The 288,358-nt window shown below is 41.6% G+C and overlaps 3 protein-coding genes and 1 pseudogene across 9 annotated transcripts; 2 read left to right on the top strand and 2 right to left on the bottom strand.

Annotated features, from left to right (window-relative positions):
• Positions 1 to 31,815: 31,815 nt before the first annotated feature.
• On the bottom strand, positions 31,816 to 93,562 carry BEND2 (BEN domain containing 2). Of its 3 annotated transcripts, XM_055268921.2 has the most exons (16): positions 93,434 to 93,562; positions 89,221 to 89,433; positions 79,073 to 79,188; positions 70,035 to 70,410; positions 64,388 to 64,513; positions 62,495 to 62,590; positions 62,038 to 62,184; positions 60,568 to 60,672; positions 58,884 to 59,009; positions 57,802 to 57,909; positions 47,293 to 47,433; positions 44,363 to 44,563; positions 42,757 to 42,878; positions 40,815 to 41,043; positions 37,787 to 37,990; positions 31,816 to 32,023 (listed from the first exon to the last, which is right to left on the bottom strand). In XM_055268921.2, the coding sequence occupies exons 1-16, from the start codon at positions 93,456 to 93,458 to the stop codon at positions 31,818 to 31,820; spliced, it is 2,541 nt and encodes an 846-aa protein (XP_055124896.1). In that variant the 5' UTR covers positions 93,459 to 93,562; the 3' UTR covers positions 31,816 to 31,817. The 3 variants fall into 3 exon arrangements, with proteins under 3 accessions (XP_055124896.1, XP_055124897.1, XP_055124898.1); XM_055268922.2 differs by lacking the exon at positions 62,495 to 62,590; XM_055268923.2 differs by lacking the exons at positions 62,038 to 62,184; positions 62,495 to 62,590.
• LOC129476214 (heterogeneous nuclear ribonucleoprotein A1-like) lies at positions 65,218 to 66,336 on the top strand (annotated as a pseudogene).
• Positions 93,563 to 111,865: 18,303 nt separating the features above from the next.
• SCML2 (Scm polycomb group protein like 2) lies at positions 111,866 to 230,777 on the bottom strand. 5 transcript variants are annotated; one of them, XM_055268030.2, is made up of 15 exons: positions 230,511 to 230,777; positions 206,975 to 207,020; positions 203,528 to 203,596; positions 197,828 to 197,898; positions 196,774 to 197,008; positions 193,040 to 193,128; positions 178,120 to 178,363; positions 139,192 to 139,409; positions 133,477 to 133,597; positions 131,035 to 131,238; positions 129,417 to 129,599; positions 120,320 to 120,433; positions 119,125 to 119,376; positions 114,990 to 115,141; positions 111,866 to 113,928 (listed from the first exon to the last, which is right to left on the bottom strand). In XM_055268030.2, exons 2-15 carry the CDS (start codon positions 206,994 to 206,996, stop codon positions 113,800 to 113,802), a joined length of 2,103 nt encoding a protein of 700 aa, XP_055124005.1. In that variant the 5' UTR covers positions 206,997 to 207,020; positions 230,511 to 230,777; the 3' UTR covers positions 111,866 to 113,799. The 5 variants fall into 5 exon arrangements, with proteins under 5 accessions (XP_055124005.1, XP_063491061.1, XP_063491060.1 ...); XM_063634991.1 differs by lacking the exon at positions 114,990 to 115,141 and adding an exon at positions 114,847 to 114,930 and having other exon boundaries at positions 230,511 to 230,698; XM_063634990.1 differs by lacking the exon at positions 230,511 to 230,777 and adding an exon at positions 230,170 to 230,488.
• LOC134735967 (thymosin beta-10-like) lies at positions 217,139 to 217,377 on the top strand. The gene has a single exon (XM_063634492.1). The coding sequence runs from the start codon at positions 217,149 to 217,151 to the stop codon at positions 217,278 to 217,280; it is 132 nt and encodes a 43-aa protein (XP_063490562.1). The 5' UTR covers positions 217,139 to 217,148; the 3' UTR covers positions 217,281 to 217,377.
• Positions 230,778 to 288,358: the final 57,581 nt, after the last annotated feature.

Consider the following 288,358-nt stretch of genomic DNA (forward strand, 5'->3'; position numbering starts at 1 on the left):
AATAGACTTTCTCAGACACACAGAAATTGAGAGAATTTGTTACCAGTAGGCCTGCCTTGCAAGAAATGTTAAAAGAAGTTCTTCAGAGGAAAGGAAAATAATACAGGTTCAGAAACTTGGACCCACATAAAAAAAGGAAGAATGTTGGAGAAAAAATAAGTGAAAATACAATAAAAATTTTAATTTTTCTTATTCTTAATTGATCTAACAGATAACAGTTTCCTCAAAATAAGAATACCAACAATGTATTCAATTATATACATTTATGTGTGTGTGTGTGTTTGTATATGCTATGTATAAATAAAATGAATAATAGGAAAGATACAAGGGGTAAGAGGGAAGAGTTAAGATTGTTGTGTTATTAGAAGGAGTAGTTGTAAGTGTATATTGCAAACTCTAGGGCAACCAACTAAAAAAAAATTTTTAAGAAGTACAGCAGGTATGCTAATAAAGGAGAGAAAATTGAATCGTATAAAATGCTCATTAAAAAACAACAAAATATAGAAGAAGAGTGGGAGACAAAAAGGAACAAAGAACAAGGGCAACATCACAGCACAAAAAAAAAATATGTGGGGCAATGCATGTTAATTAGCTCAATTTAGCCATTTCATGATGCGTACATATTTCAAAACAATGTGTTATAAATTATATATATACAATTTGTATTTGTCAAATAAATAAATAAGAACAAGGGCAACAAATAGAAAATAGTAATAAATATGGTAAAACTTAATCTGACTGTATCAATAATTACTCTGAACATTAATGTTGTAAGTGCACCAATTAAAACACAGAGATAGCCAGACCTGATCAAAAAGGAAGACCCAACTCTATGCTGTCCACAAGAAACACACTTCAAATATAAAGACATAAGTAGATTTAAAATAAAGGGATGGAGAAAGAAACACCATGCTAGCAATAATCAAAAGAAAACAAGAGTAGCTATATTAATTTCAGACAGAGAAAGCTTCAGAGCAAAATAAGTTACCAGGGATAAAGAGAGGCATTCAAAATGATAAAGGAGTTGATACTCCAAAATGACATAACAATTCTTAATGTATGTGCACCTAACAACAGAGAGTCAAAATATGTGAGGCAAAAACTGATAAGACAGCAAGGAGAAATAGATAAATCCACTATTATAGTTGAAATCTTCAACACTCCTCTATCAGAAATGGACAGATCCAGCAGGCAGAAAATCGGTAAGGACATAGTTGAATGAACCAACACCATCAATCAACTGGATATAATTGACATCTATAGATTGCTTTACCTGACAACAGCAGAGTATGCGTCTTCTCAAGCTCACATGGAACATGGACCAAAATAGACCACTTTCTGAGGTACAAAACACACCTTAACAAATTTAAAAGAATAGAAACCATACAATGTCTGCCCTCGGACCACAATGGAATTAAACTAGAAATCAATAGGGGAAAAATATCTGAAAAATCTCCAAATACTTGGAAATTAGATGACACATTTCTAAATAATACATGGGTCAAAGAAGAAATCTCAAGAGAAATTTTTTTAATTTGAAGTAAATGAAAATAAAAATACAACTTATCAAAATATGTTCAGTACGGAATTTGGCAAAAGCAGTATTTAAAGGGAATTTTATAGCGTTGAATGCATATATTAGAAAAAAAGAACTAAAATTAGTAATCCAAGCTTCCACCTTACAAACCCAGAAGAGCAAATTAAATCCAAAGTAAGCAGATGAAAATAAATAACAAAAATTAGAGGAAAAATCAGTGCAATCAGAAACAAAAAATCAATGAAGAAAATAAACAAAACCAAAAGCTGGATTTTTTAAAAAGATCAATAAAATCAATAAACTTCTAACCTGGCTAACTAAGAAAAAAAAATAGTAGATGCAAGTCACTAATATCAGAAGTGAGAGAGGGGACATCCTTATAGATCTCAATGACATTAAAAGAATAATAAGGGAACATTATGAATAACTCTATACCCACAAATTTGACAACCTAGATGAAATGGACCAATTCTTGGAAAAACACAATCTAACAAAATTCACATAAGAAAAATAGACAATCTGAATAGGCCTGTATCTATTACAGAAATCAAATTGATAATTAGTAACCTTCCAAAACCGAAAGGCCCAGATGGATTCATCTGTGAATTCTACCAAACATTTAAGAAAGAAATTGCACCCATCCTCTACAATTTCTTTCAGAATATAGAAGCAGACGGACTACTTCCTAACTCATTCTATGAAGTCAGCATCACCCTAATACCAAAGCCAGATAAAGAAATTGAAAAATGTATATATAGACCAATATCTCTCATAAACATAGATGCAAAAATTCTTGACACAATATTAGCAAATCAAGTCCACCAACGTATTTAAAAAGTACACATCCCAACCAAATGGGATTTGTCCCCCATAAGCAAGGCTGGTTCAACATTTAAAAATTCATCAATGTAATTCAGTCCCAGTCTGAAGGCCTGAGAACCAGGGGAGCCAATTAGGTACCCACCAGTCTCAGTCCAAGGGCCTGAGAACTGGGGTGCCACTGGCATAAGTCCCAGGGTCTGGAGCCCAAAGGCCCAAGAACCAGGAACTCCAATGTCTGAAGGCAGAAGAAGCTGGATATCCCAGCTGAAGAAGAGAGAGCAACTTTGCCCTTCCTCTGCCTTTTTGTTCTATTTCGGTCCTCAACAGATTGCACGATGCTCACCTACACTGGTGAAGGTAGGTCTTTGCTAGACTATTGATTCAAATGCTAATCTCTTCCAGAAACACCCTCACAGACACATCCAGAAATAATGTTTTCCCAGCTACCTGGGCATCCCTTAGTAGAATCAAGTTGGCAAAACTGAAGCAAACCACCATGGCACGTGTATACCTATGTAACAAACCTGCACGTTCTGCACATGTATCCCAGAACTTAAAGTATTAAAAAAACAAAAAACAAAAACTAACCACCACAGACTATTATCCAAAATAAACAAAAAACCTTTAAAACTCAATAAGAAAATAAAAAACCCAATTAGAAAATGGACAAAAGACTTGAAAAGACACCTCTTCAAAGAAGATACACAGATGGCAAGTAAAGAATTGAAAAGATGTTCAAGATCATATGTCATTGGGGAATTGCAAATTAAAACAATGACATATCACTACAAACCTAAAAGAATGGCCCTAATCCAAAACACTCACAACTCTAAATGTTGGCAAGAATATGGAGCCACAGGAACTCTCATTCATTGCTGTTAGGAATGCAAAATGGTACAGCCACTTTGGAAGGCAGTTTGGCAGTGTCTTACAAAATTAAACATACTCTTATCATACAATCCAGCAATCGCATTACTTGGTATTTACCCAAATGAACTGAAAACATATCCACATAAAACCCTGCACATGGATGTTTATGGTAGATTTACTTATATTTGCCAAAACTTGAAACAGCCAAGGTGTCCTTGAGTAGGTGAATGGATAAATAAACTATGGTGCATCCAGATATAGGACTTTATTCAGTACTGAAAAGAAAGGAGCTATCAAGCCCTAAAAAGACATGGAGGAAACTTAAATGCATATTACTAAGTGAAAGAAGTCAATACAAAAAGCCTACATACTGTATGGTTCCAACTGTACGACACTCTTGAAAAGGTAAAACTACGGAGACAGTAAAAAAAGATCAGTGATTGCCAGGGATTGTGTGAAGTGAGGGATGAATAGATTAAGCACAGATAATTTTTAGGGTATTGGAACTGCAGGCATACCTCGTTTTATTGCAGTTTGCTTTATGTGATTTGCAGATGTTGCATTTTTCACAAATTGAAGGTTTTGCCAACAACACGCGCTCAATTTGTGTCTCTGTGTCACATTTTGGGAATTCTTGCAATATTTCAAACTTTTCCATTATTATTATATCTGCTTTGGTGATCTGTGATCAATGACCTTTTTTGCTACTGTTGTAATGATTTTTGGGTCACCAAACCACACCCATATGAGACAGCAAACTTGATAAATATCATATGTTCTGACTGCTGGCCAGCCATTCCCCTGTCTCTCTCCTTCTCCTCAGGCCTCCCCATTCCCTTAGACACAACAATATTGAAATTAGGCCACTTAATAACCTTACAATGGCCTCTAAGTGTTCAAGTGAAACGAAGAGTTGCACATCTCTCACTTTAAATCAAAAGCTAGAAATGATTAAGCTTAGTGAAGAAAATATATCAAAAGCCAAGACAAGCTCAAAGTTAGGCCTCTTGCACCAAACAGTTGGCCAAGCTGTGAATGCAAAGGAAAAGTTCTTGAAGGAAATTAGTCTACTCCAGTGAACACATGAATGACAAGAAAGCAAAACAGCCTCATCTCTGAAATGGAGAAAGTTGGAGTGGTCTGGATAGAAGATCAAACCAGCCACGACATTCCTTTAAGCCAAAGCCTAATCCAGAGTAAGGCCCTCAACATGCAGGCAAGACCCTCCACCAGCAAAAAGATGATGACTCGCCAAAGGCTCAAATAACGGGTGGCAATAAAGTATTTTTTAATTAAGGTACGTACATTGCTCTTTTAGACACAATGCTATTGCACGCATAATTGACTACAGTATAGCGTAAACATAACTTTTATATGCACTGGAACACCAAAAAATGCATGTGACTCACTTTATTGCAATATTCACATTATTGTGGTGGTCTGGAACCAAATCCACAATATCTCTGAGGCATGCCTGTACTCTGTACAACACTGCTCTGGTGGATCCACGCCATACATTTGTCCAAACCCATAGAACATACACCACCAAAAGTGAACCCTAATGTAAACTATGGTCTTCGGGTGATAATGTGTCAGTATGGGCCCATCAACTGTAACAAATGTAGCACCCTGGTGAGGGATGTTGATAGTGCAGGAGGCTATGCATGTGTGGAACCAGGGGATATAGGGAAAATCTCTGTATTTCCCCGCCCAATGTTGCTGTGAACATGAAACTGTTCTTAAAAAAAAAAAAAAAGTTTATTGATTTTTTTTTTTTTTTTTTTGAGACGGAGTCTCGCTCTGTCACCCAGGCTGGAGTGCAGTGGCACAATCTCGGCTCACTGCAAGCTCCGCCTCCCGGGTTCACGCCATTCTCCTGCCTCAGGCTCTCCGAGTAGCTGGGACTACAGGCGCCCGCCACCACGCCCGGCTAATTTTTTGTATTTTTAGTAGAGACGGGGTTTCACCGTGGTCTAGATCTCCTGACCTCGTGATCCGCCCGCCTCGGCCTCCCAAAGTGCTGCGATTACAAGCGTGAGCCACCGCGCCCGGCCAGTTTATTGATTTTTTAAAAGTATGATGAAATATTCTTTAACCAGCAATGTAGTTCAAGCTTTATTCAGCTACATATAAAATCAGAAGAACAAAACAAGTAGGAAACTGAGGGACAGAAGTGTTGCAGGTAATAACAGCACAATCAGCATTCGAACCCTGGCAATGCGTCTCTGGAGTGTGCACACTGTGCACTATGCCACCCTGCCTCTCAGTTGTTCATTACCATTATTACTATTATTTTGCAAACAGGAACATTGAGGCTCAGAGTGATCAACCACTTGCCAAGTTCCCAGTTTCAATAAAAGACAGCATGAGATCCCAGGTTTGAAGCACTGACTCCCAGTTCTTCCTCCACTCTTCTCACATTGCCTCTACACTCCCTCATGTCTCCCTCCTCACAGAATCTGGAAAGATCCAAATGTATTATCTTGTCAAGGAGTAAATTTTGTTCCAAGTACAACATTTCAATACTCAGATCCTTCCAGAAGCAAAACCGTCTCCTCTTCACTTTCAACCCGGCTTAATTGTCAAAATGAGAAGAGGATATTCCCTAATGCAAGCTGTCAGCCAATATGTGGTGGACTCAATCCTCTGGAGGACTCCAGCGTTTTCAGCATGTTTATCTTTGGCACCCATGTGCCATAAGATACAGAGGGTGAGCAGAACACAGACCAGAATGAAATCCATATAGAAATGTAGCCGGCAAATGGCTGATAGAAGGAGATTTAAAAAAAAAAAAAAAAAAAAAAAGGATGTCCACTGAGAGGCACTAGAAGAGATTTCTTAATTCTCTCAAAGCTTGCCCAGCTGAAAGGGATCTGCTTTGGTATAATTCCCTGGCCCACTTTTTTCCTAATAAGAGATAGATAGCCAAGATACCCAGATGTGAGGGATACTGTCTCTGTAGAAGGCTCTTATTTGATTAGACACTGCTTTCATTTTATAGCAATTCATATTTCCAAGGGCATCTCCTTCTTTGCTTCATTTTACATCCCAACTTCTATTTCCTTCCACAAAACCCAAGGCTCTATATCTTCCAGTTAATGCCACAGTGCACTAGAATGCATGATTATGTGCAGTCTAATTTCCTTTAGGTCATGTTCACATTCAATTATTTTATGCATATTGAGAGTAACTCAATATGTATAATCTTTCCTTTGAATTTTTAAGCTGAGAGTTCAGTCTGCTCTAAGATAAATTAGACATTATTCCTAAGCCTTAGTGTGCTCTAGTGAACTACTCTAAGGCCTTGGGGTTTCAAACAAATGTCTTTCTTTTTCTCCTTTCAGAAAACTAAGCTGGGTCTCAAAGTATGTCCCTTGCTGTTGTGATTTCTTATTATTTCCTTTCATCCCTAGAAGAAATCTTTCAGTTCAGCGTGATCCAGTGCCTCAGTCACAATTGGCTGAGTGATGTTTGCTTAAATAATAGCCCTTCCCAGATGGCTGATGGTAGCTTCAGGTCAAAACATAATGAAACTAAAGAGTGATCCGTGTTCAGAAATCACTGGAGTGTTGCTGGGTATGTAAGCATAATGAAATTCTACCAGATCCTCTGATTAATGGCAAATCTGAGAAGGAGAAGAATTTGGAAAAGGCAAATTTCTTTTGTTTGCTTGCTTTGGGAGCCAGAGGAAACAGTGGCTTCTGGCTGCTAAGGGTTGAAGGGTTTCAGAAAAGTAAAAAGGGGGCTGTGTGTGTGTGTGCGTGTGTTTGTATGTAAATAATTATATGTCATGCACAACGATCATAGTAATCTCCCATTTCCAAAAACCATTCCAGGGAAGAATGTCAAAAGTAATCGAACTTACCACCTATTATCAAACTTATGGTAGGTTTTATTGTCTGGGAGGTTATAAGCATCTTAAAGAACTTGGCAAGAAATTAAGCTTGAAGGCAAAATAGTACTTTCTTTTTAAATTTTATCCTGGTATATTTTTATCAAGGCATTCAAATTATGAAATGTCAAAAATCCATTTACAATCTCTATTTTCACCCCATATGAAAATATTTTATATTATCCCATTAAATATATATATATATATATTTTTTTTTTTTTTTTTTTTTTTGAGACGGAGTCTCGCTCTGTCGCCCAGGCTGGAGTGCAGTGGCGCAATCTCGGCTCACTGCAAGCTCCGCCTCCCGGGCCCACGCCATTCTCCTGCCTCAGCCTCTCCGAGTAGCTGGGACTACAGGCGCCCGCCACCACGCCCGGCTAGCTTTTTGTATTTTTAGTAGAGACGGGGTTTCACTGTGGTCTCGATCTCCTGACCTCGTGATCCGCCCGCCTCGGCCTCCCAAAGTGCTGGGATTACAAGCGTGAGCCACCGCGCCCGGCTAAATATATTTATACTTGGTATCTACTAGAGCCAACTATAAGGAGTCCTACCAAAGAAAGACACCTTTATTCAGTTCTAAAATTAACACTTAAAAACAGATAAGCCATGCAATAATGATTCCCTATCTGTATATGTTGTTCTACACTTTTCAAGACATTTTCAAGTTTATGATCTCCTTTAAGCTTCATAATGACTCTATGGAGAGGAAAGGGCAGATACCATTTGCATCATTTTACAGTTGAGGAAACCAGAACTCAGACAGTATGGTGGAAGCTGGTCAGTTGTCCACCACACTGTGTCCCTTTTCCTTTTGGGCACAAAGCAAAACTACATTTCCCAGGATCCCTTGCAGTTAGATTTGAACATGTGTTGGGTCCTGTCCACTGGAATATGGGTAGAAGTGATGTGTACCACTTCATGGCCTGACCCATACAACCCTCCAGTATATAAGCCTCCCATTCCCTTTCCTCACTGACTACCTGAATGAAGATGATTCTAAGGACTGCAAGGATAGCAAAGCTGCAAAATAAAAGAAGGCTGAGTCACAACTAAGAGGAGAGTTGCCCAGGAAAGCCACCCTGTCAGAAATATGCACTGGATTGTTGCATGAGTGGGAAATAAGCTTATGTTATTTTAAGTGATTGGAATATTGGGGTTATTACTGCACCAGTTATCATACATTAATACAGAGAATTTAAACTATTTACCCAGTGTTATACAGCTACTTAATTTAGAAAAAAAGCCAGGATTAGAACTCTGTTTTTCTAGTGCGTAGTTTAATATTCATTTGTTTACTAGCAAAAACCATATGGAATGCACTGTGCTGTACGCTATTGATAATCCAGTAACTGAAAGATTTGGAAGGATGATAGACAAATCTTTGCATCTCTCAACTCTCTGATGATCTCCTCCTTCTGATTTCTCCATGTGTTCTTCCAGTAGTTACTTCCTCAAGTATCCCAGCAACAAGCAAATACGATAACAGATACCAGGCTTTACTGATCTAAAAAGAGGACTTACATTTGAAAATTATCTTCTCTAAGTTCCCTTCCTTCCTGATAGCACAATCAAGAGTTAATAAAATATATATTCTCTTCTACTGAGATGGGCTCAAATCGACTTCCTTTAGAAGGAACCTGATAAATGAAGCTGCCAGTACATGCAGAGAACAGGAAGTGACTGAAGTCTCGTTATATGTCACAGACAGATGCTGTCAAGAAGCCAGAGGCCAGAGGGCAAGAGTCAAGACAAGCAGGGGTAGTGAATCTGCTAGGTGAGAGACACTAATGAGAGCAAGATTCCACCAGGCCAGAGACAGACGGCAGCAGTTATTCAGGACCCTGGAGAGCTCTTAGCGCACGATTGCTAAGAATGTTTATTCTGAGAACCCCATCAGGTAGTTTGCCCTTTTTTCTGAACTCCCTAGTTCATAAAAGGGGCTTGTCCTCTCTATGAATGTCTTGGTTTCTATGAAACAGGAGATTCATTCTCATGCTTTCTGAGGAGTTCAGTGTCTATGTCCAGTAGGTAGGTGGAGGCTGTCTTATCTAGCTTTACTGAGGGTCACACCTCAGAAAATCTAGAAAAGTACATAACCAGAGGTCATCATTCTCTTTGATTATGTATGTTCTAGAAGCTTTCTCCTTTCTAGGTTAGAGGCTGGTGCTTAGGTGAGTCTGGTTCCAAACATGTTACCAAGGGAAACTTTATTACTATATTAACCATTTCATTAGCCCTTTGACCCTAACAGGAGGATTGCCAAAATATAGATCTTTTTCTTTCTGGAAGTGTGTTCTCAAGCAAGGTAACAGATATTCAATGAAAATGGATTCTATAGCAAAATAAGTTTTGGAAAACTTTGAATTAAATTGTTAAATATTTACAGTGCTTTTATATATTTTTTTCTTTCTCTGTAAAGTATAATGTGATGAACATTTTCAGGTATGTAAGTTTATTTTCCTCTTAGGATCTTGTTTCCTTTGTAGATATGTTCCTCCAAGTAGAATTACTGAGTTAAAGAACTAGAACAATGCTATATCACTGTACAGGTATGGCCAAATCCAACTGGATTTGTATAATTTCACTTCCATCAGTAGTGCATAAAAACATCAATTTCAATTTTAATTGTACTTGATTAGTAACTTGACTTATATTCTTTGATGACTAGTACCTAGAAAATTAGGTAGTGGTTGTGCTTGCACTACTTCTATAAAGCACCTAGAACTGTGTCTGGCCCATAATAGATACTCAGTAAATATTTGTTTAATGTCAAAATGAAAGGTTTAACACTTTCTCACATATTTGTCTACCTAGCACAGTTCCTAATTTGGAATTGTCTGTCTTTTTCTTCCTTATTATCAGGGTAGTAATGTTTTTCTTTTTAATTTGGTTAAGACATTAAGCCTGTGTTTCTCATATTTGTTGAAAATATTTCCCCTGTGTTGTTTAATTTCTTAGGTACACAATTTTAATTTTTATGTAATCAGATTTTTCAGTCATAATAATTGTGATGTTTTATCACTTTAAAGATTATGAAACTTATAGCAAACTCCAGAGACTCATAAAATTCACTGTTTTTCCTTTTGAATTAATTTCTTATATACAATTTATTCATCTGGTATGGTAGTGTGAGATGTGGGTCTAAATAGATGTTTCTCTAAATTAGTAACAGATATCTCAATACAATTTATAATCTAATCTTTTCCCAGTGTTTTTGACTTTTACCACTGGCTCTTGGTAATATGGGTGGATTAAAACAAAAGGGAACAAGTTTCAAGTATCACGAAAAGAAATAATATGAGATAAGATGGAATTATCTAACACTCTCCTGTGTGGTTTGCACCATCCTGCTCTCAAAAGGTTTATAATCTTGTTGTCAAAGGCCAGACTTTTGACTACATCATTTATCTGTTTGAATATAGCAATCTAGTGCCCTTAAAATGTTTTAAAGTAGATGTTGAAATGTCACTTACACAATTCAAATATGCAGTAAAAATATAGTTTCTCTACTTCATAACCTGATATATTATTCTTCACAGACCCCAATAGCATTTATTTCTAAGCCCATGCATCTTCTCTAGGCTACAGCTTGGATCTTGGGGAAATGGGATTCATATGAAATGGTGGTCTTGAATTTTCTGGTGCTGTGTGCCATGCTGGTCTTGAGGTCAGTGACTGCAGCTGGGATTTGTGATTTGTTTTTGTTTATTGGCTCAATATACTAGAAGAGTATTGGCCTTCTCCCTCTGGCAACTTCAATCTAATCTCTAGAAATCCCTCTGGGTCTCTTTTACAACCTCCTCCTCAACCCCTGAGAGCAGAGTTTACCCTCACCCTCTGCTCCAGTTGACTGCGCCCTGTCACAGGCAGCCTCATGGGCAGCTTCCTGGCTCCAACATATGATCCACATTGCACAAGAACTAAGGTTGACTCAAGAGTGCTAACCAGGCCCCCACTGCAGAGGACGCTATTGGTGCTCCACAGTGATCCCCTTTACCAATCAGTCACCCATTCCTCAAGCTGTTGCACGTTGATTGCTAAGAGATTACCCTTCTTTGCAGAACTTCCCCCAGCTGAATGAGAACCACTGCTACCCAGGAAGATATACCTACCTCTGCCTTTGGGGCGCAACCCATACATAGCCAATGACTAAATGCCACGGAGTTATAAAATTCTGGCGTCCTTGCTTCAAGGGGAACCAACTCTGTGGTGCAGTTTATGCTACAGAACTCCTTGTGGAATCAGGCTGAAACTAAGAACACATCCTTACTTACCACCTTCCCCTGCTCTGTTCTTCTTACCTCCCTCCCTTTCTTCTGAAAGCATTCATCCAATAAACAGCATCCAAGGAATCCCTATCTCCAGCTCTGCTTCTGGTGAGCATGACCTAAGCTGCTCACTATGTCTGATGATGCCTCTCTTTGCTAGGCTGAGTCATCCCATTGTCTCAGTACTATTTATTTTAATGACTGACATTTCTCCTCTGTTCTACAGTGCAAAGTATGTCAAATATTAACCTTATGTGTAGATAAATTTCTGGGTTCTCCATTCTATTCCATTAGTCTATATTTTCTATCCTTGAAAAATAATATACTGCCTTCATTATTACAGATTTATAACAGTTTTGTTATCCAGAGGATCAAGTCTTTCTGCTTTGTGGGTTTTTTTTCTTCTTCAGAAGGGTAATGGCTATCCTTAGCCTTTTGTATTTGCATATATATTTTAAAATCAATTTTTCAAGTTCCACCAAAGACATTTATTGGAATTGCATTGAATTTAGAAATAAATTTAGGGAGAATTGACATCTTTTTTGCTCAGAGTACTATGGTATATCTCCCCTTTGTGGCATTTCTTTAATGCTTCAAAATAAGGTTTCATCATTTTATTCTGTAACGACCTTGCACATTCTTTATTAGATTTATTTCTATATATTTTATATTAATTTCATTTTCTGTTTGCTCATGGTATGGAGAAATATATTGGATTTGGGGATATTGAGGTTTTGTATCCAGAGACTGTGCTAAATTTTCTTAGTAATTTCAGTAGTTTATCAACCAAGTCATTTGTATTTTCTATGAATACAACCATATCATCTGTAAATAATGCAGAAAGTTTTCTGTTTCTTTCTTTCCAATTCTTATGGCTTTATTTCTTTTTCCTTGTCTTATGTACTGGTCAGAACATTGTTCAGTGTTGAAAAGTAGTGGTTATCAGGGTCATCCTTGTTTTGTTCCTGATTTCCAAGATAAATTTTTAAATATTTTGTAATTTAATATGATGTTTGCAGTAAGTCTTTAGGAGATTAAAGATGTTCTTTTCTACTCCACTAAGAGGTTTTTTAAATCATAAATGGTTGTTTAATACTATCAAATAAATTTTCTACATCGATTAAAACAATCATGTAATTTTTTTTGTGAGACAGAGTCTCACTCTGTCACCCAGGCTGGAGTGCAGTAGCATGATCTCAGCTCACTGCAACCTCCGCCTCCCGGGTTCAAGCGATTCTCTTGCCTCAGCCTCTCGAGTAGCTGGGATTACAGGCAGGCATCACCATGCCCGGATAATTTTCGTATTTTTACTAGGGACGGGGTTTCACCATGTTGGCCAGGCTGGTCTCAAACTCCTGACTTCAAGTAATCCGCCCACCTTGGCCTCCCAAAGTGCTGGAATTACAGACGTGAGCCACTGCACCCGGACCATGATGTAATTTTTTTCTGACTCTCGTATGTGATGAATTACACTGTTTGATTTTCTAATTTTAAGTCACCTTTGCATTCCTGGGTCAAACTTAATTTGGTCACAATGTATCATGTTCTGTGAACTTTTCTATACCTGTCTTTTGGTATGCTGTGTGCACATTTCTTTTGGCTACTGTATATGGGAGTGAAATTGCTAGATCATGGGGTATGGAAGTTGGTTTTAAAGAAAAGAGTATGAGTTTAGCTTCAGGTGTATTGAGTCAAAACTTCAGGGGGACATCTAGAAAGAATATTCAGCAGGCAATTAAAAATGTGGGCCTGGAGTTTGTGTAGAAGCCAGAAACATGGACTTGAGAGTCATCAACATAAAGCTTATATCTGAAGCCATTGGAATGGAATGTTCTTTGTTGGGGAGAATCAGGGAAGAAAGAAGAAGACTCCAGATTAACACCTGGAAAACACCTATAGCTAAGAGGCAGGAAGACAGAGAGCCACTAGAGAAAGGTTGGGAGAAAGACGGAGAAAATATCGAGCTTCCCACACTATGAAGAAAACAAGGGTAAGAAGGTGCTTAGATTTGGTGACCAGGAGGCCATTACACTATTTTCGCCTTGCTGTAGCTGCTGCTACAGCTACTGCAGGATGCTTGTTTGGTTGTTTTTTGTTTGTTGGTTTGGTTTGGTTTTTGTGTGTGTGTGTTTGTTTTTGTTTTTTTGTTTTGTTTTTTGTTTTTTGCTTGCTTGTTAATCTTTATAAAGTTATTTGGTTACTTTTGGAGTAATTCCAAGTTGTAGGACTGTTATCAGCCCTGGCAGCTGCTTAAGAACATTCTCTCCCACCCCACAGAAACACTCAGGACAGAGTACTTAATGAGCACTTACTAATTATAGAACCATCAGTCAAAATTATGACCTTTAAAATAGCAGGCTTTCAAAAGTCAGCTGAAGGTGCAAGTGCCACAGGACAAAGCAGTCACACAAATGGATAGGGAAAAAAAGAGATTCCCTTTAAAAGCTATTAACTTCACGGAATTGGGTAACTTGGGTTTTATGACTTAATATACTGAACCTTCCTTCATGCTACCTTTTGCAACTCCTGTCAACACTTCTTTAGGCTCCTTTTCAAAGTTTACTGGTGACAGATCATAAGAAAACAGAAAGGGGGAAATGAAGAAGGTCAGCTGAGTTTTGTGGATAGAAACATTAAAGTTCGGGAAGATTTCACTACCTTGCCTCTACTTTCTGTGAGCAGAGATTAAGGTAACATATACACAATATATCATCAAGCGCACAGACACAACCCTTGATATGGTTTGGCTGTGTCCCCACCCAATTCTCATCTTGAATTGTAGCTCCCATAATTCCCACATGTTATGAGAGGGTGATAAATGAATCATGGGGCAGTTTCCCCCATACTGTTCTCATGGTAGTGAGTAAGTCTCACAAGATCTGATGGTTTTATAAGGGGAAACCCCTTTCACCTGGTTCTCAATTTTCTCTTGTCTGCCACCATGTAAGGTGTGCCTTTCACCTTCTGTCATGATTGTGAGGCCTCCCCAGCCACGTGGAACTGTGAGTCCATTAAACCTCTTTTTCTTTGTAAATTACCCAGTCTCGTGTATGTCTTTATCAGCAGGGTGAAAACAGACTAATACAACCCTCAAATATGTAGTGAACATTATTCCACAAGATAAATATTTATCATGCATTTACTATATTCCTGGCAAAGGAAAGACAATTAGCCTGGCAGAAAACATCGTATCAGCAATATAAATGGTCAAAAGGCAAAAGAAAATGAGAACACGAGATGAGTGATAAAGAAAGAAATAAAATGGATAACTTCAAAACTAGAAGAAGAAAACAAAAATGAAATACACAAACAGGAACAACAACAAAGCAAAAATTAAACCCAAATATATCAGTCACCTTTGTTTCAGTCACTATCTTTAAAAGATAAATAAATTTGTTTATATTGGGTGGATGAAAAACAAAAGGAAAGCATAATCTATTTATAAAAAGGCACACCTAAAACATAATGACATATATAAGCTAAAATAAAAGATGTACTAGACAAATAATAACAAAAATCTACCTAGCAAAATTAAGAGAAGAAAAAATGGAATTTAGAGGAAAAACTTAGTAGGAATAAAGAAAGACCTCACTTGATGACAAAAAGAACAATACACCAAGAAGATATAACAATTTTGAACCTGTAGGCACTTAATAATGTGGTTTCAAATTGGGCATGATGGTTCATGCCTGTAATCCCAGTACTTTGGAAGGCTAAGACAGAAGGATCACTTGAGGTCAGGAGTTCAACACCAGCCTGGGCAACATGGCAAAACCCCGTCTCTACAAAAAATACAAAAAATTAGTCAGGAATGATGGTAGTCCCAGTCTGTAGTCCCAGCTACTCAGGAGGCTGAGGTGGAAGGATCAATTGATCCCAGGAGGTCAAGGCTGCAGTGAGCTGTGATCATGCCACTGCACTCCAGCCTGGGTGACACAGCAAGATCCTGTCTCAAATAATAATAATAATAATAATAATAATAATAATAATAATTTGGTTTCAAAATATATAAAGCAAAATTTTTATAACAGATATACCATCATAGAAGGAAAGGTTACTTAACTTTTCTCAAAAAGTTATTGATAAGGTGGCAAAATATATATATATATAAGAATAGCAAAGATTTCATCTTCACTGAAAACACAGCTGGATCTGATATTTATATACAGAATATTGTACTCAACAAATAAAGAATGCACATTCATTTTGAGATCGTATGGAACATTTATAAAAATTGACCACATACTAAGTAGGCTATAAAGAGAATCCCTCCAAGTCCAAAGCTGGGGAACTATGGGCCAGTTACTGAACTTGCATTCATGGTGGAGAGAAATCTACTAATACTGTTGGCTTTCTCTAGTTCAGAGACTGGGAAAGTCCCAGCCCCCGTGTAACCCAGTCAGAAGCAGCTGGCCAACTGGTCCAAACTAAGATTATGTCAGATTCCGAGAAAGTTTTCTGATGAATCAGAAAACATGACTTAAACTAAATCATTGGAAGCTCTACATTTGGGGTTCAGAAGCAAAACCACTTAAAAGATATTAAAATAAGAAATGAGTGTGATTGTATTATTGTCTAGTTTGCTGCTTTTCCTGGGTTCATTTTTCTATCCAATGGCAAACTGCAAAATCATTTCAACTGCCACCTTCCATTTCTGTTGTACCTTCACACATATTAATTCACTTGATCCTCAAAATAAGCTTATGAAGTAAAGAAAGTAATATTATTCTTATTCATTAAGCCAAAGTAGATGAAACCTACCACTTGTCCATCACCAGAAAATAAAAATTCTTTGATGATAGGAAACTCAGATTGTGCTTAAAAATAGCTGCATGCTATTCTGGATAGCCAATAGAATCTTTGTAACATTTACCCCATCACTAACCTATCAGCAGAAAGTTCATTTTGTCAGCAGGGCAGCAGGATGAAAGTTCTGGGAAATTACCAGTCCCATAACAGTTTTCAACCCGAGAACTGATTGTCTTTGGGCTATAAAAGCTTTGCCTCCTTCGCTCAGAGGAATACTAGCATTTTTTAAATTGATATATATATTTGAACATATTTAAGCGGTACATGTGATATTTTATTACATGCACAGAACGTGTAATGATCTAGTCAGGGTATTTGGGGTATCCATTACCTCGAACATTTATCATTGCTTTGTGTTGGGAACATTTCAAGTCCTCGCTTCTTGCTATTTTGAAATATACAATACATTGTTGATAACGTGGTCACCCTACTCTGCTATCAAACATTATAACTTATTCCTTCTATCTAACTGCATGTTTTTACCCATTAATCAACCTTTCTTCATCTCTTTGCCCAACAGACATCCTTTCCAGTCTCTGGTAACCACTATTCTACTCTCTTCCTCCATGAGAGCAACTTTTCTAACTCCCACATATGAATGAGAACATGCCGTATTTGTCTTTCTCTGCCTGGCTTATTTCACTTAACATAACGTTCCCTAGTTCCATCCATGTTGAGGCATTTTTTTAAAACAGGGTCTCCCTCTGTCACCCAGGCTGGAGTGCAGTGGTGTGATCATGGCTCACTGCAGCCTCAACCCCCCAGGCCCAAGCAATCCTCCCACCTCAGCCTCCCCAATAGCAAGGACTACAGGTGTGTGTCACCACACCCAGCTAATCTTTGGATTTTTTTGTAGGGATGGGTGTCTCACCATGTTGCCCAGGCTGGTCTCAAACTCCTGGGCTCAGGCAATCCTCCCATCTCGGCCTCCCAAAGTGCTGGGATTACAGGCATGAGCCACTGCGCCAGGCCCAAGAGGCAGGTTTTTTACACTGCCTCCTAGAGTTCCCCAGCAGACTTAAGTTGCGGTATCACCCTGTGTTGGCTTTTCCCTTGCCTGTCTTCTTTCCCCACTCTCCATCAATATTTCCTTCATCTCTCAATTAAATGAGTTGCATTCAAATCTTTATCCTGGTGTTGGCTTCTGTGGGAACCCAAACTAAGGCATATTTCACTCAGAAAAAAACAATTGCAGCCTGTCTTGTACAATTTCTACTTATTGCTTAATGTCAGAAATAACTGAGTCATTAACACTTGTTTTTTATTTCCTGAAATGTAGAAAATTCTTGGTACATTTTAATCAATGAACATGTCATTTAGTGAGCACTCCCAGCATGCATAGCTGATGCTGATGGCCTTATTTACTGCAGAGGGAGAAAGGAAGGAAGTGTACAGTATTTAAGATGGGTATTCACAACTGGAATTAAGTGAGGACATGGGGCCAGGGATGGGCTGACAGTCCTTCATGTTGTGGGTGTCACAAATGACTTGCCTGCGCGTGCTCTAAAAACCTGCACAGCTCAATGCTCCGAAGGCTTCTGGAGACTACGGTAGGGTTTTGCTTGGCCCTGATTCCGGGTGGGAATTGAGACACCCAACATCAGTGTCACTTTTAGGGAGGGCTGGTCTTTCCTGGAGACCTTCCATGAGAACAGTGACCTTCCCTAGGCAAACTGCCACTCTCTGTAAGATCGGAATGAGGTCTAGCTCCAGACTGCCCAACTCTATCACTTACACTACTTTTGGAGAAAATGATTAAGGAGCATTTCTTCTGCCCTTTATTCTTTTCAAGATGATTTGCAACCATTCATTTCTCATTCCTTACAAAGGCCCCGTGAGGAAATGCAGGGAAAAGCCAGGAGATTATAGATGGGTGACTCAGTTCAAATTACCCCTTTCAGCATCATCTTCCCACCCTTCCTTGGACAGAAAATGCAAAGTAGTTCAAAAGGATATTTTATTTTAAAAAGGAATTTAAGATCCTGCTTTACACTCTGTAGTCTAAATAACTTTATGGAGACTTTGGAGTTATATTTATGTCCTCCTGCTTTGTATACATGTTTTAAAAGGCCAAATCCATTCTATGATAAATAAGGCTTTATCCCCCAGGAAATGTGACTTTTGAGTTCTTTGCAATGCATTGTTTTTTTATCTCTGGTGAAATAATACCATCCCCTTGTTTGAATAAATGAAGCACATACTAAAAACTGTGGCAAGGAAGGAATAAAGAAAACCAGACAGAAACAAGCACTTAAAATAACTGGAAGAGAACTTCCCTTGTTGGTTCTTGTCCTTGTTCCAGACAGCAGCTAGTGCAGGTGAAAAGGGACAACTGTCCTCATTTGGTTATGATGAGGATGCAGAGGTTCGGCAGGGTTGAATGCCAGTTATGCTTAGTGTCACGAAACTTTGCTTTTTCTTTTTTATTGTTTTCAAATTTTGCATTCCATATTTGGAAGTCACCTTGGCTGGAGATGGGAGAGGAATTGTAGACCACTGATTTTCAAGGTGCAAATTCCTTTTGATGCCAAACAAATCTTATTTGACTTTTCCATATATAAAGCAGATTTAAAAGTGGTATTTTATTTGTCTGAATTTATTTTATAAATTCTAAGTCAGATAAGAAGCACCTTGTATTTTTAGTAGAGATGGGTTTTGCTGTGTTGGCCAGGATGGTCTCGGACTCTTGGAGACCAGCCTGGATGTTTGTCTCCTCCAAATCTCATGTTGAAAATTGACCCCTGATGCTGGAGGTGGAGCCTAATGAAGGTGTCTGCGTAGGGCCTAATGGAAGGTGTTTGGGGCCCATGAAAGAGGGCATGGATTCCTCCTGAACAGACTAATGCTCTCCCAGGGGCAGTGAGTTCTTGTTCTAACAGTTCCCACAAGAGCTGATTGTTGAAAAGAGCCTGGCCCCTCCCCTCTATCTCTTCCTTCTTTTTTTGCCGTGTGATCTCCACACACTGGCTCTCCTTCACCTTCCATCATGAGTGGAAGCTTCTTGAGGTCCTCACCAGAAGCAGATGCTGGTGCCACACTTTTTATACAGCCTGCAGAACCATGAGCCAAATAAACCTCTTTTTTAAATAAATTACCTAGCCTCAGGTATTCCTTTGTAGCAAGACAAACAGACTAAGCACCCAAGCCTTACCCCAAAAAAAGAAAAGAAAAAAAAAAAAGAGCAAGAAAGAAAAAGGAGCCAGGCACAGTGTTTCACACTTATAATCCCAGCACTTTCAGAGGCTGAGATGGGCAGATCACTTGCGGCCAGGAGTTTGAGACCACCTGGCCAACATGGCCAAACCCCATCTCTACTAAAAATACAAAAATTAGCTGGGTATGGTGGTACACACCTATAATCCCAGCTACTCAGAAGGCTGAGGCAGGAGAATCTCTTGAACACAAGAGGCAGAGGTTGCAGTGAGCCAAGATAGCACCACTGCACTCCAGTCTGGACAACTGAGCAAGACTCTGTCTCAAAAAAATAAATAAAATAAAATAAAAATGAAAATAAGAAGAAGAAAAAGAAAGAAAAAGGAAAGAAAGAACGCATGTATACATATAACTGCATGTGATACTGACCCAGTGAGATGAGACCTATTACAAGTTCCCTTATTTGGACACCATGACATTTAATTGAGTGGGCACACATGATTTTGGATGGTGTTTTACATGAGCACAAATCCACAGGCCTGAATTACAAAAAAAAAAAAAAAATGACAAAGCTGTAACCTTTCAAAATAGTGACACATTTTTAAGAATGGGACTCCAATAAACAAATTAACATACCATAAAGAAATGTGTGGTGAATGCTGTCATGTGCCACCCAGATCCTCCACTCAGGCCTCACACACTTACCCCCCAGTTGCTGTCAGTGCTGCCACTTGACAGCTGTCTGGGAATTGCCCTCAGCCAAAGAGAGCTGCCTCACCCAAGGTCACAGCTCCATCCCTGGGCAGCTCACATCCAATGACTAGTGGGTGAGGAGGCATAATATAGTCCTGGTCCCCTTGCCTCGAAAAGAACAACTGGGGCCGGGCACAGTGGCTCACGCCTGTAATCCCAGCACTTTGGGAAACAAGGCGGATGGATCGCTTGAGTCCTAGAGTTCGAGACCAGCCTGGCCAACATGGCGAAACCCATCTCTACTAAAAATACAAAAATTAGCTGGGCATGGTGGTGAGCACCGGTAGTCCCAGTACTTGAAAGGCTGAGGCAGGAGAATCACTTGAACCCAGGAGGCAGAGGTTGCAGTGAGCCGAGATTGCACCACTGCACTCAAGCCTGGGTGACAGAGCAATACTGTGTCTCAAAAAAATATAAAAAAACAACTGGGAAGAGCAATCCAAGTAGAGCTCCCATGAGTTCGACTGAGGCCTTTGTTGTAATTGTGGGGTTCACATCATCCCTGTGCTGAATCCTGCTACCTTGGTATCAACCCGCCGTCACACGTTAAAGTACCAACCTGTATACACAGAGACACACCTCGGTCTATGAATTGGTTAATATCTCTTAATAATTGACAAGCTGGTGAGTGTTCCAATGTGAACATGTCTGTTCTCAGGCCCACAGTTTGTAAATTGGGTAACAACTTTTCTTCTTAAGCTGGTATTCTTAGGCAGATCAAAAGGGCATTTAAACAATAATTGTTCTTGGAATCCAGTAAGTGAATATAAGTACAGCATACTGCCTTGCTAGGCACCACAAAAATATTTAATGTATCAATGTGATATATCTCCCTTAAACAGACAGGATTAATCAGTTAAGAAAACCAGCAATTAGGCTGAAAACACAAGTGCTCATAGAACAAAGTGATATCCACTAAGATGTAAAATTTATTTCAGGAACATCAAGCAAGTGACTTACTTGGAAACTCACTTAAGTGGTGCCATTAAAATTCTGAAATGTCAACATTCTTTGGGAATGGAGTATATTAGAGATGCAAATGTACAATTCCCTCCTGGGGCTGGGCTTGGACAATCTTGTTCAAGTCGGAGTAAAAGGCTCTAATGATTTTGAATGGCTATCTCAGTTAAGCAGGACTTTTAGCTGGCCATTTAGGGATAAACAAAATGTATTGGATCATGAATATGCATATATATGTTCCTCTTTCTCCCTTTCTCTCTCTCTCTCTCTCTCACACACACACACACACAAACACACACACACACACACACCACTCTTCCTGTTTTTGAGAGGGGAAAAGAAATCTACCCTTGCCTATATCTTGAAGGGTGACATTTTCTTTAAACAGACATATGAAATAACTTTGGCTTAAAACAACAACAATCAGCAGGGCAAAGTGGCTCATGAGTGTAATCCCAGCACTTTGGGAGGCCGAGGCAGAGGGATCACTTGAGCCCAGAGGTTCAAGACCCCAGCCTGGGCAACATGATGAAATCTCATCTTTACAAAAAATACAAAAACTAGCCAGGCATAGTGATGCATGCCTGTAGTCCCAGCTACTCAGGAGGCTGAGGTGGGAGGATCCCTTGGCCATGGGGGATCGAGGCTTCAGTGAGCCGTGATTGTACCACTGCATTGCAGCCTGGGTAAGAGTGAGAACCTGCCTCAAAAAAAAAATCCTAAAGCTCAAAATGATGTTATTGTGATGGGTAGCGGGGTCCTTGACAGGTGATTAGGTCATGGGAGCAGAGCCCTTCTGAATAGGAGTAGTGGCCTTATGAATAAAAAAGGCCCCAGAGACGTCCCTCGCCCCTTCCACCATGAGGACACAAGAAGATGGCCATTTATGAACAGGTTCTCACCAGATACTAAATCTGCCAGCTCCTTCACCTTGGACTTCTGGTCTAAGGTACTTTGTTATAGCAGCTCAAGTGGACTGAGAGAACTGGATTCACAGAAGACCTTTGGTTACGGCTTTATTTAGAGCTAAAATTCCATGGTTTAACCAAAGGAATTTTTCTCATAAGATATCCAGTTGAGATCTCAGTGCCAGCCCCAGCCCAACTGTGTAACTGTCCCTTGCAGCACTCTTCTTCTAGATCAATTGTTCCATTTCCTGTTACTGTTACATGAATTAGAATTGGCCTATTTTAAATTACACATTCATTTGCATTATAAACAATACAAACAAGGATATGGTTTGGCTCAGTGCCCCCACCCAAATCTCATCTCGAATTATAATCCCCACATGTTGAGGGAGGGGCATGTAATCCCCACATGTCAAGGGAAGGAAGTGATTGGATTATGGGGGTGATTTCTCCCATGCTGTTCTCGTGATAGTGAGTGAATTCTCAAGAGATCTGATGGCTTTATAAATGGTAGTTTTTCCTTTGTTCGTGCACCCTTCTCTCTCCTGCTGCCATGTGAAGAAGGTCCTTGTTTCCCATTTGCTTTCCACTATGATTGTGAGTTCTCTGAGGCCTCCCCAGCCATGTGGAACTGTGAGTCAATTAAACCTCTTTCCTTTATAAATTACCCAGGCTCATTTGTCTTTATAGCAATGTGAAAATGGACGAATACAAACAATAATGCCTCCCACACCTATTTATTCCTTTCCACTCCCCAGAAGTAACCCCAGCTATGCATCCAGCAACTGTCCTCTAACTTGTGTGATGCATTTACAAATTACACATATATACCCATGTGGTCTTTAATAATGCAAATGGAATTGCATTTCATTTACTGTTCTGTGACTTGCTGTTTGAACTTAAAAAATGTGTCTCTGAAAGTTAGGACATGATTTTCAAATCATTTTATCTAGATTGATTGCATTCTTTTTTTTTACCAGTACTTTGTTGAGGTATAATTTATTTACAGTCTACTGCACATAACTGACTTTGAGGACTTTTTATATGTACTTACAGATGATCTTTGATTTACAATGGGATTATGTCCCAATGAACCCGTCATAGGTTGAAAAGACAAGTTGAAAATGCAGCCTGAGAGTCTTTGGTCAAAGAGTCTCTGGTGCTTAAAGTCTGAAACCTTGTGGTTGCATATGACTTTCACACCATCATAAAGTTGGAAAACTATTCATCAAACTACATAAGTCGGGACCATCTGTATTCCTGTCTGACAATCACCCAGATCAAGATGTAAAACATTTCTATTACCCCAGAAAGGCTCCCCCATACTCTTCCAGTCAATATCATGCCACAGATATTGAGATGGCAACTACACTGACTTCCAACACTATGCAGTAGTTTTTCCTGTTAAACATCACATTCGTGGACTCACATGCAGGTATTCTTCTGTGTCTAGATTTTTCTGTGCAACACAATATTCTGGAGCATCATCCATGTTTTTGCACGCATTGGTAGTTTGGGATTTTGTTGTTGTGGCTGCTGAGTGGTATTCCCACCAAAATTCGGGTTGTTTTCACTTTAGGGCTCTTGTGAGTAAGGTTATTGTGAATATTCTCATGGAAGTCATTTTGTGGATATATGCACTTACTTATCTTGGGAATAGATTTATAACTGTTGAGTCATTGGTACTGTCCATTTAATTTTATTACAAACTACCAAACATTTTCCCGCAGTGGCTGATATGGTTTGAATCTGGGTCCCCACCAAAATCTCATGCTCAATTGTAGTACCCACCGCTGGAGGTGGGGCCTGGTGGGAGGTGACTGGATCATGGGGGTGATTTCTGATGGCGTAGAGCCATCCCCCTAGTGCTGTCTTGTGCTAGAGTTCTCACAAGATCTGGCTGTTTAAAAGTGTGTGGCACCTCCCTCTTCTCTCCCTCTTCCTCCTGCTCAGGCCACGTAAGATGTGCCTGCTACCCCTTTGCCTTCTACCATGATTGAAAGTGTCCTGAGGCCTCTCCAGACGCTATCATGCTTCCTGTACAGCTTGCAGAACCATGAGCCAATTTAACCTCTTTTCTTTATAAATTAGTCTCAGGTATTTCTTCATAGCAGTGTGAGGTTGAGAATGACTAATACAGTGGCTATGCCACCTTACACTCCTACCAACAGTGTATGGCAGTCCAGTTGTCCCATGACAGCACTTTGTATTTTCAGTCTTCACAATGTAAGCCATTCTGATGGATGGATACTGGCATCTCATTACAATTTTAATTTGCATTAATCTGATGATCGATTATGTTGAGCACTTTTTCATGTGCCTATTGGACCTTTCTATATCTTCTTTTATGACATGCCCATTCAAGAATCTTGCCCATTTTTAAATTGTATTGTTCAACTTTTTATCATTGATTTATAGGATTTTAAAATATATAATGGATCCAAGTTCTCTATCAGACATATGTATTGTGAATATTTTTAATCTATGTCTTGCCTTTCATGTTAATACTGGCCACATTCTTTTTAATGGATGCCTATTTTCCCATTGGAGTGGGAGTTTCTTAATCTACACTACAAGTTCTCTATTAATGGACATTTACATTCCCAGTGGGGGAAAAATGTGCTTTGGTGGAAAACAGCATTGCACATCCTTCTGGGTTCTCAGATTCTGCTTCTGCACCTTTCATTGTCTTTGGACCATTTTTGGATTCTGTAAATTGTGTATAACTGATAGCAATGCATCTATAGGTGGAGATTCAATTGGCTGCCTGCTCTCGCTGTGGAAGAAGCCAATTTTGCCTTCATTTGCACATTCACTTTCATATTCCTGATGTCTACATGTGTCCATTCTTTGGATTGTTCTTTGAAATGGTCGTAACATCTTACCAGTTCCCTCATTAGTACTAGATTCAATAAAATCTCCAGCATATGTTCATTTTATATCTGTATGAGAGCCATGATTTTACTTAAAAAAAAAAACACATCTTTCCAATTTTTTTCCTTTTACAAAGGATATTGCAGCCCTAATTACATATTTATCTTAGTGCACATTTATCTCTCTCAGGACTCAGAAGTCCTCATGCTCTCTTCACACTCGAAATCAAACCAACTTTGAGGAATAGACTTAACAATGAAGGCATAAGGGATGAGTACAGACAGAACTTACATTTTCACAGGGGAAAAGGTCAAATTAGGCTCAAACTAAAGAAATAAAACTAATCATGGACTCTCAGGCATGCTAAGGCAGGGTGACTGAGGAATGCCTTTGTTTATTGGGCATCTACTATTTGGTGTTAGGCACCAAAGACACAGTCTCTGCCAGCTGGAAGCTCAGGCTAGTGGCAAAGACAAATAATTAAGCAAATGAGTGATGTTAAGGCTGACTCTGTGCATTCTAATGTCACAAAGTGGAAGAAAGGGAATTTATCCATCTCTGGTCCTCAGGTTTCTGAATGCTTCCAGAGTGCCTGGAAATGCTTTCTTATGGAAACAGCCTTTTATATTTGAAAGATAAAAGAAATTAAATTTTGATCTTCTTTTTTTCAAATAAGAGCATACATCCTAATAACAAAGATATTCAGCTTTACTGCTAAGAAATATCTGAAATATTCATTAAACTGCTCACTGGTGGGTATGGGCACAATTGATTGTGAGTCCCTGTTTCTAATGGCACTGACTCCTGGGATAGTGAGAGGATCAAATGCATTAACATGTTATACTACATCAGGAGTTAGTTGGAGAAACAGAAGCCATGCTAAGTACACCAGGTATAAAGGGTTTTAGCATAGGAATTAGTGGTTTAGAGGACTATTAAAAGAGGTAGGAAAGACAAGGTCAAAGAAGGTGTCATCGAAGATAAAGGGAGCAGACACTGGAGACCTCAGCTTAAAGCACCAAGGTGGAAGATTGTCAAAAAGATTATTGGGGAGCTGCTGAGGTTTTAAAGAAGCAATGGAAATCCCCTCCCCTAGTCCCACCCTTGTCTGCTGTGAAGTGTGTGATTCTCATGAGTTCCTTAAGGAAGCTTCTGTAAATCTCACGCCTGCCCACATGTCTGGCCATGGACAATAATGGCTTCTCGCTCTCTTCTGCCTTCAAATTTTATGCAAGTTTCTCTCATTGACAAACTCTCAGCTGGAACTATACTAAGGCAAGAGTTCTGGGGAATGTGCTTCTCAGTGTCTCTTCTAGAAAGCACAGGTCCTAGAAGGGGAGCAGTGGTGACACTGAGTTGAGGCGGGACAGTCCCGCCCACATAGAAAGCACAGTGCCTGGCACTCAGCCAGAGCTTAATAAGCAGTGACCATCATCATCATCACCATTCATGAAGCAGCAGGGACGCTGGGCTGCACGTAACTTTTGCTTTGTTTGAAATTACTGTTTTTCTCCAGGATATCTGTCCACCATGCAGCCTCTTCATGCCCCTGTTCCATTGTTCTACAGCCAAATAAAGAATTGGCCGTCACAATCCTGGAAGGCAACTGCTGGATAATTCAGTGGTATTGAAAATATATGAAGGGATTTATGGGTTAGTGATAACACCCCTCGCATAAAAGTGAGACTTTAGATCTAGTCCTGGCTTTGTTGCTAGCAGCTCTATGATTTGGGTCAAACTACTGAACTGTTCTTGTAACTATTTTATGGAAAAATCTAGAAGGCTGCGATACTGAGAAGAGCACTTCAGCTCTGGGGTTTCTTCCCCAAAACGCATACCCTCAATCTAATCAGGAGAAAACATCAGGCAAACCCAAAGGGAGGGACATTCTACAAAACAACTGACCAGTACTCTTCAAAAGTGTCAAGGTCAGGAAAAAACAGAGACTTAGGAGCTGTCACGGATTGAAGGAAAGTAAGATGTGACAACTAAATGCCAGGTGGGACTTTGGATTGAATCCTGGAAGTAAAAAAGAACTTCAGTGGGAAACCTAGTGAAATACGAAGACAGTTTGGAGTTGGCAGTATTGTACCAATGTTCCTTTCTGAGTTCTGATCATTGTAGCACGGTTATGTGGCTGTTAACCATGCTCAGGGGAGGCTATACGGGAACACTCTGTGCTATTTTTGCAACTCTTCTGTAAGTCCAAAATTATCCCCAAATAAAAACTTTAAAAATAAAAGACTGCTAAGTAGCATCAAGAGTGAATTCATCACTTTGCACTGGGCCTGCAAATGATGTAGCCAGTCCTGTATAGAAGTATATGGAGAACTGGATGAAATATTTCCTAGGATGCAAAGCAATGAAGCAGCAGCAAAATGACTGCCCTGAGCTTGAGAGGGTCCTGGAAGGGGTGGAGACAGGAGCTGCTCAATCTGAATGGGACTTGGGGACAGGAATAAGAATGGCTGTGGGGCCGAGTGCAGTGGCTCACGCCTGTAATCCCAGCACTCTGGGACGCCGAGGTGGACGGACCACTTGAGCTCAGGAGTTTGAGACCACCCTGAGCAACATAGCAAGACCGCCGTCTCTACAAAAAGTACAAAAATTAGCCAGGCGTGGGGGTGCACACCTGTAGTCCCAGCTACTTAGGAGGCTGAGGTGGGAGGATTGCTTGTGCCTGGGAGGCGGAGGTTGCAGTAAGCAGAGATCATTCCATTGCACTCCAGCCTGAGTGACAGAGTGAAACCCTGTCTCAAAAAAAAAAAAAAGCTTTATATATTAATAATATTTAAGAATATTTTAAAATAAAATGGCTGTGGACCACTGATTGAAGACCAGCTGGGACAAGGGACACACACCTCAACTGATGATGGCTACAGAAAACGACAAAAATCTGATTCTGATATCCTGTCCCCAGCTTGGAATTGTAGAAGACCCCTAGAACTTAGAAGTAAGTCTGGAGAAAAGGACAGAAACACCACTCATTGGTATTCTCCCAAACAACCTCCGTTCATGGCCCGGGTTGTTTTCTTGTCTTCCAAGGGAAGTCAAAATCCTTGAATGACTAAGATTAAGTTTCTACTTCCAGTGCATGGAGGCTCATAATAGAAATTAAGTAGTTGTAGAAAAATAAAGTTAGATTTCCTGCCCGCCTGTGTTTGTGGACTGAGATTTGTACCTGTCTCACCCACCAGTTTTCCAAATTGACTTCACTAGTTATTCGAGATTACAAATTATTCTTTGTTGAAGTAGATGAACATATTTTTTAGCATTGTGAGAAAGGTCATTGCAAATTTGATGCATTGTGAATTAAAATAAGTTAGGATGAAAGGAAGGGGTGACAAGTGCTTTACTCTTACAGAAGAGTTAATATTGTCAGACCTCCATGGAGAAATTACTCCACTAGATATGGATATGGGCTATAAGGAAAACCGAAGGCCAGAGCCGAAAATCTTAGCTTTGCTGGCCAAAATAAAAATATTACCATATATTTAAATAAGTATTAAAGCATAAAAATGGCATGTGTTAATAACACTTAGATTTTACCCAGGAAGGACAAAGTACTGCCAAAGTTTTCAATAGCCTTATAATTATATCTACCATGGTAAATTACTGTTACTGGGTTAAACTATTCTGTTTTGCTTATCAAGGAAGAAAGTCAACATTTTAGCTGTGCCACATTTAATAAACTGGCTGAAAAATATGTGTTACATTAATATAAAACACCGTAGGTAACATCAGCAAAAGTTCTGTAAGATGAGTTCATTAAAAGAACAACCTGAGCATCTGTATTAAGGCATTTAAAATGTTTATTTATTGTATCTATTTGGGAAACAAAACATTAAAGATACATTTATTTATCAAAAATGAGTCTTATGAGCAGGCATTTAAAATGTTTAACATTGGACCAATACAGTAATAGAATTAACTTGTGAAATTTTGAAGACAGAAAAGGTCCACTTTAACATAAAATGCAAAACACCTTTATAAAATGTATTTTGTCCAATCAAATGTGATCCTCCCTCCCTCTTGAGCCCAGGAGTTCCAGATAAGCCTGGGCAATATAGCAAGATCTCCGTCTCAAACAAAATGTGATTTTAAAGAAGTTATGTGTATGTTATTCCTCTTCAAGCCATGGGAACCACTTTTAAACACTTTTTTTAATAAATAAGGGGCATTTTGAACTGTGCCATCCAACACAGTAGCCACTATCCACTTGTGGCTATTTCACTTTAAATTCTAATTAGCTAAAATGAGAGAAAATTTTAAATTTACTTCCTCTGACTAATTAGTTACATCTTAAGTGCTCAATAGCCATACGAGCCTATTGGACATTGCAAATTTATATTTTTAATGTGGTATATTTATTTACATTTCCATCATGGTGGAAAGTTCTATCAGACAAGACTGCTCTAAATAACTTCTAAAAACCACTAATGTAATAAAGTTAGCAATAGAAGTCTTGAAATTTTTTTCTAAATGTAAAGTTTTGTTTCTGTGGTTTTGCTTTTAGTCCAGGCAATATTTCAGATACCATAAAATATAAACCAAATTCAAAATCTGCATATACAATTTGAAATTTCTTCTTGCCTAGGGTCGAACTGCACTTTTCTTTTTAAAAAATTTTATTTTTAATTGACAAATAATAACTGCATGTATTTATGGGGTATGATGTGGTATTTTGATCTATGTTTATAACGTGGATTACTATTCTGTATTAACTCTGTTACTAGTAGTTTGTAAAATAACTTGTGAAACTGAACAGTGAAGCCAAAGACTATCTTAGTTGGATTAAATCTGAATAATGGAAGTCAAAGCCTTTTTGCCCTCTATGGAAGAATTTTTTTTATGCAAGATTTTTTTAATTATGTACTTTTTTTTCTTTTCCCAAGACAGAGTCTCACTCTGTCACCCAGGCTGGAGTGCAGTGGCACAATCTCAGCTCACTGCAATCTCCATCTCCCGGGTTCAAGTGATTCTCCTGCCTCAGCCTCCCGAATAGCTGGGACTACAGGCATGCGCCACCATGCCCGGCTACTTTTTTTGTATTTTTAGTAGAGACGGGGTTTCGTCATGTTGGCCAGGCTGGTCTCGAACCCCTGACCTCAGGTGATCCACCCACCTCGGCCTCCCAAAGTGCTGGGATTACAGGTGTAAGCCACTATGCCTGTTAAATTATCTACTTTTTAAGACCTTTGAGGGCATAGCCTAACTTATAAAGATGTATGTAGAAGTACTATGGTTTTATTAAGCTGAAGGCAACTACTACAGCAAATTATTCAGAGAATTATTTTTAAAAATAAATCCTTAATATCTTTTTAAAGCTATACTTATGTATTATAAACTATACTTATATTTTGCTAAAATACTCTAAAAGTTGAATTTTGAAAAGATAAATTTGAAAATATGTATTCATTCTACAAATCCATCACATAAAAATATCTTAAACTATCTCGCAAGTCACAAAAATAAAAAGACTTGTCAAGTTTTATACAAATTATATTATTTGACTGAGTGGCTCCTTACTTTCTACTGAATTTCTTTCTCTACCTTATCAAAAAAACAAAGTATATTAATGTCAATTATCTAAGACAAAGCCATGGGTCAGAAGCCAATGACCAAAACTAAAAGTTGACCTCTTACAAGGGAAAAAATTGCTTTTTGAATAATACCTAAGAATGCTATAAAACAAATGTGACTGAGGACCATTTGATAGGTTAAAAGCTGAAAGATGACATTAAACCTGGCAAAATGGTTCTTCAACACAAATGGTCGAATGATGAAATTATAGAGTACTTCCCATGGCTGAAATATTCAAGAACTTTCTTTAAAATCAAGTGCCTATGTTCAAAATAAAATCCTATGCATGAGCAAAATGAGATTATTTTTTAATCCTCTAAGAATCCTGTCAATATCCTTTAAAACCACTTTTTTCTAACTGAATTTTGAATCTTTTTTTTCACTTAAAACATTGTAAGATTTACATTTGTATGCATTTCAACTAGTAGAATCTATCAGAAAAACACAGCAAACATATTAAAACCTTCACTCAGACATTTTGGAAACCAAAAATAACGTTAGTGTCTGAATTTGGTCAGATCCTTAGCATTTATGGTAGCATATTCTTAAATCTAACCTACTTAAATGGAACTACAGTTTTCTAATATGATTTTCTATGTTAACCCTGAGAAAACTTCAGTGCTAAGATATTATCAGGAGGTAACTAAAGAAATGCTGTTCTCATCAGGAGTAAATCAAAAGAACACAGGTCTCATCGGAAAGCTTAGGTCAAACAATGTGATATCAATCCTATGGTTCTGATGGATGTATAAGAAAGGCACTGTGGGTGCTTTGGTTATATGTAAACCATACCTCACTTCTGAGTTAGTGGTGTTAAGATCTAAGCCCTTGGTTACGATGTACCTGGCAGATACTGAATGTCTACTGCCTGCAAGTTTCTACGCTTGGCAAATATTTCCCGGTGCCTCTCCTACAGCTCCCTACCTATCTTTCTTCACTGACACTCAGATGTCATTTGTCATTACGTGCTAAGTGTACTGCTCTTCTCACCCCACATTCAACAGCAATGAAAACTACCATTTTACATTATTTGACTGCCCGACTCCTTACTTTCTATTGAATTTCTTTCTCTGCCTTATCAAAAAAAAAGTATATTAATGTCAATTATCTAAGACAAAGCCATGGGTCACAAGCCCATGAGGAGTTTACTACCATTCCCTCAATCAGAGGTTGTCATCAAATCCACAGATGAAACATTACATATCTTCCTAATGTGATTCTATCTCCTTTATGAGCAGAAAAAGAGGTTTGGCAACTACTACAGGTGTAAATGCAAACTACTCTGCCAGTACAGCAGGCTGATCTTGGAATCAGAACTTGAGAAACTTACAAAATAGTCTTAACATTAAAAGAAAAAAAAAAAGTTTGGCAGCGGCCATTCAGGTGCTTCAGTCAGTGGCGTCGGGATCTCTTGGCTTTGACTCCTTCTCCAACTCTGGAGGGGTCACTGCTGGAAGCGACTGAGATCTGGCTTCAGCACTTCTGACATCATGTCTAAGGCTACGGATACCGCTGTTGATGGAGGTCACACACAACTTCCAGTCTCTTCCATTTTCCGAGAGATCACAGATTGGGTAGTTTTCTTGGAGGAACTCTGGTGGTAAAGACCCAAGACATAACAGTTACTTGCAAATCACTTCTCAGAGAAATCAATTCATTCAACTTTCATTCTACTACTGTGTCTGTGAAAGGATCATTAACACTTTAATTAAACACACATAGGCTATAATCATTATTAAATTAGCTGAACAAATCTTTTAATCTAAAAAGAGAACTATATGAAACAGCATCATGCTTAAATCACAATAAAGCAACAATCTCCCATGACCTTGCCACATACCAGAATAGAAATCCTCTGCTGCCTTGAGTACCCAAGGTCAACTTTTGTTACTCTCAAAAGTATCAAAGAAGCATCTAGCATGTCACTCATCAGCTCAGATAGAGACATGCTAAGCTTCTGCAATGAACAAGAGGCTGCAGTGTCATCCTACTTTGAGAGGGAAGAAGCTGTAACTGCTAACTTTTTTGGTACTGCTGGATTTATCTCTGATAAAAGGAATAAGGGTCTTTAGATCTTGCAATTAGAGGAAGACTTCTGAAAGGGAAGGTGACAGAGTAACATAATTCAAGGAGCACTCTTAGAGAATATAAGAAGACAGACAAGGAGAAGGGTAGGGAAGAGAGGTGTTTATTAGAAGAGCAGGGCTGTCCTCAGACACATCATTAGGTAATCAAAGGTCTAAGTGCCTTTCAGCCCTTGGAAAAGGATCTGGTGATCCCTACAGGTTAGCATTAGTTAGCTACATTAATCTCATTTGTTTTTCGATAGGGTTAATAGGCTAATAAATGAGGACAATGCCATAAACATCACATATATCCAAATTTTTTAGCAAAGCATATGTCAAGGTTAAAAGGCTTTCGTACCCAAAGGACTAATTAATTAATGGATTAGCGGTAGCCTGGAAAAAGGTTTTTGTGGTATGTCACTGGATTCAGTACCCCACTCTATCCTGCTAACATTTTATTAACCAAAAATAAGTTCTGGAAAAAATGTTTGTCCCATCTACCCACAACAGCAAAGCTGGGAGGGATAATTACCACACTGGAAGACAAATACAGCGCTTGCAAAGCTTTCAACAGGTGGCAACAAGGAGCCTAATTGGCTGGCGTTTCCCAAAATGTGTTCTCTGGAACACTAGTCATAAAAGACGTTTCTTGGGGAAAAAGGTTCTAGTTGCGCAAATGGGAAATGCTACCCTCCGCAGCTAGTCACCGCTTGGGGATTTAAGATTGCACACAAGCATATTCAGGGCTCTGAAAAATCCCACAGAAAAGACAAGTGGAGTCTCCTTTTGCTGATTGAAATGTTACAGATGCAGCCGTGTTGGTGGGATGCATAAATGAGGGATGTGGCAGCGCATAGGACAACAGAGGGTCAGGGGTCAGGACTCGGAGATTTAGGCAGGCTTGATGGCTAAAGGCATTCAGTTTTGAAACTAACAGTCGGCCAGGCGCAGTGGCCAAGACGAACGGATTGCTTGAGCTCAGGAGTTTGTGACCAGCCTGGGCAACAATGGTGAAACCCCGTCTCTACTAAAAATATAAAAAAATTAGCCAGGCATGGTGGCGCATGCCTGCAGTCCTAGCTACTCGGGAGGCTGAGGTGGGAGAATCACCTGAGCCTGGGAAGTCGAGTCTGCAGTGAGCCATGATCTAGCCACTGTACTCCAGCCTGGGCAACGGCAATGAGACCCTGTCTCCAAAACAAAAGAAACTGACAGTCAAATGAAACCCATCTATTGACTGAGGCCCTTGGGGTGCTTGCTTAAGGTCTTTCCTAACGATTTGACTTTAAAAGTATTTCACGAGGCTGGGCACAGTGGCTTACTCTTGTAATTCCAGCACTTTGGGAGGCTGAAGCGGGTGAATCGCTTGAGCCCAAGAGTTTGAGACCAGCCTGGTCAGCACAGTGAAATCCATCATTACAAAAAAATAAAAAATTAGCCAGGTGTGGTGGCACATGCCTGTAGTCCCAGCTACTCGAGAGTGTGAGGTGGGAGGATCATTTGAGCTTGGGAGGTCAAGGCTGCACTGAGCTGTGATCACGCCACTGCATTCCAGCCTGGGCAAGAGTGAGACCCTGTCTCAAAAAAAAAAAAAAAAAAAAAGAAAGAAAAGAAAAGGTATTTCATGAAACTCCTATTAACATCTAGCTGAATTGGAGAAACACAGTTCAGGAAATGCTGACCTACACTGACAAGATATGATGCAGCAAAAAATATATTTATATTTATATTTTTCCTACATTAACATTAAAAGGTACTAGCAGTATAAATGGTAACAGCCTGAATACTAACAATTTAAGTACTGGATAAATGTCAGTTATAGCAAGAAAGATCTAGAGGTCTTAGTTGACCACAAATTTTATTTTATTCTATTTTATTTCATTGAGACAGGGTCTCACTCTGTCACCCAGGCTTGAGTGCAGTGGCACAAACACAGTTCACTGCAGCCTCAACCTTCCAGGCTCAAGTGATCCTCCTGCCTCAGCCTCCCAAGTAGCTAGGGAGTAGCTAGTAGCTAGTGTATGCCCAGCTAATTTTTGTATTTTTTGTAGAGACAGGGTTTTGTCATGTTGCCCAGGCTGGTCTCGAACTCCTGAGCTCAAGGCATCCTCCTGCCTCTGGCTCCCAAAAGGGCTGGGATTACAGGCATGAGCCATTGTGCCCGACCTGACCGTAAATGTTTAAATGGCATGTGACATTTTCAGCTGCATTAACAGCCTAATAGGTTGTACTATTGTATCCTGGGTGTATTTAAGCACATGTGAAGGTAGTCATTGAATCAAATCATGAAGGATCAGGGCAACATGTATGTGAGGAATTCTGGAGGGAAATGTTAATATTTCACTGAAAAAGCATAAGGCTTAAGAGAGAAAAGGTTGGGTAGAACATTTCCTCCCCAACCCTCATGTTACCATGTGGAGAGACCTCTACGTTGGAAAGTTGGGATGAATGGGACATGTACGATTGAAGAATAAAGCTGCTATTTTTATCTTCACCTGCCTGAATGGAGAAGCCCTCTCTCACTCGGTTCTGAACTTAAAAGGGAATGTCTTTATGATCTCCTAATGCTCCAGCAGGAAGTGATAGCTGTCATTAACTGCTTGAAGGCCCAACCTCTGAAAAGTGATTGGATTGACCCTGTTTAGGTAGAGAAGGGATAACCAGGACAAATGTGTATGATTTACAAGGGAAGGTACATTTTGAGTCACTAGAAGGAAGAACTTTCCCATGAATTGGAGCTGAGACAGCGGGTGCCTCATCAATGGAAGTGTTCAAGCCCAGGGGAGGTGACTCTGTCAAAGCTGAGATAGGAGTTCCTGCTGTGGGTGGGATGTTGTATTAGAGGGCCTGTAAAGTATTTCCTATAGCTAAGATTCGACAGTTCTGCAATATAAAGACATGGATGGGGGTTTAAGGAGTGAGGGTTGTTCGCTAATTGCAAATCTGCCTACTAACTTCCTCCCTATCAATTAAGAGCCCTTAAGTGATACTGAACTCTCATCAGAGAGCATCAGATAATAGTTATTTATATGAAATCAACACCTTTGGCTCCTGGACAGAGTTACCTTTGAGTACTAATTTTCAGAAGCTTTTCCCCCAAATAACAAAATATTACGGTAAGAAACTATATTAGAATAGAAGAATAAATTGGTTTATTCATTCAATGGGATATAAATCAGCAGTTCAAATGTATGAACAGATCTCAAAAACATAATGTTGAGTGATTTTAAGATGCACAAAAAGATTACTGTACTTCCCCATTTGTGTACATTAAAACAACCAGATGCTGAGTGCAGTGGCTCACACCTATAATCCCAGCACTTCGGGAGGCCAAGGTGGGAGGATTGCTTGAGCCCACGAGTTTGAGGCTGGAGTGCAGGGTTGCAGTGAGCCACAATCACACTACTGCACTCCAGCCTGGGCAACAGAGCAAGACCCCATCTCAAAAAAAGAAAAAATAAAATAAAATAAAATAACTACAGAACAGTATTATATATTATTTATGGCTCTATTAACATACGTAGCAAAAGTATAAAACATGCATGGGAATGATATATCCAACTCCAGGACTGTGATTACTTCTGGGGAGCAGGAGAGGGGAAAGGGATGATGAGTTGGAGTGTTAATTATATCAGTGAAGCTTTCATTATTTTTTTAAAACAAAAACCTGGAGCACAAAACACGAAATGTCTATTATCAGTGATGGGGGTAGACAGGTATTTATTATATTATTTTCCACACATTTCTGTATGTTTGAACTCATTTCGAATGAAGGAGTACTTTAACAGAAATCATATTAGGGGTCATAAGCCCAGTCCTCCCACGAGTGCAGGTCTCTTCTCTCATATCTGGTCACCCAGCCTTTGCTCTGACTTTTCCTTTTCCAAGTTCATTTTATCTTTATATTAAAGTGAAACAGACTTTCTTGTCAGCTTCTACTCCTTGGGGCTGGCTCTGCCCCTTCGGACAACAATGGCTCTACTGTCTTCCCTCTGCTGAAATAACTCAAATGATTGCCCTTCTACAAAGCAATAGAACTTTGAGTCTTAGGAGAAATTTGTTAAAATCTGCTCTATGTGGATAATATGTCAAACTCGTGCTGAATATTTGTTTACTGCAAAAGACATCTTCCAGATTTTAATATAATTCAGTGAGAGATAAAATGATAAAAGGCTTAGGAAAATATTTTTCATCAACTTTTAAAGAAGTAATCTTTTCCAGATATTAAAGAACTATAAATGTCACCTATTTTCCCCCACATTAAAAAAAAGTAATTGGAAAGACACTATTTCTTCTATAAACACATTCATTTCAGAATTGCCTACAAACTTTTTTTTTAACCATAAAGTAAGGGAAATTGAGTTTAGTTTTTTTGCCTAGTAGGTTAGCTCAGTGATGTTCAAGTTGCAAGTTGTGACCAATTACTAGGTTATGAAATCAGTGATAGCAGTACTTGAAAGAAATGTAATGGAAGAGAAAATACTGGAATGTAACACTCATAGAGTAAGTACTGTTTGTGAAACTTTTGCTTTGGTTTTTAAAAGTCACACTCACACAGAGGCATGTACTGTGTCACAATCTAAAATGTAGTTCTTATTATGGGTTGCAGTAAAAAAAAGTTTGAAAACAATTGGGTTAGATGATAACAAATGCTTATAAAAGCCGCTACCTGAAAACCAGGTTTCTTTATTCTGAAACACCAGTGCTGTTCAAATTTGTTAGCTATGAAAATGTATGATATGAAGACAGGAACCACCTGAGATCAGAGCTACATCTTTGCTGGGTGCCAGTGACACAAGTAAGAAATATTTTGCTTCCGCTTTGTCCAAATTTAAGATTTCACAGGAAGTTTTTAGAAGCTTTATTACTTCATTGGCATATGTCAGAGACTATATTAGGCTAACGCGCACAAAAGAAACTTAGCAAATTAACCTTCTGTGCTATTGTTGACACTTCTGCAAATGGATGAAGCCCTTTAGCTTTGACCTTGCTCCTCAGTCAAGGAAGGTGTTTTGAGTTTCCATACCCCTGGCAGTCCACAGCAGGGAGCCACGGTCAATAACCCCTTTCCTGTTCTAGTAAAGCCATTCAAGACAGAGCAATTAGCCCTAAGAACCCAAATGCAGAGAGAAATACAATTCATGATCTTGCTCCTTGCTGTACTCTAATGAGGGACTCAGTAATTACTAAGTTCCATTCTCCCCAGAACAAACACAACCTGAATGGATTCTTCTTTCTACCCTTCTCTTAAACACAATTGGCTTTTATTTATTCAGACATACTCTACAAACCTCGGAGAGCACTAATCTTATTGGGGTCAAGGGCAGACAGGCCATGCTTCAGACTGCCATAGACGTTACTTTGGATCAGGACATCTTTTGTGAAGAGTTTTTGAATAAGGTATCTAGCCGACAGGCTTGCACAAGACTTAGTTTTTGCCAAAGTCAGTACTGAATGTGGCATCCGTATATTTCTCCATGGTCTTCCAAAATAGCCTAGAAGCAAAAGAGAAAGATGTCAATTTTCATAGCAGATGTTAGATTGCATTATTTTTTAAAGGCTGAAACAGAAACGTTGATTTTTCTGAAGTGTTAGGCTCAAGAATTTGAGAGGTTAAAAAATTTAAGGCCTTACATTTTTATTTATTTTAAAGACAGAGTCTTCCTTTGTCGCCTAGGCTGGAATGCAGTAGCACAATCATGGCTCACTGCAGCCCCAGCCTCCCAGGGCTTGAGTAATCCTCTTAGCTTAGCCACTCAAGTAGCTGGGACTATAGGCCCACCCCACCACACCCAGCTAATTTTTTGTATCTTTTGTAGAGACAGGGTCTCACTTTGTTCCCCAGGCTGGTCTCAAACTTCCAGGTTCAAACGATCCTCCTGCCTCGGCCTCCCAAAGTGCTGGGATTACAGGCATAAGCCATTGTGCCCAGTCTAAAGCCTTATGTTTTTAGTGGATTATGAGATAGCATGAGAAATGAGGTAGAAATCACCGTGATTACACATGCTACCATGGTTCAACACAAGATTTAATATACTGTTACCTTTTAGGATACAAGAAGTTTTAAGATTACATTTAGTAACAAATTCTAAGTAATTTAATGCATTGTTTCCCTACTTACAAGAAGGACTTTTTCAAAAATAAGCTCCATGATTCTTCCTGAAATACTTATAATTTTTAAAATGTAGGTTTTCTATTTAGTATTAAATTCATTTTAAATCAACACACTGCTGGTTCACTTTACATATTGTATCTTAGATATCTTATTTGAAATGAAAAATAAGTTTTAAGACTTCATTTCTCAACTCTACAGCTTAATCATCATCATCTCTCTTCAGTCCATAGTTGATTCAAATTAACTATATTTGAAAAATATTATATTTTATATATAATAATTATTTGTTAAATATACTAGAAAAATATAATTATTATAAGTCAGTAAGTATATTCTTCATCTTAGAACATCCATCATTTAATGGGTGGCAATAGAACTGTTGAATCATCCAGATTCAACATTTAGCAGGAGAGATTATTTAGAAACACATTTAATGGGTCCAAAGACTTAACTCTGGGAGATTTACCTAGTAATATTTATCAAGGGTCACGAAAAAAGGTTAATATTCTTTAACCTGGTAATTCAATTTCTAAGAACCTAACCTAATAATCCAAAGTATGGAAAAATCTATCTGAATGGGCCAGTGCAGTGGCTCACACCTGTAATCCAGTACTTTGGGAGGCTGAGGCAGGTGGATCACCTGAGGTCAGAAGTTCAAGATCAGCCTGGCCAACATGGTGAAACTCTGTCTCTACTGAAAATACAAAAAAATTAGCCGGGCATGGTGGCACACATCTGTAGTCCCAGCTACTCAGGAGGCTGAGGCAGGAGAATCGCTTGAACCTGGGAGGCGGAGGTTGCAGTGAGCCGAGATTGTGCCACTGCACTCCAGCCTGGGTGACAGAGCGGGACTCTATCTCAAAACAAAAAAAAAATCTATCTGAATGAAGATGATTTTTTTGCAGACTGATTTATAATCCCCTTCCAAAAAACCCTCAAACCAAAATGACAACGACAACAAAAAGAAACAAAGTAGGAGGCAATTAAATAAATTGGGGTGCACTTAATTAATGGAATGCTATAATCCTATTAAGAGCAATGATTATGAAGATTGTAGATTCTTGAGGAAAAATAGATACATATGATAATATTAGAGAAGGAGAGTAATTATATGGCAATCATAATGTTTCAAAATGTTCACAGGAAAAAAAAAAACTGGAGGAAAATGAAAATGCCCACAATAGTTTTTTAAAGTATTTTGATTGTGGGAGCTTTTTTCCCCCTCTTAAAAATATTTTCCAATTTTTAAAATAAAATGGCATAACAGACTCCATACACACCGCAGTGACTGCTTGGCTCACAGTAGGCTTAGTCGCCCTGTCCCCTCTTTATAGCTGAGTCAGCATTAGAGATACGTGGCCCAAGTTCTCACAGTCTTGGGGCTGCTCTAGCTCCTGCCTGCCTGAGGCTCACTCGGTTCTTTGCTTCTTTGAATACAGGAGCTATTCAACTGGTGATTGTGTTGTTTAATTTATCCAATCTGTGTCTATAGTGTACAATCTTAACAAATACAGTAGTTAGATTACTTTTATAATGGAAGAAATAAAGCTATATCATGTCAATAATTTCGTTTGAAAAGGATCCCAGGTAGTATTCTACTTAGGGTTAACATGGGAGCAAGGTACAGACAGAATAAAGTTTTGCTACTTCAGACGTCACTCATCGGTATGGGTGATGCTAAAGCCCAGCGCCCTGGGAGGATGCATTGGGAAGCACAAGTGGCAGGTGGCACAGTCACTACTGAACCACTGCCACTTGACACCCATCAAAGCAGGAGGCGCCTTCAGCAGACAGTTTAGCAGCGGGAGCACAATGTTCTGAGAGATGAGATTCACGAATTCGTGCCAAAAATCCTACTGTGCACCTTCAATGTGCCAGGCACACAGAGAACAAGAAGTGCGTCTCAGCTGCAGCCTCTCCCCTTCACCACGGAGGACAGTGCCTTATCAGAACTCACACAGTCCAGTGAGTCAGCAAAGAGCCGCTTTCCGTAGGAAAAATAACAATAAGTCTCAGAACCATGTGTCTATATATTTCATTAACTCATTAATAAAAGATATTAAATTATTTCACTTTCTGATGAAATTTCTCAAACACACATAAAAGTAGAGAGAATAGTACAATGAACCCCATAAATGCATCACTCAGATTCAACATTTATCAGCAAGAGAACTTATTTAAATATAAGTTTTTTAAAAACTCACCCCATGCTTCACCAGTTTCCTCTGGATTATCAGTGGAAGGTTCTTGCATTCCTTCAGGGATAGCATTACTGTTTGGCTGCAAGTTCCCCTTTTCTCTCATTTCGGAGTTATCCATTGGCTGAAACATCCAAGAACTGCCTTCACCACCATCTCTGCCCCTTTGATCATTTCTATCTGCAGATGCTGGTGCAACACGGTTGGTACGGTTTTTATTTTTGCGAAGAGTTTTCTGTTGAAACACAAAACCATATCTGTAAACAAAGTCCCACAGCAAGAAAATATGTCTGTGCTCTACCACCTACCAGGCCCCCCAGGTTGCCAGGGAAGCAACTGACTCTTTAAAAGGTGGGCTGAAGCCGTAGGAATATTGTGTGTCGCAATACCATCTGGAAAGAAGGAAAGGGGTGGCTTCTTCCGCAAGCCGTCATGACCCGCTGCTCCTTGGAGGATTTTGTAGTTCTGTCTAAGGAGCTAAATGAGAACTGCTGGTACAAATTCAGTGCATAATAAACATTTCACAAATAAACAAAGCAGTGAGTTTCTTGGGGATGACCACTTTTTGTTTCTCATGTTTTGTTTGTATTCTTTTTCCCTAGTGGCGCTCAAGTCTGGCTGCCCATTTGAATGACCTTCAGGATCTGTAAAAACAAATGGTTGTGCTGGGCCCCACCCTAGGCAAATTCAGCCAGAATCTCTGGCGATGGGAGTGGGGAGCTCAGGCGTTAGTAACTATTTTTAAAAGTGTCTCGTGTTATTCTAATATGCACCCAGAGTTGACAACCACTGTTCTGGGTTAGTGCTTCCTGAACTTTAGTGTGCACACAAATCACCTTGGGGACGGGGGTTGGGGAGGGTATTGCTAAAATGCAAATTTTGCCTCTGAATCAAGACCCTGCATTTTTCACAAGCTTGCCAGTGGTCCACTGCTGCTGGGCTGTGGACCTACTCTGAGTGGCAAGGACCTGTCCCATTCCTAGTCAAGCACACAGCAGGCACTTGGCAGACACTGCTTCTCTTCTGACACCTAAGCAAAAATGCAAATTACCGTTTTCCAGGCAGTGTCTTAATTTTACATTCAAATTGTTTAGGGTGCAATTTTTGAAGGCTATAAAATGGAATGTTAAAAATAAGCAGATTTGGTTTCAGGCAGATGGTGCTTGAGCTATCACTGAAATCAACCCGTTCACCAGGAAAACATACGCTCAGCTACAAATATTCTTGGCAAATTGTTTCCATAAACTTACTCTAGAGACACAGGAGTGACTAGACATGGCCAGAAGAAAAGGGGGTTGGTGGAAATTAGGAATTGTCATTAAGATACATGTTTCATCAGAAGACAACAGATATGACACTCTTCCCTAATGGCCCGGTTGTGGTAAAACAAACAAAAATCTCTAATGTACTTTGAAGATAGACTGGAGGAAAGAGAAACTAGATTTCTGCTACCACATAACTATACGGAGTGTAAAATATCTGTAATCGTTTAACGTCATGACATGCGTTTATTTCACCAAGTTCCATCATCACTAAAAGTGAACAAGTAATGAAGTGCCTGCATTTTCCCCTGCACCTCCTCAGCTACCATTGAAACAGCCAAGGAGCACACGGCTGGCTCCTTTTTGTGTTGCTCGGTGAGATACTGAAAAAGATTTGCCAAATATCTTTGTAGCTGAAACTATTTTCCTAGTATTATCCTTGGCTTCAAATATACTAATTATAGCACTTTATTTTATTTATCTTTAGGATATTTTTATAGAGCATAAATATCAAAAAAGTAAAATAAACATGCAGTATGCTTTTGAAAGAACATCCCATGCCCCCTAAGTTAATGAGAATTTTAGCACATGGCCTAAAGAGTCTGTGCCTCACGCTATCAGTTTTGAAACTGTACACAGTACAAACTCAGGTAACAGTTACCATATTTAGATGAAAAATAACTTACTAGAGTACTCTTGGCTTCAGAACATAAACAGTAGATCATAGAATTGATACCAGAAATACAGTCCTGCCAGTCTTTTCCATGTTCACGCAAATCACAGGTGGGAAAAGTTGTCGCCAGATATTCTGCAAACAGCAGAAAGTATTCATGAATATTAGAAAAAAAATTAACAAACTAATGAAAAAATTTTTTCTTTAAATACTGACTTTTAGATGGTTCCATTGTGTAATGGTGAGCACTCTGGTGACTTTTTCTCTTTCTACTTCTCATCCTTTTCTCTTATTCTTTCTGAGAGTTTAGAAATTCCACCCAATGAGGATGCTTTGTTGAATTATTTCCCCTACCATGAGATCCCCTAAAACACTGATGTAGGAAGCTAATATTGAGCTCTTGATGCTCAAAAAAAAAAAAAATTGTGTAGGCCGGGCACAGTGGCTTATGTCTGTAACCCCAGTGTTTTGGGAGGTCAAGGCGGGAGGATCGCTTGAGATCAGGAGTTTGAGAACAGCTTGGGCAGCAAAGTGAGACCTCCATCTCTATAAAAAATACAAAACTTAGCTGGGTATGGTGGCATGCACCTGTGGGCCTAGCTACTCAGGAGGCTGGGGAGGAAGGGTTGCTTGAGCCCAGGAGTTCGAGGCTGCACCGAGCTATGATCAAACCACTGCACTCCAGCCTGGGCGACAGAGCAAGACCATGTGACTGAAAAAAAAATTTTAAGTGTGTAACCAAACGTTAACTATTTCAGGGTGCTCAGATCATTTAATAATCCAATGGATACATCAGAACTAAAAGGAAACATATCAAGAGAAACTAGTGTTACTGCAAACATGATTACACCAGGGGCTCACTCATCCTGTCTATCTTCCCCAGCTCTTCCCTCTGCCTAGAACATCCTCCTGTTCCCTCTACCTACTGAAGGAGTCCTTCAGAATCCAGCTCAAACGTCCTGTCCTTAGCCAAGCCTTCCCCAACTCCCTCAAAGCAGCTGCTCTGAGCTTCCCCAACACTACCACACTGGACTGGGATGTATCTGTTTCCATCAACATGTCCCTTTCTAGACTATGAGCTCCTCATAGGCAGAAACACTTATTCATTGTGGTATCCTTAGTACCCATGAGTTCTAGGATCTCAATAGACATGTCTGGAAGGCAGGAAGGCAGGAGGCTAAAAAGAACTAATCATAAAATTCTATTTCTGTGTTGCTAGTCACTAGCACTGACAAGTCTTTTATTCCCCCCCGCCCCCCTGCCCCCACCCACCACCACCACCTTTTGGCAGAGGGAGCTTTTTCCTTTTTTTTTTTTTTTTTTGGGTAGCAAGTTTCAGGGCTAAAGAATTGACTTAGTACTAACCATAAACAACTATAATAGATGAGGCTTGTCTTATTCAACTATTCAAGTCAATGGACAAGTTTTATTCTTTGGAAAGAAATTGTTACCAATTATATATTATTAAGTTGTAAAATCAGGGTCAGACAGGTGAAAAAAATGAATAGTTTTAAGATTTACACAGACTTATTGTTATTCCTTCAACTGCCAATAACATTCATTATATGACCAAATGATGATTAAAAATAAGATTCCATTATCACTTTATGTACACATACCTCTCAATGCAGCCATTTTGTTTGGATCGAGGGATTGGCTGTCTTTCAAATGGATATTCACTGAGCTGCTAATCAGGATTTCCTTGGAGAACAAAATATGAACCAAGTAGCAGCCTGCTTGCTTAGGTTTGGTCATATTTTGTACGGCCAGCAAATGAGTTTTAAGTACTCTGACATTTCTTTTTGGATCACCAAGATAGCCTTTAAAAATAAAGAGAAAAAGGAACATCCTTGGTTTTGTCGTGCAAGGGTACCCTCAAAGTACACAAGAGAATTACACTGATTTCTTTCTTCTTTTTCATCAAATAAGGCAAATGCAATAAACTGATTTCTAATTCATGAATTTCTACTTGGGTGAATTTTTTTTCTATGCTTATCTCTTCCTTTCCTTAAATGGGTCTCTTTGACACCATCTGCCAAACTGTCAACATTCTTCACTTCTGCTGGTCTTGAGCTTGCTGTATTGAACTACTCTGTTCATTAGCTTGAACACACATCATTGTTAGGCTGCAGGTGCATATGTAAACATGTTGCCCTGAGTTCCCACTGCTCCATTTCACACTCTAAAAGTACACTCAGAGCCATTCTACTGGGCGAGTGGATGTTCCCAGAAGACAATGTTGAAAGCGTGGGTGGGGATCATTAAGAAAATTTTCAAATAGCTAGCATTTATCAGTAGTTCCTGTATATCAGGCATATGCTAAATATTTTACATCTATGCACTAGCTCAGTTTCATCATTCTAACAACTCTATCATTACTCCCACCCCAATATCCCCACCCCATTATTTCCAAATGAGGAGACTGAGACCCAAAGGAGATAAGTTATTTGAAAAGGTCACACTGCCAGTTACAGAACCAGTTTTAAAATCTGTCTGTTTATGAGTTAACTGCTCTAAACCATGAATCTTCTACTAATATCTTCCATTCTTTTTCCTATTTATTTTTTAAAAGACAAAATTGAAATCATACTTTAAGAATAGTTTAAATCCTGCTTTTTCAGTTAACATTATATTTTGAGCATTTCTCTGTTTTCATCTTTTTTTTTAAATCTGCATTCCTGTCATCATGATTTTCCTGACAAGTGACATTTATGTTGTATTTACATCCCAGGCATTGTGTTAAGAGTTTTAAATGCATTGTCCAATTTGATCCTCACAATTCTATGAAGTAGACACTATTATTTTTGTCACTTCACAACTGAAGAAACTAGTATTTAGGTTAGGAAAGTGGCTGAAGGTCATAAGGTTAGTAAGACACAGAGCTGGGATTTGAAATCAAGCAGGCAGACATGAGAGCTCATGCCCTCAACCATTAGGCTTTACTGCCTCACATGCTGTGGATACACCAGAAGTCAAGTGATTAATTCTCTATCATTTATTTTTGTTTGTTTGCTTCCAATTTTTCCAAATGATTCTGTAAAGGACATTCTTGTACCAAAATTTTTATGTAATTTTTTATTATACTTTCAGATAAAGTGAGATTACAGTCAACTGCCATAAATATTTTTATGGATTTTTCTACAAACTATCTTTCAGAAAGTTTGCTCCAATGTATACTTCTAACAATGTATCAGAGTGCCCATTTTAGTACAGAAAATCAACTTTTGTTTCTGTTTTTTTTTGGCTGGAGTACATTGGCATGATCATGGCTCACTATAGCCTCAACCTTCTGGGCTGCTCAAGTGATCCTCCTACCTCAGCCTCCCAAGTAGCTGGGATTACAGGCACATGCCACCATGCCTGGCTAATTTTTTGTATTTTTTGTAGAGATGGGGTTTTGCTGTGTTGCCCACACTGGTCTTAAACTCCTGGGCTCAAGCGATTTTCCCACCTCAGCCTCCCAGATTGCTGGGATTAACAAGCCTGAGCCACCATGCCCAGCCGAGACCACAATTTTTGAAATTTCTTCTAGTTTGAGTAATAAAATAGTTTAAAGGAATAAGCTCTCCTCTAGGAAGGCAGTCAACAAACTGCAGTCCACTGGCCTATCCCCCCACCGATGTGTGTGAAAGGTGTGCTGGCCGTGGCCACACCTATTCATTCCTCTATGGGCTGAGGCTGCTCTTATCTTACAACAGCAAAGGTGGGTATTTGTGACAGACAATACTATCTAGCCCTTCACAGAAAAGGTTTCCTGACCCCTGTTCTAGGATATTAATAAGAGATAAGCTGCTTAGAAGTTGAGACAAAAATGAACTGACTATAAAATATTTGGAAGGCTTACCCTTAGAAGCCACAGAGCTTGGGGTCCCCTCATCTCTGCCACTGTGGCTTGGCAGGCAGTACAGTGAACTGGTAAGAAACATGAGCTTTAGGCCAGTTACAGTGGCTCATGCCTGTAATCCTAGCAGTTTGGGAGGCAGAGGCAGATGGATCACTTGAGGCTAGGAGTTTGAGAACAGCCTGGCCAAAATGGCCAAACCCCATCTCTACTAAAAATACAAAAACTAGCTGGGCGTGGTGGTGTGTGCTTGTAATTCCAGCTACTTGGGGGGCTAAGGCAGAAGAATCGCTTGAACCTGGGAGGTGGAGGTTGCAGAGAGCCAAGATCATGCCACTGCACTCCAGCCTGGGCAATAGAGCAAGACTCCACCTCAAAAAGAAAAAAGACACATGAGTTTTAAAGTCAGAGAAAGCTGGGGCAGAGCTCAAGTCCTACTCACCAGCTCTGTGACCTTGGGGATAGGGATAATAAAAGTGCCAACACCATGGAGTCATTATGGGTATAAGTGGAGAAGAGGCATGTTAATTGTTTAGCACAGTGCCTTGCAACTAATATGCACTCAATAAACATTAGTCATGGTTCTGAATATCACCTAAAACCTGTCCTCAAAATAGGAAACACACAGCTTTCACTGTCTTGCATCAAGGAAGTGGAAGAATGCAGCTCAAATAGTGCCACTTATAATGTGTGTTATTTCAAACTCACCATACTTGGGAGGGATACAGACAGACGATGAGGAAGAATCCTGGCCACTGTCACTGTCCAATAAAGTTGAGCAATTCATTGTGTTGAGGCTGTTTTCCGTTGTGGTGTCTACTTTTACCAAAATATTCAGAGGAAACAGTGCTGAAAGAAAAGAACTCTCAACTGACAATTCTATATCCAGCAAAACTGTTTTTCAGGTACAGAGGGGAAATACACTCTCAGACAAAAGAAAACTAAAAAGACTTGTTGCCAGAAGACCTACTCTTTTTTTTTCTTTCTTCCTTTTTTTTTTTTTTTTAAGACTATGTTGCCCAGGCTGGAGTGCAATGGCATGATCTTGGCTTACTACAACCTCTGCCCACTGGGTTCAAGCAATTCTCATGCCTTAGCCTTCCGAGTAGCTGGAATTACAGGCACCCACCACCACACCTGGCTAATTTTTGTATTTTTAATAGACATGGGTTTTTGCCATGTTGGCCAGGCTGGTCATGAACTCCTGACCTCAAGTGATCTGCCTGCCTCAGCCTCCCAAAGTGCTGGAGACCTACTCTTAAAGAATGGCTGAAAGAAGATCTTCAAACAGAAAGGTTATGATGATAGAAGGAACAGTGGCACATCAGAAAGGAAGAAAGAATAGAAAGATGCATGTGGAGAAATGGAACAGCCACACTGGAAAACAATTACTACATTTGTAATTACAATTACTATTATTGTAATTATTATTATAATTTAAAATGTGGTCATTAATTGCAGGCTTTTTTTTAGGGTTAAGCACCTAAGAGTGAAATTGCTGGAAATTTCACTCTTAGGTATTTATCCCAGAGAAATAAGAGCTCATATTGACACGAAAACCTTCACATGAGTATCCTCAGCAGCTTTATTTGTGATAGCCAAAACCTGAAAACAATCCAAGTGTCCTTCAATAGGTGAATGGTTAAAGAAACCGTGGTAAATCCATACCACGGAATACTATTCAGCAATACAAATGAAGAAGAGAAAGAGCAGAAAGACAGGCGATACAAAACCATCATGAGTTCTCTAAATCATATGGAATGACTGAAACAAAAGTGAAAACACCATCTGATACCTATAACAATGATATTTAAAGGTGGGGAGAAAAAAGAAACCTAAGTGGAATTAAAGTTTCAACACTTCATTCCAAGTGGTAAAATGCTGATTCCAACAGGCAGTGATAAGTCACATACGTATACAGTAACACTCAGAGCAACCACTAGGAAAACTGCACAAATCAATATACTCAAAAACAAACAAATCAAGATGGAATACTTAAAATGTTCATGTAACTCACAGGAAGGCACGAAAAAGAAAAGGAGAATGAGAAACAGAAAATAGACAGAAAAATAATAAAATGGAAGACTTAAACCCTGTATCAATAATTACGTTAAATGTAAATGATCTAAACATACCAATTAAGTGGCAGCAATTGACCAAGTAGATAAAAAACAAGACCCTTGATTGCCAGGTAGTGTAAATGAAAAGAAAAACAAGACCCAACTATATGCTCTTTATTAGAAACTCTACAAATTCAGTAACATAAGTAGGTTAAAAGTAAAAGAATGAAAAATATATACCATGTGATCATGTGATATGGTTTGGATTTGTATCCCTGCCTAAACTTCATGTCAAATTGGAGGAGGGGCCTGGTGGGAGGTGACTGGATAATGTGTGCAGATTTCCCCCTTGCTGGTCTCATGAGAGTGAGTGAGTTCTCACGAGATCTGATGGTTTAAAAGTGTGTCGCACTTCCCCCTTTGGTCTCTCCTGCCACCATGTGAAGAAGGTGCTTGCTTCCCCTTCACCTTCTGCCATGACTTTAAGTTTCCTGAGATCTCCCAGTCATGCTTCCTGTTAAGGCTGTGGAACTCTGAGTCAATTAAACATCTTTTCTTCATAAATTTCCCAGCCTCAGGTACGTCTTTATAGCAGTATGAAAATGGACTAATGCACCATGCAAATATTAATCCAAAAAAAAAGAAAGCAGAGTGGCTATATTGATATCAGATAAAATAAACAGACTTCAGAGCAAAGAAAGTTACCAGAGACAAATAAGAACACTACATAACAATAAAAGGGTTAACCCCCAGGAAAATATAATGATCCTCAATATGTTCACACCAATCAAAAGTGTCTAAAAATATATAAAGCAAAAACTGAAAGAGTAGAAAGGCAAAATAGACGAACCCACAATTATATTGAGGACCTCAATACCCACCTCTCAGCAACTGACAGAACAACCTTACAGAGGCGGGGCACGGGGGGCTCATGCCTGTAATCCCAGCACTTTGGGAGGCTGAGATGGGCAGATCACCTGGAGGTCAGGAATTAGAGACCAGCCTGGCCAACATGGTGAAATCCCGTCTCTACTAAAAATACAAAAATTAGCCAGGCGTGGTAGCACACGCCTATAGTTCCAGCTACTCAGGAGGCTGAGGCCCAAGAATCACTTGAACCCAGGAGGCAGGGGTTGCAGTGAGCCAAGATCACACCACTGCACTCCAGCCTGGGTGACAGAGCGAGACTCTGTCTCAAAAAAAAAAAAAAAAAAAAAAAAGAACAACCAGACAGAACAACAGCAAGGACAGAGAAGACCTGAGTAACACACAACCAACCAACATGATTTTCATTATAGAACATTCCATCTAATAAAAGCAGAATACACATTTTTTTTTCAAATGCCTATAGACCATTCACGAAGACAGACCACATCCTGAGCCAAAGGAAAAAACCTCAATAAATATAAAAGAATTGACATCATATAGAGTATATTTTCAGACCACAGTGGAACCAAACTAGAAATCAATAAGAGACAAGAGAAAAATCTATAAACACTTGGAAATTAAACAGCAAACTCCTAAATAATCCACATGTCAAAAAGAAGTCTCCAAGGAAATTTTAAAATACACAGGACGCAGCTTGGGAGCAAGATGGCTAAATAGAAGCCTCCACTGATTGTTCTCAAGAACACCAAATTTAACAACTGTCTACACAAAAAAGCACCTTAATAAGAAATCCAAAATCAGCTTAGGTCCCAGCTCGGCCACAGTGGGGTAGGGTACCAAGTGGGCTCTTGGGGTCCCTGATTCCAGGCCTTGGCTCTTAGATGGCATTTCTGGGCCTGCCCTGGGCCAGAGGGGAGCCCACTGCCCTGAAGAGTGAGTCCCAGGCCTGGCAGCATTCACCGTAAGCTGAGTGAAGAGCAGCGGTGGCCTGGCGGTACCCCTTGCGGGCCTGTGGCAGTGGTGGCCACAAGGAGAGACTTCTCTGCTTATAGAAACGGGAGGGAAGAGTGGGAAGGACTTTGTCTTGTGGCTTGGGTGCCAGCTCAGCCACAGTAGAACAGAGCACCAGGTAGATTCTGAGGTCTCCAGCTCCAGGCCCTGGTTTCTGATTGGCATCTCTGGACCTGCCCAGGGCTGGGGAGAACTCACTGCACTGAAGGGAAGGACACAAGCCTGGCTGGCTTCACCACCTACTGATTGTAGAGGCTGAAGGCCTTGAGCAAGCACACGCTATAGCCAGGTAGTGGTTACAGTGAGCCTTGGGCAAGACTCAGGGTTCTGCTGGCTTCAGGTCTGACCCAGCACAGTCGCAGTGTTGGTGGCCACAGGGGTGTTTGTGTCACCCCTCCCCCAGCTCCAGGCAGCTCACCACAGAGAGAGACTCCTTTGTTTGGGAGAACGTAAGGGAAGAGGCCAGGTGCAGTGGCTCATTCCTGTAATCCCAGCACTTTGGGAGGCTGAGGCGGGCAGATCACCTAAGGTCAGGAGTTCGAGACCAGCCTGGCCAACATGGTGAAACCCCATCTCTACTAAAAATACAAAAATTAGCCGGGCATGGTGATGCACACCTGTAATCTCAGCTACTTGGGAGGCTGAGGCAGGAGAATCGCTTGAGCCCGGGAGGTGGAGATTGCAGTGAGCTGAGATCACACCACTGCATTCCAGCCTGGGCAACAGAGTGAGACTCCATCTCAAAAAAAGAACAAGAGTCTCTGCCTGGTAATCCAGAGAATTCTTCTGGATCTTAACCAAGATCACCAAGGCGGCACCTCTACAAGTCTTCAAGAGCCACTGCATTACTGGGCTTGGGGTATACCCTGGTGCAGATATGGCTTCAGTGACCAAAAACTTAGATCACAACATCCAAGTCCCTTCAAATACCTGGAAAGCCTTTCCAAGAAGGATGGCACAAGTAAGCCCAGACAGCAAAGACAACAATAAATATCTAACTCTTCAATGCCCAGACAGACGAACATCAACAAGCATCTACTCCATCCAGGAAAACATGACCTCACCAAACGAATGAAATAAGGCACCAGGGACCAATCCCAGAGAAACAGAGATATCTGACCTTTCCAACACCGATTTCAAAATAGTTGTTTTGAGGAAACTCAAAGAAATTCAAGATAGCACAAAGAAGGAATTCATAATTCTATCAGATAAATTTAACAAAGAGATTGAAATAAAAAGTATCAAGCAGAAATTCTGGAGTTGAAAAATGCGGTTGACATACTGAAGAATGCATCAGGGTCTCTTAATAGCAGAACTGATAAAGCAGAAGAAAGAATTAGTGAGCTTGAAGACAAGCTATTTGAAAATACAAAAAAGACAAAAAAAAGAATGAAGCATGTCTACAAGATCTAGAAAACAGCCTCAAAAAGGCAAACCTAAGAGTTATTGGCCTTAAAGAGGACATCAAGAGAAAGATGGGGTAGAAAGTGTATTCAAAAAGATTGGCTGGGCGCAGTGGCTCATGCCTGCAATCCTAACACTTTGGGAGGCCAGGGCAGGCAGACTGCCTGAGCTCAGGAGTTCAAGACCAGCCTGGGCAACATGACAAAACCCCGTTTCTACTAAAAATACAAAAAATTAGCCGGGCATGGTGGCACGTGCCTATAATCCCAACTACTTAGGAGGCTGAGGCATGAGAATCACTTGAACCCAGGAGGTGGAGGTTGCAGTGAGCTGAGATCACGCCACTGCACTCCAGCCTAGGTGACACAGCAAGACTCTGTCTCAAAAATAATAATAATAATAACAGACAACTTTCCAAACTTAGAGAAAGAATATCCAAGTACAAGGTTATAGAACACCAAGCAGATTTCACCTGAAGAAGACTACCTCAAGACATTTAATAATCAAACTCTCAAAGGGCAAGGATTACAAAAGGATCCTAAAAGCAGTAAGAGAAAAGAAACAAACAACATACAAAGACCTCCAATACGACGGGCAGCAGACTTTTCAGTGGAAATCTTACAGGCCAGGAGAGAGTTCCATGACATATTTAAAGTGCTGAAGGAAAAAAATTTTATCCTAGAATAGCATATCTGGTGAAAATATCCTTCAAACATGAAGGAGAAATAAAGACTTTCCCAGACAAACAAAAGCTGACAGATTTCATCAACACCAGGCCTATCCTGTAAGAAATGCTAAAGAGAGTTCTTCAATCTGAAAGAAAAAGACATTAATTACCAATAATAAATCATCTGAAGGTATAAAACTTATTGGCAATAACAACACACAGAGTATTATAACACTGTCATTGTGCTGTGTAAAATACTCTTAAGTAGAAAGACTAAATGATGACCCAATCAAAAATAATAACTACAACAACTTTTCATGACATAGACAGTACAGGCAGGGTGCAGTGGTTGACACCTGTAATCCCAGCACTTTGGGAGGCCGAGGCGGGCAGATCACCTGAGGTCAGGAGTTTGAGACCAGCCTGGCCAACATGGTGAAACCCTGACTCTACTAAAAATACAAAAAGTAGCCAGGCATGGTGGCGGGTGCCAGTAATCCCTGCTACTCAGGAGGCTGGGGCAGGAGAATTGCTTGAACCCAGGAGGCAGAGGTTGCAGTGAGCCGAGATCGTGCCATTGCACTCCACCCTGGGTGAAAAGAGGGAAACTCAGTCGGAAATAAATAAATAAATAAAATAAAAAATTCAAAAAGACATAGTACAATAAGACATAAAGAGAAAACAAAAAGTTAAAAAGGGAAATTAAGTTAAAGTGTAGAGTTTTCATTAGTTTTCTTTTTGCTTGTTGGTTGGTTTGTGCAATCAGTGTTAAGTTGTCATTAGTTTATGATAATGGGTTATAAGACAGTATTTGCAAACCTTATGGTAACCTCAAAGCAAACAACATACAATAGGGCTGGGCATGGTGGTCTATGCCTGTAATTCCAGCACTTTGGGAGGCCGAGGTGGGAGGATCACTTGAGCCTAGGAGTTCAAGAAAAGTTCAGCCTGGGAAACATGGCAAAACCCTATCACTACAAGAAATACAAAAAGTTATCTGGGTATGGGGGCACGTGCCTGCAGTCCAAGCTACTTTGGAGGCTGAGGTGGGAAGATCACTTGAGCCTGGGGAGTCAAGGGTACAGTGAGCCAAGATCGTACCACTGCACTCCCACCTGGGCAACAGAGCAAGACCCTGTCTGGAAAAAAAAAAAAGATACAATGGACACACAAAAAATAAAACAAGAAATTAAATCATACCACCAGAAAAAATTACCTTCACTAAAAGGAAGACAGGAAGGAAGGAAGGAAAGAAGGAAGGAAGAGAAGACCGAAAAACAACCAGAGAACAAATAATAAAATGGCAGGAAAAAGTCCCAACTTACCAATAAAAAAAATTGAATGTAAATGGACTAAACTCTCCAATCAAAAGATAGAGTGGCTGAATGGATAAAAAAGCAAGAAACAATGATCTGTTGTGTACAAGAAGCACACTTCACCTGTAAAGATACGCTGAAAATAAAGGGATGGAAAAAGATACTCCATGCCAATGGAAACCAAAAAAGAGTAGGAGTAGCTGTACTTATATCAAACAAAATAGATTTCAAGACAAAAAAACTGCAAGAAGAGACAAAGGAGACCATTACATAATGATTAAGGGGTCAATTCAGCAAAAGGATATAACAATTGTAAATCTCTATGCACTCAACACTGGTGTACCCACATATATAAAGCAAATATTATTAGAGCTAAAGAGAGAGATAGGCCACAATACTAATAGCCAGAGACTTCAACACCTCACTTTCAGCATTGGACAGATCATTCAGACAGAATATTAACAAAGAAAGATCAGATTTAATCTGTACTATAGACCAAATGGATCTAATAGATACGAACATTTCACAGATATATTAAATGTATATTCTGCAGCTGTTCTGCAAATACCTATTAATATTTCTCCTCAGCACATGAATCATTCTCAAGGATTGACCATATGTTAAGTCACAAAATAAGTCTGAAAATATTGAAAAGAATTGAAAATTATTCAATTTCAAGCATCTTCTCTGACTACAATGGAATAAAGCCAGAAATTAGTAATGAGGAATTTGGGAAACTATACATGAAAATTAAATAATATGTTCTTAAATGATCAGTGCGCAATGGTAAATGAATGGTCAATGAAGAAATTAAGAGGGAAATTGAGAAAAAAATCTTGAAACAAATGGTAATGGAAACACAACATACCAAAACTTATGGGATAGAGCAAAAGCAGTAGTAAGAGAGAAATTTACAGCTATAAGTGCCTACATCAAAAAAGAAGAAAAACTTCCAATAAATAACCTAATGATGTATCTTAAAGAACTAGGGAAGGAAGAGCAAACCATACCCAGAATTAGTAGAAGAAAATAATAATAAAGATCAGAGCAGAAGCAAAAGAATTTAAAATGAAGAAAGCAATATAAAAGACGAAATGAAAGAAAAGGTTGCTTTTCTGAAAAGACAGATAAAATTGGCAAACCTTTAAGCCAGACTAACTAAGAAAAAGAGACAGTGATGATGAGCATTTTTTCATGTGTCTGTTGGTTGTGCACATGTACCCTAGAACTTAAAGTATAATAAAAAAAAGAAAAAGAAAAAGAGACAAAATCCAAATAAATAAAACCAGAGATTAAAAAGGAGACATTACAATTGATACCGCAGAAATTCAAAGGGATCATTAGTGGCTACCATGAGCAACTGCATGCCAACAAACTGGAAAATCTAGAGGAAATGTATAAACTCCTAGACACATAACACCTACCAAGTTTGAACCATGAAGGAATCCAAAACCTGAACAGATAAATAACAAGTAATGAGATTGAAGCCATAATAGAATTCTCCCAGTAAAGAAAAGCTCAAGACCCAACGGCTTCACTGCTGAATTCTACCAAATATTTAAAGAATTAATAGCAATCCTACTCAAACTATTCCCAAAAATAGAAGAGGAAGGAATACTTCAAAATTCATTATACAAGGTCAGTATTACCCTGATACCAAAGCTAGACAAAGACACATCAAAAAAAGAAAACCACAGGCCAATATCTCTGATAAATACTGATGCAAAAACCCTCAACAAAATACTAGGAAACAGAATTCAACAATACATTAAAAAGATCAGCCGGGTGCAGTGGCTCACACCTGTAATCCCAGCACTTTGGGAGGCCGAGGCGGGTGGATTACGAAGTCAGGAGTTCGAGACCAGCCTGGCCAGCATGGTGAAACCCCTTCTCTACTAAAAATACAGAAAATTGGCCAGGCATGGTGGCGCATGCCTGTAGTCCCAGCTACTCAGGAGGCTGAGGTAGAAGAATTACCTGAACCCGGCAGGCAGAGGTTGCAGTGGGCCAAGATTGTGACACCGCACTCCAGCCTGGGCGACAGAAAGAGACTCCATCTCAAAAAAAAAAAAAAAAAAAAAAAAATCATTCATGGATGGCCATGGGGTCTCATGCCTGCAATCCTAGTACTTTGGGAGGCCGAGGCGGGAAGACTGCTTGAGCCCAGGAGATTGAGACTAGCCTGGGCAATATAGCAAGACTTTGTCTCTACAAAAAAAATTTAAAAATTAGTCAGGCATGGTTGTCCATCCCTGTAGTCCCAGCTACTTGGGAGGCTGAGTTGGGAGGACCATTTGAGCCTGAGGGGGTCGAGGCAGCAGTGAGCCATGATCATGCCACTGCACTACAGTCTGAGTGACAGAGACTGTCTCAAAATGATCATTCATCATGACCAAGTGGGATTTACCCCAGGGATTCAAGGATAGTTCAACATACACAAATCAATCAATGTGATACGTCATATGAACAGAATGAAGGACAAAAATTGTATGATCATTTCAATTAAGTAACTCTCAAAATGTAAGCATAAAAAAAGCAAACATTACTATAAGACAAGAATAGATATTTCAAAGAAGAGGACATGCAGATAGAAAATTAGCACATGAAGAGCCATACATCATTTCGAAAGGCCAATGCATATTAAACCCTCAATGAAATATTACCATATACCTATCAGAATGGCTAAGCGGTGGGCAGATCATGAGGTCAGGAGATCGAGACCAACCTGGCTAACATGGTGAAACCCCGTCTCTACTAAAAAAAATACAAAAAATTAGCCGAGCATGGTGGCACATGCCTGTAGTCCCAGCTACTCGGGAGGCTGAGGCAGGAGAATCACTTGAACCCAGGAGACAGAGGTTGCAGTGAGCCAAGATTGCACCACTGCACTCCAGCCTGGGTGACAGACCAAGACTCCATCTCAAAAAAAAAAAAGCGAACATACCAAATGCTGGTAAGAATGCAGAGAAACTGAATCACTCATACACTGCTGATGGGAATGTAAAATGGCACAGCCACTCTGGAAATAGTTGACGGTTTCTTATAAAACTATACATGCAATTAATATACCACCCAGCAGTTAATTGCACTCTTCGGCATTTATCACAGAAAAATGAAAAACGTTATGTTCACACAAAAACCTGTAGTCTGGTTGTCATAGCTGCTTTACTTGTAATAGCCAAAAACAACAATCTAGATGTTCTTCAGTGGGTGACAAACCATGATAAATCGATACCATGAAATAGTACTCAGCAATAAACAGGAAGGAATTTCTGATATACACAAAAACTTGTATGGATCTCCAGGGAATTATGCTATGTGGAAAAAAAGCAATCTCAAAAGGTTAAATGGTGTATCAGTCCATTTATCAGTCCAATGGTATATCAGTCCATTCTTACAATGACAAAATTATAAAAAGGGAGAACATACTAGTAGTTGTATGGGATAGAGATGAGGCCAGGGAGGGAATGACATGAAGGAGTAGATATGGTTATAAAAAGTCAGTAAGAGAGCTCCTGGAAGTCATGGGACAGTCTGTATCATGACTAGATACAGTTAGGTTTATTTATGACTGAACGTAGATGTCATAAAATTCCAGACAACTGAATATACTCTCTCTCTCTCTCTCTCTCTCTCTCACACACACACACACACACACACACAGTCACACAAATGAATACATGAAAAGCAGAGGACATCTGAATAGATCTGGTGATTGCGTCAATGTCAAAATCCTAGTTGTGATATTTTACTATATTTTTGTAAAATAGTACTAGTGGGGGAAACTGGGTAAAGGTACACAAGATCTCTCTGGATTCTTTCAATCTAGATTAAAGAGTGCTACTTGTAACATATATCATTTCAAACTCACCAAAATTGGGAGTGAGGCAGGCAGATGCTGAAGCATCATCTTGGTCACAGTTATTTTTCATTACAGTTGAGTAACTCATTGTCCCAGAACTCATTTGTGGGCCAGATTCTGTTTTGAACAACATTTCAATATGTAAAACATTTTGTAGTGCTGAAAGACAAGAAATCTCCACCATGTTTTTTATATCAGGTGAAACTATCCTTCAGGAATAAAAGAAAAATAAAGACATTCTCAGACAAAGAAAAACTTTAAAAAGCGGTCACTGGCTGACTTACCCTTAAAGAACAACTAAAGGAGATCTTCAAACTGAAAGGATATGATGAAGGAAGGAATCCTGCAGCATCAGGAACGAAGAAAGAACAACAGAAAGAGCAGAAATATGGGCGTGGAGAAACTAGGTCACTCACACGTTGCTGGTGGGGGTAGAAAATGGTACAGACACTCTGGAAAACAACTTGGCAGTATTTTATAAAACTAAACATACCATTACCATAGCACCCAGCAACAGCACTCTTGGGCAGTATCTCAGAGAAATGAAAACTTGTGTTCACACAAAACCTATATGGTATATGAGTGTTCATAGCAGCTTTACTTCTAATAGCCAAAACCAGGAAACAACCTAGATGTCTTTCAATGCCTGAAAAGATAAACAAACCATGGTACATCTACACCTTGGAATAGTACTCAGCAGTAAAAAAGAAGGAACCATTTGGAGGCTTGCCTGTGGTAGAGGATACATGAACCTAAACATATGATAAAAATTGAACTAAAACACACACATACACATGCACATAAATAAATACAAGTAAAACTGGGGATATCTCAATTAATATCTGTAGAAGGTATCACGTCAACATCCTGTTTGTAATAATTTCTTATAGTTTTGCAAGATGTTACTGTTGGGGAAAAGTGGTAACGGAAACACAGATTTCTCTGTATTATTTATTATAACTGCATGTGTAGCTAAATTTTTCTGAAAATAAAAACTATAATTGGAAAAAGCTACCAATATCTTGCACTATAGATGCTAATGAATCTAGATTAAATAGTGCTACATATAGCAAGTACCATTTCAAACTCACCAAAATTGCAAGGGACGCTGTGAAATAAAGAGGAAACATTCTGGTGACTGTTGTTTTCTAATAAAGGTCGGTAATTTGTTTTCGCAGACCTCTTTCCTGAGCTGGTTCGTGCTTTTCCCAATGTTTCTATAAATAAAATATTTCAAATATTGAAAGACAATAAATCTCAATCATGAATTCTATATCAAGCAAAAGTATCCTTCAAATATAGAGAAGATAAAGACATTCTCACATGAGGGAAAACTGAAGTATTTGTCACTAGCTGACAAACACTTAAAGAATGGCTAAAGGAAAATCATCAAACAGAAAAGAATGATGAAAAAGCAAATCTTGGGGCAGCAAAAAGGAAGAAAACACAATGAAAGCAGAAGAAATATGCATGTGGAGAAACCGGATCATTCATACATAATTGGCGAGAATGTAAAATGATACAGTCTCTCTGGAATACCACTTGGCAGTTTCTTATAACACTAAACATGCAATTACTATACAACCAAGCCTTTGCACTCTTGGACATTTATCCAAGAGAAATCAAAACTTATGTTTATACAAAAATCTGTACATCAGTGGTCATTGCAACTTTACTTGTAATAGCCAAAAACTAGAAACAGCCAAGATATCTTCCAATCGGTGAATGAATAAGCCAACTGTGAAACATCCATACCATGAAATAGTATCCACAATAAAAATTAAGGACCACTCATACATCCAGTCAGTCAGATGAATGTTCAGGGAATTATGTGCTGAGGTAGGTGTGGTTATACAAGAGCAAGATGGGCCGGGCGTAGTGGCTCACACCTGTAATCCAAGCACTTTAGGAGGCCAAGGCAGGTGGATCACTTGGTGCCAGGAGTTGGAGGCCAGCCTGGCCAACATGGTGAAACCCCATCTCTACAAAAACTCCAAAATTAAAAAAAAAAAAAAAACAGCCAGAGTTGGGTACAGTGGCTCATGCCTGTAATCCCAGCACTTTGGGAGGCTGAAGCGGGCACATCACTTGAGGCCAGGAATTCAAGACCAGCCTGCCCAACACAGTGAAACCCCGTTTCTACCAAAAAATACAAAAATTAGCTCGGCGTGGTGGCACATGCCTGTAATCCCACCTACTTGGGAGGCTGAGGCACGAGAATCGCTTGAACCCAGGAGGCAGAGGTTGCTGTGAGCCAAGATTGCGCCACTGCACTCCAGCCTGGGTGACAGACAGAGATTTTTGAGACTCTGTCTCACAAAAAAGAAAAGAAAAGAAAAAGAGTAAAATGAGACATCTTGGTAATCATGGAAATGTATATCTTGATCATGGCGATGGGAATCAAACCTACTCGTGACAAAACTAGGTAGAACTAAATGCACACTAACAAATTAATACAATTAAGTGGGAGATCTCAATAAGACGTGTGGATAATATCGATGTCAATATTCTGGTTGTGATGTTCTGTTACAGTTTTGCAAGATGTTATTGTTGGGAGGAATAGGTAAAGTGGAAGGGGTATTTCTCTGCATTATTTCTTACAACTACCTGTAAATCTTAAATGACCACAAAATTAAAAGTTTAGTTTAAAAAAACCTACCACTAGTTTTACATTAAGGATGTTGATGGATGTAGATTAGAGAGTGCTACTAATAACATGTATCATTTCAAACTCACCAAACTTGGGAGGAATGGAGAGCAATAAAGAGGCGTTACCTTGGCTATGGCTCCTTCCTGATGAAGTTGGGTAATTCACTGTCTGAGTATTGTTTTTTACGTTAGTTCCTGCTGTTTCTGGCATTTCTGTAACTCTTTCAAATACTGAAAGAAAAGAACTCTCAACTATGAATTTTATACTGGGTGAAATTGTCCCTCAGGAAAGAAGGGAAAATAAAAACATCCTCACAAAACGGAAAATTAAAGGAATTTGTCCCTCGCAGATTTACCCTTAAACAATGGCTATACGAAAACCTTCAAACAGAAAAGATACTACAAGAGAAGAAATCTTGGAGTATCAGGAAGGAAGAAAGAATGATGGAAAAATCAGAAATACAGATGTGGAGAAACTGGATCACTCATACACTGCTGTTGGAAATAAACAATAGTACAGCCTCTCTAGGAAACTGTTTGGCAGTTTCTTATAAAACTAAACATGCTAGTACCATAAGACTCAGCAACTGTTCTCTTGGCATTCATGACAGAGAAATGAAAACTTATATTTACCCAGTACACAGTACATGAATGTTCAAAGTAGCCTTACTTGTATTATCCAAAAATTGAAAGAAAAAACCAGATGTCCTTCAATAGGCGAATGGTTTAAAATAAAAAAAAAACTGTTCCTATCTGTACCATGGAAAGGAAGGAACTATTCATCAATAGAAAGAAAGAAACTACTGAGAAATGAAAACTTACATTTATACAAAAATGTGGACATGACGATTCATAGCAGCTTTACACCCAATAGACAAAAAATAAAAATAAAATAAAAACACAACCCACCAGACGTCCCTCAGCAGAATGGTTGAACAAAACATAGTATATCCAGATATGCAATACTATTCAGCAATAGGAATAAACTATTAATAGAAAAAACGACCTGGACGAGTCTCTAAGCTGAGTGAAAAAAAAATCCAATTCCAAATATGATTCCACTTATACAACAATTGAAAGAGATAAAATTATAGAGATAGAGAAGAGATCAGTGGAAGCCAGGTGTTAGGGATGGGTCATGGAGTGTTAGGGAAGGGTGACCTGAGAGAGTTGGTGTGTTTATCAAAGGTAACCCAACAGCGCCTCATGCTGATGGAAATGATCTCTACCTTGACTGTGGTGGTGGGCACACAAACCTACTGGTGGAATAAAGCTGCATAGTACTAAACACACACACACACACAAATAAATACAAGTAAAATGGGACATCTCTATAAGATCTGTGGCTTGTATAAATGTGAATATGCTGGTTGTAATATTTCTGTTGTATTTTTGCTAAATATAATTATTGGGGGAAATTAGGTAAAGGGTAGTCAGGATTTTTCTGTCTTATTTCTTTATACCTGTGTATGATTTCTGAACTACCTCAATATGAAAAGTTTAATTTGTAAAAAGCTATCACTAAGAATTAATATTAAGAATGTTGATGAATCTAGATGAGAGGGCTGCTTGTGATATCCATTATTTCAAACTCACCAAAATTAGAAGTGATGGGAAGATTTGAAAAGGCTGGATTTGGGGCACTCGTATTTCCCAATAAAGCTGGGTAACACACTGTCTGAGAGTTATTTTCCACATTGGTTTCTGTTGTTCCTGGCATTTCAATACGTATAATTTTCTCAGCTATTGAAAAAAAAAGAATGCTCAATCATAAATTCTACATGAGGTAAAACTATTCTTCTGGAAAAAAGGTAAAGACATTTCTCAAACAAAAGAAAACTAAAAAAATCTGTCCCTAGCCAACTTATCCATATAAAAGGTAAAAGGAAAATCTCCAGGCCTGGCGCAGTGGCTCATGCCTACAATCCCAATACTTTGGGAGGCAGAGACAAGTGGATTGCCTGAGCCCAGAAGTTCGAGACCAGCCTGGACAACATGAGACCCCACCTCTACAAAAAAAATTTAAAAATTAGCCAGGAGTGATAACAAGTACCTGTAGTCCTAGCTGAGTCAGGAGGCTGAGGGAGGGTCACCTGAGCCCGGGAGGTGGAGGCTGCAATGAGCCATGATTGCACCACTGCACTCCAGCCTGGATGACACAGTGAGACAAAAGAAAGAATGAAAGAACGAAAGAGAGAGAGGAAAGAAGGAAGGAAGGAAGGAAGGAAGGAAGGAAGGAAGGAAGGAAGGGAGGGAGGGAGGGAGGGAGGGAGGGAGGGGAGGGGAGGGGAGGGGAGGGGAGGGAAGGGAAGGGAGGGAGGGAGGGAAGAAAATGCTAAAACAGAAAGGGTATGATGAAAGAAATCCTGGAGCATCAGGAAGGAAGAAAGACTGATAGAAAGACCAGAAATATAGGCCGGTAGCAGTGGCTCCACCTGTAATCCCAACACTTTGGGAGGCCAAGGTGGGCGGATCCCCTGAAGTCAGGAGTTCAAGACCAGCCTAGCCAACATGGTGAAATCCCGTTTCTACCAAAAATACAAATATTCGCCGGGCGTGGTGGTGGGTGCCTGTAATCCCAGCTACTTAGAAGGCTGAGGCAAGAGAACTGCTTGAACCTGGGAGGTGGAGGTTGCAGTAAGCCGGGATCGCACCACTGCACTCCAGCCTGGATGACAGAGTGAGACTCTGTCTCAATTAAAAAAAAAAAAAAAAGGAAAGAAGAGAAAAAAGAAAGATAAGAAATATAAATATGGAGAAACTGGATCACCCATACATGTAAAGCCTTGCTGGAAAAATGTTTGGCAGTTTCTTATAAAACTAAACATGCTAGTACCATAAGACCCAGCAACTGTGCTCTTGACATTCATGACAGAGAAATGAAAACTTATATTTAATTATCCAAAAACCAGTATAGGAATGTTCAGAGCAGTTTAGTCCTAATACCAAAGAGTGGGGAGGGGGAAAATAATGGCCTTCAATTGGTAAATGGTTAAAAACAACTATTGTATATCCAAACCATGGAAGATTATCAGAAAAAAAAGAGGAACAACTGATACACACAACAACCTGTATAAGTCTTTAGGGAATCATACTGACTGAAAAAAAAAAAAAACCTACATGCCATAAGATTCCCTTTATATTACACTCTTAAAGTGACAAAATTATAGAGGCCAGTGTTTGTCAGGGGTTAGGGAACAGTCAATGGGGAAGAAAAGGGTGACCTGAGAGAGGTGGGGGTGGTTATCAAAGATGAGGCAGCCTGGTGGTGATGGAAATGTTCTATGTCTTGACTGTGGTGGTGAGAATCAAACCTATTCGTGGAAGAAATTTGCACAGAAAGAAATACAGATACACCCACAGATGATCATAAGTAAAACTGGGGATATCTCAGTTATATCTGTGTATTGTATCAATGTCAATATCCTGGTTGTGTTAATTTACTATAGTTTTGTAAGATGGTATTGCTGGGAGAAAAGGGTAAAGCATAAAGGGGATGATTTCTATTATTTCTTACAAATACATGTGAATCTAAAATTATTTCAAAATAAAAATGGCTGGGCGTGGTGGCTCACGCCTATAATCACAGCACTTTGGGAGGCCAAGGAGGGTGGATCACCTAAGGTCAGGAGTTAGAGACCAGCCTGGCCAACGTGGTAAAACCCCGTCTCTACTAAAAATACAAAAATTAGCCAGGCATGGTGGCATGCCCTATAGTTCCAGCTACTTGGGAGGCTGAGGCAGAAGAATCTCTTGAACCCAGGAGGCGGAGGTTGCAGTGAGCCGAGACCACACCACTGCACTCCAGCCTGGGTGACAGAGTGAGACTCCGTCTCAAAAAAAATAAAAGTTTAATTTTAAAAATGAGCTACTACTAGCTTGCATTAAGGATGTTGATCGATCCAGATTCAATAGTGTCACTTGCAATGCAGCATCTGAAACTCACCAAAATTAGGTGTGAGGCTGGCAGATGAAGAGGAAGAACATGGGCCACTGCCATTTCCCAAAGAAATTGGGTAATTCATTGTCTGAGGGTTGATTTCCAGCCTGGTTTCTGCAATTCTCGGCATACCTACAGAAAGAACATTTTTCAAGTGCTTAAGAACTCTCAACAGTGAATTTATACATAGTGAAATTCTCCTCGAGTAATGATATGGTTTGGCTGTGTCCCCACCCAAATCTCAACTTGAATTGTATCTCCCAGAATTCCCGCATGTTGTGGGAGGGACCTAGGGGGAGGTAATTGAATCATGGGGGCCAGTCTTTCCCATGCTATTCTTGTGATAGTGAATAACTCTGATGACATCTGATGGGTTTATCAGGGGTTTCTGCTTTTGCTTCTTCCTCATTTTTCTCTTGCCACTACCATGTAAGAAGTGCCTTTCACCTCCTGCCATGATTCTGAGGCCTCCCCAGCCATGTGGAACTGTAAGTCCAATCAAACCTCTTTTTGTTCTCAGTTTTGGGTATGTCTTTGTCAGCAGTGTGAAAACAAACTAATACAAGTAATGAACAGGCAATAAGGACATTCTCACCTGAAGGAAAACTAGGATTACTTATCCCTCATAGACTTGCCCTTAAAGAAAGGCTAAAGGAAAATCTTTATGCAGAAAGGATATGATGAAAAAATTGATCTTTGGGCATCAGGAAGAAAGAAGGAACAGAAAGAGCAGAAATATGCATGCAGAGAAATTGGATCACTCAGATGTTACTGGTGAGGAGATAAAATGATACAGCCCCACCTTTCTGCCTGTGGACTCCGCTGAAGAAGCATTGTTAAAGTCTCTCTTCTCCCTGCCTTCATGTCTAAGTCAGAGCCTCCTAAAGAGACCGAACAACTGAGGAAGCTCTTCATTCGAGGGTTGAGCTTTGAAACAACCAATGAGGGCCTGAGGAGCCATTTTGAGCAATGGAGAACGCTGACGGACTCTGTGGTAATGAGAGATCCAAACACCAAGCGCTCCAGGGGCTTTGGGTTTGTCACATATGCCACTGTGGAGGAGGTGGATGCAGCCATGAATGCAAGGCCACACAAGGTGGATGGAAGAGTTGTGGAACCAAAGAGAGTTGTCTCAAGAGAAGATTCTCAAAGACCAGGTGCCCACTTAACTGTGAAAAAGATATTTGTTGGTGGCACTAAAGAAGACACTGAAGAACATCACCTAAGAGATTATTTTGAACAGTATGGAAAAATTGAAGTGATTGAAATCATGACTGACTGAGGCAGTGGCAAGAAAAGGGGCTTTGCCTTTGTAACCTTTGATGACCATGACTCCGTGGATAAGACTGTCATTCAGAAATACTATACTGTGAATAGCCACAACTGTGAAGTTAGGAAAGCCCTGTCAAAGCAAGAGATGGCTTAGTGCTTCATCCAGCCAAAGAGGTCGAAGTGGTTCTGGAAACTTTGGTGGTGGTCGTGGAGGTGGTTTCGGTGGGAATGACAACTTTGGTCGTGGAGGAAACTTCAGTGGTCGTGGTGGCTTTGGTGGCAGCCATGGTAGTAGTGGATATGGTGACAGTGGGGATGGCTATAATGGATTTGGTAATGATGGAAGCAATTTTGGAGGTGGTGGAAGCTACAATGATTTTGGCAATTGCAACAATCAGTCTTCAAATTTTGACCCATGAAGGGAGGAAACGTTGGAGGCAGAAGCTCTGGCCCCTATGGGGGTGGAGGCCAATACTTTGCCAAACCATGAAACCAAGGTGGCTATAGTGGTTCCAGTAGCAGCAGTAGCTATGGCAGTGGCAGAAGATTTTAATTAGGAAACAAAGCTTAGCTGGAGAGGAGAGCCAGAGAAGTGACAGGGAAGCTACAGGTTACAACAGATTTGTGAACTGAGCCAAGCACAATGGTGGCAGGGCCTAGCTGCTACAAAGAACACATGTTTTAGACAAATACTCATGTGTATGGGCAAAAAATTCGAGGGCTGTATTTGTGACTAATTGTATAACAGGTTATTTTAGTTTCTGTTCTGTGGAAAGTGTAAAACATTCCAACAAAGAGTTTTACTGTAGATTTTATTTTTTTGCATCCATGTTGTTGATTGCTAAATGTAATAGTCTGATCATGATGCTGAATAAATGTCTTTAAAAAAAAGATATAGCCCCTCTAAAAAATTTTTTTTAGCATTTTCTTACAAAACTAAACATGGAGTACCATATGACCCAAAATTGCATGCAAACTTGTTTACACAAAAACCAGTACATAAATGTTCATAGAACTTTACTTGTATTGGCCAAAAATAGAAAACGCCCCAGATGTCATTCGATGAATAAACAGATAAACAGTTATACATCCCTACTATGGAATAGTACTCAACAATAAAAATGGAGGAACCATTGATGCATACAACAATTGGTATGAATCTCGAGAAAATTATGTTTAGTGAAAAAAAGCCATGCTCAAAAGGTTACACAGCATTTAGTTGCATTTAAGTAACAATACTCAAATAATGAAATTCTGGCAAGCAAAGTGAGATTGCTGACTATCAGTAGTTAAGACAGGGCAAGATGAGAGCCAAGGGAGATTGGGGGAGGTGGCTGTGGTTTTAAAAGAACAATGTGAAGGATCTTTGTGGTGATGATGGAAATGTTCTGTATTGTAACTAATAGTGGACATGTAAACTGACTCATGATTAAATTTCATAGAACTAAATACACACACACAGATGTGGATTTAATCAATGCCAATATCCTAGATGCAGGATATAGTTCTTTAAGATGTTATCATTGAGGAAAATGGGTAAAGCATAAATGGGATCTCTGTACAATTTCTTACAACTACATGTGAATTCAAAATTATCTCAAAATAAAAAGCCTAGCTTTTTTTGTTTTTAAAGAGCTACCACTGACTTCCATTCAGGATACTGATGGAAAATAAACTCTCAGCCACAAATTCTATGCCCAACAAAACTATCCTTGAAGAAAGTAAGGAAAATAAAGACATTTTCACATGCAGGAACACTAAAGAAACCTGAAAAAAAGGCTGAAGAAAAGTATTCAAACAGAAAGGAATTGATGAAAAAAGAAAATATAGAGCATCCAGAAGGAAGAACAATAGAAATAACAGAAATATGAATGTGGAGAAGCTGGATCACTCACGCATTGCTGGTAGAAATGGAAGATAATACAGACTCTCTGGAAAACTATTTGGCAGTTTCTTATAAAACTAAACATGCTAGTACCATAAGGCTCAGCAATTACACTCTTGGCATTCATGACAGAGAAATGAAAACTTATATTTACAGAAAAACCTGTTCATGACTGTTCATAGCGGCCTCACTTCTAATATCCAAAAACTGGAAAAAAAACAGTTTGATGCCTTTTCAATGGGTAAATGGCTAAACAAACTGTGGCATAGCCATACTATGAAATATAAATCAAAAATAAAAAGGAGGGTAGGCTGGGTGTGGTGGCTCATGCCTGTAGTCTCAGCACTTTGGGAAGCTGAGGCGGGTGGATCATTTGAGGTCAGGAGTTCGAGACCAGCCTGGCCAACATGGTGAAACCCTGTCTCTACCAAAAATACAAAAATTAGCTGGGCGTGGTGGCACACACTTGTAATCCTAGCTATTCAGGAGGCTGAGGCATGAGAATTGCTTGAACCCGGGAGGCAGAAGTTGCAGTAAGCCAAGATCACGCCACTGCACTCCAGCCTGGGCAACAGAGTAAGACTCTGTCTCAAAAAAAAAAAAAAAAAGAAAGAAAGAAAGGAAAGGAGGGAACTCTTGATACATGCAACAAGCTGGGCGAGTTTTCAAACTGCTGATGTCAGGTGATCCACCCGCCTCAGCCTCCCAAGTGGTGGGATTACAAGTGTGAGCCACCACGCCCAGCATTATGTATCATTTCAAACTCACCAAAATAGGGAGGGATGAAGACAGATAAAGAGGCAGTATTTTGGCCATTGTAATTTCCCATTGAAGTTGGGTAATTCACTGTCTCAGTGCTGTTTTTACTGCTGTTTGCTGGTCTTTCTGGCATTTCTATAAATAAAAAGTTTTCAAGAGCTGTAATACAAGAACTTCACCCACAAATTCTATACCAAGCAAAATTATCCTTCAAGAAAGAAAGAGAAACAGATATTCACACACAAAGGAAAACAAAAAGAATTTGTCCCCAGCAGACTTACCCTTAAAGAAAGGTTAAAGAAAACTCTTCAATCAAATAAAGAAAATGATGAAAGAAGGAATCTTGGAGCATCAGGAAGAAAGAACAAAAGAAAGAGCAGAAATATGCATTTAGAGAAAGTCGATCACCCATATATAGCTGGCAAGAATGTCAGATGGTACAGCACCCCTGGAAAATAGTTAGGCAGTTTCTCATAAAACTAAACATGCATATGTCCAAACTCATCACATTGGGTATAATAAATATGTGCAGTTTTTTCCTTATCAATTACCATGGTTTGAAGGTATCCCTTCCAAAATTCAGGTGTTGCCAATGTGATCGTATTAAGAAATGGGACCTTTAAGATGATTAAGCTATGACGGCTCCTCCCTCATGAGTAGGATGGAGGCCCTTATAAAAGAGGCTTCACACGGCATTTTGAAATCTTGTCCTTCTACCTTCTGCCATGTGAGGACACAGTGCTCCTCTCTTGCAGAGGATGCAGCCCTCACCACACAGACAAACCAGCTGGCACCTTGCTCTTGAACTTCCCAGCCTCCGGAGCTGTAAGAAACTACACTTCTGTTCTTTTTCAGTCACCCAGTCTATGGTATTTTGTTATAGCAACACAAACAGATCAAGACATTAATATCTCAATAAAGATTTGTTTTTTAAAAAAAACCTAAACATGCAATTAATATATAACCAGCAGTTGCACTCTTGGGTAATCATGTCAGAGAAATGAATACTTCCATTTACACAAAAACTTGTACATGAATTTTCATAGCAGCCTTACTACTAATAGTCAAAAAGTGGAAAAATAATTTCCTTCAATAGATGAATGGTTAAACCATGGCACACCTATACTATGGAATGGTACTTGGCAATAAAGGAACTACTGAAACACACAACTTGGTTGAGTCTCCAGGGGATTACGTTGAGTTAAAAAAAAGCCAGTACCAAAAGGTTACATAGTATATGCATCCAATTATATAACAATATTGAAGTGACAAAATTATAGAGATGGAGAAGAGATCACACTTGCCAAAGGTTAGGAATAGGTAAGTGGGGGAAGGAAAAGGAGGATGGGTTTGGTTATAGAAAGGCAATACAAGCAAACTTTCTGGTAATAGAACCGTTCTGTATCTTGACTATGATAGGAAGATACAAACTTTCTCATCTGATAAAATTGTTTTTAAAAAAAGCCGAAAGTCAGACACACAAATGAATACAAACTACAGTCTTATGAGATGTTACCACTGGGGAAAATTGGGGAAAGGGTATCTCTCTGTATTATTTCTTACAACTACATATGAATCTATAATGGCTTCAAGATAAAACTTTTAATTTAAAAAATAACTAACATTAATTTGCATGAAGGGTGTTTTAAAATCTAGATTGAAGAATGCTATCTGTAATATGTGTCATTTCAAACTTGCCCAAATTGGGATGGATGCAGAAAGATGACAAGGCTCTACCTGCGCCCACATTTTCATTTTCCAGTAGAGCAGAGTAATTCACCACACCAGGGTTATTTGCCAGACTGGGTTCTCCTCGTGACAGACCTGCCATAGGTAGTGCTGTAGTGGTGTTGGCAAATGGGATGACAGCCTGGGTACTTTGAGCACCTCCACTGATAAAGTTCCATGGCATACCAAAACAAGGAAATAAGCCACCTTGTGCGACACACGGCTGTAATGAACTTGAGGAGACAATTCTGGGATATGATAAACTCTCACTGAGGTCTGCTTCCTGCAGTTCACGACATGCTGCTGACTCAAGAGATGTTACAGCAGGGCTGGCCCAGGCATGGGTTTCCTTCCTTTCTGCTGGTGGTGATATGCTAGACTGTACCTATCCAGGGTAAGAGAACAGAATGAGTAAAGTTATTTTCTTCGGTTCCTAGACTTCAATTTCTCCATGAGACATACAATCAAAACTTTTTTGTGTAAATCCAGATGACCTCTAAAATGACACCAACCCAGGATAAATCAACTGTAACTTAAAATGAGGCTTAAAAAGTTGATTTAAAAAAACCAAACATTCCTATGTATTTTCCTTGCAACATCATTTTCCATTGTTAAGGATAAATGCTGTACTTTGATTATATGATTTTTATTCTTCTTCAACCCTAGATTTTATACATGATAATTACTAACATAAAAATACTCAGTGTTGTAATCTGTCAGACCTAAACTTCAGCATTCTTCCAAGGGAATTTTAGTCCCTCATCTGCTATTAAAGTAAGTAGAGAAAAGCCTTGCTAATCTCAGAGTTACTAGTTCTCTATCAATTCTAACTGATTTGTGTCTTTAGGAGCTAGAGGTTTATCAAAGTTGTAAAAATGTTTTTGTAACACACATTTTATCAAAGGAGGTTGCTCCCAAGAGCATTGCACTTCTGAAACAGCTCCACAAAGATGGTCAACCTGCATAGTGGTATTTTCAATCAGATCTTCTAAATTCTATTATATTTAAAAATAGTAGCTCATATTTCAAAAGAAAAATAACATATGTGAAAATGCCATTAAGTCAAATGTTAACTGTCAGACACAACAAAAGTTCTCAAGCCATCAGAAATGTCTTGCTCCTATTTGAGGCCTGGCTGTAGGTGACACAGAGCCAGGAGGCTGAGCTCAGGAGCCCCAACATCCCCTCTGCTGCTCTACCCCATGCAGGCACTGAGGATGCTCTAATGCCAGCAAATGAAAGTGCCACAATGCCTCTACACCAGCACATTGATGATGAAGACACTGCGCATCAAGGAAGGTGCTATTTTAGGAAAGAAATCCTCAAATCTGCTAAAAGGCCAAAGACTCACTTTATAATGTTCATATGTAACATATATGTTCATATATGTGCAAATATGAAGTCTATATTATATACAGACAGTGAGTGTTCCACTCCAGAAAGAACATTGAGCCAAATATAACAGATGTGACTTTTGGCTTCAAACATCTTAAAATCATGCAGTCAACAACTAATCTTACAAAACCATTGAGTACACATCCCCTACGTGCCAATCAAGCATATATGACTGATAAAAATCTGAGAATTCTTCTTGAAATACACAGAAACTTTGGGCAAAAAAAAATACACTTAAACAAAGGGCCAGAAACATTTCCTCATTCATTCATTCAACTAAACCTTTATTGATGGCCTTCCACCTGGCAGAACTACTTTGCTATGTGTTGGAAACATGGACTGAAAAAAAGCTCCTAGCCAGGCACGGTGGCTCACGCCTGTAATCCCAGCACTTTGGGAGGCCAAGGCAGGCGGATCACTTGAGCTCAGAAGTTCGAGACCAGCCTGAGCAATACAGCAGAACTCCATCTCTAACAAAAACAAAAACAACAACAACAAAAAACTCCGTCTCTAGAAAAAAAAAATACAAAAATGTAGCCAGGCATGGTGGCATGCACCTGTAGTCCCAGATACTTGGGAGCCTGAGGTGGGAGAATCACCTGAGCCTGGGAAGTTGAGGCTATAGTGAGCCATGATTGTGCCACTGCACTCCAGCCTGGGCAACGGAATGAGACCCTGTCTCAAAAATAAATAAATAAATATATAAATAATAAAGCTCCTGTCCTAGAGGAACTGCCATCTCAGCTGGGAGAGACACAAGAGAGGATTCCAACAGACAAAGTGATTAGCAGCCTGGAACAGTGGTTTGCAAAGTGATCCACAGACTGGCAGTATCAACATCACCTGCAAGCTCATTAGAAATGCCAAATTTCAGGCTGTACCCCAGACCTCTGGAGTCAGAAACTCTGAGAGTGGGAGCAGTGGTCTATGTTTTCACAAGCCCTCCAGGTGATTCTGATGCTCCCAGTGAGAACCACTGGGCTATGGCACTGAGGTAAACAGTGCAAGCTCTAGGGGAACATGGTTGGGGTCAAATACTAGAGCCCAGCCACTTATTGGCTGTGTGACCCTGGGCAAGTTACTTAACTTCTCTGTGCTTCAATGTCCTCATGTAGGGAATCGGGATGAAAATCTCTCTTAGGGTTCTCTTGAGGACAAGAACCTTGCTATAGTATTAGGTTAATACTAACAGTAACAACACTACACTATGCCTGGTCCAACAGTGCTCAGCAGTCTCTTCATGTTACTATTGTTATTATCAGCACCATGACACAGGCAGGAACAGGAGGCTAAGCATGCACAGAAGAGTGGGCCTAACTCAGGCTGGCAGTCATGGCGAGCTTTTCAGAGGAGGTGAGGTCTGAGGTGAGAATTAAAACATGAGAAGGTGCTCACCAGGTGAGGATGCATGGAAGGGTTTACAGGGTAGAAGAAAACAGCAGGTTCAAAAATACCCAGAGAAAAACAGGAAGCCAGATGTGGAGACAGCGAGTATCAATGACATTCCAGGAGCGAGACTGTCATGGGAAGGAGAGAGTGAGGATGACAGCAAAGGAGGGATAGGAGGCAAGAGAAGTGGCTTCTCCAACATGTGGGAGAACACGTAGAGGGGAAGGAGGGTCAGGAGCTAGAGCCAGAGGAGAGAGAGAGGAATGCCCAATGGGGGGCAGCTCTGAGTTCTGGGAGGGGACTAGATGCAGAAAGAAGCAAGGATGTCAGCCCTGGCCACTAGAATAGTCGGGAAGGGGTCAGAAGAAGGGCGGGGATGGGGGCAGTTGGTGGGCTGTGGGGACAGATATGAGGAGTCGAAGGAGAGGACTGCCCCAGGCGCTCCAGTGTCTCCAGGAGTGAAGAGGCAGGACTAGGGAGCTGAGGTAGGCCGGGGACTGCCAACCCAGGGCATCCTCCTCTGCTCCCAGCTAAGCAGGACAGAGGTGGACTCAAGAGAGAACTGGGATGAAAGAACAAGGCAGGCTGCAGCGCCACCCCTGTGATCTAGAACGGGCAGGGAAGGAAAAAGCCAGCCCCTGAGGGGCAATGGAGAGGAGCCACTGGGGCCATTTCAGGCTGACTGTGGCCCTAGGCACCTCCTCCCACAGATGCTGCCTCCCACCCCAGTGTGCAGGCTTGCCGAGGGGGACCCTGGCAGGCTAAGGAGAACCTGCTCCCTCCCTTCCCAGCTCGCCTCTGCACCCTCTTCCCCCCAAGACTGCATGTGTCCCTTGGAAGCACTCCGCTTCTGTTCTCCCCCATGATCATGATAAACGCCCAAACAATTTCACTTTCCAAAATATTTGAGCTCATTCCATTCAAGAAACATTATATACGGTAAGAAACATTTTTTTTAATAAACCTTCATTACCTCTGGCTTATAACTCACAAAATCCCCGGTAATCACATCTTTACCAACATGGTGATTCTTACAACACCCCCTCAAAACCACCTAAGGTATGGTTCTTTACAAAACCTTGATGGGCTGCCATTTTGTTTCCATTGAGACATCTTGATACACATTGAAGCACATACTAAATTTCATCCAAATCAGCCAATTTCCTTTAAGGATTATTTTGGAGAAATTAAATGTGAAACAATCTAGATGAAAGAGGCTTAACTACATTTGATCAGTTATGGGCTTTTTTGTGAAAAAAAAAAAAGGGGGGGGCTATAGAAATTATTTTTACTTCAAACTTTCCACCTTGGGATACTGTTCTAACTAGAAATTTTTTGAAAAATGTATCACAATGAGATGATAATCATACAGAACTTGACACAGCAAAATTTCTATTAATAGTACAATGGCGGTCAGGCACAGTGGCTCAAGCCTGTAAGCCCAGCACTTTGGGAGGCTGAGGTGGGCAGATCACCTGAGGTTAGGAGTTTGAGGCCAGCCTGGGCAACATGGCAAAACCCTGTCTCTACTAAAAATACAAAAAGTAGCCGGGTGTGGTGGCGCACGCCTGTAATCCCAGCTACTCGGGAGGCTGAGGCAGGAGAATCGCTTAAGCCTGGGAGGTAGAGGTTGCAGTGAGCCGAGATCACACCACTGCACTCCAGCCTGGGCAATAAGAGTGAAATTCTGTCTCAGAAAAAAAAAAAAAAAAAATAGTACAATGGCATTAAATGTGACTAAAAATTTTTTTTAGCTCAGTATTTCAGAAAACTACATTTGAGAGACAGAACTTCATACTTTACAACAGTGTTGGAATCCGGAAAGATGGTTTCGATCATTTTCATCACAAGAAACTTCATTGTTCTATTAGCATTATAAAAAATAGGCCAGGTGCAGTGGCTCACACCTATAATCCCAGCACTTTGGGAGGCCAGGGAAGGTGGATCACAAGGTCAGAAGATCGAGATCATCCTGGCTAACACGGCAAAACCTTGTCTCTACTAAAAATACAAAAAATTAGCCGGGCGTGGTGGCATGCGCCTGTAGTCCTAGCTACTCGGGAGGCTGAGGCAGGAGAACCCCTTGAACCCAGGAATTGGAGGTTGCAGTGAGCTGAGATTGCGCCACTGCACTCTAGCCTGGGTGACAGAGCGAGACTCCATCTCAAATATATAGATATAAAAAATAAGTAGTCAATGTCTAATATCACTAGGAGCCAAAGTAAGCACTATAAAAAGAACACTTTAAATATTTATATTTTTAAATTCTTTTTGTTTCTCCCCTATGTTCCAGAGGATTTCAGAAGTCCTATAAAGCCAAGAAAAAGTAAAACCAAAACCCATTCATATGAGAATAAAAGAGCTGATTAATAAAGGAGGTAGGCAAAGAATTTATTATATAAGAATCTAGGTTTAAGAAAAGCTACAGAATATCAGTATGAACATATAGGTTTAACATATAGCGAGATCGAAATATAGATGTATGTGTATGCATGGATTAGGATACCTACATTTATTTTCTAGTTCTGTCCACTGAGAAGGCCTAGGATCAGTGACACAAGAGGAGCAATGAACACACCTAGTGTCCAGATCTTGGTTTCTAAATACCAGTCTCTGACTAAAGGAACCAGGGCTCCTTAGAGAAAAGTTGAATTCTAGAGCTAAGACAGGGAAAGTACAGATAAGCCTAGACTATCTTGTGATGTCAGAAAACAAGTGAGTACACAAAAAAGGTGGGGGAAGTCAAAGGCCATGGGAATCAACTGAAGGAGCTCCCAATAGCCAAAGCTGGAAAATTTGATCAATGAAGAAATAATTACAATACTGGATTATAACTCATATAATGCAATAAATGTCCATGAGTCCATATTAATATGAATATACATAATTGAACAAATAAATAAGTGGGAGATAAAAAACAGCTCTTCCTTGCAAATGCATTCCAATTAATAAATCCAGAAGGAATAAGGGAAACAGGGAATCAACATAAGGCACACACCACAATAATGGCTGCTGCAGGTAAAATCCATGCATGTATACTAACATATCTCGGTGAGTTAAAGAGAAACAGGATATTAGCACAGTCTCAAAATCCCCTGCCACCCAAAATCTTTATCGTGGGCAATAAGGAAAAATAGTAACTTTACTACGGAAAAATCTGGAAAACATCATGTTAACCAAGTGATCAATGTTAACATCACCAATAAAAAAAATATCAACACCACGTATCCCCCAATATGATTCAATGAGGAGATAACGTCACTCGTGTGTTACTCTTGCCAAAAATGCATAATCTCAATCTATTCAAGAGAAAGTATCAGACACACCAAAATCGAGACATTTTATAAAATAACTGACCAGTAGTCATCAATAGCGTCAAAGTCATGAAAGACAAGGAAAGAATGAGGAGCTGTCACAGACTAGAAGAGGCTAAGGAGACACAACTAAATTCAATGTGGGATACTAGATTTTATCCTGGAACAGAAAAAGGACATGGGATTTGGTAGGAATGGCAAAATTCAAACAAGGACCACAGTTTAGCTAATAGTACTAAACCAATGTTTATTTCCTGGTTCTGATAACTGTGCTGTAATTATTACAACTACCATAATTTTAAGTTATACAGGTAAGTTAACATTAAGGGAAGCTGTGTGAAGCATACATATGAGAATTCCCTGAAATATTTTTGCAACTCTTCTGTAAATCTATAATTATTTTAAAAATTAGAAAAGCTAATGAAACTGGTACAAAAATGCTGTGAATTTCCTATTAGATAAGGAAAAGAAGGAAACAAAATGCTTCAGAGCTCATTGTCTAATGAAAAGAAGCATACAGATTCAGGAGAGAGAGATATTTCCTTAATTAAGCATGAGTTCAGAGTAATTCTATAGTATATATGAAGACTGAAAAAGAATCCAAATTGCTTTCTTGGAACGTATTTGGCAATGAGCATTTAATATTATATAAAGATTCAAAGTCTGGTATACGCTCATTAATGATACTTCCACCTTCTTCACAATCAAGTATTCATGTTATTGTCTAAGGAAAATTTATTAATACACCAAAAGAAAATATGAAAGAAAGAAAAGTTCAGAACTTCCATTTCATTTTCGAGAAGCACCTAAGGTCTATGTGTGATATCAAAGGACCTTCGCCCACTGCAAATCCTACAACTACAGGAAAAGATATATTTGCAGAATTGTGTTCTCATTAACCCAACTACACTTAAGACACCATTTTCATCAAGCTTAACCATTTATATACTTCGTGGTAGATAAACAAGTCTTCTAGCACCAGAACTGCTTTAAAAGCAAGTATTTCTAACCATGAACAAAGAACCAAATGTTAAATGGCTTTTGATTTTCAAATAAACCAACAGTGACACTCTGTGGACAAGACAGGAAACAACCATCTATTTTTCTTGATAAATTAATCTGTAAATCATCTTAAAATATTTTTTGGAGTAAGGCAGGGTATAAATAAGTAAACAGACAGTAAATAACCATTATATTTCTGTATAATTATTCTAAGGATGAATTGTGGGCCATAAGAATAATTTTAATATAAATATACCAAGTAGTTACCTACTTCTTTGTTTCAAAATACATGATAAAAAATTAACCGAATTAGCCCAGCATTACAAACTTATTAGATGGCAAAATTATATCAAATTATAATAGATATTAATAATTGCAAACACAATATTACCATCTTACCCTTGTATAGTGCTTCATGCTTTCCAAAGTGCTTTCAGATAATTATGCACAAAACCATGACACTGGGCAGATAATTAGCATTATCCCCAAAAATGAAAATATTGAGGCTGATAGAAGTTAAGAATTGCCTACACTACTTATGTGGCACTGATATCCACATCATTATGTAAGTAAACAAATACATTTTCTGTTAAGCCAAATTATATATAGTTGAATAATCTATTTTATTCAACTTCAGAGATCAAAAAGCACAGGAGAATATAGTGGTAATGTAAAACAGTACGACCACTTAGAAAAACTGGCAATTTCTCATAAACTTTCACCTACCCCATTGCCTAATACTTCCACTCCCAGGTATTTACCCAAATTAAATGCAAACATAGGTTCACAAAGAGACTGCCATAAGTATGTTCATAGTCACTTTACTTCTAATAGCTCAAAACTGCAAACAACCCAAATGTCCATCAAAAGAATGGATAGGCCAGGCGCGGTGGCTCACGCCTGTAATCCCAGGACTTTGGGAAGCTGAGGCAGGCAGATCACCTGAGGTCAGGAGTTTGACACCAGCCTGGCCAACATGGTGAAACACCGTCTCTACTAAAAATACAAAAATTAGCCAAATGTGGTGGCGGGCGCCTGTAATTCCAACTACTCAGGAGGCTGAGGTAGGAGAATCGCTTGAACCCAGGAGGTGGAGGTTGCGGTGAGCCGAGATCGTGCCACTGCACTCCAGCCTAGATGACAGAGCAAGACTCCATCTCAGAAAAAAAAAAAAATGGGTAAGCAAATTATGAGTATTCATGTGACAGAATACCACTCAGCAATGAACAAGAATGAAATATTAATACTATGAAATGAATCTCCAAAACATTCTTCTCAGGAAAAAAGACTATGACCCAAAACAGTACATACTGTACAATTCTATTTATGTGAGGTTCTAGAACAGGCAAAACTCATCTAGGATGGAAAAAAAAAACAAAATGTATTTCCCCCAAAGTTAAGGGAGATGGGGACTTACTGGGAAGAGGTCCCAGGTCACTTTCTAGGGTGATGAAAATGTTCATTACCGTCTTTTTTTTTTTTTTTTTTTTTTTTTTTGAGACAGAGTATTGTTCCGTCACCCAGGCTGGAGTGCAGTGGTGCAATCTCGACTCACTGCAACCTCCACCTCCGGGGTTCAAGCGATTCTCCTGCCTCAGCCTCCCGAGTAGCTAGGATTGCAGGCATGCACCACCACGCCCAGCTAATTTTTTTGTATTTTTAGAAGAGATGGGGTTTCACCACGTTGGCCAGGCTGGTCTCAAACTCCTGACCTCAGGTGATCTACCCGCCTTGGCCTCCCAAAGTGCTGGGATTACAGGCATGAGCCACTGCGCCTGGCCAAAATGTTCATTATCTTCATGGGGTGTAAGTATACACATTTATCAAAACTCACTGATTTGCGCATTTTACTGCATGAAATTCAACTCCATTTTTAAAAAAGAAATACAGCAGAATGAAAAGAACAAAGAGATATTTTCACTTTAATAAACAAACCATAATATCTACCTCTGGAGTACACAATCTTCCTCTTTTTGGCAAATCCACTTCCTCTGAGTTGTAACTGTATCTTCTTAAATGTACCGGGTGGTTCATCTGTGAAACTATTTGGTCACCATGGGCTACTGTGAAGCAACGTATTAAAAAGTTATTTCATACACTACTCTCTTAATACCCTTAATACGGATATGCTCTCAGAATGCTAACTCAAATTGAATTGGACTTTGGGTTGAATTTTAGAGTGACAAAACAAGAATTCTTCCATGACCAATTTAGAGTAACTATTTTAAAACTGAAGGGCTATATTACTTATGACTAGGAATAAGAATCAAATCAAACACAATTACAAACTGTGAAGTGACTGCTTAGTAACTTAAAGCCTACATAGTAAATGCTGGAAACAAATGAACAAGAGAATGCAAGGGCTAACTGCTTTTGTAAAGGAGCCCCAAAAGGCCCTTGACTAAGGAGATGGCATTGTGTCCAAAATGTATGTCAGGAATCTATTCTAGATCGGGCCCCCACTGCTATGTGAGCTGGGCAGACCACTAGAGACACCACTTCCTCATCTGCCAGGTTAACATCAGTTGAGATGATCTCTAATTTCAGCTTTCAAGTTAGGATTGCCTTATTAAATTTTATATTAATCCTAAATAAATGGATGTGAAATGTAAGCCAAACAATCTAGAATTAGGAAGATCTGGTTATGGTTCTGAGTCACCTAACTACAGAACTAGAAGAAGGCATTGGCTGCAACAGTATTGGATTATATCTTGTACTAGAGATTTGTTTTAAAAGCCTGCATCAGAGTTACTGGGGGTGACACTTTAATGAAAGAGCTACTTCACTTAAACCTTCCTGAGCCAGGGCAGTAATGAGAGGCACAATTAAGGGATTCAAGTTTCATCTCTTTCCTGTTTCCTTTCATTCTATAATGGAGATCCTAATGACCAAGGACCCAAAACAGAGAAATCAAAAGGGGATAAAGAAAATGGGAGAACTAACTCTCAAGTTAGATAAATGCAGACTAATATTATATAGAAATATCAAGTTATAAAATACCTCCAGGCTAGACCCGGTGGCTCACACCTGTAATCTCAACATTTTAGGAGGCTGAGGCAGGAGGATCACTTGAGCTCAAGAGTTGGAGACCAGCTTGGGCAACATAGCAAGATATCGTCTCTACTAAAAATAAAAATAAAAAAAATCAGCTGGGCATGGTGGCATGCGCCTGTCATCCCAGCTACTGGCAAGGCTGTGGTGGGAGAACTGCTTGAGCCTAAGAGGTGACCATGCCACTGCACTCCAGCCTGGGTGACAGAGCGAGACCCTGTCTCAAAAATAATAGGAAGAAGAAGAAAATAAAAGATACAATAAGATACCTCCAAACTGAGCTGTAACTTCAACGAAATTTTATTTTTTAAGCTGTTTTGAGTTTTTTCTGACTATAATGCAAGCTATAAGTAATTAAATTCTGATGTATTCAAACAAAGGAACTACACAGCAACGAGAATAAACCAACTATTGCAGCACATAGCAAGAAGTAAAAAAAGCCAGACACAAGCTGGGTGTGGTGGCCCATGCCTATAGTTCCAGCTACACAGGAGCTGAGCCAGGAGGATCAATTGAGCCCAGGAGTTCAAGTACAGCATGGGCAACACAGTGGGACCCTGTCTCTGAAAAAAATGCCAGATATAAAAGAGAGTATAGCATAAGATTCAATTGGTATAAAACTTAAAAACAGAAAAATGTAATCTATGGTGGGAGAAGTCAGGATAGTGGTTACCTTACAAAGAAGAGTAGTGACTGAAAGGGGGTGGATAGGATTCTAGGGAGCTCATAACCTTATATTTCTTGGGATGGGTGCTGGTTATATGCATGTATTAGTTTGAAATTTATTTAAGCTGTATATTTATGATGTGTGCATATTTTGTATGTCACAGACTTCCATAAAAAGTTCACCTATGGCCGGGCGTGGTGGCTCATGCCTGTAATCCCAGCACTTTGGGAGGCTGAGGCAGGCGGATCACTTGAGGCCAGGAATTCAAGACCAGCCTGGCCAACAATGTGAAATCCCCTCTCTATTAAAAATACAAAAATTAGCCGGGTGTGGTGGTGGCAGCTACTCAGGAAGCTGAGGCAGGAGAGTCACTTGAGCCTGGGAGGCAGAGATTGCAGTGAGCTGAGATCACACCACTGCACTCCAACCTGGGCGACAGAGAGAGACTCCGTCTCAAAAAAAAGAAAAAAAAAAGGTTCACCTAAAAAATTCAGCTCATTATAAATAATTCAGAATCTAAATAAAAAGAGAAAGCAATCCACCAGCAATAAATATTGTAACCTTTAAATACATTTATTTATCTTACTCATATATTGTTAAGCAATTTTATGTGTCATTTATAATTTTAAAAATATTTTTAAATGCCCGCATAATATTCTATTTTATGGATGTCCAGAGGTTCTGTTATCTGTTTTCCACTGTGGGACATTTATATGGCTTCTAATTTTTCACTATTTTGATATAATGATGTGTATACATTGAAAGGCAAATATTTATCATTTTAATCATTTGTAAGTATACAATTCAGTGGCATTAAATATATTCAGATAGTTGTATAACTATCATCACTATCTATACCCAAAATATTTCTATCATCCCCAACATACACTCTGCACCCATTACACAATAACTCCCCCTCACCTCAGTCCCTGGTAACCTCTATTCTACTTTCTGTCTATGATATCAGATGGTCTATAACACACTAAAGAAGTATCCTGCTAGCCCTGCATATAGTTTTAAAACCAAAACAGATAAGTGGTATCAAATGACTTTTTTGGTATCAGATCAGGGATCAGCAAACCACAACCTGTGGACCAAATCCACTTGGCCACCTGTTTTTGTGTAGCTCATAAGCTAAGATGTTATGGAGTTTTTTTACATTTCTAAATGATGGGGGGGAGAATATTTCATGAAATGGAAAAATTATAGGAAATTCAAATTTCAATGACCATAACGTTTTATTGAAATACAGCCACAACCATCTGTTTACATATCAGCTGCTTTCATGCTATAAAGGCAGAGTTAAATACTTAAAGCAGAGACCTTATGGCCTGCAAAGCCTAAAATATTTACTATCTGGCCCCTTACAGAAAAAATTTGCCAGTCTCCAACATAGGCAATAACATTTTCACATTTTATTTTATTTTATTTATTTTTTAATCTCATTCTAATTTATTTATTTATTTATTTATTTTTTTTTTTTTTATTATACTTTAGGGTTTTAGGGTACATGTGCACAATGTGCAGGTTTGTTACATATGTATCCATGTGCCATGTTGATTTCCTGCACCCATTAACTCGTCATTTAGCATTAGGTGTATCTCCTAATGCTGTCCCTCCCCTCTCCCCCCACCCCACAACAGTCCCCGGAGCGTGATGATCCCCTTCCTGTGTCCATGAGTTCTCATTGTTCAATTCCCACCTATGAGTGAGAACATGCGGTGTTTGGTTTTTTGTCCTTGTGATAGTTTACTGAGAATGATGTTTTCCAGTTTCATCCATGTCCCTACAAAGGACACGAACTCATCATTTTTTATGGCTGCATAGTATTCCATGGTGTATATGTGCCACATTTTCTTAATCCAGTCTATCGTTGTTGGACATTTGGGTTGGTTCCAACTCTTTGCTATTGTGAATAGTGCCGCAATAAACATACGTGTGCATGTGTCTTTATAGCAGCATGATTTATAGTCCTTTGGGTATATACCCAGTAATGGGATGGCTGGGTCAAATGGTATTTCTAGTTCTAGATCCCTGAGGAATCGCCACACTGACTTCCACAATGGTTGAACTAGTTTACAGTCCCACCAACAGTGTAAAAGTGTTCCTATTTCTCCACATCCTCTCCAGCACCTGTTGTTTCCTGATTTTTTAATGAAGGCCATTCTAACTGGTGTGAGATGGTATCTCACTGTGGTTTTGATTTGCATTTCTCTGATGGCCAGTGATGAGGAGCATTTCTTCATGTGTTTTTTGGCTGCATAAATGTCTTCTTTTGAGAAGTGTCTGTTCATGTCCTCTGCCCACTTTTTGATGGGGTTGTTTGTTTTTTTCTTGTAAATTTGTTTGAGTTCATTGTAGACTCTGGATATTAGCCCTTTGTCAGATGAGTAGGTTGCAAAAATTTTCTCCCATTGTGTAGGTTGCCTGTTCACTCTGATGATAGTTTCTTTTGCTGTGCAGAAGCTCTTTAGTTTAATGAGATCCCATTTGTCGATTTTGGCTTTTGTTGCCATTGCTTTTGGTGTTTTAGACATGAAGTCCTTGCCCACGCCTATGTCCTGAATGGTATTGCCTAGGTTTTCTTGTAGGATTTTAATGGTTTTAGGTCTAACATATAAGTCTTTAATCCATCTTGAATTAATTTTTGTATAAGGTGTAAGGAAGGGATCCAGTTGCAGCTTTCTACATATGGCTAGCCAGTTTTCCCAGCACCATTTATTAAATAGGGAATCCTTTCCCCATTTCTTGTTTTTGTCAGGTTTGTCAAAGATCAGATAGTTGTAGCTATGCGGCATCATTTCTGAGGGCTCTGTTCTGTTCCATTGATCTATGTCTCTGTTGTGGTACCAGTACCATGCTGTTTTGGTTACTGTAGCCTTGTAGTATAGTTTAAAGTCAGGTAGCGTGATGCCTCCAGCTTTGTTCTTTTGGCTTAGGATTGACTTGGCGATGCGGGCTCTTTTTTGGTTCCATATGAACTTTAAAGTAGTTTTTTCCAATTCTGTGAAGAAAGTCATTGGTAGCTTGATGGGGATGGCATTGAATCTATAAATTACCTTGGGCAGTATGGCCATTTTCACGATATTGATTCTTCCAACCCATGAGCATGGAATGTTCTTCCATTTGTTTGTATCCTCTTTTATTTCATTGAGCAGTGGTTTGTAGTTCTCCTTGAAGAGGTCCTTCACATCCCTGGTAAGTTGGATTCCTAGGTATTTTATTCTCTTTGAAGCAATTGTGAATGGGAGTTCACTCATGATTTGGCTCTCTGTTTGTCTGTTATTGGTGTACAAGAATGCTTGTGATTTTTGTACATTAATTTTGTATCCTGAGACTTTGCTGAAGTTGCTAATCAGCTTAAGGAGATTTTGGGCTGAGACAATGGGGTTTTCTAGATATACAATCATGTCATCTGCAAACAGGGACAATTTGACTTCCTCTTTTCCTAATTGAATACCCTTTATTTCCTTCTCCTGCCTGATTGCTCTGGCCAGAACTTCCAGCACTATGTTGAATAGTAGCGGTGAGAGAGGGCATCCCTGTCTTGTGCCAGTTTTCAGAGGGAATGCTTCCAGTTTTTGCCCATTCAGTATGATATTGGCTGTGGGTTTGTTGTAGATAGCTCTTATTATTTTGAGATACGTCCCATCAATACCTAATTTATTGAGAGTTTTTAGCATGAAAGGTTGTTGAATTTTGTCAAAGGCCTTTTCTGCATCTATTGAGATAATCATGTGGTTTTTGTCTTTGGTTCTGTTTATATGCTGGATTACATTTATTGATTTGCGTATGTTGAACCAGCCTTGCATCCCAGGGATGAAGCCCACTTGATCATGGTGGATAAGCTTTTTGATGTGCTGCTGGATTCGGTTTGCCAGTATTTTATTGAGGATTTTTGCATCAATGTTCATCAAGGATATTGGTCTGAAATTCTCTTTCTTGGTTATGTCTCTGCCAGGTTTTGGTATCAGGACGATGCTGGCTTCGTAAAATGTGTTAGGGAGGATTCCCTCTTTTTCTATCGATTGGAATAGTTTCAGAAGGAATGGTACCAGTTCCTCCTTGTACCTCTGGTAGAATTCAGCTGTGAATCCATCAGGTCCTGGACTCTTTTTGGTTGGTAAGCTATTGATTATTGCCACAATTTCAGAACCTGTTATTGGTCTATTCAGAGATTCAACTTCTTCCTGGTTTAGTCTTGGGAGGGTGTATTTGTCGAGGAATTTATCCATTTCTTCTAGATTTTCTAGTTTATTTGCATAGAGGTGTTTGTAGTATTCTCTGATGGTAGATTGTATTTCTGTGGGATCGGTGGTGATATCCCCTTTTTCGTTTTTTATTGCATCTATTTGATTCTTCTCTCTTTTCTTCTTTATTAGTCTTGCTAGCGGTCCATCAATTTTGTTGATCTTTTCAAAAAACCAGCTCCTGGATTCATTAATTTTTTGAAGGGTTTTTTGTGTCTCTATTTCCTTCAGTTCTGCTCTGATTTTAGTTATTTCTAGCCTTCTGCTAGCTTTTGAATGTGTTTGCTCTTGCTTTTCTAGTTCTTTTAATTGTGATGTTAGGGTGTCAATTTTGGATCTTTCCTGCTTTCTCTTGTGGGCATTTAGTGCTATAAATTTCCCTCTACACACTGCTTTGAACGTGTCCCAGAGATTCTGGTATGTTGTGTCTTTGTTCTCGTTGGTTTCAAAGAACATCTTTATTTCTGCCTTCATTTCATTATGTACCCAGTAGTCATTCAGGAGCAGGTTGTTCAGTTTCCATGTAGTTGAGCGGTTTTGACTGAGTTTCTTAATCCTGAGTTCTAGTTTGATTGCACTGTGGTCTGAGAGACAGTTTGTTATAATCTCTGTTCTTTTACATTTGCTGAGAAGAGCTTTACTTCCAACTATGTGGTCAATTTTGGAATAGGTGTGGTGTGGTGCTGAAAAAAATGTATATTCTGTTGATTTGGGGTGGAGAGTTCTGTAGATGTCTATTAGGTCCACTTTATGTAGAGCTGAGTTCAATTCCTGGATATCCTTGTTAACTTTCTGTCTCGTTGATCTGTCTAATGCTGACAGTGGGGTGTTAAAATCTCCCATTATTATTGTGTGGGAGTTTAAGTCCCTTTGTAGGTCACTGAGGACTTGCTTTATGAATCTGGGTGCTCCTGTGTTGGGTGCATATATATTTAGGATAGTTAGCTCTTCTTGTTGAATTGATCCCTTTACCATTATGTAATGGCCTTCTTTGTCTCTTTTGATCTTTGTTGGTTTAAAGTCTATTTTATCAGAGACTAGGATTGCAACCCCTGCCTTTTTTTGTTTTCCAGTTGCTTGATAGATCTTCCTCCATCCCTTTATTTTGAGTCTATGTGTGTCTCTGCACGTGAGATGGGTTTCCTGAATACAGCACACTGATGGGTCCTGACTCCTTATCCAGTTTGCCAGTCTGTGTCTTTTGATTGGAGCATTTAGCCCATTTACATTTAACGTGAATATTGTTATGTGTGAATCTGATCCTGTCATTATGATGTTAGTTGGTTATTTTGCTCGTTAGTTGCTATAGTTTCTTCCTAGCCTCGATGGTCTTTACAATTTGGCATGTTTCTGCAGGGGCTGGTACCGGTTGTTCCTTTCCATGTTTAGTGCTTCCTTCAGGAGCTCTTTTAGGGCAGGCCTGGTGGTGACAAAATCACTCAGCGTTTGCTTGTCTGTAAAGTATTTTATTTCTCCTTCACTTATGAAGCTTAGTTTGGCGGGATAGGAAATTCTGGGTTGAAAATTCTTTTCTTTAAGAATGTTGAATATCGGCCCCCACTCTCTTCTGGCTTGTAGAGTTTCTGCTGAGAGATCAGCTGTTAGTCTGATGGGCTTCCCTTTGTGGGTAACCCGACCTTTCTCTCTGGCTGCCCTTAACATTTTTTCCTTCATTTCCACTTTGGTGAATCTGACAATTATGTGTCTTGGAGTTGCCCTTCTCGAGGAGTATCTTTGTGGCGTTCTCTGTATTTCCTGAATCTGAATGCTGGCCTGCCTTGCTAGATTGGGGAAGTTCTCCTGGATAATATCTTGCAGAGTGTTTTCCAACTTGGTTCCATTCTCCCCATCATTTTCAGGTACACCAATCAGACGTAGGTTTGGTCTTTTCACATAGTCCCAAATTTCTTGGAGGCTTTGTTCATTTCTTTTTATTCTTTTTTCTCTAAACTTCCCTTCTCTCTTCATTTCATTCATTTCATCTTCTATCAGCGATACCCTTTCTTCCAGTTGATCGCATCTGCTACTGAGGCTTCTGCATTCTTCGCGTAGTTCTCGAAACTTGGCTTTCAGCTCCATCATCTCCTTTAAGCCCTTCTCTCCATTGGTTATTCTAGTTATCCATTCTTCTAATTTTTTTTCAAAGTTTTTAACTTCTTTGCTATTGTTTTGAATTTCCTCTCGTAGCTCAGAGTAGTTTGATCGTCTGAAGCCTTCTTCTCTCAACTCATCAAAGTCATCCTCCATCCAGCTTTGTTCCGTTGCTGGTGAGGAAGTGCGTTCCTTTGGAGGAGGAGAGGTGCTCTGTTTTTTAGAGTTTCCAGTTTTTTTGGTCTGTTTTTTCCCCATCTTTGTGGTTTTGTCTACTTTTTGTCTTCGATGATGGTGATGTACAGATGGGTTTTTGGTGTGGATGTCCTTTCTGTTTGTTAATTTTCCTTCTACCAGACAAGACCCTCAGCTGCAGGTCTGTTGGAGTTTACTAGAGGTCCACTCCAGACCCTGTTTGGCTGGGTGTCAGCAGCGGTGGCTGCAGAACAGCGGATTTTCGTGAGACCACAAATTCAGCTGTCTGATAGTTCCTCTGAAAGTTTTGTCTCAGAGGAGTACCCGGTTGAATGAGGTGTCAGTCTGTCCCACTGGGGGGGTGCCTCCCAGTTAGGCTGCTCAGGGGTGAGGGACCCACTTTAGGAGGCAGTCTGTCCGTTCTCAGATCTCCAGCTGCGTGCTGGGAGAACCACTACTCTCTTCAAAGCTGTCAGTCAGACAGGGACATTTAAGGCTGTGGAGGTTCTCACTGAGTTTTTGGTTGTCTGTGCCCTGCCCCCAGAGGTGGAGCCTACAGAGGCAGGCGGGCCTCCTTGAGCTGTGGTGGGCTCCACCCAGTTCGAGCTTCCTGGCTGCTTTGTTTACCTAAGCAAGCCTGGGCAATGGCGGGCGCCCCTCCCCCAGCCTCGTTGCCGCCTTGCAGCGTGATCTCAGACTGCTGTGCTAGCAATCAGCAAGACTCTGTGGGCATAGGACCCTCCGAGCCAGGTGCGGGACACAATCTCCTAGTGTGCCGTTTTCCAGGCCCGTTGGAAAAGCGCAGTATTAGGACGGGACTGACCCGATATTCCAGGTGCCGTCTGTTTTCCCTTTCTTTGACTAGGAAAGGGAACTCCCTGACCCCTTGCGCTTCCCGAGTGAGGCAATGCCTCGCCCTGCTTCGGCTCGCGCACAGTGCGCTTCACCGACTGTCCTGAACCCACTGTTAGGCACTCCCTAGTGAGATGAAACCGGTACCTCAAGCAGAAATGCAGAAATCACCCGTCTTCTGTGTCGCTGGGGCTGGGAGCTGGAGACCGGAGCTGTTCCTATTCGGCCATCTTGGCTCCACCCCCCCCATTTTCACATTTTAAAGAGAAGAAAATCCAATTATCTAAGCAAAGGGCAAAGAATAAATTGTCATATAGCTAAGGAAGAAATATTCCAAGGAGTTAACATCTCATGGCTCTCTGTACAAGTGAGGATGTGGATGGTCTCACATTTCCTAGAGAGCCATTCAAAGGACCAGTGGCTATAGCAATTCTGGTTGCAGGACTCCACTTTCCATGGGGTCTTGGATGCTAATGTAAATTTCAAATTCCAATTGTTTATTGTTGGCATGTAGTAAAGTGATTAACTTTTGTATATTAACCTGTTTGCTGCAACCTTGCTATAATCACTTATGACTTCCAGGAGATTTTTGTTGATTCTTTGAGACTTTCTACGTAGATAATCATGCCACCTGCTCCATGGACTCTTGACTCAAGCTGTTATTCCTAGAAGTTCAGTTTTAGCTTTTTACTTTTGCTTTGCCACCAAATTGTTATAATTATAGTTGCCAGATATAAATAGTTGTTCAAAGACAGAGAATATATTCTCCCCAATGCTTTCTGAGACTGTCTCACACAGAACAAAGGAGACATGGCAAAGCTTAAGTGAAGGGAAAATGCAAGCAGAAGTAAACATTGTGGTATTACCACGAAGCTAAGCCCTCTGGTCATAACTAATTACTGTAAAGGTTACAGGAATATTTAAGCAATTTACTGGAAATGGGGACCAGAGAGCAAAATTTTGCCAAGAATGAAATTTAACAAAATTACCATATGACATTTGGAGTGGACAGTGATGGTCATCATTGCCGCCTGGAAAATTTGGTTGTGTGGCTGTGTCATCAGTGGGATTATCTGCTGTGACATAAGTGGAATCATCTGCTACGTCATTAGTGGAATTATCTGCTGTTTCAGAATCTTCCACCAGCTCAATACTGCAATCATTGTCATCATCACTGTCGTCGACAGTTACAATAACAAAATCTAAGAATAAGCAAAGAGAAAGATTAGATTCAATATCACATTAAATAGAGTTTCTTGAGGAAGCTACCTTATAAAGTTAAAGATTGTTTAAAAAACACATTTTAGCTGAAAATTTGTATTATATATTTTTATATCTGTAATCATTACAAGTTAGTTAATGAACCAATACTAGGAAGTTTTGAAGTATGTATATATGTATGTATGCATATACACACGTAGACTACTATCTCTAGTACTTCCAATTTCATAGAGCAATAAATTTCTTCTCATTTAAGAAATGTGGCCAGCTGGCCCATGCCACAGTGTTCAATGATATGCTTTTAACTTAAATGATGCAACTGGTGTTAAGTAGACATATTTGTGGTGACCATGAAGTTCTAAATTTGTTCTCTAAAAACTAATATTAATTTCTATGATGACTGATAATGCAGAAATAAAGTGCAAAAGTAAATGTTGTTATGAAATGAATTAAAACTGAATCTCACAAAATGTGAAATAGGTAACCACAAATATACCAGATGTGAAATATCAACTCGGTAAACCATTTTAGTGAATATGAAAACACATTATGCAAAATGTCTAAGATCAAAATAAGCTTTATTTCTTAAAGCTGGCATGAAAAAGAACACATTTAAGCTTGAAGTATTCACTCACAGATCACATTTAAACTACATCATAACTTGGATTTATTCTATTTATTTCAAATAGACTAATGCAGGAGAATAAAATAATTAGCTAGTGTGAGGGGCATGTGTTGATTTGAAAATGGTACTAAATTAGGAATCACAGAAGGAAGGTTCCAATTCAGGCTCTGTAATTATCCAGAGGTATGACCGTTGGGCCAGATAAATTGACCCTTTTGCCTCTGTTTTCTCACCCATAAAAAGTGAGGTTTTTTTAAGAGTCACTCTGAAGTCTACTTAATAGTCTTCATGGAAAAAAAATAGAACATTAGAAGCCACCTAATTATCTAAACCAAAGTATTAAATAAACAAAAGCTTAAATAAATTATGGTATTTCCCTGAGCTGGAATGGTATATTGCCAATAAGAAGTGTGTTCTCAGGCAGGGCGCGGTAGCGAACGCCCGTAATCCCAGCACTTTGGGAGGCCAAGTGGGGCAGATCGCTTGAGCTCAGAAGTTCGAGACCAACCTGGGCAACAGGGCGAAATCCTGTCTCTACTAAAAAGTAATAATAATAATAATACAAAAATTAGCCGGGAGTGGTGGCATGCGCCTGTAGTCCCAGCTACTCGGGAGACTGAGATGGGATGGCTTGCACCCGAGAGGCTGAGGTTGCAGTGAGCCAGGATCCCGCCACTGCACTCCAGCCTGGGCGACAAAACGAGACCCTGTCTCAAACAAAAAAGAAAGAAAGAACAAAAAGAAGAAGAAGCATGTTCCCAAAGAAAATGTACTCAGATATGCTTGTGAAATAAAGTTAAATAAAGTTAAAGGGGAGAAAAGGATTCAAAACAGGAAAATACAGTATAATCCTAACTTTGAGAGCCAAAGGTAACATACCAATGGTTATCTAGGTGGCTATCACTGAATAGCAAATTTATTATCGTTAGAATTTTCTGTCGATTCTGTACAATGAACTTTAGATTCTGTCATCAGAAGAAAATAACCAAGGCAACTGAAAGTGTATTTTTAAGACAAGCTTTTGTATATCAACAGATCTTTCAAATTAGAGCTAGTAAAGCTATTGACAACGCCACTAAGGTTTCTCAGTAAATATGTAAAAGTCCCATCAGTTCTTTTAGGTGTACACATAACTTTCCCAATTAAATTTTAAAAGACATTTTAACACTTAGAAATTGTTTGAAGATGGCCGGGCGTGGTGGCTCTCACCCGTAATCCCCGCACTTTGGGACGCCTAGGCGGGCGGATCACTTGAGGTCAGGAGTTTGAGACCAGCCTGGCCAACACAGTGAAACCCTGTCTCTACCAATACAGAAATCAGCGGGGCGTGGTGGCGTGTGCCTGTAGTCCCAGCTACTCGGGAGGCTGAGGCTGGAGAATCGCTTGAACCTGAGAGGCGGAGGTTGCAGTGAGCTGAGATCGCGCCATTGCACTCCAGCCTGGGCGACAGAGCGAGACTCCGCCTCAAAAAAACAAAACAAAACAAACAAAAACAAGAAATTGTTTGAACATTATGCTACCAAGGTGCAAGGCTTTCAATTGCCATCAACTCATCAGATGAAGCACAGCTCACAATGAGGTCTGAAAACGGCTTTTCACGCCGGGACCACTTTGAGGAACACACAGCAAAACGGGGCCGATTACAACAGCCAGACCGCTCCGTTTGCTTTAAGAACAATCACTTTCTAAATCTTCCTGCGGGACTGTCAAAGGCAGCCCCTTCCATTGCCGCCAGAACCGTATCCCATCGCCCAGCCCTTGCCACAGGCGGGACAAGTGAGGCTCAAAAAGGCACCCAGCCCACGCCCCGCTTTAGAAAACACCGCGCAGCAAAGCTGCTCGAAAAGTCGCTTTTAGTCAACCTGAAGCCAGTTTGCCGCACTCGGGTAGAGCCGGGGAGAGGAGGGAGGGACGCGATCCACCACCAGCCAAATCAGGGCCTTTCCGGTTAACGACCACGCGGCAAGGGGGCCGGGCCCTCGCACGCCTCGACGGCCTCCCCCCGCTCCAAAGGGACTCCGATTTCACAGGATCTCCCGACTCCCGCCTCTGCTCCCAACACCCTACGTTTTTCTCTTCCTCCTCATTTACGTATTTACAATAAAACAGTGAAGGTGCACGGTCTGTCTCTAATCAAACGCACGGTCTGTCTCTAATCAAACGCGGTTACCATCAAAGCCTCAGACTCTATGTCTCAACCGCAAAACGTCTGACAGGAAATCAATTCGGGAGTTTGTCAATTCTTTAGACAAAGCTCTCACCCAGTGCGGTGGTTCACGCCAGTAATCCTAGCACTTTGGGAGACTGAGGCGGGAGCATTGCCTGAGCCCAGGAATTCAAGACCAGTGTGGGCAACATGACGAAATCCCGTCTCAACAAAAAATAAAAAATTAGCCAGGCATGGTGGCACACGCCTGTAGTCTCTGCTCCTCAGGAGGCTGAAGTGAGAGGACTGCTTGAACCCAGGAAGTGGAGGCTGCAGTGAGCCGACATGGTGCCACTGCACTTCCGCCTGGGCAACAGAGCGAGACTCTGTCTGAAAATAAAACAAAACAAAACCAAGCAAAACCAAAAAAAAAAAAAAAAAAAAAAAACCTCTGTGAAAGTCTGAGTCATTCCTCATTCCTCGCCCACCCATACCCCGCCTCACCAAAAAGAGAACAGCTGAAAAAGGATCAGCTCGTCCCAGAAAGTCAGCATCAAGTATCTAATAAGCTGCGAAATCTCAAAATGTCACCCGCGAGGGCACCCTGGGAGAGGCGGCGGGTACCACCCAAAGCACCCCCTCAGAACACCCGGAATTTGAGGCTGCGCCCCAGCCACTATACCAAAACGCTGAACAGGGCTGTGTTCCGTGGCTGCCCACCAGGGAAAATCAATAAATTCAAGAAAAAGTGCGGCCGCATAGACCTGCTGTATCGCCGGAGCCCGGCGTCGCCACCGCCTAGATTGTTTCCCAACCACTCGAGGCTCCGGGAAGAACTGCGGGCCGGAGGGCAACCAGGCCCAGCCTCTTGACTCACTCTCGGCACAAGCCCGAGTCACCCCAACCCCGAGCCACCAAGAGCCACGGAGACGCCATGAGCCTCAGGATCACCTCACGTCTCAGGGACATCTAGAGCCCCTGAGACGACCTGAACCCTGGGCCATCTCGGTCCACCACGCCAAATTTCTCACCGGCGCACTGAGCAATCGGCGGCAGATGGCGGATACCCAGAGGCCGCCCCCCGATATGCCCCGGCCGATGACTAGCCAATCCTGCCCCCCCTGAATGGCCGCCTAAGTGGGTGCCATCCAGACTCTTGACAGAACTTGAGGCCCAAGCTAGTGGGCCAGTTGAGGCCAGGTCACCTTACCCTGTTCCTCGGTCCCCTCAGACATCGTGAGATGGCAGGGTCTGGCTCTGAGGCCCGAGACCTGAGGCCTACGTCTGCGCTGCGGCTCTGTGGTAACTGCTTGGTAACTGCGTGGTAACTGCGTGGTAACTGCGTGGTAACTGCGTGGTAACTGCGTGGTAACTGCGTACACTCGTTGTCCGAGGCACAACGAGGCGCGGGCAGGGGCCTGGACGACGTCTCTGCGGCTGCGCAGTAGCGCTTGGCACGCGTGCGTGACTCCTGGGGGGGTCAAAGGGCCTCGCTCCCCCCACTTTCGACCTACTTTCTTAAAGAGTCCTTTCTACAAAAATATACATATGTATGTATATATATATTTGTACTATATATGTGTGTGTGAGTATATGTAGATATAGATACAGATGTAGAGACAGAGATAGAGATAGAAATAATGAACTGGGAGCCAACAGTGTAATTCTGCTCGTCCCAAAACGCACATCATAAAAACAAAGTCCAATGTAAGAGAATTGCGTTCAGACGTTCTAGTGTTTTCCGGGTTGCTTCCTCACATCCGATGCCGGCTTTGGGAACAAATCCGAAAACAAGCCAACTTTGAAAATGTGCCCCTAATAAATACCTAGCAACCCCTCCCCTCCCCTCCTTCCTGCCCCCTCTAGTAGTCTGCAGTGTATTGTTCCCATCTTTGTGTCCCTGTGTACCGGATGTTTAAGCTCCTACTTACAAGTGAGAAGATTAGGTATGTGGTTTTCTGTTTCTGTGTTAATTCACTTATGAGAAAGGCCTCCAGCTGTGTACATGCTGCTGCAAAGGACATGGTTTTGTTCTTTGTTATGGCTGCATAGTATTCCATGGTGTATATGTACCACATTTCCTTTATTCAGTCCACCATTGATGGACACCTAGATTGATTCCATGTCTTTACTATTGTCTTCACGTCTTTCAAAACCTGTCTCGGTACTACATCTGTTCGAATAATACCTCCATCAAGACACTTTCCTATAGCCCCCTGGTAAGAAGGATCCCACAGCAGGTAATCTTCACGTCCCTATTAGTATTTAAATTACTTTGCCTGATATTCTAAATCCTCGTCAACATGCCTCTCTCCTAAGTTCCTGGAGGACAGCACCATGTCTTATTTATATTTGAACACCACCTCCCTCACAAGATTCTAAGAATTAAATGTTATAAAATATAAAGCACGGGTGCCTGGAATTTGGGATCCATTTCTTCACTGTGTCAGTTACACAATGACCCTTGGGACTGTGTGTCTCCTCATTTGGGGGAAGGGTAAGAATTTCTTTACTTGTGTATATTGTTAGGTAGAAACACAGACTTGTTTTGCTATCGTTCCAGAGTGTACATATGTGTAGGAGGATGCATAGAGAAACTGAGGGCTGAAATGGATACACTGTGCTGGTTACCAATGTGTTACCTCTCACCTCCAACTTCACCCACTTTTGTCAACTCTGTGAAAATGGTTGTGGGCCCTTTAAATATTTTTCCCTTTGCCATTGACACCATTTAAGCCTTTGGCAGTAGAAGGTGCTAAAAGGAGAATGTAGGAGGAAGAGTTTTTTTGCCTCCTGGTTGACCTGTGCTCTCTGAGGACATTGATGCAAAGTGTAGCTTTCTCCTTCAGGAGAGGGCAGATTTCCAGTACTTTAAAGAGGGCATATTTCCAGCAAGTTCGTGAAATTGCAAGGTTGGGTTTCCAGCAAATTCCAGAGAACAGATTTACAGCAAAGTCCACCAGTGCAGCCATTCACTGAGTCTTAGACAATGTGTCTCAACCCTAAGGGTAGGGCCTGTTTCTTATACCTGTAATTTGTAAAGAATATTTTAGAGTTTTCTTATTAGCTAATCTCTCATTACTCCAGTCCTCTTTTATATTTAATATATTTTTCTTGTTTTTTCTGAGACAGGGTCTGGCTCTGTCATCCAGGCTGGAGTACAGTGACTCGCTCATGGTTCACTGCAGCCTGGATCTCCCGGGTTCAAGCGATCCTCCCACCTCAGCCTCCCGAGTAGCTGGGACTACAGGCGTGCGCCACCATGCCCAGCTAATTTTAATTTTTTTTGTTGAGATGGGGTCTCCCTATGTTGCCCAGGCTGGTCTCAAACTCCTGGGCTCAAGTGATCCTCCCGCCTCGGCCTCCCAAAGTGTTGAGATTATAGGCATGAGACACCACACCCAACCAATAATTCTTTACATTAAACTTTCCCTGTTCAAATTACTGCATGGTATTTCTCTTCATACTGGACCTGGAGGGATGCACCCACCTTTTGGGATTTCCTTCTAGCACACAGTACTCAATAGGTACACAAGGTTTGTTCATGGACTGTAATTGAATAGCCAACAGATACTCAGTAATCCCCTTCAGTTTAATTTCTGGCCAGTCCTCTCCATTCATTTGCCTGACCCCTGTTCTCCATGGAGGGAGATGGGAAGGAGGGAAGAAACACTTTCCTACTGTCACACCTAAGACTGGCTTTCCATTTCCTGTCCTGCCTAAGCTACATTAACCTGAGCAGGGAAGAACCGCAGGCAAGTGAGGCTTCCCAGCGATGGGAGAAGTGAGAGGAGATGCTGCAAAGCTGTCTGTTCCCAGGTGCAAGCTGGACCACGGCAGCTACAGAGCAGGTATTTCTGTCAACAGCCAGTACACTCACAACAATGTGGAGTTCTGCAGCCTGTAATTGTGGACTGGTGAACATCTTCTGAAAGACAACTTTAAAAAAAAGCTGGATGCAATGTTTTTTAAATATTATAGCATTAGGCCAGGCACGGTGGCTCATGCCTGTAATCCCAGCACTTTGGGAGGCCGAGGCGGGTGGATCACGAGGTCAGGAGTTCAAGACCAGCCTGGCCAAGATGGTGAAACCTGGTCTCTACTAAAAATACAAAAATTAGCCAGGTGTGGTGGCGGGTGCCTGTAGTCCCAGCTACCCGGGAGGCTGAGGCAGGGAATCACTTGAACTTGGGAGATGGAGGTTGCAGTGAGCCGAGATCACAAAACTGCACTCCAGCCTGGGTGATAGAGCAAGACTCTGTCTTAAAAAATATACATATATATATATATATACACACACACACATATATACGTATATACGTATATATATACACATATATACGTATATATATGTGTATATATATATATATATATATATATATATATATATACACCATTAAAGAATATCATAAAGTTAACAATTACTGAGCTAGGATCTGAGAAAGACCCAAAACGTAGATAGGTGTGAGAAACTGAAAGCATTGCTTTTGTTCTTGGACATTTGCTGATGCAGAAGAGGCCAAAGGAGGCTGAGCTACACGTTGGGTGGTTTTGTGGGACTGAGGAACAAAAGTCGGAATCTGGGACCCACCAAAGGAGGAGAGTTTGCAAACCACCTCCCACCTCAAACTGGGACCACAAAGAGACAAATCTTCAGAGTAAAAGTAATCAAAAATTAACCACGTAGTCTCTAGATCAGCCTCATGTCACCTGCGAATTTAGCACTCCCAGGTGCCTGCATAAAGCAAGCAGATATTCTCTCTTGCAAAGATAATGGTAACTTATTTCTACAAAGAATTACTTATTTTACTTATTTATTTTCAAAGATATTCTTTTAAAATTTTTTATTTCAATAGCTTTTGGGGTACCAGTAGTTTTTTGTTACAGGGATGAAATATATAGTGGTGAATTCTGAGATGTTACTGCATCCGTCACCCGAGTAGTGTACACTGTACCCAATCTGCAGAGCCTCACTCTGTCGCCCAGGCTGGAGTACAGTAGCACAGTCCCGGCTCACTGCAACCTCTGCCTGCCAGGTTTAAGTGATTCTCCTGCCTCAGCCTCCTGAGTAGCTGGGACCACAGGTGCGTGCCACCACGTTTGGCTTATTTTTGTATTTTTAGTAGAGACAGGGTTTCACTATGTTGGCCAGGCTGGTTTTGAACTCCTAACCTCTGGTGATCTGCCAGCTTCAGCATCCCAAAGTGCTGGGATTACAGGTGTGAGCCACTGCAGTTTTTTTAATTCCACGCCGTCCTCCCACTCTCCTTCTTCTGAGTCTCCAATGTCCATTATACCACTCTGCATGCCTTTGTATACCCATAGCTTAGCTCCCACTTATAAGTGAGAACATGCAGTATTTGCTTTTCCATTCCTGAGTTACTTCACTTACAGTAATGGCCTCCAGCTCTGTCCAAGTTGCTGCAAAAGACAATATTTCATTCCTTTTTATGGCTGAGTAGTATTCCATGGTGTATATACACCACATTTTCTTTATCCACTCATCAGTCAATGGGCACTTAGGTTGGTTCCATATCTTTGTAATTGTGAATTGAGCTGTAATAAATCTATGTGTGGCAGATGAATCACTTGAGGTCAGGAGTTCAAGATCAGCCTGGCCAACATGGTGAAACTCCGTCTCTACTAAAAATACAAAAAAAACACAAAAAACAAAAAAATTATCCAGGCATGGTGGCGGGCACCTGTAATCCCAGCTACTCAGGAGGCTGAGGCAGGAGAATTGCTTGAACCCGGGAGGCAGAGGCTGCAGTGAGCCGAAATCGCGCCTTTGCACTCTAGCCTGGGTGACAAGAGCAAAACTCCGTCTCATAAATAAATAAATAAACAAACAAACAAACAAACAAATAAATCTGCATGTACATGTGTCTTTTTCATATAATGACTTATTTTCCAGTAGTGGGATGGGTCTGCTGAGTCGAATGGTAATTCTACTTTTAGTTCTTTAAGGAATCTCCACGTTGTTTTCCATAGAGTTTGTACTAATTTACGTTCCCACCAGCAGTGTTTATTTATAAGCGTTCCCCTGTCACCATGTGCATGCCAACATTTACTGTTTTTTGAGCTTTTAATAATGGCCATTACAAAGAATTTTGAAATAGAATATCCAGCATAAAAATGAAATAGAACCAGATATAGGAGGAGATAAGACAGCAGGAGAAAGAAGAAATGGAAACATCTATACTGGGGGACACAAGCCTTCTGCTGTCCCCTCCCCCCTACTCCCCAACAACCACAGGTATCTTCCTACCAGAGTGGTCCTGGCATGGGCACTGGCCTAGCCATCTCAGTCCTCTGAAGGAAGCTAGCACTGTGAGCCTCTTGGGACATCCCGGGGGAGGGCCCAGACTGAAAACCCTGGAGGGTCCAAGTTTTCAGAAGGGAGCCTCCTCGCCCTTCATTAATGGGAAACCTCCGTGTTCCAGCAAAGACGGGAAGAGAGAAGGTCGCTGGCCTGGGAGTTGGCAGCTTCAGTGACAGGCTAAAATGAAAGCTGGGGACACAGCACACTGCAAGGTGTGGAGTCGAAGCAGTGGCCTTGACGTTTCTGGGGACGAGAGGAACAGAGCAAGTGAAGGCTGGGGATCTTGGAATGCAATTCATGGAAGGAGGGAACGCATTCCCCAGGGGAGCTGGAGGAGGGAAGGGGCGGCGGGAGTGCAGGCCCAGCCTGGCAGCCTCTGCCCTCGAGCAAGTGGGGAGGGCAAGCCAGGGCACTCCCACAACACAGCCTGTATTGGTCACTCTGCCAGACACCGGGTTCCCTACCCCGGCTGCACCCCAGGATCACCAGGGGAACTGTCAAGACGCCTGATGCCCAGCCTGAGCCCAGAGATGCCCATGTGCCTGGTGGGGGCAGCCAACTTGGGGTTCAGAAGCTGCAGGCACCTCTCACGGTGGCCAGGCCGGATCACCTGCTTGCAGCTCCATGCACTGTCAGCCACAGGATCAGGACGTTGAAGCCTCACACCGACCAACGAGGCAGGTTCCTAGCGTCAGCCTAGTTGATGTGCAGTGGAAGCAAGCAGGCCTTGCCCTGCCTGCTGGGCCTGCAAGAAGAGGGGGAGAGTTGACTTAAATGCAGCCCACAGGACAGGAGAGGGGACAATATGGCCACAGAGCAGCATCCAGCTGGCCATGGTGCCACTCTCCACTTGTTTCCACTCCACTCCATTCAAACTCCTGCCACCCGAGGGGGTCCATCTCACCCGGCACAGTGGTCGTCACCCGTGGCCTGGAGCCCCGGACGCAGCTCCAGTGGCCTGGCCAAGGCATGCAACGCCATGCTTTCATGAGGCCCTGAGAGCCTGCTGCTTTGTTGACCCCAGTGTTTACAGTGGGTTTTTGGTCCTAAGGGCAGGTTTGACAAAGGAGTGTGTATTAGTCAGGGTTCTCCACAGGGACAGAACTAATAGGATAGATGTACATATAAAGGGGAGTTTATTAAGGAGGATTGACTCACATGATCACAAGGTAAAGTCCCACAATAGACCATCTGCAAGCTGAGGAGCACGGAAGCCAGTCTGAGTCCCAAAACCTCAAAAGTAGGGAAGCCAGCGGTGCAGCCTTCATTCTGTGGTCGAAGGTCCAAGAGTCCAAAAGCTGAAGAACTTGGAGTCCGATGTTTGAGGGCAGGAAGCATCCAGCATGGGAGAAAAATGTAGGCCAGAAGACTAAGCCAGTCTAGTCCTTCCATGCCCTTCTGCCTGCTTTTATCCTAGCCGTGCTGGCAGCTAATTAGATGGTGCCCACCCAGATTGAGGGTAGGTCTGCCTCTACCAGTCCACTGACTCAAATGTTAATCTCCTTGGCAACACCCTCACAGACACACCCAGGGACGATACTTTGCATCCTTCAATCCAATCAGGTTGAAACTCAGTATTAACCATCAGAGGGCATGTTCTTTGTAAGGACAGGAAAAGGCCCGGAGGAGCTGCAGAGCAGCACCGAGCTCCGGCCATCGGTTGTGAAAGCTGGATCCCGTGTGTTCATGGGCACAGACATGTGTCTGTGTGTGAGTGTGTGCATGTGTGTGTCAGAAAAAGAGAGGAGGGAGGGAGGAAGATGGATGGGGCTGAGATGGCGATGAAAAGGGGAGACAGGCTGAGCACGGGACAGAGTGACAGGCTAGCACCTCACCATTTCTGTGTTAACTACAAAACGGTGACCTTAGTAGAGTAAAATTTGCCTGAGAACTTCACCCTGTCTCCCAGGCTGAGTCTGAGTCTAGCACTCAGCCTCCTGGGGGGCGGGTAGCAGAGTCTTAGGTGTGCCCCAGGGGTGGTGGAAGGTGGCAGCACCTCCAGCTAGAGGAGGCCTCCTAATTAGGCACAACCTGAGCTGTCACCTCCTCCAACCCCATCAGCCCATGCTGATCGCCACCAGGTGCACGACTCCGGGGCACACCTTCACTCACCTAGCTCCTGGTGGGGAAGCAAATCCCACGTGGCTTCCTCCCGCGCCTGCGTTTGGGTGGAGGGACCGGCCTGCACCATCCCATCCTTTCAGGGCCCCAGGAGGCTGGGCCCCAGCGCACTCTGCCTTCCCGCTCACCCAGTTCAACAGAGTCTGCAGCTTCGAATCCAGATCACAGAGGGCCAGGCTCCAGTGACCTTTCTGGATTCTGCATCTTGACGTTTTCATGCCGAGAAAGCAAACAGAAAAGATGCCTTTTGAACGCTCTAGTCAAAGTTTCCGCTAAGACCACTGCAGAAAGCTCAGCTTCTCAGAGCTCAGGCAAGCTTGAAAGTACTTTCCTCTACCATTTTAAAGAGAAAGGGAGTTGTGCTTCACTCGCGGTCATTAACCCAACAACTTAGGCTACTCTCAGAGGGACACTTGCTCTTCTGAGCATAGCCCAGGAAAAGGCAGAAAGAAATTCTTCGAGTGGACCCCAAGGAAAATACGCGGTTGGGATGCACATCCTAGGTAGTGTGTGGAGCAGATAGATGGTCAGCTCCTGTTGGCTGAGAGCTCCAGAGCTCCCAGAATACAAATCTGATTGTGTGGCCCCCACCATTGATCACCCTTCAGTTGATTCCCACAGCTCCTGGGATCCCATTCAAAGCCCACCCAAGGTCCTTCCTGCTCCAGGCCCTGCTCAGCTGTCCAGAACCCAAGCTCAAAAGAATTTGGAGAAGGAATTTAAAGTCTTCCTTTATAGTAAGGCTTCCTGGGGCTGCAGTTCCACTGTATGTGTGGCGGGGTGAGCTGTGGCCAGGCTGTAGAAAAGGGAGTAGCAGGGGCCTGGGGGTGGGAAAAGCAGGAAGACAGGCAGAGACAGAGTGGGCACCCTTTGGGATGAGGCACTTCCCCTTCTTGATCTCCCTGAACAGTCAGGGGAGGGGCGATCCTCATTGGACCAAGCAGAAAACAGACTCGGATTGCCTGAGCCCTGTGACAAAGCCACACAGGCAGAGGTGGCAGAGGAGGGGGGCCCAGTCCTGAGTGCCTTGGGCAGGTCTTTCCCTCTCCAACCCCTTTCTTAAAGGCTCCGAGGCTCTTGGACAGAGGAGGGGCCCTGAAAAGAGAGGGAAGGAAAGCGCCATGGAGGGGCCTCCGTGGACAGGGCCAAGCCAGCAGGAGCCGGCCCTGAGAACAGGCGGCTCCCATAAGCCCTCCGCAGGCCCCCAGCAGGAACTGGTAGGCCGTCTGGGTGCACTGGAATTTCTGACTTGGTGTGGGTTTGGTGACCGGTGCACGTGTTGGTACGGGAGTTCGTGTGTTGCCTTCACCCAAGGGGCACCCTGTCCTGGACTCCCGCCTCCCTGGCTTCCAGTGCTGGGCCTCTGCTCTCTGTGGCCCCCTGACCCTGGCACCCCCCATGGATGCCTTGAGAAGCCTCTGCACCTCCCCTCCAGGCTCCACGACTCCTCCCCCTGCAGAATGACGCCAACTGCTGTTGGACCCCGGCCCCGTGGCCCAAGGGCTGTCTCTGATGGTCTCCATTTTCACTGCCCTCTCCAGCCCTGCCGCTGCACCAGGAGATCAAGCTCCCCAGCCCTCTCACTGAGCCCCCGGTTCTCACCAGCGAATCCCGCCTGAGCAGTCCTCTTGCCTCTCAACCTGCCTCGGGGCACGGTGTCCTCTAAACACCCCCCTTCCAACCTGAGCTCTTCGCGCCCGTCTTACGTGTAGACAGCGGCTCCTGGTGCCTGAAGCCAAGCCCTGTCTACAGGCCAGGAGCCCCAGCTCCCTCCCCCGACGGGAACACGACAGCAGGACCAGCCCACCGCAAAGGACAGCCAAGCCCCTGGCCCGAGGCTTGCCTCAAACGCTTTCGGCCGCGTGTTTTCTTCTCCAGCCACTCAAATTCTCACGTTTCTTTTCCTCCCTGAACCCATCCCCCAGTTCCTCCTTCCACCACCTTCCGCCTCTTGGGTCCTGCAAGCACAGTTAGCCATAGCCGACCACCGGCTTTCTGCAGTCCAAATCCACTGGCTCCTCCCAGCATTCCTCTGCCTTAGGGTCCCGTGAATTTCAGCGTGCATGGCCACTCCTGCTGAGCTGTATCTTGACTCCGGTAATTCACTTCTTCACTGAACACATCCTCACTGAGCACCTCCAGGGCACCATGCACAATTGTGAGGCGGGACAGAGCGGGCAGCCGCACACACCAGGCCTTGACCTTGACCTTCTGTTCAGCAAGGAGAGGGAAAACAGAAATGAACAAAATTCTTTCCGAAGGCGTGGAGCACTGTGAAGAAAGTGAAAGGGGATGACAAGGAAGGGAGGACGTGCCAAGAGGGACAGTCACAGAAGACTTCTCTGAGAGGCCACATTGGAACTGAGACATGAATGGTTCAAAGAGGAAGAAGCCCCAACACCTGGGAACAGAGAAAACCAGGAGGAGCCACTGCAAGGGCGGGGCCTGAATTCAGGAGGAATCTGGACATGCGGAAGCATCGGAGAAATGGCCAGGGCAGCTTCACAAGAGTGGCTGAGAGGAGAAGGATGGATCCAATATTCAGTAAGGGTCAGAATCAAGTAAGACAACGAGAGAAGGGAAGGAAACACATCACGGGTAGATATGGACCCTACCAAAACAGAAAGACACGGACAGGAGCAGAAGAGGTGTGAGGATGGAGCACAGAAAGACAGAAGAGACGGGCGGGGGCAGATCCTGTGTGAGTACCAATGAAAGGAAGACAGGAAGAGATGGTCAGAGCCACATCATGTGTTGGCGTGAGTGTAAGTAATACAATAAGGCATAGGCTGGGCATGGTGGCTCATGCCTGTAATCCCAGCACTTTGGGAGGATGAGGCAGGCAGATCACTTGAGGTCAGGAGTTTGAGACCAGCCTGGCCAACATGGCGAAACTCCGTCTCTACTAAAAATACAAAAATTAGCCGGGCGTGGTGGCGCATGTGTGTAATCCCAGCTACTCGGGAGGCTGAGACAGGAGAATGGCTTGAACCTGGGAGGCAGAGGTTGCAGTGAGCCGACATCTCGCCACTGCACTCCAGCCTGGGTGACAGAGCAAGACTTTGTCTGACAAAAAATAAAAGAAACTTCAGTGCCTTTTGTCATGTGACTTTAGCAATGTTTTGGAAATAAAGACAGTTTTAAAAATTATTGGTTAACAAGGTGTGGTGGCTCACGCCTGTAATCCCAACACTTTGGGAGGCAGAGGCCGGTGGATCATTTGAGGTCAGGAGTTTGAGACCAGCCTGATCAACATGGTGAAATCCCATCTCTACTAAAAATACAAAAAATTAACCGGGCATGGTGGCACACACCTGGAATCTCAGCTACTCGGGAGGCTGAGGCAGGAGAATCGCTTGAACACAGGAGGTGGAGGTTGCAGTGAGCCGAGATCACAAAAAATAAAAGTTGCTAAGAGTTAACACTGTAATATGTAATTGACACTACTGGAGAAACAGTTTTACATACAAGGTGTGTAAGGAAAGTATGATGTTTCTTTAGTAAAAGATTAGAAGAAGGCATGGGAATATGGCTTTTGTTAAAGGGAATGTAATTTGTCTAGTTCAGAGGGTTTTAAAGATTGTCTTCACCTAAAAGAGTAATGAGACAAAACTGAAGGTTTAAGCAAGGTGAAAAGGGTTTGTGAAGCAGCAGATGGCAAACCCACACTCATGACTCCTCCGTGAAGACGCTATTGACACAGGCAGGACTGGAGAGGGGTAGAGTGGCAAAGAGAGGAGGGGAAAAGACTCAGGGATGATGAGCAGGAGATGACTGTGGCTTGGAGGTGGAGACATTAGCTGACGGTTGGACGCATGGGCCAGGAACACAAGGAGAAAGTTCAAGAAAGAAGCTTTGCCTAGAAAGGCGGTGGTGGTGATTGTTGATTTTGTTGTTAGTGCCTCAGAGGGTCTCATTAACTTCGAACTTTCTGCCCCAGACCACAGCCTGTACTGTGCTTTCTGACATTCAGAGGTTCTTGGTAACGTAGTAGGTACTCAGTTTTGTGAACGTTCTATGGAGTCCGGAAAAGGCTGTGTTCCCTTTCTGAATTTGGTATCTATTAATAATGCCTTTACAATGATACCAATATCTACCATTAATTTTGCATACATTTATCAAAAGCTGAGAACAAAGTCTTTCATTCCTGTTGCCTTTCTATTAAATTATCCATGAGGTCCATCTGGTTCTGCTTTCTGCTGTTGATTACGTGTAATTGGTCATACACAAGTTCATGATCTGCACTTGAACTTCTTACCAGGTAGCCAGTCCTGAGGCACTGACTGCTTTTTGCCTCTAATTCTCCCTCGCCTGGATCAGTAATAACATGGTGGCACTTTCTGTTTGCTTGCTGATGAGTTTCTGTCCAGTCCTTTATTTATTTAAGAGATGGGGGTCTCCCTGTGTTGCCCAGGCTGGTCTCGAACTCCCGGGCTCAAGCAACCCTCCTGCCTCAGCCTGCCCAGTAGCTGGGACAACAGCAGGCACCACCATGCCCGGCTCGACCTTTTATTCTAATATTTAAGGTAAATGATGAGGTAGGTAAAAGCATAAGATTTTTTAAAATAAATCCTGGAATCTTTTTAACGTGGGCATTTAATCTGTTTCTATGTAATGTCATTACAATTAAGTTGGTCTTCTGACATATGTTTTTTCCTTATGATTTGGCTGTTTCTGCTGCCTGCTAAATGGCAATGTTTTATTGCCTTTTGTCTTCCACAGTGATTTGGACATGATATAGCCTGTGTTCTTGAAATCGAACAATTATTATAACAGCAATGCACTGCAGAGAAATCAGAGAGTGAAGATAAACAAAACGAAGAGAACATGGCCAGAATCCCACCTGCCCCTCCACACCCATTATGGACAGGTTGATGTGTATCTTCCAACATCTTCTAGACATATAAACACATCTGAGTATAAACACACAATGGAATCCCCTGGAGAAAGAATGCTACAAATCCGCCTGTGATCTGCTTTGATCAACATATCGTGTATTTTTCCATGTGAATAAATAACTTTCCCCTGTATAACTTTTCATGACTGCAAATGTGTACATTGAATGGGTGTAACATAATTTCAACAGTTCCCCTATTGTGAACTCGTTTATGAGCCCTTTGTCATTGCTAACAATATTGTGATGAACAGGCTTGCTAATACCGTACTCTTTGAGCACGTGGTTACTTCTGCAGGATACATTGGAAGTAGAGAGATTACTAAATCAATAGGTGTGTGCCTTTTTCAGGCTTTTTCTGTGTGCTGCCTAACTGCCTTCTGGACGTGCTACACCAAATTCACGTACCGTTAGCATGAGTATTTGACATTGTTTTGACCTTTGCTAAATTTTGTTTCAACTTTTACTTTAGATTCAGGGAGTGCATGCGCAGGTTTGTTACCTGGGTATATTGTGTGACGCTGAGGCTTGGGGTACAAATGATCCCGTCACCCAGGTAGTGAGCATAGCACCCAACAGTGAGTGTTCCAGCCTTTGCTCTCTTCCCTCCCTCCCCCATCTAGTAGTCCCCACTTTTTTATTGCTGCCGTCTTTATGTCCATCGGTACCCAATGTTTAGCTCCCACTTACAAGTGAGAACACGTAGTATTTGGTTTTCTGTTCCTACACTAATTCTCTTAGGATTATGACCTCCATGACTTTGCTAAATTTATAAAAGGCGAAGAATCACACACACCCTGTTTTACTTCGTGTTTCTTTAGTCACTGGCGAAGCTCAACATTTTTCATGTGTGGTATCAGCCCACAAGTTGACCTGCAGTGATCCCCACCCCCTGGTAGTCCCGCTCCTGTGTAATCCACCCCACAGTGAATCAGGGATGGTCTGCGGGCCAACAGAACACCGCAGAAGTTGTCACTTCTGACCCTAGGCTACAAAAGACAGTATTTGTTTCCTGTAATTCACATGTTCCTTGTTGCTGAACCTGTGCTCAATTTTGTGAAATGTCTTCGGATGCCTCTGCCTCTCTCCTGAATCGCTTCTGCCTCCCATCCACTGCAGTCTTGGGAGCCTTGTACCAGAGGGAATAGGTGGCTGAGGTGGGCAGCCCCATGAGAATGGAGGCCTTCTGCCAACAGCCACAGAGGAGCTGAGGGCTCCAGTCGGCGTGTGTGGGTGACCAACCATCTCGGGACTGCGGGGTGAGCCGGGGCACAAGCCTCTCAGCGCTAACTCCGGGGACAAGCTGGTCATCCTATATATGAGTGAGCCATCTGGGAAGCAGAGCCCCGTCCTAGTCAAGCCTTGAGATGACTGCAGTTCCAGCAGACAGTGAGTATATGACCTGTAAGACCTTGGGGCAGAACCACGTGGCTGAGCGGCGCCCAGATTTCTGATCATCGGACCCTGCGTGAGATCATGAGTGTTTGTTGTTTTAAGCTGCTAAGTTTGGGGGTAATTTTGTTCCACACAAGTAATACGTTATGTTTTTAAAACATTTCATAAGGATTTAATATGTGATAAAGGTGATGAATTTACCCTTTGGGAAAAGTGTAGGAACAATTGGTTTATCCTGGGGAAAAGATAAAGGTTTTCAATCAAATGACCACCAGAAGTACTGAAGATGTCTTGAAAAGAAAGCCACAGACCTACTGGAAGAGGGTGTATCTTGACAGAAGCTCGCTCCTGCTCAGGGTCTTTGGCCTTCAACACACACCTCCCTTGACCCCTGCCCATCATCCTTCAGGTCTTGGTGGAAACGATGCTTTCTCCAAAATCCCTGTACAATCTTCTCAGCCAGGTAGAGGCTGCCTGCTGGATCTCTCATGGCTACGCCACCTGCCGCATTTTGCACACTCATGAGTTACGTAGGTGTTTGTATGTTTCATGCTGTCTTCCCAGATAGACTGTGGGCATCCTGAGGCTGGGGATGGTGCCTGTGCTGTGCACTCTCTCATGCCCAGCTACCTGCCAGTCTGCAGTGCCTTATGGGGCATTTTCCTCCCTGACTTCCTGGTTCTTTGACACGGGGTTTGAAAACTCCACTTGGCAGTGTGTGCTCCCATCAGGGCTCTTCTGTTTCAGCTTCCACCTGCAGTGCTGTGCCTGTGGGGTCCACATGTGCTACCCATGCCCCGGCCCCAGGAGTTGCAGCCGCCTCCTTGGCTAGGGTTTGCTGGGTGTTTTGGAATTGACATAACCTGAAGGAACAACGCAAGGGGTGCAGCATGGCCATGACCCAAATGACCTTACTACATGGCATCTGAAGACGCCGTGGATTGTAAAACCCATCCAGATGTCAGACACGTTCATGCCTGGGAAAAAAAGAACATCTTAGAATTGATGATGTATGTATTTTCTCAATCCAGCTTCAAGGGCCTGAGAGTTGTAGAAATATTTCCCAGATGGGCAAAAGCTTGCCTGCCCTTCTAATTTTCAGGGGTACCCTGTGTTCTGGTCACTTTCTTTTTCCAAAAGGTATTTAGTGAGAAGGTGAGAGTGAGTGACTCAATGGCTGCTAGCAAGATGTCATGTTAAACCAGTGGCTGGTTGGGGATTTTACAGTTTTTAATTCTCTTCAGAGTCACATCGTCCTCCAATAACTCCCTCTTTCTTCCTATCGTTTCAGTGCTTGACTGGCTGTATGTAAAATGCAGAAGTGAAACCAACCAGAAAATAATCCAAAGGCCAAATGGCACCTTATGTCAGTCATTCACTGACACTTGTGGAATGGCTCAGTATGTGTTTGCTACTTAAAAATAGCCTCAATCTGATTCCCAGGATTATGATTCTATCAACAAGTAATTGATTCCTGATGGCAAGAGTCAAAGCTGGTGAAACTCACTGCCCTCATGAAGAGTTCATTCTAGTGGGGAAAGACATCCAGTATGCAAATAAATAAACAAGTGAATGAATGAATGAACCGTGGCAGGAAATCTATCAGTTGCATCTCACCATATTTTTGAGCTATGGTAATGAATCCCCAAATCCACTAAAGACAAATTCACGTGGTGAATCCCCATCTCCACTAAAAATAGAAAAATTAGCCGGGTGTGGTGGTGTGCACTTGTAATCCTAGCTACTCAGGAGGCTGAGGCAGGAGAATCGCTTGAATCCAAGAGGCAGAGGTTGCAGTGAGCTGAGATCACACAACTGCCCTCCAGCCTGGGCAAGAGAGAGAGACTCTGTCTCAAAAAAAATAATAAATAATAAATAAAACCACCTGTTCAGCTTTTAAGAGCTAACATTTTATGTCTTAAGCCACCCATCTTTTCACGTTAACATCTATGAAATCAGTTTGCCTTTTTTTTTTTTGAGGCAGAGTCTCACTCTGTCACCTAGGCTGGAGTGCAGTGGCACAATCTCGGCTCACTGCAGGCTCCGCCTCCCGGGTTCAAGTGATTCTCCTGCCTCAGCCTTCGGAGTAGCTGAACTACAGGCGCGTGCCACCACACCTGGCTAATTTTTGTATTTCTAGTAGAGACGGGGTTTCACCATGTTGGCTAGGCTGGCCTAGAACCCCTGACCTCAAGTGACCCACTCGCCTTGGCCTCCCAAAGTGCTGGGATTACAGGCGTGAGCCACCACGCCCCAGCCCAGTTTGCATATTATAATCAATGGTGAGTGATTTAATAGGTAGCATTTTCCTTCACTATTTGGTAAACGGTGCATCTTACAATCAAAGGGGTCTTAGATTTGATGAAATATACTAGTTTACTTAAACTAGATAATATAAAGGCCACTTTCTATGGAAGTTTTACTCTTCTTTCTGAACGGTGGGCCACCTCTACAGGACAGATATGCTGAAGAAGGTAGACAAGTCCAGGTCTGGTCAGGGACATATGAGCCATTCTGAATCTTCAGAATGGAAGTGGTTGAATACAGAATCAGAAGCTTATATGGCTCCTGGAAGGCAGGGGCTAAGGTGAGGGAGGAAGTTTCTAGAAACCCAGGACTGCAAGAGTCACAGGGAAGCTCCCCTGCCCCCAGTGGTCTCAGCTGCCTGCACGACTGAAGTGGGTGAGTCTCAAGGTGATATCCAGAGGCTGCTGGCAAACCCCACATCTGCCTCCTGCTGATGCTCAAAAGCCTGTCCTGTGCAGCCACCAGAAGGAAGCGGCTTCTCCTCACCTCCCTCCTCCCCAAATCAGGGCACAGGGTCTCTTGGGGCAGAATCTAAGAATCCATGTCTACTGGCAAAGGAGTGTGGCAAGTGTCGCGTCCAGGCTTTATGCCTCTAAGGACAGGGAGGAACCGAGAAGGGCTGGGATGGTGGCAAGTACCAACAATGTTCAGCACTTTAGAACACATCAGTGACTCCGTACATTAACTGCAGAAAAGCTTCATCTTTTTCGTCTTACATGAATGTAAAAGGAAGTTGTAAGATATGTGTCCTGCTCCCAACGGACTGATTTCTGCCCCTGTGGAATATGTGCACCCACCCCGCCCCTGACATCAGTGGACTTGAGCCTCCGAGGCTAGCCAAAGCCAGGTGGAGGAGTGAGGCCAAAGGAGGAGCAGGGCTTGGCAAGGCCAAAACCCTGCCCTGGCCGCCCCGTTGTCCCTGAGGGATTATTTCCACAAATGTATGTGCTTAAGTGCTTCAGTTCTATGGCAGGAGAACAGGACACATCACTACTGATACATAAGGACACGTCACTTATGGGCACTTGGCACTGACTCATATGCTCTGTCATAAGTGCCCGACGTTCTCCTTTTCATGAACGCTGGTTTGTCTGTTATGTTCTAGGCAGCTCGAGGGGAGGAGCTAGGTCCCTTATTTCTTAAAGATCTCCCCTCAATGCTGATAGTATCCCTAAAGGCAGAAAGGTGATCCCATAACACTATAGTTGCCTCTGTTAGAGGAGGGGGAGTGGCCAAGCTTAATTTGAGCACGTGCTAACTACGGAGTGTCACTCTTAAGGTTTAGTGGCATCAACCTGCTGACAAAATAGGGCAAACAGCCAGAAGAGAGGAAGGACTGTCCGCCACGTATTCCAAAGGTGGGCTCTCGCTTGCATGTCCTCTCAAACCTAAAGCTCTCCCACATTGCCTGGATCAGCCTCAGGAGACTTTGTGAGCAAGCCCCAGCATCCAGCTATAGCCCCAGAAATTTTAACCTACTTCGTGTACTCAGCCAACTGCGAGGACAATCCCTTCTGCGGCCTGAAAAAGCTGTGCTTTTCCTCCCAATTACACTGCCACTACTCACAGTATTTACTTTTTACTTCTGAATATTACAGAAGGGCATGGTGTTTCTACGCCTACAGAGGGAGGCCTTGGCTTAAAAGTTTAGGAGATCCCACTCTAGAATATGTACTGTAAGACATTTCAACGATAAGAAATCACACAGACGAAAGACCAAAGCAAATGCTAGGTGTGCCTGGAAGGTCTTAGAGCTCAGGGTGCAGAATTCTGCAGGCTACAAAGCATCAAAGGATGGAATGAGAGGCAAAGCTAGAGGAAGATAACTTCAAGTCTGGAAAATTCACAGGAAGGGTAATATGGCATGATAGTCTATGGACTAAAAGTCTACAAGCCAGATAGGAGAAAAAAAGGGGCCCCAAATCACTCGTCTCAGATCGCTCAAATCGACACCCCCATTCCAGCCTCTGAGCATCACCCCTGGAGCCTCAGTCAGGGCCCCATTGTCTCCAATGAATCACAGGACACGCTGCTGGGGAGCAAGAGTAGTGAGGGTTTCTGGGTTCCTCGGCTGGAGCCGCAGCTCCTGGGGTGGGGGTAGGGGTTGGATAAGTGAGGCTACGCAACTGTAACCCCAGTCCTCCAAGGGCATCCCGCCGGGGCAGCTGGGACATCTGAAGGAAGAGGGCCAAGAGCAGGTGCATCCAGGAGGCGGCCTCTGGCCCCCAGTGGTAAAAGAGCAGCCGGAGTTGCCAGCCAGGCGTACAGGCTCAGATGGGATGAGATATCTCGGGGCATGGGCATTTTCTAGCACTCTCGCATCACTGATGATATCATAAATAACAAAGGCTCTGAGTACAGATACAGCTCATTGACTGAACTTCTTACAGCCCCCCTGGGGTCTCATTGAAGACCCCTGTAAGAAATCAGCCCTTGGCTGTTAGGCATCTGTTTAGCAGTAGAATCTGGGCAGGTTTTAAAACTCAAGTATTTGGACATGGAAAGCCACAAGCTTACTAGAGTGGCTCTGTTTCAGTTCCAACAAATACACCCTTTAATGTAATGCAGTTAATGACAAATAAAATCACATCTGAGGCTTTGAATGAATTGTGATTAACTTTATTAATATTTTAAAATATGAAAACTGTAAAACATAGTATTTATGTAAACACCTGAGGACTGTTCAAGTGGGTACAGCATCTTCATACAAACAACTTGAAAGAAGACCAAGTTTAAGTAAGAATCTTATGACATATAAGGAATAACATAAATGAAGCTATTCTTTAAATAGTTGCATTCATGTCTAAAGTACATTTGGTTTTCTAAAAAGAAAATGTACATTCTTGCCCCTGGTGAATATTTTATTGGCATTTACAACAAATGGCTAATACTTTTATAACTGATTCTCATAGCTTATAAACATTACATCAAAGTTACACAAAGTAGTAACAATAAACATATAGCACCATTTCCTCTTCAAAGTTCTAACTTATAAAATAAAGCCCCAAACATGGCTGGGCATGGTGGCTCACGCCTGTAATCCCAGCATTTTGCAAGGCCGAGGTGGGTGGATCACCTGAGGTCGGGAGTTTGAGACCAGCCTGACCAACATGGAGAAACCCCATCTCTACAAAATTAGCTGGGCATGGTGGTGCATGCCTGTAATCGCTGAGGCAGAAGAATTGCTTGCACCAGGGAGGCGAGGTTGCAGTGAGCCAAGATCGAGCTATCGCACTCCAGCCTGGGCAACAAGAGTGAAACTCCATCTCAAAAAAATAAAAATAAAATAAAGCCCCAAACAATAAGTCAGAACTAATATATCTTTCAAAGTGTAGCAGAATAAATGGCTCAGAACTAAGCAAATTAATTAGAAACATTGCATAGGACAGAGAACTTCCCTGTATGGAAACCAATCTACAGATTGTTTCATATCCCCTGAAGAGTAAGCTGAGAGGTACTGGTGATAGCAAACGATGGACGTATATTTTTTACGAAATCAAAACATCTAACTATATACACAGTTCATCATTACCTCTGTGGCAGTGCAAAGTGCCAGATTAAATTCAAGAAAAAAAAGATTTACTTGTGTGTAAACCTACAGGTATAAAACAATATATAAATATGGTAAAGTACCATATGAGGAATAAACACATACAATATATATCTTCAAAAATTTTGGACACAGGTATCTTCATATAGAGATGTAAGAAAAGAATGCCTGGTTAAACGTCCAAGCTTAGTGAAAATATGGCAAGTTTAAAATAATAGGTATTTCACTGAAAAAATGTAATCCGACTCCATCCAAACAACCCTCGTAGTATAAATATCTCCTGCATAAAATGACAATTCTATAATTTAAAAAATTTTATCAAAAACTGGTAAGAACACTTTATGAAAGCTTATAAGCTTGCTTTTTTCCTTTAAATATGATCAAATACAACATACAGAGAAATAATAAAAGGAAAATAATTTATATGGCTATTCCCTTTCTAGATATACTGATAGAACATGAACGGAACACCACAGAGTATCACACAAAATATTTGAGAAAAGATGATATCTACAGGTGCACCTTTAAATTCTCTGGTGAGGAAAAATTCTCATGGATTTAATTATAGAAGTTGTCAATCCCTGATATTTTCCCCTTTGGGATTTAGCTGTTTTGGTTCTAGATATAAAGGTTAACCAAAATCAAAGGTTTTTCTCTGTTAACTACATTAAGTATATTTGTAAACTGTACAATGAAAATTTAAAAAGACATAAAGAACTGCCAATTTGAATATGCCAATACTAACATGTTAAATGCTTTTTAAAGAAGTAGACTGGGGGAGTGGCGGCTGTGCCTCCCGAAGCTGGTTGGTGACTCCAGGAAAAAAAAAAAAAGTTGACTGAACTGTTAATACAGTTCTGCAATTCTGATAAAATATTTTTATAGGAACTGTCTACAAAACAAAAACTGCTAAGAGAAATACTTTTAAATTAAAATGTTAACAGTACACCTGAGAATTATGTCCAATCTAAACTTACACATTTTTTTTCAATTGTATTTTCCTTCTTTAAGTTTTTCAATGTAGTAACACAGCTTTAATGCTGGCCCCAGCTTCAGCCCCATATACTTCATCATCACATCACTCTTGAGTAGGAACAGAGCCTTCCCATCAATTTCCTACAGAGAGAAGGAAATCATAATCATTAATAATGCTTTCATATCAAGTTATTTATACATAAGAACATGTAAAATAGAGCAGCTGTATACTCCGGATATATATTCTCTGAATATGCTTTATTTCCTGAAAACTATTAAAAATATAATTTATACAGTGAAGCATCATTTGATAATTTATGAATTCAGTTCAAATTTTAAGAAAAAGAAAATTTAACCTTGTATCTTCAAAAAATGTCCCAAGTATCAAACAATCTGACTTTAAATACTGTGTGTTAAATAAAATACTAAATATATCTATGACAAAAGGTCAAAAATTATGAATGGTAGAAATGAATTTCAGATGATCAATAACTTTCTGAGAAGGGCCAGGAATATGTCAATATCAATGCAAACTGTAAATGTGCTATACAGTGTTGTCATTTTGTTGAAGGCTAATCAGTTAGTTGTCTGAAGCTGGTTAGATGCTAAAACTACTGATTTTCTTGCGATAGTGAAAAGGGTACCTCAGATAATAGATCACTCATTTGATTTGTTAGAAAACATTGAAAATATTACTTAATAGTCACAAGGCATCCTCCTAAAATTCTTTATTACCTTAACCAATTTATGTCATGGAAGCATATTATCTGGTATTTGTGAGTTCCTGTTTAAAAGGATGTTCTTAATCTTATAAAGTTGCTGGATTCACTGGAGGAAGGCCACCCTGTAATAGCTTGTGGTCAACCCCTCCTACTCATGGTCCTGGCACTGAGCTGGGAGCAGGTCGGGGAGGATCCTTGTATCTGTCATTACAAAGGGGAGGTACACCTGAGAGTTGCAATGCTGAATCATCGTATCTTGAGAAGTTGAAGCAGTTTGTATTTTAGGCACCTGGATACTCAAAGAACAGACCATTAATCTACCATTTAAGGAACTAACCTTGGGAAAAATAACCTCTCTCACATATGGAAAAATCAGTTGATAGGGTTCCCCCACCATCCACACAGCATCCAAATGAAGGGCCTGCACAGAGGTCATTCAAAGGCATTACGGCAGGAAAACCGGATCAAAAGATACATTACATGTTGCCTGAAGAGGTCGGCGAGGGGGCCTGATATCTGAGGATCTGTATGTTTCATAAACTGTATCACTTCATCCACAGACCAGGTTGAAGGGTCCTTAGAGAAGCCTTGTTTCAGGACACTGGGATCAGGTACAGCTATATAACTTGGAGCTTCAATGGGGGGGAAAAAAGACAAATCATACTTGACCTGATCATTATCCTGAAAGAAGAGATGTTAGGTAGGGAATAATGGTCTCATTCCTGGAACCTTTTGTTAAGTTCCCCAACAAGGTCTCAAGACTCCAACTGTGAAAGCTTATACAAAAATGATGTGAGGACGGCTACATAAGAGCATCCCATCTGACCTCCCCCAAACAACAAAAGCAGGTTCAGACGTTACCTTAAAGCTTCAAAGATCACAAAACAGACTAAGCAATCCAAGCCTCTTTGGCCACAGACAAATATAGCAAAAGATCTGTTACTCGGGTAAAATTAGGTTAATCTAATCTAACCTATGACTGCTCTCTTACTTTAAGTCTTTCAAGGAATTTCAATCTCTCTCTATCTGTCTAGACTAGGTATATTTTACTAGCTAAATCCGATGGAAATTCCCCAAATTTACAGTTAGTTTTTGTTTTGTGTTGTTGTTGTTGTTGTTGTTGTTGTTTTGGTTTTTTTGAGACAGGGTCTCGCTCTGTTACCCAGGCTGGAGTGCAGTGGCACAATGATGGCTCACTGCAGCGTTGACCTCCCGGGCTCAAGTGATCCTCCCACCTTGCCTCCCAAGTAGCTGGGACTACAGACACATGCCACCACTCTCAGCTAATCTTTATATTTTTTGTAGAGACAGGATTTATCCGTGTTGCCCAGGCTGGTCTCAAACTCCTGGACTCAAGCAATCTGCCCACTTCAGGCCCCCAAAGTGCTGGAATTACAGGCATGAGCCACCACACCTGGCTAAATTTAGTTTTCTAATTGCTTAAATGCGTTCACTTTAATCAAAGAATTTCAATAATCCCATTATTTTTGATAAACAAATTAGTCCTTTTGCCAAATCTCTCTGATGTATCCAATAAGAATATTTTTAGCATCACTTTACTCTTTAGATTCCTGTCTCTCATGGCTTAAATGCTTATCTGAATTTTGAAGAAGACAAGATTATTTTCTGCTAAGCTAGGTCAGAAATAACTTTAACATTTAATTTAATTCCTTTATCATATTTAATTGCATAGTAATATATATTTTGGTTGAAGGTTTATACATTAAAAAAATACATAACTGAGACATGAAACAATTTAAGTGCTCATACCTCAAATGGTCTTAGCTGTTGTGCTCTTTACTAAGTTGTGATGAAATCTGTGTCCTGACAAGTATTCATTTACTCAACCAGAGCCCTTAAGTCCCTAAAGTTAGTGTGGATAACTGAAATGAATTTTGTACTTAGTTAGGAAGATTTGTTTCTCTAACCAAGGACCGTCAACACAAATTTGATGTTTTTTTGTGTGTGAATTAGCCAAAGGAGTACCCTTTCTTTCCTATCCTCTGGGCTGTGGCCATTTTAGAAGCATTTTAAGTATATTTACCTAGGGGAAGGATAAAGAAAAACAGAAGATAAAAGAACTTACAGTGGTTAATTTTTTGTGTGTAGCTCTGAATTTTATTTCTTTCCAACATCACAACGATGATGGGAAATAAAAACTCTATACCAGAATATATTCTTCCCTCCACTCAGAGAAAAAAATGTTGGTCATATCTACAGAGAAATTCTGCTAGGCTGTATCAACCCAAGTAAAAATGATGATGGTGTAGACCATGCTGTGCCTAAGGCATTCTGACAATTTAGACAGAAACATCATCTCCTTTAACTTAACAAAGACACAACATAACATGAAAAAAATCATTGGCAAAGCTAATCATATCTCTAATTTAACGTACATTTTTGTGGAATTTCTGGTTTCTGTCATCATAATCTGGTACATTTATGTTTTGAATAACATGTAACTAGTTTTACAGTTTACTGCAGATAAACTATATGTAAAAAGATATGATTTGAGGTATAAAATTTTATAGTAAAAATAAAACCATAAGATTTTCTATTTTAGTGTATTATGAAAATATAATTTAATTGGGCCTACATCTTCAAAACAGAGAAGTTTGCAAGCATTACATTACTGTTATTCAAATAATTACATGAAACAAACTAATCATGTGAAAAATAATCAAAGTCCAGTCATGCTTTTCTCCTGAATGGCTCTGTCTTATATACACTGGCATATCAATAAATATTTCTAGAATAAATATAATGAAAGTATGAAAGTGATCTGATTCCCCCCGACATCATTGGATTTCTTTCCTATAATAAAGATCAGCAATATTTTTCATTCAAATAATGGGACAAGGCAGGACAGGAAATTGTGTCAGCATCACTGGCTGTCAGGAGTGGAATCAGCTCTAGGTAACAGTTCAAATGCCTTAAAAATAATAGTAATGACACCTCTAGACAATTTCTAATGGAAATGCGTATCTATTCTTGGGAGGTGCAAGCAGTACAGAAGTTAAGAGTACAACCCTGGAGTCAGAGTGTTTGAGCTCAAGGACTGGCCCAGCCACTCTCTAGCTGAGGAACCTTAGCCAAATGACTTCAAATTTCTTACCTGAAAATGCTTACCAGCACCTACATTTCAAGGAATTGTTCTAACAATATAATGTAGGAGGCCATATGAAATATTATATGCCTGGCATACATCAGATAGTGATGAAGATGATGATTATTTCTATTACCAGTAAGTAAATTACTAGAAAGCAATGTTATTACTATTAGTCTCTACATTGCTAAGAAGACCAGAAGCTAGCCGTCTGAAGCCCCAATACCGGCTACCTTAGTGTTTGACATACATTTCGAAGTAAGATATTCACCATTAGAAGTAACCTTATACTGAGAAAGCCTATCGCCAAAAGGTCATACTTTGTGAAAATACTTTAAAATGCAAGATATACTAGCCATTACGGAATAAGCATCTATTGTTAGACTCTGCAAGCTATGTCACTCTAAAAGCAGAGAGAATCTCCAGAGGGGATGGGGCTGACAACATTAAATGTGTCATGGTGTGTGCACAGTGTGGTTGCCCATAGATAACACCCATGATCAAAGGCAAGGGTTCCCACTTCCTTCACTCCTCAACCTTGCCTGCATGCCTACCTGGAGAAAAAGGACAAAACACTTATTCCCACCCTCACTCTCCTGCACCCTTAATCCTTCAAAGGTACAGGGTATTAGCCCTCTTTGCACATGGAAGGCTGTTTTGGCCCCTTTCTTTCTTTCTTCTTTCTTTTTGAGATGGAGTTTCACTCTCGTTGCCTAGGCTGGAATGCAATGGCGTGATCTCGGCTCACTGCAACCTCTGCCTCCCGGGTTCAAGCGATTCTCCTGCCTTGGGCTCCCGAGTAGCTGGGATTACAGGCATGCATCACCATGTCCAGCTAATTTTGTATTTTTAGTAGAGACAGGGTTTCTCCATGTTGGTCAGGCTGGTCTCGAACTCCCAACCTCAGGTGATCTGCCTGCCTCGGCCTCCCAAAGTGCTGGGATTACAGGTGTGAGCAACCCTGCGCCTGGCCTGTTTTGGCTCTTTCTAAATGGCAACAGGATGTTGCCCTATTTATACATGTCATGTCTTCCTGGTGGGTCTGAGGAAGGATGTGGAGAGTGAGGAAACTGTGTGGCTGTGGTAACAAGATGCCAGCCCGAATCCAGGAGTCAACACAGGCTGAGGCCAGGAAGGTCTCAAAAGAGACTAAGAAAAGTATACAACAGAAAGGAGAGGGACTGTCTTTCCAGGCCTCAGAGTCATGAGAGGTTTGTGAGTCCAGACGGTACCCAAGGAAATGATAAATTACAACTGCTCAAGCACTACTAATCTGAGAAGTCTCTATCAGAGACATGGTTGGTGATCCAGATCCCTAGAGACAGTTCTGTGCTGTCAAGAGGATTGGAGGATCCATAATGGTCTGACCTGACAGTGATGTGAAAGGGAGGACTCAGCCTCCCAAATTTTAGCACTTTCTCCAATGTGATACTCTCAGGGGATGCTGTTAGGTGTGAAAATCTCAAGGCAAAAGACAAACACATTGAGAGTCACTATTTTTGAACATACCTTCACTTTTCCTTTGCATTTGGAATTTAAATTCATGGAGACTGCTCTTGGGGGGTATGTCCCCAACTAGTGGTGAACTTGTGGTGCCTGGCACACTTTGAGAAAAATCCTGGGAGACTGAAGTATGAATATACATAGGATTTCTATAGGCAGGATTCAAATAATTTCCTGAATTTAGTGATGAGCTCTTAGAATCTTCTGAAAGATTTTCCTCTTTGGGAATGGCACTTCCCCCAGCAAACAATGGTTCTTCTACAGGGAAAAAGACAAAGGAGGCTATCTTCAATAGACTTACAATTCAAATACTACTAAAAGGTAAAAAATCTCATCCCTAGCAACAGTTCACTTAACTTGTGCTATACTGAACCACAATGCTCTAACACAAAGTTCATGGCTATCCCCTCCTTGGTATGGATGCATGCACTGATTGATTGAGACAAAGTTTTGCTCTTGTTGCCCAGGCTGGAGTGCAGTGGTGCAATCTTGGTTCACTGCAACCTCCACCTCCTGGGTTCAAGCGATTCTCCTACCTCAGCCACCCGAGTAGCTGGGAGTACAGGCACCTGCCACCATGCCCGGCTAATCTTTTGGGGTTTTTTTAGTAGAGACAGGGTTTCATTATGTTGGCCAGGCTGGTCTCGAACTCCTGACCTCAGATGATCCACCCGACTTGGCCTTCCTTGGCATTTATATTAATGGACATTGTCCTACAGTCCAAAGTGATTCCATATCACCTATATTTTTCGTAGTAACTTACTATCATTTGCCAGTCTTGCCACCAAGACTATAAACACCTCACTAAAGCATTTGTTTTTAGAAATGCAGTTCTTCATTACTATTTGTTATAATATGATCATACAGTTGGTTTCTAACATTTGTTTACTACTTGGGCAGTTAACACATTCTCTGGAGAAAGGCAGTAGGTTTTTCTATTCTTCTTTCTGCCAGTTTTTAGCAATACAAAAGTGAAGGAAAAAGGTTATTACAATTTTTTTTTAATCTATGGAGAAATGACAGCCGTGCACTTCTGAAGGGAATGAAGGGTTCAACAAAGCTGTCCAAGTAGTAGCCTAACTGCCAAACTTATTTGGGCAAATTTACCTCCCTACCTCCAATACTACCACCCCAAGAGTATACACAAGTGGTAGCAGAGAAACATTTCTTCCCAATCCTGGGAGGTGTAAATGCTATTTACCTTCAGACGCATACTCCTTTGTTTTGGGGAGCTTAGGAGAGAGAGGAACAACATATGGTACAGTTTGCTGAGGAGATCGTTTGGTGCTTTGCCTTTCTGTTACATTTTCTTTTGCTGTTTTCAAAGAAAAAACAGTTGTCTGTTATAACGAACTAATAAACTCAAGCATTTTCATATCATCAGCATGAAACACTTCTGTTTCTACATCATTTGCCTACAATACCTTCATTGAGAATTTCTCAATTATTTGATGTTCATGAATAACATGTGTCTACTTCATCCTGTTTTATATTTTCACTGAAATAATATTCAAGAGTTAAAAGCATTTCCAGAAGGAGTCTATCTAGGCTTCTTTATTCTGGGGTTATCAGATCTCTCTAAATATCTCACAAGGCAGTGAGGCAACCCATTAAAATGTGTCTAAAATGGCCTGGGAAAGTTGTTCCCATGAGCCGGAGGAGTTAAAACTTTAGAGAAATTAAATGATATAATATAATGAACATCCATTTTGTTAAGTAACAATCCTGGCCTAGAGCTACCCTTAAAACAAGTCTACTGCTTACTTATCATTCAACCAAATGCACTTCTACCTAAAGGACCACTCTGTAAAACATGATCCTAAAAGTAAAGACAGCTTTAATTATCAGTTATACCCTAAGTATCAACAAATATCCTGATTTAACTTCCAACTAAAAGGACAAATAAGGTATAAGAGAAATCTAAAAAGTCTGATAGTAGACCTCAAAAGAGAAGAAAGACTGCAATGAGCATCAAAGCCAAACTTCATCAGGTTCAAAATTTCGGCTGAGGGCCAGGCATGCTTCTCAAAATCTTATGATGAGCAACCTTTAGCTCAATCTAGTTACTCAGTGAATCCCAATGAGTCCAGTAGAGCTCTTACCACTTTAGTTTTATTTTTAATAATGGACTATAAAACCAACAGGCAAAACATATATTTCTACAATTAAGACATTAAATTCTAAGGAAAGAAATAATTGGCTTTTCATACCCATTTAATAATATGGAAAATTCAAGTTCTAAAATATAGTTTTCTATAAATGTTTATGTATCTCAGAATCTCAGCAAGATTAGAAAAAGTATCATTTATTTGTAATGTACTCACGCTTTATGAAAAGTTTATCAAGCTGGGTATGGTCTACTATCTGGGGCTGAAACAAATATAAAATTGACTCGACTTCTGCTTCTGGGTATTGTAGTAAGCTAAGGGAGGAGAGTGTTCCTACAGAGATAACTAGGAAAAGCCAGGTAATTTACAAAGTATTTTTTAAATCATCAGAGAAGCACTTCCAGGATGACTGATGAAAGACCTCCAAAAATCTACTCCTTCATAAAAACAATGAAAACACTGACAAAAACTATAAAAACTATCTTTTTCAAAACTCTGGAAACTAAAGACTTGCCACAATCCAAAGTGTTTAAGAAAAATGGATGGATCTCAGAAAAAAACAGCAAATTCTGTGGCATTTTAACTTGCCCTAATATAATCCCCCTCACCCCATTTTCACAGTAGCCTTGAAAACCAACACTTCACAACAACAGCAGGTGTGAAAAACAGCCACGCAATAATCGCTGGAGGGGGCACAATGGGTTTGGAGCTCTCCAAAAGCCCCATGCCCAGAGAACTATCACTATTAGACCAGTCTTGAAGCTCACTGAAAAGCTCCTTTTCAGGGTTTGTCTTTTTTTGACCTAAATTAGAGCTTGTTCTGTGTGAACAACCCCATCTCCAGGGCATCTGACGGGGGAAAATGGTGGCAACTGTTTAACTTTGCAGCTGCCTGAGACAATATTACCAGTCAGGGCTAACAACAGGCTGGCCAAAAAGCTTAAAAGGAAAAACTTGGTATAAGATGTCGCCTAGGAGACTGAAAAACAGACATATTCCTGGGAATCTAGATGGTTCACATGCATGCGCACAGATGTATACATGCATGCTCAGGAAAGACATGAGAACACCCTATCAGGAAAGACATGAGAACACCCTAATCTTTCATCTCTGGCTGACCTTGAGGCTCTGCACAAGGTCGACTTACAAGCTGCCTCTTGGAGCACTGAAGTTATGTCCCAACACACACAGAAAATCCCTTGTCCAAGGCTGGGAGATATACTGGTTCCAGGCATTTAAGGAAATTTCTACCCAATCATTAGCTAACCACATTAAGCTAACCGAGCAGACTTCAGTGGCCACTCTTAACAAAGAAATACAGACTTTACAGAATTGGTCGAGGAAAAGTCACTAAACAGCACCAGCAACAACAACAAACCCTAGGGAGAAGGGAATCTGATTTCCAGAGTTGCCATTATATGATTTTTAAATGTCCAGTTTTCAACAACAAAAAAAATAAGACATGCAAAGAAACAATATGGTCCACACAAAGGAAAAAAAAATCAGTCAACAGAAACTGTCCCTAAGGAAGCCCAGGCATTGGACTTACTAGACAAATACTTTATTTTGGGACACAGTCTCACTCTGTTGCCCATGCTGGAGTACAATGGCATGATCTCAACTCACTGCAACCTCTGCCTCCCAGGTTCAAATGATTCTTGTGCCTCAGCCTCCCAAGTAGCTGGGATTATAGGCACATGCCACCACACCTGGCTAATTTTTTTTTTTTTTTTGAGACAGAGGCTCGCTCTGTCACCCAGGCTGGAGTGCAGTGGCACGATCTCAGCTCACTGCAAGCTCTGCCTCCCAGGTTCACACCATTCTGCTGCCTCAGCCTCCCGAGTAGCTGGGACTACAGGTGCCCGCCACCACGCCTGGCAATTTTTTTTGTATTTTTAGTAGTGACGGGGTTTCACTGTGTTAGCCAGGATGGTCTCGATCTCCTGACCTCATGATCCACCCGCCTCAGCCTCCCAAAGTGCTGGGATTACAGGTGTGAGCCACTGTACCCGACCTAGACAAATACTTTAAATCAACTATTATAAATATATTCAAGGAACTAAAAAATGAAAATCATGTCTAAAGAACTAAAAAAAAGGCCAGTGTATTAGTCCGTTCTCACGCTGCTAATAAAGACATACTGGAGACTGGGTAATTTATAAAGAAAAAGAGGTTTAATAGACTCACAGATCCACATGGCTGGGGAGGACTCACAATCATGGCAGAAGGCAAAGGAGGAGCAAAGGCACGTCTTACATGGCAGCAGGCAGAAGTGCAGAGCGAAGGGGGAAGCCCCTTCTAAAACCATCAGATCTCATGAGAACTCACTCACTATCACAAGAACAGCATGAGGGTAACTGCCCCCATGATTCAATTACCTCCTACTGGGTCCCTCCCATGACATGTGGGGATTATGGGAACTATAATTCAAGATGAGATCTGGGTGGGGACACAGCCAAACCATGCTCCCTCATCTCTACTAAAAATACAAAAATTAGCCAAGTGTGGGGGGCACACACCTGTAGTCCTGGCACCCTGGAGGCTGAGGTGGGAGGATTGCTTGAAACTGGTGGCAGAGGTTGCGGTGAGCCAAAATCACACCACTGCACTCCAGCCTGGGTAACAGAGCAAGACTCTGTCGCAGGGAAAAAAAAAAAAAAAAAAAAAAAAAAAGGAAGTGAAAAGACAACCCCAAAGAATGGGATAAAATACATGCAAAGCATATACCTCATATAGGACTTGTATCCAAAATATACAAAGAATTCTTATGACTCAACAATAAAAAGACAATGAAACCAATTAAAAATGGACAAAGGATTCGAACAGACATTTCTCTGAAGATATACAAGTGGCCAAAAAGCACAAGAAAAGATGCTCATCATCAACTACTGGAAAAATGCAAATCACACCATAATGAGATACCATTTCACACCTGCTAGAATGGGTATAATGAAAAAGATGGACAATAACAAGTGTTTAAAAGGAGAAATTGAAACCTTTATTCACAGCTGATGGAAATGTAAAATGGTATAACCTCTTTGGAAAAGCCTGTCAGGTCCTCATCAAGTTAAACAGAGTTAACCATATGACCCAACAATTCCACTCCTAGGTTTGTACCTGAGAGAACATGTATCCACACAAAAACTTACATACAAATGTTCATTGCAGCAGCATCCCTAATAGCCAAAAAGTGGAAACAGTCCAGAAGTACATCAATTGATAAATGGATAAACATAATATAGCCATACAATAGAATATTATTCAGCCATAAAAAGGAATGAAGCACTGATACATGCTACCACATGGGTGAACCTTGAAAACATAGGGTGGGCAAAGCGGCTCACACCTGTAATCCCAGCATTTTGGGAGGCCAAGATGGGCGGATCACTTGAGGTCAGGAATTCGAGACCAGCCTGGATGACATGGTGAAACCACGTCTCTACTAAAAATACAAAAATTAGCTGGGTGTGGTGGTGTGCACCTGTAGGTCCCAGCTACTCAGGAGGCTGAGGCAGGACAATCGCTTGAACCCAGAAGGCAGAGGTTGCAGCGAGCCAAGATCACACCACTGCACTCCAGCCTAGGCAACAGAGCGAGACTCCGTCTCAAGAAAACAAAACAAATAAACAAAAAAACACATTATGCTAAGTGAAAGAAGCCACACACAAAGGCTGCATATTATATGATTCTATTAATATGAAATGTCTAGAATAGGAAAATCTATAAAGACAGAAAGTCAATAAATGGTTTCCAGTGGTGAGGGGGAAGAGAGATTGAGGGATGATAGTTAATAGGTATGGGATTTCTTTTGGGGGTGATGAAGATAGTGGTGATGACTGCACAAATCTGTGAATACACTTAAAAAATATTGAATTGTATACTTTTAAAAGGGTGAAATTATGGTATGTGAATTATATCTCAATAAAGTTATTGTAAGAAAAGCATCCTCAAGGTATAGCAATCATAGGAACTAATAAAATCAAAGTCCAGAGGGGGAAGAACCATTCTAGTCTAAACTGAAGATTTCGTCATATTTTTTCCCTATAGGAATCTGCTGATCCTTGGCACTACAGTGAAAATAGAACTTGACACAGACAGAGGGCTATACCTAGGCAAAAATAAATTTAAAAAGATTTAGCAGCTTCACACAGCTGGAATGACAAATCAGAAACTCAAACTCATAGCTGGTTTTCCCCCATGGGATATTTGCCAAGTTCTGGAGCTATACAGGAAGCTGGGGAGTTAGGCTGAAAACTCTTAAAAGGCACGCTGAAATCTCTCACAGTCTCATGATGCTTAAGAAATAAAGACCCACCAGGGGGTCTTTATTTTATTGTGTGTTTGTGGCAAACACACAAGCCACCTAAACACAGGTGCAAAGTTGTGATAATACACGAGGAAGAAGGCTAAAGAGCTGAGCAGCAAACCCCTGAAGGAGAGAAGTACAATTCCCCATAGTCTTTCAAGGCTAAGGAGCTAGGGAATTCCCAGGTTCTCAATCAAAAGCCTGGGAAAGTAACACCTGAAGAATAGCGAGGAATCAGGAGAGAGACTGAGTCTTACTAAAACTGCTCTTCAGTCCCAACCCAGCTCAATCACTGAATGGAATGAGCCCTCCTTTCTGCTTAAAAAAGAGGAAACTTTTTAAGGTAGAAATCTGGAGCTTCTGCGGATCTTTTATATACAATGTCCCACATACAAAAAAATAGTGGTAAACATGCAAAGAAGTAAGACCATATAACCAACTATTGAGAGAAAAACTACTGGTGTCAGTAGACAAAGACTATAATGCAATTTTGATGAGTATGTTCAAGAAAACAGGAAAAATGGACAGAAAAGATCAAAGAATAAAAAATTTCACCTGAGAATTATAATCTATTTTAAAAAGCAGAGAGCTGATAGGAAAGTAAATTGAGGCAACCACTTTGAAAAACTGTTTGGCAGTATCTACTAAAGCCTAATCTACGCATTTCCTGTGACCTAGCAATTCCCTCCAAGATAGATACAGGAACAGAAAGATGTGTATAGAATGTTGATGATAACACTATTTATAAGAGTACAAAACATAACACTATTTACAAGGGCACAAAACAGAAAGCACTCAAATGGATACATACCATGGTAGCATATTTATACAACAGAATATTATACAGCAATGAGAATGAATGACCTAACTATATGCAACAATACAGATGAATCTTACAAACATAATGATGGGCCAAAAAAGCTAGGCACAAGACTAAATGCTGTATAATTCCATTTCTATAAAGTTCAAAAACAGGCAAAAGTAATATATGGTACCAGAAATCAGGACAGTAGGTATCCTTGTGCGAAGTGAGGGGTAGTAGTGGATGAAAGGGGGTTTGACACATTAGCAGTGCTTCTAGGGTACTAGTAATAGCTACTTTTCCAACCAGGGACTGATTATACAGGCATGAAAATTAATCAAGCTACATTCCATGTATAATTTTCTCTATGTATACTATACTTCAGTAAAATGTCTTTAAAATTACTGCTAAAATATGCAAACACTAGATTTGTCAGAATCAAAGTCTCCTAAGAAGAGCACTCTATCTTAAACTATTTTTGAGTCACTTATTTTAAAAAATGTAAGAGAAATGGAATACTAGACGTGAAATCTTAGTAATAATCAACCTCATAACATTTATATGCAACTTCTTTAACTACAAGCTAACTTAAGAAAAACATAAGAGTTCCAACTCAAAGCCATTTTCAAATGGCTAAATTAAGCATTCTGTGAGAGAAAATTAACCCCTAAAATAATGTAAAATATGTGGATTATTCAGTGTATTTTTTCAAATAGTTACCTATTCTGATTATTTAATTAATCTGAAAATTCAAACATTCTGTGTTCAATTTAAAGAAGAATTACATTTTCTTTAAAATCTTTCAAAGAATGGGGTTTTGTAAATTACTGGCATTCTTAATGCTTTGTGTAAGAAATCAGGAAATGGAGCCCGGCATGGTGGCTCAGGCCTGTAATCCCAGCACTTTGGGAGGCCAAGGCAGAAGGATCACTTGAGGCCAGGAGTTTGAGACCAGCCTGGTCAACAAGGTGAAACTCTACCTCTATCAAAAATACAAAAATTAGCCAGGCATGGTGGCAAGCACCTGCAATCCCAGCTATTCGGGAGGCTGAGACAAGAGAACCGCTTGAACCCAGGAGGCAGAGGTTGCAGTGAGCCGAGATGGTGTCATTGCACTCCAACCTGGGTGACAGAGTGAGACTCTGCCTCCAAAAAAAAGAAAAGAAATCAGGAAACTGTACTCTCAACATCTCCAACTCGTATTTTTCCCCAAATTACTCTTAGAAACAGAAAACCTATCAATACACAGACACTCCTCTTCCCACACAGGTGGCCCTTCCCTTTCTAGCCATCTTCCAAATTTCCTACCATTTTTGATGACCTCCTACCTCTCCTGAAGAAGGAAAAAAAAGGATAATATCACATGAAAACATGAAACTTCACTCTTCCTCTTCCCCCTAGTTCTGACAGCTACCTTTTGTTGCTCCTACTTCATGCCAGGCATAATGCAGGCTAAGAACTTACATATACTTTCGTTCAATTTCACAACTAAAGAGGTATCCACTTTGCAGATAAGGAAACTAAGAACTAGAGAGGCTCAGTTCTTTGTCTATGGGCACACAGCTAGTTAACAGCAGGAACTGAATTAAAATGTAGGCCAGTCAGACTTTATACTCTTTCAGCATAGAGATTACAAGGCCAGGATTGGAACCCAGGTCTGACAAACTCCAACACCTGTGCTCTCCATGCCACTGCTTCTCCATGTATACTTTTTGCAAGCATGTCACAGTATCATACCTTTATTTCAAAGGGACTCACTGGACAGCTACACCAGAGGGGAGAAACTGGAAAGAGGACGCCAGTTAGGAGCCTGCTTTACTAAACCAGAGAAGGGGTTAGTACAGTCTGAAGCAGGGTAGTAACAAGGAAATGGAAAAAAGGGGATGGATATGAGAGATGTCACTGAAGTAGAGGAAACAAGCTTTATGAAGAAGGGTGTGGGTAACCAGGAGGACCAGAAAAAAAAGTAGTAGCTAAAGACGTGGTACCCACGCTTCACACTTGAGTGGCACGTGAATTAGAATCCCTGGACTTAAAAAGATAGCCTGTGATGGTACTCTGTATTTCCAGAATCAGCAGCACCTGGCCAGAAAACCATGCGGCAATAACACCTGAGAACTTCAGCTACTCTTAAAAGACCCACATACAATCCTGCCATGATCAGTAGAACATAGTTAGCTTTCATGAGTCACATGAAAAAGAGACAAACCACTCCCAAAAAACAAACAGCACTTGCATAAAAGCTGAAAGAGCTTTCTTGCTTTAGGGATCAGAAGCAAGAAACCCGCTTTTGGTTCTACAGGGCTATCTTACACCTACCCTCTTATTCAGGCATCAGTTTGGGGTTCTTATGGAAGAGAAGCAACCATGGTTCAAATGTCAAATTCAAGCATATCACAGGGCTGGGTGTGGAGGCTCACACCTGTAAATCCCAGCACTTTGGGAGGCCAAGGTGGGAGGATCACTTAAGGTCAGGAGTTCAAGACCACCCTGGCCAACATGGCAAAACCCTGTCTCTACTAAAAATACAAAAATTAGCTGGGCATGGTGGTGGGTGCCTGTAATCCCAGCTACTCGGGAGGCTGAGACAGGAGGATCGCTTGAATCTGGGAGGCAGAGGTTGCAGTGAGCCAAGATTACGCCACTACACTTCAGCCTGGGGTGACAGAGCGAGACTCCGTCTCCAAAAACAACAACAAAACCGTATCATCATTTGTCAAACCTCAATGACTGCATCAAAATCATCTTTATAGCCAATGGGCTCAACACGCTTTGCTAACTTCTGAGGATTATAAAGGTCAGTAACTTTAAAGCCATACTTCAGTCTAATAGAGAATGTTTAACTCTGTGAGGTAGTCAAAATGAAGCCAAACATAAGTAAGCCATGGGCTTTGATTCTCCAGTTCATTATGAATACAAGCAATTACTTTCCTATTTTGAATGAACAAAAACAACTGTATGTTATACATTTCTAATTAGTTCACTGTGGCTAAAATGTTTACTTTGAGGAGAACACAAGGAAAAACAATTACACAAGATTCTCAAGTTAAACAGAAGTGTAAGAGTTTACATTTTCTCTCACCTGACTGATTTTTATCATGCTCTGCAGAGCTGTGAGTATGACTCCTGGAAGAACTAAAAGGCTGGCTACTCAAAAGGTTATCACACTGCAGACTGTGGCAGAAGTTCTCAAGAAAGCGAAGAGCAAATGATGCACTGTTCACTGGAGGGAGCCGGATGGAATGAATTTCCCCATCAAAGGAGGCTATTGGGGAAAAAAAAGGATGTCAGTAATCTCAGAGAGATGAGAAATACAACACTAATTAAAAAAAAAAAACTATCACTTTAGGAAAGGTATTATAAGTCTAATTTGTGTTTTTTTGTAATTCATAAAAGAATAACCTTAAATTATAAAAGCTCCTCTCAAACACAATAGCCTGTATTGGTAAAAACATCCTCATTTGAAAATACTCTTAAGTCAACAACAACAGAAACTCACTGATCTATGTAACACTTCCTTCTATTCCAAATATTCCATGAGTATGAATGTTGTGGTGTCTGATCATAGCCACCAACTGTATCTTATTGCTTAATGACTTCTTGAGTCACATATTTATTTAGAGCTTCTTATAGATAAAATATATTATCAGCCAAGGTACTCTGCCTATAGTGAGCTTAACACAGCATGTAAAACGAAGAATCTGTGACTTTTGTCCCAATTTACATTATTCTGACATAATTTGTCCATTTTAAAAGTAAACTTTTCAAACCAGGGCTTAAAGTCTATAAACATATATTATAACTCCTATAAATGTCCTATTATACTAATATAATAAATATTACAGGCTAGCTGCAGTGGCTCACACCTGTAATCCCAGCATTCTGGGAGGCCAAGGTGGGCAGATCACATAAGGCCAGGAGTTCAAGACCAGCCTGGGCAACATGGCAAAACCCTGTCTCTACTAAAAATACAAAAGTTAGCCAGGCATGATGGCACATGCCTATAATCCCAGCTACTCAGGAGGCTAAGGTGGGAGAATTGCTTGAACCTGGGAGGTGGAGGCTGCAGTGAGCCAAAATCACACCATTGCACTCCAGCCTGGGTGACAGAGTGAGACCCTGTTCTAAAAAGAAGAAGAAGAAGGAAGAAAGAAGAGGAAAGGGAGGGAGAGGGGGAAGGGGGAAGGGGAAGGGGGAAGGGAAGGGGAAGGGGGAAGGGAAGGGGAAGGGGGAAGGGAAGGGGGAGGGGGAAGGGGGAGAGGAGGAGGGAGGAGGATGGGGAAGGGGGATGGGGAAGGGGGAAGGGGAGGGGGAAGGGGAAGGGGAAGGGGAGGGGGAAGGGGAGGGGGAAGGGGAGAGGGAAGGGGAGGGGGAAGGGAAGGGGGAAGGGAAGGGGAGGGGGAAGGGGGGAGAGGAGGAGGAAGGGGGATGGGGAAGGGGGATGGGGAAGGGGGATGGGGAAGGGGGATGGGGAAGGGAGAAGGGGAGGGGGAAGGGGAGGAGGAAGGGGAGGGGGAAGGGAAGGGGGAAGGGAAGGGGGAAGGGAAGGGGGAAGGGAAGGGGGAAGGGAAGGGGGAAGGGAAGGGGGAAGGGAAGGGGGAAGGGAAGGGGGAAGGGAAGGGGGAAGGGAAGGGGGAAGGGAAGGGAAGGGGGAAGGGAAGGGAAGGGACTGAATTAGACAATGTATTAGATAAGTATACCAGTTATCACTTCTCCTCCACGATTATCTGGCTTCAGGTATCCAAAAACAGTTTTAGTTTCAAGGGCACAATCCACACAGGCCTGCACAATCCGGCGAAGCACCACATTCACTGGGCCCGGGCCAAAGTGGTCAGGCAGCTGCTGGATTCTCTTCGGATCCAGGTGAGGGCCAAAGTTTCCATGTTTGTTTACATAGACACAGACTTGAGGAAAAATGCATATGCAGACATAACAATGAGATTGATTAAAAGAAATTTTGTGAAAACACTACATAATCAATGACTATATCCCACTAGCCACTTCACTCACAGAAAACCTAAATATAGTTAATATCAATGATCATTTCTGCTACCTAAAAATATGTAGGTAAATATATTTTTACATTCATGCAAAGACACTGAACCCACAAAGAAACAATCAAAATGTTTATTCAATTTTTTAGAATCTTATCCAAACTGATGACATAAAACCTACAGACATTTTAGGAACATCACAAAATCAATTATTCATACATTCTCACATTATATAAAATGGCACAAAGACAGATGAATATTTTCATCTTTTAATTGTATACACAGTATAAGAATTTCCTTTCAAAATGGGTCATCTTGCTATGCTCTTTTTTGGACTGAATTTCTTTTAAATCACCAATACTTCACCTCAATTGTATTTTCTAAAGTAACCAAATAATTTAAGATATATATAACAGTTAAGTTATATTGATATATATTAATATTTTATTAATTTTAAGAAAATAAAAATGTTCCTTCTATATATACCAAGATTCACGGAAGAAAATTTTAAAATAAACTCTTTCCTTAGTATAATAAAAGCATATGATATAGAAGCAATTCATCTATAATCACATAAATGCCAACTTCCAATAATTTTCTTTACTGAGAATCAACAAATGCAAATCAATATACACTATAAAAACATGAGGGAAGCTGGGCGCAGCTGGTCACACCTGTAATCCCAGCACTTTGGGAGGCCAAGGTGGGCGGATCAACTCAGGTCAAGAGTTTGAGACCAGACTGGCCAACACAGTGAAACCCTATCTCTACTAAAAATACAAAAATTATCTGGGTGTGGTGGCACATGCCTGTAGTCCCAGATACTTGGGAGGCGAGGCAGGAGAATCACTTGAACCCAGGAGGCAGAGGTTGCATTTAGCCAAGATCACGCCACTGCACTCCAGCCTGGGTAATGAAGTGAGACTGTCTCAAAAAAAACAAACAAACTGACGGGCGCAGTGGCTCATGATTGTAATCCCAGCACTTTGGGAGGCCGAGGCGGGCGGATCACGAGGTCAGGAGATCGAGACCACGGTGAAACTCTGTCTCTACTAAAAATACAAAAAAAAAAAAATTAGCCGGATGTAGTGGCGGGCGCCAGTAGTCCCAGCTATTCGGAGAGGCTGAGGCAGGAGAATGGCGTGAACCCAGGAGGCAGAGCTTGCAGTGAGCCGAGATTGCGCCACTGCACTCCAGCCTGGGCGACAGAGCGAGACTCTGTCTCAAAAAAAAAAAAAAACAAAAACAAAAACAAACAAACAAACAAACAAAACATGAGGGCACATCACTACCAAAAATAAAATAAACTGTCCCCCTAAGAAGCATGTTATTTTTAATCATTAATATTGCAAAACTTTCACACACACATAGTCTATATTTAGTATAAGAAAACTGATCAATCTCAGTTTTGCTCTGTTGAAATATACAATTCAACTTTGTGGCAACAGCCAGAGGAAGGACTGTTATCCTTCAGAAATGAAATAGCTATTAAAAATTCAACCCACGGTGCTGATGACATGGACTAATTCTACTGAACACAAGTGAAGCTAAACAAGGATTTCAATGTTTTATATCCTTTGTGTTATATCCATTTAGCTAGTCTTTCCTGCTAATTAAAAATCAGAAATAATAAACTGAAAAAAATGAGATATGTTACAACAATCATTTTAAAAGTGACTTCTATTTTTAAAAAACTAAATTTACTTTTAGTCAGGAAAGAAAAATTAAAAGGAAAAAAAAGTCCAGGGAATAGGAGAGTGTAAGGGAGATAATTTTTAAAAGGCATTAAGAAAAGGTTTGAGGCAGCTTTGAAAATACATACAATACAAAAAGACAAATTTTGAAATGAGATAAAGGGAAAACAAGAATAGATTTGACAATGTAAATTTCATAAATCTTACTTAAATGGATAAAATACTTTAAGAGTATCTGAATTTTCAAGTGACTCATGTATTTAAAGACTTTTTCCTTAATGTAAAATGGAACAACCAGAATTTCAAAATACTTTAATATGAAAAATGCTAAGATAAATGTTTAATATTACCATCTTTTTCCCCTATTATTTTATTTCCAGGACTTCGAAGACACTGAAAATAATACAGGATAAAAGATTAGTAATTCTATACTATTTTTAAAATATGAATTTACCTGTAGACATCACTATTTTACATGGCCCAGAACCGATGTCTTTATATAACATGCCACGGTCTCTGGTCAGCGATTTTAGAGAAGCTGCAGATGTAGAACATATCACAGGCAAAGGTTTTTCCTGTTAAAAACAAAGGGAAAAAAACGCAAGTATACAATACTCATTAATATATTCTTAGATAAGAAAGTCAGAAAATTATAAATATCATTGGTTTACAAAATTATTAGTTATCAGAAGTCCTCAGGTTGGAAACCCGTGTGTGTGTCATGAACTGCAGAACTTTCCAAACTGAGCTTCTCAGAGGACCACGAACTGTCCAGGTAGGGGAGAAAGAGACCAAATGGCTGGGATTCCCTGTCCTACCCCTGCTCCAACTAATCACACCTTAGCCAAATTAGTTTATTCCATAAAATGTACTTTATTTTTTGAGGTTCCCTGTAAGACAAGTTTTTTCACATTGCTAAAGAAAAGTCTGTAAATCTCTAACCCAGAGCAATACCTCCAATAGAAAAAAAATCTCAGCAAAGCAGGGGACAGTTTATTTTCAGAAAGAAGTTGCTCATCTAGTTAGCCTTCGCTGTGTCTAACCCACATTTCTCCATATTACATATAATAATTCTGACAAAATCACCACAGATGGCTTGCTAAAGTCTATACAAAATTATGCCTACTGCCTATAAGAACCAATGTCTCCTGAGCATTGTTAAACTTCACTAGCATTTTGTTTATTTTACATCAACTCTTGGGGTTTTCCAGGAGCTACCTTCAAACATGACTCTCCAATATAAGAGAAGGGACTCCTGTGCACAGAAAAGGTAATAACAGAGGGCATTTACAAGGCAGGAACAAAGGAGTAAAAAATAGAACATTCAATGTTGCTGGAATTTATTTGCTTAAATTAATGGCTGTCGTTTCGGTTGACAGTAATCTAGTAAACCACATTTTTTGTTTAACATTGATACAGTGTTCTTTATCAATGTTAAAGAAACGAAAAATGTGATTTTTTTTTTGTCTTGCTATGTTGCCCTGGCTGGATTTGAGCTCCTGGGCTCAAGGGATCCTCCTACTTCTGCCTCCCAAAGTGCTGGGATTACAGGCATGCGCCACTGCCTGGACACAATCATGTTATTTTTCAGTACTGAATTATAATTACTGGGTTGATCATGTCATTCTTTCACTATTTTAAAAATCTGAAATCTGAATCCTTTGTCTTGAGACATACCAAGATAGTACGTTTGCATTAACACTGAAAATTGAATAAAGGTACATTTACTGAGAAAATGTGCTCCTGCACTCCTCCCTTAAGGGGAGGAAGAAAACGACAACTTGTATCCAAATATGACATAGACCCCATAAATACATACAAGTATTATGTATTCATAATAAAAAGTAAAAATTTTTTAAATAATTTTAAAAAGATTAAAGTACCTGCCCCTTCTCCATCCCCGTCATCAAATAAACAATGTTTTCAAAGAGAGCTCTCCAAAATTATCAAATTAGCTTGGAACTGGAAACTAAAGGAGTCAAAGGAAACTATTTGGTGTTATCTTACATTTTCGCCATTATACCAACTAATCACAAAGACATTTCAGAAGCTGGAAAATATACATACATGTTAATTTTTTAATGCATTTAAAATATTATTTCACTTTAAATTTCACTATTAACTTTTCTTACTTTTATTTTTCATTTAAAAAATTTCATCTGCTACCATTTATATTAGAACAATCTGCTTGATTTTTTTCAATGTTCATGACTATATTTTTGAAATATTTAGCTTTGACTTTTGATTTTTATTTTGTAAATTTTGAGTGTTTTTAAAGAAAAATACCAGTATCAATATGTTTTAAAATCACAATGTTATTTTTTTTTTTTACCATACAGCAAACATAAGTTGAAACAAAATGGAAATGTTATAGATACTGATATGGGATGGCTGAACTCAGGAACGTGTAAGATAATACTGCTGGCATTTAATTCAGTCAGCCGCAAGAGATCTGAAAAGATTCTATGTCTTTATATTTAGAGTGCATCTCTTGTAGACAGGATATATCTGGGTCTTTAAAAAAAAAAATCCATGTTGATAATCTCTGTCTTTTTAACTAGAAAGGATAATCCACTAACTTTTCATGCAATTACCAGCATGTTTGGATCTGGGTCTACTTTTTTTGTTGTTGTTGTTTTTTGAGATGGAGTCTCACACTGTTGCCCAGGCTAGAGTGCAGTGGCGAAATCTCGGCTCACTGCAACCTCCACCTCCTGGGTTCAAGCAATTCTCGTGCCTCAGCTTCCTGAGTAGCTGAGATTACAGGCACCTGTGAGCATGCCTGACTAATTTTTGTATTTTTAGTAGAAATGGGGTTTCACCATGTTGGCCAGGCTGGTCTCGAACTCCTGACCTCAGGTGATCCACCAGCCTCAGCCTCCCAAAGTGCTGGGATTACAGGCGTGAGCCACCACGCCTGGCTGGGTCTACTATTTTATCGCCTGTTTTTGATTTGTCTCCTCTGTGTTTGGTTCTGTTCCTCCTTTTCCTTTCCTTTTTTTCCCCCCTTTTGAGACAAGGTTTCACTCCTGTCACCCAAACTGGAGTGCAATGGCACCATCTCAGCTCACTGCAACCTCCACCTCCTAGGCTCAAGCAATTCTGCTGCTGCCTCAGCTTCCCATGTAGCTGGGGCTACATGCGTGCACCACTGCACCCAGCTAATTTTTGTATTTTGTGTAGAGATGGGGTTTTGCCATGTTGCCCAGGCTGGTCTCAAACTCCTGGGTTCAAGTGATCTTTCTGCCTTGGCCTCCCAAAGTGCTGGGATTACAGGCATGAGCCACTGTACCCAGCCCCTCCTTTCCTTTTGTTAATAGTTTATATTCCTTAGAATATTTTATAATGAATATATTTGAATATTCAAATATTCCTTAGAATTACATTTTAATTTTCTATTGGCTTTTTAGCTATACTTCTTTGCTTTTTTTTTTTTACAATATGCCCTGGGGATTAGAATGTACATCCTTAACTTTCTACAAGCCACATAAAGTTAATATTGTACCACTTCACATAAAATAGTGAAATCTTGCAATGATATAGGATCCATATCCCCCACGTCAGGCCTTTATACTACAATTGTTTCATGTCTGTTAAATATAAACTCTGCAACACTGTATTGTAATTAGTTACAAATAGTCATGTTATTATAAGTCATTTGCATTTACCCAAAGATTTACCATCTTCAAAACAATTCCTTTCTCTTTGAGAAACCAGGTTTCCATCTGGTCTCATTTTCCTTTAAGCATTTCCTGCAGTGCTGGTTCGACAGTGATTTATCTTAGTATGCTTTTATCTGAAAATGAAAATGTCTTCACCTTCATTCTTTTTTTTTTAAGAAATATTTATATCTTTTGTTCCATAGAAAAGAGTAATAAGGGCCGGGCGCAGTGGCTCACGCTTGTAATCCCAGCACTTTGGGAGGCCAAGGCGGGCGGATCACGAGGTCAAGAGATCGAGACCACGGTGAAACCCCGTCTCTACTAAAAATACAAAAAATTAGCCAGGTGTGGTGGCGGGCGCCTGTAGTCCCAGCTACTCAGAGAGGCTGAGGCAGGAGAATGGCGTGAACCCGGGAGGCGGAGCTTGCAGTGAGCCAAGATTGCGCCACTGCATTCCAGCCTGGGCGACAGAGCGAGACTCCGTCTCAAAAAAAAAAAAAAAGAAAAGAGTAATAAGGAAAAGATTTCCTTCACAATAGCAACAAAAATCATAAAATATGCAGAAATAAATAAGAATAAATGAGAGTATAAATTATATGAAGAAAACTATTGAATTCTACTAAGGAATCTTTTCTACTTTATTAAGGTATAACTGACAAACAAAAATTATATATATGCTAAGTTCACCTTCATTCTAGAAGAGTATTTTTGATAGATACAGAATTTCGGGTTGACAGTTTTTTTTTGTTTTGTTTTGTTTTGTTTTCCTTTCAGCCCTTTAAAGATGTTGTTCTACTCTATTGTGGCCTCCATGGCTTTTGATGAGAAATGTCAGCTGTTAATCAAATTTTTGTTTCTCTGCATGTACTTTTTAATTTTTACATTGTTACCTTTAAGATTTGCTCTTTGTCTCTGGTTTTCAACAGTTTGACTCTAATATGCCTCAGCTTAGATGTCTTTGTGCTTATTCTGTTTGCTCTTGGCTGAGTATTTTGTGTCTATGTATTTCTTTCATGACATTTGGAAAATTTTGAGACATTATTTCTTCAAATATTTTTTCTGCTCCAGTTTCTCTTTCTTTTCCTTTTGGGACTCCAATTACATTGTATTGGACCTTTGATATTATCTAAAAGGTCTCTGGGTCTCTGATCGTTTTCTTTCTCAATCTTAGTCTTAGTTTTTCACCCTGGATAATTTCTATTCTATCTTCCAGTTCATTTACTCCTTCTTCTGTCATCTCCAGTCAATTCTGGTTAATTCTGTGCAGTGAATCTTTTACTTCAGATATCATATTTTTCAGTTCCTGAGTTTCAATTTGGCTCCTTTTTATCCTTTGTTTCTCCACTAAGATGGTCTTTTTAATCAGTACAATTGTGTGTGTGTGTGTGTGTGTGTGTGTGTGTGTGTGTGTGTAATGTCATCGAAGACCAGTTGAATAACCACTTTAAAATTTTTGTTTCCTAGTTCTAATATCTGGGTTATACTTGGGTCTGTCTCAGTTGATTTTCTTTTCTCTTGAAAATGTTATTCATTTTACTATGTATTTGGGTAATTGTGAATTACATTCCAGATGTTACAAATATTAATTTGTGCAGATTCTAAATTCTATATTTCTCTGATGATTGTTATTTCTTTTGTTTAGCTAGTAATTACCTTGGCTGGACTTGAACTTTAAATTATGATCTTGGGCCTAATTTCATCCAGCCTCAGTTCAGATCTTTTGCTTTAGCTACACTGGCCTGTGTGTATTAGACAAACATGCTCAGATCAGGGGTCTGTCAGAGACGTTGATAGACAGAATTTGCAGATCCCCTCTCTGGTCCTTTCCTTTCCAAAATCCCTCCATTCCCTTTAACAGCCACAGTTTTCCTGGCTTTTCTGTTTTCTGGTTTCCCTAGGCCAGATAAATTGTTTTTCTACTAATACTCCTGTTGCTTCACATGCTACACAAAGTGTACTTGACCTAAGGCTTAAAACCACAACGATGGAAACTCACTTTGTGTAACACCCCTTCTCCCAGTGAGTACTTCCCCTGCCACCAGAATCTGTCTGCTTCCATTCACTCTTCAGTGTCTTCAGGTTGTTGCTTTTTCTATTATTTCTAGGTTTTAGAGTTGACTCCAGCATTATTGAATTCATCATATTGATTCTTCTCTCCCTGCCCCAGTTTATTGAGGTATAATATATGTACAGTAAGATTCACTTCACATTGATTTTTAAAGTATACTGAGTTTCAAATTAACTAGTCTGAACATAAATACACCCATGTATTAATAGTACTTTCATTGTGGTTTTGAAGAAGTAGAACACTATAAAAAGTTTTAAGTTTACCCAAGCAAAGAAATAACAATCTATCGATAGTTATGTGAGGCTTTCAAAAGCCTACATACTCTTAGTACATTTCTAAAGACCCTCATCATACTCTTAGTAAATTCCTAAATTGTATGTTATAAATAATAAGGCACTACAAAAACCTATAATACAAATTAGAAGGACATACAACTAACCTTTTTTCCTGAGTTTGGACCTTTTTTCCTTGGTGTGATATTTTTAACAGAACTGCTCCTTTTGGGGACTACAGTAGGTCCAGGTGGTTTAATTCGACTTGATCTCCTGACCTGCTGTGTTGGTAATATTAGAGTAGTTTTCTGTGGAGACTGCATTGAATGCTGGCTCGCTTCGGAAGGAGAAGACTCTGTTTTTGCTATATTCTTTACAATAGGAACTGAGGAAAAAAATACAAAAAATATTAAAGTAAATGACACAATTAAGGCATTGTCTCCTCATGACTCAAAATAAGTTTTACTTGACCTTTAAAACCATTTCCAAAGGTTATTCACTGAAAACCACTTAAAACTAAAAGTACCATCTGAAATGAAGTTTTAGGTATCCTAAGATTTCATATTATCAGAAAATAGTTTAATTCTCCAGAAAAAATAAAGAAGTTTTTATTAGAGGAATCAGTAACTTCAACTTAGCATGGTAAAAACTTCTAGCAACTTACCTATTAGGAACTTCCCATATTTTTACGGGAAGCACAAAAAGGAGTCTTTCCTTCAGAATACACTATCCAATTATGTCATATACAGGAATCATCTCTCACATCAACATAGAAAAACATAGCAAAGCAATTGCCTAGGGCTCCTGCTTCATGTTTCAGAGGGCAGGGGCTCCCTTGCTCTTGACTTTTTTTCAGATTTAATGAGGTATAATTGGCAAATAAAAATTATATATTTAAGGTTAATATACATTATGTCCCTATATGTATGTCTACTAATAAAGTTTCATATACTAAAATAGAGACTCTACATTAATGTTGTCATGGAAAGACCACTATCAGGCCCAAGTGATTTGTAGCTACTAGTTTCCTTGTAGCCCAATCCAGTTTCAATATTCAAATAAAGGCTACCTGCCAGGTTACTTTTGTCCATGTTCACATTTAAGTAAAAAGAGATATGTTTAGTATTAATTCCTTGATAATTTCATTATTACAAATAAATGAATTTTACATAGTAAAAAGCACTAATGCTTAAAAAAATTCTTTACAGGAAGAACTATGTAAGTGAAACATTTATACATCTATGCAAAAATCTACTGTTATTTTGAGGGCTTCATTTTACAACTCCAAACCAATCTGCTGCTTTGTTCCTCCCACATTCAAAGACTATGTACATGTAAATCTGACCCGCAATAGATAATACCACATCTTTTCTACGGCCTTTTTATCTACCTTCTACCACTTACCAAACCAAGAGGAAGGAACAGCCTATCCTGAGCTGCCAGGGCAAAGAGAGGACCACTTCACTGCCAACATCACTTTCCCCCTCATTTACAAGTAGTTCACCTACTTACACCAGCCTCTTTTTACCTCATTGCCATCATCTACTTCATACTCCAGGCTCACTTTCACTTTTTTGAAAAAGTCCAGTAACCTAACACACATTATTTCTTCATACATAGTCTCCCCGTCATCATCTTAAGGAATCTGATCATCGTACTCTTGGATGCTTCATCATCCTGACCTTATCACTGGAGAGTTCAGCTATTTCCTGAAATGGCTGTAGTTGGCAATTTCTGAAACTCTTCTATCTCCAAGACAACCAACCATGTCCCCTTTCTCCAATTCCAACTTCCTTACCTGTTATCTTTGCTTCAAACCAACTGATCAGGCTTTACATTCTCATTATGACATCTATCCACAAGCCCATATTCCATTTTCATGCAATCCATTAGCTTTCTTCTGGCTTTGCTTTACTCAACCTGCACCCAACTGTCCAACTCCACCAAAAACCCCTAACTCGTATACCTTCTTTTATCACCCTTTGATCTTTGATCATGTCCAGAATGTTAGTCCCCATCTCTGAGTCACACAATCATCTGCTTTCTCTGGTCCTGAGCTATAGAACAAGAGTTAGCTATCTTTTTCCAGGAAGGGCCAGATACTAAATATCTCACGCTTTGAAGGCCACATAAGGTCTCTGTCGTACATTCTTTTTTGTTTGTTTTATTTTTGAGACGGAGTCTTGCTCTGTCACCCAGGCTGGAGTGCAGTGGCGCGATCTCAGCTCACTGCAAGCTCTGCCTCCCGAGTTCATGCCATTCTCCTGCCTCAGCCTCCCAAGTAGCTGGGACTACAGGCGCCCACCACCACGCCCAGCTAATTTTTTGTATTTTGTAGTAGAGACGGGGTTTCACCATGTTAGCCAGGATGGTCTCAATCTCCTGACCTCATGATCCGCCCGCCTCGGCCTCCCAGAGTGCTGGGATTACAGGTGTGAGCCACTACGCCCGGCCCTTTTTTGTTTCTTTGTTTACTTGTTTTTCTACAACCAATTAAGAATATTTAAAAAATTCTTAGCTTACAAGCTACATGAGCTGGATGTGGCCCTCAGGCTATTGTTTGCCAATTCCTGCTTTAGAACATTAAGATGTTACTGGTGTCTATAAAATCCATGCTAACCTCAACTGAGGAGTCATTGCCGCAACTCACTGATTTCCAAGTATGTTTCCATGGTAGAAGGCTTTTCCCTATTTAAGTTCCCATCTCCCTCTTTCTCTATTCCATTCAGGAAATGACCTAATCTTCTACTTTATGAGAAGATTAAAGGCTACCCTTTGGGGGTAAACTTAAAAATCCCATTTTTCTGGCTGGGCACAGTGGCTCACACATGTAATCCCAGCACTTTGTGAGGCTGAGGCAGGTGGATCACCTGAGGTCAGGAGTTCCAGACCAGTCTGACCAACATGGTGAAACCCCATTTCTACTAAATAGAAAAAATTAGCCAGGCGTGCTGGTGCATGCCTGTAATCCCAGCTACTTGGGAGGCTGAGGCAGGAGAATCACTTGAACCCGGGAGGCAGAGGTTGCAGTGAGCCGAGAATGCACCATTGCACTCCAGCCTGGACAACAAGAGTGAAACTCCATCTCAAAAAAAAAAAAAAAATCCCATTTCTCCATTTTAAAATACTTTTATTTTCAATCATTCTCATCTTTTTCACTTACATCAAATGAAAAGTTTTCTCTCTAGTTTTCGAAGTCCAATCTTCTTTTATTTATGCCTTAACAACACCTTTCTTTGGTTCCTATGGGACATTTTGGTTTCAATTATCTCTTCTCTCCTCAATATTTGATCACTCAATCCCCAACTCCTTGCTGTCTCTTACAACTTTCACATATCCCTTATTTTGAAGTTACCTCCCTGTTTCTGATACACTTTCAAGCCCTTGAGTGAATTCCCTCTTTCCACTCACTACTATGAATAAAACATCAAGAAGAATTACCTATACTTGACATTTCAATTTCCTTATTATTCCATTTCCTTAGCCCCTGTAATAAACTTTTCTTCTCCCAAACATATTTTAAAGAAATTATTTTCCAAGGTCATTAAGTGACCTCTTTTTAGTTACTGATATGGTTAGGCTTTGTGTCCCCACCCAAATCTCATCTTGAATTGTAATTCCCATAATCCCCACGTCAAGGGAGAGACCAGCTGGAGGAAATTGAATCATGGAGGCGGTTTCCCCCATGTTGTTCTCGTGATAGTAAGAGAGTTCTCTCACGAGATCTGATGGTTTTATAAGGGGCTCTTTCCACTTCGCTCGGAACCTCTCTTTCCTGCTGCTTTGTGAAGAAGGTGCCTTGCTTCCTCTTTGCCTTCCACCATGAATGTAAGTTTCCTGAGGCCTCTCCAGCCATGCTGAACTGTGAGTCAATTAAACCTCCTTTATAAATTATCCAGTTTGGGGCAGTTCCTTATAGCAGTATGAAAACAGACTAACACAATTACTAAACCCAAATAAAATGTTCATTCTCTTGACTAATCTACTGATCTCTACAGTTCTAGTCCCCAACTCTAAATACATAGAATGAAGAAGAGGAATAATTGAGCTCCAGATCTGGGTTCAAATTCCTGTGCCAGGTTGGTTTAAGACAGAACCTAGGAATATAGGAGGTCCTCAAAAAATACTGAATGAACGAATGAAAAATATTTTCAGCCTGCAAGTCAATGTTATGCCCCCAAAACTAGTAATTCTATATAAAATAAGCAGTTAAATTGTAGCAAATAAAACAGTAACTTCACAGAACATGGCAACTATAATGAAATCAATATTTGATCTATTTTGGCATTTAAAAACTGAAGCTATAGTTTCAAATAGTCCCCTAAGGTATATATATTTGTTCTATATTATAATAAAAACTCTTTGATGTATGGCATATATGTATGTATAAGCAAAGTTAAAAAAAGTACTATAAATTTTTTTTTTTTTTTTTTTTTGAGACAGAGTCTCACTGTGTCACCCAGGCTGGAGTGCAGTGGCATAATCTCGGCTCACTGCAACCTCCACCTCCCTGGTTCAAGCGATTCTCCTGCTTTAGCCTCCCAAGTAGCTGGGACTACAGGCACGTGCCACCATGCCCGGCTAATTTTTGTATTTTTAGTAGCGACTGGGTTTCACCATGTTAGCCAGGCTGGTCTCAAACTCCTGACCTCAGGCAATCTGCCCACCTGGCCTCCCAAAGTGCTGGAATTACAGGCATAAACCACCACGCCCAGACAAAAATTTTTACATATGAACAAAATTTCACTTTAGAAAGCAGGCTTTTCAAAGTCAAGGACTCAGTTTTTGGGGGATTTTTCGTTTTTTGTTTGAGACAAGGTTTCACTCTGTCGTCCAGTGCCAACGTGCAGGAGTGAAGTGATGTGATCATAGCTCACTGAAGCCTTGAACTCCTGGGCTCAAGTAATCTTCCCACCTCAGCCTCCTAAGGACTCGATTTTATTTATTGCCATATCCCCAGCACCTAGAATAAAATACTTTTTAAGCCAATTCAACTAAAAAGGAAAGAGTAACCATTCAATACATTACACATCAAAATTAAACTCCCAGGAGCAACCATATAACATACATATAGATATACATACATATATACACACACACACACCATGCTGAAACTCTATTCAGTATTAAACTACTTGAAATAGGAAATGGATTTGTTTAAATAAGGCTAAAACTATATATAAAACTTTGTGTGTTCATAGTGGTCACAAAGTGAATAAAAATCTTTTTGAAAAAGTTATGTGAAATATAAAGAAGGATATGCTACTCATCTTTAATAAAACTTTTATGTAAACAACCAACACAAAATTTACCTGGTTCTTCAGCTTATCTTCAGACAGAACAGAAAATGTCCAGGTAAGAAAGACATCCAAGAAATGATAACTATTGAATTGTGGAAATGAAAAAGAAATTAACAAATCTTGGGAAACAATCTAGAAGGCAAGGAGTAAAGCCAACAGGGGGTCTGGAAGCCTGGAATGAGGAAAACTAGAGAAAGAAAGGAGATAGGTACCAATATTTACTGGCTACCTATTACATGCTAGGCACTTCAATATCCATTATTGCATGAAATCCTCCCAAACATCCTATGATGTAGATATTGTTTCCTCACTTTACACATGAGGAAACATAGGCTCTGTGAGGTTAGGTAACTGAGGCAAGAGCACCCATTTGGTTAAGAAAGTTTGCCTCCTAAGCGCATGCCTTTTCCAATATGCCACTCTGCTTTCTGTCCTGTAACAACAACAACAACAAAAAAGGCCATCATCAAATTCACTCCCAAGTCAAGGTGCATGTGTGTGTGTGTTTTGTTTTTTTTAATGACCCAATGGACAACCTTGTGAACTCCTATGTGCTGTTTCACTATATAGTCAATAGTCAACAGGTGCTCTCTGACAGGGAATCTTGTTTAGAAAAAAAAAATCAGAAGTGAAAGCATGTTTATAGGGAGAAATATTAACAAGCAGAGTAGCCCCCCGTTATCCATATATTCTGGGGGATACATTCTGAGACGCTCCCCCACCCCCCTGCCCAGTGGATGCCTGAAACTGCCAATAGTATCAGACCCCATATATACTATGTACGAATTTTTTTTCCCTTCTTTGCAATTTCATAGATAAAAGTTTTGTTCTTACTGTAGACCTTGGCAACCTAAGCATATGATTTTTGTCTTTCCTTATTCAGTCAACAACTTTCACCTTTTCACTTAAAGGAAGACTGGAGTTCATATACGCTCAGCTGTGCTGCCCAATGTCTCTGCTTAGAACTTTGCTCCCTGTCCCACAGAGCCCAGATTGCCACAAACTAATCAATTATGGGCAGCAATAAGAGCAAAGGGGAGGTAGGTCAGGTAGAAACCCCGTGAGCTTCCTTCATTTGCTCCTGCTGCCATCCCATACCATAACACTGGCCTTCCTTGACTGGTGTCTTCAGATACTGCTCTATTTCTTCTCTCCCTTCCCCCTACCTGTTATCAAAAGAGGCACTCATCCCATCCCAGAGGTCAACCTTGCTTTGGGAATTAAACATTCATAACAGCCAAGTCTGCTCTTCCTCTGAAAATACCTTTTGAATACTCAAGGACTGTTATTGTCAGATAAGAGTGACTTTACCTCTCCATAAGCATAGAAGTCCTTGAAATGTATGTTTATTTCCTTATTTTCATCAACAACAAAATATCCTTTAAGAACACCTCAAAGGCTGAGGAAAACTCTAGAAGGAAACCACAAGGGGTAGATACTAGTGGAAAGGAAAACAAGGAAGCATTTTCCTGGTACTTATCACAACAGGCATCTGGAAGTCAGAAGCCAGCTGAACACTAAGAATTTTCAGAGATCACATGGACATGGGGCTCCGTTACCAATTGCTCTTTACAGCTATTCCTTTCCCTGCTTCTCACTATCTATTGTAGGAACACTGGTTCCAGACTAATTAGGTTCAAATCCAGCTTTGCCACACAATATCTCCTATGAGATTTGGGGCAGATTATTTAAATTTTGCATGTGGCACATTTAATCAACAGCAGCACCACTCACATCACCATCCCTGTCTCTATTCCTACCCTCCTTTCCCAGGCCCTAAAGGTGTTTCTTGCCCTCTTCTATCAATGGATTAGAGACTGGGGAAGGCTTGTTGCCACTGCCTGACAAATGGAAGGAAAAAAGTTTTCTCCAAAGAAGGAAATCCTACTTACCTACACTCTCCCTAGCTAATACCTTCTCTACTTCCTTTTGAGACTAAGCTTCTTTAAAGACTAGTCCATGTTCACTATTATTACAATTTTCTCATTTTTAACCTGCTATAACAACATTTCCACAGATAATACCTTTTAGGGAACCTTTGTGTGTTAATATCACCAACAACTTCCTAACAGCCATTGACAATGGATGCCTCTTCCTGATCTTACTTGATTTTTAGCACTAGACACTCTGCCTTCTTTTTAAAATTCTTTCTTAAGTCTCACATAGCAACTCTTTCCTGAGTTCCCTCCTACTTCCGTCACTTTTCCAGTAGTGTTCCTCATGACTGACTGCCTTCTCCCGCATCCCCACCTCAGTTTTGAGTGCTCTAGTTCAGTCCCATTATTTCAGCTACTGCCTAATGATTACCAAATCATTCACTCTCATGTTCTCTTGCCTGCTCAAGTGCACGTATACTTGCACACATGCCTGCGTACTCTCTCTCCCTCTCTCTAGCATAGGCCTCTTGCAAGTTCCAGAGATGTTTTCATAGCCAACTAGATATCTACATAAGCATCCCAAATTCAACATTTCCAAAAGTAGAATTCATTGTGTTTATCCTAAATTCTCTATCTTGATGAATGACATTACCTATCTGAAGTCAGAAATCTTGACGTCATCCTTGTATGCTTCCTCCATCCACATGTCTAGCCAAGCCTACCTCCCAAGTATTTCCCAGATGTGTTCTTCATGCCTGTCAATGACTTGATTCAGGACCTCATAATGATAGAAACAGGAGGTAGAGAAATTCTGGGAGGGTGGGTTCCCAGCAAGGGCCTTACCCTCAAGCCAAAAAGCTTGATACCGTGGCTCAAAGTGAGAACTTACATCTCTGTTTTACTGCTCAAATGTTGCCTTTTCCAAAACCATCCATGGCCCCCCTCACCCCCCATCCTGTGCCCATAAAAACCCCAGTCTCAGCTGGCAGAGTGAGGAGAAGTAGCTGGACCTCAAAGACTATGGTTGGACATCACAGAGAAGTGACTTGACTTCAGAGGGACAGCTTGCCAGAGGGACAGCTTGACTTCAGAGGGACAGCTTCAGGGGAGGATTGCCTTCCCGCTCCATCCCTTTTTCAATTCCCCATCCCACTGACAGCCACCTCCATCAGCAATAAAATCCCCCGCATTTATTATCCTTCAAATTCACTCATGCAACCTCATTCCTCCTGGATGCCGGACAAGAACTCAGGTGCCACGAGTGCGAGTGCAAAAGGCTGTCACACTGACCCTCCACTGAGCTGTTAACAAACCATCTGTGGATGGCAGAGCTAAAAGAGCACTGACTGTTAACACTCCCTCTGGGGCTTCAGGGGTCACAGGTACCCCCCTAGATGCTGCCATGGGGCCCCCATGGAGTTCACTCCTGCCAGCACCCAAAAGCGCTCGCCCCGGCTCCTGCACCTGCTCACCTGTGTGTTCCTCTTCCCACAAGGGGTGGAGTGTAGCACGTCCAAGTGAGTGGAGTTTGCCCCTGCTGGCACCAAAGCAGCCAGCTAGTGCACTCTGGTTCCCACCCATGAGGGGGTCAGGGAAATATCCTGCTTCAATAACCTCTCACATAAGCTACAACATTAGCTTCTTAATTGCCATTCCAGGCTGCCCTTTCTGATCCATACTCTAGCCCATAAGCATGATCTTTAGAAAATACAAATTGTATGTCACTTTTCCACTTAAAACTCTTCAGTGATGCCACATTACCTACATGCTAAAATCTTTATTCCCTGGTCTGCTGTCTAAGGCCCTCTACTATCTGCCCTCTGTGTATCTTCATAGCCCCATCTTTTTTCCCAGCTATCATTATAGATTCTGCCATAATCATCTGTGTAAACCAAAAAATAAAATTCTAAGCCCCACCCCCAACCATCAGAATGGACTTCCCCCTAGGATAGGGCACTTTAAAATTTAACCTGAAAGACTGGTTCAGGTCTGATGAGAAACAGGGGTCGGATATGCCTCATTATACCTCTCCAGCATTAATATCAACAAAGACCTTTAGTCTGATAAGAAATATTTATGATCCATTCTCTCTGAAGACTGCTACCTGGAGGTTTCATCTACATGATAAAACTTGGTCTCTACAACCTCATATCACAACCCAGACATTTCTTCCTATTGATAACTCTTTCAACCAATTGCCAATTCCAAAAATTTTAACTCTATGACCTGGAAGTCCCCCCACCTTCGAGCTGTCCCACCTTTCTGGACCAAACCAATGTATTTTCTTAAATGTATTTGATTGCAGTCTCATGTCTCCCTAAAATGTATAAAACCAAGCTGCACCCCGACCACCTTGGGCACATGTTCTCAGGATCTCCTGGGGGCTGTGTCACATGCCAGGGTCACTCATATTTGGCTCAGAATAAATCTCTTAAAACATTTTACAGAATCTGACTTTTCATCAACGTCTGCTCAGGCTTCCATTCTCACTCTTTCTGCCTTCAGAGACCGATCCTCATTTCAGGAAAGGTCTTCCCTTCCTTGTTGTCAATGGCTAAACTATTACATATTCTTTGAAATTCTGCTCAACTACCAGCTCTGTAAAATTCTAGCAATAAGTTACCCAGGCAAACATAGGACCATGATGCTCACACAGCACACATACTGTATGTATTTATCTCTATTGGCATAGACCTTATAACATCTTATCTTTATTTACATATATCTATCTGTCCCACCACACTGTGAGTTCCCTTAGGAGAAGGAACTATGTTAAGTTCCACTGTTATATCTCAAATACCTGGTCTAGGGCCTACCATATAATGTGCATCCAATAAATGTTTGCTGACTGTTAATGCTAATGACTGTTTAAAATTCAAGTTTTTGTTTTTTGTTTTTTTTTTTTGAGACGGAGTCTCACTCTGTCACCCAGGCTAGAGTGCAGTGGCGCGATCTCGGCTCACTGCAAGCTCCGCCTCCCAGGTTCACGCCATTCTCCTGCCTCAGCCTCTCTGAGTAGCTGGGACCACAGGCGCCCGCCACCACGCCCGGCTAATTTTTTGTATTTTTAGTAGACACGGGGTTTCACCGTGGTCTCGATCTCCTGACCTCGTGATCCGCCCGCCTCGGCCTCCCAAAGTGCTGGGATTACAAGTGTGAGCCACCGCGCCCAGCCTTAAAATTCAAGTTTTGTCTCTGATCTTATATTCTCACAGAAACAATTCAGGGTGTTTATGCATTAAATTGACTACTGTAGCTTGATCGTAACATTTTACCATATTCTTGGCAAAAGTAAGCTTCAAATACTCATTGACCAACTTAATTTTTAGAATATATTCAAAACGGAAGGAAGAACTGCAAATTTAGGTACCACTTTATACATGTTCATAGTAGCACTATTCACGGTAGCCAAAAGGTGGAAAGAGCCTAAATGTCCATCATCAGAGAAATGGATAAGCAAATTGTGACATATCCATACAAAGGAATAGTATTCAGTCATAAAAAGGAATGAAGTACTGATATATGCTACAACATGTATAAACCTTGAAGGCATTATGCTAAGTGAAAGACACAAAAGGTCACATCTTGTATGATTCCATTTACACAAACTATTAATATCTAGAATAAGTAAATCCATAGAGACAGAATATAGATTGGTGATTAACAAGGGAAAGGGGGAGAAAGAAATGGGGAGCAACTGTTTAATGGGTACAGGGTTTCCTTTTAAGGTGATGAAAATGTTTCAGAATAAAATGGAGGTGATGGTTGCACAACATAGTGAATGTACTAAATGCTCTTGAATTGTTCGTTTTAAAATGGCTAATTTTATGTTATGTGAATTTCACCACATCTAAAAAAAAAAACAAAACAAACAAACAAACAAAAAACCAACCTTGGGATAAATAAAAACAAGGAAGAAAATTTGTTTCTGTTTTTGTTTGAGACAAGGTTCTCACTCTGTCACCCAGGCTGGAGTGCAGTGGTGTGATCATGGCTCACTGCAGCCTCGACTTCCTAGCCTCAAGAGATCCTCCCACTTCAGCCTCTCAAGTAGCTAGGACTACAGGTATGCACCACCACACCCAGTTAACTTTTTTATTTTTTGAAAAGACAGAGTTTCGCCATGTTGCCCAGGCTGGTCTCAACCTCCTGGCCTCAAGCAATCCACCCACCTCAGCCTCCCAAAGTGCTGGGATTATAGGCAGGAGCCACCATGCCAGGTCAGGAAGGAAATTTGCAAACCTCAAATGTGCCAGAAACTCTGCATATAGTATTAAAATTTGTCTTTACAACTTTGTGAAGCAAGTGTTATCTCTATTTTAAATATGAATAAACAGAGGCTCAGCAAGGTAAGTAACCACCCAACCCAGTATCACACATTAGTCTAAAAGTGGTAGAACTAGGATTCAAATTGAGAACTGTCTTACCCAAAAGCTCATGCTCTTTGTTTAAACTGGGTACTATTTTTAATTAATGAGGAGGAAAATGAAAAGAGATCTTTTAATCAAAATATTTTCTTCTATAAACTTAAACACAATACAGAATTAAATATTTTGGTTAAATATGTTTTTCAGGTTCAAATTTGAGGGCACTTACATATAAACCACAAAAAAAAAACAAAGTAGTACAGAAAACAAATATCAACATGCCCTTCCTTAATAATCCAGTGTTATAGGGGAGAGAAGATGGCCAACTAGACACAGCAGGAAGTGCCGTTCCCACCAAGAGAGACCAAATTAGCTGGGTGTGGTAGCTCACACCTGTAATCCCAGCACTTTGGGAAGCCGAGGCGGGAGGATCACTTGAGCTCAGGAGTTCGAGATCAGCCTGGGCAACATGGTAAAACCCCACCCATCTCTACAAAAATTAGCCAGATGTGGTGGCACACGCCAGTAGGCCCAGCTACTTAGGAGGTTGAGGTGAGAGGATCACTTGAGCCTGGAAGGCAGAGATTGCAGTGAGCTGAGATTATGCCACTGCACTCCAGCCTAGGCAACAGAGTGAGACCCTATTTCGAAATTAAATAAATAAATAAATAATAAAAGAGAGAGAGAGACCAAATTATCAACTAAAGCACCATAATTTGGGTAGATCTTTGGGGAGAAAACACCAAAAGTGAATGGATAGGCACCACTGAAGCAAAGGCTGACGAGAGAGGAAGCTGGGAACCCTGCACAGGGTACCCGAATGCAAGGCTAGCTCCCAGCCCTGAACAGCTCCTGGGAAAGGGGTGAGTAAAAGAACTGAAGGACAACTCACTCTGGCCACGGACCTCTGTGATTTTAGCTACAGAGGACCCTGCATCCCCCATGGACATGTGAGTTGGCAGGGGGATCTCCCCGGGAAGGAGGCAGAGACAGGCCTTTGGATGGTGCAGAGCCCAGGAGGTTTTATGTGCTGGGCAGCTCTGGCAGAGAGCAGCCACAGACACCCAGCTGATCTCTGAGCCAGGAGAAAGCTGGGCCAGCTTCCCCATGGGACTGGAGCATGCCTGCTCTGCAAGCCCTCCTGCCCACTAGCCCCTCCCAGGCCCAATGCCTAGCTACTCTGCAGGAGCAGGTGCACGGCACAGCCCCTGCAGCCCAGTCTGAGTGCCTTGCTGCAACTGATTACTTTCCTAGCAACCAAGAAGCACATCAGATCCCGCAGCACAGTTGGAACCTGACCAGGAGCCACGGAAAGTTCCAGTTCCTCCAGGGCTGCAGCCTGCAACCAGGGAGTATGTAGCTAAGATCTGTGGCTGCCACTTGAGAAGAGGAGGGGCCCCCACCCTCAGAGCCCTGAGAGGGGCAAGACATGTAGGTTCCTGAGCCAGGGCGGGAACAGGGTATGCCTCCCTCAGAGGGCTGGTCCAGAAGGGGTGTGGTATATTTCTCCACTGCAACCCCTGCCCAACAGGACACCACAACCTGGAAAACCTAACAAAAGAATCACAAGCACAGCAACAGTCATCAGAGGGGGCTCCCCCAAGGCCCAGGAGCAGACCTGGTGAGGGGACGACTTCTCTTCCTCTGTACCCCACTATACAGCACACCTGTGGACACGAGGAAGTACAAAAGTGCGGATGGGTACTAACATAACTACCTACAGCTATTACTGTCAAGTGCCATCTACTGGATCACAGCACAAACTACAAAACGAAAAATTATTGGGCTAATAAATACACCTATAAATCAAATGTAAGAATTCACCTACACATAAAGATCCTGCACAGGGCACTGGCCCCCTGAAAGCATCCAGAAATGAAGCCAATGGACTATACTCAACTTAAACCACAGTTAAAGGAACACCAACCCTCCTAGATGAGAAAGAATCAGCACAAGAACTTTGGCAATTCAAAAAGCCAGAGTGTCCTCTTTACCTCCAAAGGAGTCTACTAGCTCCCCAGCAATGGTTCTTAATCAGTCTGAAATGACAGACACAGAATTCAGAATCTGGATGCACAAGGAGGCTCATTAAGATTCAAGAGAAAGCTGAAATCCAATCCAAAAAATCCAGTAAAACAACGTGAGAGGTGAAAGACAAAATAGCCATTTTAAGAAAGAACCAAACTGAACTTCTAGAACTGAAAAATTCACTACAAGAATTTCATAATACAATCAAAAGTATTAACAAGTAGAAGAGACCAAGCTGAGGAAAGAATCTCAGAGCTCAAAGACTAGTTCTTTGAATCAACTCAGTCAGGGAAAAAGAAAGAAAAAATGATTTTTAAAAATGAACAAAACCTCTGAGAAATATAGGATTATGCAAAGAGACCAAATCTATGATTCACTAGCATTTCTGAGAGAGGAGAGAGAATAAGCAACTTGGAAAATATATTTGACAATACAGTCCATGAAATTTTCCCTAATCTCACTAAAGAGGTTAACATGCAAACAGAAGAAATACAAAGAACACCAGCTAGATGATGGTTAAGACAACCATCCCCAAAGCACATAGTTATGAGATTCACCAAGGCCAATGCAAAAGAAAAAATTTTACAGGCAGCCAGAAATAAGGGTCAAGTCATGTGCAGAGGGAATCCCATCAGACTATCAGTAGACCCCTCAGCAGAAACCTTATAAGCCAGAAGATATTGGGAGCCTATTTTCAGTGTCCTTAAAGAAAAGAAATTCCAACCAAGAACCTCATATGCCTCCATACACGAGGGAGAAATAAAATCCTTCTCAGACAAGCAAATGCTGAGAGAATGCATTTCAACTAGACCAGCCTTACAAGAGATCCTTAAGGGAATGTAAAACATGAAATTGAAAGAATGACACCTGCTACCACAAAAACCCATTTAAGCACATAGCCCACAGGCACTATAAAGCAAGTATGCAATTAAGTCTACATAACAACCAGCTAACAACACAATGACAGGATCAAAATCATACATATCAGTACTAACCTTGAATGTAAATGGGCTAAACACTCCACTTAAAAGACACAGAATGGCAAGCTGAATACAAAGACAAGACCTAACCATCTGTTGTCCTCAAGAGACCCATCTTACATGTAACAACACTCATAGGCTCAAAGTAAAAGAATGGAGATCTATCACAGAAACAGAAAACAAAAAAGAACAGGAGTTGCTATTCTTATATCAGATAAAACAGACTTTAAGCCAATAAAAAATAAGATAATGAAGGTAATTATATAATGATAAAGGGTACAATCCAACAAGAAGTCTTAACTATGCTAAATATATATGCACCCAACATTGGAGCACCCAGATTCATAAAACAAGTTCTTCCTGGCCTAAGAAAAGACTTAGACAACCACACAATAATACTGAGAGACTTCAACACCTCACTGATAGCGTTAGATCATTGAAGCAGAAAACTAATAAAGAAATTCTAGACTTAAACTCAACACTTGACCAACTGGACCTAATAGACATCTACAGAATACTCCACCCAACAACCACAGAATATATATCCTTCTCATCTGCACACAGAACATATTCTAAAATCGACCACATGCTCAGTCATAAAGCAAGTCTCAATAAAACTAAAAAAAAAAACTGAAATCATACCAAGCATACTCTTGGGCCACAGTGCAATAAAAATAGAATTCACTACCAAGATCTCTCAAAACTACATAAATACATGGAAATTAAACAACTTGCTCCTGAATAATTCCTGGGTGAACACCAAAATTAAGGCTGAAATCAAAATATTCTTTGAAATTAATAAAAATAGGGAAACAACTTACCGAAATCTCTGGGATGCTGCTAAAACAGTGTTAAAAGGAAAGTTTATAGTCCTAAATGCCTTCATCAACAAGTTACAAAGATCTCAAATTAAAAATCTAACTTTGGGCCAAGCACAGTGACTCTCGCCTGTAGTCCCAGCACTTTGGGAGGCCGAGGCAGGTGGATTGCCTGAGGTCAGGAGGTCGAGACCAGCCTGGCCAACATGGCAAAACACCATCTCTACTAGAAATACAAAAATCAGCTGGGCGTGGTGGCAGGCGCCTGTAATTCCAACTACTCGGGAGGCTGAGGCATAAGAATCACTTGAACCTGGGAGGCAGAGGTTGCAAGTGAGCCAAGATCGCACCACTGCATTCTAGCCTGGGGGATAGAGTGAGACTCTGTCTCAAAAAAAAAAAAAAAAAAAAAATTCCAACTTTGCACCTAAAGGAACTAGAAAAAAAAAAAAAACCAACCCCCAAAGCTAGCAGAAAAAAGAAATAGCTAAAATTAAAGGCAAATTTAATAAAAGTGAGATGCAGGCTAGGCGCTGTGGCTCACGCCTGTAATCCCAACACTTTGGGAGGCCAAGGTGACCTCACCTGAGGTCAGGAGTTCGAGACCAGCCTGACCAACATGGAGAAACCCCATCTCTACTAAAAATACAAAATTAGCTGGGTGTGGTGGCATGCACCTGTAATCCCAGCTACTTGGGAGGCTGAGGCAGGAGAATCACTTGAACCCAGGAGGCAGAGGTTGCAGTGAGCCGAGATCGCGCCACTGCACTCCAGCCTGGGCAACAAGAGTGAAACTCCGTCTCCAAAAAAAAAAACAAAAAAAAAATTGAGACGCAAAAATCCATACAAAAGATCAAGGAAACCAAGTGTTTGTTCTTTGCAAAAATAAACATGATTGATAGACCACTAGCTAGGTTAACAAAGAAAAAAAAGAGAAAATAGAAGTAAATACAATCAGAAATGATAAAGATGACATTACAATCGATCCTGCAGAAATATAAAAGATCTTCAGAGAATACTATGAACAACTCTATGCAAGGCCGGGCGCGGTGGCTCACACTTGTAATCCCAGCACTTTGGGAGGCCGAGGTGAGCAGATTGCTTGAATCCAGGAGTTCGAGACCAGCCTGGGCAACATGGTAAAACCCCGTCTCTATTAACAATACAAAAATTAGCCAAGCATAGTAGCATACACCTGTAATTCCAGCTACTTGTGGGGCTGAGGTGAGAGGGTCACTTGAGCCCAGGAAGTTGAGGTTGCAGTAAGCCAAGATCACGCCATTGCACTCCAGCCTGGGTGACAAAGTGAGATCCTATCTCAAACAAACAAAACCAACAAAACTTTACACACACAAATTAGAAAATCTAGAGGAAATGGATAAATTCCTGGAAACAAACAATCTGAATCAGAAAGAGATTGAAACCCTGACTAGACCAATATCATGCTCTGAAATTGAATCAGTAATAAAAAACCTGCCAACCAAAAGAAGCCCCAGAACAAATGAATTCACAGCCGAATTCCATCAGACATACAAAGAAGAGCTGGTACCAATCCTACTGAAACTATTCCAAAAACCTGAGGGGGAAGGACTCCTCCTTAACTCATTCTATGAAGCTAGCATCATTAGCCTAATACCAAAATCTGGCAGAGACATGACAAACAAAAAAAAACTTCAGGCCAGTATCCCTGATGAATAGAGGCAAATATCCTCAACAAAATACTAGCAAACTGAATCCAGCAGCACATCAAAAAGTTAATTCACCACAATCAAGCAGGCTTTACTCCTGGGATGCAAGGTTGGTTCAACACACACAAATCAATAAATGTGATTCAACACATAAACAGAATTAAAAGCAAAACCACACAATCATCTCAATAGATACAGAAAAAGCTTTCGATAAAATCCAACATCTCTTCATAATAAACACCCTCAACAGACTGGGCATCAAACAAACATACCTCAAAATAATAAGAGCCATCTATGACAAACCCACAGCCAACATCATACTAAATGGGCAAAAGCTGGAACCATTCCCCTTGAGAACTGGAACAAGTCAAGCATGCCCACTCTCACCACTTCTATTCAACATAGTACTGGAAGTTCTAGCCAGAACAGTCAGAAATAAAAAGCATCCAAACAGGAAAAGAAGAAGTCAAACTATCTCTCTTCAGTGATGATATGTTCTATACCTAGGAAACCCTGAAGACTCTGCCAAAAGGCTAGTAGAACTGATACATTATTTTAGCAAGGTTTCAGGATATAAAAATCAATGCGGAAAAATCAGCAACATTTCTACATACCAATAATATCCAGGATAAAGTCAAATCAAGAACACAATCCCATTTACAACAACCACAAAGAAAATGAAATATCTAGATACAGGTAACCAAGAAGGTGAAAGATCTCTACAAGGAGAACTACAAAACACTGCCGAAAGAAATTAGAGATCACACAAATAGATGGAAAAATATCCCATACTCATGGATTGGAAGACTCAATATCATTAAAACGGCCATACTGTGTAAGGCAATTTACAGATTCAATACTATTGCTAACAAACTGTTAATGTCATTCTTCACAAAATTAGAAAAAAAACTATTCTAAAATTCATACCGAACCAAAGGGGAGTCCAAATAACCAAAGCAATCATACACAAAAAAGAACAAAGCCAGAGGTATCACACTACCCAACTTTAAACTATAAGCACGGTACTGGTACAAAAACAGACAGACCAATGGAACAGAACAGAAAACCCAGAAATAAAGCCATATACCTACAACCATCTGATCTTGTACAAGACCAACAAAAACAAACAATGGAGAAAGGACTCCCTAATTCAATAAATGGTGCTGCGGTAAGTGGCTAGCCATATGCAGAAGAATGGAACTAAACCCTTACCTTTCACCATATACAAAAATGAACTCAAGATGGATTAAAGATTCAAATGTAAGACCTCAAACTATAAAAATCCTAGAAGAAAACCTAGCAAATACCCTCTCAACATTGGCCTTAGCAAAGAATTTTTAGCTAAGTCCTCAAGAGCAAGTGCAACAAAATTGGCAAGTGGGAGCTAATTAAACAAAGGAGCTTCTGCACAGCCAAAGAAACCATCAGCAGAATAAACAGACAACCTAGAGAATGGGAGAAAACATTCACAAAATACACATCCAACAAAGATCTAATATCCAGAATCTACAAGAAACTTAAATCAACAAGCAAAAAATAAATAACTCCATTTAAAAATGGACACAGAACATGAACAGACACTTCTCAAAAGACATGAAAAAATGTTCATCATCACTATCATCAGAGAAATGCAAATCAAGACCACAATGACATACCATCTCACACCAGTCAGAATGGCTATTATTTAAAAAGTCAAAAAACAACAGATGTGGCCAGGCATGGTGGCTCACACTTATAATCCCAGCACTTTGGGAGGCCAAGGCGGGTGGATCACCTGAGGTCAGGAGTTCAAGACCAGCCTGACCAACATGGAAAAACCCCATCTTGTACTAAAAATACAAAATCAGCAGGCACAGTGGCACATGCCTGTAATCCCAGCTACTCAGGAGGCTGAGGCAGGAGAATCGCTTGAACCTGGGAGGTAGAGGTTGCAGTGGGCCAAGATCGTGCCATTGCACTCCAGCCTGGGCAACAAGAGCGAAACTCCGCCTCAAAAAAAAAAAAAAACAGATGTTGGCAAGGCTGTAGAGAAAAGGGGACACTTATACATTGTTGGTGGGGACATAAATTAGTTCAGCCATTGTGGAAAATAGTTTGGAGATTCCTCAAAGAACTCAGAACTACCATTCGGCCCAGCAATTCCATTACTGAGTATATACCCAAAGGAAAATAGATTATTATACCAAAAAGACACATGCACTCATATGTTCATTGCTGCACTATACACAATAGCAAAGACATGGAATCAATTTAGGTGGCCATCAATAGTAGACTAGACAAAGAAAATGTGGTACATATACACCATGGAATACTAGATAGCCATAAAAAAGAATGGAATCATATCCTTTGCAGCGACATAGATGGAGCTGGAGGCCATAATCCTAAGCAAATAAACACAAGACCAGAAAATCAAATACTGCATGTCCTCACTTATAAGTGAGAGCTAAACACTGAGCACACATGGACATAAACATGGGAACAATAGATACTGTAGACTACGGGGGGGTGAGGGGGAGGAGAGGTCAAAAACTAATTATTGGGTACTATGCTCACTACCTGGGTGCAATATACCCATGTAACAATCCTGTACATGTACCCTCTGTATCTAAAACAAAAGCTGAAATCTAAAAATAATAAGTCTATGTTTAGGTGCTTTAGTTTTTTCTTTTTTCCTCAAAGCAATTGAGTTTTTTCAATTCTCTTGACTAAATACACCTTTAAGAAAAACTATTGCACCAAATACTGGTGGAGTACCTTCTGATAGTCTTTCTTGACAATTTAAATTTTCCTGTGGAATTTCTCTACTTCAAATATTTACAATTGGACCACATTTTAAGTCTGTTAACTACCAGAATAACAGAACAAGAATACCTACGTAGATGAGACCAAATCAATACAATTCTGTCTACATAAAATAGAATACAACATATGCTTTGTAAAAGATGCCCTCAATTGGTCTCAATGACTACTGGCAATTAAAATTTGATTTTTAATCAAAATATCCTAATCCTTATATACCAAAATATTAGCAGTGATAATCTACAGATGGCAAGAATACATGTAGTTTTCAGATTTTCCTCTTATCACTTATTTTCTAAATGTTCTATAATAAATACCAATTTTGTCATTAAAAATACAAAATGCCTCCCAAAAAATAAACAACTTAGCCACTTCTTTGAGTAACAATAGAACCAGCCATTCTAAATACATAGATGTCTCTAAAGAAAATGATGATTTAACATTAGCATTATAATATTCTATTTAGATAAACAGCTACAAAATTTTTAGACTAGCATATGTAAATATATTAAAAATAACATTAGAAATACCCACACAGGCTCACTGCATACCAGCAGTGACTTTTAGAATCCTCACAAATAAAACACAACAATCTGCAACTCACTCTCCAGCAATTTCAGAATTAAAGAATAGATCACCTCAGTACTATAGGCAGTAATCATTCAAAGAAACTGACTCAGCAGAACATAATGGTAAAAGCATTTCTATTGCCCAAGTAGTTGACTGTCAGAAACACACAGTGTCTACCTCCATGTATAGTAACAGGGCATCCTCTGTTCTAGTCAGACATCCCTCCCACACCTCAACCTTGCCTCCCACAGGTTAGCACTCTTCCTTGTATCATCACTTAAAAACTTCTCTGAGATACTACTTTTTCATTCTTTTTCCCACTTTCCTACCGTACCCAAAACGAGCACAAAAGGCCCTTTTGTTCCCCTCCCTTCATTTTCAAAGATTTGTTTTGCAACTTATCACCACAAGGAAAAGGGATGAAGTTACAAAGGAAAACACAGTCTTTAATTTTCAGTGGTAGCTGTTCCAGTTTTTATAAAAATTGTACCTGCCTTTTCTTTTCATATTTTAACCCTTGTTGGACCTTGCACCAATTTCCCTATTTGAACCAGAGGGTTCTCTTCATTTACCAAGCAGAGATGGATGACATGGCCAGAGTTCAACAGCTAAAACAAGCCCAGAACCTGCTGCCTTAGCTCCTTCACCATCCTTCCTGAGTCTCCTTGATGGTCCATGTAGGTTTCCCTCTCAACAGCAAAGAATCAGTTTTACGGTATTAAAAATTACATGTTTAACACATATAATAAAAAGCAATTCCGACACAAAAAGAAAGAAATCACTCACTCAGAAAAGTAAAGATTTTGTTTAAATTAGATTGCTTTGGGGATCTGACAGAACTTCTCATTAGGAAGCGCTGTTACGTCTTTTCCGGCAGCTTTTAAAAATTAGGTCTGGGTAACTAAACCAAAACCAAATATATTGAAAAGATCTATAGTTTTGATTCACTCCCTCCTCCCCCATTTCAAAACAGGGCTTGGGGACCTAAGATAAACAGATTAAAGAAGGAAGAAGAAACACTTCATATACCTTATAAAACATTATACCTTAATCTGCATAGAATATTCTATCTTAAGGTTACTGGAAACTTGCAATGTTACTGGGAAAAATTTCCCAAACACAATGAGACATTAAAGGATAGTTCTCTAACCTGTATTTTGTTTAAGAAACAAAAGACCAGCTAAAGTTGTTCTCTACCGCCATACCTAGGTGACAATGCCATTTTAAGTTGGCATATATGCTAAATTAAGAAAATCTAACTTAGTAAAATTCACATCGTTTCCCTACCCTGTTATATAATTATATCCCCATAAGTATTCAGCCTAGAAAGAAAATCATAAAAATGCAAGAACAAGCCAGAAATCACAATTAGAATTTAGAAAGGCTCTAAGAATCTTGTTTTTAAAACATGTTTGTTTTCTACTTGCCAATCAACCACTGACACTATTTGTAAACTACTCCCCCCTTCAGCCTCATGGGGGATGCTTCTCATGAAGACTATTTTATTTCACAATTGCTACTCACATGTGCTTATTTCAAAAGAACCAAGATTTTGGTCACAATGACATTATTAAAAATATTATAATCTCCACAGCTTTTAATATTTTCAGAAGAAAGTTCACACAAAAAGAAGCAACTTCAGTTGTTTTAGGTCAATTCATAATTCGTCTAGCAACATGAGCTTTTAAAAGCCACTCAATTTTTAAACCTTAGTATCTTGTTTCTTCCTAAATTATTTCTACAGAGTAACTTCCATTATGCTACTGTTAAAAAAAAAATCTTAGCTATCGCTGCTACAATTTCCAAAAAAATACATCAAATGTATTAATATATTTAATTAGTAAAATGTTATTCACATTTCTGTATCATAAAAAAACTTTTAATAAATCTCAGGTAATACCAGTAAAAAAGCATTTACTGTCACATCCCTAAAAACTATTTTTAAAAAAATGACAAGTGTCATTACAAACTGGTGATTTAAATGATCAAACTTGACTTACAATAGGACTATTCTTTTTAAAAAGAAAAAAAAACATTTTTATGGTAGAAATAACCAAAGACTTACTTTTCCCTGTACCATAAAACAATTTTTAGAAGTGACTATTCAAATAATAGTGCCAACAATTTCAATAAGTAATATTTAGAACAAAACAGAGGACGTCTTTGAGATAACCAAAATTACCGATATTTAGTATACAAAAGCTAACAAAGCAGACAATGAATTTCTTTAACCACACTTCAATTACAATATAAAAAAACTTTTGCAGTAATTCCTACCTTTATCAATATTCCAGAGAAACAAGTTGTTGCTGTTTTTACCGTTAAGGTGATTTAGGTTCCAAATGATAGGATAGCCTTGCTCCTTACCAGGAATAAAATTGCCTTTCTGGAGAAAGCAAGTCAACAAAGCCCATGTTGCCTGAGCAAGCCTGAATTTCTAGCAAATGGGGATGAAGCTATTTGCATTTGTTGGTTTAAGGGGGGGGGAGTGGGAGGAGGGGACTAAGGGGACTGCTAAAGTAATTCGTATATTGTCTGTGGACTGTAGAGACAGTGATCATCAGTCACCTGCTCAAACTTCCTTCACTCCTGCCTTCAGAGAAGAACCAAAGGTCCTTCCAAAGGTTACCCTGGGTCAGAGAAACTGGAAAGAAATGAGAAGACATGCAAAATCTAACTGCTAACCCACTACATCTATAGACAAAGTTATCCCCACCTGATCACATGTCCTAAAAACCAAGACATTTTAATAGTCTCAAGAGAACTTGCTAAAATATATCATAGAACAGAAGCAAGAAAGAAAAATCTCCAGACTCTGCTTGCAATTGTTGCAGTATTTAGCTGGAATACTTAAAACAGGAAAAGGAAATTTTTTTTCCAAGATACTTCTTTGCATCATAATAGCCATCTCATTTGCACAAGCAAAACATTTGTTCCAAGCTGTTCATATGAAAAAGAAAATATCAGCTGTATTAAATTTCATAGCTTTTGAGTCAGTCATTTAGGTGGATAGCATTTCTAACCATTTCATTTATACCAAACAAGAGTACTGAATATACTCAGTATATTAGTCCGTATTTTATTATAAACTACATTAAGGGCAAAAATCTACGTAAATACTCAAATGTTTATTCAGAAGCCTTCTAGTGGGACTGACACACCTCGAACTTTTTACAACCTTAGTTATATGCACCTCTGCCACTTTTGACCTATTGTTATACAGAAAAATGAAAAGTGCTGCTTTATGTGGCTTTAACTGAACATACACAGTCCTACAAAAACAGGGAGAAAGTTGGTGAATACATGCATTAAAAGCTATAAAATCTTAATTTTAAAATTTAGAGAGATGAAGCACAAGTTACAGAAACCACATACTCCTCTCTGCACATACCTTAACAAAGAGCAAAAAGCAGCCACAATTTCTAGTTTTGTTTTCTTAAAAATGAGAATGGGGTGGGAGTGTTGAAAGTAGACCTATTTCTTGTTTGCTCAACAAAAAATTTCCCAAAACACAAACTTTGAAACAGTTAAGAAGGAAAACATTAGAGTTTTTCAAAATAGAAAAAAAAAACTATTACATAAAGTGACCAGTTACATTTTTTTAAAACATCAAACGTTTAGATTTTTAAAACCCACTCCCTAATTAAGAAAAAACTAAACCACACACATACTTGCCCATAAAATAAACCAGCATTCAAAGAAGCAGCTAACACTGCCCAAAATAATTAATTACCTTTAAGGTCTATTTAAGTAAGTTGTGAAGGAAATGCCATGTTACCACTGAGTTCCAATTCTAAATTAAGCTGTTTCCGTGAGATGTGGGGGGACAGAAAACCCCATAAACGGAAAGGTTTTATCAAAAAAAGAGTTAAGATGGTCACTGGAAGCCTACGGTGCCACAGGACAGGAATGCTTGGCTACACCTTCCTGATTCTAGGTTTTCCCCTCCTCCATGGTTCCCTTTGGACCAGAAGAATTCCTCTATACCCTTGGGATCCTGCAACCTTATACTCGGCATCTGGAAGTTTGCTGCTTGCCCTCCTTCCTAGTCTGTAAGGTCACAATTGCTTAAAGAATTAGGCTACAGTAAGATGACATTTCAGACCAGTGTAGGTCATTCAGTTACAATCAATGATACATAAATCTGAAGCTAAAGTTAAAAACTTTGAACATCCCATAATAATGAAAGCAATTAATACTAGGGGCAAACTTTTAAAAGAATCTTCTACTTCTTAGTTTTTCAAAAGACTAATTTCTCCAAAGACTAATAATTTGTATTTATTATGTTAATAAATAAAATTATAGAGACAAAATAGTAATGGGTTTGCAAACTTTCCCCAAAAAAGACAGGAAAAATAAGAGATTTTTAAAAAAATTTTCACATAGCCTTCAAAACAAGGTAGTCCTAGTTCTGATTCTAAGTTGCTGGATTATCCTGTCTTGCTCTTTCATGTATTAAATATTTGGACTTTAATGAAATGACTGGCTATATACTCCTATAAGTATATATGCCCTGGAGACACGGGAATGGCAATATGAGGGAAAAAACGGTAGCTTACAGGGCATTCCTAAATTTCTATCATTTTTTAGAGAGAACTAAAATATAAGATACAGAAGGGGGGGGAGCATGTTGAAAACAGAAAACCGCAAGATCAAGTGAGTTTGCAAGAAGAAAATCTACAATGGGCCTCGTTTTCATTTACGTGATTCAGTCTTCTTCTGTAAGTTGCCAAGGACACAGCAGCACATATGTTCCTTTCCTCTTTTTCACCAGACACTCTGTACGGGTCTCGTGAGTAAATCTGATGAGCTGTGACAGCACCAACCAGAAGCTAAGGGCTTTGAAAGATTGTAGGGTCATAACAAGAGCTAAGAAAAGAAAACCTAAATAAACAAAAGGGAAAAAGCCATACAGCTTGCTGAATTTTCTATCCAAGTAAGTTTCTCAGTGATTTTTTTCTACCATTAATAAGCCTAATGCAAATTTTTGCTGTTTCTGATCACAGAAGTATTTACACGGTTTTTAAAAATTGTTAGAAAAAGTTTTAAAGTAAATTAAACTTTATTACTATCCTTGAAAAGGAAACCAGTGAAGCTTAAATAAACATTTATTTAATGTAAAGTCCTATCAAGGAGCATTCATAGATGCCTCATTACATTTTTTAAGAAACTAGGCAACTGTATTTCTTTAGTTATTAATTATAAAGTTTTAAGTGCTATGACCTTAAAATATTTTGGAAAAGCTGTTATATAAAGGTTGAGAGCAAACATTTCCAGTGTTTTTAAGAAATATTCAAAGTATTGCCATTTGAATGATGTGTTTAAAAAAAAGAATAGAAACATTCAAAATAAACAAAAACACAGATTTTTTTAATTTATGGAATTCAATTAATTTAATATCATGTGTGCCTTTTGAAATTATTTAACTCTAAGGCATTTAAAGTATTTAATATTCAAGTCAATAAATTTCTCTGAGTTAAAAAAACTTTCACATTAAAAAGCAAACTACTGGAAAAAAGTTTTTACTTTTATGATACAGGGTTGATATGTGCAATAAATGAAGCACTCAAATTATTAAGAAAAAACACGCTAAGAGAAAAATGGGAAAAGGTGATTATCAGGCAAACTATAAAGGAATATTAATGACCAAAAAACATGGAAAGAAAAAGATTCAATCTCACTAGTAATCTAAGAAATGAAATTTTGAAAAACAATTATTTTTTTAATTAGCAAAAAATACAAGAAAAATAATTCCCAAGGTTGGCCAGAGTAAGAAAAAAACACTTTCACCTACTTCTGAGGTTGGCGGAAATGGGTATACCTTTCTGAAAGACCACTTGTCAGCCTTAAAAACATACCCCTTAACCTAGCAAAGTTATCTATGGAAACAGAGAGGTATACAAAGACATATACATAAAAGTATTCATCATATCATCTAGTTTAATAACAAATCTGGAAATATTCTAAATGCTTAACAAAATAGAGATTGGGTTAAGTAAATTATGGAACAACCATACAATGGAATGCAATGCAGACATAAATTTCAATTTACAGAGGTATTTTACATGGGAATACAGTCACAACAGATTATTAAAAAACAGGCAAGAAAGCAGAATATACACAATAACCCCTTTTCAAACTAAAATTGTCATTTTATTGACTTTAAAGCACAAATGCTATATACAAATATATTCTTGTATTTTTTTTAAAGCCACAGGTAAAAGCAAAAGTCCCCATTACCACTTCCCTTACCATTCAACATCCTTCGCAGAAATAATCAGTATTACAGATCTGATATATAGCCTTCCAAATTTTTTTTACATATTTACACACATATTTCTAAAGGTACATATAGAAATACATATTTATTTTGTTTTGACATAACAGTATTATACTGTATATATTTGAGGGAACTTACTTTTTTCACTTAATATATCTTAGAGAGCTTTCCTTCTTAGTATAAGTAGAAACACTCTCATTCTAAATTATTCTATAATTATTCTAAAGAACTATACCATAACTTATTTCAACATTTCTCCACTGATTGGACCGTGTGTGTTTTCTAAAGTTATATGTGTAAGAGAAACGTAGTATGAAGCCAAATACCACACTGCTTGCGACAGTTGTATCCAAAAGCTTTTCCCAATATTTTGCTTTGAGCATTTACTTTTTCTATTAGAAGAAAATTGTTATGTTAAAAATTAGAATGAAAAATAATTAGAAAAATATTTTGCTTTCAAGAATATACAAATTGTATCTAAAAAACTGTACTTTTATTTTATAGCTGACATCTAAATAAATGGTGTATTGCCTAAATGTTTTCTCTACTCAAAAAGAGTATTTCACTTTGTCTAAGTACAGTACTAACCACTATTAACCTATCCATAATTAATAAGCGATGCCTAAAAAAAAGCAAAATGAATCACACATGCATTATCTTTGGGTGAACGCCAACTACAAGTTTTTAACCATACTTTCTCCAGAATCCCAAAGTTCTTCTGGGGACTTCTGGGAATATTTATAAAACAGATTGTGGCAGCAGTGGGCACACATTTGTTTCTACTCTTAACTGCTTCCAAATTCTACTTTAACATGGTTTGGACTATTTGTACTCAATATTCAAAAGGCTATCAAGAAAACTGCTTTACAACCTTGAATTACTTGTGCCATCTGAAATCCTTAATTTCTCACAATGAAAGTAAACAGTGTATTTGTATATGTGTGGTTTTGCCAAGACATCAAGATTCAACAAAACCTACAAACAGAACTACCATGGTGACACTGTAAAACATCAAAGATGACATGAAAAGATTCAAGTAGCTAGATTTTAAAATGACAGATTACAGTCAGAGGAGAAATACTGACAGCTGTATTCTCAACGGCAATAATGGAAACCAAAAGTCAAAAGAATGTCTTCATTGTGCTGAAAGAGAATGGCTGTCAACCTGGTATTTTACCATCACAGAAAGTGTCTTTCGAGGACAAAGCTGAAATAATGATATATTCAAATGAACATAAACCAAGATAGAATGCCACTAGCAGACCTTCAGTAAAGGAAATTCTGAAGGATCTACCTCAGAAAGAAGAAAAGTAATCCCAGATGAAAGGTCTGAGATGTCAAGAATAAATAAAGAGCAAAGAACATGCTAAATATGTGGGTAAATCTCAACAAACATTGACTATGTAAGTAATAATAGTAATAGTCCATGAGATTTTTTTAAAGATACAATAGGTAAATCACTTCAAGATGGCTGACTGGAGGCTTCCAATATTCCTCTCCTCCACAAAGAAGAATCAAAATATTAAGTATATAATCTTCAAACTGAGCATCTAAGAAGGAACACTGGAATCTAACAAGAAGTAAGAGGAAACACCCACGGCATGAAAAGAGAGGGACGCAAGACAGCCAGTTTGGCCAAGACTGGCTGAAGCCCGAAGAGGCTCTTCAGTGAGGGGAAAGGGTAAGTGAGAGATCCACAGTGGTCAATATTCCCACCATGGACTCCGCCAGTCCTAGTCACAGAAAAACCCATCACAGGCCCTGAGAACAGCTTAAAGACCTGCCTAGAGATCATGCAACATCACTGCTCTAGAAAGTAAGCCCACGTCCCAAGTCCTAAGCAACTGTAGCACAGCACCATTCTGAGACTTCAGCCCCCACCACACTGCATCCTGCCCTGGAGCCCACAACCCCTACATCTCCACATCCCTAGAGCCCCACCAACATCTCCCAACATCCACCCAGAGGGCTGCAGTGGCGCAACAACCATTAGACCCAGCGAAGTGGCAAGGTCCCCAGCACTCTACCATACAGTGTCCTGCACCCTGGGGAACAAATGGTGCAGCACACTGGAGAGGCTGCCCACCCCGATCCAGGACAAAGGGAGCCAAAGCACGTGCTCCCTAGAGTCTAAGAACCACCTACCTGGGAGGACTACTACTGACAGCAACCTTAATCCCTCCACAGTAGCAGGGCTCCTTCACACAGACTCTGAGAACAGACTCTTAACACTGCCCACAGCAGCTGCCACTGGGGGCCTAAGTGTGTGCCACTAGCAATTACCCCCCACCCCCAGAAGCAAGGCCACCTCTGTGTACTTGCACACTGGTTTTCCCTGCTGCTACCACAGCCGCCACCACCAGGGGCTAAAGCACATGCCCCTACCAGGGCCTGAGAACTGCCTGTCTGTGGCTGCAGCTCTCCCAAGCAGCACTACGGAGGCACACTTGCATATACACTTGCTCTGCCTGCTCACCAATCTGCTGCCACCCAAGCACTGCACCAGGGGTCAAGGGTATTGCCCCACCCTGCCCACCACAGCCAGTGCCCAAATACACCACCAGGGACCTGAGGACAGACATGGCTAGCTGGCACTGCTCTCTCATTGCCCAAGTATACCTCCCGGGAGCTTGGAGACTGCCCCGCCCTGACCATCACTGCTATGCACTCCTCCTGGAGGCCTGAGGATGGGCCCAGCCAGCCTGCCACTGTCACCTCAGCCAGCACCCACTGGCACATACCCGTTGGGGGCCTGTGGACTGGCCCACCCAGCCTGTTGCAGGCACTGTTAACATGAACACATGCTGCTTTGGGGCCCAAAAGTTGTCCTATCACCATTAGCACCATCACCTACACCACACACACCACCCAGAGAACCAAGGACCTATCCACCCACCCAGCCTACCACTGCCACTGCTGATATCCTATCAAGCCACCTGCAAGCCCAAATATCAGCCAGTTTGGACCAGATGACACCGGTTTCCATATACACTGACCAGGGGCCCAAGAACAGGCACGCTTGGCTCTCTACTGCCATCACTGGGGCCTGAGGACTGGCCCACCTGGCGTCCTCATCCACAGCAAAACCTCACCACAGCCTCAACCAACAACCACAGCCTAAGCCACTGAGGAAATTACAAACACTAATGACGCTGTTTACAGCCACATAACTCATAGAGAAACTTCACTACTTCACGCACTCAGAATCAAAGCTAAAGTATCCTATCCAACCAACAACACATAAATACATCTTCAAAAAAAAAAGATTTATCCTAAAAAAGCCAGTCCAAAAAATTAGAAGCAGCAACTATTATGCTAGATGTGCAGACATCAATGTAAAGACCCAAGAAATATGAAAAAAGAAGGAAATGTGACACCTCCAAAGGAACATGATAATTTTCCAGCAACAGATTCCAATGAAAAAGAAATAGTTGAAAAAGAATTCAAAATAATGATATTAAAGAAGCTCGGTGAGATACAAGAGAACACAGATAACTAATACAAAGAAATGAGAAAAACAATTCAGGTTGTGAATGAGAAATTCACCAGAGAAATAGATAGCATAAAAAAGAACCAAAGAGAAACCCTAGAAATGAAGAATTCAATGCATTAAATAAAAAATTCCTTTGAGAGCTTCACAATAGATTAGAGCAAGCAGAAGAAAGAAGCTCAGAACCGGAAGATAGGTCCTTTGAAACAGCCCCCATCAGACAAAATAAAAGAATAAAGAAAGCCTACATGACATATGAGACACCATAAAGCAAACAAATATACAAATTTTGGGTGTTTCAAAAGATGAAAAGAAGGCCAAAGGCAGAAAAACCTATTTAGCAAAATAGCTGAAAACTATCCAAACGAAAAGAGACATCACAACAAAAACCACAGAAATACAAAAGATCATCAGAGACTATTATGAACAACTATACACTAACAAACTGGAAACCCTAGAGGAAATGCGTAAATTCCTGGACACATAGAACCTATCAAGACTGAATAAGGAAGAAATAGAAAACCTTGACAGACCAATTGACAAGCAATGAGACTGAATCATAACAAAAAGTCTCCCAACAATCTTTGGGATGTTGGGATCAGATGGCTTCACTGCTAAATTCTACCAAACTTATAAAGAAGAACTAACACCAATTCTCCTCAAACTATCTCAAAAAATTGAAGAGGTGAGAATTCTCCTTAACTCATTCTACAAGGCCAGCATTACCCTAATACCAAAACCAGACAAGGACACAAGGAAAAAAAAGAAAACTACAGGCCAATTTCCCTACGAACATAGATGCAAAAATCCTCAACAAAATACTAGTAAATTGAATCCAAACATAGTAACACCAAGATCAAATAGGATTTGTCCCAAGGATGCAAGGATAAGTTCAACATACACAAAGAAATGTGATACATCATATTAACAGTATGAAGGACAAAAACCATACTGTCATCTCAATAGATGCAGAAAAAGCATTTGATAAAATCCAACGTCCTTCATGATTAAAAACTCTCAACAAACTAGGCACAGAAGGAACACTACTCAACATAATAAAGACTATATATGACAAAGCCACAGCTAACATTCTGAATAAAAGCTGAAAGCCTTTCCTCTAAGAACTGCAACAAGTCAAGAATGCCCACTTTCAGCACTCCTATTCAACATAGTATTGGAAGTCCTAGCCAGAGCAATTAGGCAAGAGAAATAACAGGAATCTAAATGGAAAAAAGGAAGGCAAATTGTGCCTCGTGGGCTGGCTTTGGCTCAAGTGGTTACTTCCTCACACAACTTTCTAACCATTAAATTGTCCCTCTTTGCAGGTGACATGATCTTGTATTTAGAAAAACCTAAGGACTCCACCAAAAAATCCTTAGATCTAATAAATTCAGTACAGTTGCAGGATACAAAATCAACATACAAAAATCAGTAGTGTTTCTATACACCAATAATGAAATAGCTGAAAAAGAAATTAAGAAAATTCCATTTATAATAACCACATAAGAAATAAAACACTGGGTGTGGTGGCTCACACCTGTAATCCCAACAGTTTGGGAGGCTGAGGCAGGAGGATCACTTGAGTCCAGGAGCCTGGGCAACACAGTGAGACCCTGTCTCTACAAAAAAAAAAAATTTTTTTTTAATTAGCTGGGCATGGTGGCACATGCCTATAGTCCCAGCTACGCAGAAGGCGGAGGTGGGAGGATTGCTTGAGCCCAGGAGGTGGAAGCTGCAGTGGGCCGTGATCACGCCACTGCACTCCACCCTGGGTGACAGAGCAAGAACCAGTCTCAAAAAAAAGAGAGCGAAGAAGAAAGAAAACACTTAGGAAGAAATTTTACCAAGAAGGTGAAAGATGTCTACAAGAAAAACTACAAAACGCTGATGAGAAAAACTACAAAACGCTGATGAAAAAAACTAATGAGGACATGAACAAATGGAAAGACATTCCATGCTTATGGATCAGAAGAATTAATATTGTTAAAATGACCACACTACCCAAAACAAGCTACAGATTCAATGCAATCTTTATCAAAATACCAATGTCATTCTTCACAGAAATAGAAAAAACAATCCTAAATTTTGTATGAAACCAAAAAGAGCCCATATAGCCAAAGTAATCCTGAGCAAAAAAAAGAGAGAGTTATCACACCACTTGACTTCAAAATATATTGCAAGGCTATAGTAACCAAAACAGCATGGTATTAATATAAAAACAAACACACTGACCTATAAAACAGAAAACCCAGAAATAAGCCCATCTATTTACAGCTGATTTTTGACAAAGGCGCCAAGAATGTACATTGGGACACAGACACCCTTTTCAATAAACAGTGCTAGGAAAACTGGATATCCATATGTAAAAGAATGAAACTAGGCCAGGCATGGTGGCTCATGCCTGTAATCCCAGCACTTTGGGAGGCCAAGGCAGGCAGATCACCTGAGGTCAGGAGTTTGAGACCAGCCTGGCCAACATGGGGAAACCCCGTCTCTAACTGATGGGTAACCCAGCTGCTTGGGAGGCTGAGGTAGGAGAATTGCTTGAACCCGGGAGGCGGAGGTTGCAGTGCACCAAGATTGCGCTGCACTCCAGCCTAGGCAACAGAGTGAGACTGTGTCTCACACACACACACAAAAAACTAGACCCCTAGACCCCTCTCTCTCACCATATACAAAAATCAACTCAAAATGCATTAAAGACTTAAACATAAGGCCCGAAACTATAAAACTATAAAACTACTAGAAGGAAACATAGGAGAAACAGTTCAGGACATTGGTCTAAGCAAAGATTTTATGGCTAAGACCTCAAAAGCACAGGCCACAAAAACAAAAACAGACAAGTGGGACTACATAAAACTAAAAAGCTTATGCACTGCAAAGGAAACAATCAACGGAGTGGAGACAACCCTTGAATAGGAGAAAATATTTGTAAACTATTTATCCCACAAGGGACTAATAACCAGAATATACAAGGAACTCAACATCAAGAAAAAACTAATAAAATTAAAAAGTGGACAAAGGGGCTGGGCAAGGTGGCTCACGCCTGTATTCCCAGCAGTTTGGGAGGCCAAGGTGGGTGGATCACGAGGTCAGGAGATCGAGACCATACTGGCTAATACGGTGAAACCCCATCTCTACTAAAAATACAAAAAAAAAAAAAAAATTAGCCAGGCATAGTGGCACACACCTGTAGTACCAGATACTCGAGAGGCTGAGGCAGGAGAATTGCTTGAACCCGGGAGGCAGAGGTTGCAGTGAGCTGAGATTGCGCCACTGCACTCCAACCTGGGCAACAGGGTGAGACTCCATCTCAAAAAAAAAAAGTGGACAAAGGTTCTGAATAGACACTTCTCAAAACAATACATACAAATGGCCAACAAATATATGAAAAAAATGCTCAACATCACTAATCATCAGGGAAATGGAAATCAAAACCACAATGAGTTATCATCTTACTCCAGTTAGAATGGCTACTATTAAAAAGACAAAAAAAAAGATGCTGGCTAGGATGCAGAGAAAAGGGAACTCTTTTTTTTTTTTTTTTTTTTTTTTAAATAGAGACAAGGTCTCGCTCTGTTGCCCAGGCTGTAGTGCAGTGACATGAATATAGCTCACTGGGATCTCTTAGCCCCAGGGCTCAAGCAATCTTCCCACCTCAGCCTCCCCAGCAGCTAGGACTATAGGCACGTATCACCATGCCCAGTTTACCTTTTTATTTTTTTGTAGAGACAGAGTCTCACTGTGTTGCCCAGGCTGGTCTCAAACTCCTGGCTTCAAGCAATCCTCCCACCTTGGCCTCCCAAAGTGTAGAGATTACAGGGTAAGCCACTATGCCTGGCCAGAAAAGGGAACTCTTATACACTGTTGGTGGGAATGTAAATTAGTACAGCCATTATGAAAAACAGTACGGCAACTTCTTGGTCAGGTGTGGTGGCTCACGCTTGTAATCCCAGCACTTTGGGAGACTGAGGCAGGCAGACCGCTTGAGTCTAGGAGGTAGAGACCAGCCTGGGTAGCGTGGTGAAACCTGGTCTCTACTAAAAATACAAAAATTAGCCAGGTGTGGTGGTGCACACCTGTAGTCCCAGCTACTTGGGGAGCTGAGACAGGAGGATCGCTTGAGCCCAGGAAGTCAAGGCTTTACTGAGCTGAGATCACACCACTGCACTCCAGCCTGGGTGACAAAGTGAGACCCTGTCTCAAAAAAAAAAAAAAAAAAAAAAAGTTTGAGCCTTAGTCAGAAAAAGATAACAAAAACATCATCCACACAAAATCTGGTCATCAGATAAAGTAGACGTTAAAGTTAAAAAAAAAAAAAAAAGGAGATCAGCCGGGCATGGTAGCTCACACCTGTAATCCCAGCACTTTGGGAGGCCAAGACGGGTGGATCACCTGAGGTCAGGAGTTCAAGACCAGCCTGGCCAACATGGGGAAACCCTGTCTCTAATAAAAATACAAAAATTAGCCGGGTGTTGTGGCAGGCGCCTATAATCCCAGCTACTCAGAAGGCTGAGGCAGGAAAATCGATTGAACCCAGGAGACAGAGGTTGTAGTGAGCCAAGTTCACACCACTGCACTCCAGCCTGGGCAACGCAGCAAGACTCTGTCTCAAAAAAAAAAAAAAATCATTAGGTTGGTATCCCCAGCAAAAGGAGAAAAACCATAAATAAATCAGGTTACCATGGAAGGTTCAGTTCACCAGGAAGTTATAATAATTCAAAATTGGTACACACTTGATAATATAGCCACAAAATAGATAAAGCAGAAAGCAAACACTGAAAGAAATACAAGAAAAAACAAACCATAATTATATGAGGCCTGTAAGGGAAAAATAATCTGAATAACAGTAAATTTCTCATCAGAAACCACAGAAGCCAGATGGAAGTTGCAGAATACTTTTCAAGTATGAAAAGAAAAGAATTATTGGCCAGGCACACACCTGTAATCCTAGCACTTTGGGAGGCCGAGGCAGGTGGTTCACCTAAGGTCAGGAGTTCGAGACCAGCCTGACCAATATGGTGAAACCCCATCTTTACTAAAATTACAAAAATTAACTGGGCATGATGGTGGGCACCTGTAGTCCCAGCTACTCAGGAGGCTGAGGCAGGAGAATGACTTGAACCCAGGAGGCGGAGGTTGCATTGAGCCAAGATCACACCACTGCTCTCCAGCCTGGGTGACAGAGCGAGACTCCGTCTCAAAAAAAAAAAAAAAAATCAAAAAAGAAAAAAATGAAAAGAACTATCAACCTAGAATTCTATATCCAGCAATTATCCCTCAAGAATGAAGAGGAGGGGCTGGGTGTGGTGGCTCATGCCTATAATCCCAACACTTTGAGAGGCTGAAGAGGGAGAATCACTTGAGTCCAATAGTTCAAGACCAGCCTGGACAACACAGTGAGACCCCGTCTCTACTAAAAATTTAAAAAATTAGCCTGGGATGGTAACACGTGCCTGTAGTCCCAGCTACTGGGGAGGTTGAGGCAAGAGGATCAATTGCTTGCATCTGGAGAGTTGAAGCTGCAGTGAGCCATGATTGCACCACTGCACTCAGGCCTGGGTGTCACGGTGAAACCCTGTCTCCAAAAAACAGAGAATTTGTTGCCACCCAACCCTAAAAGAATGGTTAAAAGAAGTTCTCTAAACAGGAAAAAAAATAATAAAATAAGGAAATCTTGAAAATCAGGAATTAAGAAAGAACAATTTAAAGGGTAAAAATGTAAATAAATACAACAGACTTTCCTTCTGTTGAGTTTTCTAAGTTATGTTTGATGGTGGAAGCAAAAATTGTAACACTAATGTGGTTCTCAATATTGAAGACAATTATATATAATAAAGGGTAAAGAGGGACATAAAGTGAGGTAAGATTTCTAAAGTTCACTCAAAGTGAATGTCAACTGGGGTAAAGACAGAGGAGGCAGATCTCACAAAGTATTGGGAAGCCACTTTTTCTTTTTCCTTTTTTTTTTTTTTAACACTGTGCATTTCCTATTTACTCCTTGACTCTCTAAATCTAGCTTTTTAAAGAAGCTGAGTAACCATAGTTTTACTAAGACCGCTAAGGAGTTCTCCTCTTGCTTGACTTTTACACTGCCTTTGATAATGTTGAGTACTTTCTCCTTAAAATCTTTTCTCTCCTGTTGCCATGGAAACCAACCTAGTGATCTCCTACATTTATGTATACTTTTTTCCAGTGTCCTAGATTGACTTCTACTACCTATTCCTTATTTTTGTGCTTCTCAAAGTTCAGGCTTCAAACCATATGCACTGGAAACAACTGAGCCCCACTTCGAACCCACAGATTCAAACCCCTGGATGTGAGTTCCCGAGCACTGCCTTTTAACAAGCTCCCCCAGGCAATTCAAGAGTGATAATTACTGCTTTAAATGTTGACCCACAAGGTTCTGTCCTGGTCCTCTTCTATCTCTACTTGTTATACACACATAATTAAAGCACACTCAAAACTTCCACCACTTGTTGCTATCAACAAAATAAGTAAACTGCTCACCCTCCCATTCCAAGCACCTATAATCCCACCTGGCACAAAGAATATTTACTTGAGGGAACATGATGACTCTCAAACCTGCTTTGTCAACAAGACCTATCTCCTTTAGGCTCCAGATCTGCTCGTGCAGCTACCCAATGAACATGTGCACCTGGATGTCCCAAAGTTACCCTGAATCAGTTAGGATTGAGTTCAGCTAACAGTAATGGAAAAACCTAAAAGAACAGTGACTTATATAACATAGAAGTTTATTTCTCACAATTGTCTGAAAACAGATAATATGGGCTAGTATGAAAGCTCTGCTCCACCAAGTTCTCAGGGACTCTGGCTCCTGGCTGCTTTCCACCCACTCCACAGTGCCTAGCATACGGTCCCCATCTCATGCTCCAAGATGGAGCTCCAGTCAAAACCACATTCGTAACAGCAGGATAAAAGCAGAAAGAAGGAAAAGGAAAGGACATGCTCATTTCTCTGTAATATATTTTCTGGAAAAAGTACACACTATGTGTACTTTTATTCCATCAACCAGGACTTAGTCTCGTGGCCATACCATACTGCTAGGAGTCTGTATATTAGGCAGCCAATTATAATACTAAGAAAAAAAGAGAGAAGAAATACTGGAGGACAACAGCATTCTCAGCCACACATTCCAAACCCACTGTGTTCCAAAGTGAACTCGTCAGTTTTTAGGATAAACTGGAATTTTGCACTTTTGTTATGTATCCATCCTACCTTTATCTCCATTCTGCCTGGCAAACTCCTGCTTCTCATCTAATACTCACATCATGCACCTTTTGTGATGCTTTCCTTTATGCAACCACCTTTCCCTCCAGCCAAGACTGGAAGTCTTTGGGCCACCTCCACATCTAGCACACATCTCTATTTTTGCATTGCTAATACTATATCTTTTTTTTACAAGTCTATGCCTCCATGCATCCCTCTTCCATTAGAAGGTAAACTTCTTCAGGGTAGAGACTGTTTTATTTATCTTAATATATACACATAGATCTGTATCATACATAAATTTTACAAAATCAACCATTAATATCTACTTCCTAGACTTATGGATGCAGGAAACTGGTTAAAGATGTACCTAATAAAAAGGACACTGTGGTATATAGTACTGTAGTATAATGGAATGTGTTAAAGTCCTGAATTACAGATGATTCTAACAGCCATTGCAAGAATAATATGGCTATAAGCTCTTACCTAGACATTACACTCCTCTGCACACTTTACCTACTTATTTTCTACATCTATCTTTCTTTTTTTCTCATAAAAATAAATATACTTAGTAGGGTAAGTTTTTTAAGTATGTTTATATTCAATCCCACTAAGTTGAATGTAAGCTCCACCAGAGCAGGGATGTTTGATATTATTTGTTCATCAACGAATCTTAAATTCCTGGTACATAGCAGATAATACATATTTCTTGAATGAATGAATCCGGCTGGTTTATTTTATTTATTTTATTTTTTTGAGATGGAGTTGCGTTCTTGTTGCCCAGGCTGGAGTGCAGTGGCGCGATCTCAGCTCACTGCAACCTCCACCCTCTAGGTTCAAGCGATTCTCCTGCCTCAGCCTCCTGAGTAGCTAGGATTACAGGCACACGCCACCACGCCCGGCTAACTGAATCCCACTAAGTTTATATTAAACTTAGGCCAATGATTAGGTTCTATGCTTAGATCCCACTTAAGCCTCAGCAGTTACTCCATCATAGAAGACCAGGTTAGGCATATCTAAGCCCTTGAGAGAGTCACCAAGGAACATCAACATGTTGACAGCTTTTCTCTGAAAGAAAATATCTAGAAGATCATAGTACTCAGCTTAGGAAACACTTTTACAACTAATAAACATTACCATGACTAAAATAACATACTAATTTATGATGGCTTCCACAGAGTCAAAAATTTTCACTGTAGATTTAACTTAAGGCTATCAAAGTGTCAATTTAACTTAAAAACAGGACGAAAACCATGTAAGACATGTTTGTAACAGTTAAGCCTAGCCTTTTAAAAAATATCTTTGAGATATGAACAATGGAATACCATGTATAATTTTTAATTGAATATCAACTATAAAAGGAGCTGAGCGCATACCACCCCCCTTGCTTATAGCAACAAGACCTCAATGATCCAAATATGACTTTTAGCTTTGTCCATATTCTCCAGTGTGGACTGGAACTCAGACTATGATGTTGCAGTGACCTCAAGAATTCTAATCATAGCTTTCCTTTACCTCCAGTTCTCTAGCCTGGACAGCACTTTGTTCTGCCTGCCACCAGTTGGGGCATGAAGTCCTAGTACCACCAACGCTAACCACAATGACACCAACGACAGTTACATCTAACTTCAATAAAGTAAAAGAAAAAGTAGTTAATTATTATCTTACCACTAGTTCCTGGGGGTTGTAATACATCTCCTGTCAGACGACACCACCCAACTGGGAAAATATCTCGAGAATCATACTTGCACCAGTAATCAAAAGCTCCACTCCAGCCATCGAATGTGATATGAACTTCATCCCCTTTAACATCTCCAATGGTCGCAGGACAGATGAGATATGGGTTCTTTTTGTCAATAGCTTCCAGTTTCATCCCCACTTTAAAATTATTTAGTGAGGGCTTTGGTGGTTCCTATCAAAACATTTAAAAAAAAAGATTTCATTGGTAAGATGTATTAAAACTCATGTGCTTGAAGTGGAAAGTTGGGTATTTTCTCACAACCCTTAGCAACCAAAAATTAAGCTCCATGTTTAATTATCAATTAATACAGGAAGACAACAGTTCTCACAGATCTGAAACTCTGCTCTCCAACATCTCATATTTTCTCTGGAGCAGAGTCAAGAACCTGGAAAGAAACAAAACCAGCCGGATTCATTCATTCAAGAAATATGTATTATCTGCTATGTACCAGGAATTTAAGATTCATTGATGAACAAATATATCAAACATCCCTGCTCTGGTGGAGCTTACATTCTAGTGCTGGTGGTGGTAGTGGTTGCGGACAGGGAAAAGCAATCAACAAGAAATTTTACAACAGGCAGTCAAACAAACCTAACAAATATGTAAATTGGTGTGTCAAAAAGTGGTAAGTCCAAAGAAAAGAAACAACATCAGATAATATCCTAAAAGAAACTCAAAGTATAAGAATTCTAAAGAAAATGAATAACTTAAAAAAAAAGAAACTCTAAGTATAAAATACAGACATAAGAACATGAAAGCCATATAGTATGGGGTCATTTATAATACTCAATCCAGAAATCAATCTTTTAAAAATATTAGTCACAAAAAGGTTAAAGCACGTAAATGTTAACAGGATTGCTAAAAAGCCCAAGTGTTATGTTAAAAGCAACACCTTTTCTTTCAATCTGCTTTTCATCCTACTAAATGGCACCATCACAGCAACCCACTAACCTAAGCCAAGACTGGAAATAGTAATCCTATCCTACTGACACTTGTTCAAATTAAAAGAGAAAAAAAAAGAATAAAAAAATGGTAGTCCTGGACTGGTGATTTTCTGCCCTAATGAACATTAGAATCACCTGTGACCACACCGTGAGAGATAATAATTGGTCTATGGTGGGGCCTGGGAAGCAGCAATATTTTAATTATCAGGGAAATTCTAAGGTGCACTTGAGGTTGAGAACCACTACCCTAGATTCATCCCTTTCACTTACCCATAATTCAATTAAAAACCACAACCTCCCAATCAGAGCTGGATTTTAAACCTAGGCAGTCTGTCTCGGAGTCACCTCCTTGGAGCACCCTACCCCAGCATCTGCCTGGACAACTCCAACTCACCCAGTTTAAAGCCCAGTTCTCCTAGCTTCCTTGAATGCTTCCCTGACCAACCCCTGCCTACTCCTAGGCCCAGTTCCAACTGAGCCACTCTCATCTTCAATTGTAATATCACTACAGATATTACAATTGAGATATCACTCATTCCTCTATGAGACTGAGATTATTAAAAACAGGTATTCATATTATTATTTCCAGCACAATAACCAACAGCAAGCAATTTTTTAAATGAAAGAACCAAGGAATCACCCGAAAACAGTAAATAAACTCGCAACTAATTCTCTCATCAATTTAAAAAATATATCTGGTAGGTTGGTTTCTTTTTCAAATGCCCCCCTTAAAACCCATCTCATCACCCTGTATTTTTCTATTGTTACTCTTTACACCCTTACAATCTGGAAGCTCCTTAATTATTAGCTTCCAAAGTCCTTTTAATTACATATTCTTTTTTTAATTTTTATTTTTATAGAGATGAGCCCTCGCTATGTTGGCCAGGCTGGTCTCGAATTCCTGGCCTAAAGTAATCCTTCCGCCTCAGCCTCTCAAACTGCTGGGATTACAGGTGTGAGCTACCACGCCAGGCTGAATTACATTATCTTAACTTGATTCTTAAAAACCACCCTGGGCTCAAACCTGTAATCCCTAATTCAGCACTTTGGGAGGCCAAGGCAGGTGGATTGCTTGAGCTCAGGAGTTTGACAACAGCCTGGGCAACAAGACGAAACCTCGTCTCTACCAAAAATACAAAAATTAGCTGGGCATGGTGGCAGCACACCTGTAGTCCCAGCTACTTAGTGGGCTGAGGCAGGAGAATCACTTGAGCCCCGGAAGTCATCTAGGCAGCGGCGAGTCGTGTTCGTGCCACTGCATTCCAGCCTGGGCAACAGAGTGAGACTCTGCCTCAAAAAAAAAAAAAAAAAAAAAAAAAAATACCCCACCCTGAAAGCTGGCAAGTCAAAAGGTAGATGATTAAAGATCAAAGTATTTGATAAATAGCTGATAAGTAAGAAGCAGTGTTACATGAAAGGGCTAAAGGTTAACTGCCTGTTACTATGTATAAGAAGAAAAAAGTGAGGAGGTGAGCTGCATTTAACAAACAATAAACACAGCAGTTGACAAGTTTGTGCTAGATGCTCATAGAATGCAGAAAACATTCAAGGCACACATAAGGATCCCAGGACCTTACACTGTCATATAACAGACTGAGACTTTCTGTAGCAAAGCAAACTAAGTTCGAATGGCAATGTATATTTTCTGCAACAAAACAATTAAAAAACTAGAATAAGCAATGCAATAGAACTAATTTTAAGATTCAAATATATAACCTAGGCTGGGCATGGTGGCTCATGCCTGTAATCCCAGCACTTTGGAACGCCGAGGTGGGCAGATCATTTGAGCCCAGGAGTTAGAGACCACCTGGGCAACATAGCAAAACCCTATCTCTACAAAAAGTATAAAAATTGGCTCACGCCTGTAATCCCAGAACTTTGGGAGGCTGAGGTGGGTGGATCATGAGGTCAGGAGGTTGAGACCAGCCTGACCAACATGGTGGAACTCCGTCTCTACTAAAAATACAAAAATTAGCCAGGTGTGGTGACGCGCGCCTGTAATCCTAGCTACTCAGTAGGCTGAGGCAGGAGAATCGCTTGAATCCAGGAGGCAGAGGTTGCAGTGAGCCAAGATTGTGCCATTGCACTCCAGCCTGGGTAACAGATCAAGACTCATCTCAAAAGAAAAAAAAATTAGCTGGGTGTGGTGGTGCATGCCTGTAGTCCCAGCCACTCAGGAGGCTGAGGCAGGAGGATCTGCTTGAGCCTGGGAGGTGGAGGTTGCAGTGAGCCAAGATGGTGCCACTGCACTCCAGCCTGGGCAACAGAGTGAGATGCTATCTCAAAAAAAAAAAAGGAAGGAAGGAAGGGAGGAAGGGAGGGAGGGAAGGACAGGGAGGAAAGGACAGGGAGGGAGGGAGGGAGGGAGGGAAGGACAACCTACAGAAAGGGAGAAAGAAAATATTGGCAAACTATCCATCACAAGGGATTAATAACCAGAATATGTAGGGAACTCAAACAACTCAATAGCAAAAAAACAAATAACCTGATTTTAAAATGGACAAAAGACCTGAATAGACATTTCTCAAAAGAAGACACAGAAACGGCCAAGAGATGCAAATCAAAACCACAATGAGATGCCATCTCACCCCGGTTAGAATGGCTATTATCAAAAAGACCAAAAAAATAACAAATGTTGGTGAGAAAGCATAGAGAAAAAAATAAAACTACCAAATGACCCAGCAATCCCACTTCTGGGGGTACATAACCAAAAGAAAGGAAATCAGTATATTGAAGAGATATCTCCACTCCTGTGTTTACTGCAACACTATTCACAATAGCCAGATATGGAATCAAAAGTGTCCATCCATGAACAGATACTTCTCAAAAGAAGACATATAAGTGGCTAACAAGCATATGAAAAAAATGCTCAATATCACTAATCATTAGAGAAATGCAAATCAAAACCACAATGAGATGGCCTGGTGCAGTGGCTCACACCTGTAATCCCAGCACTTTGGGAGGCTGAGGTGGGTGGATAACCTGAGGTCAGGAGTTGAACACCAGCCTGGTCAACATGGCGAAACCCTGTCTGTATGAGTAATACAAAAAATTTGCCAGGCATGGTGGCTAGTCCCAGCTACTCGAGAGGCTGAAGCATGAGAATCTCTTGAACTGGGAGACAGAGGATGCAGTGAGCCGAGATTGGGCCACTGCACTCCAGCCTTGGAGACAGAATGAGACTCTGTCTCAAAAAAAAAAAAAAAAAAAAAAACCCACAATGAGATACCATCTCACACCAGTCAGAATGGCCATTATTAAAAAGTCAAAAAACAGCAGATCCTGGTGAGGTTGCAGAGAAAAGAAAATGCTTATACACCGCTGGTGGGAATGTAAATTAGTCCAGCCACTGAGGAAGGCAGTTTGGAGATTTCTCAACGAACTTAAAACAGAACTACCATTCGACCCAGCAATCGCATTACTGGGTATATACCCAAAGGAAAATAAATTGTTCTACCATAGACACATGTTCGCGTATGTTCATTGCAGCACTGTTTATAATGGCAAAGATGTGGAATCAACCTTGATGTCCATCAATGGTGGGCGCATAAAGAAAATTTGGTACATATATACCATGGAATACTACACAGCCATAAAAAGGGACGAGATCATGTCCTCTGTAACACAGATGGAGAGCTGGAGGCCATTACCCTAAAGGAACAGATAAACCAAATGCTGCATGTTCTCACTTATAAGTGGGAGCTAAACAGTGAGTACACATGGACACAAAGAGGTGAACAACAAACACCAGGGCCTACTTGAGTTGAGGGTGGAAGGTAGGAGGAGGGTGAGGATCAAAAAACTACCTATTGGGTACTATGCTTATTACCTGGGTGATAAAATAATCTGTGCCCCAAACCCCCCAACACATAATCTATCCATATTACAAACCTGCACACGTACCCCATGTACCTAAAAGTTGGAGAGAAAACAAAAAAAAAAATCAAGTGTCCATCAACAGGTGAATAAAGAAAATGTGATATATATAAACATTGGAATATTATTTAACCATAAAAATGAAATCCTGTCAATGCAGCAACATGGATGGAACTGGAGGTCATTATGTTAAGTGAAATGCTTTTAAAGAATTTGGTCTGTCATCATCATCAGTTCTTTAACAACTTCCTGAACACAAAAATATAATTTGCAAAAGCAATAGCTAAAATAAACAACGAATTCTCTTTTCTTTTACGGTGAGACAAAAATGGTTCTATTCTAGAAGATGGCTAGCAAAGAATGCTCTTTTAACCATCTCCCTTTTTTTTTTTTTTTTTTTTTTTTGAGACTGTCTCTCTCTGTTGCCCAGGCTGGAGTGCAGTGGCACGACCTTGGCTCACTGCAACCTCCACCTCCTGGGTTCAAGCAATTCTCCTGCCTCAGCCACCCGAGTAGCTGGGATTACAGGCGCATGCCACCACACCTGGCTGATTTTTGTATTTTTAGTAGAGACAGGGTTTTGCCATGTTGGCCAGGCCAGTCTCAAACTCCTGACCTCAGGTGATCCACCCACCTCGGCCTCCCAAGGTGCTGGGATTACAGGTGTGAGCCACTGCACCTGGCATTTTTTTTTTTTTTTTTTTTTTTTTTTAATAAAAGACAAGGTCTCTTCACTATGTTGCCCCAGGCTGGACTCAAATCTCCTGGGCTCAAGCAATCCTCCTGCCTCAGCCTTCCAAGTAGCTGGGACTACAGGAACGTGCCACCACATCCAGCTTTTAACCTCCCTTCTTGATTACCTACAATATGGTTCTCCTTAAAGGCTATTTCTTCCCATGTCCCACAAAATCCGAAACCAGTCTCAGCATTCTCTGCATTACTCCTCTGCCTGGGGAATAATCCTACTCTTGTAGCCTCATGGTTCACTGTCTTCCTTCCTTCAGATCTTTACTCAAAAGGTACCTTCTCAGACCCTCCTGGCCACCCTGTCTAAAATGTCGACCTCTCTTCTAAGCATGTAAGAGTATACAATATAAGATACACTTTCTTTATTTAGCATGATCTATTAAACATTTCCCCTAGTAGAAAGTAAGCTCCATAAGGGCATATTTTATGTTTTGTTTACTGCTATATTCCCAGTACCTGCCTCTGACCACAAACTAATACATGAACTTCTATCTCCTTATTTTTAATCAACTACTTATTTGACCTCACCAATAATTTTAGTCCTTTAACCTTCATTTATTCATTTACAAATATTTACTTAGTATCTACTATATTCCAGACACTGCTGAAGGTTCTTGGGATATATTAACAAGCAAAAAAGACAAAATCCCTCCCTCACAGCACTTACATGCTAGTGAGGAGAGACAATAAACATAATTTAAAAAGTAAAACACATACATTAGAAATGATAAATGCTATGCAGAGAGAGTGAGAGAGAGAGAGAGAGACAATAAGAAAAATCCAGAGAGAAACGTAGGAGGGGTTGTAAAACTTTAAATAGAGAAATTAAAACAAGTCTCATATAGAAGGTGACATGTGAGCAGAAATCTGAAGGAGGGAAATGGACAGAATCAAGGCCCTAAAGCAGGAGCTGTGTCTGAAATGTTCAAAGAACACCAAGGAAGTGAGTGTGGGTAAAATGTAAGTAGGAAATGAGGTCAGACAGATAATGACGGGTCATATCATATATAGTTTTATAGATCACTGAAAGGATTCTGGCTTTTACTCTGAGTAAAACAGGAAGCCCCTGGAAGACTTTGAACAGAGGAGTGATATAATTTGACTTATGTGGGGTTTTTGTTTGTTTTGTTTTTGTTTTTGAGACGGAGTCTCACTCTTGTCGCCCAGACTGGAGTGTAGTGCCGCAATCTCAGCTCACTGCAATCCCTGCTTCCCGGGTTCAAGCAATTCTCCTGTTTCAGCCACCCGAGTAGCTGGGATTACAGATGTGCACCCACAACACCCAGCTAATTTTTCAATTTTTAGTAGAGACAGGGTTTCACCCTGTTGGCCGGGCTGGTCTTGAACTCCTGACCTCAAGTGATCCACCCATCTCAGCCTCCCAATGTGCTGGGATTACAGGCGTGAGGCACCATGCCCGGCCGTGATTTACATTTTAAAAGGAATACTCTGGTTGCTGTGCTGATGATAGCCTGTAAAGTTATAAATGCAGAGACCAGTGAGAAGCTACTGCAGTAATCCAACTGAGATTGAAAAAGACAGCTTGTACCAGAGTGATAACAATGGAGACAGCAAGAAGTGGTTGGATTTTGGATATACATTTGTCCCTCAGTATTCACAGAGGACTGGTTCCAGGATCCACTGAAGATACCAAAATCCAAGGACACTCAAGTCCCTGATAGAAAATGGCACAGTATTTGCATATAGCCTATATACATCCCCCATATATTTTAAATAATCTCTAGATTATAAGTAATTTAAGTAATCTCTATATTACTTATGATAGCTAATAGAATATAAATGGTATTTTTTACTGTATTTTGGGTTTGTTTTTTTTTTAATATTTGCAATCTGCAGTTGGTTGAACCCATGGATGCAGAACCCAAGGATATGGAAAGCTGACTGTATTTTGAAGGTACAGTAATAGGATTTCCTTATGGACCAGATGTAGGGTGTGAAAGAAACAATTACCAAGGTTTGAGGCCTGAGCAACTAGAAGGATAGTTTCCCCTCCCTGAGATAGGGAGGTTAACAGGTGGAGCTGTTTGAGATGTCCATCAGACATCCAAGTGGAGATGTAGAGTAGGTAGCTGGATATACAAATCTGAGTTGGGAGTAAGAGGTCTGGGGTAGAAATACAAATTTGAAAATCATCTGCATATAAATTGTATTTAAAGCCAGATAATTAGATGAGCTCACCAGGGGATTAATACAGGTTAGGGTTTCTTAGCCTTGGCACTACTGACGTTTGGAGCCAGAATGGGCGTGCGCACACGCGCACACGTGTGTGTGTGTGTGTGTGTATGTGTATTCTGTGCATTGTAGGATGTGAAGCAGCACTCACATCCAGGTTACAAAGCATCATTTCACTACTCTTTTCTCAGCATCCAAAACCAACTTATTCCCTTGTCTTTGCCCTGTTATTCCAAACCTTAGTTCAATATCACCATCCACTTCACCTATTTATACTTAGCTGCTGCTATGGTTTGGCTGTATCCCCAACCAAATCTCAATTTGAATTGTATCTCCCAGAATTCCCACGTGTTGCGGGAGGGACCCAGGGGAGGTAATGGAATCATGGGAGCTGGTCTTTCCCGTGCTATTCTCGTGGTAGTGAACAAGTCTCACAAGATCTGATGAGTTTATCAGGGGTTTCCACTTTTGCTTCTTCCTCATTTTCTGTTGCCGCCACCATGTAAGAAGTGCCTTTCGCCTCCCACCATGATCCTGAGGCCTCCCCAACCATGTGGAACTGTAAGTCCAAGTAAACTTCTTTTTCTCCCCAGTCTTAGGCATGTCTTTATCAGCAGCATGAAAACAGACTAATACAGCTGCTGAGCACTGCTGCAGCAAAGTCCCTCCCACATGCTTATTACATGTAGTGACACACATTTTTACCCTTCATCCTTAGCTAAGCCCTCCAAAATACTGTCATGTGTCCCCAGACCATTCCCTCTCCCATCCCGTATGGCAGCTGTTCCAAACCTTAACGATTCTCCTTAAGATAAATGATGTAGCCTCACTACATGTTCGTTATTTTGTTAACTGACTTCATCCCCAACCAGTATGTACAAATTTTCTTCCAGCCTTTGCCAGTTTCCTACTTTGCAGAAATAGGAATTTGAGGGGTTTTTTGTTGTTGTTGTTTTGTTTTGTTTTAAATCAGCGTCTCACTCTGTCACCTAGGCTAAAGGTTAGCATGCAGTAGCGAGATCATGGCTCATGGCAGCCTCAACCTCCCAGACTCAAGTGATCCTCCCATCATTGAGGTCTATTTATAGAAATAGTAAATTGAAGCCATCAGGAATGATCTCCATATAGTCTGCCCCAAAATTATAAATTTAGCTGAGGACACTTTTCACCTGGACTTTAGCTCTTGCTAATGTAACTGATGATTTTCTATCTACCAAATAGTCAAAAATCAGCTTTCCTCATAAATGACCTTCCTTAAGTACATGATATGGGCCAGGCACTGTGTAATTCCGAGCTGTACTTGAGACTGTTAACCACTTCCTAATCCTTCCAACTCTGCCCCACTGGATTCAATGACACCGGCTTATTCTAGTTTTCCTCCTCCATTTCTAGAGCTGCTCCTATCCCTTTGCCCACCCTATAAGGTAGGTAGGTATTTCTCAAGGCTCTCACCTTGACACTCCTCTCTCTTCCTTCTATATATTCTCTGGACTAGCTCATTTAAGCCCAAAGCTTCTATCACTACTATTTCTGCTAAAAATTTCCAAATCCATGTGCCCAAGCCAAACTTTGTTCCTAAGTTCTAAACCATTTACTTTCAACAGCCTGATAGTCATCACTACTCAAATTTCCCAGAGACACCTCAACACGTTCAAAACTAAACCCATCTGTTCCTTCCATAAGTATTTATCTTCCTGTATTCTTGTATCCTTTCTTCATTCTTTTAACAAACAAGTATGTGTCCAGAAACTAATATAGGCACTGACAATACAAAAACATGCTAACTGCTCAAAAGGAACTCACAGTCCAGGAAGAGAGACTGTAAAAACAGTAATATAATCTAACACATACAAAGATTGGGATATGTACGATGCTATAGAAGTATACGAACGGGCCGAACACAGTGGCTCACACCTGTAATCCCAGCACTTTGGGAGGCCAAGGTGGGTGGATCATTTGAGGTCGGGGGTTCGAGACCAGCCTGGCCAACATGGCGAAACCCCATCTCCACTAAAACTACAAAAAAAATTAGCCGGGCGTGGTGGCAGGTACCTGTAGTCCCAGCTACTTGGGAGGCTGAGGCAGGAGAATCACTTAAGCCCAGGGGGCAGAGGTTGCAGGCTGCAGTGAGGTGAAATTGTACCACTGCACTACAGCCTAGGCGACAGAGGGAGACTCTGTCTCACCAAAAAAGTAGAAGAATGGAGAAGGGGAATTAGGGATATTATCTTGGAGGATTTAACGTCTGACTTGAATCTTTAAAAAGTAGGAGTTAACCAGGGAAAACCAACATGAGTCAAAACAGAGCTCTAAAAATAAACAGGGTATCTACAAGCTATCACAAGCAATTTAAGAACATAACATCCAAAGCAGGGAGTGGCATCCCTAAACCTGATCACACAGGACCTAACAGGCCATATTGAAAAACTTATACTTCTTCCTGAGTATAACCAGGAACTTCAAAAGAGTTTTAAACAGGGGAATAACATGGTAAGGTTTTTGTGTAAGATACACATTTCTAGCGGTTGTGTGAAAGGGTGAAGATTAGAGGCAGTTAAAAGGCTAGCATAACAGTTCAGGCAAGAGGAGAGCCTTATAAAAGTTGTTAGAATCAAAATGGAGTCACTTATGCCAAACCCTAACAAAATAGACCATAGAGGAGGGGCTCTCACGTACACACGCCTATGATAAAAACTATTACAAGGACTCTCTGAAAACCACAACCTTACACAAAGAATACTCCTGCAAGGACATCTATCCAGTAACTGTTCAACCCCAGATACCACTCTTGTTATTGATCCTTGTGGCCAAGGATAAGTGTTTCAAAACAACTTATGTAACCTTCCTTGTTTTGCCTTTAAAAGCTTCCCTTTGCCTTACCTTCACCAGATATGCCAATGATCCATCACAGCACAAATATCCTGCATTGTAATCCCTTGTCATTCGTTCCCAAATAGACTCTTTTTTTTTGGAGAGCCTCTTTCTCTGTTATTTTAGGTTGACAGTCTGCCCAAGGAGCAGTGGTGGTAAGGTTAGAAAGAAACAGAACAAATAAATAATTAGGAAGCTAAGTGAGTGGACCTCCAGAGGCCAAAATCAAAGAAAAGTGAGGATTTAAGATGATGATTCTAAGAAGAAAAGAAATCCAACAGAAAAACAGTCAAAGGGCCAGGCACAGTGGTTCACGCCTATAATCCCAGCACTTTGGAAGGCCAAGGCAGGCAGATCACCTGAGGTCAGGAGTTCGAGACCAGCCTGGCCAACATGGTGAAACCCTGTCTCTACTAAAAACACAAACATTAACCGGGTGTGGTGGCACATGCCTGTAATCCCAGTTACTCGGGAGGCTGAGGCACAGGAATCACTTGAACCCAGGAGGCAGAGGTTACAGTGAGCTGAGGTCACGCCACTGCACTCCAGCCTGGGAGACAGAGTGAGACTCTGTCTCAAAAACAAAACAGAAAAATAGGCAAAGGCTATAATCAGACAATTCACAGAAAAACAAAAGGCCGTTAAACAAATCTTAAAAGCACAATTTCACTAGTAACCAGTGCAATGCAAATTAAAACAATGGGATACTATCCTCATCTTCACCACTCCCTCCAAAAAAAAGATTCACGAAAATTTAAAATGGATAATATTCAATGTTAGTGAAGGTGTGGAGATACAAACATGTTTATGGGCTAATGGTGGAGCATAGCTTAGAACAGGGGTCCCCAACTCCCCAGACTGGTACTGGCCCGTGGCCTGTTAGGAACTGGGTGGCACAGCAGGAGGTGAGCAGCAGGCAAGCAAGCGAATCTCCATCTGTATTTACAGCTGCTCCCCATCACTCGCATTACCACCTCAACTCTGTCTCCTATCAAGAGAGGCATTAGATTCTCATAGGAGTGCAAACCCTATTGTGAACTGCACGTGCGAGAAATCTACATTGCACACTCCTTAGGAGAATCTAAGGATAAACGCAATGTGTTTGAATCATCCCGAAACCACCCACCCCTCCATCCATGGGAAAATTGTCTTCCACGAAACTGACCCCTGGTGACAAAAAGGTTGGGGACTGCTGCCTTAGAATACCCTTTGGGGATGCAATTTAACAATATATATTAACATTTAAACATACACCGCTTTGTTTTTTCTTTATAATTTTTAAAAATTTTTTTTAGGCAGGGTCTCCCTGTGTTGCCCAGGCTGGTTTTTAACTCCTGGGCTCAAATGATCCTCCTGCCTTGGCCTCCCAAAGTGTGAGCCACCATGCCCAGCCAAAACATACATCCCTTTGAACAAGCAATTCTAGTTCCAAGAATGCAATCGTTCACATTTATACACAAAGCTCTTTATAAGAATGCTCACTATAGAGCTGATCTAAACAAGAATGTGGAGATGACCCAATCATCCATCCTTACAGTTAAGTCAATTCTAGGGTTAAATGAATTCTGATGATCCATACTACACAAGAGTACAATACAAGCTAAAATATATATGAAATGAAATAGAACGATTTCCAAACTATGTTAGGAGAAAAAGTAAACCACAGAATAATATGTACAATATATTCCAACTGATGTTTAAGAAAATAAAAGCCCACATTTGTTTGTAAATATAAAGAAAAAGGTCTGGGAAAACAAAACTTCAATTTGGAGGGAAGAGAGGAATGAAGGAATGGTTGGGACAAAGGGAGATGCATTTTTCACTCTAGCTAAGAGTACAGCTTGATTCCCATCCCCTGCCCCCCGCCACATGAATTACTTTTATAATTAAAAAAATTGAAAACATAATGTGTATGACAAGTGTGGCATGCGACCAGCTGATTAAGCAATCTGACTAGTAAAACAGATCCAATGGCTTTTCTAAAACCACAACCCAACCTAATAGGTGTTCAATAAATAAGGACTTCTGCTAAATATTTTTTAATTGGCTATTCTCACACATGGCTTACCACTGGCCAAAGGGCCTGTGCTGCCTGTGTCCCTTGCAGGTAGGGCAAGTCCACTTTCTGCATTCATCTTACTCAAAGGCGTACCCACAGAATTTTTCTTTGCAATGGAGGCATAGTAATTGATGTTTCACATCCTTATGCCTTCAACCTTCTTCAAAAGCTTTTTAAAACCACAATCAATTCTTACCATTCCAAGTACAGTTGTAATAAAAGTGATTGAAAAAAAATCAGGAGAAAAGGTGAGAAAGAAATATTTTGACTCATAATTTAACTAAAACATGGCTTTTATTGTTTCTTAACATACTCTTCAACATTTTCTCAAGAACATCAACTATTTTGGAAATTTTTCCTCTTTTTTTATATAGCAAGTATTTCCTCATAACAAATTCTTTCTGATGACTGCTTTTAACATTACTTCTGAAACCAAATCTCTCCAACTAACTTTCAAGTGATTTTTTTGGCCCATCATCTTTTTCTCCAATATCAAAGGGACTAACACAGTAAAGTGAGGGGAAGCTTCACTTCTGAATGCAAATAAAAAATAGCAATGAATATTTGCTTCCAGTAGAGCACTCTTTTTATATCTACAGTCAAGAAAGAGGCCACTAATGAAATTGGACTAGTGGGTTATTATAATTGAGACTTTTTTATGACTTGCTGTTATGGGCTGAATTGTGTCACCCCCAAAATTCATATGTTGAAGCACTAACCCCCAGTACCTCAGAATGTGATGGTATTTGGACACAGGGTCTTCAAAGAGGTAATTAAGTTAAAATAAGGTTATTAGGGTAGGCCCTAATCCAATATGACTGACATCCTTATAAGAGGAACAAATTGGACACAGATAAACAGACCACATGAAAACACAGGGAAAAGGCAGCCATCTATAAGCCAAGGAGAGAGGCCTCAAAAGAAACCAAACCTGGCCGGGGGCAGTGGCTCATGCCTGCAATCCCAGCACTTCGCGAGGCCGAGGCTGGCAGATTACCTGAGCCCAGAAGTTCAAGACCAGCCAGGACAACATGGCGAGACCCCGTCTCTACTAAAAACACAAAACTTAGCCTGGTGTAGTGGCACGCGCCTGTAATCCCAGCTACTCAGGAGGCTGAGGCATGAGAATTGCTTTAACCCGGGAAGCCGAGATCACACCACTGCACTCCAGCCTGGGTGACAGTCTCAAAAAACTCAGTCTCAAAAAAAAGAAAAAGGAGTTCAAGACCAGCCTGGCCAATATGGTGAAACCCCACCTCTACTAAAAATACAAAAAAAGTATCTGGGCACGATGGTGCACGCCTATAGTCCCAGCTACTCGGGAGGCTAACGCAGAATTGCTTGAACCTGGGAGGTGGAGGTTGCAGTGAGCCAAGATCGTGCCACTGTACTCCAGCCTGGGTGACAGGTGAGACTCTGTCTCAAAAAAAAAAAAAAAAAAAAAAAAACCTGCTGACACCTTGATCTCAGATTTCTAGCCTCCACAACTGTGAGAAAATACATTTCTATTATTTAAGCTATTGTTACGAATTTAATTGTATCATCTCAAAATTCATATGCTGAAGCACCAACCCCCAACATATATGTATTTGGAAATAGGGCCTTTAAGGAAGTAATAAAGGTTAAGTGAGGTCATAAGGGTTGGCCTCTAATCCAATAGGACTGGTGTCTCTATAAGAAGAGGAAGACACACTAGGGATGTGCATGGATAGAGAAAAGGCCATGTGAAGACACAGCAAGAAAGCATCCATCTGCAAGCCAAGAAGACAGATCTCACCAGAAACCAATGGGATACCATCCTCTCTTCACCACTCCCCCACAAAAAAGATTCCCAACATTTTAAAAGATGAATAATATTCAATGTTAGTGAAGGTGTGGAGATACAAACATGTCTATATGCTAATGGTGGAGCATTGCACATATCTGAAGGCACCTTGATCTTGGACTTACAGCCTCCAGAACTGCGAAAATAAATTTCTGTTGTTTAAGCCACCCAGTCTGTGGTACTTTGTTACGGCAACCCTAGCAAACTAATACACTTGCCAATCCAGTAATTTTTAAAGTATGTTTGCTTTTCCATGTCACAGACGATTAAGCATTTAAGCATTCCCACTAAAACAATAAAAACATGGCAGCTTTTTGTAACATCTTTCTTACCTTCTTAAATAATGTGGCAGATGCCATTTCAGACCCATTTAGTGTCTTTAAGAGGAACATCGGCCAGGAGGATGTATTCATCTGGTACCCTGTTTTATAAAATAAATTAGGTATCATGAAAAAGCCTCCCTGTGATACTATTAACAAGTTGGTATAAAAAATAGGTTTCATTCACCATTCTTCTCAAGAGAATGACTTTCTTATCTAAGAACTCTGAACATGGGCAAGAGGAGCAGCAGATGTACCCTCCTCTCATTGCTAGTGTCCGCACTGTACTGTCTGGCAACAATGCTACAGTGAGGGTAGAAACTCTCATTTTAAGAGAAGTCACTAGCTAGGATTCACCAACAAACATGTATATAATACAAGGGGTAATCTAAGCTGGAGCCTGGGAGAGCTTCCATTCCACCACCAACAATCACACAAGCAAGGGCAAAGGCTGTAAAAGACTTCTAGCCCCCTTTTCCTGAGGGCCCCAGGCTTCTTTCATTTCAGAAAGACAGTTTTCTGTCAAACTCAGCACATATACACACACAACAGTACATTTCATTGCATGCAATTTTACCTCAAAAGAAAAAAACCTATGGATATTTACTCGTTAATGATATATATGCTAAAGTATTTAGAGGATGTGCACTGATATCAACAATTCACTCTGAAATGTACTAAAAAATAAGAAGGATTGATGAATAAATAGAAGGGCAGACAGATGGACAGATATGTGATAAAGTAAGTATAATAAAATGATAATGGTAGAATCTAGAAAGTGGACGTGGGGGTACTCACTAAATTTTTTTCACCCTTTCTGTATGTTTGAAATTTTCCATAAAATGTGTTAGAAAAAAGACAGCTCACTTTAGCAATCTTAATACATACTAAAAATGATCTTCTTTTAGAATTTGTATCAGATGCTATCAAAATAGACTCAACAGGTGTCTTTTCTAGAGATCTCACCAACTAATGGTTTCACAGCATCTAGCATATGCAGCAGGGAGCAGGGGTCTGCTAGTTTTACTGCTTTCTGGGGGCAATCTGTTTCATGCAACACCTGCTTGCCTCAATGCCAGAATTAGAAAGAACTTGGTATGCGCCCCTGATGCGTGCATACATTAAGACAGGGTGGCACATGAATCACTGGCAATGGGTGCAGGTTTTGTCCTATTTTCCATCAATAGAACGAAACATACAAAAAAGGTAAGATGGAAAGTCATCCTCTAATAATCCTGTACCAAAATCCCCTTAATCTGACTAGAGACACAATTGTTGAAAAAAAAAAAAAAACAGGGGTAGGGGGTGATTTGTCACATACTCCCTTATAATAAATCAACATTATTATTCTCCATTCTATGGAGAGTATTGCATAAGAATCATTCTCTGGTCCTTAAGCCTTTCTCTCAACCCCCATATTATCCTATTCCATCATGTGCCCAGATTTTCCTGAATGTAACATTTTACTTAATTCTATAATTGCTTAAAGTCAAACATAGATTAAAAGACCAAAATTGGATTAAGGTACATATAAAAACTTTAAAAAGAGATAAAACTAATCTATAAGGTTAGGAAGTCTAGATGGTAGTACCTTTAGGAAAGGAGAGATTATGACTGGTTATCAGCAGGAGTAGGTCTTCTGGGGGGCTGCTAATGTTCTATTTTCTGATTTGGATGATGGCTTTACAGATGTGTTCATTTATAAGCTATATACTTATGACCTGTACACCTTTCAGTTTGTGTGTTAAAACTTTTTAAAATCTTTTAATAACCTTTAAAGTTTAAATAAATAAATCTTTTTAAAAGGAAAACTAAATAAGTTGTATTAAAATGGAAGTTAAACTATTCAAAAGTACCTAAAAAGCAAACTGGCACCAATTGTACATTTTTAAATATATTGCCAAAACAGATACTAATCAGCACATATTTCTATATATTTCATATTTTTAAATAAAACAAAGTCTAAGAATTTTATTAAAAAGAATGACCATTGGCCGGGCGTGGTGGCTCACGCTTGTAATCCCAGCACTTTGGGAGGCCGAGGCGGGCGGATCACGAGGTCAGAAGATCGAGACCACGGTGAAACCCCGTCTCTACTAAAAATACAAAAAAAAAAATTAGCCGGGCGTGGTGGCGGGCGCCTGTAGTCCCAGCTACTCGGAGAGGCTGAGGCAGGAGAATGGCGTGAACCCGGTAGGCGGAGCTTGCAGTGAGCCGAGACTGCGCCACTGCACTCCAGCCTGGGCGACAGAGCGAGACTCCGTCTCAAAAAAAAAAAAAAAAAAAGAATGACCATAAATCTAATTATGTATTTGAAATGCTGACAATTACGACAGCAGCATCTCCTTTAAATAAACTGCAAAAACATACCATATTGCAACAAGAAAAATAAAATCCAAATAGGGAAGCACTAGGCCCAGGATTGCACTTGTCTTTCACGCAGAATTCTGTGTAATTTGAGAAATATTATAAACAACAAATAAACAACAAAAGACGTGAGTGAAAGAAGGCAAAAGGCAAAAAACAAACATGCCCCAAACCATCCTCTGGGAATAACACATCTCCAACTAGTTTTTAAAAATATTTCAGCCGGGCACAGTGGCTCACGCCTGTAATCCCACCACTTTGGGAGGCCGAGGTGGGAAGATCACCTGAGGTCAGGAGTTTGAGACCAGCCTGGCCAACATGGTGAAACCCCGTCTCTACTAAAAATACAAAAATTAGCCAGGCGTGGTGGAGGGCACCTGTAATCCCAACTGCTCAGGAGGCTGAGGCAGGAGAATCGCTTGAAACCAGGAGGCAGAGGTTGCAGTGAGCCGAGATCACACCACTGCACTCCAGCCTGGGCAACAAGAGCGAAAACCATCTCAAAAAAAAATATTTTTTAAACCAAATTAGTTATAACGAACAAATAGAACAAGGACAGCATAAAGAGATATTACTAAAGGGTGGCTATTGTTAGTATCTTAAATTTGTGGTTCTCAAGGAATTTTTCACTAATAGGAAAACAAAAAAAATCCATTCTTTTATTGTGCTTTGCAACAAGGAATTTTCATTTTCAGCTAAATAAACTAAATCATTTCTTTCCTACAGAGTATCATGGTATGCTTACATTTTAAAAAGAAAAATGTTGCCCCAAATTAGTTACACCCTTTTTACCTTTCAAAAATGTGGCCAAAATTAAAGTACATATTTTGTACCTTAAAATCTTGCCAAAATCTCCATTTTCTCCTTTTCAAAGACCTAAAGGTACTAATTCCTGCCCTCTCGCTCTTCTTCCCACTGTAGGTGAAATGAAATTCTTGAGTTTGAGACTGGAACCTGAATGTGGAATCATACCCTTCCCCTAGGCTTATCCCCATACCAAAATTGCTGAATGGCTCAGTGGACAATATTGAGAGAGCATGTGCCTTGTATCAAATGCTACAAAGTTCTTCCCCAGAAGGAGTTCTGAATCTGCATATGTAATCTAGTAGAGCTGGTTTTGACATTTCAAGTTTGAAGACCTAGCATGAGTCTTGCCCTGGAGTGGGGAACCTTCCACACACATATGCCAGATATGTACTCAAGCAAAACTCCACAACAGATGGTGCTGATTTCCTATCTCATCATACATTCTCCACAGCAACCACCTGACCATCTATTTGCAAGAATGCCCAAGAAAATTTTAAAAGGCCACTTAAAGTCATTTCTATTGAGTATCACATTAGAAAGAATATGCTATTTTTAAAACTGTTTCTTCTTACCTAGTGGAGGTTGAAGTAAGTCTCCTTCCTTTTCACATGTCCCAACAGGTTGTATGTCTGGGGAATCGACAAGCCTCCAAAAATCATTTCTGTTGTCACTACCATCCAGTCGTAACCGTAACCTGGCCCCAGTAATTCCAATAACTGTAGCAATACATACTGAAGTGGCATTGCGTGGGTCACGGGCTTCCAATTTCATACCAACTTTGAAATCATTCACAGGTGGAATCTGAGACTATATATATAAATAAAATTTGGTTAAAATGCATCAACTATAAGAGAAGACACATGGATAGCTATGTCACCAGAATACCTGAGGAACATTTTAAATAACAGTCGCAGCAGATGAGTGAGGTCAGAGCTGTAAGAGTCAAGGAAAAGATCTTCAAATTCTCTCCTTGGCTTGACATGCAGCATAAAAACACTACCTGCTGCTGTTCTCACTCATCTGCCCACTTCCAGGCAACCCAAATACAGCCTCTAAAATATACCCTGAGTGGCTTTCTAAAGTAAGAATCTGATTAGGCCATTCCCCTTGAAATTAGCCAACCAGCAGCTCACCACTGCCTATAATGAAGTCCAACTCCTCAGCACAGTTTAAATGCCCCCACACCTTTAACTTCATTTCCACATTATCGCCTCTATCCACTTTGTGCTCCAGCCACCCCAAGCCATCCCTCCCTTAATACTTGGATTCTTTCATGCCCATGTGCCTTGGCTTTGGATGTTCTCTCTGCCTGGACTATCCTTCCTCCCATTCCAACCATCTCAAATAGCATCACTCCTGTGAGCCCTTCCAGTATGGAGTTATCACACTTCTCATAATTATTTATTTACATGTCTGCCTTTCCTGCCAGATGGGCAATCATAAAGCTTAGTATACCTGACATAGAGTAAGTTCTTAATTAATGAATGCAAAGAGACCATCTGGCGCTTAAGTGGCACTACCACAATCCCACTATCTCCTCACAATACCAGAATCTAACAATCACACAGACGTCCTCCAACAAGTTAATAGTTTACATTAACTAACAGCTACGGAATCTTGGCATACCTGACGGAAGCACTCTGAAGGAGCACTTATAGACCCAGTCTCTTTCAAATACTCCTCCCAGTGGAAATCATCTGGAAAAAACACATGTACAAAATAGTTTCTTAAAGCATATACAATGTAACTTTTAGTATATACAACTTTCAGGATAAAAATGGGTTTTAGTTCCATGCCTCTTAAGAGAAAAAAAAACTTCCAAAAGAGTAGATTCAAACATCCTGATCTACATTTCATGACCAGCATAAAAATAAAAAATAAGACGATATCCTGATGATAATAGCTCCGATATAAATTATAACCTAGATACTCTCATTGTAATGTGGACTACAGCACAGTGATTCTAAAAATGTGGACGTTAGAAATAACTAAAGAAATTGTTATAGAGTAATAGCAAAGTCTACCCATCTGTCTCTAACATAAATTTATTCAACAAATATGTTTTCACCACTTTATTCCATTAATGTGAAGGCACTTCTTTGTTATTCATGGGGAGCTAAAGGTTTAGTGTGTGGTCAAACAGAATTTTACCCTCGCAATGCTTTATGGAAAGAAAAAAATCTGGTAACCAGAGTAGTTTCTCAATGGACTATTAGATCTCCATTCAGAGTGTCAAGATGATGGTGGCAGAACAAAACAATAAACCAGTCATCAGTACAGTCACTAATATGGATTATTTTAATGACCTACATTTTCTACAGATTCTTGCTGTCCTTCCTCACTTAGTTTTCATGACATATTATAATGTTAGAAGAGAAGATCAGAAAGCAGAGCACATTGCCTGGCTTGAACGTATCATTTCACTGTGCCAGCCAGACTGTCAAGACACTGAGAAAAAGACTTGATAGTAGTAGTGAACAAACTAGTAATTCACATGATGTTTAATTCTCATCATTCATGAGGCTTTTCTATACTCTTGTTAAATTTCCTCACTATAAAAATATTGGGTTTGACAGTTCTCTTTCCTGGAAGAATCTACGTTTACCAGCTTCTTACATTTCCTTCAAAAGATATTATACTTAGATGATTCCCCCCTTGCAAAAAAACAAAAAAACCTACAGAGTGCTGATAATGTTTAACAACCAGCTTTCTGGAAAATACAACAAAAAACCTGACTGATAGCGTTTGCAGATTTCTGTGATGTAAATATGACCACCATGGTTGACTGTAAGGTGCCAAGGTAAAACCACCAACCATGAAATTGGGAAAAGATGTACACAATTGGCTCTCCCAAGCCGGTGTGAGCCAGCTCCAGTGTACCACTATTACATATGTGTGTATGCATTTCTATATGTATGCATACATGTTATATGTGGTATTAAGCATGTCACATGTAACATTTTGCATCTTGCTTTTGTTTAATAGATCTAAGAGACTGTTTCATTTAAAAGAAAATACTGGGTTTGAATCCACTTCCAGATGATGTGAAGCAAGCACTACCAGCATTGAAAATCATGCACCAGAGAGAGTGTTAAGAATGTGAGCTTTAGGGCCGGGTGCGGTGGCTCTGTAATCCCAGCACTTTGGGAGGCTGAGGTGAGTGGATCACCTGAGGTCAGGAGTTCGAGACCAGCCTGGCCAACATAATGAAACACCATCTCTACTAAAAACACAAAAATTAGCCGGGTATGGTGGTGGGCATCTGTAATTCCCAACTACTTGGGAGGCTGAGGCAGGAGAATTGCTTGAACTCAGGAGGTGGAGGTTGCAGTGAGCTGAGATCGCACCACTGCACTCCAGCCTGGGCAACAGAACAAGACTCCATCTCAAAAAAAAAAAAAAAAAAGAATGTGGGCTTTAGAGTCAGATCTGCCTGCTTCCAGTATGGCTCTACCTCTTACTAGCTATGTGACCCTGAGCAAGTCATTCACTTTCTTAGCCTCAGTTCCTTCATTTATAAAACGGGAAAAGTAATGTATATGGTACTAGATATGTTGAGAGCTAAATAAAGTAGCATATATGTAAATCACTCAATAAATGGCACATTATAAAACTAAAAGTCATAGTTGTGCTTAAATTTATTAATACTGAATAGCTTTATCAAAAGTGAAAACCAAAATCCATGGCTTCAAAACTAAACAGACCAGATGTTTCAGTGATTGCCCCCAGCACTACAGATTCTAAGTGAAGCTCTACTACCATATGATCTTGGAGAGCATTAAAAAAGAACAAAACGGCCAGGCGCAGTGGCTCACTCCTGTAATCCCAGCACTTGGGAGGCCAAGATGGGCAGATCACCTGAGGTCAGGAGTTCGAGACTAGCCTGGCCAACATGGCGAAACCCTGTTTCTACTTAAAAAAAAAAAAAAAAAAAAAATTTGCTGGGCATCATGGCGGGTGCCTCCCAGCTACTTGGGAGGCTGAGGCAGGAGAATCGCTTGAACCCGGAAGGTGGAGGCGAAGGTTGCAGTGAGCCAAAATCATGCCACTGCACTCCAGCCTGGGCAACCAGAGGGAGACTCCACCTCAAAAAAAAAAAAAAAAAGAAAAAAAAAGAACAAAACAAAACATTTAGTTGGAATGGATGAATGTCATTAAGAAGCTGACACTCCTGGAGGAAAATACTGTAAGTCAGAAATAACAAGCAGGAAATGAATACCCAAAGAACTAACACTCTTCCATAAACCAATGACATTTGTAAAATTTTTCAGTAATATTAGAAAATACTTAATTCATCTCCATAACACAAATTTTAAAAATATTCTATTACCATTTGTATCTGAATGGGCTACAATTTGAGCTAGCAAATCCTTTATACTAGTGCTCTACAATAGAATTTTCTATCAAATTACTGGTTAATGACCATATGCAGCATTTGCCATTTGGAGCCTCAGGTTCGTTGGTTTTTGTTTGTTTTCTTTTCCTCCTTTTTTCCATAAGGCAAAATTCTTAATCATCTTGATAAAACTGTTCATCTTGGCTGCCCATGTGCTAAGACTCTACCAATAACATAGGGGAAACACACAAAGCTCCAGGCTTTACTAATTTAGACTTGACACATCTAAGTCAATACCACCATTGGAATTCCCAACCAGAAGCCAAAATAGAAAGTCTTAGTTAAGCCTGAGGTCCCAGTCTGCCTCTGCATCATGTCTTCATTGATAGACTGGGGATGGGGGCAGTATTCTATCTCAGAAGAGAGGCCTGGGAACTGATATGAGATATATATATATCGCCTTGTGATCTGATTATTATTCACATGTGCCCATGGTCTCTTCTTGTTTTACTTGTACTCTATTCTAGTCTACACATTAGCTCCAACATCTTTTTGTACTGAATATAACCCATACGAGCTCCCCTGGTCTTCTCTAGAGTAAATCAGAATCATGTCTTCCACCAGTGCTATCCTTGGGATCCCTTGCTATGTGAAGATGGGCAAAATACCTAGAGATAGAAGTTTCTCAGCTGAATGATCAGCGTCCACTAATTCACAGCATTTATCACAAATATAATTAGGCATCTGTTAATTTCTATCTTTCCCACTAAGCTCAAAGAGGGTAAGAGGCTGGGTGCAGCGGCTCACACCTGTAATACCAGCACTTTGGGAGGCTGAGGCGGGCAGATCGCTTGAGCCCAGGAGCTCAATACCAGCCTGGGAAACACAGGGAGACCCTGTCTCTACAAAAAATTGTTAAAAATTGCTAGGCATGGTAGTGCACGCCTGTGGTCCCACATACTCGGGAGGCTGAAGTGAGAGGATCACTTGAGCCCAGAAGGTCAAAGCTGCAATGAGCCATGATCATGCCACTGCACTCTGGCCTGGGTGACAGAGTAAGACCTTGCCTCAATCAGTCAGTCAATAAAAGAGGGTAGGAATCATGTCTGTATTGTTCATAACTGGATTCCCATAGCAGGTCATCAGCATGTGCCAGGCACTGTCCTAGGTACTGCAGATGCATCAGTTAATAAAACAGATTAAAACCCTGGCTCTCTTGGAGCTTACCTTCTGGTAGTCACTCACTGATTTCTAAAATAGGATGTTAGGGCCCAGGCCTGAGAAGTATCTGCAGATGGCTATCAACTTAAGTAATCTATTTTTTTAATTAAATGTCTAGAATGGGAAAATCTATAGAGGCAGAAAGTAGACCTGTGTTTGCCTAGAGCTGGGGGAGAGAGGAGGCACTGGGGGAAATGGGGAGTACTGTTAATGGGTACAGGATTTCTTTTTAGGGGGATAAAAATGTTCTAAAATTGACTGTGGTGGTGGTTGCACAACTCTGTGAACATACTGAAAACCATTGAATTGTGCACTCTAAATAGGTGAATTATATGATATTTCAATTATATCTCAGTAAAGCTGTTATATTTTTAAAAACAGATGGAGAGGAGTTTGTAGGGATAAAGAACAGTCTAATTCAATGGCCTCCATTTCCTCAGAGGATTTGGGGGTCCCAGGGAAGAGCTGAAGAACAAATAAGGCCATGGGAAAGAAAGTTAAGGGAGCACTGAGGGCCCAGCTATAGTGAGAGACAACAATTCCGTGGGGATTACCTCTATAGGCAATCTTCAAGTAGGAACAGAAAGTCATAGGGTGAACTGCTCTGCACTGGGGCTGGCAGGGCAGATACAACAGAAACACAAGGGGCAAGAAATCTCTGGAAATGTCTGGTAAAACAATAGTTTGCTATGTTATTTTTTAATGCCTTTTGTGTACATACGACTTATTTTCTCATTTAAGAGCAAGCCAATGCATCAGATTCTATTACATCTCCTGAGTGTCTCTGATGCAGTATTATACATATGCTGTTCATAATAAGGAACGTGAATTAATAAAGTTAACATTTACTGAACACTTACTATATGCCTAGGCATTACATTAGGTGCTTTAAATTCATTTCCTCTATTTATTTCCAGTAGTATCATGAGATAAGTACTATCATTATCCCTGTGTTATAAAGCAGAAAAAAGAGCCGGGCGCAGTGGCTCACGCCTGTAATCCCAGCATTTTGGGAGGTTGAGGCGAGTGGATCACTTGAGGTCAGAGGTTTGAGACCAGCCTAGCCAGCACAGTGAAACCCCATCTCTACTAAAAATACAAAAACTAGCCAGGCGTGGTGGCACACGCCTGTAGTCCCAGCTACTCGGGAGGCTGAGGCACAAAAATCGCTTGAATCCGGAAGGTGGAGGTTGCAGTGAGCCAAGATCACACCACTGCACTCCAGCCTGGGTGACACAGTGAGACTCTGTCTCAAAGAAAGAAGAAGAAAAAGAGTCTAAGAGCTGTTGAGTAATGTGCCCAAAGTCACCATGGCCAGTAAGGAGTGAGGACAGAATTCCAGGACATGTCTGTCAGACTCACCACAATGCCTATAAGCTCTTAACCACTGAACTGTCTTCTGACCACGGAAAAAAAAGCTTTCATATTGACTATAACATTAGAAGGGTTTTTGCTAATAACCAAATTATTTTAAATTGGTAATACATGGCAATTAATAACTAGATACCTACAATTTAGGAAAATTTGCACTGAAATATACAAAGTTACCTTTTTACTTAATCCATGTCAATTTATCTCTAAGTAAAACCAAAGTAAAATTTTCAAAATACAATTTTTGACCTTTCTTATTAGATTTTATATTTACAGAAGTTTACGGTATACAGACTGTACAATAAGAAATCAAAATAATAAGAAAATTTGCACTTAAAGTTAATTTTAACACTAGTGAGGAAGACAACTAAGCTGTATTAAATTACTTTAAAACCTACCTCTTTGTACAGAAGACGTACTTGACTGAGGAGTTTTCTCTTGATTCTCCTTCTTGACATCCATGGAATCTAATAAAAAAGAAAATAGCAATACTGGGAGGCCACAGCAACAGCTTGAAAGAGCACTCAGAAAAATATAAATTAAAAAACTTTAGCCAATTTTAGTTTTATAGTATCCTCATTTTCTACGTAGGACTTACCATTTTCTAATGTACTATGCATTTTATAATTTGCTCATTTATTTTATTGTCTCACTCTACTCAAATGAAATCTCCAAAAGGGCAGAGATTTATTTATTTTATTGTCTATCTCATTCACTGTGGTATCCTCAAGTGCCTAAAACAGGATCTGGCATCGCAACACTCTCAAGCATTTGTTAAATCAATGCATCAGGCCGGGCGCGGTGGCTCACGCCTGTAATTCCAGCACTTGAGGAGGCCAAGGCAGACAGATCACATGAGGTCACGAGTTTGAGACCAGCCAGGCCAACATGCGAAATCCTGTCTCTACTAAAAATAGAAAAAATTAGCCAGGCATGGTGGCAGGCGCCTGTAATCCCAGCTACTCGGGCAGCTGAGACAAGAGAATCACTTGAACCTGGAAGGCAGAGGTTGCAGTGAGCCGAGATCGCACCATTGCACTCCAGCCTGGGTAACAGAGTGAGACTCCGTTTCAAAAAAAAAAAAAAAAATCAGTGCATCGATAAATCAAAATGAGCTGATCTTTACAATGTTTAAATTAACATGTCCTAGAAATAAAATGGATGCTTTTGAGAGTTCAAAACATAACAGAGAAGCTACAATACAGTGTAATTCAATGGACTGGGCAGAGATTTTCTTGGTGCTAAGCTGAAGAGCTCAAATAACACTGGACCTGGTAACCTCACCAAATCTAAGATGTATCATTTCATCCACATGTATTATAGTATGTATCTCTAAAAGGACTCATTTTTAAAAACTTAAGCATAATACTTTTATTACATCTAAAAAAAATTAACCATAATTCCTTAAAATCATCAAATAACCAGTGTTCCCCAATTGTCTTAACTATTTTAAGTGTGTATGCTTGATTCAGAACCCAAATAAGTCCACACACATAGCAATGGTTGATATGTCTCTTACATCTCTTTTGATCTACAGGCGTCTTCCTCCTTTCTTCTCGCTTTTATTCTTCCCCTTTACAATTTTTTTGCTGACAATACCAGTTGGTTGGTCCTTTCAAGTTTTCCAGTCTGGATTTTGCTGACTACCTCCCCATAGAGTTGGGTTCCTCTGGTTCTTGTATTTTCTTTAAATTGGTATTCATATTTCAATCCAGAAGAGTCTGATCAGATTTAAGGTTGGCCTTTTGGTGGGAGAGGAGAGGATAAGATGACTTCATAGGTGGTGGTGTGTATTTCTCACAGGAGGCTCCTAATATCTAGTTATCTCTCTTTTCGTGATGTGAACAGTTGTGGATGGCTATTGCCTAGATCCTTTCGTTTATTAATGGTTGCAAAATGAAGGTATTCTAATTCTATCATTCTTTATCAGTCAGAAAACTTCTATAGAGAGAAGCTTCCATGCTTCAACCATTCAGTTACCTTAAGGCACGGATCACATAGAGAAATCATAATCAGCACTTTATTATTTTCCTGTATTTCTAGTTTTCAAAGTGATGAGCTGGATCTCTAGCATTCTCTACAGATGACCAGTAAGTTTTATTTGTTTTGCTTTTTATTATCATTATGAATTCATGGATTTAAACATACTTGTGTTGCTATTTTACCCTTACTGACGTTTTAATTGTCAAGTCACAAACTTCTTAAAGAAGGATCTAAGAATGATGCCATTCAACGTAACAGATCTACTTACTAGTTATGACTGAGTGACTCTTCAAGATGTGTGAACACTTGAGAGGGATATATGAGCTGCTTTCTGTTTAAATGATTTCAACTGAGTGGTTGAAGAAAGGCAGTTTCTCTATATAGAAATTTTCTGGCCAATAAAGAATGATAGAATACCTTCATTTTACAACTACTAATAAATGAATGGATGTAGGCAATAGCCATCCATGACTTTTTGTGATTTTCACATCACAAAAAGAGATAACTAGGCTGGATGTGATGGCTCACACCTGTAATCCCACCACTTTGGGAGGCCAAGGAGGGAGGATTGCTTGAGGCCAGGAGTTTGAGGCCAACCTGAGCAACACGGCAAGACCCAGTCTCCACAAGTTTTTTTAAAAAATTAGCCAGGTGTGGTGGCACACATCTGCAGCCTCACCTGCTTGGGAGGCCAAGGCAGGAGGATCACTTGAGCCCAGGAGTGTGGGGTTACAGTAAGCTAGGATTATGCCACTGCACTCCAGTCTGAGTAATTTCATCTCTGTAAAAAAATATTTTTTAAAAAAAAGGCCAGGCACGGTGGTTCACGCCTGTAATACCAGCACTTTGAGAGGCCGAGGCGGGAAGATCACTTGAGGTCAGGAATTCAAGAGCAGCCTGGCCAACACGGCAAAACCCTGTCTCTACTAAAAATACAAAAAATTAGCCAGGCGTGGTAGCTCACGTCTGTGGCCCCAGCCTCTCAGGAGGCTAAGGCAAGAGGATCACTTAAGCCCAGGAGGCAGAGATTGCAATGAGCCATGATTGTGCCACTGCCCTCCAGCCTGGGCAACAGAGCAAAACCCGTCTCAAAAAAAATAAAAATAAAAATTTAAAAAAAGACAGAGAGAGATAACTAGATATTAGGAGTCTCCTGTGAGAAATACACAACATCACTTATGAAGTCATCTTATCCTCTCCTCCCTCACCAAAAAGCCAAACTTGAATCTGTACAAAGAAAGAACAAATTTATATTTACTAAATAGTTCTACAGAAAGATTTTTCTAATAGAAAACAAAGAAAAACTGTAAAGGCATGCTTAGCTTCTAGAGAAGCTAAGAATCTAGTTAAGAGACTACACTAAACTGATACACTTAAAATTAGAGAACAGCATTTAGTACTCAGCATTCAGCCAGAGGAAAAGTCATGAGAGATACAGCGCTTGAAGGAGAAACAGGATGTAGGAAGGCCAATATGTAAAGAATGTATTATGGGAAGGAAGATACAACACCAAGCTGACTGCAAATGAGTGTGGCATATTCATGGAATAGTGAGCAGACTTCTCATAGAGCAAAACAGGATGAAACATTTTTTAATCGCTCTTTGGATTCTAATCTTGGCTTTGTCACAAACTGTTGTATGACCTTAACCTCCCTAAGTTTCAGTTGTCTCATTTATGTAACTAGCAAGGAAAGACAATGACCTTTAATAGCTATTCAGTTCTAAAATTCAAATTCTAAGCACCTAGCATCTCCTATAAATTTATTTTTTAAAGGCTTTATTTCAAAAGTTCAGTATACCAGAAGATATTCATTCCAAATGAGTAACTAAAAACATTATTACCTTTAACAAGTAAATCTTACCTTCATTCACTGTTTGTCCCATGGTATCCCTATTTGGTGTTGTTTCCTACAAGGAGAAAAACCAATTAATGCCTCCTTTTAGCATATTACATTTCTGAAGGTAAATAGCATAAGAAGTCAGTTATAAGGCCAGATCAATTTAATCTGTTTCCCTTGAACAAAAATGATAAGATTTGCACATGCCTAGTTGCCTGGGAATGGAGGAAGAAGGAATTGAGGAGTGACTGCTAAGGGGCATGAGTATGGGTATGAAGTTTCCTTTGTGGGATAATGAAAGTGTCCTAGAATTAGATAGTGGTGATGGTTGTACACCTTGTTGTGAAAATAGTAAAAATCATTGAATTGTATACCTTAAAAGGGTGAGTTTTATGGTATACAAATTTTGACTCAATTTTTAAAATTAATTGAGTAAAAAAGAACAGTTGGTAGGTTAGCAAAGTTAGGATTCAAACTGAGGCCTATTCGAGAAAGCCCATTTCTGCTACATCATGTTGCCAAGAGGTACAAGAATTATGACTGTGTTGGGAAAACCTGTAAGAACTGCAAGAGTCAAGTCTAACAAGAATTATTTGTTAGAAGCCTTGTGTATTTTGAGCCGTAATTCATTAATTCAAACTTTTCCTGCATGTCCTCAATATGCCAGACATTCTGCAGCAAAGATAAATAACAGGCTGTCCTTGGCCTCCAAGACCCCAGTCTAGTCAGAAATAAACATGTGAACAAAACATAATATAAGTGCTATAAAAAAAATGTACATGGATAAACCTAATATGGCAAAAGGCTATCCATCCCGCCATTACTTCATGTGCCTGTAATAAGAACATGATGATGTGTATAACTGAAGGTCATCTGGCACTTAAAGGAAACCTATGAAGAATACATTCATAGGCTGGGTGCAGTGGCTCATGCCTGTAATCCTAGCACTTTGGGAGGCCAAAGCGGTTGGATTTCTTGAGCCCAGCAGTTCAAGATCAGCCTGGGCAACATGGCAAAACCCCATTTCCGCAAAAAGTAAAAAAAAAAATTAGCTGAGCATGGTGGCACACGCCTGTAGTCCCAGCTACTTGGGAGGCTGAGGTGGGAGGATCACCTGAGCCTGGGGAGGTCAAGGCTGCAGTGAGGCAAGATTGCACCACTGCACCGCAGCCCGGGCAACAGAGTGAGACCCTGTCTCCAAAAAAAAAAAAAAAGTGGTGGCACACACCGGAATTCCCAGCTGCTCGGGAGGCTGAGGTACAAGAATCACTTGAGCCTGGGAGGTGGAAGTTGCACTGAGCTGAGATTGCACCACTGCACTCCAGCCTGGGAGACAGAGCAAGACTCTGTCTCCAAAAACAAAAATTCATAAAGCCAGCTAGAGAGCCTTCTGTACCTCTGATTCAACAGAATTACACCCAAGCATCACCTTCCCAAAACCTGCTTCTTCTCCATCTTTCTCTTACACTACTACTTTTCCAGGTACATGGCCTTAATGCCCCAGGTGTGTTTGTTCCTCTTCTTTCATTCACACATTCAATCAGTGGCCAGCATGCACCAGCTCATTTCCCTTTCCCCTGCCATTCACTGGTTTACACTTTCATTGGCCTGTCTTACGTAGTACCATAGTCGCCCAACTCATCTCACCACAGTGTCTTTCCCTACTATAATCTATCCAACACATAATGTCAGATATGGTCTGAGCTGTTTTCTGCCCAAATCACCCTCCTGCGTCACCAATTTCACTATTTATTTGAGGGAAAAAAACTCTTTGTGGGGCATATTTTTTTTTATTTTTTTTATTAATTTTTTTTTGCACACAAAAACAATAAACATTTTCTAAAAATACATACAAACAAAAAGATGCGTATCAAACATATTAGGAAGGTTGCACATGGGAAGTCGGGGAATAGAAATGGGGGGTGGGAATTAAAATAAATGAGAGAGGGACTTTATATGGATCAGTGATAATAACTCAATCCTCTATTTGACAAAGAAGAAGGAGAAGGAAGAGGAAGAAAAAGAAAGTGGGATAAAGGATCAGAAAGCGAGGAAAATAGAAAAAATTAGAGTATGACTCCAGGGTAGACCTGTTTTGTTGTCACTGAGTTGGTTGGTTGGTTTGTCTGTTGTATTTTTCATATGTTTCACCATGTTGGCCAGACTGGTCTCGAACTCCTAGCCTGAAGTGATCAACCCGCCCCGGCCCCCCAGAGTGCCGGGACCACAGGCGTGAGCCACCACGTCCAGCCCCTACATTGCTTCTGGCCTCCGTGGTAGACCTCCCAGACGGGGCGGTCGGGCAGAGGCACTCCCCACATCCCAGACGGGGCGGCCGGGCAGAGGCGCTCCTCACTTCCCAGACGGGGCGACCGGGTAGACGCGTTGTTCATTTCTTCCCAGACGGGGCGGCCGGGCAGAGGCGCTCCTCACTTCTTCCCGGACGGGGCGGCCGGGCAGAGGCGCTCCTCACTTCTTCCCGGACGGGGCGGCCGGGCAGAGGCGCTCCTCACTTCTTCCCAGACGGGGTGGCCGGGCAGAGGCACTCCTCACTTCCCAGACGATGGGTGGCCGGGCAAAGGCACTCCTCACTTCCCAGATGGGGAGGCCGGGCAGAGGGGCGGCCGAGCAGAGACGCTCCCCATCTCCCAGACGGGGCGGCGGCCGGGCAGGGGCTGCAATCCCAGCACCCTGGTAGGCCAAGGCAGGCGGCTGGGAGGCGGAGGCTGCCGCGAGCCAAGACCACGCCACCGCACTCCAGCCCGGGCAACACCGAGCACCGAGTGAGCGAGACTCCGTCTGCAGTCCCAGCACATCGGGAGGCCGAGGCGGGCAGAGCACTCGGGGTCAGGAGCTGGAGACCAGCGTGGCCAACATGGCGAAACCGCGCCTGCAGCCAAAGGAGAAAAAGCAGGCAGCGGTGGTGGCGCGCCCCGGCCGGCCCAGGCAGTCCGCGGGGCAGCAGCGAGCTGAGTAGATTGCAGCCTGGGCCACAGAGGGAAAAAGACAGAAAGAAAGACAGAAAGAAAGACAGAAAGACAGAAAGACAGAAAGACAGAAAGACAGAAAGAAAGAAAGAAAGAAAGGAAGAAAGGAGGGAGGGAGGGAGGGAGGGAGGGAGGGCAGGCAGGCTGGCTGGCTGTGGGGCATATTTTTAAGGTCCCACCCCACACAATTTCAAAGCCATCTGACACCTACCATCCACAGTAAGCCCAAAAGGACTTTGTTTCAATGACTCATCATGTTGCTCTATCTACATGGGATACCCTTTCCTCCTCTTCTGCTTCTTGAAATACTATCTTTATGCTTTAAGACCTTTATGCTTCAAGGAAACCTCCTTACCATTTACCAATGATGTTGGTGATGTTTACCATTACCAACATCACCAACATCCCTATCCAGGTGCGATCTACTCAAAATATTTGCAGAATTCTTGTTATGTGTTCAGTGCTGTGTGGATAGAAGACAGACAATCTACCACAAAAGTGCTGGAAATCTAGTAGGAGAGACATATTAACAAATTATTGAACAAAACAATAAAATACAGGTTTTAAGAGTGGTAAATGTGGTACTATGTAAGAAGGCAGAAGGCACAATTAACTGGGAATATGAAAGGTGGCTTCTCAAAGGAAGTGGCACTTGAATTGTTTCTTTAAAGATGACAATTTCATGAGCAGAGAAAGAAGAAGAGAGGAATTGCAAGCTGAAGACACAAAATGAGTAGAGACTAAAGAGATCCTGTCTCCTCCACTGGATTACAAAATGCTGGAGATGCTCAGGTTCCCACTGGGCCCTCATCTCCCTCTACAATCTCTCACAGGGGCCATGGCTTCAGGAGCTACCCATACATAGACAACTCACAAAGCATTACCTCCCCCTCCCAGATCACATCTCTGAAAGTTAGACTGGAATAATCAAGTGGATTGACTGATTAATACTTCCGCTAGGATGTTATCAATTAAAGACTATAGCCCAGTGGCTAAAGAAACAGACAAGAAAGTAAAATATATACAGGGTGTTGAATCTACACAGATGATAAAGCACTGTAATCCAGGTAAGTGAAGGTACTTACCGACTCTCATCAAAGAGCAAAAAACTGTGAATTACATTAAAATGAGTCTTATTAGGCTGGGCACAGTGGCTCATGCCTGTAATCCCAGTACTTTGGGAAGCCGAGGTGGGTGGATCACTTGAGCCCAGGGGTTCAAGACCAGCCTGGGCAACATGGCAAAACCCTATCTCTACAAAAAATTTAAAAATTAGCCAGGTGTGGTGGCACACGCCTGTAGTCTCAGCTATTCAGGAGGCTGAGGTGGGAAAATCACCTGAGCCCGGGAAATCCAGGCTGCAGTAAGCTGTGATTGTGCCACTGTACTCCACTCCACCCTGGGAGTCAGAGTGAGACCTTGCCTCAAAAAATAAATAAATAAATAAATAAAGAGTCTTATTACTATACAAATGAATTCAGTCCAATAAACTGAGGGATGGGTCAGACACAGAAGATATAACCAGTTTCTCATGTTCTCTCAAATATCTAACCCATAGCTGAATGCTTAACTCAGCTGGTAGCAATTGCTTCCATTGGCTGAGTAAGTTATTTTCGTAATCCTGGAAGGAGTGAAAATATGTATAGAGATGATCGAAAATACATACTTGAAGAAAACCTAAATAAATCACCATATTCACAAGTTGGAAGACTCAATTTTCTTAAGATGTCAATTCTCCCCAAATTAATCTGCAGAACCAACAAACTGATCATCAAAATCCTCATAGGGTCTTTGGAGAAAGTAATATGCTGATTCTAAAATTTGTATTTTTGAAAATGTAGAAGATTAGAATAGCTAAAACAATCTTCAAAAAGAACAAAGATGAAGAATTTACATCATCTTATTTCAAGACATACTATAAAGCAACAGTAATCAAAACTATGTGACATTGGCATAGGATATACAAATTAAATCAGTGGAAACAGGCTAGGCAGTCCAGAAATAGACCCACAAATATTTGGTCAATTGATTTTCAACTCAGGGAACAAGGTAATCCAATGGGAAAAAGAAAAGTATTTTTAAAAGAATGATCCTGTTGGCCGGGCATGGTGGCTCATGCCTGTAATCCCAGCACTTTGGGAGGCCGAGGCAGATCATGAGGTCAAGAGATCAAGACCATCCTGGCCAACACGGTGAAACTCCGTCTCTACTAAAAATACAAAAATTAGCTGGGCATGGTGGCATGCACCTGTAGTCCCAGCTACTTGGGAGGCTGAGGCAGGAGAAGCGCTTGAACCCGGGATGCGGAGGTTGCAATGAGCCGAGATCATGCCACTGCACTCCAGCCTGGCAACAGAGCGAGAAGCCATCTCAAAAAAAAAAAAAAAAAAAAAGGCCAGGCACGGTAGCTCATGCCTGTAATCCCAGCACTTTGGGAGGCCGAGGCGGGGGAATCACGAGGTCAGGAGTTCAAGACCATCCTAGCTAAAATGGTGAAACCCCATCTCTACTAAAAAATACAAAAAATCAGCCGGGCGTGGTGGCGGGCGCCTGTAGTCCCAGGTACTCTGGAGGCTGAGGCGAGGCAGGAGAATGGTGTGAACCTGGGAGGCGGAGCTTGCAGTGAGCCAAGATCACGCCACTGCACTCCAGCCTGCACGACAGAGCGAGACTCTGTCTCGAAAAAAAAAATAAATAAATAAAATAAAATAAAATAAAATAAGAAAAGAATGGTCCTGTTACTTAAAAGCAGACTTAGATTCATTGTAAATGTATATCGCAAATTCTAGGGCAACCGCTAAAAAAAAGTGGAAAAAAAAAGAATAATATGCTTACAAAGGAGAGAAAACGGAATCATATTAAATGTTCCATTAAAACCACAAAGGACAGAAAATGTAGAAAACAAAAATAAGAACAAAAAACAAGGGCAAACAGAAAACAGTAATAAATACAGTAGCTATTAATCCAACTATATCAAGAATCACTTTAGGCTGGGTGCCTGTAATTCCAGCACTTTGGGAGGCCAAGGCGGGTGGATCACCTGAGGTTAGGAGTCCGAGACCAGCCTGGCCAATATGGTGAAACCCTGGCTCTACTGAAAATACAAAAATTAGCCAGATGTGGTGATGTGCACCTGTAGTCACAGCTACTTGGAAGGCTGAGACGGAAGAATCACTTGAACATGGGAGGTGGAGGTTGCAGTAAGCCAAGAACACGCCACTCATTGCACTCCGGCCTGGGCGATAGAGCGAGACTGTCTCAAAAAAAAAAAAAAAAAAAAAAACCAACTGTACGTTGGCTACAAAAAAAAAAAAAACAAAACAACAACACTTTAAATATAAAGACACATATAAACTACAAGTAGAGGGATGGAGAAAGTCCATGCTAATACTAACCAAAAAAAAGGCAGGAATAGCTATACTAATTTCAGACAGAGCAGACTTGAGAGCAAGGAAAGTTATCAGGGATAAAGCCGGGCATTACATAATGATAAAGGGATCAATACTCAAAAAAGATATGACAATCCTTAATATGTATACGCCTAACAAGAGAGCATCAAAATATGAGGCAGAAACTGATAGAACTAAAAAAGAAACAGATAAATCCACTATTATAGTAGGAGACTTCAATAACTCTCTATCAGAAATGGACAGATCTAGCAGGCAGAAAATCGGTGAGGACATAGTTGAACTCAACATCATCGGTTGGATATAATTGACATCTAGAGACTACTTCATCCAACAACAGCAGAATACACATTCTTCTCAAGCTCACATAGAACATTCACCGAGATAGACCATATTCTGGGCCATAAAACACACCTTAACACACTTAAAAGAATAGAAACCATACAATGTTTCAGTTCTTAGACCACAATGGAATTAAACTGGAAATCCATAACAGAAAGATAGCTGAAAAACTCCCAAATATTTGGAGATTAATCAACACACTTTGAAACAATACATGGGTCAAAGAAGAAAGCTCAAGATAATTTTTTTTAATTCAACTAAATGAAAATGAAAATACAGCTTATCAAAATTTGTCCATTGCAGTGAAAGCAGTACTTAGAAGGAAATTCACAACATTGAATGCATATATTAGAAAAGATGAAAGGGCCAGGCACGGTGACTCATGCCTGTAATCCCAGCACTTTGGGAGGCCGAGGCGGTAGGATCATTTGAGGCCAGGAACTCGAGACCAGCCTGGCCAACATGGTGAAACCCCAACTCTACTAAAAATACAAAAATTAGCCGGACATGGTGGCACACGCCTGTAGCCCCAGGTACTCGGGAGGCTGACGCAGGAGAATTGCTCGAACCTGGGAGGCGCAGGCTGAAGTGAGCCAAGATTGCGCCAGTGCACTCCAACCTGGGCAACAACTCTGTCTCAAAAAAAAAACAACTCTGTCTCCAACTCTGTCTCAAAAAAAAAGAAAAAAAGAAAAAAAAAATCCAGGCACAAACTGTATGATCTCATTTACATGTGCAATCTAAAATAGTTGAACTCACAGAAGTACAGAGTAGAAGGATGATTACCAGAGGCTGGGGAGGAAGGAGCAAGGAATGGGGAGTTGGTCAAAGTGTAAAAAGTTTAGGTTAGACAGGAGGGGCTGGGTGTGGTGGCTCATATCTATAATCCCAGCACTTGGGAAGGCCAAGGCAGGAGGATCGCTTGAGCCCAGGAGTTGGAGATCGGCCTGGGCAACATGGCAAAACCCCATCTCTACAAAAAAATACAAAAATTAGCCGGGTGTGGTGGCACATGCCTGTAGTCCCAGCTACTCGGGAGGCTGAGGTAGGAGAATCACCTGAGCCTGGGAAGTTGAGGCTGCAGTGAGTCATGATGGTGCCACTGCACTCTAGCCCAGGTGACAGTGTGTGGTGACCCTGTCTCATCAAAAAAAAAAAAAGGAAAGAAAATAAGGCAGTGTAGGAACACCCAGCATAGTATCTCAAACAAGTAGAAGCTCAAAGACTGTTCCTTATCCCACCCCATCTGTCCTAATGAAAACTTCCTGAAATTAGTGAGTTTTAGCATTAACATTTAAAATTAATCATGTCGTAAAATGAAACTATGTTCCAACTTGGATTTCCAAGCATTACTTGGTTACTCTTCCAAAGTACAGACCAAAGAGTTGCTGCTTAACAAAACAGGAACTCTAAATTAAATCACTCTTATATTAAGCAGAAATAAATAAATGTATATATGTATAACAACCAGACATATCACTATCAAAGAAAGCAGCTGTCATCTACTAATCAGCATTATCAGAAAAGATACATTCTAGCTAAAGCCAAAGGAAAATTGACATCATCTTATGCTGTATGACTTTGAGGTAATTATTCATTAATATATTATTTCCTTTAAGGTAGGTGAGTATTGAAAATAGCTTTTGGGCCGGGCACCATGGTGCATGCCATAATCCCAGCACTTTAGGAGGTCAAAGTAGGAGGATCACTTGAGGCCAGAAATTTGGCACCAGCCTGGACAACACAGCAAGACACCATACTATAGAAAAATAAAATAAAATAATTAGCCAGGCATCGTGGAGCACACCTATAGTCCCAGCTACCTGGGAGGCTGAGGAGGGAGGATCACTTGAGCCCATGAGTTCAAGGCTGCAGTGAGTTATGATCACACCACCACTTCACTCTAGCCTAGGCAACAGAGAGCCCAGCTCTAAAAATAAAAATTAAATTAAAAAGAAGAGAAGGTGGCTTTTGGTCCTTTATGAGCCAAAACATCCTTGTGGACTCCTAGAAACCAGAATTTTCTTTTTCTTTTTACACATTCATCATCATCGAAAATAAATAAATGAGAACACAGATAAGCAAAAAGAAGGGGGAAAGAATCACCTATAACTCCACCACCAAACAATACCTGTTGTTAACCATCTGGTGTATACCCTTCAAATTTTAAAAAATCATATATGTAAACCCATATACAACATATATTTGAACCACTTTTAAATATATACCACCAAATTCCATATATCCATAATCTTCAAATGAAATTCTCTCTATATAATAAATTCATAAAGCCAACATTTCTTAGCTAAAATGAAATGTACAATGAATAATAAATGCCAGTTCATACCAAAGGCTGGACACGGTGGCTCACACTTGTAATCCCAGCACTCTGAGAGGCAAGGTGGGAGGATCGCTTGAGCTCAGGCGTTCCAGACCAGCCTGGGCAGCACAGTGAAACCCATCTCTACAAAAAAATACAAAACTTAGTAGGCCATGGTGGCACACACCTGCGATCCCAGCTACTCAGGAAGTTGGGAGGATCGCTTGAGCCTGGGAGGTAGAGGTTGCAGTAAGCTGAGATCACACCACTGCACTCCAGCTTGCGCAACAGAGTGAGACCCTGTCTCAAAAATCGATAAATAAAAGTAAAATGTAAAAAGTTCATTCCTTAAGGAAAATCTCCACTATTCTTAAGATTGACGCTCAGGACAGAAGTTACTGCTTATTTTGCAATCTAACATATGATAAACAAGGCCTGGCGCGGTGGCTCACGCCTGTAATCCCAGCACTTTGGGAAGCCAAGGCGGGCAGATCACTTGGGGTCAGGAATTCAAGACCACTCTGGCCAACATGGTGAAACCCCATCTCTACTAAAAATACAAAAATTAGCCAAACGTGATGGCAGGCACCTGTAATCCCAGCTACTCAGGAGGCTGAGGCAGGAGAATTGCTTGAACCCAGGAGACAGAGGCTGCAGTGAGCCAAGATCACTCCACTGCACTCCAGCCTGGGTGACAGAGCAAGACTCTGTCTCAAAAAAAAAAAAAAAAAAAAAAAAAAAAAAAAAAAAAAAAAAATTAAATAAATAAAATGTGATAAACAATAAGGCAGATGAAAATCTATTTACTAGACTCTTAGCATAATTTTTAAGTTCATGACTATATTTATCAAATACTGCTTTTTGATAATGTTTGATCACCAAAACTTTTCGTCATTTCCTATATAATTTTTGTATCTTATACTTTGCTGTTTTTAAAAAAGGATTAGCAGTCCCAATATAAAAATACACTTAGGGTAAAGTTTTATTTGTTTGTTCGAATTAATAAGAGCAAATACCTAGGCTTTGGGGCTGCCAGCAGGAGTGCCATGGTGAGAGGCACTGGCAGGGAATGCGGAAGTGAGCACTGGTCCCCAGCCCCAGGCCAAGAGCCTTGGTTTGCCCACTAGGATTGTTTTAAGAAAATGGCAGACAAACCAGACATAGGGGAAATCGCCAGCTACAATAAGGCCAAGCTGAAGAAAACGGAGATGCAGGAGAACACCCTGCTGACCAAAGAGGCCATTGAGCAGGAGAAGCGGAGTGAAATTTCCTAAGAGCCTGGAGGATTCCCCACCCCTGTCATCTTCGAGACCCCAGTAGTGATGTGGAGGAAGAATCACCACAAGATGGACACAAGCCACAAGCTGTGCTGTGAACCTGGGCACTCCGTGCTGATGCCACCAGCCTGAGGGTCCCTATCGATCCAATCAGACTGCCAAATTCTCTGGTTTGCCCCAGGATATTATAGAAAATTATTTGCATGAATAATGAAAACACAGCTCATGGCAAAAAATAAAATAAAATAAAAATGTACTAGTTAGTTGGGAAAAATTTAGTAATTCCTTCCGGGCTTCCTGGTAGATAAAAGCAAAAAAGAAAATACTTGGGTTATATACACACAAATTCAGAAAAAAAAAAAAAAAAAAAAGACAAACATTATCCTAGGACCAAATACTAGGAAGAATCTGCGAAGATTCTGATGTAAAAGAATACTGACTAATTTCATAGAAACTATCTTTGACTATAACCTGAGAAAAAATAAAACGTTCTATTGTCCCTCTTAAAATGCATTACACTGTAACTCACCTGTCTTTCAGTCACAAGGATAGAGGTTATAGATGTAAAAGGAAGAGAAGATTACTATAATCTATTGGTAAATGCTGGATAGCATCAATGGATTCTCAGTTGAATCCTCAGAGTGTCTCAAATAGAAAAATATGGTGGCAATAGATGCAGACAGCACAGCTCTTTCTGGGAAAAATTAGAAGCCTGATGTTCTTTTAGAAACACATTTCCACAGTGGTAGTCTGCAAGGAAAACTGCAAAAAAGCTTATCTTTGCTTTCAGTATACTTTGAACCCGCTTCAGCATTATAAGAAAGGCTCAAAAAAGACCCTCAAGTAACTCGCCTTGATACATGGGAGAAAAAAATTTGGTTTTAAAAAAAGTTAAAAGCTTCAGGCTTTTGTTTTTGCTTTTGGCAACATAAAGAGTAGAAGTTGCTTCACTTAATGCATATTAGGAGCAATTCCACTGTGTGAAAAAACATTCAAATATAAGCCTTAAAAAAAATAAAAAGGTTAGGTTAACAGTATTTCATAGTGTCTGACATTGAAATTTCACTTACCAAAAGACCACAGTTGGGCCGGGCGCAGTGGCTCACGCCTGTAATCCCAGCACTTTGGGAGACCAAGGCGGGCAGATCACTTGAGGTCAGGAGTTCAAGGCCAGCCTGGCCAACATGGTGAAACCCCATCTCTACCAAAAATACAAAACTTAGCCAGGCATGGTGGTGAGCGCCTGTAAGCCCAGGTACTCAGGAGGCTGAGGCAGGAGAACTGCTTGAACCCAGGAGGTGGAGGTTGTAGTGAGCCGAGATCATGCCACTGCACTCCAGCCTGGGCAACAGAACAAGACTCCATCTCAAAAAAAAAAAAAAAAAAGCCTACAGTTACACTAAATCTAGCAGTTGTATCTAGAAGCTCTGAACAAGTATGGACAATCTTTTACACAACCATTTGTTTTGCATATTGTATCTTGTTACAGAATTAAGAGCTGATAAAAGATCAACAAATGCTTTGAAAAGTCTTGTTTTAAACCATCTTCTCAACACAATTAAACAATGTAAACAGTGATTAATAGTGGAATTATTAAGCCTAAAACTCCCATTACTCTTATCTGATTCTGGAGAAAATTCTACAATCTGTTGAGAAAAACAGTTTTAAAGTACTATTTAGCAAACTAATGGGTCTATAATTCTAAGATTACAGGGCCTTTCCATTATTTGTTTATTTTCTGGGGTTTCTTGTTTGGAGGGCTTTTTTCTTTTTCTTTTCCCTTTTTCATTTTTTATTTTTTTTCTTTGGTGTGCCCCACCTCCCTTTTTTTTGTTTGTTTGTTTTGTTTTTAAGATAAGGTAAGCTACACCTTGAGTCTCTAATTAAAGATCACTACCTGAAAAGTAGTGATCTTCAGTAAGGGCAAACATTTTGACAAGGACAGGAACTAAACAAATCTGACAGCAAGAAATCTCCCAGGTTCCAGGTTCAGTTCAATTTCACTAGGGAAAAAAAAAAGAGAGAGAGAGAGAGAGATTTCCCAAGGCCTGTTTCAACTTTAGGCCATTGGTCAGATGTTATAAAATGAATGCAACTGTAGAATTTCAACCTGAGAGAACATAAGAATCAACAAAATACGGCCAGGCGCAGTGGTTCACGCCTGTAATCCGGCATTTTGGGAGGCCAACGCGGGTGGATCACGAGGTCAGGAGATCGAGACCATCCTGGCCAACATGGCAAAACCCCGTCTCTACTAAAAAATACAAAAATTAGGCAGGTGTGGTGGCGGGTGCCTGTAATCCCAGCTACTCGGGCGGTTGAGGCAGGGAGAACTGCTTGAACCCGGGAGGTGGAGGTTGCAGTGAGCAGAGATAGCGCCACTGCACTCCAGCCTGGGTGACAGAGCGAGACTCTGTCTCAAAAAAGAAAAAGAAAAGGAAAAAAAAACCTGGGCCGGATTACAATCACATCTGTAATCCCAGCACTATGGGAGGCTGAGGCAAGAGGATTGCTTGAGCTCAGGAGTTCAAGACCAGCCTGAACAACCCAGTGAAACCCTGCCTCTATTAAAAAAAAAAAAAAAAAAAAAGAAAGAAAGAAAAGGAAAAAATAATAAAAATACGAAACCAAACTCTCATTCCCTATGACTCATGGGAAACTTAAAAAATAAAAATTTTTTTAAAAGACCAGGTGCAGTGGCTCATGCCCGTAATGCCAGCACTTTGGGAGGCCAAGGCAGGAGGATAGCTTGAGCCCAGAAGTTCAAGACCAGCCTGGGCAACATAGTGAGACCCTGTCTCTAAAAAAAAAAAAAAATAAATAAAATAATAAATACATAAACCACCAAATTCTTGCCATCCAAAATGAGCTCCTCTTCCTCTGCATTTTATTTTAAAAGCATTACAAACCCTCCATCTTTCTGAATTAGAAGTAATCTTTGACTCCCCTCCTCTTCTGTCTTATCAGTTACCAAGTTATTTTGATTCCTCAAGATCAGGAAGCTGGTAGTGAAAGAAAAATGATTTAAATCGAGGTTTGTCAAATGCCAAAAGACAAGGCTCCAATACACTGTATGTGCTTTGAAAGGGAGAAATAAGGAGTGACATGGTTTGGTGTCCCTACCCAAATCTCATCTTGAATTGTAGCTCCCATAATTCCCTCATGTTGTGGGAGGGAACCGGTAGGAGATAAAAGAATCATGAGGGTGGTTTCTCCCACACTGTTCTCATGGTAGTGAATAAGTCTCAGGAGATCTGATGGTTTTATAAAGAGAAACACCTTTCACCTGGCTGTCATTCTCTCATCTGCTGCCCTGTAAGACATGCCTTTCACCATGATTGTGAGGCCTCCCCAGCCAGGTAGAACTGTAAGTCCATTAAACCTCTTTTTCTTATAAATTGCCCAGTTTCAGGTATGTCTTTATCAGCAGCGTGAAAACAGACTAATACAAGGAGATATTATAACAGATATCCTAGACAAAATGGATCCATGAGGGCAGGAGAAAACAAAAGTTATGTTCCCAGAGATCTAATGATGATGGTGTTGGCAGCAGTGATACTACTACTCAGATCTGTTACTTACTGAGATCTTGCTATTAATGAATGCCTGGTACCCTACGCTAAGGCTTTTATATATGTATTTTTTCTTATCTAAAGCTTATTACAAGCCTGCAGAGTAGATACTGTTATTAATGTCCATTAATGTTCATTTGAAAGTTAAGGATATTGAGGCTCAAAGACCTGCCCAAGATCACCCAGCTAGATTTGAATCTAGGTTCATGAATGCTTAACCATTGTGCTAAAACTGCCTTTGTTGTGTTTAACTGTGTAAGTGCCTTTTCTCCCCTGCTAGACAATAAGCTCCTGGGGGCAGTATCACATCTAGTTCTTCTTTATATCCTTCAGAGTAACGAGCACAGTGTCTATCACATACTAGGGTCCCTAAAATGTTTGCTGAATGAGTAAACTCTGCTGTGCTATAGGCTGCTTGTATCTAAACTATATAGAACCAGAATATTGTGGTTTTTAAAAACAATTTCTGGTTTTTTTTTGAAACAAGGTCTCTCTATCACCCAGGCTGGAGTGCAATGGAGTGATCACAGCTCGCTGCAACCTCAACCTCCCCGGGCTCAGGTGATCCTCCCACCTCAGCCTCCCTAGTAGCTGGGACTACAGGCACACACGACCATACCTGGCTAATTTTTGTATTTTTTGTAGTGACAGAGTTTTTCCATGTTGCCCAGGCTGGTCTCAAACTCCTGGGCTCAATGAATCCTCTTGCCTCAGCCTTTCAAATTGCTGGAATTAGAGGTGTGAGCCACCATGCATGGCCTAAAACAATTTTTTGATAAAATTTTTCTTTTATTCTTTGTTTTGAGACAGGGTCTCTGTTGCCCAGGCTGGAGTTCAGTGGCATAATCAGGGCTCACTGCAGCCTGACCTTCCGGGCTTAAGCGACTGTCCTGCCTCAGCACACCCCCTGCACACCCCCAACCCCCGACACACACACACACACACACACACACACACACAAAGTAGCTGGGACTATAGGCATGTGCCAACAAGCTCAGCAACTAATTTTTTTTTTTTTTAATTTTAGTAGAGACGACGGCTCACTAAGTTGCCCATACTGGTCTCAAACTCCTGAGCTCAAATGATCCTCCTGCCTTGGCCTCCCAAAGGGCCGGGATTACAGGCTCACGTAAGCCACAGCGCTCGGCTGAGATTTTTCTTTTGGCTGTCATTGTTCTCTGTTCCTTCCTGCAATATCAAATCAGCTGTCTTAATTTACACACAAGTCTAAGTCAATGGGCCAAGGAGAAAATTCTGTGAGATCTGAGACAATCCCCCACCTCCAATATCTCTTTCTCAGAAGTTGATTGGCCTTTTTTTTTTTTTACTCTGAATTTTATCTCTTTCTAGGATGTTCACGGTCTCAAAAAGACAGGCTCCTTATAAATGAGTTACCATTATAGAATTCAGTTTATAAATGCCAACTACATAACAGGTATAACTAAAACATGTGCTTTAAACCAATATTCACCAAAAAAAGAAAGGACAAGCCAAGTCTCTATTCACAAAATAATCTACTGAAAAAAATGTTTCATCATATCCCCTTGAGTTTATCAATAGTATAAGACGTTTCAAGGATAAGAGAGATTCACAAATATGTTTGCTGGTGTTTTAAAGAAAATGCTGGAATAAGTGATGGAAGTTATTATATATACACAATTTACCAGAGATTAATTAAATAGCACAGGTAGAAAGGGTTCTTTTCCTTTTAAAATCTATCTTATTATAAAGACACTACTTTTAGACTTGAATAAACAAAAACGCTTTCCTTTATCGTGAAGGGGAAGGTCTGAGTTAACTGCATAAAACAACACCTTTATGTTTTTAACTTGTAAATAGTTTATTATTTTGTTTCAAGAAGTATTTCACATTTATGCCTAAATGCAAAAAAAAACTGATTTAATTAAAATACACTGTAGTTATGTATTTTTTCTTTGACCAAGAGAAGAGCTCTCTTTCAACTAAGATTTTGTTTCTGGTAATAGTGATTATCCTAATATAGGATAGAAAAAGTGTATATTCCATTGTATAACCATACATAATTTTGTCGAATTGAACATGAGTCATCACTTTTAAGATTCCACAAGTATCTACTCAATTCACTCAAGTAAATAATCAAATGTCACATTTTCTGACATAGTTATAAAAGTAATCAGAAAAACACTAAACTCTAATATTGTAATTACATTTAAAACTAAAATTCTATCTCTGAATTAAGACTAATCAATATTAAGAAAGAACGAGCCGGGTGCGGTGGCTCACGCCTGTAATCCCAGCACTTTGGAAGGCTGAGGCGGGTGAATCACCTGAAGTCAGGAGTTCGAGACCAGACTGGCCAACATGGTAAAACCCCGTCTCTACCAAAAATACAAAAATTAGCCAGGTGTGGTGGCGGACACCTGTAGTCCCAGCTACCTGGCAGGCTGAGGCAGAAGAATCGCTTGAATCTGGGAGGCGGAGGTTGCAGTGAGCCAAGATTGTGCCATTGCACCCCAGCCTGAGTGACAAGAGCAAAACTCCATTTCAAAAAAAAAAAAAGAACATTTTTGGGCCAAGCACAGTGGCTCATGCCTGTAATCCCAGCACTCTGGGAGGACGAGGTGGGCAGATCACTTGAGGTCTGAAAGTTTGAGACTAGCCTGGCCAACATGGCAAAACCCCGTCTGTGGTGGTACACACCTATAATCTCACCTACCCGGGTGGCTGAGGCATGAAAATTGTTTGAACTTGGGAGGCGGAGGCTGCAGTGAACCGAGATCATGCCACTGTACTCCAGCCTGGGTGACAGAGCAAGACTCTGTCTTAAAAAAAAAAAAAAAACATTTTCATCTCAATATTTCTGAAATCTGTAAAAAACTAAAATCAAAGAACATTTTTGGTAGCAACAATTTATCAAATCAAGCCTTCTTGAGGAAATTAAGGTTTCTAAAGGAGCAATTTTAAATTATGCTTTAGTAAAGTCCACCCCAACAAATTAGTAATTAATCTTTTTCTGTGTCAAAACAAACCTAAGAAGGCTTAACTATTTTCAAAAATTTCTAATTTAAGTTACCCAAAAAAAAACTGCAAGTTTATCATTTGCAATTTTAAAATGATTTATGTGAAAGCTATGATTTAGTGAAGAAGTATGTTATGTCAGAAAACAGATAAATGAAAGACAAGTCAAGGGTTGCCAAAATCCCAGTTTATAGTTGTAAATTCCTAAGGTTTTAAAGCACAGCTACAGGCTAACTGCCCAAAGACCTGCTACCCACTGACTTTTGTGAAGGACTTGAGTTAATGGCAGGGCATGTCAATTTACTACAGGCAGCTAATGGTGCAACATTTTGACAAAAGAACTGGATTTGGTTACAGGCTGTTCCTATTATCACTGCAGTCTAGATTTATGGTTTCTAACACCGGCCCTACAAGAAATAATGGAAATGATGACAACAACAATCCCCACTAGACAACAGACTGCAGAAAAGCATGCAATAAACCACAATCTGAAGACACCAGAAAACTAAACATCCTTGAAAATACCTCAAACACGAGGCAGGTGTCAGCAAATTACCCATTCAAATATTTCTACAACTTCTCAAATTTCAACACAAAAAAAATCTCAGTCTCTAAAGTAATCTAAAACCAAACAATATCTAAATATACTTATTATTGCCTACTATATATTAATTCTTTTAATGACCAAAGATGCTGTGTTTCATTTGAACAGATTTATGAAACTCTATCGTTAGTTAAAAATTAATACTGACTATACTGCTTTTCAAATAACATTAAAGAGAAAAATAGTCCAAATAACATTTTTAAAAGTATTTCAAAAGAAAAAAAGCAACAGTTCATAGCAAAAGGCACATGTTTCCAACTGTATTCAAAGAGGAAGAGCACTGAAAAGAAGAAACACATTTGATTCAGCATTTAAAAATAAATATATAATCAAACCTTAAACCAGCTAAAACTGATGAAAGGTAGGAAAAGTGGCCAAATGTTAACAAAAAAAAAAAAAAAAAAAAAAAACAAGAACTTTGTCAATACACTTAAAAAACTATGTCAAGGCTATAAGGTACATACCAAACAAATGGAGCTGTTTGTCTATAATTAGCCACCAGTTAATCTTTATGAGAAACAGAGGTTGAGAAAAATCAAATGTATATTCTAAACACAACCAAAGAGAGCCCCACAAACTTTTCTCTGAGAAATGAAAGCATCTTCAAGGTATGCCCTAGAATTGTAATATATCTGTCCCTTCTGAAGTTTACAACGGTACGTTACCACTAAAAGTGGGCACTCTCTTTCCCCTCTTACAACAATTTGCTCCTATAAACTTAGGAAGGGGCAGAGCCGTAGCCATAAACACAGGTCACAAGTAGTAGGTAATCAAATGCTATCTTCAGTTTCCCAGGTCTTTACTCACAGCTTATTCTATAGGTTTTAACTCTTCAAATAAGGAATTCATGTAGTCTAGGTCAAATGATCATGATATTAAGATGAACAGTACCATCATACTCACTGCTACAGGATCCTCAAATATTTCACTTTTCACACAATAAGATATCTCCATTGCTTATGTTAAAACCTCTCCAGGCTGGGCGCGGTGGCTCACGCCTGTAATCCCAGCACTTTGGGAGGCCAAGGCAGGTGGATCACTTGAGGTTAGAAGTTTGAGACCAGCCTGAACAACACGGTGAAACCCCGTCCCCACTAAAACTATTTTTTTAAAAATTAGCTGGGCATGGTTGCACACGCCTGTAATCCCAGCTCCTCAGGAGGTTGAGGCAGGAGAATAGCTTGAACCTCGGAGGCGGGGGTTGCAGTGAGCCAGGATTGTGCCACTGCACTCCAGCCTGGGCAACAGAGCGAGACTCCGTCTCAAAAAAAAAAAAAAAAAAAAAAAAACAAAACAGTATTATTTCTACGGTTGCCAAGATAACCTTAGAAATAGACAACATAATGACAAAATAAACAAAATTGCCTTTCTCATGAAAACCAAAGAACATATACACATTTCAAATCTTGATAGCTTCTAAAATTTTTTCAAGTTATTTTTAAGAACCACCATTGGCAGGGCGAGGTGGCTCACACCTGTAATCCCAGAACTTTAGGAAGCCAAGGCAGGAGGATCACTTGAGGCCAGGAATTCGAGACCAGCCTGGCCAACACGGTGAAACCCCATCTCTACTAAAAATACAGAAATTATGAAAAATACAAAAATTAGCGGGCATCGTGATGCACGCCTGTAATCCCAGCTACTCAGGGGCTGAAGCACGAGAATTGCTTGAACCCAGGAGGCAGAGGTTGCAGTGAGCCGAGATCACACCACTGCACTCCAGCCTGGGCAAAAGAGCAAGACTCTCAAAAAAACAAAAACAAAAAAAAAACAAAGGCCGGATTCGGTGGCTCATGCCTGTAATCCCAGCACTTGGGGAGGCAGCAGAAGTGGATGGATCACCTGAGGTCAGGAGTTTGAGACCAGCCTGGCCAACATGGCAAAACCCCATCTCTACTAAAAATACAAAAATTAGCCAGGCTCGGTGGCGCACGACTGTAGTCCCAGCTACTTGGGAGGCTGAGGCAGGAGAATCACTTGAACCTGGGAGGCAGAGGTTGCAGTGAGCTGAGATCATGCCACTGTACTCCAGCCTGGGTGATAAAACGAGACTCCATCTTGGAAAAAAAAAAAATAGCTGGGTGTGGTGGTACGTGCCTGTAGCCCCAGCAACTCGGGAGGCTGAGGCAGGAGAATCGCTTGAAGCCAGGAGGCAGAGGTTGCAATGAGCCGAGATTGCACCTGCACTCCAGCCTGGGTAACAGAGCAAGACTCTGTATCAAAAAAGAACTACCACAAACTCTTTTTATAGATGGCAACCAAAACCTAAGGTACTTAAGAGTCTAAAAAATGTACTTACCACTAAATTATACCAGTATTCATATAATGGTATAAATTATGCCATTTTAATCTAAGATAAACACCAGTGGTTTCTTTTATCTATTTCCCCAAGACAAAGAGATCGTGAATATTAAGCCCCAAAGCCAGGGAAGGGTATAAACTCTTCTTTCAAAATTACCAACACGGCCGGGCGTGGTGGCTCACACCTGTAATCCCAGCACTTTGGGAGGCCAAGGCGGGAGGATCACCTGAGGTCAGGAGTTTGAGAACAGCCTGGCCAACTAGGTGAAACCCCGTCTTTACTAAAAATGCAAAAATTAGCTGGGCATGGTGGCACGCCCCTGTAATCCCAGCTACTCGGGAGGCTGAGGTGGGAAAATTGCTTGAACGCAGGAGGCAGAGGCTGCAGTGGGCAGAGATCACGCTACTGCACTACAACCTGGGCAACAGAGCGAGAGCCCATCTCAAAAAAAAAAAAAAATCACCAACATTTGCCATTTTCAAAATGTCCAGGTTTTTAGTTCCTGCAATCAACAATCAGTTCAAATTCTAAGGTATTATGTAGTAATTCTAAGACATTAATAATAGTTCTAAAATTATTAGGGATGCTTGATTTGCCCACTGCAAACTACAGAACACCTTCTGGCAATGCCAGACTAATCTCTGCACCACAGCTCATAGCTCTAAGGCTGATAGCTGGCAGAGCCCACTTTGTTCTTGTATATCCTAAAAATCAGGAATATGACTATGAGGAGACAGTGAGACCTACCCTCCCCACCCCGAGAGGGGAGCTAATAGAGACAACCTCCGATTTCTATTCACATGTGGAATGAGAATAGAGGGAGAAAAATGGCAGACAGGATAACCAGGCAAAAAAAAAAAAAAAAAAGACTAGAGGTGACTAATAAGGCAGATACTGCTGTATCCACCCATGTTCCAGTTACTAGAGTTACAAAAGTCATTGCTATTAACCCAAAAAGAAAGGCAGTAAAACAGTCAAGTGAAACTTTTCTCTCCCACCCCCAAGAGCTCAAACTAAAATTGGGATTTGGCTCTTCCTTAAATGGAACAAGTGGCTACATCAAGTTAATTCAAAAGACTTGGTATTTACTCAGCCTTTTCAAGGCACTTTACCATCATTAATTATTTCTCAGTGAGGCAGCAAAGGATTACCCTGACCATTTCACTGATGCGGAAACAGACACCAACAGCAAAGGGAACAGGGGCAGGAAGAGGGGTGATAGGAAGCATCTGGGAGGAACAGGCAGGCAGCTAAAAAGGAACAAGCCCAAAAGAAAATAAGAGTCACATCTGGCTTATAGCTGACGATCATAACCCTTATTTGTTATTTCTGAGCTCAGAGATTTCTGCAATATTTTGAAAAAACAAAGCGCTTTAAAATACCAGTTAAAACTTAATTACAGCTTAAACTACTTAGTAATAGAAGTTGCTTAGTATTAAAAAATAATCTCCAGAGCACATACTGATTTCTATTTATACCAGCAACTCATTTTTCCCCTCAAGCTTAACCAGTATGTTATCTATTTGAACCAGAAAATAATCTCATGAAAATATATAGCTTTATGTAATCCTAACCAAAAAATCACAAAGTTAATATCACGTAAGTCAGAAATAGTTTGCAGTTACACTCAGAATTTTGTTTGGAGAATTATGACAAAAATGCTGACTTCTCGAGTTCGCCCTTTGAATGAAAGGAATACTTGTTCTACATTCATATTGATTTTTTTTAGCTATAACCCCCTGAAATTTTCAGGAATAAACTATGGGTGGAAAGCCTTAAACACCCTGAAATTAACACACATAGTGGGCTCTGAATAAACTGAACTCCACAGTAAAGACGGCACAGGTGCTTAATAAAGATGTGTTGATGGAATCATAAATCAAAAGGACTGATCAACCACCTCATGAGAAAAACTGATACACCTTTTTTAGACTGACTGCAATGTTTTTTGTACATGTTATGACACTATCAACTTTAAAGCATCCGCACATATAATGCAGTAGAGTTACAGTAATCTTTTTTCCAACTACGAATTCCAAAGCAAATCAGGTTCTCTGGGGTAAACAAGTATACACCCTTAAGTTCATATGGCTGCATGATATATATATAAAGTTCATTCAAAACTTTCAAAGCCAGTTTAAATGGTGTTTTTTCTTTACATTCTATCAAACTGTTTTGAAGGTTATAGATAAAGCTAAATACAAGGCATCAGGTGAATGAATACTCATAAACTCAATCTTTTCTCAAAAATCCCACTGGATTCATTTCCAAAAGCTTATTTTCACATTCCTCCCATTAAATAGAAAAAAAAAAAAAAAACACAAACAGCCTGAAAGCACACTCACAATTGGAAATACTTTATTTAATGAGTAATTAAGAAAAATAAAAGGCAAAATCGTCATTATTGAAAAACATTTCCCTCGCTGTTATTGAAAAGAATTAAATATGCGTTTATGAACCATTGTTATAAAACAATTGCTCATCATAGGCAGCTGTACTCCATAAATGTTGTACATCTTAAAATACTTTTCCCTCAAAACAGAAATATGAATAGCTCTGGGGGCATTAAAATGTAGCAGCATCTGAAGCTGTTTCAGGGAAAAAAACAACTATCTCCAATAGTTTTGTAAATCATATGATCATAAGCAAGGTATTCACTTTCCCTGCCTCAGTTTACCCCCACTAACCGATCCATTAACTTTCCAGGGATGCCCCAAAGTAAGTCATAAACGTTAATCTCCTAATTTACAAACAAGAGGCAAATTTCAAGTTGCAATCACACTTTGTGATGCTTGACAAATGTTTAACAACCTCTTTTTAAAAAATCAATAGTCTCAAATGGGAGCCTGTAAGTAAATACTTGTGCTGCCCAAACATTTGGGGGTTGGGGGAGCCGAATTACAAGTCGGCCCAGGAAGCTATCTATGCACAACCTCGAGGCGCAAAATCGAGCAAATTCGCCTAGACCCATTCTCCCTCCGGCTCTTCACACCTGGACGGGGCGCAAGCACGATCCAGATGGAAAAAGCGAGAAAGGTAAGAAACCATTTCGGGACTGTTTCTAAGTGACGGCAGCAACTTTTTTTCGGTCAGGCCGCAAGGCCGCCTCTCCGCCCCTCAGGAGGCTTAGAGCCCCCCCTCGCCTCCCCGCCAGCCCCGGACGGGACGCGCCCTCCGGTCCCGCTGCACCGCTAGGGTGAGCCACCGGCGCCCCCAGCCCCCACCAGGAGCCCGGCGGCGCGCACCTGGCACCAGGATTCGCGCCCGCACGCCGCCACAGGCGCATCCTTCCGGGCCGACGTTTCCCTCCCAAACTCCAAAAGTTACCTCAGCCCAGACCAGACAAAGTCTACCTCCCTCCTCGGCCCCGCCGCCCACGGTGACGCCCCCCAGGCCCCGGCCCGGCCCTACCCACGACAGGGAGGATGCGCCGGAGGGCGCTGTCCGCGCTGCAGGCGAGGGGACGGATGGAAGCTATCGGCCGGGCGCCCAAACCCCGCGGCGGCGAAGAGGCCCGGGGCGGCGTGAGGGGAAGCGCGAGAGCGGCTGAGGGGCGTCCGCGGAGAGCGCCGGGGGCGGGAGACCGGAGCGCGAGGCCGAGCTGAGATGGGACATCGGCGGGATCGTAAGGGGGCGTTCCTCTCACGGGACGCGCGCTGATGGCTTCTACCCGCCCGCCCACGGACAACGGTCAGGGTCCGTGAGACAACTCCGCCTCTCCATTCTTTACGGGGCCCGGAATCACCACGTACCTCCAGTATCGTCGGTGAAAACAACGAAATTCTGTCCTACCGATCGCGCGAGCCGGCACCGAGCTTCACGCCGCCGCCGCCATGTTTGAGAAGCCGCGCGCGGAGCCGCGCATGCCCCGCAACCGCCACTGCCGCCCCGCCCCCCGCGCGGCGGGCCCGCGTGCCCTGCGGTTGCCGCGAGCACGCCCTTTGACCGCCGCCGCGTGCGGGGCCCAAGCCCGGGTCAAGCCGAGCGCCACCGCAGGCAGTGGCGGACCGTGAGACACTGTGAGCCCGGGAAAGCCCTTGGCACTTTGCCTCCTATCCCCCACGCCTACGCCAAATGAAAAACCAGTCGCAGCCCAAGCACCCGAGGCCGTGGGGAGACCCTCGATGGAACCCCGGGTTCCGCGTCAAGTTCCATCCCGGGAACTCGCTCCCCTTCGCTGTCGCCTTCGAATCCTGGCCACCACCCACCCTGGCCACGCACCTAGAAAGCAGGCGCTTCCCTCGGAACTCAAGCAAGTTCGAGGAGCAGGGAGAAGCAGCTAGTTACAGCAGCTTGAGGAAAGCCACTGCTTGGCGGGTTGCAGCATAGTCCTTGAAACTGCTTTTTTTTTTTTTTTTCCATGAGTTTTTGCCACGCATTCCCCTCCCAGCTTCACTCTCTGGATTTCGTTCTTCCTCTAAACCCAGGGTTGAGCTAACGGGAACTAGATGAACCCGCAGGGGGAAATCACTTGCTTACTGACTCAGGAGCATCCCCGAGAGTGCGTTTTGGGGTCCCTTCTGCCCGCTCCCTTTCCCACCGGGCAAGGCCCATAGCGCAAGTGGAGGTCCCACCAAGGAGGGGTCGTAAAAATAGCTTTAAAACGACCAGTGAATCTCTCAGCACAAATTACAGCAAACAGAACGCCGGAGAAAAACATGTGTCCCTCGTTCTCAGGTTAGGTATAAGCTGATTTCAAACTTTTGTTTGAAAAATAATACAATGTGCTATGTTAGCCAAAAACAAACCATTGGTAGGGCTTCTCTCTCTAGAACTCTTTACAAAGCTGGGTGTAGGTTTTGCATCTGTGATCACCTAACTTAGTGCAGAGGGCATGATACACTTTTTAAATCATAATTTGGAAATCAGAGCTTAAAACTAAGAACAAAAAACTCCTGTGGAATATATCCATTGTCTACAACGCAGGATAGAATTTCCCAGTTGCAGCTTCTGCAGTATTAAGCAAAAGTCAAAGTGTTTATTATATCTAAACATTGGCAAGTGGCACAGAATCAAATGGATGTATTATTTAATCCTTTAAAAATGAAAACCTAAATGTTAATGCCAAATTCAAGTAAACTTTAAGGCGAAAATAGAAAGACTAGGTTGATGGTATGCAAATATTAAAGTGAGATTTGGTCCTATCAATTCTATAATGTATATCACATAGGAGAAAATGTTGGAGTGTTCTAAGATGAAGGTTCAAACATGTTTTTTTATTTGTTTTGTTTTTTGAGACAGGAGTCTCGTTTTGTCGCCCAGGCTGGAGAGCAGTGGCACGATCTCGGCTCACTGCAACCTCTGCCTTCCGGGTTCAAGCGATTCTCCTGCCTCAGCCTCCCGAGTAGCTGGGACTACAGGCGCGTGCCACTAGGCCTGGCTAATTTTTTGTATTTTTAGTAGAGACGGGGGTTTCATCGTGTTAGCCAGGATGGTCTCGATCTCCTGACCTCATGATCCATCCGCCTCTGCCTCCCAAAGTGCTGGGATTACAGGCGTGAGCCACCACGCCCGGCCCAAACATGTTTTTAAAAGCCAGAAAGAGGCCGGACGCGGTGGCTCACGCCTGTAATCCCAGCACTTTGGGAGGCCAAGGCGAGTGGATCACCTGAGATCGGGAGTTGGAGACCAGCCTGACCAACATGGAGAAACTCTGTGTCTACTAAAAGTACAAAATATTAGCCGGGCGTGGTGGCACGCGCCTGTAATCCCAGCTACTCGGGAGGCTGAGGCAGGAGAATCACTTGAACCCGGGAAGCAGAGGTTGCCGTGAGCCGAGATCGCACCATTGCACTCCAGCCTGGGCAACAAGAGCGAAATTCTGTCTCAAAAAAAAAAAAAAAAAAGCCAGAAGGAGATCTTTAACAGAAAGAAATTAAACAGAGATTTAATCTAAACAAACCTTATTATGGGCACCAGCAGGGCTGAGGAGGACTTAAATTCTTAATTAGTGGCCACTGTCCTCCTAATCCCGATGCAATGGAAATATTTGAAATTCATCTTTACATTCTATGTATGAAAGATTTATTTGGGACTCCATCTCAAAAAAAAAAGAAAGATTTACTTTGGCTTACCACGTACCTTTTTTACGTCTATGGACTCTATTAAACTGTAGGAATCCTACTGTGATTGCTGAATTGCCTGTCTCACTGATGCCTAATCTATTTTTCATATTTCTGTTAACATGAAATTACTGAAGCCCTTAATCTAAAAATGAAATTTGAATTATCAATCCTAGAACATCTTCTCAGTTACTATCCTCACCAAAGGATTTATAGACATGTGACTCTTCATTATATTAAATCTGAGTTATCGATAATAACAATAGCTACCATTTATTAAGCATGTGCTGAGAATCACGCTAGTCTCTTTAGAGATAAATTTCCAATATTTGCAATGTTCTTTCACAACTTTCCTGAGGTAGATACTCTCATTCCCATTTTACAGATGAGGAAAATAAATTAATACACAGCAAATAAGTGGCAGTTAGCTTCTGAATATATTAATATATTCAAATATGTCCTAATAATTCGTTCCACCCTTGTCATCAATTGTGCTTTTATCCACTACGTATATAAAGTTTTCAATAATTATTTTATTATACCCTGCTTTTCCACCTTTGCCAAAATAAATTTGAGACAGCTTTTTCATAATGTTAACACAGGTTGGAACATCACCGTTTCTCTTATATTATATGTAAGTCTCTTGCACACAGTAGGAATTTGGTAAATATTTGTTGAATGAGTGAATAGATGAATGGATAAATGAATACCTACTATTATTATGTTCAATTAACTTTGCCTAGAAAACATGAAAAGAAAGAAACTGAACTGAAAGAGTAAGAACTAAAGCTGGTGAAATCCAAGTTTTCATGATTTATTTTTCAAGCCTCAGATTTGTTCCTGTGAATTTGCTCTTGTAATTCTCCTGATTTGGCCCCAAACCTGTGACAACCTTCAAAAAAACACATCACCCCACCCAGTCCAAGTCCAGGGCAAAATACTCCTGTATTTCAAGTGTGTTTTATTCCTTCCTTTTGTACCTTTTTTAGAGTTCAATATTAGTGAGAGTGAAAAGATAATCTTCCCTAGATAAGCAAGTTTAATCTAGATCTTCATCAGTACACAAGATTATGTTGAAACAATATCGGCTAGGCGCGGTGGCTCACACCTGTAATCCCCCCACTTGGGGAGGCCGAGGCAGGTGGATCACCTGAGGTCAGGAGTTTGAGACCAGCCTGGCCAACATGGCGAAACCCCGTCTCTACTAAAAATAAAAAAATCAGCCGGGTGGCGTGGTGGGTGCCTGTAATCCCAGCTACTTGAGAGTCTGAGGCAGGAGAATCGCTTGAACCCAGGAGGTGGAGGCTGCAGTGAGCCGAGATCACGCCATTGCACTCCAGCCTGGGCGACAAGAACGAAACTCTGTCTCGGAAAAAAAAAAAAAAAAAAGAAAGAAACAATGTAATTTGCATACATAAAGTTAAGTTTTAGGATTAGTGAAGACTCCCTCTAGTTTTCCTACCAAATGGGCAACTTTCTCCCTAAAACACAGAAGCCTAACTAAGCCTGGCAGAGATTGGAGCTCCAAGTTGTAACTAGTAAACTCACTATTCATATTTTCACCTTAGTGTAAAAATCCATAGAATGGGTATTAAATAACTGATTGTTTAAAATAGTGACTTTACAAACATCTTCAGATCCTTGTTTCTAACAATTTGCCCTTTTTTCCCCATTAAACCAAGAGCACATATCTGTAAGATATAAATTGTTTTCAGTATTGTTATGGTTGCTTACAATAAGCCTCTTTTTTTAACTTCAAAATAGTAACTTCCCTGGAAAAAGATCGAGAAGTGAAGTGCAATAGGAAGACAGAGAAGCTAGTCTAACAGGAAGGCATCGTATTCTAGCAAAGGGAGGACCGGCCCTGTCTCTCGTCTGGAATCTCAAGTCTGTCATTAGTCTATCTCAACTAACTATATTTCTTTAGAACCTTTCCATGCCTCAGATTGTTTTAATTTTCTTTAATGGGGATAATAAAATCTGCTGGCCGGGCACGGTGGCTCACGCCTGTAATCCCAGGACTTTGGGAGGCCAAGGCGGGCGGATCACGAGGTCAGGAGATCGAGACCATCCTGGCTAACACGGTGAAACCCCGTCTCTACTAAAAGTACAAAAAATTAGCTGGGCAAGGTGGCGGGCGCCTGCAGTCCCAGCTATGTGGGAGGCTGAGGCAGGAGAATGGCGTGAACCCCGGGGGGCGGAGCCTGCAGTGAGCTGAGATTGCGCCACTGCACTCCAGCCTGGGTGACAGCGAGACTCCATCTCAAAAAATAAATAAATAAATAAAAATAAATTAAAAATAGAAAAAATAAAATCTGCTACATTTACTTCACAGATGGGAAAATACTAGTCAAATCTATCAGAAAACCACATGGTCTTTGCTAAACAAATCCCCACATTTAAAAAAGTAAAATTACATTAGCCTTTTACCAACAAAGTGCATGACACCTAAGCTGACTTTGGCCAAGTCAAGTGTTTTTTATGCTGTGAAAACTGGCATAACCTCAGTGAACACTACACTACCTTTGACCATTGTTACATTCTTTCAGTCCTTCATTCAGTGATATATTGAATGCTTACATGCCACTCTGCCAGAAGTGAGAATACCAGGATGAATAAGACAGTTTGAATACTCCAGGAGTTTACACCCCATCCAAAGAGGAGAGACAGAGATAGATAAATGTATGTTTTAAGATCTTCAGAGGAACTAGGATCTATTACCCCACCCTTCACCATATCGAATCTTTTTAGATGTACCTATATTATATTTTTTGTATAACTAGATGAACGGAATTGCAGTTGACCATCTGACAACTGGCCTTTTGGACATTTCACTAAAACATTTATCATTTTGATTTTCATGCCTGTAATCCTAGCACTTTGGGAGACCAAGGCAAGTGGATCACTTGAGCCCAGCAGTTTGAGACCAGCCTGGGTAATATGGCAAAACCTCATCTCTACGGAATACATACATACAAACATACATACATACATACATACATAATACAAAAATTAGCTGGGCATGATGGTGCACGCCTGTAGTCCCGGCTACTCAGGAGGCTGAGGTGGGAGGATGGCTTGAGCCCAGGGAGGTCGAGGCTGCAGTGAGCAAGATCACACCACTGAATTCCAGCCTGGGTGACAGAGTGAGACCCTGTCTCAAACAAAAAAAAATTTATTTTACACCTTTTGTTTTGGTTATTCTCCATTTGAGTCCTTCCCCCTCACCCATGGCCCTCTCTTCTAGGACCTCAGTTCTGGCAGTGACAGTGGCAGTGGCAGTACAATGACAGCTCCTGGCAGCGGTCCCCTTTTCACAGCTTTGGTTCTCACTGCGTCTTCAGGTAGGTGAGGGGTTGGGGGAGAAGCAGGTACACCTTCCAGCTTCCGCCAGTCCCTGGCTCCTTCAGCATCTTTTGTTAGTTCCCTTGAACTCTGTCTTAAAAAAATATACAATTTTTTACAGCTTTAGAAGAAAATATGGTCCATATGTTGCAGTTGATTGATAGGCCTTTGAAATCTTTTTTTTTTTTTTGAGACAGAGTCTTGCTCTGTCGCCCAGGCTGGAATGCAGTGGCGTGATCTCAGCTCACCTCAACCTCTGCCTCCCGGGTTCAAGCGATTCTCCTGCCTCAGCCTTCTGAGTAGCTGGGACTACAGGCACACACCACCACGCCTGGCTAATTTTTGTATTTTTAGTAGAGATGGGGTTTCACCATATTCGCCAGGCTGGTCTCAAAGTCTTGTCCTCAAGTGATCCACCCACCTTGGCCTCCCAGAGTGCTGGGATTACAAGCATGAGACACCTCACCCAGCCTGAAATCTGTTTTAATCTATGCGTTCCTTCTCCGTCTCTCTCTTTCTTTCTTTTTTGTAATTTGTTATTTGAAGAATCCTGGTTTCTCATGTTCTGGACTTGGCCAATTGCATCCCCATATGTTACTCTGTCTATATTTCCTACAAATTGGCATTTTAAAGGTTTGGTAAGATTCAAGTTCTTTTTTTTTTTTTTTTTTTGGCAAGAATGTTTCCTAGATGGTAGGTAGTGTGCTTTTTCATCAGGAGGCACATAACACCTGGTTGTCTCTCCTTTTATGACATCAGCAGCTGTTGATGTTCAATGCCTTGATCCCTTAGGTCAGCGGTTCTCAAAGTGCAGTCCCCAGAGCGGCAGCATCTGTCTCACCTGGGTACTTATTAGCAATGCAAATTTCTTGGGCTTTGCCTCAAACCCACTGAAGCAGAAACCAGGGGGTAGGTCCAGCAATCTGTGTTTTAACAAATCTCCCAGGGGATTCTGATGCAGGTTAAAGTTTGAGGGCTAGGCACAGTGGCTCATGCCCATAATCACAGCACTGTGGGAGGCCGAGGCAGGAGGATAGCTTGAGGCTAGCAATTCAAGACCAACCTGGGCAACATAGTGAGACCCCATCTCTACCAAAAACTAAACAAATTAACCAAGGTTGGTGGTGTGCACCTGTAGTCCCAGCTACTCGGGAGGCTGAGGTAGGAGGATTGCTTGAGCCCGGGAGTTTGAGGCTGCAATGAGATGTGATTGTCCACTGCACTACAGCCTGGACAATAGAGCAAGAGCCTCTCTCAAAAAAAAAAAAAAAAAAGAAAAGAAAAGAAAAAAAGTTCGAAAAGCTGTTCATCAAGGGTTGCCAAAGGGTGATATTTAAGACTGACACTACATAAAGGGATTTAGCCAAAATAAAGTAAGAAAACCTCCAAAATAAAACCATGCTCAAAAGAGGCAGGCAGAGGAGCATAAACATATTTTAAGTGAGTAATTGAAAAAGTATAAATATGGAATCAACACCACTTCAGTGACAAACACACATCAGAGAAACTCAAAACCAAAGACTTACCATTTTAAAATATTTCAAATTGCGCCAGGCGTGGTGGCTCATGCCTGTAATCCCAGCACTTTGGGAGGCCAAGGCAGGTGGATTGCTTGAGCCCAGGAATTCAAGACCAGCCAGGGCAACATAGTGAGCACTTGTCTCAAAAAAAAAAAAAAAAATCAAAATTAAAAATCTCAAATTACTTTTTAGAAATGACAGGATAGGCAGGGTGCGGTGGCTCACGATGGTAATCCCAGCAATTTGGGAGGCCGAGGCGGGTGGATCACTTGAGGTCAGGAGTTCCAGACCAGCCTGGCCAACATGCTGAAACCTTGTCTCTACTAAAAATACAAAAATTAGCCGGGCATGGTGGCTGGCGCCTGTAATCCCAGCTACTCAGGAGGCTGAGGCACAAGAATCTCTTGAACCCGGGAGGCAGAGGTTGCAGTGAACCTAGATCATGCCATTGAACTCCAGCCTGGGCAACAGAGCGCCAAAACTCCCGCCTGGGCAACATGACTCTATAATGACTGGAAAAGCCCACAGACATAAGCCCCTCTCAGAGCTGTTTCAGACCGCCCAGCTAAAGCCAGCATTCAGCATTGTAATTCATCTGCGTGAAACATCATGCACATTCATTCCACATTCAGGCAGGAAGTATTTACTAAGCCTACCACACACCACGTCCTGCGATACATACATAATCTGCAGATAAATTAATAAGCAATTTTAATGGTCAGAGTTATCAATGAAGTTAACGCATTGCTCACATTTCTCGTAGGCACAAATAGGTATTCATTTATTAAGCAAATGGACTCTTACATGTTTATGTAAATGAACACAAATAGTCCTTCATGCAAAATCCTATAGACTTTGAGTATAGAGCACAGTGAAATTAGACAAGCTAACACGAAATTCACTCAGAGGACATTTTCCTCTTTTCCTAAAGAAGTCGTTTAGCTCCTGAGTTTTGGAAATGTCCAATACACTCTGCTTCACACATTTTCAGCAAGTTGTCTTTCCAAACCTTGCCTCTAGGCATCTAGAGAGAGGGAATCAGTCCACCACGTTAAAGACCTGGACCCAGCAGGCCTGAATACTACAGTACTCTCAATGGCTTCTCTTCTCCCCTCCAGTGGTGGGGACCGTCAACCCAGGTGCCTGAGAAAAGAAGATGGAAATCTGTGGCTCTGTGGGATGCTTTGTGTAAACTCACAGTGTGCAAACCTTTTTTATTATATAGTGTTGGCTAGGATAGAGAAAGAAAAATATACCAAGCCTAAGCCTGCAAACTTCCAAAGCACGACATAAGACATTAAAGGTTTGGTGTCATGAACAATCAAGTCCTTGTCGTCTACCCATTTGCTAGCGCAGTTTCCACAAATAACAGGCAAGCTCCAAATTTTCATAAAATGTTTTGGCAGGGCAGGATGGGCCAATTTTCTGGCAGTCTCTCTAAGGAAATGACTGCAAATGTTTTCTGGCGTGAACAGCCTTAAGTATTTCAACTCCTTGGTAAATAGAGTTGCCAACAGTCCCAAATGTGTTTTGCTATTTCTGAATTGGACATTCAGAATTATTTTAGGGTGAATTTTTTTCAATAATAAATATTTCAATAAATGAGTTACTCTATTTCCCTTTCTTAAATGTTGATGACTTTGGAAAAGTTTGTAAATGAGAAACAAACTTGAGAAACCAAATAGCAGAAGTTGAGATAAAGAAAAATTTCCTAGAAAGCACATTATACAGACAACATGACTCGATTGAGGCTTCCAGGAATAAAGTACACCGCCCACAGTCTTTACTGTATGAGAATACTAATTTCTTTTTCTTTTTTCTTTTTTTCTTTTTTTGAGACAGAGTTTCGCTCTTGTTGCCCAGGCTGGAGTGCAATGGCACGATCTCGGCTCACTGTAACCTCCGCCTCCTGGGTTCAAGCAATTCTTCTGCCTCAGACCCCCAAGTAGCTGAGATTACAGGCTCCCACCACCACACCCAGCTAATTTTTTGTATTTTAGTAGAGACAGGGTTTCACCATGTTGATCAAGCTGGTCTCGAACTCCTGACCTCAGGTGATCCACTCTCCTTGGCCTCCCAAAATGCTAGGATTACAGGCGTGAACCACTGAGCCTGGCCTGAGAATGCTAATTTCTAAATCAAAGGTTTGAAAAACCAGCATAACTCACTAACCTGGAATGATTCTGGAGTACTTTCTTCAGCAAGTTATCCTGAAGAATGTTCTGAATCTGGCTTTCCATATGGTAGCCACTAGCCACATGTGTCTATTTCAATTTGAATTTAAGTTTAATCTAAATGAAATACAATTTAAAATGTAGCTCCTCAGTCATATCTGCCTCATTTCACATGCTATTTAACTACACGTGGCTAGTGGCTGCCATATTGGGCAATGCAGAATATTTCCATCTCAAAGAAAGTTCTATTAGAATTGTTCTAAGTCATTGCTACACAAAGCGTGGACTAGCAGCTTCAGCGTCATCTGGGAGCTTATCAGAAAGGCAGAATCTCAGGCCCCACACCAAACCTACTGAATTAGAATCTTCATTTTAACAAAATGCCCAGGCTATTTGTATGCATATTAAAGTTTAAGAAGCACTGGTCTAAGTCAATGCTTCCTAGACTGGTTTGATCGTAAGAATCGCCTTGGCCAGGCACGATGGCTCAAGCCTATAATCCCAACATTTTGGGAGGCTGAAGCAGGCGGATCCCTTGAGCCCAGGAGTTTGAAAATAGCCTGGCCAACATGGCAAAATCCCATCTCTACAAAAAATTAAAAAAATTAGCCAGGCATGGTGGTGCAGGTGTGTAGTCCAAGCTACTCAGGAGGCTAAGAAGGGAGGATTGCTTGAGCCTGGGAGGCGGAGGTTTCAGTCAGCTGATATGGCGCCACTGCACTTCAGCCTGGGTGACAGAGTGAGACTCCATCTCAAAAAAAAAAAAGTAATTGCCATTGTAATGGTACTAAAAGGTAGGACCTTTAAAAGGTGATTAGGACCTGTGGTCCTAGCTACTCAGGAGGCTGAGGTTGGAGGATTGCTTGAGCCCAGCGGTTCGAGCCTATGGTGAGCTAGGATTGACTGTACCACTGCACTGCAGCCTGGGTGACACAGTAAGACCTTGTTTCAATAAAAAAGAGATGTCTGGTGCAGTGGCTCGTGCCTATAATCCCAGCACTTTGGGAGCCTGAGGCGGGTGGATCACGAGGTCAAGAGATTGAGACCATCCTGGTCAACATGGTGAAACCCTGTCTCTACTGAAAACACAAAATTAGCTACCTGTAGTCCCAGCTACTGGGGAGGCTGAGGCAGGAGAATTGCTTGAACCCGGGAGGCAGAGGTTGCAGTAAGCCAAGATCGTGCCACTGCACTCCAGCCTGGCGACAGAGTGAGACTCCGTCTCAAAAATAAATAAAAATAAAATAAATATAAAAAAGAGGGAGGCGATTAGGTCATGAATGGATGAATGCTGTTACTGCGGGAGTGGATTCATTATCACAAGTAGTTTCTCCTCCTTTTTCTCTCTGTCTCACACATGTGCCCCCTTGCCATGTGATGCCTTCTGCCATGGGATGACCCTGGCCAGATGCTAGCACTGTGCTCTTGGACTTCCTGGACTCCAGAACCATAAGCCAAATAACATTCTGTTCTTTATAAATTATCCAGTCTGTGGTTATCTGTTATAACAACAGAAAATGGACTAAAACAGAAAATTGGTACTAGGAGTGGGTTGCTGTTGTACTAAATATCTGAAAATGTGGAAGCAGCTTTGGAACTGGGTGCTGGGTAGAGGCTGGGAGAATTTGGAGGAGCAGGCTAGAAAAAGCCTCTATTACTGTGAATAGAGCATTAAGGGTGATTCTGGTGAGGGCTCAGAAGAAGACAAGAGCAGGCTGAGGTGGGCGAATCACTTGAGGCCAGGAGTTCAAGACCAGCCTGGCCAACACAGCGAAATCCCTTTGCTACTAAAAATAGAAAAAAAAAAAAATAGCTGGGCATGGTGGCACATGCCTGTAGTCCCAGCTACTAGGGAGGTTGAGTCATGAGAATCATTCAAAGCTGGGAGGCCAAGGTTGCATGAGCCAAGATCGCACCACTGCACTCCAGCTCGGGCAACAGAGCGAGACTCTGTCTCAAAAAAAAAAAAAAAAAAAAAAAGACAAGAGCTGTAGGGAAAGTCTGGACCTTCTTAGAGATTACATAAGTGGTTGTGATCAGAATGCTGGTAGAAATATGGACAATAAAGGCCTTTTTGATGTGGTCTCAGATGGAAATGAGTACAAGGTGTTAGAAAATTACCTTGGTGTAAAGGCCATCCTTGTTATAAAGTTGCAAAGGCCTTGGCTGAATTGTGTGGATACTGTGTTCGGGCTGCTGTGTGGATACTTTTAATGGCATACAGTGAGATGTGAGAGCAAACACACTACTTAAAGACAGAATTTATAATGATACGGGAAGCAGAATGGAAAGATTTGGAAAATTCACAGCCTGGCCACGTAAAGAGTGAGAAAGCGTGTTCTCAAGAGAATACTAAGGGTGCGGCCAAGCAACCATTTGCTAAAGACTAGTATGGGCAGAAGGAAGCCAAGTGCTATTCATCAAAACAACAGGAAAATTACCCCAAAGGTGTTTCAGAGATCTTTGAGGCTGCCTCTCCCATCAGAGGCCCAGAGCTCTAGGAGGGCAGAATGGTTTTAGGGAACAGGCCTGAGGCACCCCCTGAAGGCTCACTGCCCAGGCCTGCCTTGGGACTTATTCCACTGCAGCATCCCTTGGCCATCCCAGTCGTGGCTCAAGTGGCCCAAGTGGCCCAAGGCATGGCTTGGGCCCCCACTCCAGAGGGCACAAGCAGTAAACCTTGACAGCATCTACATGGTGTTAAGTCCGCAGGCTTGCCAAATGCAAGAGCTGTGGGGGCATGGCTACCTCCACCTATATTAGAAAGGACGTTGTGGATAGCATGGGGGCCCAGGCAGAAATCTCTGCTTCACGGGTGGAGCCACCACAGACAATCGGCATTAGAGTACTGCCTAGTGGAGGTGTGGGAGCAGGAATCAAATTTCAAATGTCTTGGTGGACCCTTAATTTTTTTTGAGACTGAGTCTCGCTCTGTCGCCCAGGCTGGAATGCAGTGGTGTGATCTCAGCTCACTGCAGCCTCCGCCTCCTGGGTTCAAGTGGTCCTCTCACCTCAGCCGCCTGAGGAGGTGAGACTACAGGCGCATGGCACCAAGCCCGGCTAATTTTTGTATTTTTAGTAGAGACGGGGTTTTACCATGTTGGCCAGGCTGGTCTCGAACTCCAGACCTCAGATGATCCACCTGCCTCAGCCTACCAAAGTCCTGGAATTACAGGCATGAGCTACCATGCCCGGACTATTTTTGTTTTTAATAGCATCCCTATAATGAACCCTTCTGTAGGGCAAATAATCACTGTGTTGCACATGTAATGATCTCCAATTTACATATTTAGTAAGTTTTTTTATTTTCAGCCACTCTCCAACCTCTCCATATATAGTATATATGACCTCTACATATAGATAGACTCCCTCATATGAATAGCTATCCAGAGGATGCCCCACAACTCCCTTTCTCTCCCAACCTTGCCAGAGTAAGGTTTGCATTGGCTCAACCCAGCTTACCCCACTCCAGCCTGGTGTCTCACTCACTCTTCCCTAGTCCCAGCTTCTCATCTTGAATCATTGCCTGTGCCAATTTTCCTTTTCATTCCCAACAACCACATCCCCATTCCCTATTTTTTCACTCCAGAGATCCAGGCCTATTCCTCACCTCTCTCAACGTACATTTATTTAATACCAGCCACTTTCACTCTGTGCAATGCACTGAGTTAGCTACAATGGAAGGTAAACCTAAGAAAGCCCTGGCCTCAAGAGCTTGCAGACCAGTGGAGGAGATGACATTTATACAGCAGAAACCATAATCAAGGAGAAAGCAACGTGCCAGGTTTTGCCCATACCCATAAAATCAACACTGAATCAAATCCCAGGATTGATCTAACCTAAGGCAAGAGACATTTAACAGACTCTAGCCCCTGGAAGGCCAGACATAAGCATCCAGCTGCCCTTCTGCATCATTTGATTCTGATGTGGGACCTTAATTCTTACATCCAGGATTCTTACTTTGTCACTGCCCCAAGTACCTATTCTGGAAACTTGTTTAACATCTCAGTCTCCTACTGGGGGCTCTAGATCTTATCATTGGATTCTACCTTGGCCTTTGTCCCTCATTTTTGGTTCTAATAACTTTCACAGTCTATCTTTTCTTTGACCTGCGATCCCTGCATGAACTGGAGAGCTTCCCTGGAACTGCAGCTACTAGATGGCACCTTCTTCTTCGTGCTCCTTATCTTCATCCTCCTCCTGAACAACTTTATTGAGGTATAATCAACATAGGAAGAACTGCACGTATTTCATGTATACAATGTGATGAGCTTGGACATATGCAAATACTAGTTGATAACATCACCACAATCAAGTTAATATACAAGTCCAACATCTGCTAAAGTTTCCTTGTATTTTTCTTTTTCTTTTTTTTTTTTTTTTTTTTTGAGATGGAGTCTCACTCTGTTGCCCAGGCTGGAGTGCAGTGGTGCAATCTCAGCTCACTGCAACCTCTGCCTCCCGGGTTCAAGAGATTCTCCTGCCTCAGCCTCCCAAGTAGCTGGGATTACAAGCGCCCGCCACCATACCCGGCTAATTTTTTGTATTTTTAGTAGAGATGGGGTTTCACCATGTTGGTCAGGCTGGTCTTGAGCTTCTGACCTCAGGTGATCTGCCCACCTTGGCCTCCCAAAGTGTTGGGATTACAGGCGTGAGCCACCACGCCCGGCCCTGTTTTTGCTTTTGTAGTAAGAACACTTTGTCGGGCTCGGTGGCTCACACCTGTAATCCCACCACTTTGGGAGGCCGAGGCAGGTGGATCACGAGGTCAGGAGTTCGAGACCAGCCTGAGTAACATGGAGAAACCCCCGCCTCTACTAAAAATACAAAAAATTAGCCGGGCATGGTGGCGGGCGCCTGTAATCCCAGCTACTTAGGAGGCTGAGGCAGGAGAATTGCTTGAACCCGGGAGGCGTAGGTTGCAGTAAGCCGAGATCGTGCCACTGCACTCCAGCCTGGGTGACAGAGCAAGACTGGATCTCAAAAAGCAAACAAACAAACAATTTTTGTCTTGAAAAACAAGGAGCCTTTTTCCTGTGCGGGACCAGTTTACTTATGATTCCAGCCAATTGGACTGGAACCTGTACACTTGTTTATTTAGCCTCCAATATCAATATGGCTCCCAAGAACCAATCCCTCATTATACCTTTAACTGCAACCGCCAGACACAAACGAGCCATCCAACTCCTACCCCTTTTGGTAAGCCTAGAAATAATAGCGGGAGTAGAAATGGGAGTTGGTGGGCTTGCAACTTCCCTGTCCTATTACCAATGCTTGTCCAAGGGTCACAGAACTCTCGCCCTGCCCTGTCTAGTGGAGGGTGGCTTCTTGATGGCCGGTGGTAGGGTCTTCACCTGGAACTGGCTGGAAACCTTGTCGCAGGATCATCTGAAGCTTGATGGTCTCTAGGCAAGAGGAAATGAATTCGGTTAAGAGATTTAACAAAGATGGTCCAGGCCAGGCACTGTGACTCATGCCTGTAATCCCAACACTTTGGGAGGCTGAGGTGGGCGGATCACCTGAGGTCAGGAATTTGAGACAAGACTGGCCCATATGGTGAAACCCCATTTCCACTAAAAATACAAAAATTAGCCAGGCATGATGGCACGTGCCTGTAATCCCAGCTACTCCAGAGGCTGACACAGGAGAATTGCTTGAACCTGGGAGGCGGAGGTTACAGTGAGCTGAGATCACGCCATGGCACTCCAGCCTGGGCAACAGAGCAAGACTTCGTCTCAGAAAAAAAAAAAGTCCAAAAACCAAAACCAAGACAAGTGTAATAATTAATAATTGGCCAGCCAGAGGAAGGAGCCATGAACCCCCACTTAGCATTTTTGACCAGGAGCCCCATGACTCAGACAAGCTTTCAGACAGCTTGGAAGACATTGCCCAAAGTATCTACACACAATCAAATAGACTCCTTGGCAGCAGTTACTTTACAAAATAGAAGGGGACTGGATCTCCTAACTGCTGAAAAAGGTGGCTTATGTCTTTTCCTATAAGAATGCTTTTTTATATCAATCAATCAGGATTAATAAGAGATGACACCACAAAACTAGCCAATTGGGCCTCTAAGGTACAACAACAGCTGTCCAAGTTATGGGGCTCCTGGTCAAAAATGCTAAGTAGGGGTTCATGGCTCCTTCTGCTGGCTGGCCAATTATTAATGATTATACTTGTCTTGGTTTTTGGACCATGTTTGTTAAATCTCTTAACCAATTTCATTTCCTCTTGCCTAGGGACCATCAAACTTCAGATGATCATGCAACAAGGTTTCCAGCCAGTTCCAGCTGAAGACACTACTGTTGGCCATCAAGAAACCACCCTGTCTCCACTAGACAGAGCGCGGCGAGAGTTCTGTGATCCCCAATGGTAGGGACTACGCCCCAAGTCAGCTGGAAGCAGTCACATAAGAAAGACCATTGGTCCCTCTGCCTCCCATAAAAATGTATGGGGATCACATCTCTCAGTGGGGAAATGAGGCAGGAGAATAGGATCTGGAGGCAGGGAACCCAAGGCCAATTCACACTGACTTCCTAGTACTGAATCTAAAGGAAAACCCCACCTCTCCACACCCAAGTAACAAAAGGATCAGAGGCTACTCCCTTACCACTGCGTCACAGATGAACAATGGAAAGCACCTCTGATTGGTCCCCTCCGTGACCAATCAGACTGGTTGCAGGCCAAGTTTTGTTTTTGTTTTTGTTTTTGTTTTTTTTTTGAGACAGGGTCTCACTCTGTCGCCCAGGCTAGAGTGCAGTGGTGCGATCTCGGTTCACTGCAATCTCCACCTCCTGGGTTCACGCAATTCTCCTGCCTCAGCGCAGCCTCTCAGGTAGTTGGGACTATAGCGCATGTTACCACGCCGGGCTAATTTTTGTATTTTTAGTAAAGATGGGGCTTCACCATGTTGGCCAGGCTGGTCTTGAACTCCTGACCTCAAATAATCCACCGCCTCAGTCTCCCAAAGTGCTGGAATTACAGGCGTGAGCCACTGCCTTTGTAACTTCACTTCAGCCTCTGATTGTTCGCCTCCCACGACCAATCAGACTAGTCGTGGGCCAAGTCTTCATTTACATAGGGTATAACCAAGTAGCCAGTAGGAAACCTCTAGAGGGTATTTAAACCCCAGAAAATTCTGTAACCAGTGCTCTCAAGCCACTTGCTTGAGCCTGCTCCCATTCTGGAGTGTACTTTCGTTTCTATAAATCTGTCCTTTCGTTGCTTCATTCTTTCATTGCTTCGTTTGTGCGTTTTGTCCAATTCTTTGTTCAAAACGCCAAGAACCTGGACGACTCCAGTGACAGGACTACTGTGATTGATTGACATGCTGGCTACTTCATCCTGGATCACCTATCCCATTTCTGTCTGTAATTTGCTCTTGGACCCTGAGCCCCCTCATTTGTCCAGCCAAACTATCTCTCCAGCTCCCCAAAGAAAGTTGTCCCAAGCTAGGAAGGGGTCAGTACCAAGTCTTTCCTCCTGGCTAGCTAGCCACTTACAACTACCTGATTCTGCCCCCACTAAATACTGGGATGTGACGATAAGATGCTGGAACAGGTGTAGGTAAAGTATTTAGAGAGTTAAGCAGGCCAGGAGTGATGGCTCACACCTGTAATCCCAACTCCTTGGGGGGCCAAGTCAGGAGGATTGCTTGAACTCAGGAGTTCAAGACCAGCCTGGGCAACATAGCGAGCCCTCATCGTGCAAAAAAATTTAAAAATTAGCTGGATGTGGTGGTGCATGCCTTCAGTCCCAGCTACTGGGGAGGCTGAGGCAGGAGGATCGCTTGAGCCGGGAGTTCAAGGCTGCAGTGAGCTATGATCGGCCACAGCATTCCAGCCTGGGCAAGCCCCTGCCTTAAAAAAAAGAAAAAAAAAAATGTTGGGCAGGATGTGGTGGCTCACACCTGTAATGCCAGCACTTTGGAAGGTTGAGGCAGGAGGATCATTTGAGTCTAGGAGTTCGAGGCTGCAGTGAGCCGTGATCGAACCACTGCACTCCAGCCTGGACGACAGAGAGAGACTCTGTATCAAAACAAAAACAAAAACAAAAGGAAAGAAAAGAATTTTGCAGCTTCTGCATGAACCCACCACCCACCACCACAGTGAGGAGGAAACTCACTGGATGCCCACCGCACAGGGAACACCACGGGGCCAGTGCTACACTGCGCCCATCAAGCCAGTCCCAGCAGTGAGGAGAAACAAAGCAGCAAACAGGAAGCAGAAAAGTCCTTCAGTGCCCCCTATTGGCAGAGTATAACATGGAGCCGGCTGCCAAAACGCAAAACGTAGGTTGTGCAGGTGCAGCTCCAGTATTACAAAGTAGGGAAAAGACTGACAATATCAGGTTTTGATAATGTGGAGCATAGGAACGGTCATATGCTGCAGGTGGGAGTGTAAATTAGTACAACCACTTTGGAAAACAATTTGGCATTATCTTTTTTAAACAACTTTTTAGGCCAGGTGCAGTGGCTCATGCCTGTAATCCCAGCACTTTGGGAGGCTGAGGCAGGCAAATCACCTGAGGTCAGGAGTTCAAGACCAGCCTGACCAGCATATAGTGAAACCCCATCTCTACTAAAAAATACAAAAATTAGCCGTGTGTGGTGGCACACGCCTGTAGTCCCAGCTACTTGGGAAGCTGAGGCAGGAGAATTGCTTGAACCTGGGAGGCGGAGGTTGTAGTAAGCTGAGATTGCGCCACTGCATTCCAGCCTAAGTGACAGAGCAACACTCTGTCTCAAAAAGAAAAAAAAAAAAAATTTAAACAACTTTTTTGCCTGGAAGCCTCACACCCAAGTAACTGGATATGAGCTCAGTTTGGCATTATCTAATAAAGTTGAAGATGAGCATAGCCTGTGGGCAGTTCTACCCTATGTCTATGCCCCGGAGAAACATGTGTATGCACATTGTACATCGAGGTAAGTGTTTAAGAATCTTTCCAGGTGCAGTGGCTCACGCCTGTAATCCCAGCACTTTGGGAGGCCAAGGTGGGTGGATTGCTTGAGTCCAGGAGTTCGAGACCAGCCTGGGCAACATAGGGAGACTCTGTCTCTATTTTAAAAATACAAAAAATTAGCTGGGTGTGGTGTCACATGCCTGTAGTCCGAGCTACTCAGGAGGCTGAGGGAGGATCACCTGAGCCCAGGAGGTTGAGGCCACAGTGAGCTGTGATAGCACAACTGCACTCCCACCTAGGCAACAGAACGAGACCCTGTCTCTAAAAAACAAAAAAAAACTTCATAACAGCGTAATTTATAATAACCCCAAATGGAAAACCCAAAGTCCATCTATAGTAAAATGCAAATTAAATTGTGGCATACTCATTCAATAGAACTACTCTATAGAATGAAAATACACAACTATACATTGAGACATGGATGATATCTCAAAATCATAATGTTTGGCAAAAGGAGAGAGAGAGAGAACGAATCCAAAGGGTATGACTCCATCCCATCCACACAACACTCAAATCCAGGACGCACACCTCAGTGTAAAACAAAAACAAACACATGTGAAAAACAAGGACTGGATTTATTATGAGTTAGGAGTTACCTCTCGGGAGGAGGTTGATAGTCATGATCCAGGAGGTTACTTATATGTGGAGGAGTTCTGTAATATTCTGTTTTGTTGACATGGGTGACTTACATTAGATTGTTTCTTCCTTTAAAATAAAAAAAATACATATGTTTAGTATGCATTTTTGTACATAGGTTATGTTTTGTAAGTTTTTGTGTGGTTTTTTTGTTTTGTTTTGTTTTTGTTTTGTTTTGTTTTTTGAGACAGAATCTCACTCGGTTGCCCAGGCTGGAGTGCAATGGCGAGATCTGGGCTCACCGCAACCTCTGCCTCCCGGGTTCAAGCTATTCTCCTGCCTCGGCCTCCCGAGTAGCTGGGATTACAGATGCCTGCCACCACGCCAGGCTAATTTTTGTATTTTTAGTAGAGATGGGGTTTCACCATGTTAGCCAGGATGGTCTCAAACTCCTGACCTCAGGTGATCCACCTGCCTCAGCCTCCCAAAGTGCTGGGATTATAGATGTGAGATTACAGGCGTGAGCCATATATAATTTTTTTAAATAAAATTTTAAAAGGAATGAATAGTGTGAAAACAAATCATGTTAACTGAGTTTTAGGTAAAGATGGCTACTTGTCAGAATCTAGGGGGCCGGGCATGGTGGCTCCATCTGTAATCCCAGCACTTTGGGAGGTGAAGGTGGGCAGATCACCTGAGGTCGAGGGGTTCAAGACCAGCCTGGCCAACATGGGGAAACCCTGTCTCTACTAAAAATACAAAAATTAGCCGAGTGTGGTGGTGCATGCCTGTAATCCCAGCTACTTGGGAGGCTGAGACAGGAGAATTGCTTGAACGTGGGAGGCGGAGGTTGCAGTGAGCCAAGATCACACCACTGCACTCCATCCTGGGTGACTGGGTGAGACGCTGTCTCAAAAAAAAAAAAAAAAAAAATGAGTAGACTATATTTGTGTGAGTCTATTTCTGAGCTCTCTATTCCATTCCATTGATCTATTTGTCTATTCTTATGCCAATACCACAGTCTTGATTACTGTAGCTTTTTAGTAGACCTTGAAGTCAGGTAGTGTCAGTCCTCTAACACTGATCTTCTTCAGTATTGTGGTGGCTGTTCTGGGTCTTTTGCCCCTCCATATAAACTTTAGAAGCAATTTGCTGATATCCACAAAATAACTGACTGGGAATTTGATTAGGATTGTGTTGAATCTATAGATCAAATTGGGGAGAACTGACATCTTGATAATATTGAGATTTCCTGTCCATGCACATGGAATCTCTCTCCATTTATCGAGTTATTATTTGATTTCTTTCATCAGTTTTATACTTTTCCTCATATAGATGTCGTACATATTTGGTTAGATTTATACCTACGTATTTCCTTTTTTGGGGGTGCTAATGTAAATACTATTGGGTTTTTTTTTTTTTTTTTTTTTTTTTGCGGCAGGGTTTCATTCTGTTGCCCAGGCTGGAGTGCACTGGTATGATCGATGGCTCACGGCAGCCTTAACCTCCTGGGCTTAAGCAGTCCTCCCACCTCAGCCTCATGAGTAGCTGGGACCACAGGCATGCACCACCATGCCCAGCTAATTTTTAAAAAAATTTTTGTAGAGACAAAAAGTTTTGCGTCTGTTGTAAGGTAATTTTGATGTTCTTTTGTAGGGCATATACACATTAGGATTGTTATACCCTCTTATAGTATTGACTCCTTTATCATTATGTAATGCTCCTCTTTATTCCTGATAACTTTCCTTGCTCTAAAGTCTGCTCTGTCTGAAATTAATACAGCTACTCCTGCTTTCTTTTGATGAGTGTTAGCATTGGATAGTTTTCTCTATCCCTTAACTTTCAATCTATATATGTCTTTATATTAAAGTACATTTCTCATAGACAACGTATAGTTGGCCCTTGTTTTATCATCCATTTGACAATTTCTGTCTTTTGTTTGATATGTTTAGATCATTTATATTTAAAGTGATTTTTTTTTTTTTTTTTTTTTTTTGAGACAGGGTCTTGCTCTGTCACCCAGGCTGGAGTGCAGTGGCACAATCACAGCTCACTGCAGCCTCAACCTCCTGGGCTCAAGCAATCCACCCTCCTCAGCCTCCCAAGTAGCTGGGACTACAGGAGCACACCAATACACCCAGCTAATTTTTTTATTTTTTGTAGAGACGGGGTTTCGCCGTGTTGCCCAGGCTGGTCTTGAATTCCTGAGCTCAAGTGATCTGCCTGCCTCAGCCTCCCAAAGTGCTGGGCTTACAGGCGTGAGCCACCATGCCTGGCCTAAAGTGATTTTTCTTTATATAATTGGATTAATAGCTACCATATTTGTTACTGTCTGCTATTCCTTGCCCTTGTTCTCTGTTTCTACTTTTGTCTTCCATACTTTTTCTGCTTTCTGTGGTTTTAATTGGGCATTTTATATGATTCCATTTTCTCTCCTCTGTTAGCATATCAATTATATTTCTTTTCACTTTTTTTAGTGATTGTCCTAGAGTTTGCAATATGCATTTACAACTAATCCAAGTCCACTTTCAACTAACACTATACCACTTTACAGGTAGTGCAGGTACCTTAAAATAACAAAATAATCCTAGTCCTGTCCTCCCATCCATGATAGCCCTGCTGCCATTCATTTCACTTATACATAAGCAATATATGTAAGCATACACAATTGACTACATCATTGCTCTTATTATTTTGAACAAACTGTTACCTGTTAGATTGATTAACAATAAAAAATTTACGTTTTTGGTGGGGCAGGGCACGGTGGCTCACACCTATAATCCCAGCAGTTTGGGAGGCCAAGACGGGTGGATCACTTGAGGTCAGGAGTTCAAGACCAGCCTGGACAACAAGGCGAAACCCCGTCTCTACTAAAAGTACGAAAACTAGCCGGGCCTGGTGGCGTGTGCCTGTAATCTCAGCTACCCAAGAGGCTGAGGCAGGAGAATCGCTTGAACCCAGGAGGTGGAGGTTGCAGTGAGCCGAGATCGTTCCAGCCTGGGCAACAGAGGGAGACTCCATCTCAAAAAAAAAAAAAAAAAAAGAAAAGAAATAATCATTAGATCACAACCTGCCTCCTTGTATTGCCCTGGCGTTTTCTAGTGAGTAATCGGTTACATGATAAATCTGTGTCTCTCCTCTAGGGCAAGCAGTGTGGCATAGTGGAAGAATCCGGTTGGCTTCAAGGACCTCTCCTTCCCCTGCCATCCACCAATTCTCTGACCTTGACCAGTCTGTTATCTTTATTTTTTTTATTTTTATTTTTATTTATTTATTTATTTTTTCTGAGACAGAGTCTTGCTCTGTCGCCCAGGCTGGAGTGCAGTGGCGTGATCTCGGCTCACTGTAAGCTCTGCCTCCCGGGTTCACGCCATTCTCCTGCCTCAGCCTCCCGAGTAGCTGGGACTACAGGCGCCCGCCAACACGCCCAGCTAATTTTTTGTATTTTTAGTAGAGATGGGGTTTCACCGTGTTAGCCAGGATGGTCTCGATCTCCTGACCTCGTGATCCACCTGCCTCGGCCTCCCAAAGTGCTGGGATTACAGGCGTGAGCCACCACGCCCGGCCTCTGTTATCTTTAAATGTAAGTTGATTTCCCGTTTAGAACAAACTGAACACTAACCAAAAAGCAGAGTCAGCCACCAAAGATAAATAGCACTCGGCCCGATATGCATTTGGCCAAGATTTTAAGACATGATAAAGCTTCAGCATCCATGAGATAAGGGCGTCAAGATCCAGAAGCTGCGAACACCAGAAATCATGGTGTCTCATCTGATATTTAAAAAGATCTCACAGGATTTGAGGGCGATCTGGCTGCGACATCTGTCACCCCATTGATCGCCAGGGTTGATTCGGCTGATCTGGCTGGCTAGGCTGGTGTCCCCTTCCTCCCTCACCGCTCCATGTGCGTCCCTCCCGAAGCTGCACGCTCGGTCGAAGAGGATGACCATCCCCGATAGAGGAGGACCGGTCTTCGGTCAAGGGTATACGAGTAGCTGCGCTCCCCTGCTAGAACCTCCAAACAAGCTCTAAAAAGATCTCACATTCCTTGGCCTACTATCCAGCGATCTTGTGTGGTGTCTATGTGTTGGGCATGCGACTGCATTCCTCTCTCTTTTGTCTGCTGTAGCTTCTGCTAGGTTTGTGCCTCTTGCAACCAACTCCTTTGTCATTGTGTCACATGGTCCCGACAATTTTCAAGGAACTCAATGACTGTGAAATTGGGATTTTTAAGCTCTGGAAATTTTGACATTGGTGCCATCATTATGTCATTAGTGGGAAGCCACAGTGGGAAAGGTAGAATCCACTTCTATTTTTGCATCCACACGCAACAATTAAATCTCATTGAGCAGCAGGAGCTGCTGTTTCTGTGGCTCTACCCTCTGAGCTTTGGTTGGTGTAAACACCCAAGGCAGCTGTGGCCTGCAGTTCCAACATAATTTGACCTCGCACCCAGGATAGGGTGGCCTGGTGAGAGCTAAAACATTATACCTGCAAATCTCCCATCAATGGGAGTAATGTTTGCTGGAAAGGGTCCCCCAGACAATATGAATTTTAAGACACAAATTCTAATATTCTACAGCGAGGAACTGCCTGAAAGTAAGTACTAGGGAAAAAAACCTAAGTACAAGAAACATACAAAGCCAGCACTATCAGGTCCACCCTTGGACTATCAAGGCATAAAGGTTCAGAGTAGGACCACAAGGTAGGAGTTTTAATTAGACAACATTTGTAATTAACATAAGATTTAAATGCAATCCACCAAAGAGATTGGCCTGCAGAGATTCTATCCAGTGAGAATTCAAGACATTGCAGCCAATTTTAATTACATTCCTGAAATAGAAGCCTGCGAATGAGATTTGAAGAGATGGTTTAGATGAATCTTTGTTCCACTGACAAACTTTACTAGCAATATTTTCAGTCTACCAAAATTAGAAGGTGATAACAATAAGTGGATAAAGGAGCATTCTATAGATGATCATCAAAAAAGAGATCCAAATCTAGTGTGTTAAAAAACAATTTAAAGGCCGGGCACAGTGGCTCACACCTGTAATCCCAGCACTTTGGGAGGCAGAGCTCGGTGGATCACCTGAGATCAGGAGTTCAAGACCAGCCTGACCAACATGGTGAAACCCTGTCTCTACTAAAAATACAAAAATTAGCCAGGTGTGGTAGCACATACCTGCAATTCCAGCTACTCAGGAAGCTGAGGCAGGAGAATCGCTTGAACCCGGGAGGTGGAGGTTGCAGTGAGCCGAGATCGTGCCATTGCACTCCAGCCTGGGCAACAAGAGCGAAACTCTATCTCAAAAAAAAAAAAATTTTAATTTAAAATTTTTTTGTTTTTCAGGAGAGTAGGTGCCGTGGAAGTTTATATCAGTAGTAGTAAGGAAGCATTAAGTACTGCATTAATTACCATTTTTAAATTTCTTCTTCTTTCCTTAGAATTTTAGATTGAATTTTCTGCCAAGTTCTCTTATCTCTTTAGCTTGCAAGGTAAAAATGAATATCTGTATTAATGTAATATAGGATATTTCTATATATTTGGTAGAAAAGGTCAGGAACAGTGAAGAAGTCTAATTTCTAAATCACTTCTATTTCTCTGTTGTTTTTTTTTTCCAAAGGATCACCATGAAGTCTTAGATCACATCTATTTCTACATCTTCTTTTATATTGCGTGCCATGGAATGGACAGCTGCAGGTGGCTTTTAGATAATAATGCTGTATTAGGCCAGGTTCAGTGGCTCATGCCTGTAATCCCAGCACTTTGGGAGGCCAAGGTGGGCGGATCACCTGAGGTCAGGAGTTTGAGACCAGCCTGGCCAGCATGATGAAACCCCGTCTCTACTAAAAATACAAAAATTAGCCAGGTGTGGTGGCGCATGCCTGTAATCCCAGCTACTCGGGAGGCTGAGGCAGGAGAATCGCTTGAACGTGGGAGGCAGAGGTTGCAGTGAGCCGAGATTGCAAAATTACACTCCAGCCTGGGCAACAAGAGTGAAACTCTGTCTCAAAAAAAAAAAAAAAGATAATCATACTGCATTAGTTTCCTATGGCTGCAGAAACAAATGACTACAAGCTTAACAAAAGAAGGTGGCTGGGCATGGTGGCTCATGCCTGTAATCCCAGTGCTTTCGGAGGCCAAGGCAGGAGGATCACTTGAAGCCAAGAGTTTAAGACCAGTCTGGGCAACAAAGTGAGACCCCCAAGTCTACAAAAAACAAAAATATTAGCAGGGGGTGGTGGTGTACGCCTGTAATCCCAGCTACTTAGGAGGCTGAGGTGGCAGGATTATTGGAGCCCAGGAATTCAAGGCTACAATGAATGGTGATCGCACCACTGCACTCTCACCTGGGCAACACAGCGAGATCCTATCTCAAAAACAAAACAAACAAACCAGAAATGTATTATCTGACAGTTCTGGAGGCCAGAAATTTGAAATCACTTCAGTGGGCTAAAATCAAGGTGGCTCTCTCTGGGAGTCCTAGAGGAAAATCTATTCCTTGCCTTTTCCAGCTTCTGGTGGCTGTCGGCATTCCTCGGCTTGGGGCAACACCGGTCCAATCTCTGCCTTTGCAGTCACATTGCCTTTTCCTCTTCTGCGTGTGCATAATCTCCTTCTGCCACCCTCTTAAATCACAAGAACCCTTGAGGCCGGGCGCAGCGGCTCATGCCTGTAATCCCAGCACTTTGGGAGGCCGAGGTGGGCGGATCACCTGAGGTCAGGAGTTTGAGACCAGCCTGGCCAAGATGGCGAAACCCCGTCTCTACTAAAAATACAAAAATTAACTGGGCATGGTGGCACGTGCCTGTAATCCCAGATACTTGGGAGGCTGAGGCTGGAGAATCGCTTGAACCCAGGAGGAGGAGGTTGCAGTGAGCTGCGATCGTGCCATTGCACTCCGGCCTGGGCGACAAGAGTGAAACTCCATCTCAAAAAAAGAAAAAGAAAAGAACACTTCTGGTTGCATTTAGGGAGAATCTGGATAATCCAGGATAATCTCCCCATCTCAGTCTCCTTTGCTTAATCACATCTGCAAAGTCTTTGCCATATAAGGTAGCATTCCCAGATTCCAGGGACTGGACCTGATATATCCGGGGGCATTATTTAGCCTATTACAAATGTCAATAATCCAAACAGCCAGCATTCACTGGGCTTCATCAAGTGGGAAGTACTGGACTAAGCATGTACATTCATTTCATCTTTACCATCGCCCTAACAGGTAGATACAACTGTTACCCCATTTTACAGACAAGGAAACTGAGTCTTAGAGAGGTCACTTGTCTGTTACCACATAGCTGGCACCAAAGCCCAATCTCTCGGTAACAGGGAAAATTAGGACCAGGAATAACTGAGTATATTTGTGGGTTTGTTTTTTTGTTTGTTTGTTTTTTTTTTTAGACAGAGTCTCACTCTGGCGTCCAGGCTGGAGTACAGTCGCAGTCATAGCTCACTGCAGCCTCAACCTCCTGGGCTCAAGTGATCCACCCACCTCAGCCTCCAGAGCTGGGACTACAAGCGTGTGCCACCACACCTGGCTAAATGTATTTATTTTATTATTATTATTTTTTGAGACAGAGTTTCACTCTTATTGGAGTGCAATGGAGCGATCTAGGCTCACTGCAACCTCTGCCTCCTGGGTTCAAGCGATTCTCCTGCCTCAGCCTCCCAAGTAGCTGGGATTACAGGCACCTACCACCATGCCTGGCTAATTTTTGTATTTTTAGTAGAGACGGGGTTTCACCATGTTGGTGAGGCTGGTCTCGAACTCCAGACCTCTAGTGATCCACCCGCCTTGGCCTCCCAAAGTGCTGGGATTACAAGCTTGAGCCACTGCACCCAGCCCTAAATTTATTTTTAGTTTTTGTGGAGACGGGGATCTCACTATGTTGCCTAGGCTGGTCTCAAAATCCTAGGCTCAAGTCATCCTCCCACCTCAGCATCCAAAGTGTGGGATTATGGGTGTGAGCCCACCATGCCCAGCCAACTTAGTATGTTTCATCATTACTCTTCTATTAGTAACAGTAACTAGAGCCTGGGTCCAGTTCATCGGTGAGTGTCAGGCCCACCTGGCAGGTTTGTAGCCCTGGCAGTCAGCTGAACTGCTCCCAGCATGAGGGATGGTATTGGGCAGCTGTTATTTGGGCCTGCCCAGCATCCTTTCAAGAATCAGCAAGATTTCCATTTTTCCCATATTAGCACTCTATCTTCTCCAATGACCTCCAAAGTTAATGGCTTATAACAGCAAACATGTTTTAATCTTATCATTTCAAAAAAATCCAGAATTTGGGGCTGGGTGTGGTGATTCACGCCTGCAATCCAGCACTTTGGGAGGCCAAGGCGTGCTGATCACTTGAGCTCAAATGTCTGAGACCAGCCTGGCCAACATGGTGAAACCCTGTCTCTACTAAAAACACAAAAATTAAGCCAGGCGCAGTGGCTCGTGCCTGTAATCCCGGCACTTTGGGAGGCCAAAGCGGGTGAATCACAAGGTCAGGAGTTCGAGACCAGCCTGGCCAATATGGTGAAACCCCCATCTCTACAAAAAATACAAAAATTAGCTGGGCATGGTGGCAGGCGCCTGTAGTCCCAGCTACTCGGGAGGCTGAGGCAGGAGAATTGCTTGAAGCTGGGAGGCGGAGGTTGCCGAGATTGGGCCACTGCACTCCAGCCTGAGCGATAGAGCGAGACTCTGTCTCAAAAAAAAAAAAAAATTAGCCAGGCCTGGTGGTGCGCGCTTGTAGTCCCAGTTACTGGGGAGGCTGAGGCAGAAGAATCGCTTGAACCCAGGAGGTGGAGATTGCAGTGAGCTGAGATCGTGCCATTAGACTCCAGCCTGGGTGACAGAGCGAGACTCCGTCTCTAAATAAATAAATAAGGAATTTGGAAGTGGCTTAGCTAGGTGGTTCTGAGGTGGCAGTCCAGATGTTGGCTGGGACTATAGTCATGTGAAGGTCTGATTGTGGTTGGAGAATCCACTTCCAGCCTCACCCCCACACTGTCAGCAGGAGACCTCAGTGCCTTAATGAATGGATCTCTCCTAAAGGCATGGCAGTTGGCTTCCCCCGGAGGGCGTGATCCAAGAGAAAGACCAAGAGGCATTTGCAGTGCCTTTTATGACCTACCATCAGAAGTCACACACAATCACGATTGCCTTATTCTTCTACTGGTCACACAGACCAGCCTGATACCATTTGGGAGGACATTAGGCAAAGGTATAACTATTGAGAGAGGCAGGGATTATTGAGAGCCATCTTGAAGGCAGGCAACCGACCACAGTGCTTGACTCTGCTACTCCATCCCCTTGGCCACTGATTTGTTCAAGAGATGGGCACATGAACCCAGCAAACCCAGTTAGACTGCATCTCTGAGAATCATATCTATGAGTGCTGGAAATGAGAACCACTCTCATTTTCCCTGGCTCTCAAGCTGTGATGCTATAAGCCTGAAGATTTCAATGGTCATATTCCTGCCACTAGAGGAAGCCCTTATAAACTGGGAAAGAATGAGGACAAACAGAGAAAGCAGCAGAAGTAAGAGTTGGAAATAGAGAAAGCCCTGACAACAGTTTGTGGTCCCTGGATCCCTCCATGCCTGAAGTACACCTCTGGATTTCCCAATAACATAAGCCAATTCATTTCCTTTTCTTTTTCTCTGCCTAGACTCACACATGGCCTGAGGTAGCTCTTAGGAATGAACTCATTCTGTAAGAGTAGACAATCGGCCGGGCCAGTGGTTCACACCTGTAATCCCAGCACTTTAAGAGGCCAAGGCAGGAGGAGTGCCTGAGGTCAGGAGTTTGAGCCCAGCCTGGGCAACATAGGAAGACCCCATCTCTACTAAAAATACAAAATAAAAAAATTAGTTGGATGTGGTGGCAGGTGTGCTGGTATGTACCTGTAGTCCCAACTACTCAGAGGGCTGAGGTGGGCAGATTGCTTGAGTCCCAGACGTCAAGGCTGTAGTGCACTATGATCATGCCACTGCACTCCAGCCTGGGCAACAGAGAGACCCTGTCTCAAAAAACAAAAATAAAAAACTGTCCCAGCACTTTGGGAGGCCGAGGTGGGTGGATCACTTGAGGTCAGGAGTTCGTGACCAGCCTGGCCAACATGGTGAAACCTCGTCTCTACTAAAAATACAAAAATTAGCTGGGCATGGTGGCGTGCACCTGTAATCCCAGCTACTTGGGAGGCTGAGGCAGGAGAATCACTTGAACACTGGAAGCGGAGCTTGCAGTGAGCCAAGATCGTACCACTGCACTCCAGCCTGGGCAACAGAGCAAGACTCCGTCTCAAAAAAAAAAAAGAAAGTGAAAAGGCCATTTGGCCATTTTATTACAAACTCTGTAGAAGTTTGGGGCAAAAATAGTCCCAAATTTGTGCCCTGGTGACAATGGGTCACAGCAAGTGGGACAAGAGGCACTTTCACTGCTTCTGCACAAAACACAGCCAGAATTTGCAGATTTGAGAAGCCTGGATGAAAGCCACAGCTGATGCTGTGTTGAGAGGGGCTTCCTGGTTGCTGTCAGCTTCACTATGGCTGTGTCCAGGTGCCCAGATGTGGTGTGGCCTGTAAATGTTCCCACTAGAGCTGATTACTTTCCAGACTTGGGAAGGAGGGAGATGTCCCATCTCTGGCATCTTCGTCCACATGACATCAAGAAGCCCATCTTGCCGGGCGCGGTGGCTTACGCCTGTAATCCCAGCACTTTGGGAGGCTGAAGTGGGTGGATCACCTAAGGTCAGGAGTTCGAGACTGGCCTGGCCAACATAGTGAAACACCCTCTCTACTAAAAATACAAAACTAGCCAGGCGTGGTGTTGCACACCTGTAATCCCAGCTACTTTATAATCAGCTGGGATTACAGGCGTGCACCAACACGCCCAGCTAATTTTTGTATTTTTATAAGAGACAGTGTTTCGCCATGTTGGCCAGGCTGGTCTCTAACACCTGACCTCAAGTGATCCGCCCGCCTCGGCCTCCCAAAGTGCTGGGATTGATTACAGGTGTGAGCCACCACTCCTGGCCGCGATTGTTTTTAATGTAGCTTGGAAGAAGACAAGGAAACAAAATCAAACACAATTTTCTGCTTGATCTGGACCTATTTAAAATCTACACTTCCAAGGTCAGAAGATTAAGAAATTGTCTAGGTGAGGAAAGATAAAATTATCTTATGAAGGAAGAGAAAGAAGTTGTTTTTCTATGTATTGACTGAAAGCATGAAAAAAAAAAAATGCATCCAGGAGGGTTATACTATAAGAGTCTCCTGCCCGGGCGTCTGTTCTACTCAGGTGTATCCCCTCGCTACTCAACGGTGACCCTTGGATCAGTGGCACTGGCATCACCTGAGGCTTGTTAGAAATGCAGCATCTCTGGCCCAGACCCCCTGAAACAGACTCCACTCACTGGGCAATGCCTTCTTAGAAGACCTAAAGCTTTTGAAAATTTTCCAGTTATGTAGAACCCCAGTTCATCAGTGTTACAAAGCGAAGCAAAGCAAACCTACTCAAACCAAACCAACCCAAACCTAACCTAACTCAACCTATTCTAACCAAGGAAACAGATATCTTTCCCTTTAAGAAAAGAAACAAAAACAACAAACAAAAAAAAACCCCGCTCTTGTAAAATAACTTACGGGTGCCTACTGCTTTCAGCCAGCAGATGGCGCTGTGGGATAACTATTAATATAAAAACATTTCAAGTAGCGTGGAAGATGAGGAAACAGACCTGATGGAACACAATCAGCTGCTTGATCCAGACCTGTTTATAAAATAAAATCTGTATCTCCAAGGTCAGAAGATTAGGAATTGTTCTGGATGAGGAAATATAAGATAAACTTAGAGGAAATGGTGGAAAAGAAGACAAGGACTCTTCCCCTGGAAGAGAAGGATAAGTTGCATTTAAATACATAAGCATCAGAAAGTCCCGCTAAAATGGTCTCTTAAAATCCAGCCCTTCAGATCACTTGAGGCCAGGAGTTCAATACCAGCCTGGCCAACATAGTGAAACCCTGTCTCTACTAAAAATACAAAAATTAACCAGGCATGGTGGCAGGCGCCTGTAATCCCAGCTACTCAGGAGGCTGAGGCAGCAGAATCACTTGAACCCGGGAGGCGGAGGTTACAGTTAGCTGAAATCGCACCACTGCACTCCAGCCTGGGCAACAGAGCAAGACTTCGTCTCAAAAAACAAACAAACAAACAAAAAATCCAGCCCTTTGGATTACTGCTTTAAACATAAATGCTCCAGGAGGGCAACACATTTCACCATCATTAAGACCTTCCCGGGCATTAATTTGTCACCTTGCTTTCTAATACCCTAACAGTAAAGAAACTTCCCCAAACCAGAAAGACTTGCTAGGGAAACAGGGAGAGGATCAGGTCTTATGCTCAAGGGTAGAAGCCTGGGAAGGACCCCAGAGTCAGGCCTCTGGGAACCGAGGCCAGGGGGAGGGAATTTTGGAAGGGAAGGGACCTCCGCTCTAAAGGCAAATCCCCATTGGCCCACTCAGAGGTATTTGCCAACCAGTGTTAAGGTGGAGGGGAGGCTGGGTCCAGAGGTGCTGAATTTCAGACGGAAGCACATTCCTCAGCCTCCTCCATGGACATGTCTCATGTGACAGAGTCTTGCTCATAGCACCGGAGAGCTCTAGCCTCTATATTGTCATCATGTGACCACGGCCCCACCCCCTGTCAAGCCCTGTTAAAGACCCAATACGGAGTTACAGATGACCGAAAACTAGATCAAGGGGTATCTTAAGAACAGGAAAACAAATTATCATATAATATTTACAGGACCTGGGCAGGGCACAGTGGCTCACGCCTATAATCCCAGCACTTTGGGAGGCCGAGGCAGGTATATCCCTTGAGCCCAATAGTTTGAAACCAGCCTGGGCAACATAGTGAGAATCATCTCTACAAAAAATAAAAAGTTAGCTGGGTGTGGTGGCACGCACCTGTGGTCCCTGCTACTTGGGAGGCTGAGGTGGGAGGATCGCTTGAGCCTAGGAGGTTTAGGCTGCAGTGAGCCATGAATGTGCCACTGCACTGCAGCCTGGGCGAGAGTGAGACACTGTCTCAAAGTTAAGTAATTAATTTAATTTAATTTAATTTACAGAACTCAAACCATGGTGGAGACATTATTTTAGAAATTCCAGGTGGGAGGATCACTTGAGCCCAGGAGGTCAAGGCTGCATTGAGCTAAGATCATGCCACTGCACTCCAGCATGGGCAATGAGACCCTGTCTCAAAAAAAGAAAAAAAAAAAAAGAGAGAGAAATTCCATTTCTAGGAGTCTCCCCAGGTAGAGTTGTCAGATTTAGCAAAAAACAAGCAATAAAAAAAAGGACAGCCAATTAAATTTGATATTCAGATAAACAATGAATGGTTTTTAATTTTTTAATTTTTAATTTGTGGGTACATAGTATGTTTATATATTTATGGGGTACATTTACTGTATTAGTCCATTTTCATGCTACTGATAAAGACATACCCAAGACTGGGCCATTTGCAAAAGAAAGAGGTTTAATTGGCCTTACAGTTCCATATAGCTGGGGAGGCCTCACAGTCATGGTGGAAGGCAGGGAGGAACAAGTCACGTCTTACCTGGATGGCAGCAAGCAAAGAGAGAGCTTGTGCAGGGAAATTCCGCTTCCTAAAACCATCAGATCTTGTGAGGCTTACTCACTATCACGAGAACAGTACGGGAAAGACCTGCCCCCATGATTCAATTATCTCCCACGAGGTTCCTCCCACAGCACGTGGGAATTCAAGATGAGATTTGGGTGGGGACACAGCCAAACCATATCAATGAGATATTTTGATATAGGCATACAATGTGTAATAATCCCATCATGGTGAATGGGGTATCCATCACCTCAAGCATTTATCCTTTGTGTTATAAGCAATCCAATTATACATTTTTAGTTATTTTTACAAGTATGATAAATTATTGCTGACTGTACTGACTGTAGTCATCCTGTTGTGCTGTCTGTGCAATTTTTTTTTTTTTTTGAGACGGAGTCTTGCTCTGTCGCCCAGGCTGGAGTGCAGTGGCGCGATCTCAACTCACTGCAACCTCTGCCTCTTGGGTTCAAGCAATCATCTGCCACAGCCTCCCAAGTAGCTGGGATTACAAGCGCCCACCACCACGCCCGGCTAATTTTTGTATTTTTAGTAGAGACAGGGTTTCACCATCTTGGCCAGGCTGGTCTTGAACTCCTGATCTCCTGATCCACCTGCCTCGGCCTCCCAAAGTGCTGGGATTACAGGCGTGAGCCACCGTGCCTGGCCCCTGTTGTGCTATTAAATACTAGATCGTATTCATTTTATCTAACTATATTTTTGTGCCCATTCTATCCCACATCCATCCCACGCCCCCCCCACCCCCCACAACCCTTCCCAGCTTCTGGTAGCCATCATTCTACTCTCACAGTTTTTTAGCATAAATATGTCCCATGCAATATTTAAGACAAATGTATACCAAAAAATTATTTGGTGTTTGTCTGAAATTCAGGTTTAGCTTGGCACCCTGTATTTTATTTTATTTTATTATTATTATTATTTTTTTTTATTTTTTTTTTTTTTCTGAGATGAAGTCTCGCTCTTTGGCCCAGGCCGGACTGCAGTGGCGCTATCTCGGCTCACTGCAAGCTCCACCTCCCGGGTTCACGCCATTCTCCTGCCTCAGCCTCCTGAGTAGCTGGGACTACAGGCACCCGCCACCACGCCCGGCTGATTTTTTGTATTTTTAGTAGAGACGGGGTTTCACCGTGTTGGCCAAGATGGTCTCGATCTCCTGACCTCGTGATCCGCCCGCCTCAGCCTCCCAAATTGCTGGGATTACAGGCGTGAGCCACCGCACCCGGCCCGGCACCCTGTATTTTATTTGACAGCCCTGCAGCAGGGAAAATTGTCACACCTGGGTCCAGGGGACGTGCACACACACATAAAGATTCTCACTGCGGCTGTGCTGTGTCATAGAGAAAAGGCAGAAACAACTTAACTAGGCCTCTTGTGCGGAGAGATATAGAGGCCCACCAAACCGCAGCCTACAAGTGGGGGGCGGGGGTCGAGGGAACGATCTCATCTCACCTCCCATCTGCTGGGCCTCCCAGTGGCCCAGCCATCTGAAAACCAAAGGGCGAAGGAGCCTGAGGTTTGCAGTCTTAGCCGCCTGTGGTGTGCTGGGGCTGGCTCTTAGCCATGGTGGGAGTATTTATGCCAAAGAAATCAGCCAACACTACAAACCAGGATCATTATTTTTTTTTCCCACGTACTTGTTAACCATTGGCCTGCACCCCGCTGTCGGTTTCCCAGGTGCAGAGCAGGGGGAAGAAGGATTGAGACAGTGTCTAGAAGGGAGAATAGAGACTGCCTAGCATTCACGGTTGCACCACATTTCGCTGTATGAACAAGCCTCCATTTATGTATTCATTGTCCGAATGAGCACTCTCCCATAACTTCGCTTTCTTGCTGGATTTCAGTAGCTGGTTCCCTCTTCTTGGCCCTTCAGGCTTAGGGATGAGAACTGTATATCAATTTAGGGCCGATCAGGAAAGAGAAGCCACACAATCACTTGACCAGAGAAAGTTTAATATGAACGATGATTCATTGTAGCAGAGAGGGATTGGCTAGTAAGAAACATACAGAACTCTGGAGAATCTAGGATTAGCCGACAGGAGGAGCAGTTCCTGCTACCGGATGGTTGTGATGGAGCACGCAAGAAAGAGCCCTTCCCTGATCCTAAGCTGAGATCCAGACCACACTGGGAGCATGCAGCCCTGGCTCACTAAAAGGCAGAGAAGGCACTGAGCTGCTTCGCAGGTGGGACTGCAAATCTGTGCTCTGGAACTTTCTGGGAATCTTCCCTCTAGGGTGCCAGGCAAAGCGACTCACTAGAGGCTGCCAAACCACCTAAAGTGGGTAGCAGGGGAACCTGCTGGCCGCAGGGCAATGCTGGCTGCTGTATACAGCAAGAGCCAAGCACTGGAGTTGTGAGTGCTACAGGAGCCGGCCCAGCAAGCATGCTGCCCAAACCCTCTCCTCCCGCAGCATCACTCCCTCACCCTCTACTGACGCTTTATATCATGCCAGCTGGCAAAGGCAAGATAGTTTTTTTTGTTAGTTGTTTTTTTTTTTTTTTTTTTTGCCAGATAGTTTTTTTTGTTTTTTGTTTTGTTTTGTTTTTGAGACAGAGTCTTGCTCTGTCACCCAGGCTGGAGTGCAGTGGCAATATCTCGGCTCACTGCAACCTCTGACTCCCAGGTTCAAGCAATTCTCATGCCTCAGCCCCCTAAGTAGCTGGGTCTACAGGCGTGCGCCACCACGCCCAGCTAATTTTTGTATTTTTAGTAGAGACGGGGTTTCACCATGTTGCCCAGGCCAGGCTTCAACTCCTGACCTCATGTTATCTCCCCGCCTCGGCCTCCCAAAGTGCTGGGATTACAAGTGTGAGCCACCACGGCCCGCCCAAAGGCAAGATACTTAAAGGGCTGAGATCCATTTTCTTTTTTTTTTTTCTTTTTATTATTTTTTTAAGGCTAATCAAGGGAAACAGTGGGAGTGAAGAAGGAACAAAGAAATCTACAGCTGGTTGTGATCAATTAATGGTAAACACCACTGTCTTCAGACCAGCCCAGATCCATTTTCACAGAGCTGGCAAGAAAGGATGAATTTGGAGCAAAGAGAATCAGCACAAAACCTTCCTGATGCTGCTAGTTCCTGGGCGAGTCACCATCATTCCTTATTGGTTCCCTTAAGCCTGCCCATATCTCTCACAGGAGCCCCTGAAATGAACTCTCCTTAGTTAAATCTGCTGGGTATATGCCATCTCATTCTTAATGTGACCCGAACTGATGCAACTGGTACAATGGATGACAGGCACAATGAATAAAGCCATCAATATGAAAAAAATCTCAAAACAAAACCTTTGGTTTATGGCCAGGCACAGTGGCTCACTCCTGTAATCCCGGCACTTTGGGAGGCCGAGGTGGATGGATCACTTGAGACCGGGAGTTCGAGACCAGCCTGGCCAACACATGATGAAACCCTGTCTCTACTAAAAATACAAAAATTAGCCGGCTGTGGTGGCGCATGCCTGTAATCCCAGCTACTCAGGAAGCTAAGGCAGGAGAATCACTTGAACCCGAGAGGCAGAAGTTGCAGTGAGCCAAGATGGCACCACTGCACTCCAGCCTGGGCAACAGAGTGAGACTCTGTCTCAAAAAAACAAACAGACAAAAAACCACCTTTGGTTTAAAAGAAAAGGCACATTGGAACAGGACAGGTACATGTGTCTTTTTTTTTTTTTTTTTTTTTTTTAAGACAGGGTCTCTCTATGTTGCCCAGGCTGGTCTCGAACTCCTAGGCTTAATTAATCCTCCCACCTTGGCCTCCCAAAGTACTGGGATTACAGATGTGAGCCACCATGCCCACCCTCTTAGCCTATTTTCTGTTACTTACAACAGAATACCTGAAACTGAGTAATTTATAAAGAAAAGGAATTTATTCCTTACTATTCTGGAGGCTGAAAAGTCCAAGGTCAAGGGGTTATATCTGGTGAGGGCCTTCTTGTTGATGGGGGTTCTCTGCAGAGTCCCAACATGGCGAGGGGCACCATATGGTGAGGGGGCTGAGCATGCTAAGATGCTAGCTCAGGTCTCTCTTCTTCTTACAAAGCCCCTAATTCCTCTCTCATGATAACCCATTAATCCATGAATCTATGAATAAATTCATCTATTCATGAAGGCAGAGCCCTTAGGACCCAATCACTTTTTAAAGGCCCTACCTCTTGGCTGGGTGCAGTGGCTCATACCTGTAATTCTAGCACCCGGGGAGGCTGAGGCAGGAGGATCACTTGAGGCTAGGAGTTTGAGATCAGCCTGGGCAGCATAGAGAGACCCCTTTCTCTTATTTTCTCTTATTTTTTTTTTTTTTTTTTTTTGGAGACAGGGCCTCCTTCTGTCACCCAGGCTGGAGTGCAGTGGTGCCATCTCAGCTCACTGTAACCTCTGCTTCCCAGGATCAAGCAATCCTCCTGCCTCAGCCTCCTGAGTAGCTGGGACCACAGGCATGCACCATCACGCTCAGCTAATTTTTTTTTTTTTTTTTTTTTTTTTTTGTAGAGATGAGGTTTTGCTATGTTGCCCAGACTGGTCTCGAACTCCTGGGCTCAAGCGATCAACCTCTCAAAGTACCGGGATTACAGGCGTAAGCCACCGCACCCAGCCTTGTCTCTATTTATAATATATTTTTTAAAAGGCCCCACCTCTCAATACTGCCACGTTAGGGATTAAGTTTCAACATGAGCTTTGGAAGGAACATTCAAACCATAGCAATATGATATCTATGTAAAATTTTAAAGCATACAGTTCTAGATATTATTTATGGAAATATACATATATAGTTAAAAGTACAAACATTCTTGGGAATGAGGACAGTGGTGGCCTCTGGAGAGAAAAGGGAGGAGCAAGTATATACATGGGTTGAGGGGAGGGAGGTGGGCTTTTATCCTCTGTTGTTTTTATTTTCTTTCTTTTTAAGATTTCCGAAGCAAATTTGGTTACATATTAGCATCTGTTAAACCTGGGAGTTGGTGGCATAGTTGTCTATTACATCGGTGTCTTTATTCTTCTATATGTTTGAGATATTTAAAAATTTAACAATGCCAACTATTGTGCAGGTAGTTGTTAAATATAACTTTTGATATATCAATGCTTGCTTGGCACTGAACATACAAAAATGTAGAGAAAACTGACAATTCGACATGTCAGTGCAAGAAATCTAGTGATGGCGGTAGAGGAATGAATCTCAAATGAGTGGTATTAAAAATATACTTCTATAAGCTGGGTGCGGTGGCTCAGGCCTGTAATCCCAGCAATTTGTGAGGCCGAAGTGGATGGAACACCCGAGGTCGGGAGTTCGAGACCAGCCTGACCAACATGGAGAAACCCCCGTCTTTACTAAAAATACAAAAATTAGCCGGGCATGGTGGCACATGCCTGTAATCCCAGCTACTCAGGAGGCTGAGGCAGGAGAATGGCTTGAACCTGGGAGGAAGAGGTTGCAGTGAGCTGAGAATGCGCCACTGCACTCCAGCCTGGGAGACAGAGCGAGACTCTGTCTCAAAAAAAAAAAAAAGAAAAAAGAAAAAAAAAGAAAGAGGAAGAGCTGGAATGGGATGGGGTCTTGGAGGCTGGCTGGGATTTGCATAGTGAACAGGAAGAGGTTTAACGCTCCAAAGAGTGAAATTGAATTTTGGGAAGCACAGTGGAGCCAGAGTGCAGGGCCTCTGAATGGTCAGCAAAATGCGTGAGCGTGTCCGCAATTAGGGCTCAGGATGGAGAACAGGTGGGAGTGGGCTGCTGCTAAGCCCAAAGCTTCTCCCCACCTGGGCCGTTCTGTTCGTGCCTCTGTCCACCAGGCAAAGAGCAGCCTCCAAGAGGCCTTCAGAGTCCCGTGAGGAGCCTGGATCTTTTTTGTAGAGCGTGGGCAGTCACAAAGCTTTTCTTAGCTAGGCAGTGACACGATCCAAGCTGTGATTTAGGCGGATTAGCTTGGCAACTCCATATAGGATGGACTGAAGGGAAGAGAGAGCCAGAGACAGGAGAAAGTGTTCCCAGGCCAAGGCCATTGTCGGAAGATGGGCGGAGGTAATGGCCTGAACTAGGACCATGGCCTCACGAATGAAAATAAGGGAAGCAATGAAAACAAACTGGGAAATTGTTGATAGGACTTGGCTACTGTTGCATCCAGAAGACTACGGAGAAATTAAAGAGGGCTCCAGGGCTCGGGAGAATTGTGGTGTTGTAGCTGAGCTCAGGTCTGGGCCACTCATCACCTGAAAGCCAAAAACTCAAGAGATGAGCTTTGTTGAAAGGAAAGTTAGTTTTATCTGAGAAGCCAGCAACCTGAGGCAGGCATTAAATTAGGGTTGAAAGACCAGCTTTCCTACTTGTGCCTCTGAATCAGGGGTTTTTAAGAGAAATTAGGGGAAATGATGATCAAAACATTCTTGCGGACCAGGCGTGGTGGCTCACGCCTGTAATGCCAGCATTCTGGGAGGCCAAGGCAGGTGGATCACCTGAGGTCAGGAGTTCGAGACCAACCTAGCCAACATAGTGAAACCCCCATCTCTATTAAAAATACAAAAATTAGCCGGGTGTGGTGGTGCGTGCCTGTAATCCCAGCTACTCGGAAGGCTGAGTCAGGAGAATCGCTTGAATCCAGGAAGTGGAGGTTGCAGTGAGCTGAGATCGTGCCACTGCACTCCAGCCTGGGTGACAGAGGGAAACTCTGTCTCAAAAACAAACGAACAAAAATTCTTGTGAAACATGCGTGGCCTCCGACAGGCAGTTAATCATTGCTTTCTTGGTCAACTTTCTGTGGCCTTCTGCAGGCACCAGCAGCGTATTCTTATCAGGCCAGTCAGCCCGTTCCCAGAGTTGTTGGTCTGCGTGTTTTCTTTTATCTTTGTTGAAGATAAAACAGCCTCTGTTTTCCCGAGGCTGTTTTAGTAAATAATCTACAAACTCAAGCAAAGCAATAATTATATTCAAGCAAGCAAACTTTTTTTTTTTTTAGATGGAGTTTCACTGTTTCACCCAGGCTGGAGTGAAGTGACGCAATCTTGGCTCACTGCAACGTCCGCCCCCGCCTGGGTTCAAGCGATTCTCCTGCCTCAGCCTCCTGAGTGGCTGGAATTATAGGCGCCCACAACCACGCCCAGCTAATTTTTATATTTTTAGTAGAGATGGAGTTTTGCCTTGTTGGCCAGGCCGGTCTCGAACTCCTGACCTCAGGTGATCCACCTACCTCGGCCTCCCAAAGTGTTAGGATTACAGGCGTGAGCCACTGCATCCAGCCAAGCAAACTTGTTTCTTTTTTTTTCTCTCTTCTTCAAGCAAACTTTTTTCTAACATAGAGTCAGTACTGTTACAGTGGCCTAAAGGATAATAAGGGATGTCGAGAGAGGCAGGCAGCTTGGAAAGATTAGAAAAAGTTCATTGGTATAAATGTCAAGCCTGGCGGGGTTCAATGGCTCACATCTCTAATCCCAGCACTTTGAGAGGCTGAGGTGGGAGGATTGCTTGAGTCCATGAGTTTGAGGCAAGCCTGGGCAACATAGCGAGACCACATCTCTACCAAAAATTAAAAAAACAGCCAGGCATGTTGGTGCACACCTCTGGTCCCAGCTACATGGGAGGCTGAGATGGGAAGATTGCTTGATCTTTGGGAGATATTGTATATTAAAACTATATAACATTAGGTTTGAGTATTAGTGAAGAATGCACTGAGCTGGTAACTGGGTGATCACAACTGAAAGGGAGTCAGGATCATGCATGCATGGGTTTGGGTAAAGTGGTGGATTTTGAAAATCAGACAGTAAAAAGCTAGATTGGGGTTCTGAGAGAGAGAAACTTGAGCAGATGAAAGTTAAGGCACTGGCGAACACAGTGGCTCATGCCTGTAATCCCAGCACTTTGGGAGACTGAGGCGGGCGGATCACTTGAGGTCAAGAGTTCAAGACCAGCCTGGCCAACATGGCGAAACCCCGTCTCTACTAAAAATACAAAAAAAATTAGCTGGGCATGGTGGTGCATGCCTGTAATCCCAGCTACTCGGGAGGCTGAGGCAGGAGAACAGCTTGAACCTGGGAGGTAGAGGTTGCAGTGAGCCAAGATCGCACCATAGCATTCCAGCCTGGGCAACACAGCGAGACTCCATCTCAAAAAAAAAAAAAAAAAAAGTCCAGGCACTGGCATTCCAAGCCTGGCAGCTGGGAATAGAGTGCGGCATGTGATGAGCTATTCAGGCTTCACCTGGGCTGGTGTGTGGCTATCATTGGTGTCAGTGGCCTGCAACAGAGCCAGAACAGTGCAGAAATGGCGGTGTTAGGTGATGTGTTCACAGGGATATTGAACTCACAAGGGCCTGCTTGTGAATCACCGTGTGCTGACTTTATAATAATATCAGCTGACACTTACTTACGGTGTGCCAGGCACCATTCTAAATCCTTTACGTGTGTTAAACCACTCAATTCTCTCAACAAGCCCAAGAGGTAAGTGTGATTAGTATTCCCCATTTTGTAGATGGGTAAACTGAGGCACACAGCACTTAAGTAACTTGCCCAAGGTCACACAGCTGGGAAGCGGATGAGCCAGAATTTGAATGTAAGAGGTCCGGTGCCAGAGTCCATGCTCTTAACCACTGTACTGCCTTTATGCAAACAGATGTCTGAGTCCAACCAGGACGATGGTCCTGGATCCTTCTCATTTGTCCCTGTCCTGTTTTTTTGTCTGAGTTTGGTCTCCCTCTGTGTCTTGACTCTTAGCTTTGCAAAAAAAATATTGATCTTGTCTCTGGCCTTTGGAACACAAATGTTTATATTTGGTCTTTCCAGTGGAGTCTTAGGTGGCCTCTGACTAGATTTGTCTCTCTGGGTCAACATAACCCACATTGCTCCAAACAGCATCCTGGGTCTGGCTGCAGACACTCTTACTCGGAAACTGGCTTGCTCTCCTTTGATTCCAGCCTCCCAAGGCCCTATCCTTGACCTCCCATCTCTGGGGTTAGCTGGGTCAAGTAAACACCCAGTGGGGAGGCCCAAGTGCATAGCAGTTCAGGGATCAGACCCTTGCCCCACCATGACCCCCTCTGATGGCTGATACAGGGAAGATTTGGAGACCTGGGGACTTGGTGTCCTGGCAGACACAGGTTTCAGCTGAGGCCGGGGGATGGAGGTAGGGAGACAGCAAGAAATTCGGTTTAGAATGCAGGGGAACTGGCCTCATCAGGCACCATAGGATGGCCTCAGGGATGAGGGGAGGGGACAGGCTAAGTGAAGTGGAGTCAGGAATGAAAGCACAAGTGGTGACAGTGGGAAGGAAAAGCCAAGCCAGAGAGCCCCATTGCTAAGGAAAGCTGCAGGTGATCATGAGAGCCCTCTGCCTGCTGGAGTCCTGCTTGGGTGTGAGAGGGACCTGGGGTTCACTGTTCAGTCGCTTCTGCTGGACACAAGCCTTTTAGTCTCTCAAACAGAGGTTGTAACTCTTGTGAGTCCTGGCCTCTGAAAATCTGGTGAAAAACATGGACCATCCCCTAAGACAGTCGTAGGAGTGCACACAACCAATCCACATTCTGCATATAATGTGGGTGAGCCATAGCTCCCCCTGGAAATAAACCCTGGATCTGAGGGTAAGAATTCCTGCTCTAGAACTTTTAACATCACCCCCATTCTTTTTTTGTTTTGTTTTGTTTTGTTTTTTTGAGACAGAGTGTCACTCTGTCGCCCATACTGGAGTGCGGTGGCGTGATTTCGGCTCACTGCAACCTCTGCCTCCCAGGTTCAAGCGGTTCTCTTGCCTCAGCCTCCCTAGTAGCTGCAACTACAGGTGCGCACCACCACGCCCAGCTAATTTTTGTATTCTTAGTAGAGACCGGGTTTTGCCATTTTGGCCAGGCTGGTCTTGAACTCCTGGCCTCAAGTGATCCACCCACCTCAGCCTCCCAAAGTGCTGGGATTACAGGCATGAGCCACCGTGCCCGGCCTCAGGTAGTTCTTTATAGCAACGCAAGAACAGACTAATACACAAAGTGATGCATCTACAAGCCAAGTAATGCCAAGGATTGCCAGCAAACCACCAGAAGCCGAGGAAGAGGCTCTCACAGTCCTCAGAAGGAGCCAACCCTGCGGACACCTTGATCTCACACTTCTGGCCTCCAGAACTTCGAGATAATAAATGTCTGTTATTAAACTGCCCAGATTGTGGCACTTTGTTGCAACAGACTGGGCAGATGAATACAGTGGAGGAGCGCCTGCGGTTCTTGTTTAGGCACAGAGCTGTGAGTGCATACACTGGCTACTGCATCATACGAGGAAATGCAGAGAAGGCAGGAGGGAGGGAACATGAAGTACACTGAGGCCCAGGCCTAGAGGCCAGCTGGTTGTGGGCTAAAGGCGGCAGCAGACAGATTTGCTTGGTTTTAGGATCGAGCAGGTGTCAGAGCTGGGAAGTGCTGAGAAATGAGGTCACAGAGTGAAACAGGCAACAGCTCAAAGAAAATCAGATGAGGGCGGGGTGTGGTGGCTCACGCCTGTAATCTCAGCACTTCGGGAGGCCGAGGTGGGGTGGATCACTTGAGCTCAGGAATTTGAGACCAGCATGGGCAACATGGTGAAACCCCGTCTCTACTAAAAGTATACAAAGTAGCCAGGTATAGGTGGCTCATGCCTGTAATCCCAGCTACTAGGGAGGCTGAGGCACAAGAATTGCTTGAACCCAGGAGGCGGAGATTACAGTGAGTCAAGATTGCATCACTGCACTCCAGCCTGGGTGACAGAGCGAGACCCTGTTTCAAAAAAAAAAAAAAAAAGAAAAGAAAAGAAAATCAGATGAGGTTTAGGTGGATTTGGTCATGGAAAGAAAGGCCTTGGGGCGAGGAAGGCTTGGATGCCACGAGTAATCTCTTCAGCCCTCACCTCTGTACAAACAACTTTAAATCAATATACAATCACTTGAACCCAGGAGGCAGAGGTTGCAGTAAGCCGAGATTGTGCCACTGCAGTCCAGCCTGGGGGACAGAGCAAGACTCTGTCTCAAAAAAAAAAAAAAAAAGTAAATAAATATACAATTTAATTAAAAACAGTGTGTTGATGTAAACATACAATCTTTAGGAGAGGTTGCATAGACCAAGCTGTTGTCCTAAGCCCCCTGTATTAGTCTGCTAGGGCTGCATAACAAAATACCACTGAGTGGGTGGCTTAAACAGTAGAAATTTATTCTCTCACAGTTCTCAGGGCTGGAAGTCCAAGATCAATGTATCAGCAGGTTTAGTTTCTCTTGAGGCCTCTCTCCGTGGTTTGTAGATGGCCACCTTCTTGCTGTGTCGTCACATGGCCTTTTCTCTATGGATGTGAACCCCTGCTGCCTCCTCCTCTTCTTATAAGGACATCAGTCATATTGGATTAAGACCCTACCCTAAGTGCCTCGTTTTATCTTAGTTACCTCTTTAAGGGACCAATCTTCAAGTATAGTTACACTGAGGATTGAAGCTTCAATATATTAATTTTGAGGCTGGGTGAAGTGGCTCACACTTGTAATCCGCAGCACTTTGGGAGGCCAAGGCAGGAGGATCGCTTGAGGCCAGGAGTTCAAGACCAGCCTGGGCAATAGAGTGAGACCTTGTCTCTACAAAAATTAAAAGAAAAATTAGCTGAGCGTGGTGGCACACACTTGTAGTCCCAGCTACTCGAGAGGCTGAGGTGGGAGGATCCCTTCAGCCTCAGAGGCAGAGGTTGCAGTGAGCGAAGATCATGCAAATGTACTCCAGCCTGGGTGACAGAGCAAGGCCGTGTCTCAAGACACAATTCAGGGCCAGGTGTGGTGGCTCACGCCTGTAATCCCAACACTTTGGGAGGCCGAGGCGGGCAGATCACTTGAGCTCAGGAGTTTGAGACCAGCTTAGCCAACATTGTGAAACCCGGTCTCTACTAAAAAAAAAGAAAAAAAAATTAGCCAACCATGGTGGCGTGTGCCTGTAATCCCAGCTACTGGGGAAGCTGAGGCATGAGAATCGCTTGAACACGGGAGATGGAGGTTGCAGTGAGCCAAGATCGGGCCACTGCACTCCAGCCTGGACAACAGAGAGAGACTCCATCTCAAAAACAAACAAACAAACAAAAAAACCACAATGCAGTCCATAACACCCCTCTTATGAAAAATTCTGGGCCCGTCTTTATAAGGAGGAGAAAGAGCTGGAGAATTGCAAGGAGCATAGCTTGTTTACTAAGGTAACTTTGGAAAGGAGAGCAAGAGATGCTAGCAGGGTATATTAGTCAGGGTTCTCTAGAGGGATAGAACTAATAAGATAGATGTATATGTAAAGAGGAGTTGGCCGGGCGTGGTGGCTCACGTCTATAATCCCAGCACTTTGGGAGGCCGAGGCGGGCAGATCATCTGAGGTCAGGAGTTCAAGACCAGCCTGGCCAACATGGTGAAACCCCATCTCCACTAAAAATACAAAAAATTAGCCGGATGTGGTGGCGTGTGCCTGTAATCCCAGCTACTTGGGAGGTTGAGGAAAGAGAATTGCTTGAACCCGGGAGGCAGAGGTTCCAGTGAGCCGAGATTGCGCCACTGCACTCCAGCCTGGGTGACAGAGCGAGACTCCGTCTCAGAATAAATAAATAAATAAATAAATAAATAAATAAATAAAGAGGAGTTTATTAAGGAGTATTGACTCACATGATCACAAGGTGAGGTCCCACAATAAGTTGTCCACAAGCTGAGGGGCAAGGAAGCCACTCTGAGTCCCAAAGCTGAAGAACTTGGAGTCCAATGTTCAAGGGCAGGAAGCATTCAGCACGGGAGAAAGATGGAGGCCAGAAGACTAAACCAGTCTAATATTTCCACGTTCTTTTGCTGCTTTTATTCTGGCCGAGATGGCAGCTGATTAGATGGTGCCCACCCAGACTGAGGGTAGGTCTGCCTTTCCCAGTCCACTGACTCAAATGTTAATCTCCTTTGGCGACACCCTCACAGACATACCCAGGATCAATACGTTGCATCCTTCAATCCAATCAAGTTGACAGTATTAACCATCACACAGGGAGAAAAGAAGGTTGAACTAGGTGGAACAGTCAAAAAGGGAGAACTCATGTAGGTTAGTAGGTTAGTTATTTAGGGAAATTTTTTTTAAATGGTCAGTGGAGGCTGAGGGATTGAGAAATTCATGCCATTTGTGGGGTCAGAAAGCTATTGCAATGAGAGGAAAGGGAAAACTGGGTTATATGAAGGATTGTGGGAGCTGCAAATTGATGAAGTGTGGTTGCTCTTTTTTTTTTTTTCTTTTTGGGGCAGGGTCTCACTGTCACTGAGGCTGGAGTGCAGTAGCATAATCTCGGCTCACTGCAACCTCCGCCTCCCAGACCCAAGTGATCCACCCATCTCAGCCTCCACAGGTTCGAGCCACCATGCCCAGCTAATTTTTGTATTTTTTATGGAGACAGGGTCTCGCCATGTTGGCCAGGCTGGTCTCAAACTCCTGAGCTTGAGTGATCCTCCTGCCTCGATCTCCCAAAGTGCTGGGATTACAGGCGTGAGCCACCGCACCCAGCCTGTGGTTGCTTTTGGAGGTTGGGCTGTGCTGCTTGAATGACTCAGCATGTAGAATGGATTATGGGGGGTGCTGATTATTATGTGGGTTACAAAAGAAGCAAAATGCACAGAACTGGGAAGAGGATGTGAAGTCAGGGTCCTGCTCATGATTTACACATTTTTATGACTTGGGAATCTGGGAATCTGAGAAACAGATAACAGTGCAACTGGATGCTTTCAACAGGACAAAATGCAGAGCAAAAAAAAAAAGTGAATAGATTAAGCATTAAGTATAGACAGAGGATTTCCCAGATGGTGTCAATTTGGCACCATTGTTCCCTCAAATTGTTTGACTCTGACTAATTCTTTCCCCCAATTTGACATTTTGAAAGAAACCTCTTGGAACCATATTTCATATGGAATAGAGGCAGAGAAACATTTCGGTTGCTGAGTAAATATAGGCCTGGTTGCGTTCATTTCAGTAGCAGTCACGTTATGGTAATAACACCTGATACTTTTGGAGCTCTAACTAATCCAAGGAAGGTACGATTATGAGGAAATCAAGACTTAAAGAGGTGAATGTGCTTGTTCAAGGTCACCCTGCCGGTGAGCAGCAGAACTTGTAGTAAAGTTGAGGGTAGATGGTACTGCAGGGCGGGCCTGCACACGGGTTTCCCTCTTTGTATGTTGTCTCAGCCTATAGAAATCTGCTGTATCTTAGCGAATGAAGGAAGGAATTTCATACCTGTTCTCTGAATCTCATATTTTTAGAAAATTGTAAAGATTAGGGCTGGGCATGGTGGCTCACACCTGTAATCCCAGCACTTTGGGAGGCTGAGGCAACCGGATCACTTGAGGCCAGGAAATATTCCTGTTCCCGGAACAAGCACTAGACATTTAGTCTCTTTTAGAAGAATAGTCAGACTTTGGCTTTCCCTGTATTTTGTCTTAAGAGTTATAAGGGTTTCTGGCCAGGCATGGTGGCTCACGCCTGTAATCCAAGCACTTTGGGAGGCCGAGGCAGGTGGATCACTTGAGGTCAGGAGTTCAAGACCAGCCTGGCCAACATGGTGAGACCCCCCCCCCCACCATCTCTACTAAAAATACAAAAATTAGCCGGGCGTGGTGGCAGGTGCCTTTAATCTCAGCTACTCAGGAGGCTGAGGCGGGAGAATCACTTGAACCTGGGAGGCGGAGGTTGCACTGAGCCAAGATCGTGCCACTGCACTCCAGCCTGGGCGACAGAGTGAGACATCATCTCAATAAATAAATAAATAAGTAAAAATAAAAACAAAAATACAAAAAGTAGACAGGCGCGGTGGCACACGCCTATAGTCCCAGCTACCAGGGTGGCTGAGGCTGGAGAATCACTTGAACCTGGAAGGCAGAGGTTGCACTGAGCCGAGATCGAGCCATTGCACTCCAGCATGGGTGACAGAGCAAGACTGTCTCAAAAAAAAAAAAAAGTTATAAGGGTTCCTTCTGGTGATGAGTTGAATAAAGTCTGGGGCCACTGGATAGGCAGGTGATTAGAAAGGGGCACATCACTGTAACCATATGTCTCCAGGAAGAAGAATTGAGTGGCACAGAAGGGTCACTAGTCCCAAAATATCAGCACGAGATGAAATTGTTTTAGGGAAGGTGTGGGTTAGGAAGGCTTTTCCATTTACAGATTTGTCTGAGAGTAGTGACACTTTAGACATCATCCTCGCTGGAGTTGTCTGGTGACAACAAAGCTTTTTGGGTTAATGGAAAAGTTAGCTCTCTGTGCTGATATCTCACTAATTATAAAATGCCCTTCAACTCCTCATTCCTCCTATAATGGTCCTCTTTCTCTATTGAAGATGAGATTAATTTTTAGTGAAAAAATAAAATATGAACTGAGACTTGTCACGGGTTGGGTTCTGCAGGAAGCAGACTCCGAGACGGACACGGGATGTTTATTAGGAAGTGCCCTTGGGTGAAGCTCTGTGGAAGGGAGGGGAGAGAAGCAGGAGTGAGTGACTTCTGGAGCTTCATCCTGGGTTTGGGCCAGATGGCCAGGTCTTTGTAACCTTGTATCTATCAGCCATCAGATGCAGGCCACCTGGACCAGGTGGCTGTACAGCTGAGACAACTCCTAAATGAGCCAGCGTTCCCAGTTGCTAGGACAAGCCTTTCATCCAAGGGGACTTGGGCTGGTACACCAAGGTATCCACCACGACACTCATAATGGATGATACATATGAATTGATAGCGTAAAAACAAAAAGCACACCTGCTTAAATTGATATTCCCACCTGCACGGATTCATTCTGCAGGAAGAGCAATAGCCTGCAATCCATGGGCCAACCAGTTCATGTGCCTGTTGCTGAATATGGGGTCTGGACTGCGACCAAGACCTTTTCATTTCTACCGTGGCAGCCTCCAGCAGACGTGCCGTGGAAATAAAGAAAAAGAAGACTCTGCCTCACTGCAATATTTATTTATATTTTTGAGACAGGGTCTCACTCTGTTGCCCAGGATGGAGCATAGTGATGCTATCACAGCTCACTGTAGCCTTGAACTCCTGGGCTCAAGCGATCCTCTTGCCTCAGCCTCCCAAGTAACTGGGACCACAGGGGCACACAACCATACCTGGCTAAATTATAAACATTTTTTGCAGAGGCAGGGTCTCACTATGTTGCCCAGGCTGGAGTGTAGTGGCATGATCATGGCTCATCACAGCCCCGACCTTCCAGGCTCAAGCAATCCTCCCACCACAGCCTCACGAGTATCTAGGACCATGGGCATGCACCACCATGCCCAGCTAATTTAAAAAATATTTTTGTAGAGATAGGGTCTCCCTATGTTGCCTAGGCTGGTCTTGACTCAAGTGATCCATCCACCTTGGCCCCCCAAAATGCTGGGGTTACAGGTGTGAGCCACTGCTCCTGGCCCTGAATGCTTTTTTTTTTTTTTTTTTTTGTGACGGAGTCTCACTCTGTTACCCAGGCTGGAGTGCAGTGGCACAATCTTGGCTCACTGCAACCTTCACCTCTCAGGTTCAATTCTCCTGCCTCAGCCTCCTGAGTAGCTGGGATTACAGGCACACACCACCATGCCAGGCTAATTTTTGTGTTTTTAGTAGATTTGGGGTTTTACCATGTTGTCCAGGCTGGTCTCGAACTCCTGGCCTCAGGTGATCCACCCGCCTTGGCCTCCCAAAGTGCTGGGATTACAGGCATGAGCCACTGCGCCAAACCTTGAATACTTTTTTTCTTTTGTTTTCTTTTTTTTTTTTTTGAGACAGAGTCTTGCCCTGTCACCCAGGCTGGAGTGCAATGGCACACTGCAACCTCTGCCTCCCAGGTTCAAGTGATTCCTGCCTCAGCTTCCTGAGTAGCTGGGACTACAGGTGCATGCCACCACACTCGGCCAATTTTTGTATTTTTTTTTTTAAGTAGAGACAGGGTTTCACTATGTTGGCCAGGCTGGTCTCGAACTCCTGACTTCATGATCCGCCTGCCTTGGCCTCCCAAAGTGTTGGGATTACAGGCGTGAGCCACCGCGCCCGGCCAAATACTTACTTTTAAGAAAATAGATGAATTCAATTATTTATTTATCCTGACTATAAAAGCAATTTATGTTTATGGTTTAAAACAAATGCATAGTACAAAAAAAGGGTATAAAAGCAGAGGAAAATCATCCACAAGCCCACCAACCAGAAGTAATCAGGTAATCATTGTTAACATTTTAGCATATTTTTCCTAAAATATATATTCCCATCCATAGTTGAGCTCATGTTACACCTGTGGGAGGCAGCAGTGTGTTGTAGTTAAGAACATGTGCTCTGAAGGCAGAAAGACCTGGTAGGAATTCTGTCTCGGACACTTACTTGTTATGAAACTTTCATTCATTCATTCACTCATTCAAAAAATAGCTATTGGCCGGGTGCAGTGGCTCACGCCTGTGATCCCAACACTTTGGGAGGCCAAGGTGGGAGGATCACTAGCCCAGGAGTTTGAGACCACCCTGTACAACATAGGGAGACCTCATCTCTATTTTTAAAAAATATAAATAATTTTTTAAAAATAGCTATCTATGATGTGGCCCTGGGTGCCAATGTACCTTCAGAACAGTAAAAAAGGGGAAAAAATGAAAAATATCATATGGCACTGGGAATGTGAGTTTGAAAAAGGGAAGCAAAGCCTTTCCTTCTTGAACTTGCATGTTAGTGGAAACTTATCCCTCTTTAAAGCCTCCACTTTCTCATCTATCAAGTGTGGATAGCAATACCTACCCCATAAGGCTTCTGTCAGAATGATTGTCTCCTTAAAGAAGATCATGTATGTAAAATACCTGCACGTGGTCATTGCTCGAAAAATAGCAGCTGTTGTCATCACATATGTTTAGGTTTTTTTTTTTTCACTGAACAGTGTGTGGTAGTTTCCCCATGTCGGAAAGAAACCCCTTTGAACTGGCCGGGCGCGGTGGCTCACGCCTGTAATCCCAGCACTTTGGGAGGCCGAGGTGGGTGGATCACGAGGTCAGGAGATTGAGACCATCCTGGCTAACAAGGTGAAACCCCGTCTCTACTAAAAAATAAAATAAAATAAATACAAAAAATTAGGCGGGCGTGGTGGCGGGCGCCTGTAGTTCCAGCTACTCGCAGAGGCTGAGGCAGGAGAATGGCGTGAATCTGGGAGGCGGAGCTTGCAGTGAGCCGAGACCGCGCCACTGCACTCCAGCCTGGGCGATGGAGCAAGAATCCGTCAAAAAAAAAAGAAAGAAAGAAAGAAAAGAAAAAAAAGAAAGAAAGAAAGAAAGAAAGAAAGAAAGAAAGAAAGAAAGAAAGAAAGAAAGAAAGAAAGAAAGAAAGAAAGGAAAAGAGAAAGAAAGAAAAGAAAGAAAGAAAGAAAGAAAGAAAGAAAGAAAGAAAAGAAAGAAAGAAAGAGAAAGAAAGAAAGAAAAGAAAGAAAGAAAGAGAAAGAAAGAAAGAAAAGAAAGAGAGAGAGAGAAAGAAAGAAACCCCTTTGATGGGGTCACCATGGGGTTCCTGCAACATCCATAGGAATACAGGTGACTGGCTTCCTGCCAGGAGGCGGCAGCACGTTCTTCAAGAGCAGCGATTAATATTCCAGCAACTCCAGCAGCACAGCCTACCTGGGCTCAGGAAAACCCATTTTCCTTTTTTGCTTTCCGGTCTTAGTGGTGGTAAGGCTTCCTGTAATCAGTAATCTCTGGGGAACCCCACCTTTCCCCTTTCACAATTCCCTCCAGTAAGTTATCTCTGCTTGCCACTTTGGGAGGCCGAGGCAGGCAGATCACCTGAGGTCAGGAGTTTGAGACCAGCCTGGCCAACATGGTGAAACCCCATCTCTACTAAAAATACAAAAATTAGGCTAGCCACAGTGGCTCACGCCTGTAATCCCAGATACTCAGGAGGCTGGGGTGGGCAGATCACCTGAGGTCAGGACTTTGAGACCAGCCTGGCCAACAGGGTGAAATCCTGTCTACTAAAAATACAAAAATTAGCTGGGCTTGGTGGCGCATGCCTGTAATCCTAGCTACTCCGGAGGCTGAGGCAGGAGAATCACTTGAACCTGGGAGGTGGAGGTTGCAGTGAGCCAAGATCGTGCCATTGCACTCCAGCTTGGGTAACAGAGCGAGACTCTTAAAAAAACAAACAAACAAAAACAATTATCTCTGTTGGCTACATCTAGAGCCTGTTCTCTTTTCCTGCTTGGACTCTGACAGAGACATTATTTCATTTTTAAACTTCCTATTTTAAAAGAAACTAAGAAATAAAGGTCAATTGGATAGTTGTAAAAAGAATTCAGACTTGAAAATGGGGCAGATGAAGAAAAGTTGCATAAGTGAACAGGCAAAAGGCTGAAGGTCATCTATAAATAAAGGGTTTAGGCAACTGAAAAGTAATTATAGGAATTTAACCATTTATTTACCATCTCCACTGAGAAAAGAACAGGAGGAAATCCTGTCAATGCCAGAGAATCATAGATTATTTTTAAGGAAAAGCTTCCTTATTCTAAAGGCAGGGCCAACTTTGTGTGCAAGTCTGTGGTTCTCAAGCAGGGATGATTTTGTGTCCAAGGGGACATTTGGCAAGGTCTGCCTTGTCTGGAGGCATTTTGGGTTGTCACAATTAGGAGGAGGGTGTTACTGGCATCTAATGGGTACAGACCATCAATGGTGCCAAATATCCTACAATGCACAGGACAGCCCCCATCCCCTAGAATAAGCCAGCCCAAAATGTCAATAGTCATAATGTTGAGAAACTCTGGTATAAACAAATTCAGTGGAATTTCTAGGCGTTGTGAAGTGCTATTACCAGCTCTACAAAAATGCCTCTTCTGCTTGTCTCACTGATTTTTGTAAATAATAACTTTACTGAAATATACAGTAATTCACATACCATAAAGTTCATCCTTTTAAATTGTACAATTCAATGTTTTTAGTATATTCACAAAGTTGTGCATTGATCACCACTATCCAACTCCAGAATATTTTCACTACCCACAAAGCAATACTCATTAGCAGTCACCCTCATGCCCCCTACCCCGGCCCTACAGTGTCATCTGCTTTCTAAAAGCAGCAGGCACCAAAAATTGCCAAATGTTATAAGGGCAGCTCCTTTTCTAGAAGGGAAAGAAGATTGTTTTCTTACTTTGTTTTGTAACATTGATGAACTTATGCGGTTCTACCTAACCGAAAACTTTTGAAAAGCTTTAGGTCCACAAAGAAGGCATGACTCAGTGAAATGGACTCCATTTCAGGGGCCTGGGCCCGAGATTCTGCATTTCTTAGCTTTCAGGTGCTGCTGGTCTGAGGAACACATTTGAGTAGCATAGGGGTAGACCTGAGTAGCCCACAGGCATATGCAGGAGATTTTTATAATATAACCCCCTGTGTATTCTCTTGGACTCATTTATTAAATAATTTTTTTGAGATATAATTCATAACACATACAACTCACCGATTTAAAGTGTACAATTCATAGAGGTGGCAGTGAGCTATGATTGTGCCACTGCACTCCAGCCTGGGCAACAAAGTGAGACTCCATCTCTTAAAAAAAAAAAAAATTAAGTATATAATTCAGTGGTTTTAGTGTTGACAGAGTTGTATAATCATCATCACCACAATCAATTTTTGAACATTTTCATCACCCCAATAAGAAATCCCATATCCAAGGCTGGGCACCGTGGCTCATGCCTGTAATCACAGCACTTTGGGAGGCCGAGGTGGGTGGATCACCTGAGGTCAGGAGCTCGAGGCCAGCCTGGCCAACACAGTGAAACCCAATCTCTACTAAAAATACAAAATTAGCCAGGTGTGGTGGCACATGCCTATAATCCCCAGCTACTTGGGAGGCTGAGTCAGGAGAATCATTTGAACCCAGGAGGTGCAGGTTGCAGTGAGCCGAGATTGCGCCACTGCACTCCACTAGGAGTTCGAGACCAGCCTGGGCAACACAGCAAAATCCCGTCTCCACAAAAAATTTTAAAAATTAGCCAAGCATGGTGGTGTGTGCTTGTAGTCCCAGCTACTTGGGAGACTGAGGTAGGAGGATCACCTAAGCCTGGGAGGCAGAGGTTGCACTGAGCTAAGATTGCACCACTGTACTCCAGCCTGGGTGACAGAGAGAGACCTTGTCTCAAAAAAAAAAAAAAAAGAAAAAGAAAAAGAAAAAAGAAAGAAAGAAAGAAAGAAAAGAAAAAAAATGAAATCCCATATCCATTAGCAGTCACTACCCATTTCCCTCCAGCTCCCCCCTCCAGGCATAGGCAATCACCAAGCTATTTTCTGTCTCTATGGATTTGCCTATTCTAGATATTTTATATAAATGGAACCATACAATGTGTGGTCTTTTTTGTCTGGCTTTTTTCATTTACTATAACGTTCTCAATGTTCATCCATGTTTAGCATGCATCAGTACTTCATTCCTTTTTATTGCCAACTGATATTCCATTGTATGGATAGAACACATTTTGTTTAACCATTCATCACTCCATAGATGTTTGTGTTGTTTCCACTTTTTGACTATTATGAATAATGTTGGTAATTTCACTGAATGTTGGATTTTTATAACTAGAGGTTTTGCTTCTGTCATATTGATTGGTCGATTAATTGGTTACTGTTAGAATGCCAATTGCCAGGAAAGATTACACACAACACATTAACATTATAGGCTGGTTTCAATGAATTTATCAAGTGTTTTTTTCAGAGCTACTTTTTTTTTTTTTTTTTTTTGAGATGGAGTCTAGCTCTGTTGCCCAGGCTGGAGTGCAGTGGCACATTCTCGGCTCACTGCAACCTCTGCCTCCCGGGTTTGAGCAATTATCCTGCTTCCCCCCAAGTAGCTGGGATTACAGACATATGCCACCACGCCCAGCTAATTTCGTATTTTTAGTAGAGACGGGGTTTCTCCACGTTGGTCAGGCTGGTCTCGAACTCCCCACCTCAGGTGATTCGCCCGCCTTGGCCTCCCAAAGTGCTGGGATTACAGGCGTGAGCCACCACGCCCGGCCTCTCAGAGCTACTTTTAAAGAGGAGAAGGTAGGAGATTACTGGGAGTACTAAATCTGAGATCATAGGGAGGCTGGGAAAAAGAGTAGAAAGGGAGGCTGGGGCCCATAAAACCAACACTATTGCCTAGACCTTGCCTTGTGTAAATGCATTCATTACAGATAAAGTTTCCAAAGGAGCCTGAGATTTTGCAACCATTTAATTGGCATGTGTAGTTAGATACTCTTTTACTTGGAAGCCAATGAATTGACAATAAGACACGTTGAAATTTCCTTCTCTGCAAAGTCTTTGCTTTAGTTTGAACGTGTCCCTTTCATGTGTTGAAAATTTAATCCCCAATTCAGCCAGATGTGGTGGCTCATGCCTGTAATCCCAGGACTTTGGGAGGCCAAGGTGGGAGGATGGCTTGAGCCCAGGAGTTTAAGACCAGCCTGGGCAACATGGTGAAACCCTGTCTCTACAAAAAAATAATTTAAAAATACAGAAATTAGTCAGGCGTGGTGGCACACACCTGTAGTCCCAGCTACTTGGGAGATGTTGCAGTGAGCTGAGATCAAGCCACTGCACTACAGCCTGGGTGACAGAGGGAGACCCTGTCTCAAAAAAAAAAAAATTCCCAATGTAATAGTGTTGAGAGGTGGAACCTTTAAGAGGTCATTAGATCATGAGAGCGCTGCTCCCATGAATGGATTAATGCTGTTACCATAGGAATGGGTTAGTTATCATGAGAGCGGATTCCTAATAAAAGGATGAGTTCAGCCCCTTTTCCCTCTCTCTCTTTCTCGTGTGCTCTCTTGCCCTCCTCCCTTCCACCATGGGTGACTCAGCAAGAAGGCCCTCACCAGCTGCTGGATCCTCAACCTTGAACTTCCCAGCCTTCAGAACTATGAGAAATAAATCTCTTCTTTATAAATTACCCAGTCTCAGGTATACTGTTATACCAGCACAAACTGGACTAAGACAGTCTTGAAGTTACATATTTTACACTGGTGAAGTTAATTAGTAAAAGAATAAACTTTTTTTTTTTTTTTTTTTGAGACAGAGTCTTGCTCTGTCACCCAGGCTGGAGTGCAGTGGCGTGACCTTGGCTCACTGCAAGCTCTGCCTCCCGGGTTCACACCATTCTCCTGTCTCAGCCTCCCGAGTAGCTGGGACTACAGGCAGTCGCCACCATGCCCGGCTAATTTTTTTGTATTTTTGGTAGAGACGAGGTTTCACCGTGTTAGCCAGGATGGTCTCGATCTCCTGACCTTGTGATCCGCCCATCTCAGCCTCCCAAAGTGCTGGGATTACAGGCGTGAGCCACCGCGCCCGGCCTAAACTTTTGTTTTTATTTGGCTGATCTATGTGATGTTTTCAGGAGTTGATTGCCTTATTGATGAATGAGTAAAGTAATAGCCTTTTTCCTTTTTTTTCCACATGATTACTTTTTGATTACGCCCATGTTTATTAGCAGTTTGAAGGATAAATAATCAGGAAAATGTAGCTTATGATGATTGGCTCCATTTGTGTATCCCCACCGTGATAAGTACAGTGTTTTCTATATAGCAGGTACTTGTTAATCTTTGTTGGACAGATGAACTCAAGCCAATCTGGCCATTTGCTAGCAATTCTTGTTAAAAAAAAAAAAAAAGTTTTCATATGTGAGAGACTAACAGAGTTGGCTGAAGTGAAATAGTTGGATTATTGACAGATGTCAATAGGTTTCAAGATCTTTCTCCTACTAGAACAGTAATAGAGGTGTTTTCTTGATTTTGGAAGCTGAGGTGTGCAAATTCACGGTTTTTTTTTTTTTTTTTTTGTCTTAGGCATTGTATCGGTTATCTGTTGCTGCATAACAAACTACACCTAAAATGCAGTGGCTTCCCATTATTTTTATTTATTTAATTTTTTTTTTTGAGACGGAGTCTCGCTCTGTCACCCAGGCTGGAGTGCAGTGGCGCGATCTCGGCTCACTGCAAGCTCCGCCTCCCGGGTTCATGCCATTCTCCTGCCTTACCCTCCTGAGTAGCTGGGACTACAGGCACCCACCACTATGCCTGGCTAATTTTTTTATATTTTTAGTAGAGACGGGGTTTCACCGTGTTAGCCAGGATGGTCTCGATCTCCTGACCTCGTGATCCGCCCGTCTCAGCCTCCCAAAGTGCTGGGATTACAGGCGTGAGCCACCGTGCCTGGCCAGTGTCTTCCCATTATTTATTTTGATTGTGAATTTGCAATTTGAGCAAGGTTTGGTGCAGACTGGCTATTTCTGTTCCATGTTGCATCAGCTGGGGTGAGTTGACTAGGGCTAAAGGAAACACTTTCAAAAGTGGCTTACTCACATGCCTGGCAAGTTGGGACTGGCTGTTGCTTCCTTTCGGTGGTGGCCTCTCCATAGGGTGACTTGGGCTTCCTCACAACACAGCGACTGGGTAAAAACATTGACTACCCCAAGAGAACCAAATGGAAGCTATACTGCCTTTTGTAACTTAGCCTTGGAAGTCACACAATGTCACTTTCACCAAGTCACAAGCCCACCCAGATTCAAGGGGAGGGAACATAAACCTTCATCTCTCAATGGGAAGAGTGTCAAAGTCACGTTGCAAGAAGGACATGTGGGGCCAGGCGCTGTGGCTCAGACCTGTAATCCCAGCACTTTGGGAGGCCGAAGCAGGAGGATTGCCAGAGTCCAGGAGTTTGAGACCAGGCTGGGCAGCATAGCGAAACCCCCATCTCTATCTAATAAAAAAAAGGACATGTGGGATGAGAGATATTGTTGCAGTCATTTGGGGGAAAATACAGCTTGCTGTGGGGATTATTTATTATTTATGATCCTTCTCCATGTCCCTAATTTCCAAATTCTAAAGGTACTTTCTATTTGTCTTCATGGTAATATTTTTCCAACTGCCTTCTCTAAACTTGCTGGGTATAACATCTCAGAAGGTAACATTCTTTAAAATAATTTATGTTGTGGCCGATTGATCTCACAGTGCACTAAAGGTACCAGCTGAGCATCTGTCTAGAATGGGAATGTGTCCTGCTAGGTTTACTCATCCATATAATTCTAACTTTTGTCTGTTTTGGAGAAGAAAAGAATACACAGGTAAGCATATCCCTAAATATATACATAAAATAAATGAGAAAAAATATATATACATATATTCCCTGGAAGCAGCTTTAAGTCAAGTTTTGGAAGGTTCTATGGTACAGGTGATGGATCTAGGTGGATTCAGGGGAAAATCTTATCGACATATATAGAATAATAAGTGGTCTCTATTTGGGGGTTATTATGGCAAGTGATCAACATTTTCAAAGTATTAAAAGTTGAATGAATTGTGCACTAAACATCCACATACCCACCACCTAGATTCTACAA

The sequence above is a fragment of the Symphalangus syndactylus genome, chromosome X, assembly GCF_028878055.3.
Source record: "Symphalangus syndactylus isolate Jambi chromosome X, NHGRI_mSymSyn1-v2.1_pri, whole genome shotgun sequence".
Taxonomy (NCBI): Eukaryota; Metazoa; Chordata; class Mammalia; order Primates; family Hylobatidae; genus Symphalangus; species Symphalangus syndactylus.

Coding starts and splice junctions, on each gene's coding strand:
- LOC134735967 (XM_063634492.1), top strand. CDS start 217,149: ATGGCAGACAAACCAGACATAGGGGAAATCGCCAGCTACAATAAGGCC.
- SCML2 (XM_055268030.2), bottom strand. CDS start 206,996: ATGGGACAAACAGTGAATGAAG. Junction 197,899..203,527: donor TACGTCTTCTGTACAAAGAG/GTAGGTTTTAAA, acceptor TGTTTTTTCCAG/ATGATTTCCACTGGGAGGAG. Junction 178,364..193,039: donor CTGCCACATTATTTAAGAAG/GTAAGAAAGATG, acceptor ATGTTTTGATAG/GAACCACCAAAGCCCTCACT.
- BEND2 (XM_055268921.2), bottom strand. CDS start 93,458: ATGTCTGAGGGGACCGAGGAACAGG. Junction 64,514..70,034: donor AAATGAAAATGTGGGCGCAG/GTAGAGCCTTGT, acceptor TTCTTTCTGTAG/GTATGCCGAGAATTGCAGAA. Junction 62,591..64,387: donor CAGCCTCACACCTAATTTTG/GTGAGTTTCAGA, acceptor TGTGTCATCCAG/GCTGGAGTGCAGTGGTGCAA.